Source organism: Carettochelys insculpta, chromosome 11, assembly GCF_033958435.1.
Source record: "Carettochelys insculpta isolate YL-2023 chromosome 11, ASM3395843v1, whole genome shotgun sequence".
In the NCBI taxonomy this organism is placed as follows: domain Eukaryota; kingdom Metazoa; phylum Chordata; order Testudines; family Carettochelyidae; genus Carettochelys; species Carettochelys insculpta.
This window is the reverse complement of record NC_134147.1, coordinates 50,064,217-50,306,538: the sequence shown is the minus strand read 5'-3', so window position 1 is coordinate 50,306,538 and position 242,322 is coordinate 50,064,217. Positions and strand designations below refer to the sequence as shown.

Here is a 242,322-nt window from a genome sequence, read left to right as displayed (position 1 = left end):
TTACTCTAGAGGTGCAGGCCCAGCCTTACAGCAAGGCGAACAAGGCAGTTGCTTTGGGCCCCACACCTTCAAGGCCTTGAGCTTCTACCATCTGCCACTTTGGGCCTTGTCCATCACCTGGGCCCCAATGTTAGTGATTCCCCTTGGTCCCCACAAACCCTAGGGCTGGGCCTCTAGAAGTGGAGAAGCTGTCATGCTCTGGGAAGGATTTCTTACTCCCCTTTACCGGGGGATAATCAGGAAAGCAAAAGCACAATTGGAACTGCAGCTAGCAAGGAATGTGAAGGGCAACAAGAAGAGCTTCTACAGGTATGTTAACATCCAAGGCATCCTTCAGTCTGTGTAACCTATGGATCACGCCCTTCGTAACTCCATTTAAGATCACCATTTGCAGCATTCACTGTGACTGTGGAGGCCCACACGAGAGTGACAGTCCTTGCTACATCTGCTGCATATGTAGTGGGTGTCTGGCAGGTCCTTGCTGTCCTTTCTATGGGCTCGCTTCCCCTCTGCCAGCTGTCTGATCTTCATCTCACTTTTCTGAAGGCCACTGTGTAGTTCCTGCTTCCAACTGCTGCGGCTGTCTGCCAGCTCTTCCCACCAACTATCTGGGTCGATGTCTACCTCCTTGAGGTCCCTCTTACAGACGTCTTTGTAGCGCAACTCGGGGCGTCCAGGAGGTCTTTTGCCAGAGGCTAGCTCGCCATACAGGATGTCTTTTGGGATCCTTCCATCATTCATCCTGTGGACGTGGCCAAGCCAGTGGAGCCGACGCTGCCTGAGGAGGGTGTGCATGGTTGGGATTCCAGCTTGCTCGAGGACGCCGGTGTTGGCTACAGCAGTGTCGTCTGCAAACAGCATGTCTCTAATGAGCACCTCCCGCACTTGAGACTTAGCCTTCAGCCTTGCAAGATTAAACAGTTTCCCATCAGATCTTGTGTGCAAAAAGATGCCCTCTGTTGAGGATCCAAAGGCGTGCTTCAGCAGGAGTGCGAAGAAGATCCCAAACAACGTCGGAGCAAGGACGCATCCTTGTTTGATGCCACTCCTGATGCTGAAGGCATCCGATCATGTGCCATTATATTGGATAGTTCCTCTAGTGTCTTCGTGGAAAGACTGGATCATCTTGAGTAGCCGTGGTGGACAGCGTATCTTGTGGAGCAATTTAAACAGTCCATCCCTACTGACTGAGTCGAAAGCCTTGGTCAGGTCGATGAAAGTGACAGAGTGGCTTCCTCTGCTCCCTGCATTTCTCCTGCAGCTGCCTCAGGGAGAAGATCATGTCAATGGTAGATCTCTCGGCACAGAATCCGCATTGGGATTCAGGATACACCCTCTCAGTGAGCTTCTGGAGTCTGCCGAGGATGACACGAGCGAACAATTTACCAGTGATACTTAGGAGGGAGATTCCACAGTAATTGTTGCAGTCACTTCTGTCTCCTTTGTTCTTATACAAGGTTACAAAGTTGGCGTCCCCCATGTTGTCCTCTGGAACCTCACCCTCCCTCCAGCACAGGCACAACAGCTCATGTAGGGGTTCCAGGAGTGTGTCCAAGGCATACTTGATTACCTCTGGTGGTACACCATCCTGGCCTGGGGCCTTTCCTACTGCAGTGCTGTCAATAGCTTTCTTCAATTTGTCCACAGTTGGTTCCAGGTCCAGCTCATCCATGACTAACAGGAGATCGACGGTGCTGAGGGCTGTATCAACCACAGTGTTCTTGCATGAGTACAGTTTGGAGTAGTGCTCGACCCAGTGCTCCATCTGTTTGGCTCTGTCAGCGATGACTTCACAAGATTTGGATTTCAGAGGTGCCAGCTTGTTCTGGATGGGTCCCTGTAGTGAGTCAGTATGGCCTCCTGCAGACCCGGAGGCAGGGGAGACTATGCAGAGGCCCTGGTGGGCGGAGCCGGAGCCAGGAGACCAGAGGCCCGCCCCTCAGAGGGCGGGGCCAAGGGCTAGAAGAGCCTAAGGCGGGACTCAGGACCCATTCGGGCCTGGGCCTCCGGGCAGGGAGGACGTGCCTGCATGAGCTCCTCGGCACCAAATGGAGAGGGCCTGCGGCCGCCCGGCCAGGCCAGAGGAGCAGGCCCCCAGAGGCTCCAAGCAATCCTGGGTCCATATGCCCCAAGGGGACTACCCGGACTTCCCAGACCTACCAGGACCTTCCCGCCGGCGGAGACCCCCCGCCTTGGAAGAGGCCCCAGGAGCGGGCTGCCCCAGAGTCCCGGCGGATCCTTACAGCACCCAGACCCAGGATCGCCTCGCGTCTCCTGTATTACCGCCGCCCGACTACCCTAACGACATTGTTATGGACGACTGGCCGGAGCCCCCGAAGGTGGATGACCCGGAGGAGACCGACCTAGGGGGACCCCTTGACCAGATGGACTGGGACCTTCCGCCAGCAGAGGGTGAGGTAGGAAGTGGCCCGGGGAGCGACGCTCACGAACCAATGGCAGTGTGTTGCGGTCTGGATCCCCACTGCCGGGGTTGCATGTGAGTGACCCCCAGGGCCCCGGGCCGGGTCGCAGTGGAGTGGGAGGGCCTGCGACCCCCTACTCCCTACCTCCTTGACAGGGCCAGCCTGTGCTGGGCCTGCACTTACACCCTTGGGTTGCTGCCCCGCCCCAAACGGAGGGCTGGGCCCAGAACGGTGCTAGTACTTGGGGACTGCTGCCCTACCCTGAACTGAGGGCCGGGCCTAGAACTGTACTATTACCTGTGAACTGCTGCCCTGCCCTGGACTGAGGGCTGGGCCCAGAACTATACTACTCTTGTGAACTGTGGCCCTGCCCTAGGTTGAGGGCTGGGGTCTGTATGGTGTTGTAGCAGTGAGCCGCTGACCACCCGAACTGAGTACGGGCTGGTGCTCTAACCCCTTTGCTGCCGCCCGCCCTAGGCCAAGGGGCTGGGCGTCTCTGGACTTGTTACACGTGGTGGAGAATGTGGGTACCTGGTCCCCACCCCTGACGTAAGGGGTGAGGAAGTGGGCGCAGACCCACGGAGGGGAAGGTCCCTGGACAGTGAGGGCAACTGTCCGCTATCTTTTTTTTTTTTTTCCTCTGGTGCTTGTTTTGTGGTTTCTGGTGTATTGCTGCTAACTCTGCTTCCCCAATGGAGGTGGACAGGCTACTGCAGTATCTGGCGGAGAGCCAGCAAAAGCAGCAAGCTGCCCAACTACAGCAGCAGCAGCAGTTAATCCAGCAGCTGGGAGCCCAGCAGCAGCGGCTCCTGACGGAACTGATGGCACAGAGCCAGGAGCACCAGCGACAGTGTCTGCAGCAGCTGGCAGCCCTGGTGCCGTTACCAGCCGAACCACGGCAGGAAGCTCCAGGGGAGGGCCCAGCGTCAGTCCCGCTGGTACGCCTGACGAAGATGGGCCCCACAGATGACCCGGAGGCCTTCCTGGTCACCTTCGAGCGGGTAGCAGTGGTGGCCAGGTGGCCCTGGAGCCAGTGGGCCACATTACTGGCCCCTTATTTGACCGGGGGGGCCCAGAGAGCTTACCGGGCATTGTCGGTGGAAGACGCCCGAGATTATGACCGGGTGAAGGCAGCCGTCCTGGACGCATTGGACGTCAGCCCAGAGACCTTCCGCCGGCGCTTCCGGTCCCTGACCTACGCCCCGGGAGCCCGGCCGTGGTGCGTGGCACAGGAGTTGAGGGACGCGTGCCGGCGGTGGCTGCAACCAGAGGTGAGAACCTCCGCAGAGATCATGGAGCAGGTTGTCCTAGAACAACTCCTCTGCATCCTCCCACCTCGAGGACGGGCTTGGGTGCGGCGCCACCGCCCTGCCACCGTGCAAGCTGCTGTGGACCTCATGGAAGACTTCCTAGCGGCGGAGGAGCCAGAGGCACCCACGGGCCTGGTCCCATCGTCCTGGCCCCCGCGTCGGGGAGCTGAGAAGCCAGAGGAGCCCCGCTCCGAATTGTCCGGCCAGCTGCGGGAGCCACCCAATCCGCGTCGGACGACACCGCTAAAGCCAGACCCCAGTAAACCCCAGGGGCGAATGGAGGGGGCTACTAGCACGCGACCACCAGGTCCTAAGGGGCGCCAAACCCAGGGGCAGTCCCAACCAGCGTTAGGACCCTGCTTCAGTTGCGGTCAATGGGGGCACCTCCAACGGGACTGCCTGGAAGGCGTCTGTAGTTTTGGCCGAGTGTGGGCGGCTGAAAAGAGGGCGCGACCCCCTCAGGCACCCACAATTACGGTCCCAGTCCTCGTGGGAACCAAGGCCATGATCGCTTTAGTGGACTCGGGGTGCAGCCAGACTCTGATACGACAACGTGCTGGCCTGGAGGCTGACCCCGCTCTAGGGACTATCCAGCTCCAGTGTATCCATGGCGATGTGTGCCCTTACCCCAGCGCACGAGTGCCCCTGACGGTGGCAGGGGTGACCCATTATCTGGTCGTCGGCCTAGCCCCCCAGCTAGCGTACCCTGTGGTGTTGGGTCGGGACTGGCCAGGCTTCACAGGCATCTTCCAGCCGGCCACGGGACTCAAGGGAGAGGCGGCCCCTGTTCTAGAGGGGAACACACCCAAGGACCCACCCGAGGAGAGTGTGGCGTCGAGCCTGGAGCCCCCAGCGGAAAGATCTGCTGAAGGCCCAAAAGGGACCAGCCCCGACGACGGGGCAACCTCAGACTTCTGTCGAGATCAAAAAGACGACCCCACATTAAGTCAGGCCTATACTCAGGTGGCGGCCATCGACGGGGTGGCGACAAACCCCCAGCTCATGACGCAGTGGCCCCACTTTGAGCTACGCCAGGATCGGCTCTACCGGGTGAATCGGGACCCCCAGACCCAGGGCCAATGGGCACAGCTTCTGGTGCCGAAATGCCACCGACGGGCCGTGATGAAGCTGGCCCATGACATCCCTGCTGCCGGCCATCTGGGCCAAGAAAAAAACGTGGCCCGAATACTGTCCCGATTCTTCTGGCCCGGGGTCTACCAAGACGTGAAGGACTATTGTAGTTCTTGTCCCACGTGCCAGCTTGCTGCCCCCCCGCAGGTCCCTAGGGCCCCTTTGATTCCAATGCCAGTGGTGGGGACCCCATTCAAGCGGGTGGCTATGGACCTAGTGGGCCCGCTCCCTAAGAGCGTAGCTGGGTATAAGTTCGTGTTGGTCCTCGTGGACTATGCCACTCGCTTCCCGGAGGCGATCCCACTGCGCAATATCACGGCCCGCACCATCGCGGGGGAACTAATGAAGATCTTTGCCCGGGTAGGATTACCACGGGAACTGCTCACAGACCAGGGAACTAATTTCACATCACGCCTGACGAAGCAGGTCTGTGCCCTCCTGGGGATCAAACAGTTACACACCTCCATGTACCACCCTCAGACGGATGGGCTGGTCGAGCGATTCAACCGCACGCTAAAAGAAATGATGCGCAAATTCCCCCCAGAAGACCTGCGACGGTGGGATCAGTTGTTGCCCCCCTTGCTTTTGGCCATCCAGGAGGTTCCCCAGTCCTCTACGCGGTTTTCGCCCTTTGAACTGTTATACGGACGTCATCCCCGGGGAGTCCTCGACCTGGTGCGAGAGGTCTGGGAACAGACCGCGTCTCCCTCGAAAGGACTGCTGCAATACGTCCTCCAGCTCCAGAAGCACCTGGAACAGGTAGGGACCCTCGCAGAGGAAAATTTGAGAACTGCACAGGTGTCCCAGGCTCGAACATACAACCAGGAGGCACGGAGCCGCAGCTTCGAGCCAGGCGACCGGGTCCTGGTCCTACGGCCATCCAGCGAATTGAAGCTGTTGGCTAGGTGTCAGGGACCCTATGAGATTGTTCGAGCCGTAGGGCCGGTCACCTATGAAGTCTGCCAACCCGACCGCCGCAAGAAGATGCAGCGGTATCATATTAACCTTTTAAAACCATGGTGGGACCGGGAGGGCTTCATGATAAACCCCGGACCCCGGACCCCGAACTAGGACCCCAGGTGCCTCATGGGGAGGAACCGGTACAACCGGCCCTTGGGGCAACGCTAACTGGTGAGCAGTGGAAACAGGCCCAGTGCCTCCTCCAGGCGTTCCAGAACTTCACAGCCCTCCCAGGACACACCTCCCTGGTCTGCCATGTCATCTGCACCGAGCCTGGGAAGGTGGTTCGCGACGCCGCACACCCACTACCCTTCCGGATGCGTGAGGTGGTAGAGGAGGAGGTACAGGCGATGCTGGCCCTGGGAGTCATAGAGCCGTCCCAAAGCGAGTGGCGCAGCCCCGTGGTGCTCGTCCCGAAGCCCGATGGCACTCAGCGGTTCTGCATCGATTTCAGGCGGGTGAATGCAGTCTCCAAATTCGATGCGTACCCGATGCCCCGCGTCGATGAGCTGCTGGGACGTCTGGGGGCCTCCCGCTACTTTAGTACCCTGGATCTCAGTAAGGGGTACTGGCAGATCCCCCTGACACCTCCCTCACGAGAGAAGACCGCCTTTGCGACCCCATCAGGCCTATATCAGTTCACCCGCATGCCTTTTGGTCTCCACGGTGCCCCGGCGACTTTCCAGCGGCTTATGGACCGTCTCCTTCAGCCCCACTGGGACTACGCCGCGGCCTACCTCGACGACATCGTTATATATAGTCGTCACTGGGAGGAACATCTAGACCGGGTGGCCGCGGTCCTTAGGTCTCTGAGGGCCGCGGGCCTAACAATGAACCCAAAGAAGTGCCGGATTGGATGGCAGGAGACGACGTACCTTGGGTACACCATAGGAGGGGGCCAGGTAAAGCCCCTCGTGGACAAGGTACAGGCCCTAGCGGCTTGCCCTCCCCCCAGTACCAAGCGGCAGGTACGACGGTTCCTGGGACTGGCAGGATATATCGACGCTTCATCCCCGAATTCGCTTCAATTGCAGCCCCCGACGCAGCTGTTGACGAAAACCCAGCCACAAAGGGTGGTATGGACGGCGGCTACCAACAAGGCATTCCGGGCACTGAAACAATGCCTAATACAGGAACCGGTTCTCTACAGCCCTGACTTCACCTGTCCGTTCATCCTGCAGATGGATGCCTTGGGGGTAGGCCTGGGAGCTGTCCTGTCCCAGGAGGTGGACGGAGAGGACCATCCAGTAGTTTACATCAGCCGGAAGCTCTTCCCCAGGGAACAGCGCTACGCCGTCATAGAAAAGGAGGCCCTGGCGGTGAAGTGGGCCTGCGATGCCCTTAGGTACTACCTGCTGGGTGCCCCCTTCACCCTAGTTACAGACCATGCACCCTTACAGTGGCTGTCCCGAATGAAGGATACGAATGCCCGTATTATGCGCTGGTATTTGGCATTACAACCATATGCCTTCGACATACGTCATCGGGCAGGTAAGGACCACATAAATGCAGACTTCCTGTCCCGCCTGGGGGAGATGGAAGAGCCCGCCCCCATGGCATGGGAGACGGACTTGAGGGTGGGGGGAATGTAGTGAGTCAGTATGGCCTCCTGCAGACCCGGAGGCAGGGGAGACTATGCAGAGGCCCTGGTGGGCGGGGCCGGAGCCAGGAGACCAGAGGCCCGCCCCTCAGAGGGCGGGGCCAAGGGCTAGAAGAGCCAAAGGCGGGACTCAGGACCCATTCAGGCCTGGGCTTCCGGGCAGGGAGGACATGCCTGCACAAGCTCCTTGGCACCAAAGGGAGAGGGCCTGCGGCCGCCCGGCCAGGCCAGAGGAGCAGGCCCCCAGAGGCTCCAAGCAATCCCGGGTCCATATGCCCCAAGGGGACTACCCGGACTTCCCAGACCTACCAGGACCTTCCCGCCGGCGGAGACCCCCCGCCTTGGAAGAGGCCCCAGGAGCGGGCTGCCCCAGAGTCCCGGCGGATCCTTACAGCACTCAGACCCAGGATCGCCTCGCGTCTCCTGTAGTACCGCCGCCCGACTACCCTAACGACATTGTTATGGACGACTGGCCGGAGCCCCCGAAGGTGGATGACCCGGAGGAGACCGACCTAGGGGGACCCCTTGACCAGATGGACTGGGACCTTCCGCCAGCAGAGGGTGAGGTAGGAAGTGGCCCGGGGAGCGACGCTCACGAACCAATGGCAGTGTGTTGCGGTCTGGATCCCCACTGCTGGGGTTGCGTGTGAGTGACCCCCCGGGCCGGGTTGCAGTGGAGTGGGAGGGCCTGCGACCCCCTAGCCCCCCCTCCTTGACAGGGCCAGCCTGTGCTGGGCCTGCACTTAAACCCTTGGGTTGCTGCCCCGCCCCAAACGGAGGGCTGGGCTTGTGGTTAAACCTTGTGTTGCTGCCCCACCCCAAACTGAGGGCTGGGCCCAGAACGGTGCTAGTACTTGGGGACTGCTGCCCTACTCTGAACTGAGGGCCAGGCCTAGAACTGTACTATTACATGTGAACTGCTGCCCTGCCCTGGACTGAGGGCTGGGCCCAGAACTATACTACTCTTGTGAACTGCGGCCCCGCCCTAGGTTGAGGGCTGGGGCCTGTATGGTGTTGTAGCGGTGAGCCGCTGACCACCCGAACTGAGTACGGGCTGGTGCTCTAACCCCTTTGCTGCCGCCCGCCCTAGGCCAAGGGGCTGGGCGTCTCTGGACTTGTTACAGTCCCATTGCCTTCTTTATGCCCTCGTACATTCCCCTGAGATTACCAGAGTCCGCACTGGTCTGGATACTGCTGCATAGCTTAAGCCAGTAGTTGTTGGCACAGTGCCTGGCTGTCTGCTGTACTATTTTTCTGGATACTCTGAGTGCTTGCTGGGTACTCTGACACGGTGAGCGTTTATACTCCACAAGTGCAGCGCACTTCTTTTTGATGACTACAATCATCTCATCGGAATTAGCTTCGAACCAGTCGTTTGTGTTTCCAGCTCTTCTTCCAAACACTGACAAGGCCGTATTGTAGATTGTGTCCCTCAAATGCTGCCATCTGGATGTTGCATCAGCACCTCCAGGGCTGCTGCGCAGATTCTCCTCAAGGGTCTCTCTGAACATTTCAGCTTTTTCTGAGTTTGCCGTCTTTCTGGCATCAATGTGGGGCCTTCCAGTTGGTTTAGAATGGTGCAGCTTCTTGGGTCTCAGCTTGAACTTGGAGCAGACTAGTGAATGATCTGTATCGCAGTTGGCACTATGGTAGCTGCGTGTCAGGAGGACGTTTTTGACATTGTCGCATCTGGTGATGACCAAGTGTAATTGGTGCCAGTGTTTCGAGCGTGGGTGTCTCCATGACATTCTGTGCTGTGGCTTGGTTCGGAAAAATGTGTTTGTGATGCACAGATTGTGGTACGTGCAAAGTTCGAGGTATAGAATCATAGAATAGTAGGACTGGAAGGGACCTCGAGAGGCCATCGAGTCCAGCCCCCTGCCCTCATGGCAGGACCAAGCACTTTCTAGACCATCCCTGAAAGCCATCTATCTAACCTCTTCTTAAATAGCTCCAGTGATGGAGATTCTACCACCTCCCTTGGCAATTCGTTCCAGTGTTTGATCACCCTGACAGTTAGGAACTTTTTCCTAATGTCCAACCTGAACCTCCCCTGCTGCAATTTAAGTCCATTGCCTCTTGTTCTATCCTCAGAGGCAAGGAAGAACAAGTTCCCTCCCTCTGCCTTATGACACCCTTTTAGATACCTGAAAACTGCTATCATGTCCCCCCTCAATCTTCTCTTTTCCAAACTAAAGAAGCCCAATTCTTTCAGCCTTTCTTCACAGGTCATGTTCTCTAGACCTTTGATCATTCTCGTTGCTGTCCTCTGGATCCTCTCCAATTTCTCCATGAGGTATGTTAACAATAAGAGTTATCAGGGAGGGTGTGGGGCTGTTCCTGGTTGAGGAAGGTAATCTGGTGGCAGATGATGTGGGAAAGGCTGAAGTACTCAATGCTTTTTTTGCCTCAGTCTTTGCAGACAAGGTCAGCTCGCTGACTACAGCACAAGGAAATGCAGTATGGGAAGGATGTGGACAGCGGTCAGTGGGGAAAGAATGGGTTAAGAGCTATTTAGAAAAGTTAGATGCACACAAATCCATGGGTGTGGATTTAATGCATCCAAGGGTACTGAGGGAATTGGTAGCTGTCATTGCAGAGCCTTTGGCTATTATCTTTGAAAACTCAGAGATTGAGAGAGGTCCCGGATGATTGGAAAAAGGCATATGTAGTGCCCATCTTTAAAAAAGGAAAGAACAGTCCAGGGAACTATAGACTGGTCAGCGTCACCTCAGTCCCTGGAGAAATCATGGAGGGGATCCTCAACAAATCCATTTTGGAGCACTTGGAAGAGGGGAAGGTGATCAAGAGTAGTCAACATGGATTCACCAAGGGCAAGTTGTGCCTGACCAATCTGATTAGTTTCTATGATGAGGTAACTGGCTCTGTGGACATGGGGAAGTCAATGGATGTTATACACCTTGACTTTAGCAAAGCTTTTGATAGTCTCCCATACCATTCTTACCCATACATTAAGGAAGTATGGATTGGATACATGGACTGTAAAATCGATAGAAAACAAGCTTGATGGACAGGCCCAATGGATAGTTTTCAATGGCTCAGTGTCTAGTTGGCAGTCGGTTTCGAGTGGAGTGCCCCAAGGATCAGTTCTAGGGCCAGTACTGTTCAACATCTTTATTAATACCTGGATGAGGGGATGGACTGCACCCTCAGCAAATTTGCTGTTGATACTAAGGTAGGGGATCAGGTAGGTAAGAGGGTAGGGATAGGGTCCAGAGTGACCTAGACAAATTGGAGGATTGGGCCACAAAAATCTGATGAGGTTCAACAAGGACAAGTGCACAGTCCTGCACTTGGGATGGAAGAATCCCAAGCACAGTTACAGGCTGGGGACCAACTGGCTAAGCAGCAGTGCAGCAGAAAAGGACCTGCGGATTACAGTGGATGAGAAGTGGGATATGAATCAACAGTGTGCCCTTGTAGCCAAGAAGGCTAACAGCATATTGGGGCATATTAGGAGAATCATTTGCAGAAGAAGTTATTATTCCCCTCTACTTGGCACTGATGACATCACATCTGGAGGACTGCGTTCAATTCTGTGCCCCCCCGTATAGAAAGGGCGTGGACTTATTGGAGAGGGTTCACTGGAGTGCAATGAAAATGATTAAGAGGCTGTAGCACATGACCTATGAGGAGAGGCTGAGGAATATGGGCTCATTTAGTTTTCGGAAGAGAAGACTGAGGGACGATTTGATAGCAGTCTTCAGCTTCCTGAAGGGGGACTCTACAGAGGATGGAGAGAGACTGTTCTCAGTGGTGAAAGATAACAGAACAAGGAGTGATGGTCTGAAGTTACAGAGGGAGAGGTGTAGGTTGGCTATTAGGAAAAACTGTTTCACCAGGAAAGTGGTGAAGGACTGGAATGCGCTACCAAGAGAGCTGGTGGAATCTCCATCTCTATAGGTTTTTAAGTCCCCGCTTGGCGTAGTCATAGCTGGTATGATTTAGATGGGGTTGATCCTGCTTTGGGCAGGGGGATGGATTAGATGACCTCCTGAGGTCTCTTTCAGCCCTAGGATTCTATGAAATCTTCTTAAATCCTGTGAGAAAAGTCCTGTCACTTGGCGCAGAAACAGCGAAGAGAGGGGAAGAGCAAGTCTTTAGTGCGAATTATCTAGTACACTTTACTGAGTATAAACTCTAGAGTTTAAGGACGGTAATTTACATGTCAGCATTGTCGTACGCACCTGTGTTGCCCATGCTTGTGCTCCACTAGTAGTAGCATCCTTCAGTCTGCACAGACTATGGATCGCGCCCTTTAACGTTTCAACTGAGGACTTCATTTACAGCGTCTACTGTGACAATGAAGACCCACACGAGAGTGACAGTCCTTGCTGCATCTCTTGCAGATGCAGTGGGTGTCTGGCAAGTCCTTATTGTGCTTTCTGTGCGCTCGCTTCTCCTCTGCTAGCTGTCTGATCCTCAACTCGCCCTTCTGAAGGCCCGTGTGTAACCCCTGCCTCCACCTGCTGCCGTCGTCTGCTAGTTCTTCCCAGTTGTCCAGCTCGATCTGTATCGCAGTCAGCACTATGATAGCTGCGCGTCAGAACGACGTTTTTGAGGTTATTACGCCTAGTGATGACCACATCTAGTTGATGTCAGTGCTTCGAGCGTGGGTGTCTCCACGACACTGTGCTGTGGCTTCGTTTGGAAGAATGTATTTGTGATGCACAGATTGTGGTACGCACACAGTTCAAGGAGACGCTGTCCATTGTCATTCATTTTTCCCACACCGAAGTGGCCTAAGCAGGAGGGCCATGAGGCCCAATCAGCTCCAACTCTTGCATTGAAGTCACCCAAGATGTACAGTTGTTCACAAGCAGGTATTTGCGCTACAGCAGCACTAAGCATGTCGCAGAACTTGTCTTTTACTTCTGGTGTGGCGTACAGGGTTGGGGCATAAGCGCTGATCAGGTGGACAGGACTGGCACAATTTTGAAGTGTGATCCGAAGAAGTCTTTCTGATCCGCCCATGACTAAATCCACCATTTGTAGAAGGGTGTTTCTGACAGCAAAGCCAACACCATGCTCTCTGGGTTCTTCTTGGGCTTTACCCTGCCAGAAAAAGGTGTAGTCCTTTTCCTTTAGAGATCCCGAATCTGCGAGTCGCGTCTCTTGCAGTGCAGCGATATCAACTCGGAGCCTCTTCAGTTCCTCGTTGATGACAGTGGTCTTGCGGGTGTCACTGATGGCCTGAAGATCTTCAGTCAAGCCGGTCAGCATGGTCCGCACATTCCAGCAAGCAAGCTTGAATTGTTGATGTTTCTAATTTCTTGTTGATTTTCTTATTGGTTTGCCTGGTGCCCAAAGCTATGTTACTTTGCAGAGCCTGAGCTTGTGCTGTGCAGAGAAGAGCAGTTTGCAACGTGTGAACTGGGGGAGTTCCCTGCCATGTGAGCCTTCAAGGGCTGAATAGACTGGAGGCAAGGCTTTGAGCCAGGCCTGACCAGCCAGCAGCTCTCCCTAAAAGAAGGGAGCTCCCAGCGAACAAGGGGTGAGCAGCTAACACGGAAGGGAGTTTGCCTCTGGGAGTTCACCGAGGGAGGAGCCCCGTGTTTGTTTGTCCTTTTCAGGTATGGTGTTCCACCTGTGCCCTGCAAGGCAGCACTACCAGGAGGAGGAAGAAGAAGAAGAAGAGGGGGAAGGAAGAAGGAAAAAAAAAAAAAAGTCTCTGAAGAAAAGAGCCTGAAGAGCGATGGGGGAAGGTGGACCTGGGGGCACTGAGAGCAGCTGGGGGGAGAGGGGCCAGTGCAGTGAGGAGGGCGGACATGGGAGCAGATGGGGGTAGTGGGTTGGGGAGGGTCCTATGGTGATGGTAGCTGCGGGGGAGCAAAAGGTAGGGAGGAGGGTCATGGCTCCACAGGGAGCTATGGTGACTTGTGGTGAAAGGGAGGTATGAAGTAGTAGGATCCTTAACCACATTCTCCACACCCCACTGCCTTGTGGGTTATCCTGGGAAGGAGAAAGGCTAAGGGAGTAAACCCTGACAGAAAATCCGGAGTGGAGTCCAAAGGCGGTTTGGTGTCAACTTCTGGCACTGTTCTGGCAACTCCTGCAGCTGAGCTGGTACCAGACGTGGAGGTTATCCTCTCCTTTGGACTATATCAGTAAAGCCGAGAGGGGGACATTGGTGTCTGGGCAGCCCAGAGTCTCCATAAGAAATGCCCAGGCTCGCGCCCGGAGAGGTACTCCGGCATCGCTGAACAGTGTTGCATCAACACGGGAGGCAACAGTTACCAGTTATAAGCTCTTGCTCGATTGGCGTAGAGAATGAGCGCCAGGGGTTGCCTTCGACGGTGGGAGGGATCCTCACATCTCACTGGACAGTCACCGCCCACCTCAAGCTGTCAAGTACCAGAGGGGTAGCCATGTTAGTCTGGATCTGTAGCAGCAACGAAGGGTCCTGTGGCACCTTATAGACTAACAGAAAAGTTTAGAGCATGAGCTTTGCCTCAAGCTGGGCAGCCCCCAGCCAATAGGGTACTGTCCTGCCACAGTTCACCTGCCTCGCTGGGTGCGTGAGGCTTAAGGTTCCTGAACCTGACAAGTGACTGAAATTTGGGCACCAGGCAAACCAATAAGAAAATCAACAAGAAATGAGAAACATCAACAATTCAAGCTTGCTTGCTGGAATGGGCGGACCATGCTGACCGGCTTGACTGAAGATCTTCAGGCTTGTGCTCCACCAATATTCAATCACAGGAATGGAAGTGGGAAATAGGTGGGATGGGGCCCAGGAAGGGGGGTTGTCCCGGGTCCCACATCTCCCTAAAGACATCCCTGGTGGGGCAGAGGATCAGAGAGCGCTCAGGGCAGTGTGGGTGTGGGTCCTCTGATATCTATTCCACTATGCCCCAGCCCGTACCTCCACCCCAATCCTCCCGCAAACTGCCACCACTCTCTTCATTCCCCTGCTCTGCCACCTGCAAGCCCTCATGCCACCTTTCCCCTCAAGACCTGTGCCCTGCCTCTTTCCAGCTTCTACCCCTTCTCCCAAGTGACTCCAAGAGGTGGTGTGACAGGGTGGGCTGGAGCCAAATTGCTTGCTGTTTCTGGGCCAAGCCCTCTGTTAGCACTCCAGGATGCCTGTGACTGATAAGTCCCCCTGAAATGTGGGGCTGCCCATAGTGTGGGGCCTGAGATGGTTGCCCTGCTCCATTCTGGGCACAATCCAAAATTATACAAACCTGGTGCCCATTAACATTGTTTGCTATTTACATGTTGATGTTTTATCAGTATTACTCACATCTTCACTACCTTCTCTTCTCCTCTCCTCTAATTTGAGCCCAGCACTTCACTCCCTGATACCTTGTCCACAATCCAGTTACATCTGTGGATACTACCGTGTCACTTGCCATCCAGGAACCATCACACCTGCTGAAGCTTTCTTTGCTGGATACTGCATCAAAGCACATTCCAGTTGTGTTCACGGCCGAGTCCCCCGTTGACATGCATCCTTCCTTTAAATGGGCTCAATTCTAAAAAGTTTCAGCTCCATTAATTCCTTTATTCCTGAATGCTTTGTAAGCATACACGACTACCACACACTGACAGGTCTTGGAGCACTTTAAAGCCTAACAGAAGCAAACACAGCACAGGAATATCAGTGGAGACCCCAGCAATTCCTCCCAGCAGTCCGCCTACACCGGTACTCCCGCTCAGACGCTGGCTGGCAGATAAGCGGATGTACGTATCTCACAGAGGTAGAAGGTACCTCAAGACCAGGCCACTCAGTCCCCCGTGCTCCAGGCTAAGCGGCCCCCTCACGGGCTGGGCTCCCAATGCACGGCCAATGTGCAAACCACGGAGCTACCCTCACCCGGAAGTGAGAGGCACAGGGCGTCTCACACTGGGCCGCTGTACAGCACCCGCGCCGCACGGGACCCTTCCTCTCCCGCCCCCCTTTGGTGGAGGCGCCCCCGGGCATTAGCCCACCACTCAGCGAGCAGGCCCGTGGCACCCCGCAGACTGGCAGGCGCTCGCCAGCCCAGGCCCTGCTCGGCAAAAACCCGCCTGCGCCTGCGCCTGCGCCTGCGCCTGCGGGAGCGCCCGCCCAGCCCGGCTTCAGGTGCGCCTGCGCCCCTCGACGGGCCTAGCAGCGCAGCGCAGCGCAGCGACCCCCGGCTGGGCTGGGCTGGGCTGGGCCGGGCCGGGCCGGGCCGGGCTGGGGGCGGGGCTCAGCCGAGGGGCGGGGGACTCGCTGAGGGGGCGAGGCCTGTGCTCACGTGGAAGCGAGGACCAATGGGGCCACGGTGGGCACAGCCAATAGCCGAGCGGAGCGGCCGTGGGCGGCGGTATGGAGGCGGACGCGGAGCTGCTCGTGGCGCTGCGCGAGCTGGGTGTGCCCGAGTCGGCGGCGCGGCGGGTGAGCGGGGGCGGGTGAGCGGCCCCGGCCCCTCCCCCTCCCCCTCCCCCTCTCACCGCCCTCTCACCTTCTCCAGGCGCTGGCCCTGACCGGGAATGTCTCCGCGGAGGCGGCGGCGCAGCTCTACTTCGGTGGCCTGGAGGCGCAGGTAGGCCCCGGCCCCGGCCCCGCAGCTGCCGCCCGGCCCGGCCCGGCCCGGCCCGGCCCGGCGTGCAGCCACTCAGGCCCCGCTTTCCTTTGCAGGAGCAGGCGGGCGGCGGCGGCGGTTACAAGATGGTGTTCGTGGTGAACACGCAGCTCGCCATGGGCACCGGGAAGGTACGGCGGCGGCGGCGGCGGCGGCGGCGGGGCCCGCAGCGTGGCAGGAGCTGGCTGCCTGCTGGCTCGTTGCGGGGCCGGGCCGGGCCGGCTAGGCCACTTGCGGGCGTGCATCCCCGATAGGTGCCCATTTGTTGTTGTGTGGGGCAGCTGCCTTCCCTCCCTGCCTGTTGCGCTGTCCTGTTTGCCTTGCAGGTAGCAGCGCAGGTTGGACATGCAGCTCTTGGCCTGTACCAGTTAATACTGGAGAAACCCGCTGGGAGAGAGATGATCTGCCGGTGGGATGACTGTGGGTAAGAATCATAGAACGCTAGGACTGGAAGGGGCCTCGAGAGGCCATCGAGTCCAGCCCCCTGCCCCAATGGCAGGACCAAGTACTATCTAGACCATCCCTGATAGACGTCTATCTAACCTGTTCTTAATAATCTCCAGCGATGGAGATTCCACAACTTCCTTTGGCAACTTAGTCCACTGTTTGACCCCCCTGACAGGAACTTTTTCCTAATGTGCAACCTAAACCTCCCTTGACGCAGTCTAAGTCCATTACCTCTTGCTCTATTCTCAGAGGCCAAGAAGAACAAGTTTTCTCCCTCCTCCTTATGACTCCCTTTTAGATCCTTGAAAGTAGGAGAACAGTATGTATCTGACAGACAAGTATCCAGCCGTGCGACTGAATCTGTGATCTAAAATTAAGATGTGGACACTCTGGCTCCTGTTGGTCAGGGTTATCATAGAATCTTAGGGTTGGAAGGGACCTCAGGAGGACATCTAATCCAGTTCCATGCCTAAAGCAGGATCAACCCTAACTAAATCATCCCATCCATGACTATGTCAAGCCAGGACTTAAAAATCTCTAGGGATGGAGATTCCACCACCTCTCTTGGTAATGCGTGTCAGTGCTTCATTACCCTCCTGGGGAAGGAGTTTCTCCTAATATCCAACCTACACCTTCAAACCATTGCTGCTTGTTCTGCCATCTGTAACTGTTGAGAACAGCCTCTCTTGATCCTCTTTAGAGCCTCACTTCAGAAAGTTGAAGGCTTCCTTGTTGGCTGAAGGACTGAAATAACAGGAGTTCTTTGAGTGCTTATTCCTGTCCAGTCCAATCAGGTGTGAAAGCTTGCAAGGCCACTGGAAAACTTTTCCCTTAATAGCATCCATCAGGTCACCCTGAGTGCATCCTGGAGCCACGCCATTGTGTCCCTAGCTTCTGTTTTCCAGAAGCTGGGAATGGGTGATTGCCTGTTCTGCTCACTCCCTCCAGCTTTGGCCAAGCTCAGAAGACCAATTACTGGGCTAGATGGACCTTGAGTCTGACCTATTGGGGCTGTTCTTATGCTCTTGATATAGAGCCCTGTCAGCCTGCCATCCCTTCAGTTGCTCCTTACTGCCTGTGGTGGTGGTCTCAAATACTCCTAGCTGTTGCTTTGCAAGCACAAGTCCCTACCTGTTTGTTTCTGTAGTGTAAATACCAAAAGGTGAGCTGGTACCCTTTGGTTCCTCCTCCCCATTTTCTTCCCTGTACCTGAGCATGGCTTAGTCTCTGGGGATTAAGTCTTGTGGAGAGCGTGGCATGTATATGTCTGAGTATCAATACAATTTCTGTTTGCGGTGTCTGGGTGAGGGGTAGCTCAGAGTGCTGCAAGATGTGCAGGGGATTTTGCCCAAAAGCCAGGAGGAGTGTAAGTGGCATGTCAAGGAGTTCTTAAGGGATACTGCTCTGCACCCTAATTTGGGTCAGGGTTTGGCAGTGCTGACACTGCACTTTGGCACTGGTGTGCAATGCTATGGCACTGTCAGGCTATGGGGTGGTGCCAAGAAGGAATTCTATTAAGGGCTCTCAGGGCTGACAGGCTTTGCCAAGGACACCAATCAGTGAGTGGCACCTGTCTCGCTCACTGGTTCCCCTGCAAGAAAGAGCCTGGAGAGAGGGGCCACTCTCCCACCAGAGCTGCAAAGGACTCCCACTACTGTGAGGCTTGCATTAGGCCATGCCTCGGTCTCAGCCCCAAAAGCCATTGATCCCAGGATGAGGCAAGAGTCAGTGGAGTCTGAACACAACGCTTGGACTTGCCATCCACGTTGGAGGCATATAAAATGGTGTTGGGCTTGATGGCCCTTCTGGCACGGCTTTCCTCTCCCAGAGGAGACCTGCGTTGGTCCCAGTGGCACCCAAGAGATGACCAGTTTGATGCAGGGGAAAAATGACTATTAATGCTACACTGGTCTTCATCTGCCCAATACTGGTCACCAGCACCATCGATGAGTGCGCAGGCAAGGCAGTACTCTGATCCTTAGCACTAGTCACTGCTATCTGACACTGAGCTCTAATCTTCTGTGATCATCATACACAAAGTCCTTAGAGTTGGAGGCAGAGTCCTATTGTTCCTCGGTCTCCAGCTCCTCAGATCTGATCTCATCAATGTGCCTGATACGTCCACTGGCACCAGGGCCAGTTCAGTGGCAGCCTCCTACTCAGTAGTGGACCATCTCCGCAAGTCTTTCCACAGCCAGGTGTGGTCCCTACCAGTGTTTCCTGTAAGCTCTGCTTGTGTGGCCATTCAGAGATTGAAGTGCCATCCAGCTGATTAGCACAGTGCCTGTGTTTGTTTGTTTGGCATCAGCACACTCTTGCTGCTTTTTTGAATCAAAGCATGGGTAGTCTATCTCCTACACGCTTTTCCTATCTCTCTCTCTCATCCACTTGGTGCTCATCAAGGTCGATGGGAATAAACTTTAATGATATTGGTGGGGCCAGGCTGGAGCTATCGGTAGTGGTACATATCTCTCCTAGAAGTGTCCAGAGAAGCCCCAGTCACCTTGTCACTCTTTGCCTGACTTAGCTCAGGATCACGGCCATCTCCAGCACCTGAACCTTGATTTGCTGAACGTGATGGAACTTTTCTGCTTGGACCCAATCACAGAAGTCCTCGTCAGTAGAAAACCCTCAGTCAGGGAAACCTGTCTGGCTAAGTAGAAGAGATCCCTCCAGTGCTTGTGTATCTTATAGTACAAGTGGAATATCTTTAGTAGTAGGGGCTTTTCATTGTAGTCAGTAAGTGTCCACTTGACTGCCATTCTTGGCCTTTCATTCAGGCACAGAGGTCCAGTCAGCCATTTGGTGAATGAGCTTGACCGGTCTAATAGCTGGTCCTGGGATCTCGGTCAGATCCCTCTTCAAAGTGATGGGGTCATTTTTCTAGCCACTGATGACTTGTTCCACCTCTCATACATGGTGGTGTTTTGGGTAGTAGTAGCCAGGAGGATGTCTGACTTGGATTTCTTAGGCTGTTTATATAAGGACAAAGTACAACTCCAACCTCATGCAGCTTCCCTCCCAAAAGTTGAGTCCCACTTCCACATTAACCAGGACATTATCCTTCTGATGTTGCATTGTAAGCCACATGTAAGTGGCAGGGAGCAGAGGCTTCGCTCTCTGAGAATGGATGGTTGCAGAGCATTAGCCTTTTGCATTGAAAGAATGAAACTGTTTGGGAAGCCATTTGACTGTTTGTTGGTGGCAGATTTGGATGAAAGGCCTTTGTCTCTCTTTCGACGAATTTTGTTGTGGATCACTACCTACATCTGTGAGAGCCACAGCTTGGTATAGGGATAGCTGCCCCTCAGCTCACAGCACATGCCATCAGGACACAGGTTGCTTCAGCAAAGTTCCTTCACACCCTGGAAATATGTAGTGCCGTAGCACAGTGCTTGATATATTACATTACGTATCGCTTATCAAGGATGTCATCTCCAGCCTGCTAAAGGGATTCTCCAGTTGGTAGACATGTAAACTCTGCATCTGCCTCTGGAACCTGGGCCTGGAATAAACATGGGAAAAGACTTGGATTAAAAATCAGTTAGAATGCAAGTAACCATTCTTCTCAGATTATTCGTGTCCATTCTGATATTCACCCTCCTACCCCTTGATGGACTAGCTGGCAAGAAGGAACCAAGGAGGTCGTGGGTTGACCTGGCTCTGATGCATGCCACCCAGGTGTGAGTCCAGGGGATACCAGGTTGACCTGTCAGATTTTTGTGAGGAGAAAAGATTGCCAGCTGCCATGCATGTGTGTACATTTCTGACTAGAATGGACACATTCACTTTTAGTAATTCTTCAATTTTTATATTGAAAATTAAGCTTTCAGAGCAGCAGTGGAGTTTTTTCATTTTTACTAAATTGGTATTAACACTAAATGGTTCTTCAAAAAGTTGTCTGAAGTGGTTAAATGAAGTAGACATCATTGAAATGTTCTTGCTCTATTTGTTAGCTGAAAGTGCCAAAGGGAGGAGCTTTTCTGATCTGAGTTCTTTTGTCCCCCTTAGAGATAATTTAACTTAAATGAATCTAAATAGTTGCAAACCCACTTGCTTCACATAGACTTCAAATTCATTTGCTAGCTAGATGACTTCCTTAGCTTGTACGCTACTACCCTAGCCAAGGGCTTGCTGTAAGTGGTCATGAGATAGCTAAGTGATCAAAAAGTGCTCATGTGTTTGTGGGTGTTTTTTTTTTTTTTCTTGTTAGTGCAAAGAAGGTTGTAGTTCAAGGATCAAACACTGCCCACCTGATGGATCTGCAAGCATTGGCTTTGAGCCTAGAACTGCCAACATACCTGGTGCAGGATGCAGGGAGAACACAGGTAACAAAGTTAGGAGTTTCAAGCATATGTATAACTAATACAAAACATTTGTCACTTTTTAAAAAGGCCAGTGTCACAAAGCTTGAAAACAATTGTGTGCAAAACAGGGAGGAAGGATTTTTAAAAAATGAATAACGATTGGGAGTCAAACAAAACAAAGCAATTGAGTCTGTTCAAGACGACTGCCAAATTATGGGTTTTAAGATATCTAGTAATTTTATTAAAGAATGATTCTTCATTTAACTGGAATAGTTTCAAGGATTTGAAAGTGGGGATAAAATTAAAAGCTGGAATGGGAAAGTAGACACTATTAGCAATGACAGTAAATTAGCAGTTACAAAATCAAGATATTTGAAAGGAAAGCCAAAGACATTAATAAAAAGCCTAAAGCCTATAAGGCCATGGACAAATAAAACTTTTTTTTTTTTTTTTTTTTCAAATATCCAAAACAAAAGAAATCCTAGTCATGACGTAGGCCTATTGAATAGGAGAAGTAAAATCATAGGACTGGAAGGGAATATGAGAGGTCGTCGAGTCTTCTACATTCATGACAGGACTAAGGATTATCTAAACCAGTGTTTCTTTAACTTTTTGAAGCCATGGAACGCCAATTTTTTTTATGCAAAAAGCCTATGAAAATTTTTCTTCAAACAAAAAAAAAAAAAAAAAAAACCCTCCCAAACAGCAACATATACAGCAAAACCAAAATGAAGTAATGTGGTCAGGTATCTTAGCAATGAAGGAGTGACATTGTATCTGGCTTTAATAACAAAATGTATACCATCAGTGTATATTCAAACTTTGAATTTTCAAAATGCTTGTGGTGCACACATGAATTGTCCACGTGACACCAATGTTCCATGGAAGATAGTTTAAGAAGCACTGATCTAAACTATCCCTGACAGGTGTTTTGTCTAACCTGCTCTTTTTTTTTTTTTCCCCCCCCACCCCCAAAAAGATGATCCTCTTCCTCCTTCCCCCCACCACCCTCAGATAATTTATTCCAATAGTTAATCACCTTAACAGGAAGCTTTTCCTAATGTCCTAAACCTTCATTGGAGGAATTAAGCCCATTGCTTCTTGTTTTCCTTAATCTCTGAGAATAGGACCCCAACTTGTAGTAACTTTTTTTTGTATGTGAAAATTAATTGTGGCCCTCTTGGTTGTCCTCGCGCCCCCCGCACCGACTGAATTAAACTGGGGTTCGCCGCCCTTCTCAACCCTGGCATCTTTGGAATGTGTGCATGGAAGGGTGGTGGGGGGGTTGGGTGGGCAGCAGGCCAGCTTTTGCAGCTACAGGCTTAGCTTCTGGGCGTGAGGGGGAGAGAGAGTGCACCTTTTCACTACCCTGAACTCCAGGGGAGGTTGGGACCAGGCTACTTCTCCTGGCTGTGGGGGGCTGGGCTGGGCTGTGTTCTGTAGCCCCAGGCTTAGTTCTGGCAGTGCCTTTCCCCAGCCCAGCCTGAGCTCCCAGGGGGAAGGGAGGGCAGGCTGGGCTGCTTACTGTAGCCTTGAGGGTTAGATCCTTGAAGGACAGGTGCCTTCTCCCCCATTCTAGTTTGAACTGAGCTGTGGTGGGAAGGCTGGGTTGGTTTTCCTGGCCACCAATACTTTGCCCTGACCTGATCTTTATGGGATGAGAGATTAGGGTTCCTTGCCCCAGTGTCTCAAGGATGTGTGTGGCAGGGCTCCCCCTGTCCAATGCTGTGGCCAAGCGCTGTGGGAAGGAAGTTGGGATAGGGAGACACTTGCCTGTTGGGTGGGGAGCAGGATGGAGAGCCCCATCTGCAGGTGGACACTGCTTTTGTACTGTGGCTGCACACAGTGGTCACTCAGCAGTTTTGCTGCCCCTGTACTCGCTTTCCCTCTTGTTTGTGCTCCTCCCTTTCCAAGTTCTGGGAAACAATGAGATTCTAGACACTTTCTGTTTTCCTGCCATTACCAAACCCTGACCTTGGCTTAAGTTAGCATAGGGGGAAGCTGCAAATGAATTCTGATGGTCTGAGGTCTTATGCTTGAATAGATGAACTTGCAGAATTCAGCCATGTTTTAGAGTTCATCTGTCTATATATAGACTTATGTAAGTCAAATCCCTTAGAATCCATGACAATCTGATTTTTTTTTAATGCAAAAAATCATGATGTGCTTACTAAATAGATTAAAAACTGGTTCATTGAAAACTCAAATTTATATTAAGGAATTATTATTCAGTAGAGATGCTTCTGAATGTGCTTGTGAGTGGGCATGCCAAATACTCATTCATCTAGGATCCAGCAATGTAGGCTGGGGGACTGCATCCTGGAAAGCACGATCACTAAGTGGTTAGGTAGAAATCAACTGAATGTGAGGTCCAGTGCAATGTTGTGGTTCAGAGCTCAGGTGATTCTTGAATGATATAGAAATAGGTAAGTGGTATAAACTATCTTCCACTAGTTTCATCATTGTGGCAGATACGTCCATATCTGGTGCCAACATTCTAAAAAAGGAAAGGTTCCAAGAAGACCACCAAGAACAATATTGAGTTCTTAATGCATATATTTTCCCTAGTAAAGACGCTTAAATCTTTTTAGTTGATCCAGGAAGTTAAGGCGAGTCGATCTATCTATAAGTACATATATAGGGAGATGATTTCTAAGGGTATGTCTTACTTGATGCAGGTTTGACGTGCTGCCGTCAATCTGCTGGAGTTCAATTTGCCTCATAAGTGAAGATGTGGCATAATTGGTGTCGTCTTCCGCCCCCCCCCCCCCCCCCCGCCCCCCGCAAGGCTCAGCTGTCAACCGTGGTACTCGACACTGATGCGTGGAGTAAGGGACGTTGGCAAGCGCTGTGATCTACGCCAGAGAACTAAATCAATCCTGATATGTTGATTCTAGTTCAGCTAATGGTGTGGCTAGAATTGCGTATCTGGGATTGACTTTAATCCCTAGTGTAGACCAGGCCTGATAGACAAAGGCATGACAAAATTCTAGGACTGAAAGATGAAGCTAGACAATTCTTAACAGTGAGGATGATTGATTATTGGAACAACTTACCAGGGGTTATAGAGAACTCTCACCTTGAAGTCCTTAAATCCAAAATGGAACATTTGCCATTACTTAAATTGCTGTTGACACAATTGCCTGCTTATCTCTTCACTGTAGGTTCCAGATGGATCATACACTGTCCTTGCCATTATTGGAGAAGAAGAAATAGTGAATCAGGTGACTGGGAAATTGAGGCTGTTGAACTGAGAGCAGCACCAATGCCTATTTTATGCTGTGCCTGATTACATGCTATGGAATTTGCCTATAGACTGCTTGCAATGTGGAGAAAGAATCGCCTATTAAGAGCATCCTAGGCCCTTCAGAGATTCGTGGGAAACACCAGGCAGCTGGTCTCCTCTCTGCCTTCTGGAGCTGCTGGGAAGGCATGGTACTGGGATGAGGAGACAAGCACCCTTCCTACCACTAGCAGTCTGTCTTGCTAGACCAGGAGTGAGAGAGGTAGTGTTGCTGCTCTACAACAGGTGGATTAGAGGTAGAACTGTGTTGCAGTCTCTAGCTTCCCTAGAAATTGTTTAGAAAAACAAGACTTGTATTTTCTGAAACGTACTCATGAGCAAGATAACATTCTAAGAAGTACCTTGCCTTTTCTTGATCTCCATGTGGTAAGTTTATGGCTCTGTTCATTCCCACTGTTAACAAATCTTGAAATTGTAGAAACTTATTGAAATCCAGGGAATGTGCACTGCCATGCTGAGGATGGGAGAGTTTAATTTTTGTGGAGGGAAGTGTGTGTCTTTTAGTGTCATGCATTGAAAATGGTGTTTAAAACAGGAAGATTAAAGCGGTAAGAACATACAGTTATTAGACTTACAGGTTTCAGCTAGATCTGAAGGGAGGAAAAAACCCTCTTGTTCTAAGAGATGGGAAGACACTTTCCTCAGTGGGTAGGTTATTCAATAATGGCCTGCTACAGGAATTTCTTGCACTTATGTATCTGGGATTGGCTATTGTCTGAGACAAGATAAACCATTGGCTTGGCTTGGCAGTTCCTATCCTCCTAATGCCTGTTCTGTTACTACAAAAGTGAGTAGTGGCAGTGGTTCAGGCTTGATCTTATGACAAAATACTTTATGGAAATAGTCAATTCGGATGTATATTTCGCATTTTGAGAGGGGAGGGAGGTAACTTCCTCTCCACCCCAAACACCTGGTTAGATGGAATTTCTAGTGAATTTCATTTCTTCCAGTTTGAAGAGCATGTTTGGGGTGACCATATTGGCATTCATTCATGTAGGCTTGGCTGAGATGTGGGGTGGTAGATTCTGGCCCATAGCAGTGGCTTCCAGGTTTGTATGTTTCTGTAATGTTTTGCCTAGCACAGCTCCATGCCATATGTACCTTTCTTGAAGCAAACTTGTGTGTGCTGATTTCCAGCACACACAGCTCTGGAACTGAAAGAGGTGAAACTGACCGTCACATGAACAGGATCTTATTACTTGTGATCTGACTATAAAGGCAAACATTTCTTGAAATGTTGTGTATATTGCGAGGGGAGAAGCAGAAGGCATGGCTTTGTCCTTGGGCTTGTGACCAAAGCTTGCTGAGACCTCCTGTATTGCCTATGGAGAGGCTTAGCTAAAAGTGGAGCTGGGGAGCTCCCAGCTGATGGTCCAGATCAGGCCTGCAGCTTGCCTGGATCTGGCTTCTGAGGCTCAGGGCTCTCTTCCTCAGCATCTGGTCTGTGGTGGGTTGAGTGGGTATGGAGTCCCTAGCCACATGGACCAGAGTCAGGCAAGCTGGGGCTGGATCCAGTTCATGGGGCCTGCCTCATGAGAGGAGGCAGCTCCTGGCTGGGAGAAGGACAGCACAGCTCTGTCTGTCTGTTGTGAGGCTTTCCCCTGCTCCTTTTGCCGAAGTGTGGCCAGTCAGAACAGTTTGGGGGCAGTGTCTGGGAGCAATGTGAGAAGCCTCTAGGGAGTGTTTCTACATGCTACCATTTCCCTAGCTGGGGGTGGGTTTGGCAATGTGTAAGCATCTTTTTTTTTTTTTTTTTCCCCCCTGCACCTCCCCCCACCCCCCCAACCCAGACTACCCATTTCCAGCCTGATCCCTCTCTGACCCCACTCCCTGGCAGCCCCCTTCCATGCACTGAAACCCACCCCCATTTTTGGTCCAACCCCAGAAGAGTTAATCTGGCCTGTGGGAAACCCTGAACCTCCATGCCCCTCCCACAATCTCTTCCCCCCCCTGCCCCCAGTGGAGCTGGAGTGTGAGGAGAGCGAGGTAGCCCATCACTGAGACACATAAGTGAGGGTTGGTTGTGAGGTTTCTTGCTTCTCACCCATGTATGTGGCCCCCTGACCCTAAAATGATTTCCCCACCCTTGGCTTATAGGGTATGATCTCCCCATTGCACTTGCTTGTTAATTTTTTTTGGGGTGTGGGGGTGGGAGGTACCCTCTTTCTTGTCTGTAGTGTCTTTCTGCTTTGCAGGTGCTTAAAATTCACTAATGATACCTGAGACCTATAATAAGCAGTTCTGTAGCACCTTAGACTAACAAATTTATGAGGTCATAGCTTTTGTGGGTAAGACCCACTTCTTCAGATGATGCTCTGATTATATTTTGGAGTACTTATTACTCATTTGTACTTTCATCTGCCTAGCACATTTGAGTTTTTTCATCAAATGGGCAAATTACAGGTCTCTGTCCATGTTCTAGACTACAGTAGAAAAAACAAACTGGTAAGGAGTTAAACACCTTTCCTGGTATAGAGGGGATGCACAAACTCTCAGAAATAAGGGGTGACTTAATGGAAACACTGGTGTTAAGCACACAGTTAACAAGTAGTAATGTTAAGTAAATACAATGCACTGTAAATACCCAACATCTAGTTGCTTCATTGTATGTTAATTTGAGGGGAAATGGGAAGGCTTGTGAACGAGAGAACCAATGGTTGCATCGGAATAAGATGGAGGTACCCTACAGAGCAGCAGAATAGCATTATGCTACTCGTCTAGTTCTTCCAGTTTGTGTGCTATCTATAGAGACCATATCCACATAGAGGTTTACTAAGCAATGCTGCAGAATAACAATGCAACTAGTAGTCAGAGGTTCTCAGTAGGACTGGAGCTCATTATGCTACCTGCAGAGCAAACCTGACATGGTCCCTGTCTAAAAGAGGTATTTCTGATTGTTGTGCTGTTTGGATTTAACTCTTAGACTGATGTCAAGAAAAGAGTAGATATATACCACTGCTACTTTCTTCCACTCCTCTTTTTGGGGTCTGGTTCTGATAGTTGGCTGGGTTATTCAACATTCCTTTTTGTGTCTGACTCAGACAATCCAGGAAGTGCTCTTGTGGTAAGTTCTTCATTTGATGTGATTGAGACTCTGGGAAAAGGAGAAAACCCACTAGGTCAGCATGGTTCTGAGTACTTGCATGTCATATTGAGTGCCTGTTTTGAACATATCTGAAAAAGAGGTGCTATTGAATGCACTTGAATTCTTGCCCATTGATAGCAGCAGATTTACTTGGGCTTTTCCTAAAATTGTAAGCACAGCCATCAGGTGTCTGATACAGTTACATCATCTGCTTTGGAAGAATCTCCAGCTGAGATGCTGGAAGCTCCCCATAGTCTCCCCCACCCTTGTGCTCTTACAGACCAAGAGATAAGTAAAACCAGGAGGATGTGATCCATGGCTCTTCAGATAGTCAGTGACAAACTGTTTCTGGTGACATCACATGATGCAGCTGGAGAACTTAATGTGTAGGAAACTTTCCAACTTCCAGTACTTCCCTAGATGTTGAGATGTTAGTACTGGAGAGACGATGGGGAAGATAGTCTCATGTGCCCTTTATGTTTTAGCTGGTGCTTCTGTTGTTGTGTTCTGACATTACTGCTGCACTGAAACTGCTAACCTCCTGTGACAAAACAGCAATGGTGATAAAGTGGGGACCCCTTTTGCCATACTAGCTTTTGAAAAAGAGGAGCAGATTGAAGATACTGAAAAGATCAGCGTGAGAGCAGATCAGAATCATGGGGGCTAGAATAGGTAAATGGGGTAGAGCATTGGCTGGAACTATAAACAAGGACTGTACAGGAGGAGACTCCCTGGGCATCCGGAGGGTCAAGGAAAAGCTGACTTTTGAATTAAAGAACATAATAAACCTGTTGTAATACAAGAGAGGAGTAAGATGCCACTTCCTGCTTTTCAGTCGCATTCTGTAAGTGCTCAGAAGTGAGTCTGTGCTCACAAAAGCTCATGCTCAAAACTTTTGTTAGTCTATAAGGTGCTACAGGCCCCTTCATTGCTCTTCTTCCTAGCTGTAGCACAACACACACATGAAAGCAGATACTGCATTTCATCCACAAGATGGCCCTTGATTGTTACAGATCCAGACTCTAGAATGCTGCATCAATTGTGTTCTCTCCATGTCCTGCAAGAGGGTAGGAGGAGTTAAGCTGTTTTATTACCTGTCTGATTCTCACTGACTTCCAAGATTGACAAATTTTTGGTGTTTTGTTTTTAAAGTGGGGGGAGGGGTGAGCACATCTAAGCTTAGTGTGTGATGAAAGTGACAGGAACTATGCTTGCTGCCTTAATGCTAAATGTTCTCCAGCTGCCACACCAAGGTATGGTGGGGAGTGATTTACCACTAATAAAAGTAATGTGAAAAAGCTTATCCTCTCTAGACTTCCTGTAGCAGTTTCCTCCCCTCTGCACAGGTGAAAATATTACAGAAACCTTCAAGAAGATGAGGCCATTGTACTATCCTTCCCTCTTGTAAAGTCAGTCAGGAATATGCTTCTGCTGGACTCATCCTTCAGCGAGGATGCTTGTAGGGCCACTAATGAGATGCAAAGTGAGTGTTGTGGTCCACTTTACCTAATTAGGCCCCTTCAGCATATCCAGCAGTCAGTGATTATTTTCCAACAGATAGGTTGGAGCATAAGCTTCCATGGGCAAAACCTGCTTAGTGAGATGTACTGTAAGGGTGTGGGTCTTTGCCCACTGAAGCTTATGCTCCAAAACATGTTAGCCTAGGAGGTGTTACAGGCCTTCTTGTTGTTTTTGGAGAGAGAGAGACTAACTCAGCTACTTTCAAACAAACGTTTGGAGGGTAGGGCTGGGTCAACAAGGGCTTGTCCCACTGAGCTGACTTCCTCTGTGGCAGGCTTGTGAACAAAACACCCTAGGGTTGGTCTCGGAAAATCCCATGTGCCTGGGACAGGTGCAAACAAATGTGTTGCTCCTTACCCTAGTCAGGGTGGTTGTGCTTGACAGAGCGGGTCTGTGCACGCTCTTGGCTGACCAAGGACTGGCGCCCGGGCCCGGCAGCGAACTAGGCTGCTGGGTACCAGCGGGAGCCCTGGAGTTCAAGGGTGGGAGAAGAATCTCTCAAGGCGGCTCAAGCGAGTCTGGCCCAGCTCGGCCGCTGCAGCCGGCTGCCCCGACTGTGTCCTGCAGGGGCGCTGAGTGGGGCTGGCCGGGCGAGGCGCTCGGCTGGCACCAGCGGCTGTGGCGGGGCCGGGGCCAGGCGGCCGCCTAGCGCAGCAGCCGCGGGTGCCTGCGGGGAAGGGGAGGGGGCGCGCGCGTGCGCGTGCGCATTGTGAGCACTAAGCCGGGTTCGCGCGCGGCGCCGCCCATTCTGTCTGCCACGTGTCCCAGGCGGGAGTCATGCCCTGGGACAGAGGCGCCCCCACGTGGGGCAAGCGGCATCAAGCCAATCATGGGTCACCTCCGCTCCCTCACGTAGGCGAGTTCATGCGTAGCGCAGGAAGTGATCCTTAAGTGACGGGAGACCCGACCAACCAGGAAAGGCATTTCCAAGCTGTCTTTAACACCCCCAACCAGTAAGCTGTCCTCGAAGCCGCCGTGGGCCTCATTTACTAAGTCTCGTCACTGTGGCATGTTGCATTGCCAATAGGAAGCCGCTTCTGAGGCTAAAGCGACTGGATGGGTCAGTTGTAGCCAATGAGATGTGGGAATGGGAGAGGCCTGCTCAAAAAGGGGCCAATCGACATTGGGAGTAGGTAAAGCTCAAAGGAGTGGTGCTGCCGGTTATGGATGAAATGGGCGGAACTATTGGACGATGCAGCCAATTGGGTGCGGCAGTAGGTGTGTCCGGATGGCCCCTGGCGCCAGCGCTGGGGAGCCCCGTGTGCTCAGTGTCGTTTCCGCCAGGCCCGTGGTAGAGCTGCAGCCAGTGGTGGTGAGGGGGAGGGGCCGAGGCCGCCGCCGCAGAGGGTCTCGGTCCCGTCTGCTGCCCAGGAAACGCCGTGGCGCCGAGCCGGGCCTAGTAGTGTGCGGGGGCCCGGGCGCCGGGCCAGCCAGGTAGGGGCAGACACGGGGGAGGGGAGCCCAGCCCAGCCCCGCGGCCTGCGTCCTCGGCTGTGCTCACAGCCGGCCGCCTGTAGCTGCTTCCCGCTCGAGGGTCGTGGCTGCCGCCCTCATTCCCTTGTTGCCGATCTTAGGAGGCCGCGCGGGAAACTCTTCGGGGCGGAGCGGGGACGGGCCTTGTAGGTGGGCCCGGGATGGGAATGGAGGGCGACGAGAGAGGAGGGCCGGGGACACCCGCAGCCTGGCGGGGGGAGGGGGACGCTGAGACGTACGACCGGGTGCGGGGCGGGGGGAGCATTGGCTGAGGCACAATGCGCGGGAGAGCCCTGGCCGAGCCTTGAGGGATGAGCCCTGAGGTCCGAGCCGGGGCTGGAGCGTAGGGAGGGGGCGGTCCTGGTCGAGCCCTTGGGCGCGGGGGAGAGTAGAAACCCTGCCCGAGACCGGGCCGGGGGGAATGGAGCCCGTGAGAAGAGAAGTCCTGGCCGAGGTCCGGCGGCGTGAGGTGGGGGCGGGCACTGGAGCCCTGGCAAGGGCAAGTTCTGGGCAGGGGGAGAAGCCCTGTCTGGGTGGAGCGGGTGGAATTCCATGCTGAGCCCTTAAGGGGAGGGGGCTGGGGTGCAGGGGGAACCCGGCCCATCCCTCAGGTGGAAACAGGTGTGTGTGGGAATGTGGGAGGGGGAAGGAGTGTGGGATAAGGGTTTCTGCCCCAGCCCTGAGGGAGGGTGGGGAAGACAAGTTGGAGGGTTGTTTCATGTGAATATGAAGAAAAGTTTGTACAGATGGAAATCCAGCCAGGGTATGCCGGTCTGTTCCCAAGCTCTGGGGTTCGTGAGGATGAGGAGTCCTCTCTAACTGCCAAAGGGAGTTGTGGCTTTGCTCTTCAGTGTGTATTGTTGCCTGTATTGGGAAGATAAAGTTGTTTCTTTTGTGGTAGAGGGTGATAAAGTCTGATAAATTCATTTTGTTTTGGTTGCCAGCAAGTCTGTGTGGGTGGTGGTCCATACAGTGGAGGGCTTTGTAGTTGCTTTTGAGGTACTAATAGAGGGAAGGCAAGAGGGAAGTCACTGGTGTGGGAAAGCCCGTTTCTGTGCTAATCACTTCCACTCCAAGATTATTGCTTCCCAGGAATGAGAGGATCACTGTTTTGAAGCAGCCTGCTCTGGACTGCTGTTTCCGTTCCTGTTCCTGCTGTAAGCTCTTAGCTGCTTGTCCCTCCAGGGTATGGGGGAGGAGGTGTTTGACCTGCATTTTCTGCTTTCTCATGGTGCCTGTACAGTGTGCTCACTAGCATCCTCTCTTTTCTTGCCTTGTGCTGGAGGCTGCAGCACAGATTTTCCTGCATTAGGTTGTCTGTCCTGTGTTTCCTGCTGGGTGGATTCCCAGCCTCCTAACCTGGCTCTCTAGACTCAGGACATAACTAAAATACAGGTCATGTTTTTAACAGCATACAGTTGTGGCAAGGTCATCTGTTTCTCCATCAGATTGTCCTTGGATGCCAGTGATCTACTGTTCACACACAGCTCCTTTGTTGTATGTTGTCTGTCTTGTAAAATGTTGGGCTTGATTGTCTAAGCTGGAAAGTGGCTCTGGGAAGAACTACACATTCCCATTTCCTGTCAGCAGGAAGGAACTTAGTTGTGGTTCCTTGTTTATTAAGCTGGTTTTCTCAACTGGCAATAGTCTGTTTTTCAGAGAGGTGCTGGAATTTTATTGTACAGTGATTCATAGAATACTAGGCCTGGAAGGGACCTCAATCAAAATATACTAGTGGAATTCTTTCATTTCTCTGCAGAAACCAGTGCTGCTTTAAGGAGATAATAGCTCTTTGCAGGCCATTCAGTGACCTGCAGTCTGTCTCTGGCCCATTATGTAATTGGAGTGTTTAAGGTTCACTCAGGCAGAGGTTATGGGCAGGAGAGTAAATTAATATCTTGTGGGGGATGGGATTATGGCTGCAAAACCATGATTTTGGTAGCATTTTTTTTAAATCCAAATTAACACTCTGCAGTGCTGCTGTTAAAAGCAAAAATCGAAGGCTAGATAATGAGTTCAGTATTTCCCTGACGGAGTAGGAATTTCCTTTTTTCATTTATGAAGGAGACACTGGGAATTTTTCTGTAACTGGCCCAGGAAGTCATTTTGTATCCAGTCTTGAAGCACAAAGGTGAAGGAAGGAAGGAAGGAGGGTGTTGCTTTGCTTTGGATCCTTGAGTAAGTGTTTAAGGCAGTGACAGCAGCTGCAGTTGGCTCTGGAGCTCTGGTTGCTACGTGAGAAGCTTCAGTAGCGTTGGCTGCTGTCTCCAGGGAAGGACAGTAGAACAGCCTCCATTAGTACTGTGCTTAGGAGATGGCTGGTTCCTGCTCAGAGAGAGGTTTTTGCTTTTGCATTCCACACTCTGAGGCAGAAGTATGTAAATCTTGCTCCAGTTGGATAAAACTGCAGGCTGGATTTAATTGCATTAGGATGCAGGATGAAAACCCTAAGCTGGCTTTTTTAGTTGTTTCCCTTTTGTCCAAAACTACTTGACACTGTTGGTGTAGCTTTGTTTGGTACCAGGATATGAGACACGCTAGGTGGATTAAATAATGTCTTTTATTTTACCAACAGAAGTTGGTCCAACAAGAGACAAGCTTTGTGTTCCACCGAACTGAAGAATTCAGTGCAGCTTGAAAGTTGCCTAGTAAAAGGTATTACCTCACCACTATGCAGAATCAGAATAGTGAGAATTGGTATGATTTTCTTAGAGCAAGAGTGTGTTGTAGCTTGCTGTCCTAGATCCCAGATTACCTCTGTCTCCAGTCTCCTTTCCAGTTAATCACACAGCCAGATGCTTTCCTTATTGTTTGTGTGTCTCCTTCCTCCCCTTCCATTGGCTGGGCCCCATTTGCCTTATTGACTGGAATTTCTGCTGTGTGGAGTGGGTGTGTGCTGCCTACACAAGCCTGCTAGTGCTGAGAGGGGATTTTCCATTCACAGAGCAGAGAACAGTCAAAATAGTGGCCCGGCGCAACTTTGCAACTAACAACAAAACGGCCTAAATAAGTTTCCTTCTTTTGCTGCCCTAACAAACCAGTGTGTACAGTATATAGTCTTTTCTACAGTTGGATGTCTACTGAAAGATGCAGGAATTTTTTTGTCAGTGAGCCATTTTGTCTGTTGTTGATGTATTGAAATATGACAAATGTCACCTCTGCAAACATGTTACTCTGCCATCAACATTTAATGTAGCAACAATTTGTAGGATCTGTGGCAAAGGGCCATTTTTGCCGTGACTATGTATTGTGAGACAAGCAGCTGGCAGGCAGCACACTGCAGTGGACTCTCTAATTGCTTTTAATAGAGATTTCCTTTTTAGGAGAAATTATTGACTTGTTAAAAAGCAATTTAAATCTAACCCCCCCCCCCCGCATTTTGTGTTGGACGTTGTATGTACTAGGTTGAATTACTGAGATAAAAACATACCTGCAATTAAAATATATATTTAAAAAAGTAGTTTATCTGGGAACTTGGAATTTGTGTACATAATCATGTAAAATGTGATAAAGCATAAATGTAAAACCTGAATACCCCAGTGTTTGAAAACAAGGTCTTTGCAAACAGTAGTTTTTGTTAGCAAAATGTAACGGTCAATCTCTTTTTCGTAAAATATCAAATTAATGTGTGGTTTTCTAATTGACTGTATATTTTTCTGCAATATTTGTATTAAATTTGCCTATCAGAAATAATTTTCTTGTTTCAAAATAAATATTAGTGCCTAACATATTTGAGACATAGAGCTCTCCGAATTTAGAAAGTAAATTGAGTAATGTCTGCATGCACAACTGAAAGGCAGCCACCTTGTGGGTGGAATGTTGCAGTTATTTGATGATACACTGCAACAGGGCATCCATAATTATCCAACTTTGAATTTGATCAGGGCATCCCTGCTTGTGTAAAAAGTATAAAGGAATTTTCAGTAATTTCAAGTCAGCTTTTATTTGGCATATCCCAACACCGTAAATGGGGCATTAGTTCACTGTTGACTGTGGGAAGACATAACTGACAATGCTTGCTAAAGCAGCCTTCGATTTTGTTGGAGTTGTTCTGTCCAAGTCCTGACCTGAATGCAGCACTGATTAGCTAGTGGTATCTGAGGTTACTGTCCAAAATGGCATAATTTTATATATGTTTGGAATCCCTTTTTCAGGGAGCTGTCAATTGCAGCCAGCACACATTTGGAGGCACCTTTTTTAAGCTAAATTAGAGAAAGGGCTCATGAATTCCGTATTAGAGATACTGTTGGATCGTATTTCACTCTAAGATTATGGTCTCTGAAAACAAACATTTTAGAAAACTTGATGAGTACAAAAGTTCCATGAATATAATATTTCCAGTGGAAACTGTTAAATGTGTCCCCCTGCACTTTCTGTACTTGAAATATTAGGATTTAGTGCATCCTAACTGGAAAATGAAATTGACAGAATTACTTGTCTTTAGTGTTCTAGCTGAGAGAAATACAGCAAGTTGGCTTTTAAAAATATTTTTTTAGCATAACTGATGAATATGGTTTGTAAATATTTGGAATGCTGTTCCATTAAGGCACAGTGGTAATAGAAACACAACAGATGCACAAAGTTCATGAAATTCAAAAGTCAAGGTTCACAAAAAGATGCTCTGCTCCTGTGTGTGTGCATTTGGACTCATTTTTTGAGCTGTTAAATGCATAACTTAGTATATGTAAAATATGCTACTGAAATATTAATGTTAAGTTTTTAGTGTGCAGATGATACTGGCGGTATGTAAAAGTTTTCATAGTAATAACAATTATTGGTATTGTGAGCAAGTATTTAAATATACATTTAAATGAATTCATGTGATATGGACAGATTAGGGTATATGAAAATGTTATGTATCATCATTTAACCTTAAATAAACATATTAAATGAACAGCTTTTGTATTTTTTTTGGCCTTTTACATGTGGCTGTTGGGCTGCTACAGACTTTAAAGTTCATGCGTCGGCGTCATCAGAATGAATAGGATTTGACAGCAATTAGTTTGTTGCACCTTTGCTTCTTGTATTATTTCACTTATAGAAAGTTTTTTTGTACAATTTTGGGGTAATATGACCATGGGACAAGGAAACTTAAAAATGAAATATTAAAATTTGCAGATAAGTGGAATGCAACAAAAATTAACTGCCTAGAAATTGTGGAATCTACAATTTTATGTCAATTTTTTTTTTCTGGCTAAAGATGCCATTTTGCACGAATTTTCTCATTCAGTGGCACGTTTCCAGTATTCCTGCAGCAAATCTTCAGAGGCAATACTGTCCATACTGAGTAGGGAGAATGTGGTTCACCTGGACTCCTTACTGAGCTAACAATAGAGGTGCCTATTAAACTGCTGAAATCTTAGTTAATGCCCACTGAGTATACAACAAAACCCAATTTTTTGACTGTTCACATTTTTAATCATTTTTGTAGTTGGAAAAGACCTATTCTTCTTGCAGGATGAGCCATGTGACAAGTCTGGAAATTTTTTGTTTAGCCAATTTTCAATTACTGAAGTAGTTATAATTTTCCTTTATTTTAGATAGTTTCTAAAGGGATTTTTTTAAAGCTTCTTTTAAGGGCTGAAAGTAAGATTGGAGGTGTCTGTACATAACCTTATCACTAACATTTGCAATTGTGAATCTTACAGAACAGTTTATGGTGATGGAAAAAGGCAGATGTGATGCCCCTCTTTAAAAGGGGAAGAAGGAGAATCCAGGGAATTACAGACTGGTGAGCCTCATCTCAGTCTCTAGAGAAATCATGGACCAGGTCCACAGGAAATCTATTTTGAAACACTTGGAGGAGAGGAAGGTGATCAGGAATAATCAACATGGATTCACCAAGGGGAAGTCATGCCTGACCAACCTGATAATTCCATATGTGGATATAGGCTGTGGTATACCTTGACTTTAGCAAAGCTTTTGATACTGTCTCCCTCTATTCTTGCCACTGTGGCTTGGATGAATGGATTTTAGTGTGAATAGAAAGTTGGCTAGATCATTGGGCTCAACAGGTAGTGATCCATGGCTCTCTATATGGCAGCCAATATCAAGCAGAATGCTGCAGGGGTAAGTCTTTAGGCTGGTTTTGTTCCACATCTTCATCAGTGATCTGTATGATGAGATGGATTACACAGTACGCTGGAAGGGTAGGATAGGGTCCAGAGTGACCTAAACAAATTGCAGCATTGGGCCAAAAGAACTCCTAATATTCAACAAGAAGTGCACAGTCCTGCACTTACGATGGAGTTCCATGCACTGCTAGAAGCTGGGGACCAAACGGCTAAGCAGCAGTTCTGCAGAAAAGAATTTGGGGTTTGTATGAATGAGAAGCTGGATATGAATCGGCAGTGTTCCCTTGCTGTCAAGAGGGCCAATGGCATATTGGACTGCAGTAGTAAGAGCGTTGCTAGCAGACCTAGAGAAATGATTATGCCTTTCTGTTTGGCACTGATGAGGCCGCATCTGGATTATTGAGTGCAGTGTTGGTCCTCCCACTACAGAAAGGATGTAGACAAATTGGAGAGTCCCCAGTGGAGGGCAATCAAATGATTGGGAGCTGGGACACATGACTTCTGAGGAAAGGCTGAGAGAATTGGGTTTAGTTAGTTTGCAGAAGAGAAGAATGACAGGGGGAGGGGGGATTAATAGTAGCCTTCAACTATGAAGAAGGGTTGCAAAGATGAAAGGTCAAGAGTATTCTCAGTGGTGGCAAATGGCAGAATAATGATTTTATGGGGAGGGTGTCTAGTTATGATATTAGGGAAAACTACTTCACTAGGAGGGTTATGAAGCACTGGAATGGGTTTCCTACAAAGGTGGGGGGATCTCTATCCTTAGAAGTTTTGAAGTTCAGGCTTGATGAAACCCTGGCTGGAATAATTTAGTTGGGGTCGGTCCTGCTTTGAGTTGGGGATTTGACTAAATGATCTTTAAGATCTCTTCCAACCCAAATCTTCCATGATTCTATGTGCAACATATTCTAGTTAACATTGTTCTGAAAATAAATGTACAAAAATCCTGAATTTTTAATCTTTCTTAGGTTAATTGGTTCATAATATGGAGTGGGAAGGTAGGTCCAGTGAAGACTTCGATTCAGTACCAAGCTGTGTGGTGATCTTCTGGTGTGACCTTGACAACTCTGTGTGCTATAGTTAACTAGCTGCAAAATGATTCTTCCCTACCTCACAGGGTGTTGTGAGAATAAGTATGTTTAGGACTGTGAAGTGCTTTGGGGTCTGCGGATGACAAACATAGGCATGATGATTTATTACTTGGAAAGGCTATGAGCAAAGCTGATATTCCAATCTCTTGCTCTTGAATAAAAATTTAAAAAGGAAAACTTAAGCTAGTTTGGAGTTAGGTGAATAAATTGTTTGTTTTTGTTTTTGTTCTCACTGAAAACCACTATCTTTTTAGGTTGAGACAATAGGTGAGAAATTTTATCACTTAAAAATAAAGAAACCTGTGAGTTGAAAATTAGAATAGAACATCCATATCAGCCTTAGCGTGTATCTCCACTACTGTTGATTGGGCAGTGATTGGTCCAGCAGATGTCAATTTATCACCTCTAGTATACACCTGATAAATCAGCTGCTGATTACTCTCTTATCAACTTGGCACTCCGTCAGAATGAGAAAAGTAAGTGGAATCAGTGGAAGAGTTTTTTTTGTTTTTTTTTCTGTTGACCCAGCATGTTGTGGATGCCACACTAGGAAGATCTAAGTTATGTCTATTTGAATTTTGCTACTAGCATAATTCAAATTGCATAGCTTAGATTGACCTGTCCCTGTAATGCAGATCTTCTTTTACTATGATTTATAATCAGAATGACTGAAAATAGCATGATCTTGCCTGTTGGGATCTGATATTTGTCATGACTACTAACTTACTAACTCAAACAAGTTTATTCCCGTTGGTTCTGCAGACCTCATGTCACTCAAGGCAAGATACTTAGTATCTTTATCCTTCATCACCCCCCCCCCCCCCAAACACACACACATGTTCCCTGTATCTGATTTGTCAGTTTTTATTTCAATTTTTTTGGACCTCACTATCAGACTGTACTGGAAATGCTATAGATCTGAAGAAATGGGTCTGTCCCATGAAAGCTCATCACCTAATAAATTATTTTGTTAGTCTTTTTAAAGTGTTGCATGACTGCTGGTTTGTATTGTTGGACTCCAGACTAATCCAGCTATCTCTGTGTTACCTCTCAAGATGAGTGAGCTAGGTTCTCTTCTGCCTTGTGCTTCAACAGGATCACAATCTTTTGCCTCTTCTGTCAGTGGCAGAAGAAACAATTTGGAGTGCAAGTTCTAAGGGAATCTTTTTGTCTTTTAAAGTAAAGTAATTTGGTATGCAAGTTGCTGATAATGACTCTCATCATCAATAACTGTGGGCTCAGCGCCCGTTGGTGTCTGATGCCTCTCACTATTTCCTTCCATCTTTCCCTATCCAGTGCAGCATGGCTTAGTTTCTGTAGACTAGCGCCGCACCAGTCTACTACATCATCTATCCATTCTCTGTGGGGTCTGCCTCTCCTATTCAAACCATCCATTATGCCGAATACTAGGGTCTTGATTTTTCATTTGTCGTTCATTCTGCAAATATGTCCAAATAGTTACAGCTTCCATTTTATAACCTTCTGCAGCAGGTTCTCTTTCGGCTGAATCTTCCCATATAATTTCTCATTGGTGACCTCCTGCATCCATCCTATTCTCGGAATCTTCCTGTAACAACTCCTTTTGAACGCCAATATTCTTCTTTTCAAATCTTTCGTTTATCACCCATGTCTCACATCCATACAACATGCTGCTGAATACACGTTTTCAAGATGCCCATCTTCGTTCTTAAGCTAATTGCTTTGCTTTTCCAGATCTTATCCATTGCCTTCAAACTCACTCTTGCTTTCGCTATTGTAGTCGCTATTTCCTTCTTACAGTCTAGATCATATGTTGTGTTGCTCCCCAGATATGTGAACTTCTCTGCATTTTCTAGTTCAATACCATCAACGCTGATCTTCCTTCCTAGTTCCTTATCTCCAAATACCATTGTTCATAATCAGTCTGTACTGCTTCCCTTCTTCGTTTAACACCTGCACCATTTTCGCTAGCTTCTCCTCATCTTCCTCAATGATAACTATATCATCTGCGAACCTCAAGTTGTTAATTCTTTTCCCATGCGCAGGTATCCCTGCTGCCTCTTCCTTGATCTTGTCGATCGCTCTCTCCAGATGTGAAATGAAGATATTTGGCAATGTTGGATCTCCTTGTCTTGTACCTCTGCTTGTTTTAAACCAACTTCCCAACTCCCCGCATGTTCTCACCTCTGCCTGTGCATTAGCATTGATATCTTTCAACAACCGTATTAGTCTGCTATCCACGCTGTATGACTCCAACACCACCCAAGTCACTTTCTGATCTATACTGTCAAATGCCTTTTGAAAATCGATGAAGCAAGCATATGTTTTTGTTCTTTCATCAGGCTTTCTCCACTGTCAGTCTTAGTGCCAATATCTGCCGTATGGTACTACTTCTCTTTTCTGAACCCTGCTTGCTCATCTGCTATATGTTCTTCTACCTGCAATCTTAATCTGTCAGTGTCATCATCAGCATGTTAGCTAGGTGTTAGGGCAATTGTTCTGTAGTTCTTGCACTCTTGATAATGACTGTCACACGTAAATAGGCATGTATATTTTAGAAGACAGTATCAAGTTTAAGGAGGAATTTGGAGTTTTTTCTCAGGGTAATGTTTGAAATATTTCATCATTTAAATTAATGAAACATTGTAAGAGTTCCCCAACACCCAAAATATGCTTTTAAATGATTGTGGCTTTAAGCAAAGATGCTCCTTTGTGAATAAGTTTTTACTTTGTATTCTGGGTTTTGAGTTCAGATCATGTAAAGTTGCCCTTCATAATTTTTCACAATTATGTGATTCTAGGTTAATTTTTACAACTGCTTTGTGATCCTCCACATTCTGCTATCCTTAAAAATTAGAGAGTTTTCTCTGAAGATGTGGCTAAGTTAAAGGTTACAGGTTTAAATGGGAAAGTTAAATAAGCTGTAATTGTGATTCACTTGGCTTCCAATATGCAATTCAAAGCATTTTCTTGGCTTCAGGAATTCTAAGGGTGCAGGGGATGTGGTTAGGGTGCTGCATTGGACTCAAGTGGTATGGTTACTTGGGTATGACACAGTCTCTCTTGTAACTTTGGGCTGTCATTTAGTCTGCATTTGAGTTCCTGTGTAAAATGGAGGTAATCTTTCCTTTCATGCTCTTTGCTTTTCCTGTGTTTAGATTTAAGCTCTTTAGGGCAGGAACATTTAGTATGTGTGTTTAGAGTGTCTTCCAAAAATGGAGGCTCTGTCGGTTGGGGCCTCCAGGTGGTACAGTAATATAAGAAGTCTTGTTTAACTTAAAGGCTTTCCATTTTATATTTTTTCTTGAAAATATTTTTAGAAAATGTAAATATAGCATTTCATTGATCTGTAGGCCCCATACTTTGCACATAAGGCAGTCTCTCCCTGTTTCTCAAAAGATTAAATAGGGAGCTGCAGTGATGCCTCATTTCTTTGTACAGTATTACAAAAAATTTTGTATGCTCTGCTGTGTATCTATTGTATATTTTGAGAGGGTTTCTCTGTGAATGTGTGTCTGTTCAAGACCTCCTAAATGATAAAAACTTGGACTACCAAATTTGGTATACAGCTTCTTCTTAAAGTGAGGTAAGGGTTTGGATGTGACAGGAAAATGGGATTGTTTCACATGAAAACCATGCAGAAAAGAAATAGGGAAAAGGAGCTGGCTGGGCATGCTTCCACCCCACCCCTCCAGGGCCCTGCAGGGGGGGTGGCTTCCCCACCTCCAATTTATACAGGAACATTACTAGCTCAACATCTCACTCCCTGACAGAAGGGAAAGTGTACAGTTGGCTACCTTTCTTACTCTGTCCTGGGAGGACGACAGACAACTTGGGGGGCAAACAACTTGGACCTGCCCCAGCCTGGGGCACATACACCCCTCCCCTGGCTGTTCCCATTGGAGCTGCAGTGACCGTGCCGAGGTCCCAGTCTGCTGTGGTTAGAGGCTCCTTGGATAGTCCTCTCCCCCCCCATACCAGTCTGCATACTGAACCTCTCACCCCAGCCCCACCCCAGAGCTTGTTTTCTTTGTCACTTCAGGAATGACTCAAGCAAGACTCTAAGTATGGGAGTTGTAAACAAAACAAATACCTGTCAAATGAACAAACTGCATGTGAGTTTTAAAAAAAGGATGATCCATCCATAAATTAACCAATTCCTTATTTCATGGTGACTTGGTAGGTTGTCATACTTACGACAGCTAGTGCCCTACACTGGAAGGGACTTTTCTGTAAAATAAGAATATGGCTGAACCCAATGGAAATGCACTGGAAATGTGTTAGGGGACGATCTCTTAACTTCTATATATATTAGAGTATTGAAGCTACTTGTGTTTAATGTGGGGAAGGGGCATATCCAGACTGCAGATGCTGGCATGCTACGTTCCACTCAAGTGTCTTATTCTTATTGAATGCTGGGACTTGTAGTCTGTAAGTGAATACAGCCCTTTTGTCATATAATGGTACTCGAGCATTTCCCTGGGCTAGAATTAGGTTATTTTCAGCTTTAACCATGGTCTGCAAGATTGATAAGTGGATCTGCTTTATGACAGGTGGTGTGGAGCATGTGTGTCGCACATAATCACAGCCAAAGGCCCCTAATCAGTTTTGGTGATGAACTATAAACTGGTGCACTCCTATGGAAAACTGTCAAGAGTGGCACCAAATAAATCATGTTATACTAACCTAGCCGGGTTGTCATCAAAAATCTGGGTTGCAGTTTTGCTATCTGCTCATAAAAGTTGCAGCTGCTCAGGATGGTGCTAGACCTCCTGTTGGTGTGTATTTGGGATGTCCAGTGTTTTATATGACCTCTAAAGCTGCTGATATTGTTCAGAGAAAAGAAGGGAGGAGGAGTTGCCTTGATGTATAAAAATGTATGTGTTTTGTCTGACGCTGAGGTTGAAATAGACATGTTGAAAGTCTCTGTGTGGGGATAAAAGGGATAGAAAATGAGATGGCATAGTAGGGATCTTCTACAGACCGCCTAACAAGGAAGAAGAGGTGGATGAGACTTTCTTTAAATGATTGACAAAATCATCCAAAGCAGAGGACTTGGTGGGGATTTCAACTACCCAGACACAAGTGGTAAAATAACACAGCAGGGCACAGATGTTCTTGGAACGTATTATTGATCTTTTATTCCAGCTGGAGAATGCTACAAGGAGAGAAGCTCTTCTAGCTTTGATTGTGACACATACAGAGGAACTGATTGACCATTTGGAAGTGGAAGGCAGCTTGAAAGGATAGAGTTCATAATTTTAAGGAATGGTAGAAGGGGAAAAATAAAATACATACAGGTAATGGATTTCAAGAATACAGGCTTTAGAAAATTGAAGGAGTGAAACAGGTAAAATACTACAGGAAGTAAGTTTAAGAAGAAAGGCAATGGAAGATGGCAGTTTTTCAAAAAGATTACATTAAGGGCATGAGCAGTATATTCCACTGTATAGGAAAGACAAGAAATGTGGCAAGAGACCACCCTAGCTTAACCAGGAGATCTTGAATTACCTAAAAATAGTCCTATAAAAAGTGGAAACTAAGTTAAATTACAAAGGATGAGTATAAACTAACAAAAATATGTAGGGGCAAAATTAGAAAGGCCAAGGCACAAAATCAGCTCAGACTAGTTCGAGACATAGATGGTAACAAGAAAACATTCTGCAAATATGAGTCTCAAGGGAAAGACCAGTGACAGGGTAGGCCTATTACTCCAGGAAGAGGAAGAGAAACAAAAAGAGATAATGACTTTTTGGTTTTCACCAGTTAGGTCGGTGGCAATTGGACACCTACCATAGTGAATACCAGTGAAAATGGGGTAGGTTCAAAAGCTAAAATAGGGAAGGAACAAGTTTCAAATTACTTAAACAAGTTAGCTGTCTGAAGTCACCAAGGCCTGATGAAATGTATCCTAGAATACTCAAGAAGCTGACTGAGAATATATCTGAGCCATTATCAATTATCATTGAAAGGTCATGGAAGTCATAAGAGATTCCAAAAGACTGAAAAGGGCACCTATAGTGCCCATCTATAAAGAAGAAAATTACGGCAATCTAAGGAATTATAGACCAGTCAGTTTTAATTCTTTGTTTTGTACCAGGAAAGGTAATGGAGCCGACAATTAAGGAATGTGTGTAAACATCTAGAAGGTAATAAGTAACCACATGGGTTTGTCAAGAATAAATCCTGTGACGCCAATCTGATAGCTTGTAGATGGCGGAAGCAATCAGTGTGGTATACTAGGCTTTAGTAAAGCTTTTGGTATAGTCTCATATGACCCTGTCATTAACAAATGAGAGAAATACAGCCTAGAGATGATGCTTGATCCTTCAGAGTACAGGGGATGAACCCAATGATCTTGTTTGTTAGACTCCGATCATGGATGATATAGGGGAAACCTGCGTGCGCTAGTCCATCACCATATGGCAAAGCACAATTTGTGGTGGATATGATAAGCAGGGGAGTACAACTCCCATGCATCTTCTCCCAACTATGCAGCTCTTTCTCCTGGTTGGGTAGGATGAAGTAGTAGTATCCAAAGCCATATATGGAACATGCTTTGACTGTTAGGCATTATTTCTGGGTACAGGTCTGCATGTTACTTGGGTGGGAGTTGCAGTATTTGGGCAGGGAGCCACTCTAGAAGGACTACACTGGAAAAAACACCACTGAATCTGGCCTGTTGACCTGCAAGCTCCTACTGGTTTGAATAGAAACTGAACTGGAGAATGCCCCCAAGCAAAGGGCCTGACAAGCCCTAAGCTTAGATTGAACGTCCCTCAGGTCCCGAGCAAGAACCCCTTTAGCTCATTTTGAAGTGTACCAGTTTAAGCCTCTATACCAGGAGTGGGCAACCTATGGCCTGTGGACAGGATCTGTGGTGTGTGGCTTGCCTTGATCCAACCTGCAACCCTCCATAAGGGGTCTGTACCCCTCCCACAAGTTTTTGGGTGGGCCAGTGCTGGTACTCCGGCCACATGGGGAGAGAGGGCTGCTGAGGTTTGGCGCATCTGTGGCTAGAGTACTGGTAACATTTGGCCCTGCTGCTGGGGAGTGGGGAGCCCTGAGCCTCATAAGCTGAATTTGAAGGTTGAGCAGAGAGGATCCAGAAGCTGGCAGGGGACTACATTTTGGTGGATTCTAATTGACTGACTGCTTGAGGTCTGGTATGGTCTTTGGTTATAGTTTAGTTTTAAAATACCTCCACTTGGAAATGAAAGTCTGCAGAAAGATAAATTACCAAATAACTGCTCACGTAAACCACCATTATACTCAACAATAAAACCAATCTCACAGCTCTGTATTTCTAAACATGTGCTCATAAAAAGTTGGGCATCACAGAAGGTTAACCAATCTGTTTTTAGCATGGCAGGAAATGGTCATGCATTCTAGTGTCACTGATCCCTTAACAGAAAATATCTTGTATCTAGCCTCCCTTCATTTTTAAATCAGGGCTCCTGGTTTGACTGGCGTTGCAGCTATAGTGAAGTCGCATGTAGTGACTGGGTCTGTTGAATAACTCACAAGACATGGAAGTGAACAACAAGAAGTCCAGTGGCACCTTATAGACTAACAGATATTTTGGAGCATAAGCTTTCGTGGGCAAAGGCATGCCCATGAAAGCTTATGCTCCAAAATATCTTTTAGCCTATAAGGTGCCACTGGATTTCATGTTGTTCTCGAAGATACAGATTAACACAGCTATCTCTCTGAGACATGGAAGTGGCTGCATATTAGTTGACCTTTGTGACTACTGCTGATTCTGGTCTTTTGGCTCTGGGAATGTTGTTTGCAAATAGAACCACTAGGTACTCTGAGTAAGGTAGTTGCAGTTTTCAGCTAGAACTGATGAGCCACAGGCCACTTCGCTTGAGGGGATTTTGGAGCTAATCAGCCTCAGGAAAGGAATCAAATCTGAAACCTGATGATGCTACTGAAATGCAAGAGCTGGATAATTCACTCTGATCTACCATGAACTTATGAGTGCACTTCTTATGGTGAAGGTATGGAAGCCAGTGTAACACACTGAAGGAATTTTGCTATCAATATTTTTGGGAAAGATGGATGAGCAAAAAGAGAGGCCTTGGTGCATATTCCAAAGATGACCAACTGGCAGTAGCTTTTAAAGAAGCATGAATGTTTCACAGGGCTCTTTGAAATTGAGGAAAGAGCCTTTTAACAAGGGTAGTGTGTGGGTTAAGAAATATTGTTCCTTGAGTAACCTGAGCTTTGATTTAGGCATTGTCTAAATGAGAAAATTAACAGTTAAACTAGAGGCGATGTCTGTGTAACCAGTCTAAACCTCCTCTATGGACAACTTAAATTAGTTTCGCCCGTGCTTAAACTGGTTTAGGTTGTGTCAATGAATTATCAAATTGCAGATTGATTCAAGGAGAGGGTAAACTGGTTTAAATGTGTGCATGTTGGATTTTTGTGGTGTTTTATAGAAATTACTTCACAATCTGTATAAGGTACAGGTTGAATTTCTTTAGTCCAGCACAGTCTTATCTGGAAACATATATAATCTAACATGATTTTAGTTAGCCGGACGACACTTGTCACTGGGTATGACCCATAAAGTTTGTTTCCAGCCACCACTCATGACTGTGTGTTCTGTGCTGTTGTTTGGCTGTAATTTACCCAAACATCTTGTAAGAGCCTAGTAAGCTGTGGAAGTGTTGGTAGTGCTTCTAGACAATATTGACTTCCTGTGGTTTGGTAAAAGTGTTGGGAGCTGGTCAGGTCCTGAAGGTAGCAGACTAGAGAGGGTCAACCTGTAGTCTGCTGTTGCTCATAATGTACTTGGCTGTTATGTAATGCTTTATACAGGGAGCTTGCAAAATGGGTCACTGTGGCTATCCCCATTTTGCACATGGAAGAAAATAGGCAAAGAAAGGGGAAATTACTTGATCAATAGCATAGCCTGGAGTATATTTTGGGTCTTCTGAATCCTAGTCTAGGGCTCTATTTAATAAGCCCCAGGATCTCCCGTTTAAACTCCTGTGACTTATTTAGACTGCTTTAGACTTCTGTCACCTCTGTGCTGGAAAATTAGAATATTAGTAATTGCCTGTGTAACCAGTGGTGGACTGAGAATCATAGAAAATAGAGCTGGAAGAGGCCTAAAAAAGCCATCAAGTCCAGCCCCCTGCCCAAGGCAGGACCAAACTGATCAGCCCAGCCAGGGCTTTGTCGAGGCAAGACTTAAACGCTTCCAGGGATGGAGACTCCTACTTCCCTGGGTAGACCATTCCAATGCTTTACCACCCTCCTAATGAAGAAGTTTTTTCCTAATGTTCAACCTGGACCTTCCCAACCGCAACTTGAGACTACTGTTCCGTGTTCTGCCATCCGTGACCACTGTGAACAGCTTCTCTCCAGCCTCTTTGCAACCTCCCTTCAGTAAGTTGAAGGCTGTTATCAAGTTTCCCCTCAGTCTTCTCTTCTGCAGACTAAACAGTCCCAATTCTCTCAACCTTCCTTCATAGGTCATATGCTCCCGCCCCCTAATTATGAAGGTGTGAACTCCAGCATCTCATGGACATCAACGATATGAGAAATTTCTTCAGTGCTGTCAAAGCTGCTTATGGACTGAGAAACAATGGAATTAATCCCCTGAGATCAAAGGATGGTACCCAACTCTTGAAAGACAATGAAGCCATTGCTCCTCACAGGAGCTCTTGAATGAGTTCTTGAACCTCCCCTCCAATGTGGTCCTAAAAATCCCTTGACCAAATCCCTCAGCAACCAGCTAGAGGTGATCTTGCCACACTTCCTACCCTGAGTGAGGTCCAAAGTACCATCAAAGTGATGAAGTGCAACAAGGCAATGGGACTTTCCTCTAAACTCTACATTGATGGAGAAATCCAGTCTTGTCTGAGCCATGCAAGCTCTGCTTTTGTCTGTCTGAGACAAACGGTCTTTGAGAACTGGGACATCTATCCCAAGGCAAAGCTCCTTGTATACCATGCAGTGGTTGTTCCAGTGGTACTGTATGCATGTGAAACCTGGACAGCATACAAGTGTAATTTGAAGGCATTTGAACAATATCATGAATACTGCCTCCGGAGAATCCTAAATATCTCTTGGGAAGATAGAAGCACGAACACTAGCATACTGGGAGAGTCAAACATGACCAGCATTGAAGCAATTACCATTCATCAACTTCATTGGACTGGTCATGTGATTCAGATGTCTGATCAGCCCCTCCCTAAACAGATTCTGTTTTCTGAATTGGAGGAAGGACAGAGGAGCATTGGGGGACAGTGGAAGCGGTATAAGGACATGGTGAAGGCATCCACGAAAAAGTGCAGCATCCGTGTTGACACTTGGGAAAACTTTGCTCAAGATCGTCCCCAGTGGTGAATGGTACTCCGTGAGCGGGTGGCGCAATTTGAGAGGTCCCACCACAGCGCAGACTAGGAGAGACGGAGAAGAAAAGTGTCAAACTGTGCCCCCCGCCCCCAGTTTCCAGCCCCTGTCCCTTTAGTGATTAGACCTGCAGCTCCAGAATTGGGCTGATCAGCCATTAATGGACTCTCAAATAGGAGGGTGACATGAAGATGTCCTACTCCTTACATCGAGTGACAGCCAAGAAGTGTGTAGCTGGCTTTTTCCCCCGATGGTACCCTTGGGATCGACAGTGGAGTTCCCTGGAGCAGTGCCTTCATGGCACTGTATATAGAGCCCTGCCAACCCACAACCCATGCAGTTCCTTCCTACTGCCACCAATAGTTGGTGGAGTATTCAGTCCCTTGCTTTGCAAGGTATCCTTAGCTGTTCTTATTGTACATAGTTTAACTTTGTAATAGTTGGCCTCTTAATATCTTTAGTAAGTTTCCTTTTTTCTTTTTGTCCCTTCTGGATTATGCAGGGGCTTAAGCACTATGACTCCTGTGGCAAGTATGCCCAACAGGGACATGAATGCTGCTTGCTTAAAATGCCTAGGTGAGGGCTAATTATGAGACAAGTGCAGCATCTGCAGGAGTTTTAGATCCGGAAGACTGAGTGAGTGAGACACCAGTGCTTGAAACACTCGTTTACATAGTCTGCTCTGATCTGCAGTAGAGAAACTGGTGTCTGTCTCTTTGGTGCACAGCACAGCAGCCTTGGCGTGGGATGCTTTGGTGCAAAGATAGGAGGGCTGCAAAGCATGCTGACGTGGCTCTGTTGCATAAGATCAGTTCCTGGATAAAGCATTGTTTGCACTGTCTGGTGCCACTTGAGAAACAAGGCCTGCCCGGAAGTCCAACCAGCACCTTAGCGTGATCCATCTTTTATTGGGACACCAGAAAGAGGGCACATCTGCCTCAGCACCATGGATTCCAGCCCCAAGGGGGTGTTGAGGCTGGTCTCACTGGACTGTTACATTTGTGAAGTGCTGGAGGAGTACCTGCACCATCCCTCCACACCTGACACCTGTGGCAGCTTGGGACTTAATTGCCATTATGGTTCATTCTGCAGCTGCTAAATTATGAGCATTGAGCCAGAATGGTGCATTGTACCTGGCACCAAGACTGACTGCAGTGGAGTACACAGCACCATCTCTGGCTCTGTTGGGAATCCTTATGGCACCACCTTTGACTCCCTGCCCACTCCCTGGTTCCCAAATAGAACCACCTTCGAATCAGCCTGCTTCTTCAGCAGCACTGATGATGGCAGCACCGATGCCTGAGTTAATGCCACACCAGCCCCCATAGGACACCACAGCAAACTCACCACAATGAGGCACTGCTCATTGGCACTGTTGGGAACTGCCCCTCTGTGGTTGGCCCCCAGCTAGACCTCAGAGTCCAAGGTAGAGTGATCGGTGTCCTGTAGTGCCCATTACTAATACCAGTATGGATAATGGCAGGTTCTAGTGCGATGGCCCTTCTGGATGCCTTCACCCTACCATTAGTCAGGAATCAAGAGCTGTCAGTGGTTTTCCCCTTCCTGCCAGCATCCTTCAGCCAGTCAGTAGCCTCCAGTTACCAAAAAGGGCCTGAACTTGATGCTGTGCAGTTAAAGTAGGAAGGCACACTAGTGCTAGCACTTTCCCTATTCCCCAGCGCCTCTCACAGCTAGTGTCTCTGAGGACACCAGGGAGCCTGACTGCCAAGAAAACACTATTTCCAGAGCCTTTTCATCCTCCAGGCCTGATGAGGCAGTAGCGGGCACCTCATTGTCTCTTCCAGCTGTGGACTGTAAGGCACAGCAAGATTTTCTTCAGGTTGCCCACAGCCTCAATGTGCCTGTTGAGGAGGTGGTGGAAGAATTGAACCTTATGGTGGAGATATTGGCCCTGATGGTCTTCCCAGAATGGCTTTGCTGCTTATCAGGATGATCCAGATGAGTACAAAGGTGCTCTGGCAAGCCCTGACCTCAATGCCACCAGTGGCCAAAGGGTTTGAGAGGCGCTACTTCCATCTCACAGCCAGGGAACACATTCTTATCCCCACCTGGGGTCCCTTGTGGTTGATACTGCCAACCACAAGGAGTAGCTGGGCCAGTCTGGGTGAGCCCTGAAGAACTAGGAGGCAAAAAAGCTGGACCTTTTCAGTCTAAATAGTTACTTGATCTTAGGACTTCTGTCCGGCATATCTAACCAGCAGGTAGTACTGACCTGATGTGGATACAAGTCTTGGAACACGTGGTCCATTTCCAGAAGTTCCTCCCAGCCAAGCCCATACAGAAGTTTGCTGTAGTTCTGGAAGAGGGCAAAACTCTGACTTGCACCATTCTCCAGTCAGCCCTGCAGTTGGCTGACTTGTGATGGCTGTGGCCATGACTTTCATCATCAGTGTACCACATCTCGTGGGTGCGGATGTCTGGGCTCTCAACAGAAGTCCAGAAGACATTTCAGGACCTCCCAGTCAATTGTCCAAGACTGGTTTTCACCCAGATAGGTTCCATGCTGCACAGTCTAAAGGACTCCTGGGCTACCCTCAAATTGCTTGGCATTCACGTCCCTGCATCTCCGAGGAAGTTCTTTTAAATTATAGCATGTTGTGTGTTTCTATCCTGTTTTCTCATGGGAGGACTATAAACTCAGCAGCAGAAGTAACTGGAGGTGGTTGTCCGTTCCCCCCCCCCCGGCACCCCCCTCCCCGCATTCTCTGGACCCAAGCTGAGCCTTTGAAGGTGCACCTGGGGGTGGAGAACTAGCCTAAATCCTGGATGTTTCCCCCATTTGGGATCCATCTTATCTCTCTTCTGTGCCTGGGCCAAGATCTTCCCAGATCTCTAGGTCCTGAGATTGGTAGAGGGGGTATGATCTATCCAATTCTTTGTCCTCCTGCCTTCATCTTCCATATCTCTCTCCTTAGGGATCCTTCTCATACAGTAGCTGCAGTTGTTTCTCATGTGGAGGGCACTAGAGGACGTTCATTAGGAATTCAGAGGCAGGGGTTTCTTCTCCTGAGGCTTCCTTTATCCCCAAGGCCAAGGATTGTCTCAGGCCCATTCTAGAGCTTCGAAATCTCAGTGCATTCTTAAGATGGCTCAAGTTCTGTATGCTCTCTCTGGCCATCATCGTTCCTTCCCTAAATCCAGGGGTGTGGTACATTGCCCACAATTTGAAGGATTGGGGATGATTTCCATATCTCAATCATCCAGCACACAGGCAGATCCTCAGATTTGTCGTTGACAACTGATACTACCACTTCATCATCTTCCCACTGGGTCTTGTTACAGCCCCATGTGTATTCACAAAGCGCAAGCTGGTGGTGGCATCCTTTCTTTGCAAACATTGGGTACAAGTGTTCTCATGCTTGGGCAGCTGTGTCATCAAGGGCCAATCGGAGGATCAGGTTCTAGATTATGTTGAACTGGCATGAGCCACCTGCACTGAACTGAGGCTAATTCTGAATGTATCGAAGTCCATGATGTTCCTGATGCAAAAAATCGGCCCTCCTGGACTCCACATGGTCAAGAGCCTACCTGTCCAAGTCTGTTTCTCACATGACCACTGATCTCGTCAGCAATCACTAGAGATTCCTTACCACCATAGCAAGAAACTTCATGAGACTTCTCTGACACATGGCTGCCTCCACACTTACACAGCACGCCAGGCTGTGCCTTTACTCCCTACTGCTCTGGTTTGCCAGAGAAACAAGAAGGCTTTTTATAAATACATTAGAAACAAGAGGAAGACCAGGCACAAGGTAGGGCCATTGCTCAGTGAGGAGGGAGAAACTGTAACGGGGCACTTGGAAATGGCAGAGATGCTTAATGACTTCTTTGTTTTGATCTTCACTGAGAAGTCTGAGGAAGGAATGCCTAACATAGTGAATGCTAGTGGGAAAGGGGTAGGGTTAGAAGTTGAAATAAAAGTTAAAAATCACTTAAAAAAATTAGATGTCTGCAAGTCACCAGGGCCTGATGATGAAATGCATCCTAGGATACTCAAGGAGCTGATAGAGGAGGTATATGAGCCTTTATCTGTCATCTTTGGAAAATCATGAGACAGGAGAGATTCCAGAAGATGGAAAAGGGCAAATAAAGTGCCCATCTATAGAAAGGGGAATAAGAATAACCCAGGAAACTACAGGCCAGACAGCTTAACTTCAGTGCCAGGAAAGATAATGGAGCAGGTAATTAAAGAAATCATCTGCAAGCACTTGGAAGGTGGTAAGGTGATAGGGAACAGCCACCAGGGATTTGTAAAGAACAAATTATGTCAAACCAATCTGATAACTTTCTTTGATAGGATAACGAGCCTTGTGGATAGGGGAGAAGCGGTAGATGTGGTATATCTAGACTTTAGTAAAGCATTTGATACAGTCTTGCATGATATTATTAAAAAAACTAGGCAAATACAATTTACATGAGACTACTATAAGGTGGATGCATAACTGGCTGAATAACCGTACTCAGAGTAGTAGTTAATGGTTCTCAGTCCTGCTGGAAAAGTATAACAGGTGGGGTTCCACAGGGGATCTGTTTTAGGACCGGTTCTGTTCAATATCTTCATCAACGATTTAGATATTCGCGTAGAAAGTATGCTTATTTTGTTTGCAGATAATACTGAGCTGGGAGGGGTTGCAACTGCTTTGGAAGAGAGGGTCATAATTCAAAATGATCTGGATAAATTGGAGAAATGGTCTGAGGTAAACAGGATGAATTTTAATAAGGACAAATGCAGAGTGCTCCACTTGGGAAGGAACAATCATTTCACATATACAGAAAGGGGAGAGATTATCTAGGAATAACTACAGCAGAAAGGGATCTAGGGCTTATAGTGGACCACAAGTTAAATATGAGTCAACAGTGTGATGCTGTAGCAGAAAAAGCAAACATGATTCTGGGATATATTAACAGGTGTGTTGTGAACAAGACACGAGAAGTCATTCTTCCACTCTACTCTGTGCTGGTTAGGCCTCAGTTGGAGCATTGTGTCCAGTTCTGGGCACCCCAGTTCAAAAAGATGTGTGCGAGGGTCCAGAAAAGAGTGACAATGATTAAAGGTCTAGAGAATGTGACCTATAAAGAGAGGCTGAAAGAATTGGGCTTGTTTAGTTTGGAAAAGGGAAGATTGAGGGGCAACACGATAAGTCTTCAGGTGTCTAAAAGGGTGTCATAAGGAGAAAACTTGTTCTTTTTGGCCTCTGTGGATGGAACAAGAGGCAATAGGCTTAAACTGCCGCAAGAGAGGTTTAACTTGGACATTAGGAAAAAGTTCCTAACTGTCAGGGTGGTCAAACACTGGAATAAATTGCCAAGGGAGGTTGTGGAATCTCCATCTCTGGAGATATTTAAGAACGGGTTAGATGTCTATCAGGGATGGTTTAGACAGTACTTGGTCCTGTCATGAGGGCAGGGGGCTGGACTCGATGGCCTCTCGAGGTCCCTTCCAGTCCTAGTATTCTATAAAATAGTCCCAAAAGTGACTCACTGAAGAATCTAATCACCCTCCCCACCTCTAGTTAATCATTCAACTGGTGGCTTCAGTCTCAGGTGAGTGCCTGTTGCCAACCCTCTCTCTTTTTCTCACAGGCACATTAGAGGTGGGCTTGGGGGCTCACCGGGCAACACCAGAACTCAGGGCCTGTGGTTCAGTCAGATCTATCATTGCACATCAGCATCAGAAAGCTCAGAGCAATTTCCCTTGCTTTTCAGACCTTTCTTGGCCAACTACAGGGCAAGTGCATGTCCATACTGACAGACAAGACCACAGCAATGCTGTGTATAAACAGAGTGGTTCTTGCGCCTCTCTGTAGAAGCCCTTTGCCTTTGCAACTTTTATATACCTCATTGCATCAACTTCTAGCCATTGTACCTAGTGGGCACAGAACAGCCTACTGAACCATCTCAGCCCTTCATTCATCAGCCATAAGTGGTCCCTGAGAGCAGATTTCACCCTCTATCTTCCAAAGGTGGAGTCATTCCCATATGTACCTGTTTGTAACAGGGATCAATAGGAAATGCCACCAGTTCTTCTTCTGGAGCCACAGTTGGAATATTGTGGCAGATGTGGTCTAGATATTGTGGTGCAGTTGCTTGCTGCATATGGTTCCACCTTCCCCTCTAGTACACAAGGTCGTCGTTGAGATCCAGCAGGGGGGTGTCGCACTCATCCACAGCACCCGCTTGACCATGGCAGCATTGGGTCACCATGTTGCTGAGTCTTTCGGTAGGCAGGCCAATGACTCTCCCTCTCTGTCCTTCTCATCATTTGGGACCGTGGCCCATTGCAACCTGGACTCCATCTGCCTCATGGTTTGGATACTCCATGGTTTAAAACAGATGTGGCATCTGTGCTCGGGCTTCATTAGAGAGGTTCTGTAGGGAAGAAGTAAGCCTTCCTAGGATACCTAGCAAAATGGAAGTGATTCCCAGTTTGTTCCCTCATGGATGGAGTCAGCAGCCTTTCTGAGGTGGAGTGTTGAAATTTGATCTTTTGACCTCTATGTAAGGGCCTAGTGTGGGTGATACTTTTTAAAGTCACTAATAGTCCTCCTTATAACAGCTTTATTGATAAATTAAGGTGCAGCGCTTTACCATTTAGGTGGTGGTTAGTAGCATTAGCTGGTCTTGTTAATCCACAGGCGGCCTGGCTTTAAGTAAGCTCCTGGCTGCATGTGAGGGGGGGAAGGAATGGGACTGAGCTCCCGCCTTGTGTGCCGACAAAAATCAGCCTGGGTGCCACTCTTGGCACCTGTGCTGGGGGTTGCTGCCCCGTTACTTAGGCTAACCTAACTGCATCCCTTGGGGTATGAAAATTTACACCTGTATGAAGTTGTCACCATCACCACTCTGATATGAACACCAGCTGATTGATGGGAGGTCAACACAGTAATTCTATCTACCACCTTCCTATAGAGTGGATTTACTAGGACACTATCAAACCCCTTCCATTGTGTTGCAGCTGCAGCTGTGGTGCTTTAGAACATGCATACTGAATGTGGTGATGTTACAGATGTGGGAAGTTCATGGATTTTTTTTTTGCAATTTCATAACTTCTGAATATGGTTTTCAACATATGCCGTCTCTTACTGTGCACTTAACACAAAACAGATTGTTCATCTTACCCCCATTTGGAGTATCTTTGACAGGTTGGTTTTTAGCGTTCGAGTTAACACTCAAACTAAGATTAATATCTGTTTTCCCTTTCACCATATTTTTTAAATGTGCAGGTTGCTGTTAGAAAGGACAGTTGGTGCTTTTACTGGGGGAGAGTCACAGTGGAAAGAGAGATTGAATCTTAACTTTGGAGAGTGGCAGCCACTGCTCCATAATAGCCACACTGTATTGTGTTGCTGTGGTTCCTGTGCTGTGTGTCTGTAGAGTTTTCTGATTTCTGATTCTTGGTGGTCATATGATAATGACTAGGGGTTCTTCATGTCGCCTTCCTATTTGAGTCCATTGGTGGCCAATCAGCCCAGTTCTGGAGCCGCAGATCTTATCACAGAAGAGTCAGGTATTAGTAGCTGTTGGAGAGGTGTGGGGCAGTTTTTTGATTCTTTTTCTTCTTCTCTTCCTCTCTTCACCTGCACTGCAGTGGGACCTCTCAGTTTGTACCACCCCTTCACATATTACTGTTCACCAAGGTTCTCACAAGTGTCAACACCAATGCTGCACTTTTCCATGTGTGCCTTTAGCACATTCTTATTGCTTCTGCTGGCCCCCAAGGCTCCTTTGTCCTTCCTCCAATTTGAAAAACAATCGTTTTGGGAGGTGCTGATCAGACATCTGAACCACGTGAACAGTCCAACGAAGTTGTTGATGAATGATAATGGCTTCTATACTGGTCATGTTTGACTCTTCCAAGACGCTAGTGTTCATGTGCCCATCCTCCCAAGAGATATTTAAAATTCTTCTGAGGCAGGGTTCATTAATATTGTTCAGGTGCCTTCAAATGATGCTTAATTTACCAGCCAGAGTAAAGCTGCTGTATGTGTGCGGAGAGTTTAGTCTTGCACTGGCAAGAGAGTAGATTACAGAGAGATCAGGAGCTTGGATTTTGAGACTTTGAACAGTAGGTCAGTTTCTTGCCAGTCTGCATTCTCTAGTGAGTTGCAGAATGAACTCTAGTATTACCAAAGGAAATTTTAGTTAGCGTTTTTATCATTCTCTCCCTCCCTGCCACAGGGTCCCTTTTCCTTTCTCTGAAATGGAGGATTCTTTTCTACATTGCATCCAGTGGGGCTGTCAGATGCATGTTTGGATTGTCAGGCATGTTTTGATTGGAGATCCTTGGCTGTCTTGCCATCTGCATCGGCTGTGAATACTTGTCTCTGGCTCAGACCTTGTTCCTAAGGGTTGCGTCATCTCTGGGAGAATGGCCAGGTCCGGAGCCCTAGTACAAAGATTTGCTGAAGCAGATGAGGCTTGTTCTGTCTCTAAAGTATCTGTTCTTCCTGTCTGTCCTTTCTATAGCATTCCTGAAACAAACTTGTTCTGAGAGCCTCTCCGTGTCAGCTTCCCTTTCCCAGCTGCTTCCTGTACACCTGGCTGATGCAATGTCTATCTTTGAAACCCCCAGGTTAGCTAACAATAAATTATTTAAACAGATTTTTATTTAAATCAATTTTCTGTTATTTAAATCAATTGTTTTAATCAATAAAATACTAAATTGCTCATTCAGAAATAATTTACAGTTCAATATCACAAACATATTTACATGTAGTCTCATGAAAATAAATTAATGGCTCTAGTCTGTCCTACCCTAACAAATAGCTCTTGCTTCTTGAAAGTTTTGGGTCTTCAATTCCTGTTTATCAGCAGACTAAAGTGCAAAGACATACGTAGGCTGGGTAGGGTTGGTTTTGTTCTGTGCTTACATGGTGGAGGACCTCAGCCAAGCGTAACAGTTAAAGACATTATCTAAAGGTAGACTCAATAGATGAGAGGATGGAGGCAGTATAAAAAAGAATAGTGGAGAAGACTGGAAAGAAAAAGGGGACAACATTATTTAGCACAAACACCTCTTCCTATATACCTCTACGCTGGGTGTGAGAGACTCTATTTGGGAATATTTTGAAGACATTCATTCCCTGGATAGAAAAGGAAAATGTCAAGTTTAAGCTGTGCAAGATGATGATGTACGGCCTAGTTGCAAGAATGAAACAGAAGGAATACTGCTTATTGGGAGAAAATGATGTCTATGAAGTTGTGGATGTATGTGAAGAACAATCTGGATCAACTTCGCAATGCATCATTCCTAGAGACCGTCTCTGTGCTTTTTAGTATGTGTGATTTAACAAGTAAACTCCCAAGCTGGTTAGCTATTCTTTTGGCTTGGTTAATTAGTTGACTAGGTTTAGAATCTATCACCCAAGTATAAAATACAGAAAGCTGCAGTAAGAGAAGTCTGAAGTTGCCAATTGCCATTGACATCCTCTTTTTATATAGTACATAATACATGTCCCTTCTTTTGGAACATTTTGGTCACAGACCATAATGGTGATGCCGTAAGTCTATTCCCTATTTACTTCAGCATAACTCAGTTTTCCAAAGGAAACCCTGTCCTATACTTGTTTCAGTGGGGCTTAATCTAAAATTAAGTGCAGTCTAAACACAGTCAGTCTTAGCTTTTTGGTAACTAAGAATCAGATCTGCATCAAAATGGCAGTGGGAGTGGTAAAGATGAGAGCTAGTTGTAGATGTTTTAAGGACACTGTGCATTTAGGCTGTGTCTACACTAGCCCAGAACTTTGAAATGGCCATACAAATGGCCATTTTGAAATTTACTAATGAAGCTCTGAAATACGTATTCAGCGCCTGATTAGAATGCCTGCAGCCGCGGCACTTCAAAATTGATGTGGCTCCTCCAGACGGGGGTCCTTTTTGAAAGGAGCGCAGCAACTTTGAAATCACCTTATTCCTAACAGCAGACTGGAATAAAGGGATTTCAAAGTTGCTCGTGTCCTTTCGAAAAGGAGCTGCGTGGCGGTGAGTCGTGTCAATTTCAAAGTGCCGCGCTGCTGGCATTCTAATGAGGCACTGAATGTGTGTTTCAGTGCTTCACTAGTAAACTTTGAAATGGCCATTTCAAAGTTTTGGGCTAGTGTAGACACAGCCTTAGTGTTCTGAGAACTCATGTGTTAATGAAATTTTAAATAAAACAGCTGGGAAGTAACATGTTTTAGTGATGAGATTCACACCATTTTTCGAAGAAATATATAAAGTATCAGTAGGAGATGCAATTTAATCATTGCGGGGGTTTTTGTGATTTTTAAATCTTGATTTCGATTGCCTTGATTTGGACAATCCACCCTGGAAATCTGTCAGAATCAGCACTTGAGCCATTTTGTTTGCCCTTACTGGGAGTGTCAAGGCATTCAGTGTTCTGTAGATTGTCACATAGATATATAAAGGACATGGAGCCAGACATGACGTGTGGAGACCTTACCAGGATCAAGAAATCCTTTGCAGTGGCAGGACTGGTGTTTACTGGTTATAGTCATTTCCTGGCAAGTTAATTCCTGGATGCTTTCCCTAATCACTGTAGAGTGCTCAGTGCCAGTGAATTCTGCTGATTCTAGTTTATATTCAGTGACACCCTGTGATTTCATGTAGTCTGCTTGGATTCTCCTGGAATTGTGATGCTGAACATGAGAATGGTCAGACTAGGTCAGACCAATCATCCATGCAGTCCTGTGTCCTTTACTCTCCCAGCAGCAATTCCCAGATGCAACTGTCCTCTTGTGTTCCTTCTCTCTAAATCAAGTGATCCATCCCCTGTTGCTCAGTCTAAGATTCTCAGAGTTGGAAATTTAAGGGCAGCTAGGCTATTGGGTTTCGTCGTTCACCATCTTGGCTAATAGATGTTGATGGTGCTGTCTTCTTTGAACTTCTCTAATTCTGCTTTGAACCCAAAACAAAAAGGCAGTCAAGTAGCACTTTAAAGACTAACAAAATAATTTATTAGGTGATGAGCTTTCGTGGGACAGACCCACTTCTTCAGACCATAGCCACACCAGAACAGACTCGGTACTTAAGGCACAGAGATCCAAAAACAGTAATCAAGGAGGACAAATCAGGAAAAAAAAAGATCAAGGTGAGCAAATCAGAGAGTGGAGGGGTAGAAGTGGGGGGGAAGGTCAAGAATTAGATTAAGGCAAGTATGTTTTGAACCCAGTTACACTTTTTACCCTGAAGACTTTTTTTTTTTTTTTAAGGGGGGTGGGAGCTACATGTTGTATAGCGGCTGGTTTAAGTGATCACTTACGTATCACTTTTAGAAGTTCAGCAATTTCATATTTAAATTCCTTCAGAACTCTTGTCTCTGAGCCAGATGGTATTTACTCTGCGTAGTGTTTGTTCCAGAACCTCTGCTACTGAAACTTCAGTCAAGGCATTTTCTCAGATTTGTCATTTAAAAAGAATTCTCAGGTGTGGGGATCTCCTCCATGTCTTCAGTGAAGACGAATATAAAGAATTTGTTTTGTTTCTGTGAAATGGCCTTGACTTCCATGAGACCCTATTAGCAACTTGTCTAGTGGCTTTACTGTTTGGCAGGCTTTCTGCTTTTGAGGCACTTTGTTTTTTTTTTTTTTTTTTTGTGGTTAATTTTTTAGCTAGTTGCTCTTCAGATTGTTTCCTGGCATGACTTACACATTACACTTGACTCACCAGAGTTTGTGTCTTTCAGTTTTTCTCACTAGGGTTTGATTGCCATTTTTGAAGGATGGCTTTTTGCCCCTGACTTAGTCCATTTAGCTAAAGTGGAATAATTTGATCCTCTTACCACTTTCAGATTTGGGATATGCATTTAGTTTGAACCACTAATATGTTTTTAATTCTCCGTGCAATTTGCAGGCATTTTATTCTTGTGGCAGCTTGTTTTAATTTACATTTTCTTTTTTTGCATTTCCTTTCCCCCATGTTAAATGCTGCTGTCATGAATTTATTTGGCATGTTTCCTTTACCAGGATATTAAATTTAATTACGTTATAGTTACTATGATTGAGTGATTCAGTAACTTTTTGATCAGCTCAAATGCTCCACTTAAGACTAAATCAAGAATTTCTTCTCCCTTTGTGGGTTTCAACACAAGCTGCTGCAAAAAGGAGTCATTTAGGGCAGCTAAAATTTTGTTCACATCCTTTTGAGACGATGTACACACATTTAACATGAGTATAACTGAAATCTCACATTATTGTATTTTCTCTCATTTGTGGCCTTTCTGATTTTCCTTGGCATTTCAGTCATCACCACCAGCTTGGTCAAGCAGTTGGCAGTATATTCCTACTGCCATTTTTTTTGTTCAAACATGGAATTTCTGTCCAGAGATTCTCTGGTATACTGATCCTTATAAGAGAATGCCGGAATAGGCTTCACTGCCATCCTAGCCATTGCCCTTTATTGCACTACTTCACTTCCATCCAGCTGGCTTCATAAGATTTTCATTGAAAGTCCTTCAAATTAGTGGTCCCATCACACTTTCATTTTAAAGAGGCACATCTTTTTTTCTGACAGCCTCTTTAATTTAGGGCTTGTCAAGGCAAGACAGCTTTACCGGTTCTGCCAATATAAATGTCTGGCTTTGTCTACACTTGTGAAGTTTAAAATGTAGCCATGGCTGTGTGGCCAGGGCTGGAGCATCAGGAGAGAGCTCTAGGTAAAGCACCACAAGGGGAGTAGCTAAATGTATTGGGAGTTGTGGCTTCCAGCACTGTAGCCCAGTTTACACTGGCATTTTACAGCACTGTAACTTGCTGTGCTCTGGTGCTCACACCCCATGAGCAAGATAGTTGCTGCACAATAAAGTGTCAGTATAGACTTAGCTTCTGTATGAACTAAACCAAAAAAGGCATTTTTTTTTTTGTTTTAAAATGGAGTATGACTGTTTACAGAAGGAATTTTACAGCAATAGCTATATCAGTTTAAATTCCTGTTTTGACTTGTGCAGTATATAACTTTCCTGTGTAGGCAGACCTCTTCAAATTTAACCTTTAATTTAGTCTCAATAACAGTCTGGGGGAGGAGAGTACTATGCTAAGGTGACATCTGCATCAAGAAGCAGGGTTCAATTTGCAAATCATTCACAAAATGGACTCAGGTGGTGAAGGATCTTAATTTAAAGCAGCATTGCTTGAAAATGCCCTTCAGTTCTGAGAGAGCTGTCACTTCATATTCAGAAGCCTGGGCTTCTCCAAAGAGGGTGGGGACCTTGCTCCCTGTCAGGTGTGCCAAGGGGAAGGTCATAAGACCAATCATGGTAACTCCGTCTTGTGTGGAGACTCATCTGCTTTCTCCAGGTGGTGTGCAGAGTGGAGCAGTATGAATGCTGGCGTGCAAGATGTAGGAGTGCCATTGCCAGTTACAGCTTTTGAGGAGAATAGAACCCTGTAAAACTTGACTCTGTATACCATAAGGAGCGTGTGCATCACTGCAGGTTTGTCTAGGTGTCTAGTAGAGCAGGGGCAATTGAGGTGTAAATCTAGTGTGCTGGTGTGCCACACATTCACTGGTCATGTGAAGCCTGCTTATGCACACCATGAAACTTAGTGTGCAGTAGCAATGTCTGCATGGCCAGGGAATGGGTAGCTTGCTGGTATGCTATAGATCAGTGTTGTCCCAAAACAACTGAAGGGATCACCGCATGCCTTCCCCCTTCACCCCCCTGAGCCAGGCATCCTGCCTCTCAGTCCCGAGCCACCCCTATGTGAGCTGTCCCACAGCCTGAGTGAGCTGCAGGAGGAGCTGCCTCCGCCACCACACTTGTCCCACCAACTTGTGGGATATCTGTGCAGAGGCAGAGGGCACTCCATGTGAGCAGCGTGAGAGCTGCCTCATGACACCATGCTGTCCTGTATGCCATACGTGGAGAATGGACAGTATACTGGACATTGGCTATAGATTTACATCCCAGCTTGCCCACTCGCCATCTAGACAAGCCATAAGGTGTGTTCTGAGTGGTCTGTTTCATTTTGAACCAGATAGCGGTTTGACTGGCACCTGCATTCCTCTGTATAATGCAATAATCAAACGCAGGGGTCACTAATGTATCTATCATACTGCCCAGGTCCAGTAACATGCTAAATCTCTGTTGGATGCAGTCAGCTTAGAAGGGTGGGACTGTTTGTCTTGCCCTTGTCTCAGCCAGCTATAGTGTAGTTGATATTGATTAATGCTGGGGCATACAGAGATAGTATTTTTACCTGTGATTCTCAGACTCTCACGCAGTTGCTTCAGATAAGGCACTCCCTTGCCAGCTTCTTCGCTTTTATACTTTCTGGCTGGTTGTGAGGTTGGCAGGGAGCATAGGGTTCCTAAAAGACACTAGTAAATGAAATAGCATGTCTTTTAACCCCTTTAGCTCTGACAACTCCAACCCTAATTGCTTATGCTTTCAAAGAGTCTTGAGGGGCGTGTTGAGGGACACAGTGGCAATCTATATAGTCATACACACATTTACCTTTGATCTAGTTTGCTCACTAACAATATCAGGGCAGTGTGAGCTATTGGATCAAGTACTATCCTGCCAAGCATCCTAGGCGCGCATTTAGGTGGCTACCTATGCTTGTCTTTTTTTCTTTTTTTTTTTTTTTTTTTCAAACTAGCCCAGTCAAAGCTGGCTTGTATTACGATTACTCAGTCACAGAATTAGTAGGGGAAGTTGAAGTAGGCAGCAGCGACCATGCGGTGCTTGAGTTCAGGATTCTGACAGAAGGAAGAAAGGAGAGCAGACTTATGCTGCATCTACACTGAGAAATTCTAATTTATATTGATTTTCTAATTCTGGAATGTACAAGTTTGATTTTGACCATCCTCACTTCACATCGTGCTCCCCACAAAGTTCAGTTATTGCTGCCATACATGTGCTGGCTAACACTGACTGTTGCATTGTAGGATGCTATCCCACAGTTCCCTCATCCCCGTAGCATTTTGGGTATGCTCACTGGTCTTGATGTCATTTTCCCCCATTGCATTTTCATTATTCTCCTCCCAGTCCCTGAAAATGTCAATCCCTGGAAAAAATGCAGAAGACACTCAAAATTAGAAGAGACTTTTTGGTTTCCCTACACATTACATTGCCAACATGGCTACAGCAACTGTATTCTCAACTGGCCATCCATTGCACCTCCCATCATTGCAGGAAGGTGATCCCTGAAAATAATGCAGGGGGAAGAATGCAGGAAGAAAAAACATTTTTGGTTTCCCCATACACTGTTTATTAATGGAAAGGGTTTTTGGCTTGCCAGTGTGCTATAAGGCTTCCACGCAACGACTGTGTTCTCAACTGGCGATCCACTAAGTATTCTACTTCATATCATTGCCAAAATGTTATCCCTGAACATAATGCAGGGGCCGGGAAAGCTTTCTGTACTGAGAAGAATGTAGGAAGAAAGAATTGTTGGTGTCCCCCTACATTATATTGCCAACACGAGTACAGCGACTGTATTCTCAACTGACCATCCATCCCCCATCCATTATCGCAGAAGTGTGGTCCCTGAAAGTAATGCAGGGGCCCAGGATGTTTCTTATATTGAGAAGAATGTAGGAAGAAAGAATTTTTGGTTTCCGCATACACTATGTTGGTGCTGGGGAGAGTCTTAATGCAGGATCCTGGACTGTTCAGGAAAAAAAGAATTTTTGGTTTCCCCCAGCAAGCCCAGGTATGGGCCAAGGGTGGGTGTTGCTGGATGACCAGCTGAAGTAGTTCTCCCCTGTCGGCAGCAAGCCCCTTAACTGCCAAGGGAGACTTTTCCCCAGCAGCAGCAGGAGCAAGCCCAGGTGTGGGCCAAGGGGGAAGGGTTCCATGGATGACCAGTTGAGCTGTTCCTTCCCTGGCGGCAACAAATTTCCCAGTATCTTAATCAATGAGGTAGACTTCCCACAGTGGCAGCAAAGCATACAATATCTTAACTGCTAGGGGAGAATTCCCAGGGCAGCAGCAAAGCCCTCTCTTTTCCCCCACGACTGGCAGCATTGTCAGCACCGAATGGCAGGCACATCCTTTTATTGGATTGGGTTGGGGGCTACCCACGTGATTTGGCTGAGTGCGGGAAAGACCCAACCTGTGTAGCCCCTGTTGGTGTGGGAAGGGGGTTCGCGCACAAATGTAAACCGCTGACAAGAAGTTTCTCAGCGTGTTATGCAAGCATGACCCCCAGGACAGCCTTGCTGACACAAGGTACAGAGGAGCACGGGCTGGCACCAGGCAGCGAAGGAATAAATAAGAAGTGTACAGACAGCCCTGAACTCCCTACAGGGGCTATTTGAATGGGTGGATGCACTGTCACTCCACTAACAGTGTAGAAACAAAGAAGCCATTTCCCAGGCTGTCATACTAACATGCTCCCACAGCTAAAGGCTTGCTGTTTCTGCTTGGAAATTCATAGTCTTCCCGTTACTGGAGAGCAACGGCCAGAGTGGAGCACTGAGAGAAGCATCAAGGGTTACGTACGGGACACCCTGGAGGCTAATAAATTTGCTTTTAAGACATCGCACTTCCACACTTGCATTTAATCAAACTTCTGAATTCGAGCTTGATGCTATACCCATCAGGTGACTGCAATTGTGTAGTTTTGAGATTACTGCACCCAAAATTGAGCTCATGGTCTTTACAGTGAAGACAATCATGTGGTAAATTTGAGCTAACAATTAAATTCTATTTTTATTTTGTGGTGTAGGTGCAGCCTTAGACTTCAGCTCCCTCAGGGCAAGATATGAAACAGGGAGCTGATAGGCAGGATCCTCTGGAGGTTAATGTGAGGGAGAAAGGAGTCCACAAGAGCTGGCTGTGTTTTAAAGAAGACTTATTGAGGCACAGGAACAAACCATCTCTGTGTACAGAAAGAATAGCAAGTATGGCAGGTGACCAGCTTGGCCGAACAAATACTAGGTGAGTTATAACACAAAAAGGGAACTTACAAGAAGCGTAAACTTGGACAGATAATTAAGCAAGAATATAAAATATTATGCAAGCAGGCAGGGCTACAAGAAGGGCCAAAGTGCAGTTGGAGTTGTAGCTAACAAGGGATATGAAGAATAGCAAGATGGGTTCTTCAAATGTTTGTTCATGGTCATTTCAAATAGATGTCTGTGCGCATGCAGGTTAACTGGAAGAATGTTTCCCTAGCAGCTAGGGCCGGCCTAGGTGCCCCCTGGAGTGGTGCTGTTATGGCCCTGTCAACCCCTTCCCCCACCTTCATTTCCTTCTTTCCACCAGTGACTGTTAGCTGGAACTCCCTGTTGCTCTTGTTTGCTGGCACAGAAATTCAGTCTTATAGTTCTTGATATTTACAGACTTGTTCCCCCAGGAGTTAAAAGTGGAGTTTCCTGCTCTAGTAGGAGAAGGCAGGCTGGTATCCAGGGCTGGTATCAAGTGGCCTTGGATGCTGAGGTACATCCACCAGGGTCATGAGCATGTGCATAGCCATCCGTTGGTGGGGGCTTGGCTACAAGTGTCTGGTCTGTCCTTCAAAGTGTAGCAAATTATTCAAGACCTGTAATTTGAAGGCCCCTTCCTGTTTTGGGGGTGGAGGAGAAAGGAGGAAGAAAATGAAAAACAAAAATAAAAAACAGGCAAGAGGCTCCGTAGCCTAACGCAGGGTTTTCCAAATTTTACACAGTTGGAACCTGGATTTTTTCAGTACCTTTTTTTGGGGGCCCAAAAATATAAACATATGTGAAAAATGAATAAATTTTCACTGTTTATTATTCACAATAGTAATAGTACATAATATAAATCTTAATGTAAAATAAAGTGCCTAACTTATTACCTTAGTTATGCAAGAAAATATGAAATGTAGCAAATTAATAGGATTGTGTGCGATAATCTGTATATTTTCTAAGCACAGGTATTTTTTCCCAAGGACTGGTAGTGGGTTGCGGACCACCCTTTGGGAAATGCTGACCTAAAGGATTCCCACACCACACTGAGATCTTTAGGCTTACACACTCCCTCTATGCAGAGAAGGCACTTCATGGCCTGTCCTCATTACAGATCCTATCATCCCCAAAATGGCCAGGCTGAATCCAAAAGGAGCAATAGAAGTTGTCATAGGTGTCATCCCCGGCAACAGGGTCAGGCCTATAACCAAGTGACGTTTGCCACCAGCCATAAACAGACATTTTGAAGCTGCAGTCTGGGGTGCCGTACCGGTTATTTTGATGGATGCATTCCATTCTTCGAGTGCTGTCCCCATGAGTGCTCCACAGTAGGTGTTGGGCTTGCCCAGCACTGCAGCACAGAGACTTTTCCTGAGTGGTGTTGAGAGGGGCTGCGCATGCACTAACCCACTGTGTGCTGTTCGTACCACTAGGGATGGCACACGTAGTCTCGCTCTCCTCAGTTTCTTCATCACTGCCCTTGGCTTCATAGAAGGATAGAGCTGGAAGAGACCTAAAAAAGCCATCAAGTCAAGCCCCCTGCCCTAGGCAGGACCAAACCCATCAGATCAGCCCCACCAGGGCTTTGTCGAGGCGAGTCTTAAACACCTCCAGGGATGGAGACTCCACTACTTCCCTGGGTAGACCCTTCCAATCTTTCACCACCCTCCTAGTGAAAAAGTTTTTCCTAATCTTCAACCTGGACCTTTCCAACCGCAACTTGAGACCATTGTTCCGTGTTCTGCCATCCGTGACCACTGTGAACAGCCTCTTTGCAACCTCCCTTCAGGAAGTTGAAGGCTGTTATCAAGTCTCCCCTCAGTCGTCTCTTGTGCAGACTAAACAGTCCCAGTTCCCTCAATCTTTCTTCGTAAGTCATATGCTCCAGCCCCCTAATTATTTTGGTCGCCCTCCACTGGACCCTCTCCAGTGTATCCCCATCCTTCCTATAATTGGGGGCCCAGAACTGGACACAGTGCTCCAGATGCAGCCTCACCAAAGCCGAATAAAGAGGAATAATCACTTCTCTGGATCTACTGGCAACGTTCCTCTTGATGCAACCTAATATGCCGTTAGCCTTCTTGGCTACAACAGCACACTGACTCATGTCCAGCTTCTTGTCCACTACAACTCCCAGGTCCTTTTCTGCAGAAGTGCTACTGAGCCAGTCGGACTCCAGCCTGTAACAATGCTTGGGAGTCTTCCGGCCCAAGTGCAGGACTCTGCACTTGTCCTTGTTGAACCTCATCAGCTTTCTTGCAGCCCAGTTTTCCAATTTGTCTAAGTCACTCTGGACCCTGTCCCTACCCTCCAATGTATCTACCTCTCCCCCTAGCTTAGTGTCATCCGCAAACTTGCTGAGGGTTCAGACTGAGCGGGGCTCGCCCTTTCCTCTTCTCTCAGACCTATAATTAGACATTATGTAGCATAGGGTTACTAGTTCATAGTATTTGTCTAGACAGCTCTTTATTTGCTTACAAAAAAAAAAAAAAGGAAGAGAGGGAGATTCCCTCTTATCAGTTTCCCTTCCCTGCACCTGGTGTCCTGATGCAACTTGATTTAAAAAAAGAAAAGAAAAAGAAGACAAGTAGTACAACAAAACTGAAGTGTTCAAGAAAGAACCCAAAAATGCCCGTAATGCTCTCCTAAAAAAAGTCTGTAGTACCTTGACCCTATGCCTGCCTCAGACCAGCACTTTCAATGTATTCACTGCCTCTGAGAGGCATACGTTCCTCAAGAATGCTCACTGTGAGAGCTTAACTTCCACAGGGGAAAGAGATAAGGAGCTGAGATTAAAATGCTCCTCTTTGGAAAAGCCCCAGAGCTGCTGTCAGGCTCGCTCTCCACACCAGGTAACATCCCTTCTGTCAGGGGACGCTACTCCTCCTTTACTGGAGACCAAGGCAAAGGATAAGCTGTCCCCTTTATGCTCCCTGCTCAGCGTGAACACAGGGGAGACTTTGGGCACTTAGAGCACAAAAGGTCTAAGTCCATGTCTACTTTTAAAACTAAAAGCCACACTTCAGGGAACGTGGCTCTTGTGCCCATGGTACCAGCACTGCCAGAAGTGGTGGCCAATCATTACCAGCACTGGCAGACCTGGGGAAGGCTTTTGCGCAACATACGCAGCCGCCACTGGTTTAAAATAGAACTGTCACTGGTGCAAGAGAGAGAGCAGCAATGCAGCCAGTACTGGCACCGGCAGACTGGGAAGAGGCTGCTATGCAGAACGTGCAATTGGCACTGGTTGAAATATAACCATTACCAGTGCTGGCGGAATCTGCGGTGCTGCACTCCCGGTACTGGGAGAGCAAACTCAAAACCTGATGCAGCAGCAGCTCTTGTCCTTGACACTGTGGAAAACCATGGCTAAATAGAGTTCCCCGGGGAACCATACCACTCAATCCCAAACCAAATCAAATGGGGGCATTATGTTTCTTCCCCCAGTCTGTCCTACCACCACAGGAATACTGTGGGGATAAAAGAAGAAGAAGAATGAAGCTAGCGCTTTCTCTCGTCACTTTCAGTGCCCTATACATATTCTGCTGACACGACCCATTTAAAAAGAAAAAATGCTTTAAGTGCTGAGTGGAAGAGCCTTTCTTCTAGAGATACAAGAGATGAAGCTGCGACTGAGACTGCTCTTTTCTGATAAAGCTTTAAATGGTGCCAGACCGCAGTTTAAAGCGAGAATGTCCTTTCGGTCAGGGATTTGCCTGCCTCCTCACTGGGGACTCAGACAGCACGCAAGCCTTCCCCATTATATTCCCTGCCCAGAGCGAATACAGGGAAGGAACCGGGCACATTGAACACACACTAGCCCAAGCCTGCCTCTGGCTTTAAATTAAGAGCCATACTTTACTTCAGGCAAAGTGGCTTCAAATTCCGCGGCTCTGGCCATGCTGGAGGGGGCTCCGAGGTCATCACCAGCACTGGCACAGCACCCACTGATTGGTCTGCCAAACACTTAACCAGCACTGACTGAAACGGAGCCCTTGCTGGTGCCAGAGGAGCACGCAGTGCCACACCCTCTCCCAGCACTGAGGAAGCAACATCAAACCCTGGTGCAAGCCAGGACTAAAAGTAAGAGTTCCCCTAGGTAACCATAGCCACTATCTTGAGCCAATGTTGGACCTGCAATTAAGACACAGAATGTCCCTTCTGTCAGGGACTCCATTGCCTCCTTGCTGGGGACTAAGGCAAAGAGCAACTCTTTCAATATGCTGAGTACAGCAGAGGAACTGGGAACGCTGGGCATACAAAGCCCAACCCCACCCTTGGCACTAATCTTAAAAGCCACACTTTAAAGCGGCCCCAACCCCGCTCCGGTGGAACCAGCAATGCTAGAAGGGGTTGCGCAACCATTGCCGGCACCAGCAGACCAAGCTTTGGCTGCTGTACTGTATGTGCAAACGGCACTGGCTGTATCACAGCCATCACTGGTGCCAGAATAATTTGGGCACTCGCACTGCATATGTTGCCTCAGAGAGGCTCACATTTCTCAAATGCTCTCCACATGAGCCCCGCTGCACAAGCTAGGAAAAACAGGGAGTTGTGTTTTAAATGCTCCCTTTTGGCAAGTGCCAGACTTACAAGCCAATGCAGACAATGTCCCTTCTGATAGGGACTTCATTGATCCTTCAGTAAGGACAAAGGCAAGGACCAAGTCTTCCCTGTTATGTTCCCCACCCAGGGCGAGCACAGGAGATGAACCAGGCACATTGGGTGCACAAAGCCTAAAGCTGCATTTTGCAAAACCAACTCCAGCCTCTGCTCGAAACAGCACCAGTAATGCTGGAGGGGGTTGTGTGACTGTCACCAGCAGACGGAACAGTGGCTGGTGCGCCAAACACACAAATGGCATTGGCTGAACCAAAGCCGTTACTGCTGTCACAGCAACACTCGGTACCATGTTCTCTCTCAGCACCGAGTGAGCAACACCAAACCTGGGTGAAGCTGTTGTCCCACATTTCACCAATGCAGCCCCCGTCCCATGAAAGACAAGTGTGAAAATGAACAGAGTTCTTTCACGAATCTACAGCCTGCACACCTTGAGAAGGTCACTGGTACAGAGGCATTACTCGCCATCCCCTACACCATCCTACCGCCATATTGATAATGTGAGCGGTTGCCACTCTTAGTATAGGGCACCAAGGTACTACCAATCACCTTGTCCGCGCTACTCTGCAGTATACTGATATTGTTTATCCAGAGTTGTTAGTCAATTGCCACATCACTCTTATAGGGCTAATAGATATGACTGCAGAAGTGCATTCTCTTTACAACACTCCTCTCGGAGTGCAGCTCGTGCATCTCACCCTGTTCACTACAGATGTCCTTTTACAGATCTCTTGAGAAATCTCTCTACTGTGGCATAGTGCCAGCCATCTCCTCTCTTCTGTCTCCTTACACCATGAAAAGGAGAAAGTCCATTATACTCGAGTGGCAGATGATCACAGCTACCTCCGGACTTGCCAATGTCTGAATCTATGTTGTTTCACAGAGAAGCAGTCACGCGCATAGACCTTTCTTCTCCTATCGACCTAAGAGAGTTTCAGGATCTTTTAAAAGCATGGCAGTTAGCCAGGACATCACCTTAGCATTAATGCCATAGAAACAATATAGGCTTTTAAAAAAAAAAAAAAATTTTTTTTTACAACCACCTGCCACAGCCAGGATGGATCTACCCAGGCAGCAGGTGAAGTCTGGCTAAACACCTGGAGCTATCTAACAGAAAGATGTATTCATCTTCTAACGTCAACTGTGCATAGCTAATTATTCAGTGCTTTTTACTAACCATGACTTTGACAGTTACTTCAGACTTTCTCAACTAATTGCTCATTTTCCTGATAAGAAACCTATTTTCAAACCTGTAGTCCATGAAGTCCACACAGTTCTTCAAAACAGCATGGCAGATGGCATTAGACTCTGCTGATACAACCGGCAGGACCAGAGCCTCAGCCATTGTTATGTCAGGATCCTCATGGCTGCAGGCAGCAGGTGTCCCAACAGAACTCCACACAAAAGTGGAGGATTTACCATTTGATGAAACTAAGGTATTTGCAACAAATATGGAAGACGTTTTTTCATTTATTTTGTTTGAAATATTTTTACACTTCCTCTTTAAAATATTCAAGGTGACTTACTAAATTTTTTAAAAATAAGCATATATAAAGTTTTTAAAATGCAAAACTCCAAAAGGACATAAAACCTGCTAAAATCTCAAAAGAAGGAGCACACGCATGAACTCAAATACCAATAAAAGCATGAGTAAAAAGGGTGGCTTTAAGCTGGTGCTGAAACAATGTTAGTGTTGGCACCATGCGAATATCACAGGGAAAAGAATTCCACAGCCTGGGAGCAAAGGCTGAGAAGACCCTGCTCCATGTTAATGTTAATCTTATCTCCCTAAGTGGGGAAGAGTGAGCAGAGCCTCCCAGCTGACCTAAATCCCTGGGAAAGGATGGCCCTTTAAATAGAATCATAGAATCACAGAGCTGGAAGGGATCTCAAGAGGTCATCTAGTCTAGCCCCCTGTCCCAAGCAGGATCAATCCCAACAAAGTCGTCCCACCCATGACTATGTCAAGCTGAGACTTAAAAACCTCTAGGGATGGAGATTCCACCACGTCCCTAGGTAACGCATTCCAGTGATTTGCAACCCTCCTGGTGAAGTAGTTTTTCCTAATATCCAGTCTACTCCTCTCCTTCTGTAACTTCAGACCATTACCCCTTGTTCTGCCATCTGTCACCACTGAGAACAATTTCTCTCCAACCCTTTTTAGTGCTCCCCTTCAGGAAGTTGAAGGCTGCTATTAAATCACCCGTTGGCATTCTCTTCTGTGTACAAAATAAATAAGTCCAAATCACTCAGCCTATCCTCATAGGTCGTGCTCCAGCCCCTTAATGATTTTTGTTTCCGTCCGCTGAACCTGCTCCAGCACATCCACATCCTTTTTATACTGGGGGGCTCAAAACTGGACACAATACTCCAGATGTGGCCTCAACAGCTCCAAATAGAGGGGAACAACAACCACTCTAGCCCTGCTCAAAATGCTCCTCCTCATGCACCGCAATATGCCATTGGTCTCCTTGGCTACAAGGGCACACTGCTTGCTCATATTCGGCCTTTCATCCACTGTAATCCCTAGGTCCCTTTTCATTGTACTGCTGCTTAGCCAGTCAGTCCCTAGCCTATAACAGTGCTTGGGATTCTTCAATCCCAAGTGCAGGACCCTACACCTCTTGTTGTACTGTATCAAATTTCTCTTGGCCCAATCCTCCAATTTATCCAGGTCACTCTGCATCCTATCTCTACCATCCAATGTATCTGGCTCTCCCCTTAGCTGTCAGGGACTCCATTGCCTCCTCGCTGGGGACTAAGGGACATTGTTTGCATTGAGTTGGAAGTCTGGCACCAGCTGAAGAGCCTTGCCAAAAGAGAGCATTTAAAACACAACTCCCTGTTTTTCCTAGCTTGTACAGTGGGGCTCGTGTGGAGAGCATTTGCGTAATGTGAGCCTCTCTGAGGCAACATGCAGTGCAAGTGCCCAAGTTATTCTGGCACCAGTAATGGCCAGAATACAGCCAGTGCCATTTGCACATATAGTACAGCAGCCAAAGCTTGGTCTGCTGGTGCCAGCGATGGTTGCGCAACCCCTTTCGGCATTGCCGGTGCCATCGGAGCGGGGTTGGGGCCGCTTTAAAGTGCGGCTTTTAAGATTAGTGCCTCTCCCCCTAGCTGAGTGTCATCCAGAAACTTCTTGAGGGTGCAATCCAGTCCCTCATCCAGGTCATTAATAAAGATGTTGAACAGTATCGGCCCCAGAACTGAGCCTTGAGTCACTCCATTTGAAATTGACCGCCATCCAGATGTTGGGACATTGACCACTACCCATTGGGCCCAACGGTCAAGCCAACTTTCTGTCCATTTTCTACTGCATGTATCCAGTCCATACTTCCTTAACTTATGGGCAAGTATTTTGTGAGAGACTGTATCAATATCATGGACCTAACCCATTTGAGGCTTCATGAGTCATAACCAATGCCTTAAATTGTGCCCAGAAACGCACTGGAAGCCAGTGTAGTTGCTGGAGCCCTGGCAATGTGCTCTGCATAACAAGCTAAAACTCAGGAAGCTGCATTCTGGAGTAGCTGAAGTTTCCAAAGACTCTTTAAAGGCAGTCCTATATAGAGTGCATTACAGTAATCCAGGCAAGATGTGACGAGTGTGGATCACTGCAGAAGAGTCGTGCGTGTTCAGGAAGGGTCACAGCTGGTGGCTCAGATGAAGCTGCCCAAAAGCACATCTAGCCACTGAAGAAATTTTTGGTTTTCAAATGTTAGAAAAGGGTCCAGGAGGACTCTCAAGTGGCATACCTGTTCTTTCAGATGGTGTTACTCTTCCCCTGAAACAGGTGCCATGCCACATTCTTGAGCGTGGGATCTCCTGATCCACCGGACCTCAGTTTTATCTGGATTCAACTTCAACTTTTTAGACTTCATCCAGTCTATCACTGCTTCCAGACACAGGTTTAGATCAGTTACCACCACACCTGATTCTGGTGTAAGAGGGACATTTGGGTATCGTCTTCATATTGGTGGCACCATCTTCCAAAACTCCTTATGACTTTTCCTAGTGGCTTCATGTTAGACGCTCAACGGCATAGGGGACAAGATGGAAACTTGTGGGACCCCATAGCACAATGTCCATGGGGGGTCAAATAACAGCCCCCATTGTATATTTCAGCGAAGACACAAAAAAACCCAAATGCAGCTGGTATTGTTTGAGAGCAGGCAAATGCCACAAATCTCTGTGGGATACTTTCCTCCTCCCTTGTATGCTTTTCCACACATTCTTTGATAGCCAGAATCCTCAGGAAAATCCAGAAAGATGGAGCACGAATCATCCTCACAGCTCTAGTATGGCCGAGTCAGATCAGATTCTCCAAACTCTCAGAACAAGGATACCATGCTTTACCTCAGACCTCATACCCTACCCTACATCTGACAGCCTGGTTTTCTGTCTGGCTCCCATTGAATGCACACTACTACTCCCAACAAGTGCCAGATGTGCTGTTACAGAGCACTTGAGAAACAACATGCAATATGTACCTCTCCAAGTCCAATTGCTTCTCATCCTGGTGCTCTGAAAGGGACATACAACCCACAAAAGCCCTCTGCAAGTCTTGACTGCAACCACCAGTCGAGTCAATGGCCCCATGTTCTCTGGCCCTGTTAAGAATGAACACTCTCTTTTTACTGGCAATAAGATCAACTCAAAGGCTGAGCAGCATAGTTGCTTTGACCAACTTTCCACCAGTCTTCCACAAACACACGGTGTTATGGCCGCATCCTGCCTTTCTACAGAAAGTGTGCTCTCAATTCCATATTAACAAACCTATACTCCTACCTACCTCCCGCCCTAAACTGGATGTCAGCTGGGCCATATCCTTCTACGTATACAGGAGATGATCCTTTAGAAAATTGCAAAGTTTTTATCTGTTGCACAAAGATCAAAGGGATTGCTCATGTCATCCCAACCTGAATCGTGACTCACATCTATGTGCATAGTGCAATGCTCTTCTACTCAAAACAGATCACTCACTGTATTTCCGAAGGCACATTCTGTGAGATCAGTAACAACATCCACAGCCTTCCTAAAGGAAGTGCCCTTGTAGAACATATGTTGTGCAGCCATGTGGTCCTCTGACCACATGCTCATGACACATCATACAATACACTCATGCAGATGAAGATATGACAGTAGCTAATACAGTACTGTCCACAGTAAATGCACCGACTCAAAACTCACTGTCCAAACAAGGGGTACATCTCTACAGTTACCTGCTGCGGAGGACCAACAGGGAGAGCACTTGAAGAAGAAAGAAGTTACTCATCTTTTGCAGTAATGGTGGTTCTTCAATGTGTGTCCTGCCTGTCTCCACTCTACTCTGTGCTTTAGACATAGTTACTTCACTGATGCCCTAACTGAAGAGAGTGGTGCTATGCATGCTATCCCTAGTAGCGTAAACGGTGTGTACTGGGTTAGCACATGCACAGTGTCATAGAATCATAGAATCCTAGGGCTGGGAGGGACCTCAGGAGGTCGAGTCCAGCCCCCTGCTTCAAGCAGGATCAACCCCAACTAAGTCGAAATGACCCTTTTGCCAACCCGAAAATGATTCTGGAGACACTGAGCCAGTCTCTGATAACTACTCCAAAATCAGGGCTATCAAAGTACATTACAGCACCCTCCTCAACAACCAGAGGAGTAATGAGATGTCGCTGCAGGGCAGGCTAGCACTGGTAGAGTCACACCCTGATTTGCTGTGCACTAGTGTTTTGTATAAACAAGCTGTAATCAACACAATTTGCACTGCTTCTTGTACCAAACAAATGGCGCAGGTTTCCCGCCCCAGAAAGGACAAACAAATTGCCCTGGATCATCCTTAAATTGTCCTTTATTCTCCAGATCAGAAGTGGCGCTCTCCCATGAAAGCTCATCACCAAAGAAGTAATATTGTTAGTCTTTAAGGTGCCACAGGACTGCTTGCTTTGTTTTGTGAAGACACGGACAAACACTGCTATCTCTCTGAAATTGTCAGAGGTAACTTTGAAAACACACCAGCCACCCCTAGCAAAGTCAAGGTATGAAAACAGGCAATTCAAGCACTCCTCTCTCTGTTGTGCTGTTCATGCATTCGGTAGCAGCCTGGATGTAATCTGTAAGGGGCAACTGAGCTTGTTAAAACCGGGATACGGAAGATGAAAGACAGCAAGGGCTATTGTTCAATCTGAAATCCCTTTGGACATACAATTAACGTGAACAAGAGGGGTAACGTGCACCTGTTCAAAGCTTCGCTGTTCGTCAGTGACGCTGCAGCCCTTGATGGCCGCCCACCAGTACAACTCAGGAAAAGTCTCTGTGCTGTGGTGCTGGGCTAGCCCAACAACTATCATGGAGCACCCACGAGGACGCACATCTTGAAGCATCATTACTGCACAAGGTGAGTAACTTCTATATTTTTTTCCCCTTCTACTTATCTTGTTTTTTTCCACGTGTGATCCTGCATCATTACAGATAACTGGGTGCTGTGTACCATAAAGTTGTGGTACCACGTCCATCTTCCCAGCCACCCTCCCTGTTCCTCTTCAGGGACCCTTCTGACACGCAACTTCTACTTCAGGAGGTACACACACTCCTTTCTCTAGGAGCAATGGAGGAGGTTCCTCTAGAAATGTTGGGGTAGGTTTCATTCCAGTTATTTCCTTACCCCAAAAGTCAAGGGTGGACTTCAGCCCTTACTGGACCTGGGTGAGCTCAACAGGCTCATAAAGAAGCATAGGTTTTGCATGGCCTCCCTGGCATTTACTATCTCTTCTTTGGATCAAAATGACTGGTACACTGCCCCTAACTTGAGGAATGTGTACATTCATAAGAACAGCCATACTGGGTCAGACCATAGGTCCATCAAATCCAGTATCCTGTCTTCCAACAATGGCCAGTGCCAGGTGCCCCAGAGGGAATGAACAGAACAGGTAACCATTAAGTGATCAATTGTCTGTCACCCATTTCCAGCCTCTGGCAAACAGCAGCTAGAAACACCCTCTATGCCCATCCTGGCTAACAGCTGTTGGTGGACCTGTCCGCCATGAATTTATCTAGTTCTTTTTTTAAACTCTACTATATTCTTGGCCTTCACATCCTCTGGCAAGGAGTTCCACAGATGAACTGCGTTGTGTGAAAAAAAATTTCCTGTTTTTGTGTTAAACCTGCTGCCTGTTAATTTCAGTTGGTGACCCCTAGTTCGTGTGTTGTGAGAAGAAGTAAATAACATTTCCTTATTTACTTTCTCCATACCAGTCATAACTTTATATACCTCTATCATATCCCCCGAAGTGTCTTTCTTTCCAAGCTAAAAAGTTCCAGTCTTATTAAGCTCTTCACATTTCAGTTCCCCAAACTCTCACTAGATACCTAAAGATACATGGTAGACGATAATCATTATGAGTTCATGGTTCTCCCCTTTGGCTTGTCTTCAGCTCCCTGAGTCTTTATGAAATGCGTAGCAGTAGTGGCAGCTTTCCTACAGATATCAAGTCCCTGTTTTCCCTATCTGCACAATTGGCTCAAGAAGGGTGCCTCCAGAGACTCGGCACAGGCTCATGTCATATTGATCAGAACTGTGTTTAACAAACTTGGCCTCCTGCTCAGTGAGTTCAAATCAACCTTCTCACCAGTTCAGAGGATAGAGTTTATAGGAGCAGTCCTAGATTTCACACAGGCCAAGGCTTGTTTCCCACCCGATTGTTTCCAGGCTGTCAGGTGTTATTCATGGCCTCAGACAGTTTCTCACTACCACATCAAGAAATTGCCTCAAGTTTCCCAGCCCTATGGCCTCATGCAATTATGTAGTACAGATGGCAGGAGTCAGGTTCAGGCCTCTACAACTCTGGCTGGCATCCACCTACCAACTGTCTCAGGTCAGACTGGACAGGCTAGTGATACTACTGCAGATGGTATTGGATTCCCTCCTTTGGTGGCTTGACTGAGAACATGGATGGTCAAAGGTGCCATTTGCAGTTCTACACCTGTCACTATGGCAATGGATGCCTCAGGTGTGAGGTGGGAATCTCACTGAGGGGTTCTGAGATCTCAGGGGCTAGGTACCCCCAGTGGACCGTACTCTACACATAAAGGTCAGGGAACTGTGGTCTGCTCGGCATGTCAGATGTTCAGGTCCCATTTGTTGGGCTGCTGTGTTGTGGTTTTAACAGACAGTATTACAACAATGTACTATTCAGACAAACGGCAGGTGCACACTTTTCTGCCCTTTTCCTGGAAGCCATCAGGCTTACGGAATCCTTGTGTAGACCTATGACGAAGTTGAGGTGTGGGGATTTTATGCCCCTGGTTGGTTGGCATGCATTACCTGCTGAGAGAGAGTCCTGAAATAATCTGAGGTCTTGAAACAAGTGCCATCCAGCCTTTCCAGATTACTATACCCTTCTAAGGAGTCAGATTTGTTTTGCATGCTACCAAGTTACACCTCACTTAAAAACAACTTACAAAAACATGCAAAAATATCACAGAAGACGACTACAGAAAACTTGCTGATTTTTCTGCTATTTTATTATCAAATAAATTAATTGGAATAGACATATTGGCTTACATTTCAGTGTAAGGCATATGAAACGAGTAATTTTCTGGATAAACTTCTATAGTGTACTGCCTTTAATAGTGTTTTTATGTAACCTGTTGTAAAACTAGGCAAATATCTAGATGAGTTGATGTATCCCCTGGAAGACCTTGGTGTACTCCCAAGGTTATACATAGCACTGGTTGAGAAACACTGCTCTGTTGTATGCATTTCCACTCATTACCCTGATTCACAATGTTCTACTGTTTTTTTTTTCTTTCAGTTACACACCTTGTAACTGTCGTTCTTTGAGATGTGGTGTTCATGTCAGTTCCAACACTCACCCTCCTTCTCCACTGTTGGAGTAGTCGACAAGAAGAAACTGAAGTGGGAGAGGTTGGTAGGGCCCTATAGTGGGTGTCATATTGGTGCCCCTCTAGGGGGTGCCCAGGCTGACCCGATGGCTAGCTGCTAGAGGAAAACTTTCCGTGACAATGTGCACATACGCACACAGACATCTATTTGGAATGAATGTGAATGCATTTTGAAGAACAGTAGTTACGGGGGGAAAAAAAACAAATCAAAACAAGCAGCCATGTAGCAGCTTAAAGAAAAAGTTTTGTTAGAAAATGAAAAGACCCATTTAATCAGATTTGGAGCAGAAATAAGAATCCAGGTTTTACGTAGCTGCGGGAGGTTTGTGAGGAGGAGGAGGAGAAAGCGGGGAGTCATCTGTCGTTAATGGGACCTGTGGAAGGAGTAAATTGAGTGGGATGGTGCCATTCCCATGAAGACCAAAGGTAGGGCCTAAGGTAATTGAGGTCACGCTTAAGCCCCAGGTTAGATATGTCAGACTTACAAGTGAATGCCCCACTGCCTTGTGAGTTATCCTGGGAAGGAGTAAACCCTGACAGAAAATCTGGAGGGGAGTCCTAAGGCAGTTCTGTGCCAGCTTCTGGCATTGACCTGGCAACTCCTGCCGCTGAGCTGGTACCAGACATAGAGGTTATCCTCTCCTTTGGACTATATCAGTAAAGCCGAGAGGGGGCCACTGGTGCCTGGGCAGCCCAGGGTCCCAAAAAAATTGCCCAGGCTCGCACCTGGAGAGGTACTCCAGCCTCGCTAACAGTGTTGAACCAACATGGGAGGTAACAGATACCCGTTACAAGCTCTTGCTCGACTGGCGTAGAGAACGAGCGCCAGGAGTTGCCTTCGACGGTGGGAGAGATCAGTGCATCTCACTGGACAGTCACCGCCTGCCTCAAGCTGGGCAGCCCCCAGCCAGAAGGATACTGTCCCGCCACAGTTCACCTGCTCACTGGGTGTGTGAAGGCTTAAGGTTCCCAAACCTGACAAGTGACTGAAATTTGAGCACCAGGCAAACCAATAAGAAAATCAACAAGAAAAGGAAACCATCAAAGCTTTAAGCTTGCTTGCTAGAATGTGCGGACCATGCTGACTGGTTTGACTGAAGATCTTCAGGACATCAGTGACACCCGAAAGACTGCTGTCCTCAGTGAGGAACTGAAGAGGCTCCAAGTTGACATTACTGCTCTGCAAGAGACGCGACTCGCAGTTTCGGAATCTCTAAAGGAAAAGGACTACACCTTTTTCTGGCAGGGTAAAGCCCAAGATGAACCCAGAGAGCATGGTGTTTGGCTTTGCCATCAGAAACACCCTTCTACAAATGGTGGAATTAGTCATGGGCGGATCAGAAAGACTCCTTCAGGTCATACTTCAAACTTGCGCCAGTCCTGTCCACCTGATCAGCGCTTATGCTCCAACCCTGTACGCCACACTAAAAGTAAAAGACAAGCTCTGTGATGCTCTTAGTGCTGCCATAGCGCAAATACCTGCTCGCAAACAACTGTACATTTTGGGTGACTTCAGTGCAAGAGTTGGAGCCAATCGTGACTCCTGGCCTTCCTGCTTAGGCCACTTCGGTGTGGGAAAAATGAATGAAAACGGACAGCATCTTAAACTTTGCATGTGCTGCAGTCTGTGCATCACAGACACATTTTTCCAAACCAAGCCACAGCAGTGTGTGTCATGGAGACACCTATGCACAAAAAACTGGCATCAACTAGACGTGGTGATCACTAGACGTGATAACCTCAAAAACGTCCTTCTGACATGCAGCTATCATAGTGCCGACTGTGATACAGATCACTCGCTAGTTTGCTCCAAACTCAAGGTGAGACCCAGGAAGCTGAACCACTCTAAGCCAACTGGAAGGCCCCTCATTGATGCCAGAAAGACAGCAAACTCAGAAAGCCGAAAAGTTGAGAGACCTTCAAGGAGAATCTGCGCAGCAGCCCTGGGGATGCCGATGTGACATGCAGATGGCAGCATCTGAGGGATACAATTTACAACACGGCCTTGTCAGTGTTTGGAAGAACAGCCAGCAACACAGACTGGTTCGAAGCTAACTGTGATGAGATGATTTGAGCCATCGAAAAGAAGTGCATTGCACTCCTGGAGTACAAATGCTCACCGAGCCAGATTGCCCTGCAAGCACTCAGAGCAGCCAGAAAAACAGTACAGCAGACGGCCAGGCGCTGTGCAGACAACTACTGGCTTGAGCTATGCAGCAGCGTCCAGACCAGTGCTGACTCTGGTAATCTCAGGGGAATGTACGAGAGCACCAAGAAGGCATTAGGACCCACCCAGAACAAGATGGCACCTCTGAAATCCAAATCTGGTGAAGTCATAACTGACAAAGTCAAGCAGATGGAGCACTGGGTCGAGCACTACTGTGAGCTATACTCTCACGAGAACATTGTGGTTGTTACAGCCCTCAATGCTGTCGAGCTCCTACCAGTAATGGATGAACTGGATCAGGAACCAACTGTGGGCAAACTGAAGAAAGCATTGCAGTAGGAAAGAAAGGAAGCATCGACAGCATTGCAGTAGGAAAGGCCCCAGGCCAGGATGGTATACCACCAGAGGTAATCAAGTGTGCCACGGACACCCTCCTGGAACACCTACGTGAGCTACTGTGCCTGTGCTGGAGAGAAGGAGAAGTTCCACAGGATATGTGTGATGCTAACATAGTAACCTTGTATAAGAACAAAGGAGACAGAAGCGACTGCAACAATTACTGTGGAATCTCCTTCCTAAGCATCACTGGTAAACTGTTCATTCGCATCATCCTCGGCAGACTCCAGAAGATTGCTGAGAGGGTGTATCCCGAATCACAGGGTGGTTCTGCACAGAGAGATCTACCATTCACATGGTCTTCTCTTTGAGGCAGCTGCAGGAGAAATGCAGGGAGCAGAGGAAGCCACTCTATGTTGCCTTCGTCGACCTGACCAAGGCCGTCGACTTGGTCAGCAAGGATGGACTGTTGAAAGTGCTCCACAAGATAGGCTGTCTACCATGGTTACTCAAGATGATCCAGTCTTTCCACGAAGACATGAGAGGAACCGTCCACTATAACGGCACATTATTGGGTGTGTTCAGCATCAGGAGCGGTGTCAAACAAGCATGCGTTCTTGCTCCAACATTGTTCGGGATCTTCTTTGCACTCCTCCTGAAGCACGCCTTTGGATCCTCAACAGAGGATCTTTTTGCACACAAGATCTGATGGGAAACTGTTTAATCTTGCAAGGCTGAAAGCTAAATCTAAGGTGCGGGAAGTCCTCATCAGAGAGATGCTGTTCGTGGATGATGCTGCTGTAGTGTCACACACAGAAGACCAGCTTCAGAAACTGCTGAATCAGTTCTCCAAAGTGTGCAAGGACTTCGGGCTTTCCATCAGCCTAAAGAAGACCAACTTACTTGGTCAGGATGTTGCTGAACCTCCATCAATCAGCATTGACAACTATACGTTAGAGGTCGTCCACGAGTTCGTTTACCTTGGGTCCACCATCACTTACACCCTGTCATTGGAGACTGAGCTAAACAGGAGGATTGGAAAAGCAGCCAGAACTCTGTCCAAGCTCAGCAAGAGAGTGTGGAATAACATCAAGTTGTATACCCACACCAAAATACAAGTCTACAGAGCCTGCATCCTCAGCACCCTCCTTTATGGCAGCGAGTCTTGGATCCTGTATGCCCGCCAGGAAAAGAGGCTGAACGTCTTCCACTTGCGTTGCCTCAGGCGCATCCTTGGAATATCGTGGAAGGACAGTGTGCAACTCCTCAGGCAGCGGTGGCTCCACTGGCTTGGCCACGTCCCCAGGATGAATGATGGAAGGATCCCAAAAGACATCCTGTATGGTGAGCTAGCCTCTGGCAAAAGACCTCCCGGACACCCCCAAAGATGTTTGCGCTACAGAGATGTTTTCAAGAGGGACCTCAGGGAGGTAGACATCGAGCCGGACAGCTGGGAGGAGCTGGCAGACGATCACAGCAGATGGAGGCAGGAACTACACAAAGGCCTTCAGAAGGGTAGGATGAGGTTCAGACAGCTAGCAGAGGAGAAGTGAGCCCACAGAAAGCACAGCAAGGACCTGCCAGACACCCATTACATATGCAACAGATGCAGCAAGGGCTGTCGCTCTTGTGTGGACCTTCATGGTCACAGTCGACGCTGCAAATGATGATTGCAAATGGAACGGTGAAGGGCGTGATCCATAGTCTATGCAGACTGAAGGATGCCCACTACAAGTGAATTCCAGTTGAATTCAGATGCCTCCCTCTGTAATCTTGTGGTAAAATCCTTTTGTCGAAGAAAGTATGTAACTGGTTGGTTGTTTGTTTTTGTTCGGGTATGTTAGGTACAAGGTGGTGGTCAGGGAAAGTGTGGGACCCTTCCTGAATGGGGAAGACAACCTAGTGATGTGGAAGATCTGAAGTACCCAATGTTTTTTATGCCTTGTTCTTCACAGACAAGGTCAGCTCCAGATTGCTGCATTGTTGGGCAGCACAGTATGAAAAAGAGGTAAGCAGCCCTCATTAATGAAAAAACAGGTTTAAAGACTATTTAGAAAATCTGGATATGCATTACTCAAATCAGGCTGCACCTAATGTACCTGAAGATGCTGATTAGAGAATTGGCTGATGTGGTTGCAGAGGTGTTGGTCACTATCGTCGAGAAATTGTGGCTATTGGAATAGGTCCCAGACAGTTGGAATAAGGCAAATGAAGTGTCCATCTTTAAAAAAGGGAGGGGAGCTACGGATGGATTACCCTCAACCCAGTCCCTGGATTGACAGATCAATCTTTAACCAGGAGATCCTCAAAGGAATCCATTTTGGGACACTTGGAGAAGGTATCAGAGGGGTAGCCGTGTTAGTCTGGATCTGTAACAGCAACGAAGGGTCCTGTGGCGCCTTATAGACTAACAGAAAAGTTTTGAGCATGAGCTTTCGTGAGCCCAGACTCACTTCATCTGATGCTGGTCTTGGAAATCTGCAGGGCCAGGTAGACCCTTCGTTGCTGTTGGAGAAGGTAGTCATCAGGAACAGTCAACATGGGTTCACCCAGGGCAAGTCATGCCTGACCAATCTAATTCCCTTCTGTGGTGAGAACTGGCTCTGGATATGGGGAAATGTGGTGGTCATGATGTACTTAGACTTTAGCATAGCTTTACATACAGTCTCCCGCAGTATTTTTGCCAGCAATTAAAGTAGTGCAGGTGAGTGAATGGACTATAAGATGGCTAGGTTGTTGTGCTCAGTGGATATTGCTCAACAGCTTGGTATGTAGTTGGCAGCCAGTATCAGCAGGAGTACCCCAGGGGTTGAACCTAGAGCCAGTTTTGGTGGTTTTTCATTAATTATCTGAATGATGGGACGAATTGCATGCTCAACAAGTTTGTAGATGACACTAAGGGTTGGAGAGAGAGGTAGATCTACTGGAGGTTAGGCTCCAGTGTGACCTAGACAAATTGGAGGATTAGCCCAAAAGAAATCTGATGAGGTTGAACAAGAATTGCAGTGTCCTGCACTTACAACAGAATTCCATGCACTTCTACAGGTTGGGCACGGACTGGCTTAAGCTGTAGTTGGACAGAAAAGAACCTGGGGGTTACAGTAAACAAGAAGCTGAATGAGTCAACATCCCTCTTGGCAACAAGGGCACACTAATTGCATATGGGCTGCATTAGTAGTAGCATTGCCAACAGATCAAGTGAAGTGACTGTTCTCCTCTATTTGGGTCTGGTGATGCCACATCTGTAGTACTGTGTCCAGTTTTTGGGCCCCAGCTGCAGAAAAGGTGAGAACATATTGGAGAGAGTCCAGTGGAGGGCAGTGAAAATGATTGGGAGCTGGTACACACATGACTTATGAGGAGAGACTAGGAGAACCGAATTTATTTAGTCTTCAGAAAAGAGTGAGGGGGAAATTGATAGTAGCCTTCAGCATCCTGAAGGAGGGGTTCCAAAGATGGAGTCAGGCTAGTCTTAGTGGTGACAGATGACTGAACAAGAAGTAGTGGTCTCAAGTTGCAGTGTGGGATGTGTAGGTTGGATGTTGGGCACTGGGGGGGCACTGCTTCACTCAGAGGGTGGTGAAGTACTGGGATGGGTTCCCTGGGGAGGTGGCACAATCTCCATCCTTAAAGATTTTGAAGGCCAGATTTGAGAGCCCTGGCTGCAAAGATTTAGGTGAGATTGATACTGCTTTGAACAGATGGTTCAACTGGATGATTCCCTGAGGTCTCTTCTTACTCTAGTCCTCAGTCATTCCATGTGGCTGTACCCATGGTATTGGTCAATGCCTTTTCCAGGGGCATAGGTGGTGGCAAGCCTATGCCCACGAGTGACCTCTACACTTTATAATATCTGGATTAATCGCATCAAAAAAGCCGTGTCTACACGTGTCGCCTACTTCGAAGTAGCTGCGCCAACTTCGAAATACCGCCCGCCACGTCTACAAGTGGCAAGTGCTATTTCGAAGTTGAAATCGACGTAAGGCGGTGAGACGTCGAAGTCGCTGTCCCCATCAGGGGATGGGAATAGCGCCCTACTTCAACGTTGAACGTCGAAGTAGGGCATGTGTAGCAGATCCGTGTCCCGCAACATCGAAAGAGCGGGGTCCGCCATGGCAGCCATCAGCTGAGGGGTTGAGAGACACTCTCTCTCCAGCCCCGAGTTCTATGGTCGCCGCGTGCAGCGGCCCCTTAAAGCTCCCCGCCCCCTGCGTTCCTGTGCAGGAAGCTGAGAGCGCGTGCAGGCAGCAGCACAGCCATGCGGCCAGCCTGCACACCCCTCTGCAGCCCCAGTCCACCACCCCCGCAGCGATGGCCGCTCGCCAGCCCCCCCAAGCGCCCCCAGGGCACCCCCCTCCAGGGGGAGCCAGGGCTCCCAGTCAGCAAGGCATCGGGGCCCCTCCTGGATGGAGGCCGAGATCCGGGACCTGCTGGGGCTCTGGGGCGAGGAGGAGGTGCTCCAGGTAATGGGGAGCAAGAGGTGGAACGCGAATGTGTTCACTCAGCTGGCCGAGGGCCTGGCTGCTCGGGGTCACCCTGCCCGCACTCCTTACCACGTCAGGAGTAAGGTTAAGGAGCTGCGGCAGGGTTACGCCTGGGCCCGGGATGCAGCCAGCCAATCTGGGGCCGCCCCCGCCACTTGCCCCTTTTACAGGAAGCTCAGGTCCATCCTGGGCCCCCGGTACACCTCCTCCCCGCCGGCCACTCTTGACACCTCGGCCGACGAGCCCGAGCAGGCCCCGGAGACGGAGTCCGCCACGGAGGCGAGCCCCGCACCCCAGGGGCCCCCCAGGAGCCCACCTCTGGGATGCTGGAGGAGGAGGAGGGGGAATCCTCCTCCAGCAGTGGGGGGCTCCACGTCGCCCTCCCATCCCGGAGCTCCAGCAGGGCGTCCGCCCAGAGGGTGTCCCCTGACCATGGGAGCGGACCGTGAGGTATGTAGCCACCCACCCCCCCGCCCCGGTGTACACCCCCAGGGTTAAGGGGAGGGGACAACAGACATGACCAGGGGCCTCCACATGCCCAGATGACCATGGCCCCAAGGACAGCAGGGGCATGTCCCTCAGAAGAGTGCATCAGCCCCTGCCCCCCAGCAGGACAGCACTATGCCCCATCCCTGGGGATGGGGGGAGCAGAACCTAGGGTTCCCCAGGGGGCGGGGGGACACCCATCAGCAGCAGCAGCATCTCACGGGGATGGGGAACCAGCAGCAGAGGGGTGGGGGGACAAGGGCCACGGGTCGGGGCCCACACTAACGGTTGTCTCCACTCTTCTTCCCCCCCCGTGTTCCACAGCTACACCATTGGAGGGCCCGGAGAGTGCCGGCTAGGTCTCAGTGGTCCCAGAGAGGCCACCGGGGCCATCCCAGCAGGCCAGCCCCTTGGTGGAGCACCAGCCAGCCCCAGGACGAGGCCGACAGAGGAGGAACCACCAGAGGACGGCGATGGACCCCCAGCTGCTCGCGACCCTCCGGTGTCAGCTGGAGGTGTTGGAGCAGCGCTTGCAGGTGGAGGAGTGGCGGCTGGAGCTCCAGGAGCGAGCACTGGCCTGGCGCCAGGAGGCATGGGGGGCCTTCATGCGCACATTCGAGCTCATAGCGGAATACCTGGCCCCCCATGCCCCGCCGCTCTGCCTGCCGTCCCACGGCCTTCCGCCAAGGGGGACCTGGGGCCTGCAGACACCCGCCAGCCGTATCTGACGGTTCGCACGGCCCCCACCCAGCCTCGGCCAGGGCTCAGGCCGAGGTGAGGGTCACGCCCTCCAACCCCGGGCGCCGGACAGTAGAGGGTGCAGGGCCGAGGACGTGGCCCTCCCCCCCTTTGTACATATCCCCCATTATTTGTATATAGTTTGTTGGACCCCTGTTCTTTTATGGTACCTACTCCCCCATGTAAATAGTTGCCCCCTTTTGTTCTACTACTACTATATATATAGTAGTAATAAGATAATTCACTGTTTTTTGGTTTCAAAAACAGGTCCATTTTTATTTGCAAGAAAAGGGGCGGGGGGGTGTGCTCTTGGGTGCTCCGTGGTGTGGGTGTGGGGGCAGGGAGTGTTGTGGAGGATGGGGGGTGCAGTGGGTGGCCTGCCAGCGTTCACCCCGCAGCCTGGTCGAAATGGGCCCGCAGTGCCTCCCGGACCCGGATCCCCTCAGGGTCCACCTGGTCACTGGGGGCAGCAGGTGGCTGCACATCGGCTCTGCCAGCCTCCACAGCTCAGCCCTGGAAGAATGCCTCCCCCTTGCTCTCCACCAGGTTGTGGAGTGCGCTGCACGCGCCCACAACCTGGGGGATGTTGGTGGGGCCTGCATCCAGTCGGGTGAGACGACACCTCCAGCGCCCTTTGAGGCGGCCAAAAGTGCACTCGACCACCTGGCGCACATGGTTCAGGTGCATGTTGAAGCGCTCCTGGCTGGCTGAGAGATGGCCCGTGTAAGGGTGCATGAGCCAGGGCCGGAGGGGGTACGCCGTGTCTGCAACAATGCAGAGGGGCATTGTGGTGTCCCCCACAGGGATCTCCCGCTGGGGGATGTAGGTCCCCGCCTCCAGCCGGCGGCACAGGCCTGAATTCCTGAACACCTGGGCGTCGTGGGTGTTGCCAGGCCAGCCAACATAAATGTCCAGGAGGCGGCCCCAGCTGTCCACCAAGGTCTGGGGGACCACCGAATGGTAGCCCTTCCTGTTCAGGAAGCATCCTCTGCTGTGCTCCAGAGCACAGATGGGGATGTGGGTCCCATCCAGAGCCCCAAAGCAATTTGGGAAGCCCAGGCTGGCAAACCCCGCGATGGCGGCATCCAGGTCCCCAAGCTGCATGAGCCTGTGGAGGAGCAGGGCGTTGATGGCACGGACGACCTGCAGGGGAAGGACATGGAAGAGCACCAGTGAGGGGTGTGCTGGGTGTGTCTGGCCCTCCACCCCAGGCCTCCCTCCCGCAGGGCTGCCCTCCAACCCAGGGCTCCCCGCCTCCGGGTTCTCTTACCTCCATGAGGACAGCCCCGACGGTGGCCTTGCCCACGCCAGACTGCTGGCCCACGGATCGGTAGCTGTCTGTAGTGGCCAGCTTCCAGACAGCGATGCTGACCCTTTTCTCGACCGTGAGGGTACACCGCATGGAGGTGTCCTGGTGCCTCAGTGTGGGGGTGGGCCACTGGCAGAGCTCCAGGAATGTCTACCGGCTCATGCGGAAGTTCTGGAGCCAGCGCTCGTTGTCGCACTCACCGAGCACCAGCCGCTCCCACCAGTCTGCTCGTGGGATAGCTCCACAGCTGGTGGCGTGTGCGTCGGGGGAGGGGTCGGAGGGCAGCAAGGTCTGGGGCTGCTTCCTCCTCCCCTGGAGGCAGCTCCTCTCCACGAATAGAAGGTGGTCAGCTGCCTCCTGCATAGCATTGAGCAGGGCAAGCACTGCTCCTGCAGGGGCGGGTGTGTGGACCTCTGGCGGCAGCAGCTGGTGCTGCTGCTGCTGCTGGGGGTCCATACTGTTTTGACAGGTGTACGTGCCTATGGCTCTGCAGACTGTGTGCTGTGCAGGCTGTGTGTGTCTGGGAGGGGCCCTTTAAGGGAGCGGCTAGCTGTTGCCCCGGAAGTGCTAGTCCGCCCCGTGACCCTGTCTGCAGCTGTTCCTGGCACCCTTATTTCAATGTGGGCCGCTTTGGCGTATAGACGCTCCCCTGCAGCACCTACTTCGAAGTAGTGCTGCCCAACGTCAACGTTGAACGTCGACGGCACCAGCCCTGGAGGACGTGTAGACGCTATTCATCAAAATAGCTTATTTCGATTTCTCTACATCGAAATAAGCTATTTCGATGTAGCATACATGTCTAGACATAGCTAAAGACTGCTGCAAGCTAGGGGACTTGGCCCCAGGACTCAAAAGGAGAAGGATGAATGGCTGAAAATTCTTCTCATGGAAGCTGCCCTCTGTCCCCATTCAATCCTGAGGTTAGCTGAGCCAGTGCTAAGTACCTTGTTGTCAGTGTATAGTGTTTCAGTTTCAACATAGGAAACTTCAGCACACAGAGAGGACTAAGATGAGATTCTCATCACCAACATGGACTCCTTGCACAGAGCCTCTTTGCAGGGCAGTGTCTGTCACCATTCCCTATCCTCAGTGCTCTACAAGAAGAAGCCTGATGTGGGTGCTCTCCCAGACTAGCTGGGGGAGACTTTATGATGCAGCAAGACCCTGTTGGACCATGTAAGTGTGGTGTCATCTAGCTTGGCTCCTTTGACTTATGACCCAAGAGGAGTTTGGTCAAGTTACCTTCCCAGGACTCCTTTCACTGCGAGGTTTATGCAGAGGTGTTGAAGTTGTCCTCCATGCCAGAGACCTTTTGAGATGGGGAGAGAACTCATCACGTTCACAGTGCCATCTTCTCTAGCTGAAATGTGCACCAAACTTGAAAGCAGCAGCATCCCTAGGTAAGTCAGCAATGGTGCCATACCAGTACCCTCACCACTGCCTGGGCTCCATTGCAGATTTGCTCCTTCTCCCAGGGGGAAACCATCTTCTATACTTGTTTCTGCCTACCCCTCTTGTTTACAAGGTGCTTCTCTAGATATGGCAGGAACGGGCTTCAGACATATTGATAACTCCAGCCTGGCCCTCCAGCACTGATACACATCACACCTGGAAATGTCTGTGGAAGTTGCAGTCAGCCTGCCACTCTCCACAGACTTACTAACTGGATTACAGCAGTCTCCAGCACCTGACCCTCAAGTTGCTGCACCCCACAGCTCTGTTGCTCAGCTCAGATTAGACAAGCTTTTTGGACAGCTGGAAACCATTTATGAGAACTACCTACCTTACCAAGTTGAGAAGCTTTTCAGTCTGATTGGCACTGCACTGTTCATCCCTGATGCTTGCCCTTATGCCACTTATACTGGACTATCTCATCCATGTCAAGCTGCTGGGCCTGCCCATACCTTCATTTGGCTTCCATGTCTGCCTTCCACCCAGGCACAGAGGACCACTTGGTCATTGTGAATGCTGTGTTCATCCATATCCTTAAAGTTCTCTGTAGGCAATACCTGCACATCTCACAGCCTGTCCCCTCTTGGAACCTTAATGTGGGTCTCTCCAGATTCATGGCACAAACCTTTAAGCCTTTGGTTACATGTTCCCTGCACTATTTCTCATCAAACATGGCATTTTTGGTAGTAGTAACTGAATCATCTCAGGCTCATTTGTAAATCTGTGGCAGAGAGCATCCTTGAAAGAAGGGGGTGCTGATGGCAATAATCACTTTATGCAGCAGAAGCCAGCAGATGGAATTCAGGAAGCATAGGGCCTTCTCCACCAATGAGATCAGTCCCACATAATCATTGAATTCAGTTGATGATTTGTCATGTAAAGTACAGTCTTAATTGTGATCTAGAAATCTGCCCACAAGTTGGACAGAGCAGCAATGTGTGTGACGTAAATGTTGATAAAGACTTCTGGCTCCTTGGTGAACTGCACAGAATTGGGTTTGTTTGTATTTTGGGAGCTGGTGGGGCTAGGTTCGTGAAAGGCTATAGGGATAGGTAACGAACAGCTGTTAGTAATTGGATGCAAACGGAGTGAACCCCTTGTCTCTTAAGCACTCAATTTAGTTTGTGGAAGACAGCAGATTGGCTCCTTTAAGGTTGAGACTGGGTTGTAAAGATGGGCTTTGGCGCTGTGGGTGGTGGTTTAATAACAGCAAAGGTGGTTGTGTATCCCACCTGCTGGAGAGCTGCCTACTTTTGTCCTTCTCCCAAAAGTCACAATGGGGAAGTGGGTATGGGGGAAAACTTTGTGACTGTAACAAAAGTTAAGAGACTGCAACATACTATATTTTCCCTGCTAGGTTTCCTCATGTCCGTGACGTGTTGGTCGAGGCTTCGCGGCTCCTACCCGCCCTTGGAGCAGCCAGTTGCTATCTTTTGGACTCCGTGATCGCTGACGGACGTCATGAGCATTGCAATCCCTCTGGGAGTCACCACACCAGATACATCCTACTCAGATATGGCTGCGGGATCCGAGTAAGTAGTGTTCCCAATGAATATATGTGTGTGTGTGAATGCAGAGGCAGAGGTGAGCTCCTTTCCAGACTCCAGCATGTTTGACAAACTCAGATGGGAGGGAACAGATGAACTAGAGACAGCAGCTAGAGAAAGCGGGGAGCTTGGAAGGTACTGAATATATCTGTACTGCAGCCAGTGCAAAGGATCCATGCTTCCCACTCCTTGTGAGAAGGCCTCAAGTGCCTTTTCATGATCCTTGATTGTGGGTGCTGAAGTTTTCTCTATGGCTGTTTTTAGGCACTGTGGCAGGACTGGTTTCGTAAATTTTCAAACCTTTTTCAATGTTTTTCTGTTTCTCTCTTTATAGCTCTCTTGTATGGTGTTGATAGTTCAGATGGCTGTAATATTCTGCCTCACAGGTGGCTTCATAAGGGAGGGCTGAGAGAATCTGGTTGTGACATTACCTAGTGTACAAAGTGGAACACTGAATAGCTCTGTTGCCTTAATTCACTAGCCTTGGGTTCCTTTTACACTACTGTGCTGTCAGAGCATCCACCTCTGGCCTGTACACATAGTCTTCAGCATGCAAATTCACTCAGCTAAATATATGAACACTTTGACCTGTCACTCGTGAATTATATACAGGGTGACACCCACAAATTCTTAATCCCAGGTCTGTTCCTCCAGAAATGACTTTTACTGTCCAGCATGCTATGAAAAAAAGAAGCTCATAGAAAGTCTGTCATTTTATCAAAGGAAAGTTGTGTGCACCAGCCTGATTTCTCTCTCATGGAGCTTCTATGCACACTTGTTAAGATAAAACAATAAGTTTATTATCTATAGAAATACAGATTTTAAGTGATTAAAACTCATTACACACAAAAGTCAAGATTAAGTGTAAAATAGAGTAAAATGCAAGCTAATGTGTAACTTGGGACAGCTCTTGAACTCCCATGTTCACCGCTGTGTCTTGTGTGGTATCATTTCAGAAATCTTGATCTATTGAACATTGCTCTGCTGCTGAACTGTGTGTGTGTTACCATTGTATCTGATGTTCTGAAGTATTGTGATATGTGTGTTACTGAAATATGTCGTGAGGTTGGGAGATGTCAACAGCTACCCTTTTAGTGTCAACAAAGGGGCACCTCATGAGACAGGTTTAAGTCAGGAGTTGTGTTAAGTCCCATGAAGGGGATCCACTGTCCCAAAGGCCAGCCGATAGACTCCTCCGATAGCAGAAATACTATAACGAAGGGTGGGCAAGATATGGCCTGGGAGCAGGATCCTACCCACCAAACTGTTTGTTTAATCTGGACTTCGACTGGGGGCAGAACTTTGCATGCTGTCATCACCCCCATCAAAATCTCTCCTCCTATTAGCTGGAAATCGGCTAATGGGAGCTCAGATAGTTTGCTACATGGGGCGGGGGGCAGTGCATCGGTTTCTCAGCTCCCATTGCATAGAGACTGGCCAATAGGTGGAGAGATTTTTGTGAGAGCAGGGCAACAATGGAAGTCTGCTCCCCCATCACAGAAAGCCAGGCAATTTGTAGCTGCTGGCAGGTGGGGAAGCCTGCCTTAGAGTGTTGATGACTGGGAGTGATTTTAGTCTCCTTCCTACACCCTGTCCTGCATCCTTCTCCCAGGCAGAGTACTCTCCTGGCCCAAGTCACTTTCCCTCCTTCACCCATGCTCCCTTTCACACCCATACTCTGTCCTGAACCCGTCTTCTATCCTGAGCTCCTTTCTGTTCCCACCCTCATCCCAGACCTCACATCCCCTCTATAGAAAAGTGTAGCAGCTTTTGACCACCTTACAATATCTTGGAGTGGCCTCCCCCTACCAGAAATTATACTGCCCACCCCTGCTCTTGGGGCAGCCTAATTCATAAGTCACAGCAAGGATCTTTCTAGCAGCTGAAGGAAGAAAAGAGGGGCCCTCACTGCCCCAATTTCAACACCTTGAAGACAAAGCCTTTGAACTTGGGAAATTGGTCCCAGCCTCAAAGGAAGTATAACCTCTATATTAAGGACTGAGGACTGCGTGTAGTGTGTGTTATGGTGAGAAAAGCTGTTTGAGTCAAATCTTGCTTAGCCTGCTGAAGTTAGAATTTAGATAGTTCCTATTTTTATTTATGTAAGCAACTTTGATCCCTAGGCCTCCTACTTAGTCCTTTAAAACCTGTTTCAATAGTTAAATGTTGTTTTACCAAAGATAGTTTGGTTTTGGTTGAAATGCTTGGAAAATCTTAGCGCAAGGTAAGAAATTTTTTTCCATGTCCATTACCCTTTGCCAGAGTGGCAAAACAGTTCACGAGCTTGCACTCTGAGTGTCTTGAGCATTGTAAGATTGTATTTCTGGAGTGTGAGACTGGGGTTATTGGCCGATGCGCTCTCTGTCAGTCATAAGCTATACAGAGAGGCAGTCATGCAATTTAACTGGGTGTGGAGCTAAATGTGCTGATGAATGAGTAATTACAGTGCCTGGAGGGGTTTATTGTTTCAGTGGCATAGTATTGTGTGAGACAGCCCAGGCTGGAAAGTTAAGGAAGCATAGCAGTCCCACAGTTCCAGGTTGTACCCGTGAGATCTTGTCACATATCTTAACAAGCTAAGTGTCCTCAAAAGCCAGTTTTCGGCAGTAGCTGTGTTTCAGCAAAACGAGGAATCCAGTGTCTCCTGAAAGATGAACATTTTTATTACAGTAAACTCTTGATTTAATGGACCACGATATAATGGACTTTGGAAATAACAGACACTGTCTGCTAGCTCCACCGCTCCTCAATAAATGCTGGAGACTCATCAGAGCCACTGGAGGAGCTGACAGAGCAGCTGGGGCTGGAGAAGCCACTGCAGTAGCTGAGGCCACCAGGGTCAGAGGAGCTGACTGGGAGGGCCTGTGGCAGGGTGCAGGAGCTCTCCCCCAGCTCTGTGTGCATGGAGAATGTCAGCACCTGACCATTGCTGCCTGCAGTGGTGCTGAGCAACATCCATGGTGTTGGAGGCTGCTGCAGGAAGGCGGGCTGCAGCCGGCCACGTGCTACCTTTGTGGAGGCGGCTCAGAGCCTGGAACTGGAGGAGCCACAATGCTGAGAGCTGCAGGAGGCGGAAGGAGCCAGGCCAGCATTCAGCTCCTCTCTTGGTAATTGGGAGAGAGAGATGGAGGTGTGAGGGGAAGGGATGGAGGCAGAAGACAGGAGTGAGTGATGGGCTGGGAAGGTCAGTGCATCATCAGACAGTATAGCCACTCAGCACAGATTTTTGGATAAAAGGATACCCCTTCCCCCCATTAGTCTGTTAAATTAAGGGTTACTGTACAGCATAAGCTTTAGTGAGTTGCATGTGGTGTGAGCTACAACTCATCAAAGCTTATGCTGTAATAAAACAGTTTTTAAGTTGCAACTGGTGTGTGTGTGTGTGTGTGAGCGCGAGCCAGTATTTCATTGCAGACTTAAGTTTCACATGCTGGTTCTCTCTTCAGTTTAGACCATTCCCCCTTACATCTGTTCTTTAAGAGTGGTTGATGTCATGAGCAAAGAGGTGAAATGGAAGCAATTAGGTCAGTCTCTGTCTCATACCACCTTCCCCTTTTTTGAGTATTACCCCTAATCAGGATGCAGGCAATTAGTAGTCTATAGTGTAGTGATGTGCAAGAGCAAGACACTCAATAGCCACATGCGCCCATCCCCTCTCCTCCTCCCTCCCCACCAACCCTGCAGCCAGTCACCAACACATCGTGCACCTGGTGGCTCACTGGAGCTGTGGCACGGAAGCCGTGAAGTCCTGAGAGCCACGCAGCACGGCACCAGAGCCAATTGTGTGGCTCCCGAGCAACTGTGTCTCCATGCTGCCACCTGAACTGCCACACAAGTCCCCCAAGCTGCATTTGCCACAATTCACTTACCCTGACATCTGTTGGGAGACCAATATGGCGGTACACAAGCAGTCCAGGAAATTTCTGGAGAACTCTGGGGATCACTTCGTGGTACAAGTGTTCAAGGACCTGACCAGAGGTCGTGCACGGCTCGACCTGCTGCTTACGAACAGGGAGGAACTAATAGGGAAGGTAGAGGCGGGGGACAACCTGGGAAGCAGTGATCATGGGATGGTAGAAGTCAGGATTCTGACCAAAGGAAGAAAAGAGAGCAGCAAATTGCACACCTTGGACTTCAGAAAAGCAGACTTGGACTCCTTCAGGAACCTGATGGGCAGAATCCCCTGGGATGCCGCCATGAAGGGAAAAGGAGTCTACGCAAACTGGCGGTATTTTAAGGAAGCCCTATTGAAGGCGCAGAAAGAAACTGTCCCAATGCGCAGCAAGAGAAGTAAATATGGTAGGAGACCAGACTGGCTTACTGGGTAATCCTTGGAAAACTTAGGCACAAAAAGGGAGCTTACAAAAAGTGGAAACTGGGACAGATGTCTAGGGAGGGGTATAAACATATAGCTCAAGAACGTAGGGCAGTTATCAGGAAGGCAAAAGCGCAACTAGAATCGCGACTCGTGAGGAATGTGAAGGATAACAAGAAAAGTTTCTACAGGCATGTTAGCAAGAAGGTGATCAGAGAGGGCGTGGGGCCCCCACTGGATGAGGGAGGTAACCCAGTGACAGATGATGTAGGGAAAGCTGAAGTACTTAATGCTTTCTTTGCCTCTGTCTTCACGGACAAAGACAGCTCCCGGACTAGTGCGATAAGTGATGCATTGTGGGATGAAGGTGGACAGCCTTTGGTGGGGAAAGAAGGGGTTAGGAGCTGTCTAAAAAGGCTAGATGTACATAAATTGATGGGCCCGGACCTAATTCATCCGATGGTTCTGAGGGAGTTGGCGTATGTCATTGATGAGCCCTTGGCTGTTACCTTTGAAAAGTTGTGGAGATCGGGAGAGATCCTGGATGATTGGAAAAAGGCAAATGTAGTGCTCATCTTTAAAAAAGGGAAGAAGGATGATCCAGGGAACTATAGGCCGGTCAGTCTTACAGTCCCTGGAAAAATCATGGAGGGGCTCCTCAAGGAAGTCATTTTGAGGCACTTGGAGGAGGGGAGAGTGATCAGGAATAGTCAGCATGGATTCATGAAGGGCAAGTCATGCCTGACCAATCTGATTAGTTTCTACTGTGAGATAACTGGCTCTGTGGATAGGGGAAAATCAATGGATGTGATTTATGTGGACTTTAGCAAAGCTTTTCATATGGTCTCACAATATTCTTGTTGGCAAGTTAAAGGAATGTAGATTGGATAAATGGACAGTAAGATGGATAGAAAGCTGGCTAGAAGGTCGGCCCAGAGGGTAGTGATCAACAGCTCGATGTCGGGATGGCAGTCGGTTTCTAGTGGAGTGCTCCAAGGTTCAGTTCTGGGTCCTGTTCTGTTCAACATAAGAACGGCCATACTGGGTCAGACCAAGGGTCCATCTAGCCCAGTATCCTGTCTGCCGACCGTAGCCAATGCCTGGTGCCCCAGAGGAGGTGAACCGAAGACAATGATCAAGCGATTTTGTCTCCTGCCATCCATCTCCTGCCTTCGACAAAAGGCTAGTCACCATACCTTACCCCTTGCTAATAGCCATCTATGGACCTAACCTCCAAATGTGTATCGAGCTCTTTTTTAAACTCTGTTAGAGTCCTGGCCTTCACAGTGTCCTCCGGTAAGGAGTTCCACAGGTTGACTGTGCGCTGTGTGAAGAAAAACTTTCTTTTATTAGTTTTGAACCTGCTACCCATTAATTTCATTTCGTGTCCTTTAGTTCTTATATTATGGGAACAAGTAAATAACTTTTCTGTATTCACTTTCTCCACATAATTCATGATTTTATATACCTCTATCATATCGCCCCATCTCCTCTTTTCTAGACTGAAAAGTCCCAGTCTCTCTAGCCTCTCCTCATATGGGACCCATTCCAAACCCTTAATCATTTTAGTTGCCCTTTTCTGAACCTTTTCTAATGCCAGTATATTTTTTTGAGGTGAGGAGACCACATCTGTACGCAGTACTCAAGATGTGGGCGTACCATAGTTTTATATAGAGGAAGTAAGATATTCTTTGTCTTATTTTCTATCCCTTTTTTAATTATTCCTAACATCCTATTTGCTTTACTGACTGCCGCTGCACACTGCGTGGATGTTTTCAGAGAACTATCCACTATAATTCCAAGATCCCTTTCCTGATCTGTTGTAGCTAAATTTGCCCCATCATATTATATGGATAATTAGGGTTACTTTTCCCAATGTGCGTTACCTTACACTTACCCACATTAAATTTCATTTGCCATTTTTCTGCCCAATCACTCAGTTTGCTGAGATCTTTTTGAAGTTCTTCACAATCTGCTTTGGTTTTGACTATCCTGAACAGTTTGGTGTCATCTGCAAACTTTGCCACCTCGCTGCTTACCCCTTTCTCTAGATCATTGACAAATAAGTTGAACAAGATGGTCCCAGGACTGACCCTTGGGAAACACCACTAGTTACCCCCTTCCATTGTGAAAATTTGCCATTTATTCCTACCCTTTGTTTCCTGTCTTTTAACCAGTTCCCAATCCCTGAAAGGATCTTTCCTCCTATCCCATGACCACCTAATTTACATAAAAGCCTTTGGTGAGGGACCGTGTCAAAGGTTTTCTGGAAATCTAAGTATACTATGTCTGCTGGATTCCCTCCCCTGTCCGCATGCTTATTAACCCCTTCAAAGAACTGTAATAGATTAGTAAGACACGACTTCCCTTTATCATATTTATCAATGACCTGGATGAGGGACTGGATTGCATCCTCAGCAAGTTTGCGGGTGACACTAAGCTAGGGGGAGAGGTAGATATGCTGGAGGGTAGGGACAGTGTCCAGACTGACTTAGACAAATTGGAAGACTGGGCTGCAAGAAATCTGATGAGGTTCAATAAGGGCAAGTGCCCAACTGTCAGGATAGTTAAACACTGGAATAAGTTACTTAGGGAGGTTGTAGAATCTCCGTCACTGGAGATATTTAAGAGGCGGTTAGACACCTATTGGGGGTGATCTAGAAGGTGCTTGGTCCTGCTGTGAGGGCAGGGAACTGTACTCAATGACCTCTTGAGGTCAGTTCTAGTGTTCTGTGATGATAATGACAACAAAGTTTAACTTCACATTTTCGGCTAGAATGTAATGTGAAATGTGAGATTGTTTTAATGAAAGCAACTGTTTAATATTTGGTTCAGTGCTGGAAAGAACTATATGGAGCTCCTGAGCCATGTTTTAGATGTTTTCTTAGTTTCTCTACTTTATGGCTTATAAAAAAAAAAAAATAAGTTCACGAAACAAAAAAATGCAGTCATAGCACTTTAATAAAATAATTTATTAGGTGATTTATTAAAATAATTTACTGGGCGGGTTTGACCCACCTAATATATTATTTATTAAATCACCTAATAAATTATTTTGTTAGTCTTTAAAGTGCTACATGACTGCTTTTTTGTTTTATGAAGATACAGATTAATATAGCCTCCTCTCTGTGAAAGTTTACAAAGGTAAATGGTTGAAAATGACAGAACGGTTGTTACTTGATTTGAAATCAGTGGCTATTCATTTCTCACTTGTAGCCAAAATTGATCCAGTGGAATCTCTCTAAATTTGAGCTCGTGTGATCATTCCTGATATCCAAAAATTTTTTTTCCTTCAAAGGTAAACTCATTGTTCATTTTTCTGAAGATGATGTAAAAGGATTTCAAAGCCACTCAAATTGCTTCATTCCAGATGATCTGAAAGCTTGTCCTGAAGTAAATTCAAATGTTACTCCGCAAGTGAGAGTACTCTTTCATCTTGGTCTAAGCTAGAAGCTTGCTTGAACATCTGAAGTGAACCATGACCCACTTCTCCTCTCTAAAGTTTACATTTTGATTGGAACCTATTAATCTTGTTCATGCATGTCAGTATGTTTTTTGCATCCTCGTGGCTCCAGTTCAGTTGATGTAGGTTAGACAAGTAGGCCAGTTTTCCTGGCCAGTCTTTATCTTGCGATAGTCACATGCTAGATCTTATGCAGAAATTGCTTTAGTTCTTCCCTACATTCATAAACTTTTGACAAAACTTTCCATCTTAAATGCCAGTGAACTTCAAAATGAAGGAGAAAGAATTGATGTTCTGCTCCCATTTCTTCACGTAAAATAGAAAAAAGCATGACTGAATCAGTCTGGATTTGATGAAAGTGACCATTTTCAAAACTTCATTTACTGTGGATCTCAGCTCAGCTGGCAAGCTATTTGATACATGAGCCTCCCTATGTAGAAAACAGTGATTTGAACCTCTGCATTTTCATGTAGTTGTACTTTGGACACAAAGCAGTTTATATTCCATGTCATTGCTGCTGCACCATCTGTGCATGTGCATATGCAATTCATCCATGAAATTCCATTTATTTTTAGTCATCTGTCACTCTGCATATTTTGTCCCTTCTTGTTTCCTGTGGCAGTTCCTTGAAGAGTAAATAATGCTCCCTTGAGCTGTCCTCAAGAAGCTGAACTGCAATTAGCTGTGCACAACTGTCAGTGTCTGTAGATTCGTCTATTTGCAGGGGAAATTTTCCTGCCTCTGATTTTCTCAATCAATGTTTTATATCCATTGACATGTTTTCAGTGCATCTGCTGATGGTATTGTTGGAAAGGGGAATTCTTGCTAACTGATTTGCTGCTTCCAGACCTATCATAGTGTGGATAGTTTCTTGACAGACTGGCAGAAGAAGAGTTTCAGCAGTAGTATGAGGTGTTTTGGCATTAGCAATCAGTCTGGCAAAATTAAAGCTTGCCACTTGTTCGTGAACTGATACCTTCACTGATGCTCTCATGAGACAGCTTTGTATTGCATTTTGTTCTTGCAACCTTTTACAGTAATTGATGTCCTTTCGTAGGTAAGTTGGGTGCTTAGTTGTGCGATGTTTGAGGATGCGTGTAGCCGTGGTTTCATTTGATAACTTGACCTAGTAAATAAGACATTCAGGCAGAGGAGCAGCAAGATCACCAAACCAAGTGAATCCAAATGCCAAGCAATTATCATGATATTGTCTGGTTTGTATCTTGGTCTCTTTTTGCAGCTTTGTTTTGCAAATCTACCAGATCTTCTGCTGGACTCTCTCTTTTCAAAGATTTGTCCATTATCATGGGTGAATTTCTGAAAGAAAATGGGGTTCAAACATTTGAACAAATGATGGACAAAATGTAAACAAATTGAATTCTTAGTGTTTAAATGTGGTAAAAAGTATACAAATTTAAAAGAAGGAACAAAATTGAACAGAGTAAATTAAAAAAGTGAGTTGTCATGCACGCCAATTAAATACAATGTAGCATATAGCCTCTTTTCATCTCGGGAGACTGTGGTTAGCGGTGGTGAGGATCTATGGGCCATATATGAGTCTACAACTTCTCTGGTGGCTTATCTATCCAATATTGGATTTACGCGGTAAACTGCAATAATTGCATGTCAGTCTATTTCTGAATTCTTGAGGCTGAGAGCGTTTCCTTCTAAGACAAAGTTCTTTTGCGTGGCTTGCACATATATCAAAGGAGGAAGTAGCAGTCGTCGCCAGATATTTCATTGTGATGATGTAGATCCCAGGATTTTAGATCAATGTTGACTCTTTTTCACGGTGTTTTTGCATGTATCCTTGAATCTTAGCTTTGGTCTTCCTCTTGTTCTCAGCCCCCATGATGATTCACTGAAGAGGATTTCTCTGGGGAGATGTTCATCACCCATTCTTCTCACGTGACCAGGCAATGTAGTTTTCTGCTGTTGAGGATCTCTGTGAGGCTGGGTATGCCAGATATTGACAGGACATCTGCATTTGAAACTATCTTGCCAGTTGATGTTCATAATTATGTGGAGATAGCGAAGATGGAAGCTGTTCACTTTTTTTCTTCTGGCTCCAGTAGATGGTCCCTGCGTCAGAACTGTGTAACAGGACACTCTATGCACGTGTCCGGTAGATTAGCATTTTTGTTTTCACTGTCAGCTTATGATGTTCCACGCACAATTTGTAAGTCTGCCAAAAATAGTAGCTGCCTTCCTGATTCTGATGTTCAGTTCTTTGTCCATGGATACGTTCGTGGCGAGAGTAGATCCACAGTAACAGATTTGTTGAACCACATCTAATGGGCTGTTATCCAGAATGACACTGGGTTGTTGAGGTATACCTTGAATGAGTACAAAAGTTTTTCTTCATGCTTATGTCAAGAGAAAACAACTTCTAGGATCTGGATAGAGAGTGGCTGTAGTGTGTGTTCATTACGAGCGAAGAGCTGCATCATCTGTGAAGAGGAGTTCCCTAATGAGGACTTTCTTGACCTTAGTTTTGGCCTTGAGTCTTGCCAGGTTGTAGAGAGAGCCATCTAATCTTGTGTGGAGAAATACATCCCTCCATGAGTTTTGAAATGCACAATTTAGTAAAACTGAGAAGAATATGCCAAAGGGTGTAGGAGCAAGAACACATCCTTGTTTAACTCCACTGTTCATCGCAAGCAGTTCTGATGTAGATCCATCATATTGCACTGTTGCTTTCATGTTTTCATGGAAGGATGTTACAAGCTTGAGTTGGGTCAGTGGGCAGCCAACCTTGGTTAAAACTCTGTATAGTCCTAATTTACTAACTGTGTCAAACACCTTTAAGTCCACAGATGCTATGAATAACAGCTTTCCTTGTTCTCTGCATTTTTCCCGTAGTTGTTGTATAGAGAAGATCACGTCCATTGTTGACCTGCATGCCCTGAATCCACATTGTTTCTGGATAGACTCAATCTGCGAGTTTTTGCAGGTGTTTGAGAATGACACAGGAAAATGCTTTTTGATGCTCAGAAACGAGATGCCTCCATAGTTGTTGCAGTCACCCTTGTTGCCTTTGTTTTTATAGAGTGATGGTTTTTGGATCCTACGTGTTATGTGGGACATCTTCTGCTGTTCAACATTTTAGGAGTAAATCATAGAGGAAGGGGAAGAGCACAGCCTTGTTTGTCTTCAGGACTTCAGCTGGCGCTTTGATGGATGATGAGCTTTCCTACCGCTTTCCCATTGGAGAGAGCATCAAGAGCTTGAGAAAGTTCTTCCTTTGTAAGCTCTGTATCTAGCTCCGACATTTCTAGAAGGGTTGGGATGAGGTTGTCAAGTTCAGGCTGTATTGTATGCTTGGGGGAATAAAGACTTGAGCAGTGTTCCACCCATCTGGACATCTATAGCTTTTTGTCTGTGAGCACTTGTCCATTTAAATTCTTCAGTGGTGCGACTTTGGTAATGTTTGGTCTGAGAGTGCTTTCTTCAATCCATCATACATATTTTTCAGGTCCCCCAAATGAGACGAGATGCCTTTTGAATATTAGAACATAGATTGTCCCAATACTTGTTCACACACCACCTGGATTCTCTCTGAAGAACAGATCTTGCATGTCAAAGTTGATCTCTTGTGCTTTGAAATGGGTTCTTTGTTTGGATGTGCCTTGTGTTTTTCTTTGCGAAGAGACCTAAGAATGTCAGCTTTTTCATTGATTCAGTCTGTTGGAGAATTTGTGTTCCAAAGGCAGATTTGGCACAATCATATATTGCATCTCTCAACATGGACCATGTTTCATCAATGGTTTGTTGATCGGGTTTGTGTTCCATTTTGCAAGTGAGATCATCTGCAAAGACAGCATTTTGGCGCATCTCTGGTATTGAGGGTATTGATGTTTGGTTTACTGCATTTCTTTGTCACATAGTTTCTTTGGGTGATTTTCACTCTGCTGATGATCAAGGAGTGATCAGTGTCACAGTCTGTGCTGTAAATTTGACGGTGTTGAGAGGTATTCTGCGTACCAGTACAAGGTCAAGTTGATGCCACTGACCAGATCTGGGATGGCGCCATGAAACCTCATGACGTTTTCAAGTTAAAGAAAGTATTAGTGATGCAGAACTGATTCTGTGAGCTGTATTTGAGACGCTTTTTACCATTTTCGTTCACTTTCCCAATACTGTGGTGACTGAGGCAGATGGGCCAGGACTAATGGTCACGTCCAACTCTTCCATTGAAGTCACCAAAGCTGTACGGTTGTTTGCCAGTTGGAAAGGAGTCAGTAGCTTTCTGAAGATTATAATAAGAGGTTCTTGTCTTCAGTGCACAATGCCAACATGGGTACATAAGCACCGATGATGATGACGTATCCTGACATGGTGCAGAGCTTCAAGCACATAATGTGTTCCAATTCAGCTGTGGGCATATTAATAGATTTCAGCAGATTGTTCCAAACAGAAAATTGAACTCCGTGGAGGCGGATTTCCTCTGAACTCAAGCCCTTCTAGAAGAAAGTGTGGTTGTTTTCTTTCACTGACCCAGCATCTGCCAGCCTGGTTTCCTGGAGAGCAGCGATGTCGATGTTCAGTTTGTGCAGCTGTTGATCTGTGACTGCCGTTTTGCATATTGAGTCCACATTTGTAAGGTCATGGGCAGATTCATGTCCCGGACACATGGTACACACATTCCAGTTACCAACCTGGAGGCAAGTTGATTTATTATTTTGTTTTATGTCAGGTACGTCATTTACATCTACTTTTCAAGTTTTGGTGTATTCCCATGAACCCAATGAGGAATGCAGATGTGTCGGGTCAGCACCCTATTGGCTGGTGGCTGCCCGGCTTGAGGAGGGCAGTAGCTGACTAGTGGAATGTGGTGACTCCTCTCACTGATGAGTGACCGGTGGTGATGTCCTCCTTGCTGGTTGAGGAGGGCTTATAACCTGTAACTGCCACTTCCCATGTTGTTTCCATGCTATGAGCAAGGATGGCGCACCCTCTTACACATTGCATTGCCTGGCCTAGTGTTTGCAGCAGGTACGTTGCCCAAGCGGCACTGTCCCCCACCTCAGTTGCCCCAATTGAATCCAAAGGAGAGACAGAAGTCAGTACATTTGGAACTGAGGTGACTGCAAGGAGATACCGGAGAGCAGATTTGATGAATCCTCCCTGCTAACTGCCTTAGGGTCCACACTCTAGATTTTCTGTCTGGGTTTACTCCCTTAGACTTTGGATCTCCTGAACCTACCCACAAGGCAGTGGGGAATTTTCTGACAGGGTTGTCTTCCTTGGGGTGACATAAGGAGTCATACTCCCTTGGATGTTGGTGACCAAATCATGGTTCAGATGCCATTTGGATTACCCAAAACAAACAAGGGACCCAAGTATCCCAGTCCCTCATCTCATGCAGAATGACAGGGCAGTAGCCTTATGTGGTGGTGGGCTACATAGGCCATGCCATAACATTGGTGCCAGGTATGTGTGAATTTTTAGTTGGGACAACAGATGCCAACCAGTGCCCCTTCACACCCTGTTGTCTCTGCTGGTCTGCGGCTGTATATTTGCATGACAAACTCACTTAATTTGCAGCAAACCTCTCAGGAGAGGTCCCCTCTTATCCACCACCTGGAGACACACCAGGCAGCATATAGCTGCTCTCTCCAGGCCCCACATCGTGGCCTGTCCCGCTGAGCCCCAGTCTGCTCCGTACAGCACCCTTCAGTCCAGCCCAGCTCCAGCATCCCCCTCGGCTCAGGCAATTACAGAACGCCCCCTGCCCCCGACAGCTCTGCACTGCTCCCTGATCTCCACACCCCAACCTCGCTCCACCTCCAGCCTGATCCCCCAGCACAGACTGGCACGATCCTTCCCGCCACCACCTGCTCCCCTGTCACTGAGCTTCCCTCCCTGCAGCTTCCCCCAGCCCAGCCCTCTCCTAACACCCACCGTGACCCAGTCCCCGAACCGCCCCCCAGCCACTGCCCCCCACATTCTCCCCAGGTAAGTTAAAGGTTTTAACACTGGTGCAGCCCGAAGGAGCCGCCACCTCTTCCACCAGAGCCACCATGTGTATGTGGGAGCTCCGGTGGTGGCTGCTCTAAGCCATACAATGGTCCCTCCAGCTCCGCTCGTCAAAGTGGCTCTGGCCATGTGGCGGGTCACCCACAGCCATGTAGTCAGGTGCCTCTGGCCACAGCTTGCAGCTCCCCCAGTATCCCCCGGCCTGGCCTGATCCCCAAACTGTCCCCCAGCCTGCTGCTCTCCTCTCCCCCACCACCAGGTGCCAGTAGTGCAGCCCGGAGGAGCTGCCACCTCCTCCACTGGAGCCACCATATGTACGTCAGAGCTCCAGCGCCCGCTGATAACAAATAAATGTAATTGACTGCTTTGAAGTGCCACTAAAGTCAATATTTTCCTCGAGCTTATGAACATACCTGTACCATGCTTGGCAATACACTGACTGCACACGCAGCTCAGAAAACTGAGCTGCCCTGCACACCCAGACAATTAGAATCCTATTTCTTGGACAATGTATGTATAGATGTATAGAGAGCAACTAATATATAGATTGTAGCTGTTGCTTCACGTGTTACTAAAGTACCTTTCTTTTACGAGGAAAAGTAAGCCTCTGTTCTTGCTGTGAAATAAACTTTTCAGGGCAAAAGCTGAGAAATCAGCTGTTCTTATCAAGCCAAGTGCTATGAAATCAAGTCAAGCCAGCGTCAGTTGCTCCCGAATATGTCAAAGCCACTCTAGTGCAAATTTTGACTGGTCAAAGGGGAGACTAAGTATCTGAGAGCATTCTGACTGAAAAAGGCAAAAATTACTAATGCCCTGAGGAAAATGTAAAGAAAAAAATTAAATCCAAAGAATCTAATAAGAGTTTTACTTTACTAAATAAAAATTCTCTTAGTGATGGTAAAATTTCTGCAGCACACTTAAAACCCTGTAATGAACTCTTGAACCACCCCTCCACCGTAGTCCTAAAATTCCTTGACCAAATCCCTCGGCAACTGCCTAGAGACAATCTTGCAACACTTCCTACCTTTAGCGAGGTCCAAGCTGCCATCGAAGTGAGGAAGTGCAATAAGGCAGCCGGACTAGATGGAATCCCCACCGAAGCCTTCAACGAAGGCTGACCAGAGCTCCACACACAGCTCCACCTTCTGTTTCTCAAGATCTGGGATAGAGAGCAAATGCCACAAGACTTCAGAGAGAGTGATCATCAGTTTTTTCAAGAAGGGAGACAAGTCTGACTGTGGAAACTATCATGGCATCTCCCTCCTGGCAACAGGCTGGGAAAATCCTAGCTTGAATCCTCGCAAGCAGTCTCCTGCCATTCTTAGAAGAAATTCTCCCAGAATCCCAGTGTAGCTTCCAACCATTCTGAGGAACAGCGGACATGATCTTTGCTGCCTGGCAACTGCAAGAAAAATGTCATGAACACAACCAAACTTTTCATATAACTTTCATCGACCTGACCAAATCATTTGACTCAGTCAATCATAGTGCCCTGTGGACTATCCTCTCAAAAACAGTCTGCCCCAAAAAATTCATTAGCATCTTAAGGCTGTTGCATGACAACATGACTGCCATTGTATTGGACAGCAGTGGATCCCAAAGCGACCCCTTTGAGGTCAAAATCTGAGTTAAGCAAGGCTGCATCATTGCTGCATCACTGTTCTGAATCTTTATCACCATGACCCTTCACCTCATTGATGGCAAGCTTCCAGATGGTGTGAAGAAAGTCTATAGAATGAATGGGAAGCTTTTCAATGTCAGTAGACTGAAGGCTAAAAGCAAGACCTCCACAACCTCGATCATGGAGCTCCACTTTGCAGATGATCATATGGTTGTTGCTCTTTCTCCCACAGCCTTCAGACCATCGTAAGTGCATTCGATGAAGCATACAAGAATCTTGGCTGTGCCCTGAACATCAAAAAGACAAAGGCGCTCCAACAGTCTTCACTGACAGGACAATCTCATGCACCTTCTATTGAAGTCAGTGGAGAACTGCTGGAAAATGTGAATTTCCCATATCCTGGAAGTCATCTTTCCTCTAAAGTCCACATTGCTGCAGAAATCCAGTATTGTCTGAGCCGTGCAAGCTCTGCTTTCACCTGCCTGAGAAAAAGGGTCTTTGAGAACTGGGGTCTTTATCCCAAGGCAAAGCTCTTTGTATACCATGCAGTAGTTGTTCCAGTGCTACTATATATGTGTGAAACCTGGACAGCATAGAAGTGTCATTTGAAGGCACTTGAACAATATCATCAATGCTGCCTCAGAATCCTAAATATCTCTTGGGAGGATAGGCACATGAACACTAGCATCCGGGAAGAGTCAAACATGACCAGTGTTGAAGCCATTATCATTCATCAACAACTTTGGTGGACTAGTCATGTGGTTCGGAAGTCTGATCAGCGCCTCCCAAAACACATTCTGTTTTCTGAATTGGAGGAAGGACAGAGGAGAATTGGGGGCCAGTGGAAGCAGTATAAGGATATGCTGAAGGCACCCATGGAAAAAATGCAGCATCCGTGTGGACACTTGGGAGAACCTTGCTCAAGACTGTCTCTAGTGGAGATGGTAATCTCTGAGGGGGTGGTGCAGTTGGAGAGGTCTCGTCATAGCACAGATGAGGAGAGGCGGAGAAGGAAAAAAGCATTAAAAGCTGCCCCACACCTCTAACAGATACCAACACCTGCCTCTTCTGTGATAAGACCTGTGGCTCCAGAATTGGGCTGATCAGCCATCAGCGGACTCACAAATTAGGAGAATGACACGAAGAGGTCCTACTCATTACTGAGTGACCGTCAAGATGTCTGTACTACATGATAAAGTTGAATTTAAAGCAGTTAGCTTGATTTGTTTTAAAAAAAAAAAAAAAAAAAAAAAAGTCACGGTCTTCACCCTAAATGCCATTAGGTTGATTTTAGGCAGCACTAAGGTCGATGTGGCACAGTGACAAGTTTGAATTTAAAAGTTCAAATTAAGGCTAGTGTGGAAACATCTTGTCTTTTAATGGATTTTATTAGCCTCTAGAGGTGTCCCATATGTATCACATGATGCTCCACGGTTGCCTGCTCTGGCTGCTTTCATGTCCGCTGCTCTCCAAGTGCACAGGAATTAGGCAAGAGGATGCTCACAAAGTTGAATTTGGTACTAGGAAGCCTATTGCTGCTAGCCTGTGGGATCATGCCTGTAAGAGAGACTGAGAAGCTTCTTTCTTTGCTGTCCGTGTGGTGAGTGCATCTACCTTTTAAAAATAGCCCCAACACAGAATTCATGGTACTATGAGCTGAGCACTTGGGTTTTTTTCAGTGCTGGCTCCAGCCCCAGCCACATCACACCATGTAGCACCTAGGCTGTGGGGGGTTGTGCTTGTCTGAGAAGCCGAGAAACTTATTTTCTGTGGTTCACCTGGCAGTCCCTCCTTCCCCCACAGGTGCCATGCAGTTGCAGTTGTTCCTGCGCCCAACATCATCACGTGACTGGCCCCCAACCCAATAAAAGGACGCGGCTACCTTTCAATGCGGACCATGCTACCAGGCTGCACCATGTCCTGGCTTGTGCATGGTGAAGGCTCCAAAGGTGGGAAAGGTTTTTGGGGGCTTACTGCCACTGGGGGAAAGTCTAACCCCTCTCGCCCATAGCAAAATTTTTTAGGGGGCTTGCTGCCACTGGGTTGGGAGGAAGGCTCCCCCACCTGAGCAACACTGAAGGGGCCATGTCAACTGGCCTTTCAACTTAAGATCCACAGTCCCCTAGTACAATGAGGGAGCTCCATTCCCCCATGTTGGGCACTTCTGTGTAGTGAAGTGGGAAGCCAAAAATCCTGCGCCAAAAATGTCTTTTTTTTTTTTTTTTCCCCCTAACCTTTCCTATCATCCTCCTTTCTTCAAGCTTTCTGTTGTTCCTGTAATATTTTCAGGGCTGATATTTCTGGAATCAAGGGAGGGGAAACAGTGACTGGAGGGCCAGTTGAGAAGGCTCAGACACCTGCTGCTTTTTGTAATGTCTTTGGTAATTCAGTTATTAAAGCAAGAGATTTCACTTAGTTTGGTGATCTTTGTTGATGCTTTGTTTCCAGTCTTCATTTCTTTTGGTGAATTCCTTATCAAATGGCTTCCTTTATATGGAAAAAAATGGCAGGAGGACCAGCTGAGATGACAGACTCCTGGATGATCCCAGGGCACACAGTCATTCATGCTGAATAGTAACGGAGAGAGAGCCATGCTAGTCTATATACTAGCAAAACAAAAAAAACAGTAAAGTAGCAATTTAAAGACTAACAAAATAATTTATTAGGTGAGCTTTCATGGGACAGACCCATTACTTCAGACCATAGCCATGCCAGAACAGACTCAATATTTAAGGCACAGCGAACGAAAAATAGTAATCAAGGTTAACAAATCAGAAAAAAAACTATCAAGATGAGCAAATCGGAGAGTAGAGGGATGGGGGCAGTAGGGGAGACAAGAATTAGATTAAGCCACGTATGCAAAAGAAAATTTGCATCCCAGTTCATAACGTGTTAATGTGTCGAATATGAATATAAGAAAATTCAGCAGCCTCTCTTTCAAGACTGTTGTGAAAATTCCTCTTCAGTAAAACGCAGACTTCTAAGTCATTAACAGAATGGCCCCACTCCATTAAAATGTTGGCTGACCGTTTTGTGGATCAGGAGTGTTTTTATGTCTTTTGTGCCCATTAACTCTTCGTCTAAGAGTTTGAAGTGTGCCCAATATAGAAAGCATCTGGGCATTGTTGGCACATGATGGCACATATGATGATAGTCAAGGAACATGAGACTGTGCCTGTGATTTTGTGAATAACCTGGTTAGGTCCAGTGATGGTATCTCCAGGATAGATATGTGGACAAAGCTGGCAGCAGGCTTTGTTGCAAGGAGAAGTTCCAGGACTGGTGTTCCTGTGGTATAGACTGTGGTTGTAGGTGAGAATCCTCAAGCTTGGGAGGTTGTGTGTAGGAGAGAACAGGTCTGTCACCTAGGGCCTTCTGGAGTGTGGCATCGTGATTAAGGATAGGTTGTAGGTCTTAAACCACTGCAACACATTATTAGAGTTGGGGGGTGTAGGTAATGACCAGTGGTGGTCTGTTCTTGGCTTTTTTGGGCCTATATTGGAGTAGCTGGTCTCTGGGTATTCGTTTGGCCCTGTCAATATTTTTTTTTTTATTTCTTCTGGTGGGTAATTCAGGTTTATGAATATTTGGTAAAGATCTTATAGTTTTTGGTCTCTGTCAGTAGGATCAGAGCAAATGCGATTGTACCTAGGGACTTGACTGTTAACAATGGATCTAGTTGTATGCAGGATGGAAGCTAGAAGCATGTAGGTACGTATAGCGATCAGTTGGTTTCCGGTAGAGTGTGGTACTGATCAGGCCATCCTTGATTTGTACTGTAGTGTCTAGGAAATGTATCTCTTGCGTGGAGTAGATGAGTCATAAATTGATGGTGGGGTGCAGATTGTTAAAGTCTCTGTGGAATTCTTCTAGAGTCTCTATACCATTGGTCCAAATCATAAAGATGTCATCCATGTATCTTAAGTAGAAGAAGGGTAATAGGGGACGAGAGCTGAGGAATCGTTGTTCCAGGTCAGCCGTAAATATATTAGCATATTGTGGGGCCATGCCGGTGCTCATGTCAGTTCCGCTAATCTGGAGTTATAAATTGTCCCCAAATTGGAAATATTTGTGGGTGAGAACAAAGTTAGAGGTCAGACACTAGATTGTCTGTGGAGACATCAGGGATGGTGTTCCTGATCGTTTGTAATCTGTTTTCGTGTGTACAGAGCCTGTACATCCATGGTGCAAGGATGGTGTCATCAGGAACTTTTCCAATGTTTTGTAATTTCCTCGGGAAGTCAGTGGTATCTCAGAGATAGCTGGGAGTGTTGTTGGCATAGGGTTTGAGGAGGGAGCTCCCATGACTGGATACTCCGGTGGTAAGGGTGCCAATACCTGAAATGATAGGTTGTCCGGGGTTCCCAGGTTTGTGGAATTTGGGAAGTAAATAGGATAATCCAGGATGGGGCTCAGACGGTGTGTCTGAGTGAATAAGGTCCCGAGTAGCAGCAGGGAGTTCCCTAAGTAGTCTGTTCTGGCATGGCTATGGTTTGAAGAAGTGGGTCTGTCCCACGAAAGCTCACTTAATAAATTATTTTGTTAGTCTTTAAAGTGCTACTTTACTGCTTTTTTGTTTTGATAGTCATTCATGTGTGTGTAAATTTGGCAAGCCCTATTCCCTGTGTTGGACATGTCTGTGTAATGAAGTGAGAAGCTGAAAACCACACCTCAAAATGTCTTTTTTTCCCAGACCTTTACCATCTTTCTCTTTCTTCAAGCTTTGCATTGTTCCTGTATTATTGTCAGAGATCGTGTTTCTGGAATAAGGGATGGGGGACAGTGGCTGGAGGGCCAGTTGAGAAGACGCAGACACCTACTGCTTTTTGTAAGAAAATCTTTTGATAATTGGTTATAAAAGCAAGAGATTTCAGTTAATGTGGTGATCTTTGTTGGTGCTTTCTTTCCAATCTTTGTTTCTTTGATGCCATCCTGTGGTTTCAAGGGTGGGGAAAAGTAATTGAGGGACCAATTGATACAGCATGATCCCAGGCCACATACACACTGTGATTTCCTAGTTTTCCTTCTTTCCTTCTGGAAAAATGCCCATTTGCTTCCAATGGGAGAGGAATGAGGGCAATGCAATATTATGTGGGAAGATGACATCATATATCCACAACTACTTGCAGTGCATTTTTTCCCATACCGCACCAGTGAATATACCCAGAATGCTATGAGGCTCAGGGAACTGTGGGATAGGTTCCCACAGTGCACTGCTGCAACAGTTGATGCTTGAGGATAGTGTGTGGCAAGAATAAGTTGACTGTGTGGGGAATTTGTAGGGAGGTGAGGATAGTCAAATTCTAATTTATAAAACCCAGCATTGCAAAATCAATTTTAATAAATTCAGTTTTATCTCATAGTGTAGATGTAGCCTCTGTCATTTTTCACTAGCTCTTTCATTTACAACCCAATACATGAGTAAACAGCGTAGCACTGTTGCAAGAAAAAGAAATAATTTTGGATTGTATTAGCATGAGTATTGTAAGCATGACAGAAGAAAGAATTCTTCCACTCTTAGCACTGAGAAGGCTTCAGTTGGAGTATTGTGTCCGGTTCCGAGCATCACGCTTAAGGAAATATGTGGGAAAATTGGAGGAAGTCCAGAGGAGCAGCTAAAATTGAAGCCTAGAAAATATTTATGGGAGAAGATTGAAAAATTGGATTGGTTTAGTCTGAGGAAGAGAAGCAGGGAGAGGGGTGGATGTGATAAGTGTTGAAGTATTGCTCTCCTTAAGTTGAGGACAGGACAATAAATAACGGGCTTGAACTGTAGCAATGGGATCTAGGTTGGACATTAGGGAAGGAGTCCCATCAAGGTGGTTAAGCACTGGAAGATATTCCCTAGGGAAGTGCTCTCACTGGAGATTTTTAAAAGGTTAGACACATCTGTCATGGATGGTCTAAATTAGAGCATCTCAAACAGGGTGATTATGGAATGTATTCTTTAGGGGGGTGATAAGAAAGCAGAGTAGAGAGCAGCAGCTGGCTGAGTTCCTAGTTCTGAAGGCGCAACCACTGCCACCAGCAGTGTGGAAGTAAAGGTGGCAATACCATACAAAGCCACCCTTTACATTTGTGCAGCTGCTGCCGGTGGTGGTGTCTTCAGAAGTGGGACCAGGGGAGCTATATACTTAAGTGGTCCAGTTTGAATCAGTGCCTTATTGCTTTTAATATTTAGTGAGAGCTGCATGTTTCTTTATGAGTGTAGAGTGCACTTAGTTTTGGAGTAAGCCCCACTGAACTCACTGACACTTTTTTTGAGAAAGCAAGTGTAGAGAGCAGTTCCCTTGAGAAAGCAGAGTTACGCTGAAATAAAACTGGGAATAGAGCTACAGCATCACCATTATGGTCTGTGGCCATGATGCCCCAAAAGAAGGGGCAAGTATTACATAGTGGCAAGTGGCAACTCTAGATTTCTCTTACTGCAGCTTTTTGCATTGTATTCTTGTGTAATAGATTCTAAAACTAGTTGCTAACTAAGCAAGTTATAAGGATTAGCTAACAAAACTTTTTTTCTCTAGCATTATCCAATACAGAAATAGCTTGGGAATTTACTTGTCAAATCACACACATACTAATGGGGCAGAGAGTCTAGAAGAATGATGCATTGAAAAGGGTTGAGCCACTCAGCCATATCCACATAATTTTCTCCCAATAAGCAGTTTTCTTCATGATGATTCATTCTTGCAGCTAGGCCCGGTGTCACATTTTTGCACTGGTTACACTTGACATGTTTTCCTTTTTCTTTCCACTCAGGAAACAAATTTCTTCATACCATTCCCAGATTGGGTCTGTCTTATACCTAGAAGACTTGACAATTCTTCTGTGGGAGTGGGAGAATATAGAAAGCCGTATGTGTGTTGAATAATGTCTTCCCTTTCTTTCCAGTCCACTCCACTCCACTGTTTTTTTTCTTTGCTGATTCCATCCTTTCGTGTATATAGTCTTAAAACAATTTCTCAACTGACTCCTCAGCTGTGCTGGTCCAGAGTCCACCATCCCATCGACATAGAAGCTAATTGGTCCTCTCCAGCTTGTCTGTCTTTACACATCTCATTTTTTAGTCTGCGGAGAAACACAAATTGGAAGCCCAGAAATTTAAAGAAGCAAGAACAAGGAGTTAGGACAGACTAGAGAAATCAATTCATTTGTATGAGACTGTAAGTGTAGGTTTAATATGTTTGTATGAGATTAAACTGTAACTTATTTTTAAATGAGAAATTTAGTATCTTGTTGTTGTTTTAAACATATCCTGCTAGGCAGCATTGTTGCAGAACCGTTACAACACCACAGCTGCACCAGTGTGGCTGCTCAGCTGCAATATTAGAAGTGTAGACCTGCTCTGGAGCTATAGATACTATTCAGTTAGTTCACTGTGTCATTGCCAGTGCGACCCACAATTGTATGTGTGCACTGCTGTGTCATCTTCTGTTACCTGTTTTGGAATGCTGCTCAGTTGAGAAGATATTTCCTTTCTGGTATACTGTCCCTGCTGTCATTACCGATCACTTCCCTATGCTGAATTGTTTCTATCCCTCCTCTACCTACAACTCCTCCAGCCCTTTTCCAATGGCATGCTCTGTACATCATTTTCAACCAGATATATTTCACTACCATGTGATGAAAATGTGTATTGTTACTTTAAGTTAGGAACAAAATCCCCATTCAATACATGTCACCATGTGAGTTTTATTGACCCTTCATTGCAACATGAAATTATCTTAACTTCCCCAAACCACAGCAGATGTCTTTAGGACACCTGCAGCTTCCATACAAATTGTACCCCAAAACACTTTTAAGTTGTGACATTAAGGCCTAATCTACCCTACCATTGGTCATCAATCTAAGTTACGCAACTTCAGCTACGTGAACAATGTAGCTGAAGTTGACATACTTAAACCTGTTTACACTGGTCTCTTCATTGCGGTAAGTTGACAGCTGACGGTCTCCAATTGACTCTGCCTGTACTTCCCAACCTGGTCGAGTGCTGGAGTGATTAGGTAAGCACTTGATAGTTGATTTTTCTCATCTATATAAGAGGTGGTAAATCGAACCCTGCTGGATCAATACCTACCTGTTGATCCAGCAGATTGTGAAGACATGCCCAAAGGCTATGCTAGCACTTTTGTCGGGGGGAGAGGTGTGTGTGAAAATCCCCACACCCCGACACAAGTTTCACTGACAGAAGTGCTGCTGTGGATAGCACTATATTGGCAAGAAGAAATCTCCTGCTAACATAGCTACTGCTATTCATTGAGGGTAGTTTAATTATGCCAATGGGAGGAGCTCTGTCCTACTGATGGAGAGCAGCTACACAGGCAACATTAGAGCAGTGCAGCTGCACTGGTACACTGGGCCGCTTTGATGTTCATTGGGTAGACACAGCCTTAGTAGTTGAAGGGAGGAAGAACAGACCGAGATAGGAGAGGTGTGCTCAGGTACAGTTGGAAGAGGTGATCTTGTAGAAGTGGCAGGAAGAAAAAGTGGTGGTATATCAGTGTGTTTAGATTGTGACTAAATCTGTGCTGGCCCAGCAAAGGACATGGATTGGGGACAAGAACACTGTGATACAAGGATCATAAGTCCAGACAGAACAAGTCCATGAGGGTTTTAAAACTGAGAGAAAATCTTGAACTGTATCCAGAAGTGAATGGGAAGCTAGCTGAGGGATCTGTGAGCACGCGCACATAAGGGGACTCACTGTGTCAGCATATTTCTTACTCCTCTCCTGCTTCACCAGGAGGAGGTTAGTGTTACTCTTGCTCTAGCATGACCGCTGCTTAGCATCCTGTCGCTCCCAACTTTATCCTACTCCCCAGTCCTTGACGTACAGGCCACATTGTGAAGTGGGTAAGGTTCCTCACTTTCCCTGAGATCTCTTAATAGGGTGCTTACCATTGTGCCAAGTGAGAAAGAGGAGAATGCTGCGATATTGGCAAGTGCCTGACGAGGGGAAATGTGGTGATACACTGATGGAGTTTTTCTTCTGGCTATTTTCTACAGCCCAGAGTCCGTGGAAGCTAGTCCAGCTGTTGATGAGAAGAGTGTATATGCCAGTCGTGGCTACGAGGCCACCCAGAGGCACAGCTATCGAGGGCTACCTTACGCAGTGAGTACTTACCACTTAATCTGCCAAAGATTTTACTGCACCAGCCTCTTACATAGCCCCTCTCCCATAACACTAAACTGCTGTTTCTTCCTCGAGTGTCCCCGTGGGCGCTCCACGATAGGTGTCGGGCTCGCCCCGGTGCCGCAGATCGGATCTTTCCAGCAGTTTCTGCCGGACCGCGCCTCCACCGGCGCACGCCGCTCCCCTGCGCGCTCCCGGCCACGTGCGCAATCTGGTCCCCGCCAGTTCCTTCTTAACCGCCATTGGCTGCAGACGGAATCTGCTCAGGCTGTGGCCAGAGTCAGCATATTTAGCATTTTTCAGAGTTTTAGAGTTTTCTTTTCAGAGTTCTTAGTTAAATCGTTTGTTTCTTTATTGCAAAAAAAAAAAAAAAATAATAAATAATAATAATAATAATAAAATATGTGTGTGTGTGTGTATATATATATATATATATATATATATATATATATATATATATATATATATATATATAAGTAGAAAGTCTTAGTAACGAGAGGAGGAATGGAGGCACCCCGGGGACGTGAAGGCCAGTAGGCCTCCTGCTGCGGCAGGCTGGAGTCCGTGAGAGGGGAACAGGCACAGAGAAGGTGCTAAGTACCCTATTAACAGCTCAAAGACTCACCGCAATGTCCTCTTCAGGATTCAAGAAGTGTGAGTCATGCCGCGAAGCTATGCTGGCCTCTGATGGGCACAGTCAATGTATCAGATGCCTGGGGGCATCACATGTCACACAGAAATGCTCCTTCTGTGCAAAGCTCACGGCCAGAGCCAGAAAGGATAGAGAAGTGCAGCTGAAAATGCTGCTGTTTGATAAGGCCCTCCAGCCAGACGTGCCGGAGAGGCCTCAACCGGAGGGACCCACAGGGCTCCATAAAAGGAAGGCGGTGTCCCTCACCCCCTCGGTGCAGAAATGGAGGAAGCTCTCTCCAGCCCGATCCCTGCCGGCGGTCACAGCAAGCGGGACGGGAGTAGCTCTCAGCCCCCAGCCGCAGTCACAAGCAAGCAGCAGCACAGCAGCGCACGTGGCACAGGCTGAGCCTCTGATTACTAAACAGCCGGCCCGCGCATTCAGAGCGGTGGCCAGGCAAGCGCCTGAACCGGCGGCACCGCTGCAAGTGGCACAGACCCCCCGCGGCACCAACGGGCATGTAGCCTGCAGGCACCGGAGGAGACCACCCGCGCGGCACCGCAGATGAGCATGTCGAGCGCAGCGCCGACAGCGGGGCCGAGATCCCCGGCACGGGGAGGGGCAGAGCCAGCCCCGCAGGGGAGGGGAAAGGCAGCAGTGAAAACCCGGCATCGCAGCCCTTCTCTGGACAGGGCTGCTCTCAACAAGTCCTCCCCTTATGCTGCGTACACCAACCAGGAGACATGGGTCTCCCCCAGCCTACCCAGAGCCTCCTTCCCTGTTCCTCCAACCAGCCTCACCATGGCTCGGGCCACCCTCGCCTTTTCTGGGATTTGACCCTCTGGAGTACTACCACAAACCAGTTTCACCATTGTCTCAATCATCCAGACTATCTTGCTCCCCCAGACAGCGGGGGTATGCACCTCGAGAGTGGTCTAGGTCTCCATCCCAGGAACCGAGCCCGTGCTGCCATGGTCGTCCTTCTCACGCTGGGCATAGACACCACAGGCATACACCCAGGGGCAGGTCCCCCTCGACCGCCCAGTACCCCCGCAGGCACTCACGAACGGGGAAGGAAACACAGCTGTCTCAAGGGGAGCTGATTTTGGAACCCCAAGATTTTCTCTCGCAAGCCTCTAGTGAGAGGGTGTACCACCGGCAGCAGGACCCTGAGAGTTCAAGGGAGGTCTACCCTAGTGGTTCCTCCTTGTCCTCCCCCGACGAGGCTATGGCCCCTGGGGATGCTGCCCCCCTGGACGACCTCAAACAGTTTCAGGAGCTGTTTAAAAGGGTGGCTTTCACGCAAGGCATCCAAACAGCAGAGGTGCAGGAGAAGCACCACAAGCTCCTCAAAAACCTGAGGCCTCCGGCCTCGTCCAAAATCGCTATCCCACTCGACGAAGCAATCATGGAGTCTGCTACTACCATATGGCAGACCCCGGCTTCCGCTCCACCTATAAACAAGAGGGCGGATAAGAAATACTTCATCCCGGTGAAGGGCATGGAGTTTCTGTTTAGTCACCCACAACCAAATTCTCTGGTGGTAGAATCGTCTCAGCAGAGATCGAAGACTTCCCAGTACAAAGCCGGGGGAACGGATAGAGATGCCAAGAAGCTAGAGCTGTTTGGCAGAAACGTATACTCCTCCTCCACCCTGCTGCTGAGAGTGGCTAATTATGCAGCACATCTAGTGAACCACAATTTCGACAATTACTCCAGGCTGACTTCTGTCATGGATTTGCTCCCAGAAAATAAGAAGCCGGTGCTGAAGGCCATCGTGCAAGAGGGCTATGCAGCTTCAAGGACGGGAGTCCAGATCGGCCTGGACGTAGCAGACACGACGGCACGTTCAACGACTATGGCAGTGGTCATGCTCAGGGAATCCTGGCTCCAGACATCGGGTATCCCGAGGGATCTGCAGGCAAAAATTGTCGATCTCCCTTTCGACACGCAGAAGTTGTTTGCAGAGTCAACTGTTTTGGTCCTTCATTCCAGTAAAGACTCAAGAATGACGCTCAGAACACTGGGTATTTATACCCCTCCATACAGAAAGAAAAACTATTACCCTCAACAACGGCGATACCCGTACCAACCTCAGCGTGCTCAGTACCAACGGGGCTACGACCAAGGGCAGCATCAACAGCAACAACAGTATAGAACTCCTAGGCGACGTTCCCAACAAGGCCGTGCATCCTCGGGGCAGGCCCAAAGGCAACAAGTTTGACAGACAGGTTGAGGGCTGCACTATTACTACCATCGCGCAATGTCATCCACAATTAATGTTCCATCATCGCCTCCGACCGTTCCACTCTCAATGGCAAAAGATCACCACAGATAAGTGGGTACTAGAGATCATAGCCACGGGTTACGTGATCCCCTTTCAGTCGCTCCCACCGCCAAGACCTCTGCCCAGGCCTCATCTCACGGATGATTCCCACGAGGTGAAACTCAAGCACGAGGTGGACCACCTGATGCTTATAGGGGCGGTCAAAAGAGTGCCGGAGCGACTTCAGGGGAAAGGGTTTTATTCACGGTACTTCCTCACAGAGAAGAAGACAGGAGGCTGGAGGCCCATCTTAGATCTTCGAGGCCTCAACCGGTACTTGCACAAACAACGCTTTCGGGTGATCACAGTCGCCTCTATACTCACGGCACTGGACGATGGAGATTGGTTTGCAGCCCTTGACTTACAAGATGCGTATTTTCATATAACGATCCACCCGGCTCACAGACGTTTTCTCCGGTTTATGGTCGGCAAAGAACATTTCCAATACAAGGTTCTGCCATTCGGCCTCTCCTTGGCCCCCACAGGCTTTACCAAAACCCTGGCAGTGGTGTCAGCCTACCTGCACAGACGGGGTATTTATATTCCCATATCTGGACGACTGCCTACTGAAAGGGGCCTCGAAGGCGGAGATACTATGCATGATACGTGTAACAGCAAACACGTTTTCTTCGCTGGGCCTGGTCATCAACCTTGCGAAATCAAAGATTGACCCCACACAGGACACAGAGTTCATAGGGGCACGCATAAATTCTATCACAGCAAGGGTTTATCTACCCGACGCCCGCTTTCGCGCCATCGGTTCCCTGGTACAAGTCATTACATACAGCCCCACGGTGCCGGTTTTAACATGCTTGCAGCTGCTCGGCCACATGGCAGCGGCAACGTTCGTGGTACAGAATGCCAGATTGCACATGCGCAACCTACAACATTGGCTGGCGAACGTTTACAAGCCGGCATCCCATACCGTCCGCAGGGTGGTGTCACCCACAACAGAGGTGCGCAGATCCCTGCAATGGTGGGTAAACCCCAAGAACATGCTAACAGGGGTACCCTTTCACCAACCACAAATCGCAATTTTTCTCACCACCGACGCCTCCCCCATAGGGTGGGGAGCACACATTGGCGAAAAGGTGACGCAAGGACTGTGGTCCCCTACGGAACAGTCACTGCATATAAATATACTGGAGCTCAGAGCGGCGTTCAATGCCTGCAAACACTTTCAAGACCACGTACAAGGCAAGGTAGTCGGGATCAATACAGACAATATCTCCACCATGTTTTATATAAATCAACAAGGCAGAGCTTGATTCCGTGCCTTATGTGCGGAAGCAGTCTGATTGTGGAACTGGTGCATCGCCAACTATATAACGTTGAAAGCCTTATACTTACCAGGCGCTCACAACGTGAAGGCAGACCAGCTGAGCAGGCACTTCACACTCACACACGAGTGGCAAATCCGCTCCGATCTGCTACGACCGATTTTTCAGGCATGGGGGTTTCCCCAGATAGACCTGTTTGCCACTCAGCACAACAAGAAGTACCCCCAATACTGCTCCAGGGCAGGACTGGGGCGGGGGTCCCTGGGGGATGCGTTTGCGATTTCATGGAAGGACCCACTGCTTTACGTGTTCTCCCCCATGGTGCTCATCCACAAGGTCCTGCAGAAAGCGAGGAGAGGGAGAGCCCACATGATCCTAGTGGTCCCCACATGGGATCGACAGCAATGGTTCCCCTTGCTTCTCCGCATGTCGGATCGTCCACCGCTTCCCCTTCCGGTAGCGCCGGACCTGCTCACGCAGGCCGAGGGGTCCATAGTGCATCCACACCCCCGAGGCCTGCGCCTACAAGCATGGTTAATCCATGGCTCAGCTCCCTAGAAAGTACATGTACGGAGGGAGTACAAGTCCTGGAAAGTAGCCGAAGGATCTCCACCAGGAAGACCTACAAGCAGAAATGGACTCGATTCACTGCATGGTGTTCCACCAAGCAGTTAGCTCCCCTTGAAGTGCCTGTACCTGTCATACTAGAATACTTACTGGACCTCAAGACAGGCGGGCTCTCCCTCTCCTCGTTGAAGGTCCATCTCGCCGCAATATCGGCTTTTCGGCATGAAGAGGAAGGGCCCACAGTGTTTGCCCATCCTATTGTTACCAGGTTCCTGAAGGAGCTGGTAAACCTGTACCCCCCTCGGAAACCGCTTCCACCATCGTGGAGCTTGGACCTGGTGCTCAGCGCGCTAATGGGACCACCCTTTGAACCCTTAGCCATGGTTTCCCTCCATCTCCTTATGATAAAGACAACCTTCCTTCTTGCAATCACATCAGCTCGCAGGGTGAGTGAGCTCACAGCAGTTATGGCAGTGCCGCCCTGCACGGTATTCTCAAAGGAGGCGGTAACCTTACGGCTGCACCCAGCCTTTGTTCCAAAAGTTTCTTCAGAGTTCCATCTTAACAAACCTATAGTTTTTACCTTCGTTTTACCCGAAGCCTCATAGCTCCAACAAGGAGGCACACCTGCACCTCCTGGACGTGAGGAGGGCATTGGCCTTCTGCATAGACAGAACTAAGTCCTTCCGGAAAACGGACAGACTCTTAGTCTCTCTCGCTCCCAGATCAAAGGGAGAGGGTCTCTCTTCACAGAGAATCTCGAAGCGCATTGTGTCCTGCATAAAGATGTGCTACGAACTTCGAAAGACTCCTTTCCTTTACTGGCCCCGCCTAGGGCTCATTCCACCCGCGTGGTGGTGGCATCAACAGCCTTTTTCAAGGGCATCGCGCTAAAAGACATCTGCAGAGCAGCGACCTGGTCATCCTATGACACCTTCGCCAAGCATTATGCCCTACACCGGGTATTCCAAGAGGATACCCGCCTCTCGACAGCAGTCCTTTCGGGGGCAAGCTGCACATAACCCCATTACCCACCTCGTATCTTGGGTTACTGCTGGGTAGTCACCTATCGTGGAGCACCCACAGGGACACTCGAGGAAGAAAGAGAAGTTACTCGTCGTAGTAACGATGGTTCTTTGAGATGTGTCCCCGTGGGTGCTCCACCACCCGCCCATCCTCCCCGCTTCGGATCTCTGTTTGGTGTTTTTCAGGAGCATCCGAGGCGGTTAGTCAAGGAACTGGCGGGGACCGGATCGCGCACGTGGCCGGGAGCGCACAGGGGAGCGGTGCGTGCCGGCGCATGTGTGGTCCGGCAGAAACTGCTGTAAAGTTCCAATCTGCAGCACCGGAGCGAGCCCGACGCCTATCGTGGAGCACCCACAGGGACACATCTCGAAGAACCATTGTTACTACGGTGAGTAACTTCTCTTTGTTCAGCTCAAACTTTTTAGACTCGTGTGTTGTAATCTACTGTGTATCCCCATTTGAAACATGCAGATATCATGTGTGGATGGGGGCATGCTGGGGTCACATCACCTATCTCACAGGTTTGTCTTCCATTTAGCAGTAGCTTCTAAAGTTCTTCTAACTTTGGGGCCTGCCTCATCTCAGTGGGGCATTCAACCTGTTTTTACTCCGAGGGGGAGACTCGGCTCAAAAAATTTGAAATTGTCCTGCTCAGGTGAGTGAAGGTGGGTCTGTCACTTCCTACCTGAGCATCACTGTACAGGGCTAGTGTAACAGCTCGCCTGCCATCATATTCCACTACAGCCCCCCTAGCTCCTCTCAGTTTACAAACCTCTGAACTAATAAAGTGTCTTCTGTGACAAGATTTTTCTCCCATGCCTCCTGATTAGAGCTCACATACTCTTAGAAGTATGTGTGCCCCAGTTTGAAACTGATGGTTTAGCTTATTTTTGTGCAACAGCAGTGTGTCTGAGTCCTACCATACATGCTGAATTTTGTGTGTTTGTGTTACTTTCAAGGCCCCATGTTCTCTTAATATAGATTTAATGGCAAGATTCCCTGGTTGCTATGATGCTCTGTCAGTCAAATAAGAAAAATTTGGAACAGCTTCCTTTAAATTTTTGAAATGGAGGATTTTGTTGAACCAAGTTAGTGAATGTGTGGTACCTTCCACATTATCCTTGGTGGTGGTGGTTGGTGCCAGCTGCAGTTATTTTACACTGTCTTCACACTTTTTCAGTATGCTGTAGATTTTCACATTGAAAATACAACTGTTAGAACTTGGGGAAGTTGAGTAGAATTGGAGACTTGGCGTCTGCAGAGAGTGTGGGAAGTGTTTTAGGATTTTGGGATAAGCACACTACCTGGGTGTATTTTCAGAACAATTCTGCAGTGAAACAATATTGGCTTTTAAATTGTTCTCAGCGGTTTCAAGCTCAGCAGCCTAGTGAGACAAATGAGGCAATTCTCGCCTCTCAGAGCTGTTGCTTCAGCCTGCTTCCAGACTTGTTTTCCATTCAGGCTCTTTGTTGGGTTCTTGGATGGCTGTAGATTTAGAGTTGAGTTTTTGGGTGTGTCTTTGCTGCAGCCTAGATCGACAGGCAGGGATGTATTCAGTGGGGGGGTCAATTTGATGAGTCTACTGTAGGTGCGATAAATTGACTGCTAAGCACTCTCCTCTCAACTCTGGTACTCCACCAAAAGAAGAGTAAGTGGAATTGAGAAAAAGGGGATCAGCTGTTGATTTCCCACAGTGGAGACACTGCAGTAGGCAGATTTAAGTACATTGACTATAGCTATGTTGCTCACGAAGCTGAGATAGTGTAACTTAAGGTGACTCCTTGTGGGACTGTAGACAAGGCCTGAGGCTATACCTACACCAGGTGTCAAGCCCACCCGTCCCCCCAGCCCAGGTGCCAAAAGTGGCACACAAGCCAATTTTTATTGGCATGTGAGTAAGGAGCTCAGCCCCACCCCTCTTCCCCCCATGCAGCCAGGAGCTTTCTCAAAGCCAGGCTGCCTGTGGATTAACAGACCAGCTAAGGCTACTGACCACCACCTAAACATTAAAGTTCTGCATCTTAACTTATTTATTAATGAAGCTGTTTGTAAGCAGGTCTATTAGTGACTTGGAAAAAATATCATCAGCACTGGGATTGTACACAGAGGTCAAAAGGTCAAATTTCAGCCCTCGGTCTGGAAAAGGTTGCTGACCCCTGGCCTACACGATAAATTACTTAGGTGCAATGTGTTACTCTGCTGTGTGAATAATCCACGCTTCTTAGTGACATAAGTTAAACTGACCTAAGCATTGGTGAGGACAGCCCTGGTCTCTCGTGGAGGCAGGAGTTATTAAGCCAGTGAGAGCACTCTCTCTTGTCAGCTTAAGACACCTTTGCCAGAAGTGCTGCAGCTGCAATAGAGGCATATTCTAAGACTTCTATATTTCCTATATTCAATATAATATTGAAGAAGGTGTTTATTTTCAGGATCATAATTATGGAGCTCCTCCTCCTCCGACCCCTCCAGCATCTCCCCCCGTTCAGACTATCATTCCTCGTGCAGAGCTGAATGGCTTGCACTCACCTGATGAGGAGAACTCTGGAGACAGTGGGAGCTCCTCAGAGGGAGAATCAATTCCCAGCTGGTGTCACTGCACTCTCTCTCAAGATGGCTTCCTCATCAAGTGTGACAAATGCAGGTAATTACTACTACTTCTTAGTAAGCATTGCCCACACCCCTTTTGCTATGTCTGCCTGACAAGTGTTGGTGGCACTAAGATTGGAGGTGAGAGTGATCAGTTGATGCTCTTATCACCTTGTGCCCCACTGAGAGCATACATCTAGTGACATCAGGTTGACTTTCAAGTTGACTGACCCTTACAAAACACTTCAATTGTTGACTTTCAGGGGAATGAGCAGAGGGAAAGTGATCAGACTCCGCCGCCGGAAGCAGGACAATGTGTCAGGTAAGCAGTGGTGGAAAAAGTACCCAAAAAAGTTAGTTGAGTAACAGTACAGTTATTTTTCAAAAAAATGCATTCAAGTAAACGTCAAGTAAAAAGTAGCCATTCTGTAAAAATCTATAGTTAACCACCTGAATTATCATAGGGCTCCATTATTTTTGTGTGGGTGGGTGGGTGGATAGACACACACACACACACACACACACACACACACACACACTCTTTCCCTCTCTATGCATATATATTTCAAATCTGGAATTTAAATGTAGTCATAGCCTTCGTTTATAAAGCTAAAGAGTGACCAAAGTAAATACAGGAGTCAAAGTACAGAAATCTATTTATTTTGACCACATTCACAAGTGTGCATTTTAGCATTGTAAAGATTACACTCATCCCTCACTATACGAGCACAATTGGTTCCCAGCTTTCTGCTCATAGGTGAAAACTCGTAGGAGGGACATTAAATTACCATTAAAATACATGTAAAAGTGACTGACTGGTTCCTAATGCTCCAAACTCAGGGAAGGAGTGGCAGCATGTGATGCTGCTTTTGAAAGGTAAGTGAACTTTGGGTTAGGGAAGGTTAAAGGCTGGGGGCAGTTTGGGGCTATGAGCAGGAGGGAGGGTTAAAACCTGCAGGCGTCTCCGGTGGAGGAGGTGGTGGCTTGTTCCTCTGGGGTGCAGCAGAGGTACCTGGGATGGGGAGGGGGTGCAGCGGGCTGGGGGGTTACGAATGGGACAGGGCGAGTGTTGTGAGTGGGTGGAAGGGGGCATGTTGCCCGGAAAGCTGGGGGAATGTTGGGACCAGGTGTGTGTGCGCGTGCGCGTGCGTGTGCACGCACAGGGAGTTGCTGCAGGGGGGAATGTTGGGAATGGGCTGGGCAGGGCTGCAGATCTCCCCGCCCTCCTGGCCAGGGACACCCTCCAGCTGTGGGGCTGTGAGTCTCCCCCTCCCCCAAGGCCAGGGATCCTGCGGCCCTGCTCCGCTCCAGCTGCAGGGCTGTGGGTCTCCCTGTGCCCCAGCCAGGGACCCAGTGGCCAGCTCAGTTCTAGCCACGGGGCTGTGGGTCACCCCAGCCAGGGACCTCATTGCCAGCTCAGCTCTGGCTGTGGGTCTCCCCGCCCCTTGGCCAGGGACCCCATGGCTGGAACAGAGCCAGCCATGGGGCTGTATATCTTCCCCCACTTATGAGCCATTTGCAGCATCCCTGGTCGGCGCACAGGAAGTTCGCTCGTGTAGTGAACAGTGGTAAGTATATGTGTCCCTCATTTTAGTGAGTATTTGTTAAATGAAGGTGAGTATAATTACAAAAATGCTGTTCAACCTTAGAAGCAGTTGATTTTCAAAATTATCAGAGTCCAGCCTTAGGAAAAATGGTGCCCTGGGCAAACTTGCATTTTGGTACCCCTGCCCTGCCCTGCCCCCCTTCTCCCCCCGATCTCCATTTCCCTTCAAAGCTGTTCAGTCCCTTGCTCCTATGAGTACAGGGCTATTGTGCTTCCCCTTGCAAAGGGAGTTATCAAAGTCCTTGGCCAAGCCCTTCCTTTAACAGCTACATGGGGAATGGATTATTTTAGCTGAACTCATGGGTGGGAAACCTAAGAAGTAGGAGACTGGATGCAGCCCCTGGCTTGCCTCGATCTGCCCCCTGAGACTCAGGACTTTCTCCACCCGCAGCACTGAGAAGCCCATCCTGGAGCGCCAACCTCCTGCCATCCCCTCATGGGGCTGGAGCACACAAAATCTACTAGTCTGGGCCCTCCAAGGCTCTAGTATGTAAGGGGAATGTATTTCTTCTTGTCAGTTGGGGTCCGCATCAGTGAGGGTTCTCTTTGTCTTGGTTTTTGTTTTTGCTTCTCAGTTGTATGCAACCCTGGACTGTCCCCCCAACCCAGTGTTTCCCCAGTATTATTTGGCCATGGAATCCTTTTAAACTCTAAAGAATTTGGTAGAACCCCATTCCCAGGCGCTACCGTCCTTGGCCCCTAAATCTGCCACCTATCTCCAGGCTGTACCTGCATCACCCTTCAGCCCTCAAATCTGCCCCCTATCCACAAGCTTTAGCCACCATCCCTAGACTTAACCCCTTTCAGCCGCAAACCCTCTCCCCCCATCCCCAAGATTAGCCTGCCTCTGTCCCAAACTGGCCCCCAGGACTAGCCCATCTGTGGTGCTGGCTGGGGAGCCTATACTGGATAGCCACGTGTGGCCAGTGGAAGGAAGGCCGGTTTGGAGGTGTTCCACTGTTGGGGGTGAGCCTCGCTACACCTGCTGAAGGGGTGTGACTGCTTGGGTGGTGGGATGAGTGAGGGGCTCTCTGCGGCTCCCTGGCCTGCTGGCACTGAAATAATGAACCTTTATTCAGTTTAATGGTCAGATTCTTCCCACGGCCCTGCTGGCCATTAAACCAATTAAATTTAGCTTTACTGTTTCAGGAGTGGCAGGGCAGGGAGCTGCAGAGGAGTCGGCTATTGTAATGGAATTTTCTCACAGAACCCTTATTTTCACTTTGCAGAACACCATTTGGGAAACACTGCTCTAACCCAAAATAGATTTTCTACCAGTGAATTAAATATTTTCCCCCAGCTATGACACACGCAAAGCATGCTGCTGTTTTTAAATGGCATCCGATCGGGAAATGAAACAGCGGGTAAAAAAAAAATCTGAGCGAGTCACTCACCCTTCAGTGGGCTCTACCTCCACAATTTGAGCTGGGATGAAGAGGCACTGGCAGCTCCTTTGCTGCAGCAGCACTTGCCCCATATGCCTAGTGCTGCTTGGCCTGCAGCTCATGGCGAGCTCCATGCTATCAGATGGGGGCTGCATCTTGCCCAGGGCTCTCCTGCAGTCCTCTGACCACTCCTGACTCACCAATGGTGCCATTTCAGATTGTGGTGGGGGTGGGGAAGGCAATTGTAACTGTCATTCCACAGGATACTTAGGCAGCTGAAATGTCTAAGGTTTGGGGGAACTTTTTGGGGGGTGGGGTTCAAATAACCTAGAAATTAGCTGATTTCAGAGTAGACAGCAATACTGAAATATTTCAAGTAATAATTTAAATTCCCTTTAGATAGGGAAAGCAAGAAAAATGGTTTGAGAACTTAACTAGGGTTAAAATTCAGTTATATAAACTCTGAATTGAGCTTGTATCAAATGGACGAGTGATTGAATAGCTAAATCAACAAATCATGTCTGGTATTAGGATATTTATGTTCTATATCTTGACATGTGAGAGAGTGGATTTTGTATTGGTGCATGGATGAGAGCCATGAAGTGAACAAAGTAATATTTTTAATTGGGCCAAATATAGTTGGCGAGAGTGACAAACTTTGGAACTCCTCAGAGCTCTTCTCCAGGTCTACAAAGCTCAAAAGGGATAATCTCTCACCAGCCAAAGCTGTTTCAAAATAAGAGAGATATTACCTCACCCACCTTGTCTCTCTGTGTTTTAACAGCTTTAAAGGTTGAATTCTTTATATCTCAGCTTCATCTGTCATTAAAAATTATCAGACCTCCCTCATAATTTTCAACAATTTTGAAAATTATAAAAAGACAAAAAGCTTTAAACATCTTACATAAAGTTATAATAAATAAAAAGTGCATCCCACTAAACCTTTTTATAACCTATAACCTCAGGGATAAAACATTGCAGAAGGAATGGGGGGCATGGGGCAGAACCTATATTCCCACTAAATTCCTCATTGTTGTGACTTGCAGTTTCAATCACCCCTCATCCTCCCAGAGAATGAAGGTTTGCAGGTTAAGATGGGAGCAAAGAAGAATCCTCATTCCTAATGTTGGTGCAAGAATAACACTGTGCTCAAAAATTCCTCAAGTTCAGGGGACTTTAACAAGGCCCCTGACCCAAGAAGTTTCAGCATACTGATAAATACAACTTCTAATGAGAACATAAACAAAACCTGAGCGTGTGGCTAGGTCATCAAGAATTGAATGAAAGGTAAATGTTTCTGCCATCCAGCCAGACATCACCCACTGTGACTCATTTCCCTAGGGGACTCCTGGGAGAGCTGATTTCAGTAACAGTTATCTCCTCTGCACCCACCCACCTGCCTCACATTGGGGAAGCAGCAGCAGGAGCTCCCCATCCCCCCATAAAAATGAGCAAAACTTCTAAGCCAGCCAGGGAAGCAGGAAGACAGGAGGACCGATTGCTGATAGGGTGGGGCATAATTAAAAGGTTCCAACCTCAAAAATTCAAGTGTTGTACCCCACTCCCCAGTTTATAGCCCAGTCTTCCTCCTCTGTCCCCCACTGGAGCGTAGAAGGAAAAGGGAGTAGGAGTTGACCCAGACTTGCTCCACACTAACACACACCAAGATAACAGGGTTGCTCCATATCCCAGCCAGCTAGCACACAGAGGGAAGCACCTCCACCCCACAGTAATGTCCTTCTCCCTATACACACACTTCAGATCCCAGCAGTGCAGAACAGAGAATACACGCACGCACGCACACGCAGTCTTCAACCCCCCACCCCCAGCAACCTCATCTGCCCAGCCTGATCCTCTGCCAGCATAGCCTGCCCCACCCACTAGGCACCCATCTTGCTGCTTCTCCCACCACAGCAGAGGAATTACCTGGGATGGAGTAAATGCTGCTGTCTTCCCTGCTGTTGGCTGAAATACTGGATTTCTCCTCCTACCTAGTAGCCTGGCCCACAAGTAAGATCACATGAGACTCTTCATATGTGAGCACATGTGCACACACACCACTTCAGCACGTCACCTTGGACAACAGCCATGGTCATTAGGGATAGTAGATACAGTAAACCCTTAATTTTACGGACTAATGGGGGTGGGAGTTGTGCTGTGTAAACCCAGATGTCCGTTAAATTGGAAGGTTTACTGAGACCCACCACCACCAGGTTTCCGCAACCCCAGTCCCCCCGCCCCCAAGGGTCCCATGTGGCTAGAGTTGCTGGAGCCACAGTCACCACCAGAGCCACCACATGCTCGTTACACTGGGGTGGGGGCATGTGCAAGTGCCACCTACTCACGTGCGTGCCCCACTCCGGTGGGAGGAGAGTGTGGTGGCTCCAGCAGCGGCAGCTGTGGTGCCTTGGGTAAGTCACTTTTGGGGTGGGGAAGGCTTAGGACTTTATGGACCCTGGTTAAGTGGGCTTTAGGAACAATGGGGGTCTGGCAGACATCCATTGTTCCTGAAGTTTGCTAAATCAGGGTCCGTAAAATTGAGGATTTACTCTACTACATAGATACTGGTTTTGAATGAAAAGGTGTTAATGTAGCTGTTAAAAGGGTTCTTCTTTGGCACGGTCGCTTTGCTTGTTGGTTATTATGTAAATAAAAAATTGTTACTGCATGATGATTGGATAATCATAGAATCATAGGGCTGGAAGAGACCTTAAGAGGGCATCTAGTTCAGCCCCCTGCTTCACGCAGGATCAACCTCAACTAAGTCATCCCAGCGAGGACCTTGTCAAGCCAGGACATAAAAACCTCTAGGGATGGAGAATCCACCACCTCTGTAGGCAACGCATTCCAGTGCTTCACCACCCTCCTGGAGAAGTAGTATTTCCTAATATCCACTCTCTCCTCTCCTTTTGTAACTTCAGACCATTACTATTTGCTCTGCTATCTGTCACCACCTGAGGACAGTTTCTCTCCATCCTCTTTTAGAGCTCCCCTTCAGGAAATTGAAGGCTGCTATTAAATCACCCCTCAGTCTTCTCTTCTGTAAACTAAACATGCCCAAATTCCTCAGCCTCTCCTCATAGGTCATGTGCTCCAGCCCCTTAATCATTTTTGTTGCTCTCTGCTGAACCTGCTCCAACACATCCACATCCTTTTTATACTGGGGGGCCCAAAACTGGATACACTATTCCAGATGTGGCCTCACCAGTGCCGAATAGAGGGGAACAACCACTTCTCTAGATCTGCTTGAAATGCTGCTCCTAATGCACCTTAATATGCTGTTAGCCTTTTTGGCTGCAAGGGCACACTGTTTACTCATGTCCAGCCTTTTGTCCACCGTAACCCCTAGGTCCCTTTCCACTGTACTGCTGCTTAACCAGTCAGTCCTCAGCCTATAACAATGCTTGGGATTCTTCCACCCCAGGTTCAGAACTCTACACTTCTCCTTGTTGAACAGTATCAGATATCTTCAGTCCCAATCCTCCAATTTATCCAGGTCACTCTGGATGCTGTCTCTGCCCTCCATTATATTTACCTTTCCCCCCTAGTTTAGTGTCGTATGCAGCCTTGCTGAGGGTGCATTCCAGTCCCCCATCCAGGTCATTATAAAGATGTTATAAAAGGGTGTCATAAGGAGGAGGGGAAAACTTGTTCTTCATCTGCGAGTGTCCCCGTGGGTGCTCCACGTTAGGTATCGGGCTCACCCCAGTGCCGCAGGTCGGATCTTTCCAGCAGTTTCTGCCAGACCGCGCATGCACCGGCGCGCGCCACTCCCTTGCGCGCTCCAGTCCCCACCAGTTCCTCTTTAACCGCCATCGGCTGCAGACGGAATCCGCTCAGGCTACGGCCAGAGTCAGCGTATTTAACGTTCTTAAAGTGTTTTAGAGTTTCTTTTTCAGTCTTCTAGATTGTTAGCTTGTTATTGTTTTCCAAAAAAAAAAAAAGGAAGGAGTAAAGTTTCCAGTCTTAGTAACAAGCGGAGCACCGGAGGCCCGGGGACGTAGGGCCATTAGGCCTCCTGCCATGGCAGGCTGAGTCAGAGAGGGGAACAGGCACAGAGAAGGTGCTAAGTGCCCTATTAACATCTCAAAGACTCACCATAATGTCCTCTTCAGGATTCAAAAAGTGAGAGTCATGTCGTGAAGCGATGCTGGCCTCCGAGGGGAACAGTCAACGTATAAGGTGCCTTGGGGAATCTCATGTCACCCAGAAATGTTCCTTCTGCGCTAAGCTCACAGTCAGAGCAAGGAAGGACAGGGAGATGCGGCTCAAAATGCTGCTCTTCGACAAGGCCCTAGAGCCAGACGTGCTGGAGCGGCCGCAGCAGGAGGGACCTGCGGGGGCCCATAAAAGGAAAGCTGCCTCCCTCACCCCGTCAGCGCAAAAACGGAGGAAGCTCTCACCAACCCGATCCCTGCCGGCAGCCACAGCGAGCGAGACGGGTGGAGCGCATAGCCCCCAGCTGCAGTTACAGCTGAGCGGCGGCGGCGCGGAGATGCACGTGGCAGAGGCTGAGCCTCCGATAATCAAACAGCCACCCCACACCGTGGGCAGGGCGGCAGCCAGGCAAGCGCCGGAACCGGCGGCACCGCAGGCAGCGGCACCGATGCCCGGGGAACCGGCGGTGCAGAGCGCGCAGGCATGCAGCCTGCAGGCACTGGGGGAGACCGCCCGCGCGGCACCACAGCGGAGCGTGCCGAGCGTGGCGCAGACAATGGGGCCGAGATCCCTGACGCGAAAGGGGGCAGAGCCAGCCCCGCAGGGGAGGGGAAAGGCAGCACAGAAAACCCGGCACCGCAGCCCTTCTCCAGACAGGGCTGCAGGGCTGCTCGCTCTGAGCCCTCCGCTCATGCTGCGGACCCCAGCAAGAAGACGGGTCACCCCCAGCCTATCCTGAGCCCCCCTCCCCGTTCCTACAGCCAGCCGCACCATGGCTTGGACCACCTTCACCCTTTTTGGGCTTTGAACCTTTGGAGTACTACCAAAAGTCAGTCTCTCCAGTATCTCAATTATCCAGACGGTCTCGCTCTCCCAGGCGCAGGGGGTATGCACCTCGAGAGTGGTCCAGGTCCCCATCTCAGGAGCAGTGCCCATGTTGCCATGGTTGCCCCTATTGCGCGGGGCATTGACACTATAGGCATACTCCCAGGGACAGATCCCCCCCAGACAGTTCCATATCCCCGAGGGCAATTGCGAACGGGGACAGAGACACAGCCATCTCAAGGGGAGGTGATTCTGGAACCCCGAGATTTTCCCTCGCAAGCTTCCAGCGAGCAGATGTATCACTGTCAACAGGACCCAGAGGGGTCCAGAGAGGCTTACCATAGCGGTTCCTCGCTATCTTCCCCTGATGAGGCCACGGCCCCAGGTGACGTCCATCGTCCGGACGATCTCAAAACAGTTCCAAGAGCTGTTTAAAAGGGCCTTCATGCAAGGCATCCAAACAGCAGAGGTGCAGGAGAAGCACTATAAGCTCCTTAAAAACCTGAGACCTCTGGCCTCCTCCAAAATAGCTATACCGCTTGACGAAGCAATCATGGAGTCCGCCACCACGATATGGCAGATCCCTGCGTCCATTCCGCCTATAAACAAGAGAGTGGACAAGAAATACTTCGTCCCGGCGAAGGGCATGGAGTTCCTGTTCAGCCACCCGCAACCAAATTCTCTGGTGGTGGAATTGTCTCAACAGAGGTCAAAAATTTCTCAGTTCAAGACAGGGGGAATGGACAAAGACGCCAAGAAACTAGAGTTGTTCGGCAGAAAGGTCTACTCCTCCTCTACCCTACTGTTGAGAATGGCGAATTACGCAGTGCATCTAGTGAACCATAATTTTGACAACTACTCTAGGCTGACTTCCCTCATGTACTCGCTTCCAGAGGACAAGAAGCCGGTGCTCAAGGCCATCGTGCAGGAAGGCTATGCATCCTCGAGGACGGGAGTTCAGATCGCCCTAGACGTAGTGGACACAGCAGCACGCTCAACAGCTACGGCAGTGGTCATGCGCAGGGAGTCCTGGCTCCAAACATCGCGTATCCCGAGGGATTTACAGGCGAAGATAGTCGATCTCCCCTTTGACACGCAGAAGCTGTTTGCTGAATCAACCGACTTGGTCCTTCATTCCAGTAAAGATTCAAGAGCTACTCTTAGGACCTTGGGGATTTACACCCCTCCATACAGGAAGAAAAAGTATTACCCTCAGCAAAGACGGTACCAGTATCAACCACAGCATCCCCAGTACCACAGGGGTTACGAGCAAGGGCGACATCAACAGCACCAGCAATACAGCACTCCCAGGCAACGTTCCCAACAGAGGCGTGCGTCCTCAGGGCAGGGCCAAAGGCCACAAGTTTGACACACAGATCCAGGGCTGCACCATCACTACCATCGCGCAATGTCATCTGAAGCTATTATTCCACCATCGCCTCCGACCATTCTACGACCAGTGGCAAAGGATCACCACAGACAAATGGGTACTGGAGATCATAGCCAGGGGGTACGCGATCCCCTTCCAGTCGCTCCTACCGCCACGACCTCCACCCAGGCCCCATCTAAAGGATGCCTCCCACGAAGTGAGACTCAAGCAGGAGGTAGACCATCTCATACTCATAGGGGCAGTGGAAAGAGTGCCGGAGCAACTTCGAGAGAAAGGGTTCTACTCCAGATTTTTCCTCACGGAAAAAGACAGGAGGCTGGAGGCCCATCCTAGATCTTCGGGGCCTCAGCTGGTACCTGTGCAAGCAATGCTTTTGAATGATTACAGTCGCCTCTATACTTACGGCACTGGACGATGGAGATTGGTTCGCAGCCCTCGACTTACAGGACGCGTATTTCCACATAACTATCCACCCGGCTCACAGACGCTTTCTCCGGTTTATGGTAGGCAAAGAACATTTTCAATACAAGGTTCTGCCGTTCGGCCTCTCCTCAGCCCCCAGAGTCTTCACCAAGACCTTGGCAGTGGTGTCAGCCTACCTGCACGGACAGGGGGTGTTTATATTCCCATATCTGGACGACTGCTTACTGAAAGGGGCCTCAAAGGAGGAGTTACTTCGTATGATACGCGTCACAGCAGGCACGTTCTCTTCGCTGGGCCTGGTCATCAATATGGCAAAATCAAAGATAGACCCCACACAGGACATAGAGTTCATAGGGGCACGCATAAATTCTATCACAGCAAGGGTTTATCTACCAAAGACACGCTTTCGAGCCATTAGTTCCCTCGTGTAGGTAATCACCTTCAGCCCTACGGCGCCGGTTCTGACGTGCTTACAGCTGCTGGGCCACATGGCAGCAGCGATGTTTGTAGTACAAAACGCCAGGTTACACATGTGCAGCATGCAGCACTGGCTGGTGAGCATCTACAAACCGGCAGCACATACCGTTCACAGGGTGGTGTCGCCCACGACAGAGGTGCGCAGATCCCTGCAATGGTGGGTGAACCCCAAGAACATGCTAACGGGTGCCCTTTCACCAACCACAAATATCGGTTTTCCTCACTACAGACGCCTCCCACATAGGGTGGGGAGCACACATGGGCGAAGAGGCGACGCAAGGACTGTGGTCCTCCACAGAACAGTCACTGCACATAAATATACTGGAGCTCAGAGCAGTGTTCAATGCCTGCAGACACTTTCGAGACCATATACAAGGCAAAGTAGTCGGGATCAGTACAGACAATACCTCCACCATGTTTTATATAAATCGGCAAGGAGGAGCTCGGTTCCGTGCCTTATGTGCGGAAGCAGTCCGATTGTGGAACTGGTGTATCGCCAACAATATAATGTTGAAAGCCTCGTACTTACCAGGCGCTCACAACGTGAAGGCAGAGCAGCTGAGCAAGCGCTTCGCACTCACGCACGAGTGGGAGATCCATTCCGATCTGCTACGATCGATCTTTCACTCATGGGGTTTTCCCCAGATAGACCTGTTTGCCACTCAACACAACAAGAAGATCCCACGATACTGCTCCAGGGCAGGACTGGGATGGGAGTCCCTGGGGGACGCATTCGCGATCTCGTGGAGGGGGCCCCCTGCTTTACGCATTTCCTCCCACAGTGCTTATCCACAAAGTCTTGCAGAAAGCCAGGAGAGAGGGAGCCTGAATGATCCTAGTAGTCCCAACGTGGGATCGACAGCAATGGTTCCCCTTACTCCTGCGCATGTCGGACCGTCCACTGATGCCCCTCCCGGTGGCGCTGGATCTGCTCGCGCAAGCTCAGGGGTCCATAGTGCATCCACACCCCCGAGGCCTACGACTACAGGCATGGTTAATCCATGGCTCAGCTCCCTGGAGAGCACATGTACGGAGGAAGTGCAACAAGTCCTAGAAAGTAGCAGGAGGACTTCCACCAGGAAGACCTACAAGCAGAAATGGACTGGCTTCACTGCATGGTGTTCTACCAAACAGTTAGCCCCCCTTGCTGTGCCTATACCTGTAATATTAGAGTATCTACTGGACCTCAAGAGAGGAGGACTCTCCCTATCCTCGTTAAAGGTCCACCTTGCCGCTATTTCGGCTTTCAGACATGAAGAGGAAGGGCACATGGTGTTTGCCCATCCCATGGTTACCAGGTTCCTCAAAGGGCTGGTAAACCTATACCCTCCTCGGAAACCGCTTCCACCTTCGTGGAGCTTGGACCTGGTGCTTAGTGCGCTAACGGGACCACCGTTTGAACCTTTAGCCTCGGTTTCCCCCCGTCTCCTTACAATAAAGACGACCTTTCTTCTCGCAATCACGTCAGCTCGCAGGGTGAGCGAGCTTGCAGCAGTTATGGCAACGCCACCCTGCACAGTATTTTCCAAGGAGGCGGTAACCTTACGGCTGCATCCTTTGTTCCGAAAGCCTTTGTTCCGAAAGTTTCTTCAGAGTTTCATATTAACGAACCTATAGTTTTACCCTCGTTTTATCCAAAGCCTCATAACTCTAACAAAGAGGCGCGCCTACACCTCCTGGACATGAGGAGGGCGCTGGCTTCCTATACAGACAGGACTAAGCCCTTCCGGAAAACAGACTCCTAGTCTCTCTTGCTTCCAAATCAAAAGGAGAAGGGGTCTCTCCGCAGAGAATCTCGAAGCACATCGTCTCCTGCATAAAAATGTGCTACGAACTCAAAAAGACTCCTTTACTGGCCCTGCCCAGGGCTCACTCCACTAGGGTGGTGGCGGCATCAACAGCCTTTTTCAAGGGCGTTGTGCTAAAAGACATTTGCAGAGCGGCGACCTGGTCATCCTATGACACCTTCGCCAAACATTACGCCCTTCACAGGGTATTCCGAGAGGATACCCATCTCTCGACAGCGGTCCTCTTGGGGGCAAGCTGCACATAATCCGATTACCCACCTCGTATCTTGGGTTACTGCTGGGTAGTCACCTAACGTGGAGCACCCACGGGGACACTCGTAGAAGAAAGAGAAGTTACTCACCGTAGTAATGGTGGTCCTTCGAGATGTGTCCCCGTGGGTGCTCCACGACCCGCCCATCCTCCCCGCTTCGGATCTCTGTTTAGTGTTTTGCAGGAGCATCCGAGGCGGTTGATCAAGGAACTGGCGGGGACCGGATCGCACACGTGTCCGGGAACGCGCAAGGGAGCGGCGCGGGCCGGCGCGTGCGCGGGCCGGCAGAAACTGCTGGAAAGATCCAACCTGCGGCGCCGGGGTGAGCCCGACACCTAACGTGGAGCACCCACGGGGACGCATCTTGAAGAACCACCGTTACTACGGTGAGTAACTTCTCTTTTTTGACCTCTGAGGATAAAAGAAGAGGCAATGGACTTAAACTGCAGCAAGGGAGGTTTAGGTTGGACATTAGGAAAAAGTTCCTAACTGTCAGGATGGTCAAACAGTGGAATAAATTGCTAAGGGAGGTTGTGGAATCTCCATCGCTGGAGATATTTAAGAACGGTTTAGACAGTACTTCATCCTGCCATTGGGGTAGGGGGCTGGACCCGATGGGTTCTTGGGGTCCCTTCCAGTCCTAGTATTCTATGATTCTGTGTTAAACAGCACCGACCCCAGACCTGAGCCTTGCGGCACTCTTTTTGAAACCAACCGCCATCCAGATATTGAGCCATTGACCGCTACCTGTTGGGCCCAAATATCAAGCCAGCTTTCTGTCCGTCTTGTAGTCCGTGGTTCCAATCCATACTTCAACGTATGGGCAAGAATGTTGTGGAAGACTGTATGAAAAGCTTTGCCAATGGCAAGGTATATGAATCCACTGATTTCCCCATGTCCACAGAGCCAGTTACTTCATCATAGAAGTTAGTCAGATTGTTCAGGCGGGACTTGGCCTTGGTGAATCCATGTTGGCTACTTTTGATCACTTCCCCTCTTCCAAGTGCTCCAGAATGGATTCCTTGAGGATCCCCTCCAGTCCTTTCCCAGGGATTGAGGTAAGGCTGACTGGTCTATAGTTCCCTGGATTGTCCTCCTTTCCTTTTCAAAGATGGGCACTACATTTGCCTTTTTCCAGTCATGCAGGATCTCTCCTGATCGCCAAGAGTCTTCAAAGATAATGGCCAAAGGCTCAGTTATGACATCTGCCAATTTCTTCAGTACCCTTGGGTGCATTAAATCCAGACCTATGGATTTGGGTACATTTCGTTTTTCTAGATGGGAGCTCAGAACTTGTTCCTTCCCCACAGATGGCTGTCCTCCACCTTCCCATACTGCATTGTCTAGTCTTGTCCGTGAAGACTGAAGCCAAAAGAAAAAAAATGGAGTACTTCAGCTTTTCTCACATCATCTGTCACTAGGCTACCTGTCTCATCCAGTAACGGCCCCACACCTTCTTTGATAACCTGTTTTTTGTTAACCTGCTTGTAGAAACCCTTCTTGTTGTTCTTCACATCCCTTGCCAGCTTCAATTCCAGTTGTGCTTTTGCTTTCCTGATTACTGCCCAGCATTCTCCAGCCATATGTTTATACTCCTCCTTAGTCAACTGTCCACGTTTCCATTTCTTGTATGCATCCTTTTTGAGTTTAAGCTGGCTAAGGATTTCCCTATTAAGCCAAGCTGGTTGCCTATCATGTTTGCATTTCTTACTATGCAGTAGAATGGTTTGTTCCAGTGCCTTCAGTAAGACTTCTTTTCAGTATGGCCAGTTCTCTTGAACTCTTTTTTTCCCTTTATCTTTCTTTCCCAAGGGATCTTGCCCATCTGTTTGCTGAGGGGTCAGAGTCTGCTCTTTTGAAATCAAGGGTCTGTATATTACTGCTCGCCTTTCTTCCATTTGTCAGGATCCTGAAATCTTCCATCTCATGGTTGCAGCAGCCTAGGTTTCCACCCACTCCTATTTCTCCTACTGTTTCTTCCCTGTTTGGGAGCAGCTGGTCAAGTTGTGCACGGCCCGTGGTAAGTTCCTTCAGCACTTGTACCAGGATGTTATCCCCAACATTCTCCAGAAACTTTGTGGATTGTCTGTGTGCTGGTGTATTGGTCTGAAAACAAATGTCCAGATGATTAGTCTCCCATGAGAACCAGGCCTGTGATTTGGGAGCTTCTCTTACTTATCTGAAGAAGTCGTCTTCCACCTCATCTCTCTGATCTGGAGGTCTATAGCAGACACCAACTACAACATCACCTCAGTTGTTCCTGCCTCTAAACTTAACCCAGAGTCAGTCAGCTGGTTTTTCTCCCTTCTTATAGTGATCTTTGATCTATCATACTGCTCTCTCACGTAGAGTGCAGCTCCTCCTCCTCTTCTCCCCTTTCTGTCCTCCCTAAGGAGTTTATACCCTTCCACAACTGTGCTCCAGTTACACGAATCATGCCACCAATTCTGCGTTATTTGATCCACCTCCTACTTCTTTGCCTGTGCCAGGGACTCTAACTCTTCCTGTTTGTTCTCCAGGCTTCTTGCATTTGTGCACAAGCACCTTAGAGAAGTGACTGACTGGCCTGCTTTCTCCTCTTCACAAAGGAAATCTACTTTATTGTTGCCTGTTCCTTCCCCCCTTACCTCAGGGCTTGTGGCATGTAGTTTAACGCCCTCCTCACTAGGTTTGCAAGCCTGCTCGCGAAGATGCTCTTTCCTCTCTTTGTTAGGTAGATCCCATCTTTTCTCAGCAATCCTTGTTCACGAAAGAGAATCCCAGAGTCAAAGAAACCAAATCCTTCTCTGTGACACCACGTACACAACTATGCATTTATCTCTGTGATTCAGTGATCCCTACGCGGACCCATTCCTTCCACGGGGAGTATGGACAAGAGCACCACTCATGCTCCATATTCCTTGATCTTTCTTCCTAGGGTTACGCACTCTGCTGTGATCTGGTCAAGATTGCTTTTGACTGTATCATTAGTTCCTACATGGAGAAGTAGAAGACATGTGCAGCTCTTCTTTAGCAAATTGGTATAGTGACTTGCACAACTGCTAGTGTGGTGATAAAAGTAGTGAGTAACTAAATACTTGTGGAAATGGTATGTGAGTAAAAGTACAGTGTTTTCTTTAAAGTTACTTAAGTGAAAGTAGAAGTTTCATTAAAATAAATTACTTGAATAAAGTACAAATCCTGAAAAATGTACTTGGGTAGCGTAATGAAGTATTTCTACTTACTTTCCATCTCTCCAGGTAAGGCTGCGATTATACTGTGAGCAATGACGACACTATTGTCTCCTCCACCAGAGCCAGAAGGCACTTTATTAATGGCTCTGAACTGCTCTAATCCCCTATGGCTGTGGTAAACACTCTACTGTGTCTTCCTCTCTACCATCCGGACTTGAGGGTTGTGGCATGTTTTTGTGGGGGCAAAGAGACCAAATATGCAGTAATGTTATCTCATGTAAAGTCAGAAGGTTGTTCGAGAAGTTGAACTCTCATGGCTCTGAGGTTGGGGAGGAATGTCTAACTAGCAAATCACCCTGAAAGAGGACCAGAGAGCATGCAGATCTCCCTGGGATAGACATGAAGTTGCTAATGTGATACTCCTCCCTGTAGGTGGAGACAGTAGTGCAACGGAGAGCTGGGATGAGGAACTCTCTCCCTCCACAGTGCTGTACACAGCTACACAGCACACACCCACAAGCATCACTCTCACTGTTAATCGGGTCCGCAGAAACAAACCTAAGAAGAGGAAGAGGAGTATGGAGAAAGCTCGGACTGCACCGAAGGCCAAGAAGGTCAAGGTATGAGACCATACCAAAAACAGCCAGACAAGATTCTGGACGCTATTGGTAAAGGCAGGACAAGCCCTTATTGTGGTCAGTATGCCTAAAAGTGGGCCATCCTTTGGTTACTGTGAGTAAGCAATGCCTGTATGGGCAGGAAGTTCTCATGGCCCACCACTGCTATGGAGTGCTTGGCCGTCCCAGCCTTGAGCTTTACAGATTAATCGGTCTTCCCCTTTGTTTCTGTACACTGTCAGTTGGCCTTTGAAGGCTTTAGGGAGGGTGTGGGCAGGATTGCTCTTCATGGGTTGAGCTGATTCTTGGGAGGGGGGATCTCCAAGGGTGTTTCTTATTGCCCTTCCATCCCCCTTCTGGAGTTCTCACAGCTTTTGGCTCTTGCGGGTAGTGGGCTTTCTTTGACATTGTGGTATAAGGTATGAAGGGAGGGTTCTGGGAATTGGAATCACTTTGGATTGTTCTTCAGCATGCCTGTGTGCACTGTAAAGTATACAATATAAATGATTTGTGTCTTCACCAGCAGTGTAATTCGTAATTAGTGTAATTTGCCTCTTGGGCTTCCATTGAAATTGATGTGTAGTCATAGCGGTAGCAGAGGGTTGTTGCTACCAACTCCTTAACCCTCATGAATAATCTGTATTCTGCTATCTGCTATGGTTGCTGATAAACCAACTGGTTCAGTTCTTAGCATTACCAAATAATAAAGCTCAGTGAGAGTTGGTCCCTGGACATGTTTCTTACCAAGGCAGCTGAGACTGGTCAGCTCAGTCTTTCTCATCTTGGTCCCAGGGTTTTGCCTTAGGTCAGGGAATGTACTTTCACACTTAAGAAATGCTGTCTGTGAAACTCTGTCTCTGAGAATGTCTGCTGGTGTCCTTCTGTGAAGCTTTTCTATTAAGGTTTAGTACCGTCTGTTCAAGTCTTTCTGGGGCTTCTGCCATCTTTTGTGAAATGCCGTGATCTCTAGCCCAGTGAGCAGGGAGTAATTTACATGTCTAATATCTAATTTAAAAGTGCTCTGGGACTCCAAGTGTATGAGGAGGAAGTGCTTTTTAGAAACATAAAGAAAGGGCCATAAATATTGATGACCATCATTCTTGTTTTGGGCACAGGCCTTTCGAGAAGGTTCACGGAAATCTCTGCGGATGAAGGTGAGTGGAACTAAGTTGCCTGCATGAGTCTAACTTTTCTCAGCAGTTTTTCCTCTAATTTGTCTGCCTGGGGCTCTCTGATTCTAGCACTGATTCTGATTTTTATGGGTAAACCATGACCTTTCCCGCACCACAATAAACCTTTTCTGAATGGGTGTTAAATTTCAGTGGCTGGTGAATGCTGTTTTCATCTGAGAGGGCTCATCGATTTCTGTCTTCTGGATAAACCCCATCCTGACAACTAGGATGAGGTTGATCAGTGACAGCTGAGAGGAGAGATTGTGTGTGTGAGGGTGCAGAACTGAGTCATGCTTTGATATGTAGTCATGGTAATGTGTCAGCTGAGTAGTCTAATGTACTAGTGTGTTACTTTGGTACACAAGATCCTGGAAATTTAAATACTATTGGGGTCCAGAATAGAAATGATGGTGTTCCTCTCCATGCCCTGGGAACTGGGAAGGATGAACGAATAAAAGTATTTAGGCTTTCTGGGTTGGTAATGGTTGTTGCGCAGATACTCTTTCTTTGGAAATGGTTACATTTGGACAAAGCGCTGTCACAGAAATGTAATGTGTGCTTTCCAGGAGGTTTTCTCCTAGCAGTACTTGTTGAGCTGGCTGTAGTGCCCCTGGAGTTGTGCCTTCGTGGTGATGTGTATATAGGACTCTGCTGACCTGCAGCCCATCCAGTTCCTTCTTACCACCAGTAATGGTTATTACAATGCTTAATCTTTTGCTTCACAAGCTGTCCCGAGCTGCTGCTGTATATTGTTACAGCTTGGTAGTAATTCCAGTATAATAGTAAGCACTCTTAGGAGTTGATAGTAAGTTTTTCTTTTGGGAGTTCCTTGTGGGTACAGCTGTCGAGTCTGCTCTTTGTAGATTCTCTGGTATGTGAGGCTCTGGAAGAGGACTTGGACCCTTGCAGTTGATGCAGTCACCCATGAGGGAAGTCAGGAACGGCTGGGGCCAGCAGAAAGCCAGGTAAAAAAGCTGGATCTCTCTGGTTGAAAGATTTATTCAGTCAGAGGGCTCCAGCCCCAAATAGCCGACCAGCAGGTGATGCAGAGTCACTAGATGTATAATTTGTGGAACATGCTTTCTGAGTTCCAAGAATTCCTCCTTTCTGAGTCCTGACAGGAGTTGGCCATCATCCTGAAAGATGTCAGAGCCATGGCGTGGACTTCTGTCCAGGTAGCCCTAGATTTGGCCATTGAAATGTGGTGCAGCTCATGGCTGCAGGCATCTGGGCTCCCTGCAGAGGTCCAGAATACAATTGCAGGACATTGCATTGAACTGTGCGGGACTATTTGCTGAAAAAAGTTATTCCACGCTTCCCAGTCTAAAGACTCTCAGGCTACCTTTACATCGGTGGGTATTAATATGCCAGTGTCCTAGAGGAAGCCTTTTAATTCCCTGCCTCATTCACATTTTTATCTTGGTCCCTCTAGGCAGGATTATAATTACAGATGGGGCAGAAATAACTATAGAAGGCATGACCAATCTGATTTGCTTCTGTGACGAGGTAACAGGCTCTGTGGACATGGGGAAGTCAGTGGATGTGAAATACCTTGACTTCAGCAAAGCTTTTGATAGTCTCCCACAACATTCTTGCCCGTAAGTTAAGGAAATATGGATTGGATCCATGGACTATAAGATGGATAGAAAGCTGGCTTGACAGTTGGGCCCAATGGGTAGTGGTCAGTGGTTCGATATCTGGATGGCAGTCAGTTTGAAGCGGGGTGACACAAGGCTCGGTTCTGGGGCCAGTGATGTTCAACATCTTTATTAATGACCTGGATGAGGGACTGGATTGCATCTTCAGCAAGTCTGCAGATGACACAAAGCTAGGGGGAGAGGTAGAGATAGGATCCATAGTGACCTGGTTAAATTGGAGGATTGGGATTAAAGATATCTGATGTTGTTCAACAAGGAGAAGTATAGAGTCCTGCACATGGGGTGGAAGAATCCCAAGTATTGTTATAGGCTGGGGACCGACTGGCTGAGCAACAGTACAGCAGAAAGGGACCTAGGGGTTATGGTGGATGAAGGGCTGGATATGAGTAAACAGCATGCCCTTGTAGCCAAGGCAGCTAACCTCATATTAGGGTGCATTAGGAGGATCATTTCAAGCAGATCTAGAGGTGGTTGTTCCCCTCTATTCGGCACTGGTGAGGCCACATCTGGAATAGAGTGTCCAGTTTTGGGTCTCCCAGTATAAAAGGGATGTTGATGTACTGGAGCATAAGACCTGTGAGGATAGGCTGAGAGATTTGGGCTTATTTAGTTTACAGAAGAGAAGACTGAGGGGTGATTTAATAGCAGCCTTCAACTTCCTGAAGGGGAGCTCTAAAGAGGAAGGTGAGAAACTGTTCTCAATTGCGTCAGATGGCAGAACAAGGAGTAAAGGTCTGAATTTGAAGAGGGGGAGGTGTAGGTTAGCTATTAGGAAAAAACTGCTTCACCAGGAGGGTGGTGAAGGATTGGGATGAGTTGCCTAGAGAGGTGGTGAATTCTGCATCCCTCGAGATTTTTAAGTCCTGGCTTGACAAGGTCCTGGCTGGGATGACTTAGTGGAGGTTGATCCTGCTTGAAGCAGAGGGCTGAATTAGATGACCTCCTGAGGTCCCTTCCAGCCTTATGGTTCTATGTATCAGTCATTCTGGTGCATAGGAGATTCGTGAGATTTGTAGTCATCAAAGGCCTGCATTATGAATTCACTGTTTTTCCATTCAATATCTTCACAGCCCCACACATCTTCTCAAATGTTTGGTGGTGATGACAGCCTTTCTGTGCAAACATTTATACACGTCTTCCCATACCTGGATCTCCTTGTCTTGTACTTCTACTTGTTCTAAACCAATTTCCCAGCTCTCTCCATGTTCTCACCACTGCCTCTGCATTGTCGTTGATATCCTTCAACAACCGTGTCAGTCCGTTATCCAGTGTGTACGACTCCAACACGGCACAAGTCAGTTTCTGACCTATACTGTCAAATACCTTCTGAAAGTCAAAGAAGCCATTTTAGATAGTTTTTGTTCTTTTGTCACGCTTTCTTGGCTATCAATCTCAGTGCCAGTATCTGTTGCGTGGTACTTCTCTCTTTCCTGAATCCCATTTGTTCATCTGTAGATATTCTTTTATCTGCAATCTCAGTCTCACTGTCGGCATCATCATCAGCACCTTGCCTAGATGACTTGTTAGAGCAATCATTCTGTAGCTCTTTCACTCCAATATACTTCCTTTCTTGTGTATTGTCACTAGCATGGATCTTGTCCATTTGTTAGGAGCCTTCCCTTCTTTCCATGCTATGTTACATAGTCAGTGTATTTCCTGAATCATACTTTCTCTGCCATATTTGATCATCTCTCCTATGATCTTATTTCCAGGGCTTCTGTTGTTCTTTAGTCATTTCACTGCTCTTTTTGCTTCCTCCTTTGAAATATCAGTCTCGCTCTTGATGATATCTCTTTCAGTTCTTCGATCAGTCTCTGAGACACTCGGGTCCACCTGTGCTTTGTACAGATCGGTGCAATATCTCATCCATCACTGCATATATGTGCAGTGCATTGTGGGATATGATACTGTATCTGTGTTTTCATCATATTGCTAATAAAGTCTTTGAGTTTGAAAAGGAAAAGAAAACTTGCAGCATTTCTGGTGTGAAGGGCAGCATACATTCTAAGAAAGAACAATTAAATGCAAAGTAAAATTGGCATAGTTAAAGTGGGGTTGGAATTCCGTCAAAAAGAGAAAAATTGAATGTGAAAACAGATGATTTCAAATTAAATTGATCCAATCCTTTGCATTTATATCAAATTCAACTGAGCTCCTGCTATATCTCATTGGCAATGAGAAATTTGCCAGCAACAAAAAATGCAACCTGGAGGCATTTTCTCAAAGAACAACACTGTTTTTGCTGACCACTATCAAGCTGGACATGCCAGGAAAAAAGACTGAAGGAGCTGTTATGCAAAGCAGACCAAAGTAAGAACATGTTCACTAAATGGGTAAAATTGTCAAATAGCATAATTGTGGCTAGTTTTGTGGCAACAAGAGATTGTGAAATGAGGAGTATATAAGAGTGCTCTATCAAAGTATCAGAGCAGCTGTACAGTAATTTCAAAAACAAAATTATTCAGAATCTAGTGCTCTCCAGACAGACAGATGGGGAGTAGAAGTCAGGAAGGTAGTGGTACAAACACGTATATGTAAAGTGTGAGGAAATAGAATATGTAAAAAGTCTGTGAACATCCTGCATTAAACATATATCACATAAATCATTGTGTGTGTGGTGTTATTAAAAATAGAGGTTACAAAAAGTACAGTTTAATGTTATTTATTAAGGACCCTCTCATCTTCACATGCATTGCTGCCCCAGAATTATTGAATTTTTTTTACTGAATTTTAAGAAAAGCGCTGTTGCTATTTTGGTTGCCAACCTCTGGTCTAGATCAGACATCCCATTCTGCAGTGAGACCTTTAAACTGGCCCTCTCCAGACTCATGGGTTTGCTCCGCAAGCACCTAGCCACCTGCCCCTTTTATCTCACTTGGAAGATGGCCTTCCTAATGGCTCCAGCCACTGCCAGATGGATGTTAGACCTCCAAGCCTTTACCTCAATGTTTCCATAGCCAGTTTTTTATAAAGCCTAAGTGCAACTCTGCCCACACCTGGTGTTCTTATTGAAGGTGGTCTCTCACTTCTTGTAAACCAGGACATTTTCCTACTAGTTTCCTTCCCAAAACCCAGTGTCAACAATAAGAAGCAGGCTCTCCACACCTTGGATGTCCGGCATGCTCTCGCCTTGTACGTTGAATGCACAAAGCTGTTTTGTAAATCGCCACAGCTCTGAGAGAATGAAGAGGTTCTCCATCAATGTTCTTTTTAAGCTTTTCCATCCATATGTGGAATAATAATTTTTTTACTGTGCACCGAGGCATCAGTTTGAAAAAAAGCTGTGGGTGCTCTGCTAATCAGCTGGCCAACATTGGAAAGTTACAGTGGATCACACCCTGCATCAGGACCTGCTATGACTTAGCCAAAGTTCCAGTTCCAGGATTAACAGCTCACACCACCAGAGCACAGGCATCCTCAGCAGCATTCCTCACACAGATCTTCATTCATGATATCTCTAGGGGGCAATGTGGTTGTCCATGCATAACTTATGTTCCACCATTACTCAGGAGAGAGAGGATGACACAGTGTTTGGTAGAGCATTTCTCAGGTAGCACTTCTTTAGTTTCGAACCCTCCTTCCCAGGAACTGCTTGGAAGTCAGCTATTGGAATAGACATGATCAAGTAGTTGGAGGAAAAATGGTTACCTATTCCTTTTAACTGTTAGTCTTTGAGATGTGCTGCTCGTATCCATTCCAAATCCCATCCTCCCCTCCTCTGTTGGAATACATTGGCAAGAGGGACCTGGATGGGTGGCAAGTTGACAGGGACCCCATGTATGTTGCCATGAAGGTGCATCTCCAAGGGGGTTTTACAGTCAGCCCCATAGGTGATCATGCATGCACACACCTTTTGTAATGCATACGAACAACACATCTTGAAGAACAGTGACAAAATGTAGGTACCAGTTTTTTTTCCCCCAAGCCTAAGCCCTCTGTAATTATGTTGCCCTTTCCCAGGATCCTGACTGGCAAATAAAGCAGGTAGGTATAGCTACCAGTGTGAATGTGACATCTTTTCTTCTCTTCCCCTCTGAAGTACATGGTCTATCACATGTCCAGTGAAGCATCATCATTAATAAACATGGGCTCCTCTCCTGTTGGTGTCTATTGCCTCCCTCACTGTTTCCTTCCATCTTTCCCTGTCCATTGCGGAGTGGCTTAGTTTCTGTAGACTAGCTCCACACCAGTCTGCTATATCATCTACCCATTCTCTGTGGGTTCTGCCTCTCCTATTCAAATCGTCCATTATGCTGAATAGAAGGGTCTTCATTTTTCATTCATCATTCATTCTGCAAATATGCCCAAATAGTTGTAGCTTCTGTTTTATAACCTTCTGCAGCAGGTTCTCTTTCGGCTGTGTCTTTCTATACAGTTCCTCATTGGTGACCTTCTGCATCCATCCTATTCACAGGATCTTTCTATAACGACTCGTTTCGAATGCCAATATTTTCGAATCTTCCATTATCACCCATGTCTCACATCCGCACAACATGCTGCTGAATACACACGTTTTCAAGACAACAGAGAATAAGCCGTGCTAGTCTATACACTATCAAAACAAAAAGCAGTCAAGTAGCACTTTAAAGACTAGCAAAATAGTTTATTAGGTGAGCTTTCGTGAAACAGACCCACTTCTTCAGACCATAGCCAGACCAGAACAGACTCAATATTTAAGACACAGAGTACCAAAAACAGCAAGCAAGGAGGACAAATCAGAAAAAGACAATCAAGGTGAGCAAATCAGAGAGTGGAGGGGTGGGGCGGAAGGTCAAGAATTAGATTGAGCCAAGTATGCAGATGAGCCCCTATAGCGACTCAGAAAGTTCCCATCACGATTTAAACCATGTGTTAATGTGCCGAATTTGAATATAAAAGTCAGCTTATCCACTTCTCTTTCCAAAACGGTGCGATAATGTCTCTTCAGTAGCACACACACCTTGAGGTCATTGACAGAATGCCCCATTCCATTAAAATGTTGACTAACTGGTTTGTGGATCTGGAGTGTTTTGATGTCTGTTTTGTGCCCGTTGACCCTTTGTCTAAGGGAGTTAGAAGTCTGTCCAATATACAAAGCATCTGGGCATTGTTGGCACATGATGGCATATATGATGTTAGTAGAGGAGCATGAGAAAGTGCCCGTGATTCTGTGAGTAACCTGGTTAGGTCCGGTGATGGTATTTCCAGAGAAAATGTGTGGACAAAGCTGGCAGCGGGCTTTGTTGCAGGGAAAGGTTCCAGGACTGGTGTTCCTGGGGTATAGACTGTGGCTGTTAGTGAGGATCCTCATGAGGTTGGGAGGTTGTCTGTATGAGAGAACAGGCATGAGAGAGAAGGCCAGGGCCTTCTGGAGTGTAGCATCCTGATTAAGAATAGGTTGTAGGTCTTTAATAATTCGTTGCAGTGGTCTGAGTTGGGGGCTGTAGGTGATGACCAGTGGTGTTCTGTTCTTGGCTTTTTGGGCCAATCTTGGAGTATTTTCAAGACACTCAGCTTTGTTCCTAAGCTAATTGCTTTGCTTTTCCAGATCTTATCCATCACCTTCAAACTCGCTCTTGCTTTTGCTATTCTAGTCGCTGTGTCCTTCTTACAGTCTAGATCATACGTTTGTGGTTCCCCAGATATGTGAACTTCTCTGCGTTCTCTAGTTTTAATACCGTCGACACTGATCTTCCTTCCTAGTTCATTATCTCCAAATACCATTGCTTTTGTTTTATCGATGTTCATAATCAGTCTGTACTGATTCCCTTCTTCGTTTTACACCTGCACCGTTTTTGCTAGCTTCTCCTCGTCTTCCTTAATAACTATATCATCTGCAAACTTCAAGTTGTTAATTCTTTTCACGTGCACAGATATCCCTTCTACCTCTTCCTTGATGTTGTCCATTGCTCTCTCCAGATGTGCAATGAAGATACTTGGCGATATATTGGATCTCCTTGTCTCGTACCTCTACTTGTTTTAAACCAACTTCCCAACTCCCCGCATGTCCAGTGAAGCATGGTTGTGGTTATACCCGGGTCCTCTAACTGCATTAGACATTTTCAGATGTTAATTGAGGAGCTAAATAGTTTACTCTGATTAGCACTTATACCTCTTGTTCTCAAAGGAGTTACGTTGCAGAAGCATGCCCTGTGGGTATTCCATTACTGCTTTTTTTTTTTTTTTTTTCAACTTAATATTTTAGGAGGGTGCTGCAAAACAGATCAAAGATCAGCTCATGTTTACCCTCTCATCAGTCATTCACTTAAGTTGTTAATGCGGTGCCATCCTAAGGGGCTGTTTTGTCCCAGCTTTTGCATTTTCTTTACATGATGAGCTGGCTACTATCTGATATGATCAGAGTTCCAAGTTAAAACACACACAGTCTCAATTAACCTTGTAAGTGAAATTTCAGCAAATTTCCATTTCAACTTCTTGAAGAGAATCCTGCTGCTGGAAGCCTCTAGTCAATTCAGATGTACCAAGCCATACCAAACTCATGTTCACCACGTTCATTTGCATCAGTCGAAACAGTTCACAGTAATATGGCACCATCCCAAAACCTGGGGGTATTTATCCTTCTGCTTGATAGTTTCAGTCCCTCTCCTGAAAAAACCTCTGCAGCTGACTATTAAGAGCAAAAAGTTATTGGAGAAGGATGCATTAAACCTAAGTGGTAACACTGTGAACTCAGAATTCTTTATCAATGGTGAAGGTAGAGGTTTTTTTCCTGTGTGTTCTTAGTGAAAGGAATCTGCTAATAAACTTTCATTACTCCTAGGTCCAACATGCTTTGATAGTTGATATGCCAGTGCTTAAAGTGTAAACCTCATTTAAAATAACAGGCTATGTATAACCTCTGCTTGCTGTGCCACTTCGAAATACCAGTGTAGAGTCCAGGTTCGAGGCTGCAGCAACAAAGATTGTAAAGGGCACCCCATGTTACAGGGCAGGGGCAACACAGCTGCTTATTAATCTGGGGTGTAGTCTGGTCTGTTTCAACATCCCAGTTCAGTATTTTGGCTCCAATAGTGGCCAGTAGTAGAAGCTTCAGAAGTTGCACAAAACCTTGTACAGATTGCACCTCCCAAAACCAAGATTCTCTTGTCTGGCAGCATCTGTGATCCACCAGGACGTTACTGGATGAGAGAGCCTCTGGCTAGGAGGGTATTAGGAGCAGGGCCAGTGGCTTGGAGCCCAGGGTGTGGAGGGGAGCTCCAGGGAAGTCCAGTGGAGCTTGTGTGGCCAGAGCTGCATCTGGGAGCTGGTCCGGGGCCAGCGTCAACCTAGCAGGGGCTGGGGTGGAGGCAGGGGGCTGCTGGGGATGGAGTAGGATGCAAGGGTGGTGGCAGGGAAGGTAGCAAGGCACAGAGTCAGAGACAAGGAGGGGACCTCCTTTCGTCCGGCAAATACTCTGGTGCGAGACCAGTCAGATCCGGGGTTGCTGGATGAGGGAGGTTCAACCTGTAGTGTACAGTTATTCATGTAACTCATGCTTATGAATAGAACCATAAAACAGTAGAACTGGAAGGCACCTCACGTCCTGTCTCCTGCCCTTGCTGCAGGAAAAAGTACCATCTACATCATCCCTGTTAGATATTTGTCCAACCTGTTCTTAAATACCTCTAATGACAGATTCCACACCTACTCTAGGCAATTTATTCTAGTAATTAACCACCATGACAGTTAGGAACTTTTTCCTAATGTCCAATCTAAACATCTCTTGCTGCAATTAAAACCATTGCTTCTTGTGCTGGTTTCAGAGGCTAAGGAGAATAATATTTGTCCCTCTTCCTTGTAATGCCCTTTTAGGTACCTGAAACTTCTATCATATCCCCTCTCAGCCTTCTCTTTTCCAAACTAAACAAACCTGGTTCTTTCAATCATCTCTCATAGGTCATATTTTCTTGACTTCTAATCGTTTTAGTTGCTCTTCTCTGGATGCTTCCCAGTTTCTCCAGCTTTCCAAAAATGAGAGGTCCAGAACTGGGCACAGTACTCCAGCTGAGGCCTAATTAGTGCAGGGCAGAACAGAAGAATGACTTCTCATGCCTTGCTTGCAGCACTCCTGTTAATGCATCCCATAATCATGTTCGCTTGTTTTCAACAGCATCACACTGGCTATGTCTACACTAGCAAAAACTTCGAAATGGCGATTTCGAAGTTTACTAATGAAGCGCTGAAATACATATTCAGCGCCTCATTAGCATGCGGATGGCCACGGCACTTCGAAATTGACGCGGCTCGTCCAGACGGGGCTCCTTTTTGAAAGGACCCTGCCTACTTCAAAGTCCCCTTATTTCTATGAGCAGATGGGAATAAGGGGACTTCAAAGCAGGTGGGGTCCTTTCGAAAAGGAGCCCCGTCTGGATGAGCCTCAAGACGGCGAGCTGCGTCAATTTCGAAGTGCCGCGGCCGCCCACATGCTAATGAGGTGCTGAATATGTATTTCAGCGCTTCATTAGTAAACTTTGAAATGGCCATTTCAAAGTTTTTGGCTAGTGTAGACACGGCCACTGATTCATACTCAGCTTGTGATCCACTATGACCCCTACATATTGTTGTCCTTTATTTTTTTGTCTTAACTAACATAATTGTGAATGTTGTGCTCTGAGAATATTTTGTGGCATGTACAACTGAAGTATGTCACAAATACCTTAGTCTTTTGTGCATCTTTCTAAGTTCCTGGCCTTGCTAGCTTGTCAGAGAGCTCCATGGGTTCATTCTGTCACACGAAAAGAATTTTCCTTTTAAATTTGTTGCTTTCCAATTTTGTTTAGATTCCCTTGATAAAGCTTTATAAGAGAAGGTAAACAGGAGCACCTACTGATAGTCTTTCTCCTTCACTTTTAATAATGTCTTTAGCATGGCCTCATTCATTTCTTGTCAAAACTGCATTCTCATTCTTCTCGGTATTGTCTAATGCAGTGCCGCTGTTCGTTGCCCACTTCTGTACCCACTATATTTGTGCTAAGGTTTAGGGACTCCAGCTGTGTTGTGTAAACTTGGAAAATGCAATCTAGTTTGAGAGAATGCAGCAGAAAATGGTGCAAGGGAAGGTAGGGTAAAATAACATTAATATTGTATAGTTACATATTTTACATTCCATGGTTCACAGTCACTGCCCCAAGAGTTTACAGTCTAAATGTGAAATAAGCAACATGGGTACAGACATGGGAGTAGGAGTAAGCAGTGATCTTGGCATACCAGCTGTCTGACTTGTAAATAGTCTCAGAGGGGTATTCATGTTAATCTGTAGAGTCACAGATAACAAGCAGTCCTGTGACACCTTAAAGACTAAAGCATGTATTAAGTTACGAACTTTTTTACCTACAAAAGTGCAAGACCTAATAAATTTTATTCTCCAAAGCATGGCTACTTGTTCTTTGTGACTGTTGTAAAGTTCTCTGTAGGCATCCCAGCAAAGAACCAGTTGAAAGAAGAAAATGAGAGAGCTTTACAGATGTTTATGGTGTCTCTCTAATGCAGGGTGTGGCCTAAGAGCATGCAGCTGCTTGTTTATAAAAACTTTACAACTAAGTTATGGTGGCTGGAATCATGGGCCAGTTGGAGGCATGAGCTAACAGCAAATGAGGAGTTACTGATCCTGAGAAGCCTTGAAAGTAAATCCAAGCAACCTACTATATTTGACTCAGTAGAGAACAGGGAGCTGGTGGAGTGATACAGAGAGACATGACTGAAGGGACAAGCTAGGAAAATGATTTTAGCAGCAGCATTCTTAGTGGATATGAGTGGAGCAGGATTGCATTTGTGAGGGTTGGAGAGCAGGATTTTCAGTAATCGACACAGGGTGATGAACACTTGGACAATGGGCAAAACTGTATTATTCCAAACCAGAGTGGAGTGTTGGTTTATATTTTAGTTTTAACTATTTTATTGTCTGTTTCTATTACTTAATCCTCTACTTGTTCAAAAGTCCTTTTTATACCTCTAGCTATTTCTAAGGTAACCCTTTTTGCAAGCTCTCTACAAGTGTGCATTTTTACTTGCTTATTTGTACTTAAACATTTACCTTTTTGTTTTTTGTCCTTTGTTTTTGGGGTTGGGAACTGTAGAATAAATGCTGGGATGATAGCCAAATCAGGAGAGGCTTGAAAAGGGATGAGCCAAAGAGTGGCAAGAGGAGCAGTGAAAAGGAGGAGTTCAGGAGGCAAGCAAGAAAATCAGGTTTTGTTCCTCATGCTTCTGAGTGCCTTCTCTCCATATAGGGTAACTCAAGCAGTATATCCCTTCCGGGTTTCACCTTATGCAGAATTTTCCATGGTTCACTAGTAAGCAGCAGCTTTTTTTTTTCTGTGCTACAGAGTAGAAAATGTAACCGCGCTACCTCTTGGACATGACCATGTGAGCATATGAGTGGGACCCAAGGCCTTCTGAGAGATTCGCTTTTCTAGGTCTGGCAATCGAGGAGAAGTCTGATGGCCTCCAGCACTTCCACCGCTGCTGCTTGGACTGTTTTTTTCCCCTGAATGTGCTATTCATTAACCCTGTATTCTTTGGTGCAGAATTCTCCTTCTGAAGCACATGCCCTGGATGAGAACACAGCTGAGGGGTGGGAGAATCGAATACGTCTCTGGACAGATCAGTATGAAGAAGCCTTTACTAACCAATACAGTGCTGATGTACAGAACCTCCTGGAACAGCATTTAAGTGCCAGTAAAGAATTTGTGGGCAAAATTGCTATGTTGGACACAATCAACAAGACAGAGTTGGCCTGCAATAATACTGTTGTTGGGTCCCAGATGCAGGTAAGAACTAATGTGAATACAGGAGTGGATGGAGGACAAGCCTTTTGTTCTTAAGTATGAGGTCTGGGTTGGGTGAGCAAGAAGACCATTTCTGATCCCAGATGCACATAAAGGTGTATTTGTGTGTAATTATTTTCAGTAGACGTTATGTGGTATGCTATTCAGGGCATTGGTAAAACCTCATCTGAAAGCCTGGGTGCAGTTCTGGACAGTGATCTTAAAGAAAGAGTAGTTCAGCTGAAAGAGGTACAGAGAAGGGTTCCAAGGCCCATCAGGGCAATTGAAATCATCTTAGAAGAGGAAACTTAATAGAGGTTGGCTTGCGTAGCCGAGCAAACTGAAGTCTGAGAGACTGTGTGATTGCTGTCTGTAGCTATACATGAGAGGGAAATTAGCTATTTAAACAAAAGAACAATATTGGTCCAAGAACAAATAGGTATCAACTGGCAATGAATGAATTCAGGCAGACAATTAGGAGAAGGTTTCTAACCATGAGGAGTGAGTTTGAGCCTCTGAATAGGATTAGAGCAAGCAAGCAACCCAACTAGTTTTAGTTTAGGGATTATATCACAAATTTCCCTGCATTATTAAGGGGGGTTGAACTCAATTAACCTGAAGATCCCTCTAGTCCTGTGTTTCTGTATACAGAGGGTAGACGTTAGCATAGTTCATGAGACATGAAGTTAAGTGTCTTTACCACTTGTATGCCATTCCCAACTTTGATTATAGAAGAACAGGTTCCTTCTCAGGGACAGGTCCAAAAATCTTTCTGGCCCAGCCAAACCATTGCTGATTTCATAAGGGATACTTTGTGTCTTCATGGAGTATGTTTCCTTTTTCATTCTAAGGTCCACACATCCATTGTAATGGGTATATCAACCTTGTGGATTAGAGGCAGAATCAAAGCCATCAAGTCTCTGGAGCAGAGGTTATTCCTTCCCCCTCTGTTGCCTCCATATCTTCCTGTGTTTATAGCAGCCAGCCCTCTGTGCTGCAGAGTTTTTTAGGGAAATTCCAAAATTTGCTTCAAATTTTTTAGCTTACAGTTGTACTCTGTGCATTGTCTTATTCCAAGCCATGTCCCAAATGTGTACTGGATTTTTGAGATTGTCTCATCAGCATTACTTCTTCTTTGGAGGTTTTTGCATCAGCTGGTGCCGTAAAAGCTATGAAGAGTGATCTAGGCTCAGAAATGTCAGCAATGAAAGGAAATATCTTGTCTCTTGCTCCCCCTTTGAATGTCTTGCTACAGAGCTCCGCCAGCTTTGCAGGGCAAGATGCAGTCCAGTGCTGGTGAGGTTGCTTTGTGCCCCCACCTCCAGTTCCTGGTAGGCTGTACCAGAATACGTGGAATATACCCCTTATGCTGGTATCTACTGCCTTCTTGCCAGTCCTCTGTCACCTTGTCAGACTGCAGATAGCATCCCCAACACTTTCTGCACCAGGCTCATTGCAGGACACCCTGCTTGACCATCTTGGGTTAGGAATCAGTATTCATCCCAAGGCTGCTGTCTTTGGCAGGTGGGAATACCACCAAACCTCCTCTAATCATTCATCTCCTCCCTGGACGGGCATTGCGAGGCCTTTTTGTGAGCATCAGGCACTGCGCTGAAGGATGGCAGCTAATGTGGTCCTCAGACCAGAGGAGATGGGGGAGCAAATGTGCTGTCCATGTCTTCCCCAGTGAGAGTCACAGTCCCAATATACAAAGGAGTCCTGAAAGTTGCCAGAGTCAGCTGGAAGACCCCATCCTCTATTCCCACCACCTCAAAAAGGGTGGAAAAGAAGTACTTTGTCCCTACAAAGGGGTTTGAGTACTTACATACCCACCACTGCAGTCATTGGTTGTGAACAGGACGAGCTAGTGGTGCCACATTTCTACCCATGAGATCTTCAGGATCTTCCAGGAAGATTGACACTGCCATGATGGATCTTCTGGAATTTAATTTAGCACATCTGGTAGGGATGTGCCAAATTGAACTCTCAGGGTGCCCATGTTGACTCCTGCTCCTTTTGGGGAGTAAGCAAGGTCAACGTGAGTGTTCGCTCCCATCAGCCTCCCTTAGTGGGAATGGCATGGAAGCCTGATTTAAGGTACGTTGATTCAGCTACATAATTAATGTAGCTGCAATTGTGTACCTTAATACTATCTGCTACTTTAGTGTAGTCCTAGCTTAAGAGTAAAGAAAGGCTTTGTTTACACTGGCAGATGTAAAGCACTGTCAGTTACAGCACCTCTCACAGAGCACAGCAGTGAAATTTCTCGTGTCCACGCTTTTCAGTTGCCAGTGCAGTATTGTGACTGTACTTGTGACATTTGTACCAGCATTTTAAGCAATGTACTCTGGGCAGCTATCCCACAGAGCACAGTAGAACATCACTTCATATCCCAGCAACTCATGTACTTCCAGCTGCATTTGACGCCGTCTTTCAATGGCTTTTTGTGTACACTTTGCCTCCTTAGTCTGCAGGAATGGATCCCAAACTGTTGCAGAAAATGCTAAGTCCCACTAACCTGCCACAAATGGCAGTTATTCCTTATGCTGCAAAGTTGTGATGAGTAGCCAGGTACTGATCATGCCACATATAGTAGCTATGACACAAGATTTTTTTGTGTCATTTGTAGAGGTGGTGATCACTGTGGAATGCTGCTTTTGAGCTTATGAAACAAGCACTGAGTTGTGGGATCACATCATCACGTAAGTCTGTAATGACGAGCAGTGGCTGCAGAACTTTCATATGAATAAAGCCATTCTTATGGGACTGTGTGGTGTGAGCTCACCCTCACCCAATGGCACAAGAACATAAGAATGAGAGCTGCCTTGCCATCAGAGCAGTGTGTGGCAATGACACTGTGGAAGCTGGCTATGTCAGATGGCTACCAATCATTCACTAATCAGTCTGGAGTGGGAAATTTGACCGTTGGACTTTCATTGATGGAAGTGTGCAAGGTCACCAATCACATCCTTCTCAAACAGACCACGAATCTGGGCAACGTGAATGAAATTGTGGATGACCTTGCTTCTGAAACTGAAAGGGGGAATAGAGCGCACGTGTATTCCAATTTTGCCACCAGACCTCCTAGTCTGAGTACGTTAATCAGAAGGGGTGTGTGTCTGTGGGTCTCCAGGGGCTTGTGAATCCCTGTGGGTGTTTCACAAGCATTAACACAGGCTGGTTTGGAAAGGTGCCCGTACAGGAAGCTTCAAGTAGCGACTTTCTATTCCAGACCAGAAGTTCACCATAGGTGAAATTGAAGTGCCCATTGTGGTCCTGTTAGACTCTGCCTACCTCTGAATGCCATGGCTCATGAAGTCACACGCTGGGAGCCTGAACAGCAGCAAGGAGCGAGCAGGTGCACAGCAGGCTGAGCAGGTGCAGAATGACTGCAGAGTGTGCTTTTAGCCTTTTAAAAGTGCACTGGTAGTGATTGTATGGGGAGTTGAACCTGGATGATGCTTAAAGCTCTCTGCTGTACCTTCCATAATATTTGTGAAGGGAAAGGTGAAAGGTTTACTTAACCCCTTCCAGGCTGAGTTTGAACAGCCTGGAACCTGGACTATTAGAAGAGCATAGTGCGGAGCCATAAGGATCAGGGATGTCTTGAGGTAGCAATTCGATGCTGACAGTAATACCTATTGCCATGCATTGGAGTGTGGTGGCTACAATGCTAGAGGGAGATACTTGTCCTACAGTGAACCAAGTGCAGTAGTGCCTGTTGCATTGCTGAGGTGTGCTTGCTTGCTTTCATGTAATGGAGTAAAGATTGCTTTCACATCCAGGAATTTCATTTACTAAAAACAATGAATGTAGAACATACATGCAGCATGACGTATCTGCAGATGGGGCAGCTGCTCAGTGGTGGTACGGAAATTGAGGTGTGTGTGTCATGCTGGTCCTTTACTCCCACCATTTCTCCCAGGCTTCATCAGACAAGTGGCCACTGGCACCCAAGTCAGTGCACAGTGCTGAATCCAACATGGGCAACACAGTGGGCCCCAGCATCCCAGGAGCCACCTCTCCACCTGCTGTGCATTTGTCTTCATTGTCTCTGGATGAAGCCATGGCAGGCCCCTCTCAAATAAGCAGCACCTCTGCTGACTTCAGAGTACCAGTCTCTGAATACCTGTACACTCACCCTCCAGTGGGATCCCTGGTTGTGTTCACCATCTGTGGAAGAGCCCGGGGAGTTGCACAGTTTAAAAAAAATGCCAAGAGACTAGATTTGTTTGGCAGGAAAACTTTATTCAGCAGCCACACTGCAATTTTGGGTGTCCAACCATCCAGCCCTGCTAGGCAGGTACAACTTCAACCTGTGGGATTTCATTAGCAAGTTCAAGGAAAGTATAGCATAGCACTGAGCTCAGGAGTTTGCCACTGTGGTGGAAGAGGACAAAACAGTGGTGAAATGCACCCTCCAGATGACCTGAAATGCTACAGACTCTGACTAGGGTGGTCACTTCTGTGGTGGTCACAAGGTGCAATGCCTGCTTACAGTAAGAAGATGGCCATACAAGGTCAGACCAAAGGTCCATCTAACTCTGGTATCCTGTCTGCCAACAGTGGCCAACACCAGGTGAATACTATCCAGAACAAGGTCTCAGATTACAAAAAATTGACACAAGGTGAGGATGGCCATAATGGGAAAACAAGAAGTATCACACATATCGTTACCCTATTCTGAGACAGTCTTTGTTACAAGTTTCATGCAGCCCACTGAGATGAGACAGCCACTCGTGTGGTCCACTCACTTTGCTGCTGTAGAAGCTGTGGTTTTTCGGCTTGATTAACCTAGCATTGGCATTCAGATGCCTCTCTTGTTCAGGTCTGCTATGGACTGGTTTCAAATAAATGCTTGGATGAAGTGATTATTGTTTTATGGACCACTACAGTGAACTTGTTCTTCTGACTGGTGTAAAGTCCATACTTTTAATTCCATGTAAAACTCGTGAAGCATAGACTTGAATTCCTCCAGCTATATTTATTGAGTACACAAAAATGTCTAAACAAAAGTACTCTAGAGATCTGTCCAGTCTTCTCCACATGTTCAAAAATTGATGTTTTGTACAAATTTCAGCATTAAACTTTTGGGCATCACTATTATTCCAACAGGGCGAAATCAGAGACATGTTCTTGAAATCTTGTTCAGCTCCTTACTTCACTGCCCAGGTTGAACACGTGTGTGTGTGTGTGTATAAAAATATAAGAAGGAGGGGCAGAGAGAGAAGAAATAAAAAAGGTCTAGGGGGAGAGTCACCTATCATTAATATGGCCTGTTGAAACAATGAGTTAAGTGGGATGGGTGCCATTCTTGCGAAAATCAAAGATGGGGAAACCTGTCCTTGCAACGTGTAAGATTGGTGAACAATCTCCCCACCTTTGATATTTGCATTTTTGCTCCAAAATCTGAAGTGGGTCTTGCCCATGAATGCTTATTACCTAATATATAAAATTATTGGTCTTCAAGGTGCTACAGGACTGCTTGAAACTTTTTTTTTGTTTTTGTGTCTGTGGCAGCCACCTCTGAGAAAATTCATTCATGTTTACCTGAAAATTTGGTTTCTTCAAATAATAAGGTCTTCAGACAAATGTCTTCTCTAGAATAGAGAGCGAAATTAACATCCAAGAATTTGGGGTTGTTATTAGGAAGAATTTATGTTCAGCAGTGAGAGAAACTGCTTTTTCCTCAATTTGTAATTTAGGAACGTAGCGTTAAATTATACTGGCTGTGGATATTGTCTGAACTGGAGGAAAGGAACTTAAGGAGGTGGGTCATTCTCATACTGCCAATGTTTGACAGGTCTGGTTCTGTCCTTATGTGGCAGTCAGGCTGAAGTACCAGCCCTAATGGATCTGTTGACCTTATTACGCAAAGGATATTTTGGAGTAAGAACAGATGCATTTTCCTATTTCCATGAATAAACATTATTTCCAATTCATCTATTGCCCAAGTGTCTGTCTTGGAGTGAGGAGTGTAATGAGCTAGTCAGTCTTCCCATGATCTTTTACCAGAAACCAGTTTATCCTTTGATTTACATACGAAGCGTACAGAGCTGTTGCCACAAGTTCCATTATGAGTTCTCATATTTTGTTCTGTTTTCTGTTGCAGTTGCAGCTCGGGAGAGTGGCTCGGGTTCAGAAGCACCGGAAGATCTTGAGAGCAGCAAGAGACTTGGCACTAGATACCCTTATAATTGAATACCGAGGAAAGGTTATGTTACGGCAACAATTTGAAGTCAATGGGCATTTCTTCAAAAAGTAAGAATTATATTCACTGACTAGTGTGAGAACACCGGGGCATGGCTTGACTGCGGACTGTGGTTCAGAAACTTCACTGACATGCACTCTGCTGCAAGGTGTCATATAGCTGTGCCACGTATGGCACAGTAAATAGATACAAATCAGCCCAGATAAAATTAAATGAGATGAGACTCCTACAAGAGAGCCATTCTTCTCAGCTTTGGTACCTAAAACACTGTCCCAGAGTGAGGTGTCCATGGAGGAGGTTTTGTAACAAACTGATAAATTAAACACTGATAAGTCACTGGGAGTAGATGGTTATTCACCCAAGAGTTCTGATGAAACTCAGTGTGAAATTGCAAACCTCAATTGGTGTGCAACCTATTTTCTCAAGTCAGTGTGATGGAGTGGGGGATACCTGTGTGTGTGTGTGTGTGGCGCACAGAGGGTGTGGGGCTCCTGCTGAGGGTAACCCTGACGACCAGGTAACACCTTTGTACTGCAGACAAAGGAGGAGGTGGAGCCTGAGGGGTTTAAATTAAAACGGGGAGTTGGGAAGCAGTTAGTCTGGGCTGAGGGAGAGAGAGACTAAGGAGGGGGCCAGGCCCCAGCTCTGGGGGCCCCTTGGGGCCTCCTCTCCTCAACATAGATTGGACTGGCTGTCTCTGCCGGCTGTATTGACTCCTCTGTGCAATGCTGTGTCCTGTCGGCTAATAAACCCGCTGTTTTCCTGCTGAATGAGAGACTCTCCTGCCTGCGGACAGGGTGCAGAGCTTGGGGGACCCCAAAACCCCATCACAGTCAGCTACTGTGTTAAATAATTTGAGTGGCTGATGTGACTTTGATATTTTTTAATAAGGCTGTAGAGACCATGCTGAAAGTTACTGGCCAGTAAGCCTAACTTCAGTACCAGATAGACTGGTTGAAAATGTAGTAAAGAACAAAATTATCAGCCACACAGAAGAACAGTTTGTCGGGAAAATCAGCCCAGCTTTTGTAAAGGGAAATTATGCCTCACCAGTGTTTTCAGATTCTTTTGAGGATGTCAGCAAGAATTTGGATACAATTGATCTAGTGGACATAGTGTCCTTGGATTTTCAGAAACCCTTTGACAGAATCCCTCACCAAAAGCTCTTAAGTAAGATAAGGAGTCATGGGATAAGGTACCTGTGCTAGATTGGTAACTGATTAAAAGATAAAAAACCAAGGGTAAGAAAAATGGTTGATGTGCACGGTTGGAGGCAAGTTATAGGGGTCTCGCAACAAACTGTACTGAGGCAAGTATTCTTCAACATGCTCATAAATGATCTGGATAAAGGGGTAAACAGTGAGGTGGCAAAGTTCACAGATGGTAGAAAAATTACTTGAGATAATTAAATCCAAGGCAGACTGTGACAAGTTACAAAAGGATCTCTCAATACCAATTCACTGGTCCAAAAAAAGATAATGAAATTCCATAGTGGTAAGTGCAAAGTGGTGCATATTGGAAAATATTATCCCAACTATACATATAAAATGAAGTCTCAATTATCTGTGCTCTCTCAAGAGAGAAATCTTGGAGTCATTGTGGATAATTCTCTGAAAACTTCTACTAAAGATGCAGCAGCCGTCCAAAAAAAAATGGAATGTTATGAACTGTTAGGAAAGAAAGAGTCAGGAGGTCAAACAATGTAGTTCCTCTATAAATCCCTGGTATTTTCACATCTTGAATACTTGTGAAGTTCTGGTTGCCCTCTCAAAAAAGATGCATTAGAATTGAGAACATGTGGGTTGGGAAGGGATATGGAAAGCTTCTGTATGAGGAGAGTGAAGAGACTAGGACAGTTGAACTGATAGAAGAGATGGCTGACTGAGGAGGGATAAGATAGTGGTCTCCAAACTCATGAATGATAAAGAGAAAGTGAACAGGGAAATATTTACCCCTTCACATAACACACAAACTAGTGGTTTCTCAACATTGTCAATATGCAGCAATCTTAAACACAGGTAAGAAAATACAATTTCTTCAGTGTATGGTCATCTTGTAGCACTCCTTGCCCGATGATGGCATGAAAGCCAAAAAAAATAACTGGGTTTTAAAAAGAATGAGATGAATGGATGGAGGATAGACCTATCAGTCCCCATCAGCCAAGATGGTCAGGAACTAAAGCCTATGCTCTAGCTGTCTATAAACAGTTGGCTGCCAGAAGCTGGGATTGGATGACAGCAGGTGGATCACTTGATAAATCACTTTTTCTTTCTCTCCCTTTGAAACATCTGGCATTGGCTTCTGTCAGAGACAGAGCCCTGGGCTAGATGAACCACTGGCCTGATTTATGTGATTTCAACTTGTGTGTTACTTGGATTAATGCAAGTTGAAATCAGCAAGTGGAGTCAGCCAGGCTAGGGGAAAACTGGGGAGCTGCTGGGCTGGTCCACCCCGTGCCCCTTTCACTTACAGGAGCTGGGAAACTGGCTAGCGCTGCTGTGCTGATCAATTTCCTGGCTCCAGCAAATGGCGGGGAGCCAGGAACCAGGCAGCAGCCTGACTCCAGGCTCCCCTCCACCTACACTGACCCCAGTGCTCCGTGCTCCTGTACGCCTGTGCTGGTCAGTGTCCTGGCTCCAGGCAGTGGTGGGCAGCAGGCAGTGCCAGTCAGTTTCCTGGGAAACTGACCAGCATTGCTGCCCTGGTGAATTTTGTGGCTCCAGTTGGTGGGGTGGGGCAGCACAACTGGAGGGAAACTGACAAGTCCTGCTGTGCCTGGCTCTGGGCTCCCTGCCACTCGTGGGAGCGGGGAGCCAGGTGCAGCCAAGCTGGGGGCCCGTCCCAGCTTATGCAAATTTTAACTTAACGCATGGTTACTCATGTCCATACTTTTGTTTTTCCACTTATGTAATAAAAATCTTTGCTTATTGAGGTAGATCTGTTGGATTACAAGTTAGGAGCTATGTGAACTCCCTGAGCAAAAGAGAGAGGGGCAGAGCTGCAGCCCACATTCCTGTTGTGAAAGGAGTGGCTGGTATATTGGGGGTGGGAATTGAATCTGTGGGAATTACAGGAGTTTGTTACTTCCCTAGGCCATACCCCTTTGTGCTGTTCTACTCTAAGTTCAACGGTGTTGAGATGTGTGTGGATGCCCGCACCTTTGGCAATGACGCCAGGTTCATCAGGCGTTCCTGTACACCAAACGCAGAGGTAAATTTCCTGCTCCCCCTTCAGTGAAAACACTGTCTGGAAGTGCACAGGCTTTTAATATAGCCCCTTTCACAAGCATCCAAGTGCTGTATAAAATGCAGTGGCCCCAAGTAATGTCAGTACTGTGAAGAGAAGGGAGAAAACTTAGTAATCCAGCAGATGTATGTATAGATTTTTTTCCCCAGTGGCTGCCTGTAGGCTGAAGATGAGGGGAGGTAGGGGGAAGAGGTTGTGGGAAACAGGGCCTTTCTCCCAGAAACCTGAGACAGCTAGGTAAGAGAATCCTTGCAGGTTTCCTCTGGTCAGGTTATGGGAGGGGTCCAAGAAAAGACAAAGTAGAGCATAGGGAAGAGCAGTAAATTGGGCTTTTTTCTGAGGAGAATTGAGATGATACTTTTAGCATGCCGTACAGGATCTCCCTTCTTGGAAGAAGATTGCCCCCTCTCTGTAGGGGAGGAATCAGTTTTTTCTCTGCTTGGCTTCTGAAGGTTCGTCATGTGATTGCTGATGGGATGATCCACCTGTGTATCTATGCGCTTGCCACCATTGCTAAGGACACAGAGGTCACCATTGCCTTTGACTATGAGTACAGCATCTGGTGAGTCCCTGATCTCAACATCCTTTGTGGGTCTCCTGCCACTGACCACTTCTTCCTCCAGCCCTTTCCTCTGTTCTTCCTTTGTTTCCATTATCTGCTGAATTGCATTTTCATTAATTGTTTTCTGCCCAGTTTTACTGGCCTCTTCTGTGATAGAGTCTGGAAGGTGGAAGGCTCTCCTTGCTTTGGCACCTGGTGAAATCTGTAGTGGCAGGTGCATTGAATGTGTCTGTTGGAGGGCTGAGAAATGGAGTGACACAGATATGTTTGTGTTTTGGACCAGCAACTATAAAGTGGATTGTGCATGTCACAAGGGGAACAGGAATTGCCCTGTACAGAAACGGAACCCAAATGCTGCAGAACACCTACCTCCACCTGTTCTAGGCACGCTGATGATTGGGGCAGAAACAAGGCGTCGGAAAGCCCGTAGGAAGGAACTAGAAATGGAGCAGCAGGGTGTCGCATCAGATGAGAACAGCAACCAGCAGGCAAAGGATGTTCCAGAGGGACCTGCTGCAGTCAGGGACAATGAGGTAAAATTATAAATGTCAGGAGCTTGGTCATTCACTGTCAAGAATTTTGGTCCTACAAGGCACTGGTCTCTCCAGAGCAAGAACTTCATTAGCTCTTTCTTAATCCTCACCCTAGTTAGATAAAACTAATTGTTAATTTTCCAACTGTTCCGTGTTTTCATTTTGGAATGGTGACTCTTCTGAACCCTAGCTTTTCTCTGCTCTTCAGGTGGTAGATAAGGAAGAGAAGCAAGAGGAAGGGGAGAGAGAGGAGGCCATGGATGAGCAGGGAGCCTTGGCTCACAGCAGGCGGGTGAGTGCTCTTCTACTTTGATCTGTAGCTTTGTTTTCAGTGGCAGGTTTATGGGAATGAGCGGTGCATGCCAGACAGATGAGTTACTTCCCTCCATTTTCCCTTGTTCACAAGGTGCGTGCTTCTCAGTGTTCACAGGGACAAGGTAGACGTGCTCCTCATAATCCCAATGTGGGGTCACCAGCACTGGTACCCCACACAGATGCAGTTCTCCATGCTTCCACCCATTCAACTTCCCCAATTCTGGACCACCTCATAAAGAACCACGGTCACCTCTGCTATTTGGACCTCCTGTCACTTCGGCTCATTGTGTGGCAGCTTCATGGTTGACACCTGGCTGGAGGCTTGCTCGGGGCCAATGCATTGAGTCATCCTCAGCAGCTGCAAATCATCTGTATGATGTTGCTACATGGCCAAATGGACACATTTTCTCCTTCTGGTGCACTCAGCATGACCTTGTGCCTCTGTCTACCTCCTTGCCACAGGTATTAGAATACTTCAGTTCCATGACGCAGCAAGGCCTTGTTTCCTCATCCAGCAAGGTGTGCCTGGCAGCCATATTGGCCTTCCGTCCTGGGGAAGGCGGACGTTCCATTTTTGCTCACCCTATAGTGTGGTGCTTCCTCAGGGTATGAACTGACTTCACCCTCCAGCTCACCAGTCAATCCCAGCCTGCGACCTTAACCTGGTCCTTTAGGTGCTAATTGGCCCTCCCTTCAAACCACTGGTCACTTGTTCTTTCCTTCCTCTCTCTCCTGGAAAGTGACCTTTCTGGTGGCTATCACCTCTGCCAGAAGGGTGTCAGAACTCATGTCTGAGCCCCCATGTGGTGTTTCATAAGGACAAGTTCTTTGTCGAGCTGTAGTCAGCCGGACCACGCATATGCGGTTGGTGCCTTGCGGCATTCACACCCTTTTGATCTCACATGTGGTCTGGCTCCCGACAGTTCCTCTGAACTGCCCCCAGTTGCAGACAGAGTGAGCTGATTGCCTCAGCAAACTTATCTGATTGTGAGAGCGTACATAGCTGTTCATAGTAATTCATCATAGTTCGTAGTTATTTCAATAGTAGTTCCTTTTTATCACCTTAGATTAGTGAATATGTATTTTTCTTCATAGTTCGTAGCTGGTTATGTAAGTTTTCTTCCTAGTTTAACCAAAAAAAAGGGAAAAAAGAAATGAAACACAATGCAGTATCAGGTTCACCTGGTTTTAAAAAGTGTGACATGTCACAAGGCAATGCCCACCTCCAACGGACACTCAGCTTGCATTTGTTGCATCGACGAGGCTCATGTACGTCAAAAGTGCCCTCACTGCACTAAGCTGACTGCGAGGGCCTGCCACAATAGAGAAACATGGCACCGCATGGTTCTTTTTGATAAGGTTCTCCAGCCCTCCTTATCAGAGTCTGCGGCATCTCCAGACCACCCGGCTCATGAACAAAGAGCTTCATGGGCAGCTTCACCCAAAAAGATTAGGACGTCACCTGCAAGATCTCTGCCTGCTACTTCAGAGCAGATTGAGCACCATTAACAAGCCTGGTAAGGCTGGCACCATCTCTTCTAGCAAAATGGCTCCAGCCGTGAAACCAAGAATGCTGTGATCTATGGCGCCTACCCCAATGGAAACAGAACCCAGAACATCATCAGCACTGGTTACTACTGCAGTGAAGTCATTGGCACCGATGGACACCTCTGCACTGCACCAGCAGCACTGAAAACCACCTCAGCACCACCCACAGTCGCCGCCATGCCTCTGGTGCCATTGGCACCAAGGCACTCGGCACTGAAACATTCAACAACTATGACGGAACCAAGGAAGATGGCATTGAACATGCGGCAATAACGCTCTGCACTGGAGTCCCCATCTCAGACATTTTCCCTGGCACTGTCCCCTTCACCACTACCACAGAGGTTGCCAGTGCCGTCTCAGTGTATCTCCCCCACCTCCACCCCCCCCGCCCCCAGTTCTCCTCACTGTACACTGCCTTCACCCTTTCTCAGCCCACCCCTGACAGAGACTGATCAATATCAGTGGCATTTCTCTGCCTCTCCATCACCTACAGTACATTACATGTTCTTACCACGTTCACCACTGATGTCGTACTGGGAACATTACAGATGTTCACACTACCAGATATATTAACTGCTGTCAAAGGTCATATCATCACGACCACTATTATTCTCCACATCACTATTATCATCACCAGTGCTATAGATTGCGATCCAGGGGGAGGATCTTACATTCATCCACATCTTCTAGACCAGTGGTTCCCAAACTATTCAGCATCATGCCTCCCTTTTGATTTTTGAGATTTCTCAAAACCTCACACCCTCCACCTCTTTTTTTTTCTACCATCATGCAACCCCCCTTTTAACAAAAAATCCAATTCATAATTTAAACACAGACTAGATACATTTAAAATTAAAAATAAGCTCACACAGTTTTTCTTGGTCCCTTGTGGGTGCCTGGTGCAGCCCCAGCTGGCCCAGTGCCTGAGCCCCATGCCAGCCACCAGAGCTGCCTGCGCAAGCTACCCACCCACCTGAGATCTGCACTGCCAGAGCCACCCGCCTGCCCCCCCACACTGCCAGGACCAGCTGCCTGCCCACCAGGCATCCACCCAAGCCCCATACTGCTGGGGCCACTACCTGCCCGCCAGCCCAAGCCACCTCATGCTGCCAGGGCGAGCCTTTCACCTGCCAGCCCAAGCTGCCAGAGCCCCACCCTGCAAGCCAGCCATCTGAGCCCCTCCACTCCTACAATGCCAGTCACCACTATCCCCCATTCTTACCCCATCCCGAGCCCCCATCTAACCACATTCCCCCCCACCCACCCCCCGCTTCAACCCACATTGTCACCTTTGCAAGAGGCAGCAAGCTCCATGTGAGTCTTCACCGGCTGCCTGTTTCTTATAGCAGCTGTGCTGGGTCATCTACATAAAATGACAGGGTCTGAGAGCCAGCAGCAGAGGCTGGATATTTCTTCAGGTAGGGAGAATGGTGGAGGTGGGGGGCTGGGTTGCCTGATGCCACCCCCTGGAATTTCTTCACTCCCCCTTGTGGGGATTGCCCTCCAGATTGGGAAACCATGTTCTAGAGAGTTTCCTACTCTAGTACCCACCCCCTGTCTCCAGTACATCACCCTCTCGCTCCTCAACGGCACTCTGAACCTGAGGAAGGGCAGGTTTCTGACACAGAGGACCAATCAACTGATACTTCCCCTACAGATCAGTCTCCGTTGTCCTCTAATGAGGCCATTATTCCAGGTGATGTCTCTCCTGATGATGATGATGATGATATCAGGCAATTACAAGAATTGTTTAAAAGAGTTGTATTCAGCCAGGATATACAGATTGCTGAAGTACAGAAGCTAAATCATCTTCTTAAGGACCTCCAGCTGGCACACAGCTCCAAGATAGCTATTCCTTTGGATGACGCTGTACTAGAAGTAGCTGAGGAGATCTGGCGGACTCCAGCATCCATCCTGCTGTCTAACAAAAGAAAGGTCAGGAAATACCTTGTCCTGCCCATACAAATGGAGTTTTTGTTTACCCACCCTTTACCTAACTCCCTAGTAGTAGATGCAGCACAGCACAGATCAAAGATGCCACATTTTAAAAATACTTTAGTGGACAAAGACAGTAAAAGGCGGGACTTATTTGGTAGAAGAGTATACACTTCAGCAGCACTGTTGTTGAGAATAGCAAACTACTCCACACATTTATGGAATCATGACTTTTGACAGTTGTTCAAAATTTACATCTTTAATGAATTATCTACCAGAATCTAAAAGGCCCATTCTTAACTCTGTAGTCCAAGAAGGGTATGCCTATGCCTGGGCAGGCCAACAAGTAGTGCTGGACATAGTGGACACAGCCACTTGATCGATTGCCACACCAGTGGTAATGAGGCATATCTGATATTTACACACAGCAGGAGTCCCAAAGGACCTACAAAGTAAGGTTGAAAACCTTCCATTTGACAGAACGAAACTTTTTGCTGAAAAGACTGACATTGTACTTCATTCCACGAAGGACTCACTTTGTGTACATTGGGGATATACAGCCCCCTTTACAGGAGAGGATATTATACTACATACGAGAGACGCTACAGCTATGGTTGCGGTCAGTATTTCCAATACCAACAACGAGGGATTGACCAACCTCGTCCGCATCAAAGAGCACAAACAGAAAAATCCAAACAATCATATGCAACCCTAGCAACTCAGATGGCAGGAAATTTGATGCATTGGTTGAGGAGAAGTATCAGAGAGGTAGCCGTGTTAATCTGTAGCTTCGAGAACAAGAAGTCATCTTGTGGCACCTTTATAGACTAACAGATATTTTGGAGCATAAGCCTTTGCGGACAAAGACCCGCTTTATCAGATGATCAAGCAGATCTTTGCCCATGAAAACATACGCTCCAAAATATCTGTTAGTCTATAAGATGCCACAAGACTTCTTGTTGGTTGAGGACAGTGATTCAGTGCAAGTTGCCTACAAGAACCATCATACTCCCTAAACATTTCATCATTGGTTGAGGCCCTTTTTTCACAAAAGGGGCTCCATTAGCACCGACAAATGGATCTTGGAATAAATACAATTGGGTTATCCAATACCCTTCCTCTCCATACCACCAACCATGTCACCCACCCTGTCCCTCTTCAGAGACCCCTCTCCGCAAAGAAGTTGACCACCTTCTTCTCATTGGAGCTGTGGAGAAAGGTACCAGATGAGTTTGGGGAAAAGGGTTTTATTCTCACTATTTTCTCACACAAAAGAAAACAAGTGGATGATACTAGGCATCCAAAAGCTAAACTGCTACATGCAAAAAAGATGGTTCAAAATGGTGAGTCTTGCATTTATAATACCTGCACTAGATTACAATGATTGGTTTGCTGCCCTCGACCTTCAGGATGCGTATTTCCACATTATGATCCACCCTGCACACAGACAGTGTCTCCATTCTACAGTCTGTACAGACCATTTCCAATACAGGGTCCTACCCTTTGGTCTATCCACTGTGCCCAGGGTATTCTCCAAAACCTTAGGAGTAGTCCAGAAGGAGTTATATTATTCCCTTATCTTGACGACTGTCTCATAAAATGTTGCTCATCAACCGAGACATCCATGATGGTAATCAACACCATGTGAAATTTCAGTCTCCTTGGATTGCTGATCAGCTAACAAAAATCAACATTCCAGCCCACTTGGGACTTTGAATTTATCAGTGCTCAACTCGACTTAACCACAGTGAGTTTACATGCCCTTGCAGAGATTCCAGGTCATTCAGGACTTGATAGATATTGTAACCTACAGCCACACAATACAAATAATTATGTATCTAAGACTGGTGGAGTCACATGGCTGCAACATATGTAGTCCATCATGTGAGATTACATTTTCGCAGCCTACAACATTGGATTGATTCCATCCACAGCCATACTAAGCACAGCCATCACAGATCAGAAACTCTTCCTACTCATGTTTGAGATTCTCTCATATGGTGGACAAACCACCATCATCTCTTCTCTGATGTTCCTTTCCACCAATGACAGCCTTCATGGCATATGCATCCCTCCTAGTTTAGGGAGCCCACATGGGCGTTATGTCCGTTTAAAGGTCGGTGGTTGCCTCAAGTGGCTTTACTTCACATAAACCAACTAGAACTCAGAGAAGTCTTCAATGCTTGCGAGCACTTTCACAAAGATATTTACAGACAATATTGTTACGATATACTGTATCAATTGTCAAGGCAGAGAAGATCTCATTCCCTACGTGTAGAAGCAATCTGACTTTGGAACTGGTGCATATGTAACAACATCAGACTCGTGGCATCTTACTTACCTGGCGTCAACAATTGCTGTGGATTCCCTGAGCAGACCCTGCGCATCAGACCATGAGTGGGAGCTTTACAATGGCGTCCTCCATTTCCTGCCCCAACGTTGGGGAACTCCCCTCGTAGACCTATTTGCCACCTACCACAACAAAAAGTGCTGTTATGGTTCCAGGGCAGGAGTGGGCCATGGATCTCTGGACAACTCATTTCTCCTTGAATGGAAGGAACCTATCCTGTACGCCTTTCTTCCCACAGTGCTCATACCCAAAGTGCTTCACAAGGTCAAGACAGATGGAGCTACCATCATACTAGTGGCACCCACTTGGGCATGATATCATTGGTTCCCCTTCCTGTAATGGATGTTGCCATACCCTCCATACCCTCTCCCTGCACTTCCCAACCTCTTGACTCAGAACCAGGGACCTCTGCCCCATCCTCAAGTACACGCCCTGCATCTGACAACATGGCTTCTGGTTGAATCAATGCATCCGAACATCTCTTCTTGACACAAGTCAAAGAAATTTTAATCTATAATAGAAGACAGAATACCTGAACCACTCACTTGTCCAAATGGTATTGATTTGCTGTGTGGTGCTCATTACATCACATGGAACCGCCTACAGATCCTCTGCATTCAATCCTTGACTATATTTTACGCCTAAAAGAGTCGGGCTTGGTGTTAGCTTCTTTAAAGGTGCATCTTGCAGAGATCACCACCTTCCGTCACCCCATTGATCGGTTTTTAGTATTTGCCCAATGTATGACTTAAGAGGTTCATTAAAGGACTGACAAATCTGAATCCTCCTCAAAGGTCTGTCCCCCCTCCATGGGACTTGGACATAGTACTAGACGCGCTAGTGGCACCACCCTTTGAACCACTAGCTACCACCTACTTGCAAATGGTGACCATGAAAGTAGTTTTTCTCTTCACCATCACATCGGCCCATAGTCACCAACATTTCAGCTCTCATGGCAGTCCCTCCTTACACAATCTTCAATAAGCATGGAGTAGTTTTGAGATATCACCCTGTCTTTATCTTAAGTCTGCTCAGAGTTTCATTTGAATGAACCAGTTGTCTTACCTTCCTCTTATCCTAAACTACATGCCTCACCACAGGAGGCATTACCCAATACCCTCGACATTCACAGCATGCTTGTCTTTTATATAGAACAAATGAAACCATTTCAGAAGACTGATCGCCTGGTGGTATCACTCACTGATCAATCTGAGAGGGAGCCAATATCATCTCAACGAGTAGCAAAGATCATAACTTCATGTATAATCCAGTGCTACTCCTTGAGTAGAATACTGCTCCCAGCGCAGCTGAGAGCGCATTCCACAAGAGCAATGGCAGTTTCAACAGCCTTTCTCAAGGGCGTAACCTTTGAGACATTTGCAGAGCAGTTACCTACCTGGTCATCTTACGACACATTTGTGAAGCATTACACAAACCAACATTGATGGGTCGTGGATACCTCACTGGCATCAGCAGTGCTATCTTTCTTTACCAGCTGGTGCCGCGTTCCCACCTTCCAAGCTTCTAGGGTACTGCTACACAGTCAGTTACAGTGGACCACCCACAGAGACTTCACTCAACAAACAGAAGTTACTCACCTTGGTTCAGTAACAATCGTTCTTTGAGATGCATGCATCCAGGGGTTCTCCATTACCCGCCCTCCTCCCTGCTCTGGAATTTTTCTTTATAATTTTCAAATTCCAGGATGGTCTGGAGGAACTGGTGGGAGCTGGACCATGTGCGTCATCAAAAGTGCATGAAGACTGCGAGGCGCCGACCTCACGTGTGGTCTGGCTGACTACTGCTCTAGAAAAGTCTCTGATCTGCAGCTCTGGGACAAGCCCAGCCCCTACAATGGAGCACTCACGGGGACACACATCTTGAGGAGTGACAGATACTGCACTAAGATGAGTAACTTAGCTGTCCAACTTCGCCACCACCCACTGTTCCTGCCTAAAGTGGTCCTTAGGTTCCGTGTTAGTCAAGACATTTTCCTGCCTGTGTACTTTACTAAATCTCATAGCTCCCTCTTGGCCCAACAGCTGCACTCCACAGCTCTCTATGACCATTGCTAAAATGCATGAAGTGATTCCTGATGTCATCGCAAAGCATCTCCTGGATCACGTCCTGTATGCAACCATGTTATGACCTCATGAAAGTCTCCCTGCTGCCTGTCATGGCACAGTTTAGGCAAGCATGGGCATCCTCATCTGCCTTCCCAGAGCATGTGTCTTTCCAGGAGATCTGTCATGCTGCCAGATGGTCCTCTGTGCATACCTTCACATTTCATTATGCCATTGTGCAGCAATCTAGATGGGACGCAGCCTGCGGGGCCATTGTCCTTGAGTCAGCCACACGTTGACTAAGACAGCCTTCCCCAACCCCCCAAGTTTACTTTGGGAGTCGCTTAACTCGAATAGATACGAGCAAGCACTCAACCAAGAATAAAGTTACTCACCATTGTAACTGTTGTTATTCGAGATGTTGTTTGTGTCTGTTCAAAATCCACCCTCCTTGCCGCACTGTCAGAGTGGGCAGCAAGAAGGAACTGAGGGTGCTGGGTTGGCTCAGTCATGTATCAGCTTTGCATTGGCACCTCTTCTTGGAGTTCCCCAGGTGACCTGGCTGGCAGTTGCTTGGGAAAACTGGCTGGCAGCCACGCACATGCATGCACACCAAACTTGATCTGAACAACACTTCTCGAAGGACGACAGTTACAGATGTGAATAACGGTTTTTTTCTCTCAGCAGGCTGGGTTTGTTTTCCTTCATGGCCCTGCAGGGATCAGTTCTTATTCCTGCTCTTATGAATATTTTTTTATCAGTAGCTTGGAAGGGAACATAAAATCATCACTCAGAAAGTGTTCAGACACAAACTGCGGGTAACTGAGTGGTGAAGAGGACAGGCAGGCATGCTGTCAGAGGGAGTGGCAAATTAGACAGTTGCCCCAGTGCCTGGCATTTCAAAGGGGCCTGAAGCTCTGTCTGCTGCCAAAGTAGCATCTGCAGCCCGTGCTCCGGGCCCCTTTGACACACCCCAGCAGCGCTGAGCCACCACTCCATGTGCAGCTTTGTGAGGACAGGGGAGCAGGTCTGACTGCTCTAAGCCAAATCCGTGGCCTTGCCCCTTCCACCTTGCCACTAGGTCCCTAGTGGCTGTTGGCCCTGCTGTGGACAGGTCACTGTCTCAGGGTGATCTCAATCACTTCGTAAACTTGGGTGCAAGCAGATGCAGTGTGTTTTAATCCAGCTAACTGGAAATGCATATATCTAGGAGTACAAAATGTAGGTCATATTCACAGGGTGGAGACTAAGTTTGAGTTTTAAAGGGGATTTAAGCAGATCATGGAGAAAAGGCAGGATGTAGCTGAAGGAAGCTATATTTGAAGTATGAGGATAGACAGCTGGGTGAGGGAAGAGGACAGTGGAAACATATGATGTCAAGAACCAACAGAGGAAAAGACCAGCTAGCAAAGGGGATGTAGAGCTCAGGAATATGTTTGCTAAGTTGGAAAATGAAGGGAAACATCACGTATAACAGAAGGTTGGATAGCCAAGAAGGGAAGAGTGGCTAGTCCTGTAAGAGGGGAAGCATCAGTGGATGTTGTAGCCCCAGGTCAACACAGGATGACTGACTGAAGACTGGACATGAGGATTCAGTCAAAACGGGTAGAAGGCTGGAGAAATACACAAGCACCAATGAAGGAGGCAGGTCTATGTGAATGGAGACTCCCTGAGAAGAACAAGCAGCCTATACCCTGAACTGATCTGGAGAACAGAGTGGTGTGCTGTTTGCTGGGAGCTAAGATGCAGGAGGATATGGAGGTTATGCTGAAGAGGATCCTAATGGGGTTTGGGGGGGGCGCTACATCTTGTTCCCATGTGAAGGACAGTTATTGTCACTAAACAAATCAAAGGAGATTATGCCAGACTGGGGAAGACACTTAAAGAAATGTAGTTCAAGTGACATTCAGTGGGATTCTGTGCACCTCTGGAGGAGGAAAATGGGGACAAGACAAGATTATGATGATGAACAGATGACTCAGGCAGTGATGCTATAATAGAAGCCTTGGGATATTCATTCCCAGAAGGCATTCATGGACAGAGGGCTGTTCTTGTGGGGTGGACACCCCTTGAGCAGTGAGGGGAAATAGACTTTTGAGGCAGAGACTGGCACAACTGAGTGTAAGATTTTTAAACAGCTCAGGAAAGGCAGTTGAGAGAGACTCAAATAATCACCACAGCTGATTCTAATTTTGGCCAAGAGGAAAATCTGGAAAGAGAAGGTACAGAAAAGGAGAAAGAAACAGCAGTGAGTAGCAGAATGAACACCAAAAGGAAAAGAAGAAAACCAATGAAGCAAACAGGTACCAATACTGGCAGTGGAATGGTTGTCTAATTCAAAGAATATGAGCAAAGACCAGCAGAAAAAACGACAGTGTCTGTGTACTGCTGCAAGGAACCTGGGTGACAAAATGGAGGAACTAAAACTAGTGGTGCAAAAAGCAAAGCCAGGTATGAGAGAGAGACGACAGACCCATAGTGGGATAGCAGTCATGACTGGAGTACAGGGATTGATCGTACGTACTGTTCAGGAAAGACACAAGTAAAGGTGAAGGAGTAGCTCTGTATATTAATGATGAGGTAGATTTAAAAAAATTACAAGTGATGGAAAGGGTAAAATGGAGTCAGTGTGGGCCAAAATCACTTTGGGAAAGAAAGCTGCTGTAAGCTTGGAGGTCATACCCAATGTCTGGAGAATTGCTAAGGTAAGACCTGGCTGGGACACCAGCCCCAACAAGGATGCTGGCAGGGCAGACATCTGCAACCACCATCAAAGTGGCCCCATAGACCATGATGCCAAATAACAGAACTTGTCAGTTACCCAGGTGCTGGATAATGTGGCTTTTATTGTAATAGAAATGGCATGATATTTAATAGTGTAAAGTTATGCACTTAGGGACCAATAAGGATTTTAGCTATAAGCCGGAAACTTATCAGTTGGAAGCGACAGAAGAGGAAAAAGACCTGGTTGTATTGGCTGATCACAGGATGACTATAAGCTTTCAGTGTATTGGGGCTGCAAGAAAGGCTAGTACTATCCTATGATGCATCAGGCAAGGTATTTCCAGTTCAAAAAAAAAAGAGAGAAAGAAAAAGGTTAATACCATTTGCACAAAGTACTGGTGAGACGTCACCTGGAATGGAATGCTGTGAAATTTTGGTCTCCAGTGTTAAAGCTGAATTCACACTGAAACTGTTGCCTAGAAGAGCTATACTGGGGTCATCCAAGTAACAGAAAACCTACCGTAGGGGAGGAAACCTGAATTTGGCTTGTTTAGCCTAATCAAAAGAAGATGGAGGGGAAGCATGACTATGTTCTATAAATATCAGGCAGATATCAGGGAGGGGAAGGAGATAAAGTTGAGCACCAGTGTGGAGATGAGCAAATGAATATAAACTGGGCATCAGTTCAGGCTTTAAATTAGAGAAGAAACCTTCTGGAATAGCTGTGAAAGGGGAGTAGTGGGGGCAGAAAACCAAATTGGCTTCAAGACTGAGCTTGATTCATTTTTGCAGGGGATGGTATGATGGGATTGCCTACAATGGGGTGTAGCCAATTTGCCGTTGCTAGTAGCAGATATCTGCAGCTGCCAGGGATGGGATGCTAAATGGAGAAGTCTCTGAAGTACTAGAGAGAATTATTTCCCAGGTGTCTGGTTACTAGGTCTTGCCCACGTGCTCAGGGTCTAACTGGTTTGCCATGCTTGTGATTGGGAAGGAATTTTCTTCCTGATTTTGATTGGCAGAGACCAGAGAAAGTGTGTTTGGGGGAAGGAAGTGGGGGTGTCACATTCCTCTGTAGCATGGGGCCTGGGAAACTTGAGCTTTAAAGTAATCTTTTTGACTTGAAGTCTTTAAATCAAGCTAAAGGTTATGGGTTTCTTGCACGAATGGGTGGGAGAGTTTGTGTGGCCTGCAATGTGCAAATCAAACTAGATGATCATGATGGTCTGTTCTTGCCTTAAGGTTTGAGTCTATGGAAAGTCTCTCCTGGGAAGCTTCAAGAAAAACAAGAAGTCTTGTGGCACCCTACGGACTAACAGAATCTGTTAGTCCGTAGGGTGCCACAAGACTTCTTGTTGTTCTCGAAGCTACAGACTAACACTGCTACCTCTCTGATTCCTGGGAAGCTGTAACTGAAAAAAAAAATGTAGGTGTGGTGGTGGATAATCAGCTGAACGTGAACTCACAGTGAAAAGCTGTGGCCAAAAGAGCTAATCTGATCCTGGGATGCATAACCTGGGAAGTCTCCACTAGAAGTAGAGAGGTTATTTTACTTCTGTATTAGTCACTGATGCAACTGCTGCTGCAATACTGGATGTCGATAAATGGGAGCAAGGTCAGAAGAGAGCCATGAGTGTGAGAAGCTCAGAAGCTGGTGCCTGTCACCTACAGAAGCTGATCCAAAGGTTGGGAATAAACAAAGTCAGACTTCCAGTGAGATGTACATTTTTAATTGTGAGCATTAACAATCATTGGAGTAATTTGCCAAGGGTTGAAGTGGCTTCTCCATCATTCATGATTTTTTAAATTGAAATTTGGTGTTTTTCTAAAAGATCTGCTGTAGGAATTGCTGTGGGGAAGTTTCCTTGCCTGTTACGTGCAGATCAGACTAAATAATCACAGTTATCCTTTTTGGCTTTAATCTATGCATCAGTGAACAGGTGGGGCTTACAACACACCCAGAAAAATCAGTACATTCTGGATATGCCAAATCAAGTAGGGCGAGAAGCAGTGATTTCAAAAGTTGAACCCCATCAACAACTCTTATGCTGAGGGTGGCACGCTCAAATGCCCTACTGAGATGCCTTAACTGAGACAATAGTAAAACCTCTAACTTCTATTGTTCACATTAGAGATATGTGCTAGGTTGTTATGCCAGGACACTGGACGCTTACTGAAGCTAAGACTAATTCAAGCCGTCTCCATTCACTGAGTCATTCCAAGTCTCCATGTATCCAAAACCCATGCATAATCACCCTTGCAACCCTTTTCTGTGTTGTCACCTTTGTGGACTCTACCCTGTTCAGGATTCCTTCGCTGACTGTATTCCTGATCCTTTTCCTACACCTGTCCCCTTGCCTGTCTGGTATTTCTGACCTGGACATATTCTTTTGTGTGCCAGTCCCGGGAGGAGAGGAAGGTAGAAGCCATCATGCATATGTTTGAAAACTTGGAGAGGAGAAAGAGACGACGGGAGCAGCCATCAGACCAGACCTGTGCAGATGCAGAATTAGTTAACCCTGAGACTTCTGAGGTGGAGGAGGTGAAAATGGAGACTCCTGAAACTGAAGACATCAGTTCAGCTTTAAGTGGGGCTTCCCCAAGCACTCCTAACAGCAGCAGCAATGTTGGGGTGAACACACGGAGATCCACACAAGCATTAGTAAGTTGGAGATAGGGCTGTTGCATAGCTGACCCCAACGTGAGTTCAGCTCAGCCCCTTTGGTACCATGCAGGATTATCATCTAGGGACCAAGTGGTCTGAATCTTCTTAGTGCATTAATGTGATCTCCTGCTGGCACAGGAACCATGGAGAAAGGTCTTTGTTAAATTTCAGTTAAAGTCTATGCTAGATTTGAATTCCCATTGTCAAGTGTCCCACAATGGTGGGGCTGCAGGCAGGTCATTGTCTGGGGTTGAATCAGAACGCAGGAATGGCAGTAGTTACTTTCACATGAGATTGAATCTCATGCTGCCGCTTCCTGGTATGCCTTGTAGAAGTTGAGACCTTCTTGAGCATGCCAGTCAATCCCTTTTTCAAACTCCAGAGTGGAGGTGCTTGCTCCTGCAAAGGGCAAGAAAAGCAATTAACTGTGGCACAAGTGTGTCCAGCCCCAACAAGAAGGTTCACAAAGCCATTCCCTCCCTTACTCTCTCACAGCCCAGTGTTGGTGGAGTCCAGTCTGGCACAGCTAGCTAGACTGGGGTCTCAAACTCAATTTACATTAGGGCCAGAATGAGTCTTCAGATCCTACTGGGCCAGTGGGCACCCCCTTCTGGCAGGGATCTGGGGCAAGTGGGGGCTGATGTATTCCCCGCCCACTGCCTCCCCAGGTCTCCCAGCCCTGCTTGGCAGCCCGCACACTCCCCCACATCCCCTGTGCTTCACCTAGCTCCACCTGCCACCCTGGTGATTGAATGCCCCCTCCCAGCCCCCCACCACCAGCAGCAGCCTATCAGAGAGAGGGCATCTTCTGCCTGCTAGCTCCGTGCCGCTGCTGGCATGTCACTGTGGCCTGGGAGATGTTTGTGCAGACCTGTCCTGTTCACAGAACTGTCTCCCATACTCAGGTTAGCCCACAGGGCCCTGAGTGAGCTGGGGCTGGTGGCAGGGTTCACCCACACACACACGCACACACTCTCACAATGGCAGAAGCTATAGGGAAGTGGAGCGATGCGGCAGCTGCTTCCCTGCTGCCACCCTTTGCCAACCCCCTCCCCCCCAGTAATTTTGTAGGCCACGGAGTGGCCAACCCGTTAGAGACTAAGAGCCAAAGTAGCTGTGGATAGCGTGCCAAGAGCCACATGCTAGGTCCTTATTTCCATCTAGCTATATAGAGAATATCGATAGGTTGATAGATAAAAAGAAAAAAATATAATACATGACTTAATGTCCTCCGCCAGAGCCAGGCTCTCCCAGCCCCACTGCTCTAACCCAAATCCCACCCCTCCCCCAGTCGGGCACCTCCAGCCCACCCGCCAACCCAATCTCCCATCCTTCCCCCAAAATGAGGCATCCCCAGCCATGACCACCACTGCTCTGACCTAGTGCCTGGAACTCACCAGAGCCTCCTTGCAGCCCTGCTTCTCCTCCTCTAGGTACTGGAGTGCGTGGCCAGAGCAGCAGTGAGCAGTCTGGGCATGTAGCTCCAGGCAGGAGCCACATTTCATTGGGCTGCAGGTTAGCCACCCCGCTCTAGGCCCTGTCCCTTGGAGAGAGGATAGAAGGAAGGGATGCAATGCGGGCAGCCCTGTGTGGGCGAGACTGAAACTTCTCAGGCCGTAGGCAGTCCTCCGGCCGTGAGTTTGAGACCTGAGCTAAACAGTGCCAGAAAATAACTGCCGTTCCTAATTTCTGCGTGCAGGAGAGAGGAAAGAGGAACCTTAGAAATTCTTAGGTTAATTATGTGGTTTGCTTTGTAGGATGCAGTTTCAGAAAAGATGATCACTAAGCCAGCTCCAGCCAAACCCTCTAGACCCCGTCCCAAAAGTCGTTTTTCTCGATATCGGACTAGTTCAGCGCAAAGACTGAGACGGCAGAAGCAGGCCATTTCCCAGCAAACTGAGCTGTCCCAGGCTGTCCCAGAGGAAGGAAGCAGCATCAGTTCAGTAACTGCCGCAGATGTCAGCAATGTAGAGGGTCCAGGAGAAAGCAGGCAATTGTTGGGATCTGATCCAACTGTGATACTGGCTGCAGGATCCCAGTCTAACCGGGCCACAGTGAAATACCCCAAAACTAAAAAGGTAAGTAATGCGAGAGTCTTCACCAAATATGGGAGGAACTGGGCTCTGCCAGGCCTAGGTTTTTGTGTATTTTCTGGAGAACATAACCACCACTTGGTGTGGTGGTATCTTGGGTAATACACCCTTACGTATTGTGTTCTGCTGCTGTTACTTTTGCCAGCTTCTCCTGTATTCCTGATTGCGCTCTCTACTTCAGTATCTAGTTACAGAATGGCTGAATGACAAGGCAGAAAAGCAGGAATGCCCAATCGAGTGTCCTTTACGTATTACTACAGACCCAACAGTTTTAGCAACAACCCTCAACATGTTGCCAGGTCTTATCCACTCTCCACTGATTTGTACCACACCCAAACACTACATCCGCTTTGGCTCGCCTTTCATCCCAGAGAGACGTCGAAGGCCTCTTCAGCTGGATGGGGTATACAGTTCCTGTAAAAAGGTAAGTCTGCTCGTTTCCTCTTCTGTCAGGGCTTCAGTGGCCATGCAGTATCATCAGCACTCTTGTAAAAGCTTGCCTGTCACGCTTATCACCATGCAGTCATAGTGAATTAGCCCTGCCAGGCATATTGCTGAATACTCTAGAGCAGTGTTTCTCAACAGCTGGTCCCTGGCAGCTTCCTTGCTAGTTCTGAGTTTTCCCTGATATGGTTTAGGAAGGCAGCAAGCTTGTCCCAAGAATCAAAGAGGTTGAGAAGTGCTGTTGTAGAGTGAGAGGTCTGTGAGCTGAGGCTGAGGACATGGTGTGTTAGTGCATGTTCTTTGACTCCTTGTGAACTATTCCCAGAGCTCAAAGAAGAATGAAATTATAATGTAGGTGATTTCAGCCCAGGCAGACCTAGGCTCCAGTGCCCCTTGAATGGCTGTGCTGGGGCAGCGAGGGAAGCAGAGAGGAAGCCTCTCCCCTTATATCTAGCTACGTTGAGGAATTGCTCAGGGAGGAGTTCAAGGGTTCGAGAGCCTTGTGTGTGCAGCATCTGAGCAGAGTGCTCTCCTGTCCCCTGTGCAGTCCAGCACACCGGAGCCCAGGCTAACAGGCAGCTCCAGAGCTAAGGGTGTGGGGTAGGCTCGTGCCTTTCTGAGTGGGTCTCGGAAGCAGCCAGCCTGTGGGTATGCTCCCAGGCAGGGAGCCTGGCTCACCCTCTCTGCCTCCTTTCTGAAGTGAGGGCCAGCCTATACCTGAGAGGTTGAGGTCGTCCTCTACAACGTGGTTCTCTCTCTCCCCATGTGGTGATGAGGATGGTGATGGGTGGCCAGTTCCAGGGAAAGCCATGTGATGTGGCTGCAGGTCTGTAGTCTGTGTTATAGAAGCCACTATTGTACTGAGATAGTAAGAACTGGATTTGGTCCCAAGGTGTTCCTGGGTCAAGCACATGGGTTGGGTGGTTGGACAGGATTGCAAGAGTGAATCCATGTACTTCTTATGAGCTGGTCCTGGTCAGTGTAAGGAGTAGTTAGTTAGTCTTGAGGCCTCTTCCTTTTAGGCTGCTGTGTTAGGGCTGAGCAAACTCTGGCTCACAAACCACATGCTGCTCTATTACAGTTAGTGTGTCTGAAGGCATACCACCTGCCTGTCTCTCCAAGTTCTCCACTGACCAGACAAGAGGAGGGAGCTCAGACCTCTACCTTCCAGTGGGGTAGTGGGAGTAGGGGCTTCAGACCCATGGGGCCACCTGCCAGGGCTTGAGGCTTTAACAGGAGCAGGACAAAAGCCCTGGCAGGCTCTTCTCTTGGGGTGAATCCTGCACACAATGTGTAAATTTCATCATTTGGCGTGTTAGAGGAAAAGATTCCCCTTGTGTTAAGGTTCTGCTCAGGGAGTCTGCTAGATGTAGGTTTTTTCTAGTTTTTTCCAAACTTCGTGAGTGACCTTGGCCAAATCTTGCTCCGTGCTCAGTTCATCCATCTGTAAAATAGGATTACTTCTGTCAAGAAGGTGATGTGAGATGTAGGTTGGTAAAGTGCTATGAGCTCTTCTTAAGGGACTATATAAACAAATATCAAATTCAATACTAATTTCATGAAAAGAGGGACACTCACATCATTGTTAGACAATGGTAGAACAAGGGCTTGTCTGGGATTTGAACCCAGGACCTCTCCCACCCAAAGGGAGAACCATACCCCTAGACCAACAAGCCTTTCTTCTCACATCATTGTGAGATTCTAAAGTGCTGAAAAACCAATGGTGTTACATTTAATTCAGATGTTTATATCCCATGTCATGTTTAATTTCACTGTCACACCAGTATGGTCCTTAGCACTTTTGGGCTTCTCTCCAAAGTTTTTGTACATTACTTCAAATAACTAGAATCAGTTGGAAGAGACCTAGTGTTGTGAAAGGTCACTTGCTACAGAATTTAGTGTTCTCCTGCAACTGCATTGCAGCAGGTGGGGAAGCCATTAAATTTGGCAGTTGAGGTGATATAGATTGACTCTTCTCCACATGTGTGTGGAGAATCATCTTCTCTTACGCTGTGCTCTCCCATGCTATGATTTTTGATCTTTTTCCCCCCATCTCTGGTCAGCATCCTGAGGAAGATCTACTTTGATTTTTCTCCTCCTGGCTAGCCCCTCTAAAGCTTTAACTCCCACACTGTCAGGTTTGCCTGTTCGTTGTTGCTCTTTGACACCAAATGCACTCCTGGGAGAACTGGACTTCAGTCAACGTGTCACTTCCTTGCCTTGTATGTAAGGTAGAAACCTTCCATGGTTTTGATATTGCAAAGTGAGTGGAGTAGAGATCAGAGTGCTTCCCAGCCTGCACATGAAGCAGGGCTTTGTATAGAAGGCAAGTTCTCTGGGCAAGCTCTAAATAGTCATGCTTTCATATATCTGCTTTTTTTAAAAAAGGCATGTTTTGTTTATAGTTTCCCGGCTGCCTAATCTCTGGGTTTTGGAAGTCCGTGCTCTACTGAGGTGTGGTACTCTTAGAATATTGATTCAGGTCTATTACCCTTAGCACCCATCTCATCTAGAGCACCATGTCAGAACCATTCAGTCTTTGGACCCAGCTTTAACAATTCTGTCATACCAGGTTTTTGTTTAGGAGTTTTCGTGTATATATGAAGCACCGGGGGACTGCATGTTGATGTAGTCTTTCTGTGTTGTAGCGTTGGATGAAACAAGCCCTGGAGGAAGGGATGACTCAGACCTCATCTTCACCACAAGAGAACAGAACTCAGTGTCTATACCAAAGTAACGAGAGCAGCAGCTCTTCCAGAATCTGCAAGGAAAATGCAGGTATGTACCCAGAATCTCCTTGGAGATGCTGAGATGCATGGAGAATACATTTATAGGAGGCTAGGAACCATGAGGGGTTATTGATGCACAGGATGGTTTGAAGGCTTTGCAAACATGCAGTGTTCCATGTTGGTATGGGTTTGTAGCACATGGGGTTGTCTGTGTCACCCCTTCCCATTTCCACAGGCTCATCCTAGCTTGAGGCATCCCAACTCCTTTGCTGACAATGTGGGGATACTGCACCTCACAGCGCCCTCACCAGAGCTGTATGATGCAGAGCAACAGTAAAACCAGTGTTATGCCAGAGGGTGTGAAAGCTGACTATTGTCATGTGTGCTGAGAATCAATAAGGGTCACCAGGCCTATAGATAATAGGCACAGAGTTAAAAAATAACTACTGAGAAACGCTGGCCTTTGAGAAAAGTGGTAGTTGAGCTGCTAAATAGTTGATTTGCAAAATAGTTAATTTGCATCTGTCTTTGCAGAAGAAGAGGGTGGAGATCTGCCCAAGTCAGGGATCATTTTTCCAAGGACGACAGACGAGGAGCTAGGCAATGTACTGATAACAACAGAATTGGTTATTAAAAGGTTAGCTGCACTTAAAGTGAACAAAACATTAGGTCTGGCTACTATGCATCCCTGAGCAAAACCTGAAGAAAGTGATTAGAGCACTTGTAAAAGACACTTTTAAAAACAGAATTTACGATAGGTTCCTGAGGTCTGGAAAGGGGCAAACAGTATCACTTTACAAGGGTCATAACATCAGGAAACCAAGAGCAGCCTGTTTCTAGGATTTTCCTGAGTAATGTTAAATCTCTTTCATAAAGTGTAGTAGCAGTGGAATGCAAATGAAATAGTAGGCATAAAGGCAGAATCCCAGACAAGAGGTGGTACTGTTAGTTCCTGTCTGAGAGTGCTGGATACCATCTGACAAGAAGATTATTGCCTTGCAGAGAAGGTGGATCTGATGAAATGCTGAGTCAAGAGGAAAGGAGACTCCTGCTGGCCTCACTGTGGAGGGCTTTAGAGTTGAAGAAGTGGCCAGAATTCATTCAGAAACACTAGGGTCCAAAACTTAGCCGTGAGGAAGCTAGCAATGGAAAGATCAAGGAAAGCATGTGGGTAATGATGCTCGAGAAGGCAGCTGCCACACTGATCAAATTCCTGAGGGGTTAAGGGAACCCAAAACTCAGTAGTGGGAGGGAACACAGCTGGAGGTGAGCAGGTAATTTGGGCTAGTCACCATTGGGTAGGGGGATAGTGGCACTGGAGCATCTGAAATCTTCCCTCGCAACCTACACAGAGGCACTGGAGGTAGTGTGTGATAACACTACATGGCATTGCTCTGGAAATGTCATTTTTTCTTTCTCCAGTGTATAGCTAAGATTTTCTGCCTTGGAAAATTTTCTGTATCTCAAAATATGTTGTGCTGTTCACAGAACACCAGGCAAGAGGTTAGCCTTTATCCCAGGGAGCTTACAAGTAATTGAACAAGTGTGCTGCCATGCACTTAGGATCATAGGGCGGAAGCCAGGATCCTCTTTGTGGAAATGACCATTCCAGGAGTTGGGTTTATGTAAGCACTAGTGGTGGGGAGCCCATCTGGTGAGAATTGTGCTGTGGTTTACTCATAGCAATCATAAAGTGAATTTTTCTTACCTTCTGTAAACTCTATACCAGGACATGTAATGTCTCTCTCCTTCTGTGCCAGTCCTGTCCTGACACCACTCTGCACACTTGTCCATGTTGGTTCCCACATGTCATTACTGTAACTGCGTTTTGTTTTGATGCCTTTGAGTCTCCCCATCCTTCAGTGATGAGTGTGGTTTTCACTGGTGTCGAGTGCCTCATTTTTTTAGGGACCTCTAGTGGGATGCCCAGGCAGGCATGTTTACAGGCAGCGTTCATGGGGCTCTGGCTGGGGGGCAGGACTGCTCCTGGTTTTGCATTAATGATGGTGCAATCTCACAACTGTGTTCATGTTTCACAGATTTGTTGAGCCCCCTGAAGAAGTGGAAATCTCGCTACCTGATGGAGCAGAGTGTTACCAAGTTACTGAGACCTCTATCTCCTGTCACGCCTCCACCTCCTGGCTCAATGAGCCCACGACTCACCACACCTTGCTCATCTGTGCCAGGAGAGGAAGAATGTCGCAATGGTTATGGCATGATGTTCTCACCAATACCCTCTCTGGCTGCTAGTCGCTGCAATACTCCACTACAGTTTGAGGTGAATCGAGATAGTAGTCTGGGTGTCCAGATGGGGAGAGATGGAAGAGGGGCATTGGGGACAGTGCTTGGGTCATGACCAAGACCCCAGGTCTCCCACACAGGGGCACCTGTTACTCCTCTCCTCTGTGGCATGCTTGGCTCTAGCAACTCTCTGGCTTCCCAATGCCATCAGAGATGTGGTAGCTCATCTGTTACATGCCATACTTCACTGCAGTGCAGCAATCCCATGGCTTTCCAGGGGCACCAGTCAGCATAGCCTCCCTTCTCTTTCCTGCTGTTCACAATATAAAAATTGACTTTTTTGCCTGTACAACATTCTCCCTATCCCCCGTGCAGCACAGCTCTCGAGTACTACAAACCCCACGCTCTAAAGCATGTCTGACATGCCACAGCCCCTGTTCCCTTTCTCTTATGTAGCAGCACCCAAAGCCTGGGGGGACATCAGACATTTCAGATCCAAGCATTGCAAGTACTTACAACTCCTTCCACCCAGTGTCCTGGGTTTCCCTCTCGTGCTCACATTATTTGCTTTTGACTTGGGGGTAGGCACTATGCAGGATTTAACGAAGCACAAAAAGAGCTCGACAGGTGTTTTATCCTGTTCAGAACTATGAGAATAGCGCTCCCTGTGACTTTCTACTGCCCACTTGCTCTTGCTGCCCCTCTTTTCCTCTAGGGAACAAATTTAACAGCTTAATAGACCATGGGCTTCTGTGTTCAAGCTTTTATATTTCACTAAAGGCAGCTCATTTGTAACACTTCCATTTTAGTGTCGTGTTGGCTTCATTTAGTTACCATCAGTTCTAACTCAGGAGACTGCATCTCACCATGTATACTTCAGCACTATGACCATAGCTCCAGGAGAAGAAGGTAGAAGGGGAGGGTCTTTTACCTGATTGGTTGAGGAGCTTGTCCTATTGGTAAAGAGCTGAAGGTGACAAGCCATTGGGTTGATGGGGAATTTGGTGACTTTTTAAAGCATGGTGTTAACCAGGCTTTAAATGATTCTGAGTGCCACTTTTGAAGTGCTTCATACTGAATTAATCTGATGCAGCTGTTCTTGTGGGAACTTTTCCCACAAGCTCCTGAAATCTCTAGGAGGTCAGACCCTTATGGACCTGGGCTTTAAAGCTAATTTGAAAGCAAATAACATTGGGGCTTCAGTTTGGATTTCCTTGAGTGCATCAAATTAGTAGCAGAGACTTGGAACATAGCATTCTTCATCTGTTCTATCCCTGTGGTGTCTGCCCAGTTGTCTGAGAAGTTTCTGAAAGTCCTTATTGCTTGGTTTCTTTTGTAAGTATTCCTGTCTGGCAGGCTCCACCAAACCACACACGTGTCACTGGGAGTACCCTGCCTCTGGAATTGCTGACTTTTTCCTGGCTCTCTGTTGGGGATGCTCTGTAACATCAAATGTGTCGGCAGGAGGGAGTCTTGCACATATCACTGCATGTGAATGGGCTGCTCTCCCTTGCAGTATATCTATCTGTGACCTCTGTAGCTCTCCGTCAGTTTATTCCTTTGTTTGTACCCAGGAGGAAACTCATGGTGAATTGAAAGAGCCATTTTAATTCCCCATAGTTTGAAGTCTAGCACTAACTACAACATTTGGGAAATTTTCCTTAGGGAAAGCCAGACTTTCCTCCCCAACCTTTCCCATGTCATTAGACTAAATGCCATACATGGATTTCTCTGTGTTTCCTGGTGTAAACTCTTTGGCTAGAAGCATATGAAATATAAGGAAACCAATACTTCTGGCTAACATCTCTTCTTTTGTATGGTTTGGATGCTAAGCTGTGGCATGGAACACAATAACCCAGTCCCTATCTAAATGCTTCCAGCAGGCTTTAGAAACTGCTTAACTTGCTGATTCCCTCTCTAATCATTAAAGCAAGTTCCTGGAAATAGTCTCCATTTAGAATAGCTGTGGCTAACCTCTGTGCTTGTTTTTATTTTATTTTATTTTCCTTCTTGAATTTTAAAGTAGATGAATAACAAGATGCTTTTCCCTCCTCTAGAACGTATCCTCCCCTGAGAGTTCCCCTGCGCATAGGCCTGAGTCCTTGTCACCCGAGGTAGTTATCATACCATCTCAGTTGCACTCAGAGGGTGTGTGTGTGTGTGTGTTGGAGGTTCTGAAGGGTGGGGTGGTGTGAGAGTGAGAGAATGGAAATGGAGAGGGTGGAGGGGCACTAATCATAGTGAGAATGGAGAGAGACTTCAGGATTATCAAGGAAGGGAGGCTAAAGGAAATGGATTTATTTGAAAAAACGGGTATATTACTATGGCAGATGCTAATGGGAAATGGAGGTAAAATGTGAAGAAGCATTGTCCTGATTATTGGAGTGAAAGGGAAAAGGTCTGGGGACCCTAGAATTATACTATTTAGCATCAGTCTCAGCTCAGTAGAAATGGTTTATATGGTGTTTGTCTTGTAGCACTAAAGGGACAAGTTGGATAGAGTGAGGAATGGGAGAGCCTTGTCACTGGTCAAAGTGAAGGATGGGGGAGTATTGAGAGCTCTGTTCAGAACCTTCAGACTGAGACACTGTCTCACTTAGTCCAGCCTAAATCCATCAAGCAAGTAACAGAGAAAAGGAGACCAGATAACTGCAAACCTGGTCTAAAAATGTGAGGAAGTGATACGGTTGTGATTCCATTCCTGGGAACAGAGCTGTAATTTAGCTGAGGGTATACTTTTATTGGTGGAGTACAGCAAAAGGGATGCAGCTGCTGCTCACTGCTCTGTGTCCTAGGGGACTGTAACATATAGAGGGAGTGCAGCTACAACTCAGTGCGAGAGATTCCTGGGAGCTGCAATATAGCAGAGGAAATGTGTTCAGTTGCTGTGATATAGTAGAAAGGACACAATCATGTTTTGGCTCTTTAATGCTATAATGAAAAAAAGGGTGTAATCCTAGTCCTGGAGGTCCCCAGGCGCTGTGGTTTAAAGAGAGGATGCATCTGTGCCTTGCTTCTGAAGGCTCATAGGCACACTGCGGCTGGAAATTCGCTGTATAAATATTCAGGCAGGAGCCTGAGCTGTGGGACCTTCCATCTTTGGAGGATCTCAGGCCTCCAACTCCATCCCAAAACTACACAGTAATTTTCAGCTCTGCAGCCTAAGTCAGTTGACCTGGGTGAGCTGTAGCTGGGATGCAGGGTTTCGATCCACATTTAGATATACCCTAAAAGGCTTTAGAACAGTGCACGAGTGAACACAGAATCAATAGAGGGTCTGAAAAGGAGTGAGTTGCTTTTGGAGCAAGTGTTTCCAACCTTTATAAGTTTCTCCCCCACCTGTATATCTGCCCCTTCTGATTTTCTCTTCCTCTCCTGCCCCATGTCTTTGTTCAATTTTCTAGCTCTGCCTTCGAACAGACTTGGATTTGGGGAAGCTGGGCTACCTGGATTCCGGTGCTAACACCTGCCCAGACAGGCCATCTTTGCTGAGCTCGGACCACTCTGATCTGACTCCACAATCCTCCGTTCACTTCACATCTGAGACTTGCTTCCCAGGAAAGACTGGGGAGGCACAACTGCTGCTAAGAAGCTCTGATCAAGCTTTTCGGACAGAGTTTAATTTAATGTATGCCTTCTCCCCTTTGAACGCTATGCCCCGTGTAGATGGATTGTTGCGGGCTTCCCCTCAGGTGGGAGACAGGAAGCCACTGAGTTCAGAAGGGGGATGTTGCATCTCTGCTGCAGATGGATACTTCAGCAAACACGAGCCGGGGCTTCTTAAAGAGACGGTGCATGGATCCATGTCCCCTGCTGGCGAGAGGGTTTGTGAAGGAGTCAGATCTATTCCCCAAAATCCACCACAAAGGAAAAAGGCAAGTATTCCCTGCTACTGAAATCACAGATGATAGTCAGTTGAGAGGAATGGTAGATACCAATGGGAAGAGAAATAACCCAAATGGTCTGGAGAGAGTAGAACCATGGGCAGCAATGCCAAATGAAATAAAACTTGGAAACATGAAGCTAATGCACATGGGGGAAAATAACCCAAACTCCTTTACTGAGTGGGAGCGTAAAAGGCTGGGGCAGACTGGGCGGGGAAGTGAGCAGCAGCATGCTGGAAATTCCAGATCTGAAGAAATGGGTCTGCCCCATGAAAGCTCAGCACCTAATAAACTATTTTGTTAGTCTTTAAATGCTACAGGACTGCTTTTTTGTTTTGCTTGTCAGAAGAAACTCAGGAATGTTGAAGTGTATTCTCCCCAGTGAAGTGGTAGCAGCCTCATTACTTAAGACATCAAGCATTTAAATCTAGACATTAGAACAGGACTAAATGTTCCATGGGAAACAATTCTGTGTTGGCTCCTAAGTGATGATAGCATTAGGTACAGTATGGTTTGATTTTTGAGTCAAAATAATGTACCAGAGGAATGCAGTATAATTTGTCTTTCCAAAGTGTGCACTGACTGCTTAAGTGTGCTCTATCTTCACAGCTGCACAGCAAAAGACAGCTGTGCTTATATGTAGTGCTTAAATGTTGTGTATGAGAATGAGAACAATTTTTTCTTGTAAGTTGGACTTATAATAAATGTTCACCTAGCTAGATTACAACCCCCGCCAACATCCACTCACCTCTTCCATTTCTGTTGTTTCTTTTAAAGAGAGAATTATATAGTGTCAAAATCTTTTTGTAGATTTAACTTTGGAATCATCCTATTAGATTTTGAGACACCATCTAGCCTGTTACTCAGACATGGCACACTTGAGATAAAATCTTCAGTACAACTGTGAGATGGACTTTGCCCAGTAATGACTTCAGGCAGGCAGACTTATCACAAAATAACCCTATTTTGGAGCCCTTTCAGCTCCACTTTTCTCGTGTCACAAGACTTAACTCTGGAATTCTTATTTTCTAAGAATATATTTCCAAGAAGTGATTATGATCTATTCTGACCTCCTATGTAACCCAAGTGAGGGAACTTCTATAAAGTAACTCCGACAGCAGATCTTACTGAACAACAGCAAATCTTGATTTTAAAATGATTGATAATGGGGAATCCACTGCAACCTTTAGTAAACTGTTCTAATGATCAGTTACTCACACCATTAAAAACAAGCATTTTATTTGCGGTCTCAATTTCCCTTGTTTCGCCTTCCAGACATTGGCTCATGTTATACCAGTCTCTGTTAGACAGTCCATTTTTAAATATTTGTTCCCAGTGTAGGTCCATATGAACTAATCGATTTGCCTTTTAACCCTCTTGATTAGACTCAAAAAGCTCCTTATACTGAGTTTATCAGCTTAAGGCATGTTTCCAAACCCTTTTAGTCATTCTTAGGGGTCTTTTTTGAACCCTCCGATTTATCAACATCTTTCATTGTAGGCATCAGAGTGGCACATAGTAACTTAGCAGTGATCTCACCAGTGCTGAATAATAGAAGTAAAATAACCTCTATTCATACTCAGTATTCCCCTCTTTGTTCATCCCAATATGGCATTTGTTCTTTATTTGGCATTTGGCATTATTGTATTAGAATCTCACATTCGGCTGATTATCCATTACAACCCCCAAAACTTTTCAGGATCGTTGTTTCCCTGGATAGTGTCTCTTTACCCCCAAATCTTGTACATATGGCTATATTCTTTGCACCTGAATGCATGAATTTACATTAAGACGTATTAAAATGTACCTTGTGCCCAATTTGCCAGCTGATCCAGTTCACCCTATGGACATATTTACCCCACCCACGGGATCAACAGGTAGCAATCAGTCCAGCAGTGTTCAATACATTACATAGTATAGACAAAATAAGTTTATCATGGCTTGCTTTCCCATCAACTCCGGTACTCCATCAAAACAAGAAGTGTAGGTGGAGTCAATGGGAGATTGTCAGCAATCAGTTCACTGCAGTGTCTTTGTTGTGGTAAGTCGATCAAGTGTGTTGACTTAAGCTATGTGAATAGCGTAGCTGGAGTTGCATAAGTGGGATTCATGGCTCACAGTAGGGTATACTAGGCCTCAGTCACTGATCTATGATCTTCGTTATTTATCACCTCCCCAGTTTTTGTGTCATCTGCAAACTCAGTGATTTTGTTTTCTTCAGGTCATTGATAGAAATGTTAAATAGCATATAACCAAGTGCCTCCAGGATCTCTCAAGAAACACCCACTCAGTGATGATTCCCAGTTTACTGCTCATCATCATCAACAACCATGGGCTCAGCGCCCGTTGGTGTCTGCTGCCTCTTCCTTTCATCTTTCTCTGTCCAGTGCGGAGTGGCTTAGTTTCTGTAGACTAGCTCCGCACCATCCTACTATATCATGTACTCGCTCTCTGTGAGGTCTGCCTCTCCTGTTCGAACCACCCATTAGGCCAAATACCAGGGTCTTGATTTTTCATTTGTCATTCATTCTGCAAATATGCCCACATAGCTGTAACTTCCATTGTATAACCTTCTGCACTAGGTTCTTTTTGTCTGTATCCTCCTGTATAATTCTTCGTTGGTGACCTTCTGCATCCATCCTGTTCTCAGGATCTTTCTATAACAACTCATCTTGAATGCCAGTATTCTTTTCTTTAAATATTTTATCACCCATGTCTCACGTCCATATGACATACTGCTGAATACACACATTTTCAAGACGCTCAACTTCATTTCTAAGCTAATTGCTTTGCTTTTCCAGATCTTATCCATCACCCTCAAGCTTGCTCTTGCTTTTGCTATTCTAGTCGCTATTTTCTTCTTATAGCATAGATCATGCGTTGTGTTGCTCCCCAGATATGTGAACTTATCTGCATTCTCTAGTTCAGTCCCATCTACACTGATCTTCCTATTTCCTTATCTCCAAATACCATTGTTTTTGTTTTATCAATGTTCATAATCAGTCCGTACTGTTCCCTTCCTCGTTTAGCACCTGCACCATTCTTGCTAGCTTCTCCTCATCTTCCTCAATGATAACTGTATCAGCCGCGCACCTCAAGTTGTTAATTCTTTTCCCGTGCACAGATATCCCTTCTACTTTCTCCTTGATCTTGTCCATTGCTCTTTAGATGTTTACTGCTAGCCAGTTTTTAATTGATGTAATGTGTGCCATGTTAATTTTATGTTGTCAGTTTTAAAATAAAAATTTCATGTCTACTTTGTCAGTACTAACATTATCAAACTAATATATAAACCTATCAAAAATGCATGACGTTAATATGATACTCTGTTTTCATTGTTAAACTGATGCCACGTCAGCTGCTCTTGTTATCTTGCCCACGATCAACGTCGGGCTAACTGGTCTATAATAATCTATTTGCCCTTTTTAAAAATTGGCTCATTAGCTTTCTTTGTACACAGAGCTACAAATGTACATTGCTGTAAATAAGTATTTAAATTCTGTAGCCTAATTCTGAAGCTGGTGGGGGCTCTGTGGTAAACTTACAATTACTTCATGGGATTCCTTGTTATATGCTTAAAATTCAGGATCATATTTTTCATAATTCCTTATTTGTCAGTAATAGCATGCTAAAAATAAATTTCTTGATGGCATGTAATCTGTCATGTGAGGTTTTTCCTTTCTTCAAAACTGATCTGGTGTATGATTCTTACAGTTCAGTCATTTAATCTCTGCCTCTGTCCCATCTGTAAAATTCCTACCTATTTCCTGAGAGAGGCTTCATTCATGTTTGTTACATGATTTGAGATCCTGGCATGAAAGGAACTACGGAGATGCAAATAATCTCTTGTTTCCATAAAGTCAACCCCTGCATATAGCTCAGAAATCCTCTATCCTGCAGTTTGTGCATGTTACAGTGTGCCCTTATATGTAGTAAATATTCATACAGAAATATATGAAGGGAGAGTCTTCCTCCGCAGGGAGCTGGCAACCTAGGCTACTTATACACTTGCCCCCTCCTGTTGGAGGTGGCATGGTAATAAGGCAATTAGAAGCAGGCTAATAAAGCACTAATATGCATGTTCAGTGCCTCATTAGCATAATGGAGGCCATGCGAATTTCAAAGTGCAGACTTGGAATTGCAGATTGGCAGCGTAGATGCAGGCAGTTTTGAAATAAGCTAGATTCGGAGTAAGGGAATGTCGAAGTGGGGCACTTAATTCAAAGCCTCCCCCAGCTGCACTGTCAATCTGCAATTCCAAGTCTGCACTTTGAAATTCACACAGCTGCTGCTGTGCTAATGAGGCACTGAATATTCACGTTGGCACCTCATTACCAAGCCACCTCCGAGGGGAGGGGGCGAGTGTAGAAGCAGCCTTGGTAGTTTGTCTGTACCAGTAATGGCCTCAGTCTCCCAGGCTCATGGTGATGTCTTTTCTTACAGGTATCTCTGCTGGAGTACCGCAAGCGAAAACAGGAAGCCAAGGAGGGAAGTGATTCAGTGCGATGCACAGTGACTGCTACCCGACAAGGCAGAAACAGCTTTGTGACTGACACAGATGCCAGCAGCGTGCTGGGCTCAGTAGTCCAAGCCCCATCCTCCCCACAAAGTGGCTTCTCTCCCTCACATCCCCCCATGCCTCACATAGAGGAGACCAGCTCTCCAGACCTGCGGGTGGCTAGTTCCTCGACTTTACACTGCAAATCCCAGGAGAACATCAGCAGCAGGTGGTGAGTGTTTGCTCTCCTGACAAGACTCTTGTTGCACAGCTTGGGGCCTTCCCACAGGGTTATGTGTGGAGGTCTTTCTTTTCAACTAGGCTGTCAGTCAGCACTGGAAAGTGTCTGCTCACCCTGGATGGACCCTGAGTTAGCCCTGTTATGGAATGGCTCTCACTATATCCCGTGGCTTTAGGAGGGGGCCACAGCACTGATTCTGGTTGGCTAGTTGGGTCTTTGGGTTATATATGAACACAAGTAATCCCCTCAGCCTCTTGCACCGGCCCCTTTATAGCTCAGATGCCAAACGTGCATAGTGGAAATTACAAAACAGCATGAAGCATTTCTTCTTCACCCATTTGTCTTTTGCTGAGCTTGTTCTTCAGACTCTTGGACAGCAAGGGGCTGTGAGTGGGCTGCATGAATGGCCCTCCTTTGTCTCAGTGGGCCTTATCGGCACCCTGTGGCCCATGCACCCTGTCTGCCACCATCACTTGTGTCTGTTGCACACTAGGCATAGGAGCCCTGCACGTCCTGCACCTCCTGCTCCTTCAGCACTTTCAGAGCACCGTGAACCTGCTTATTCATGTTTCGTTCCTGCTCCTTCCCCTTTCTCCTGGAGCTTGAACAGCTAGCAGAGTTGCTGGGCTCCTAGGCATGGGAGGGCAGCCCTGTGATCCTGGGAGTGGTGGGGCTAGAGCAGCCAGCCCTCAGCACCATATCACCCAGAATTTTGGGAGCAATTTAAAGGGCCTAAGGCTCTGACCACCACAGTGTTGGGAGCTAGGAGTCCTGGGCCTTTTTGAGTTGCAGGGCCCTGAGGCAATTGCACCCTTTGCCTGTCCTACTTCTCCACTCCCTATCAGTGAGGCTGGGAAGGGGAGGTTGATCTGTGCTCTGCTATGCAGGAAGTAGGGTCCATAAGAGTTTCTGTGAAGACTCAGTCTACAATGGAAATGTCTGAGAATGCCTTTACTGCATTGAAAACAACACACAGAGGCATGAAAGGAAAGGGTTGTTCTGTCAAAGAAAATCAGACCATTATCAAAACCATCATGTCTTTCTCTTCTTTCTCAGTGCTCTGCACACAATGGAGCTGCTGCCAGATGCTGGGACTGGCTGAGCCAGGGCCCTGCAGTGGAATGATGGCTCAGCTGATAGCCCATTTTGTGAAGGTTTAAAAATGCATAGTAACTATGGTTTTGAGGGTCCTCTGCACTGCCTGTGAGAGGGGCATAGCTGTATGCAAACAGCCGCCAGGCTTAGGGATGTGGTATGATCTCACAGCACAGCACCCAAGCTCCAGGGTACACTTTTCTGTTTCATTACGCTTCTCTGTTTGCCTTACTGGATAGTTTTGTGAGCAAATAACAGAGCCTGTGGCTACCAAGTGTGGAGTGTTACATTAGCTATATTAAAATGGGATGACCCACCTTTGCTGCCTTTCCTACCCTGGTCCCTTCTTCCCTGGTTCCAGTGGGTGTGGCTGGGGAGCAGACAGCCCCTCATTCATTTTTTAAACGGTGTTAGAAGGCTCATGCAAGCGTAAAAGCTGTAAAACAGTTTCATCCCAAGCCCCCTGTTTATATCTGTGCACAGCTCTCTTATACATTTCCAGACATACTTGCTGGCGTAACAGGAACAGGAGGAATTGGGAGCTAAAATTACTTGATGTGATTTTTAGGGTCTCCATAGGTTTGCTGCATTCAACAATATCTGTAAATAGCTTTCATTTAAAAAAAACGAAGTTTCTATCTCTTTCAGTTGCCAAGATACAGCCATTACAATGTAAACAGATGTGCTGCTGCCCTGTTAACCCAGCCTTGCAGAAAACTGTCTTCAGCCAAACAATAGCAGCAAAGAAGGTGTGAATTCACCCCCACCCCATTCACCTCAGTGAGGAGTGAACATTGCCCCTCCCCCACTCACCTCACTGAGGTGTGAATTTCAGTGTCCATTTTGGTCCCTTAAAATGCTATTGTTAAGCACAAATTGTTTTCCTTTAAAAAAAAGAGAGAAGACAAATGCAAAACCGCCTTAACACCATGTGAAGGTTGCATAGTTTAATTTTTGTTTTCTGTCTAATCTCATGCACAGTGTTAACCCAGCTACACTGCACACCTGTTTTGCGCTACATTTATTGTAGAAAAATCATGAGTGGTGGTGTTTATGCACGGTGGCTGCAATAATGGAGCACTGCACCTATCCGCAATTGGGATGCGTTGTTAATATTGAACAATGAGAATATGCTTTTAGAGACCTCATGGTCCACTGGCAGACTGTGACCCAGGGGACTTGGCCTCTCTTCCTAGCTCTGCCGTTGTACTGCTGTGTGACCTGAGGCAAGCTTGGCACCTGTTTTCCTCTGGGAGCTGAGTCTTTCCCTGCATGTTTGAACTGCTGGCAGTGCTACTGAGTTAAAAACAGCAAACCAATTACACAGAGAAAACAGGGATGGAAAGTAGCATTTATGGGCAATATGGCTAAGTTAACACTGCTCCAGGAACCTTGCTTTTGCTGATTATATTTGAACAAAGTTACTTTAATCTCCTATTATTATAGGGTGCTGTGTTAAACTGCTTTTTCTGTCCAGACCCACATATTTTCATATAGTGACTATATCTATCTAGACATAAGTTATCTAGGATTTCCAAAGTGCTATGTTAAATCTTGGTACCCTTTCCTGAGAGAAGAGGACCCAAACTCAGACCACAATGAACTTTAAACATTTCTCATCATTTGACAGCAAAGAGAAGATATCTCATTGCCCCAATGCAGTGCTGTAGAAAACACTTCTTGTTGTTTTCACAGTAGTCATATTTGCTAGCCAGCAACTGAGAGAGTAAAAATCCACCAGCGTTTATTTACATCCCAAAAGCATTGCCAAACCCTAGTTTGCATAGTTATCTGGTGCCCCATTCTTGCCTTCCCACTCTGCCTGGCAGGGACTTGTATTTCAACACTGACTTCATGCTAATTGTTCTAAAGAGAATATTTCAAGGGCTTAAAAACAAAGCTGCCCTTTAAGTATATTGAGGAGCCCACAAACCCCCACAACTTGGTCACTATGCTCAAAGATGTGTGGTAAGAGCCTTCAGCTCTTATTGCTTCCTCTTTCAGGATGGTTCCCACATCCGTGGAGCGGCTTCGAGAGGGCTGTGGTATTCTTGAGAAGGTTCTGCGCAGTGGTGCAAAGATATCCCAGAGGGGAGAGCCTTCACCCACAAGTGACAGCCTTGCTGAGCGAGATCCAGGTAAACAAGTGAACCTTTTGAAGGGGAGCTGCATTTTAGGTGGAGATGTCTCTGGTCAGGCTAGATTTACCTGGGGGGCTTGGCTCTCAGGTAAGAGTGTCATCTTCATGTTCAATATTACTAGCATCTTATGAGAGCCCATCCCTGAGCACATTGCCATCTGAGTCAAACAAGAGCTTTAAGTTTGCTTCCCCCACCCTCAGACCTAGAAAGCCTTGGAGATGACTACAGTATTAGATCTCATGATTCTACCACAGATTGGTTCTTTGACCTTGGACAAGTCACTTAACCACTCTTGACCTCAGTTTTTCTGTTCTTGTACAATGGGTAGCATTGGTATCAGCAGGCTGGTGAAGTTCGTTAGCTGTATAGTTCTCTGACAATATCACGTACCAGATTTCCATAGAAAAAATAGACTGAGAATTATATACACTGTACATTTAGGAAACAGGCAGTTAAGGTTCCAGTTAGTCTTAATTCTGCCCCTTTATTCCATATCCCATGAAGATCTCCTTTGAACTTCACCTGACCTGTTGCATATATAATTTTCTGTGGTTTGCCCTTCAGTTCCCTCTAGCCAGCCTTTGCCCTTCTGCATGTGAGGCAGCCTTCACTGTCTGTCTGGGCTCTAGGGAATGCAGGTAAAGGGTTCTTTAATGTTCTCAGGCACTGAGTGAATTTACAAGTGTAACAAATGACCCTGACATGTCAGGATCAACTGTCCTGACCTGAGCTCCTTCAGCATGACCTTGATGATGCACATAGCATTGCCAGGCAATATCAGAGTAGCAGGGAAAGCAGATACCAGGAGCAGTGTAATGTCAGGGATGAAATCCTGGCCCAGTTGAACTCAAAGGGATTTTTATCTTTGACTTCAAAGGGTTGCGGATTTTAACACAAAAGAGAAGATGGTCTTATGGTTCAGTTACTAGATGTAGAATCATAGACAGTGGAACTGGAAGGGACTTCAAGAAGTCATCGAGGCGAGTTCCCTGCCCTCTCGGCAGGACTGAACGCCATCTAGACCATCCCCCGATAGGAGTCTATCTAACCTGCTCTTAAATATCTCCAGCGATAGAGATTCCACAACCTCTCTAGATAATTTATTCCAGTTCCACTTATTCTTATTCCAGTGTTTAACTACCCTAACAGTTAGGAAGTTTTTCCTAATGTCTAATCTAAACCTCCCTTGCTGCAACTTAAGCCCATTGCTCCTTGTCCTATCCTCAAGGCCAAGGAAAACAATTTTTCTCCCTCCTCTTTGTGCCCCTCTTTGAGGTACTTGAAAACTGCTATCATGTTCCCACTAAGTCGTCGTCTTTTCTAAACTAAACAAGCGCAGTTCTTTCAGTTTTCCCTCATAGCTCATGTTCTCTAGACATTTAATCATTCTTGTTGCTTTTCTCTGAACGTTTCCCAATTTCTCCACATCTTTCTTGTAATGTGGTACCCAGAACTGGACACACTATTCCAATTGAGGTCTAATGAGTGCTGAATAGAGCAGAAGAATGACTTGTGTATTGCTCACAACACTCCTGTAAAATTCATCCCAGAATCCTGTTTGCTTGTTTTGCAACATCACACTCTTGACTCATATTTAGCTTGTGGTCCACTAAGACCCCTAAATCCCTTTCCGCAGTTCTCCTTCCTAGACAGTCTCTCCCCATTCTATATGTATGAAGCTGATGGCTTCTTTGTAAGTGGAGTACTTTGCATTTGTTCTTATTAAACTTCATCCTGTTTACCTCAGACCATTTCTCCAGTTTGTCCAGGTCATTTTGAATTATGAGCATATCTGTCAAAGCAGTTGCAACCCATCCCAGCTTGGTATCATCTGCAAACTTTAAGCCTACTTTCTATGCCAATATCTAAATTGTTGATGAATATATTGAATAGAACTGGCCCCAAAACAAAGCAGTGGCAACCCCTCCCATTAATAACTGCTCTCTGAGAATGGTTATCCAGCCAGTTATACACCTACCTTATAGTGGTCCCATCTAAGTTGTATTTCCTTAGTTTATTGATAAGAAGATCATGCGAGACTGTCACATGCTTTACTGAAGTCTAGGTATACCACATCCACCGCCTCTCCCTTATCCACAAGACTTGTTATCCTGTCCAAAAAAACTATCAGATTGGTCTGGTCTGACGTGATTTGTTTACAAATCCATGCCGGCTGTTACCTATCACCTTATTTTCTTCCAGATGTTTGCAGATGAATGTCTTAATTATTTGCCCCATTTATCTTTCCCAGCACAGAAATTAAACTGACTGGTCTGTAGTTTCCTTGGTTGTTCTTTTTTCACTTTTTATGGATGGGCACTATATTTGGCCTTTTCCAGTCTTCTGGAATCTCTCCTGACTTCCAGGACTTCTCAAAGATGATAGCTAAAGGCTCAGAAACCACCTCTATCAGCTCCTTATGTATTCTAGTATGGATTACATCAGGGCCTGGTGACTTGCAGACATCTAATTTTTCTAAGTGATTTTTAACTTGTTCTTCTTGTATTTTATCCTCTAAACCTACTCCCTTCCCACTAGCATGAATTATCTTAGGCATTTCTGCATTGGTCTCTTCTGAGTTATCAAGTTCTGAGCTATCTAGAAAAACTAGATGTGCACAAGTCCGTGGGTCTGGATTTAATGCACCCCAGAGTACTGAGGGAATTGGCAGAGGTCATTGCTGAACCTTTGGCCATTATGCTTGAAGACTCTTGGATATCAGGGGAGATACTGGATGACTGGAAGAAGGCAAACATAGTGCCCATCTTTAAAAAAGGAAAGAAGGACAATCCAGGGGACTATAGACCCGTCAGCCTTACCTCAATCCCTGGGAAAATAATGGAGGGAATCCTCAAGGAGTCCATTTTGGAGCACTTGGAAGAGGGGAAAGAGATCAAAAGTAGCCAACATGGATTCACCAGGGGCAAGTCCTGCCTGACCAATCTGATTAGCTTCTATGATGAGGTAACAGGCTCTGTGGTCATGGGGAAGTCAGTGGGTGTGATATACCTTGACTTCAGCAGAGCTTTTGATAAGGTCTCCCACAACATTCTTGTCCATAAGTTAAGGAAATATGGATTGGATCCTTGGACTATAAAATGGATAGAAAGCTGGCTTGGTGGACGGGCCCAAGGGGTAGTGGTCAATGGCTCAATATCTGGATGGCGGTCTGCTTCAAGGGGAGTGCCGCAAGGCTCGGTTCTGGGACCGTTGTTATTCAACGTCTTTATTAATGACCTGGATGAGGAACTAGATTGCACCCTCAGCAAGTTTGCAGATAACGCAAAACTAGGGGGAGAGGTAGATTCCTTGGAGGGTAGAGAGAGAATCCAGAGTGACCTGGATAAATTGGAGGGCTGGGCCAAAAGAAATCTGATGCGGTTCAATAAGGAGAAGTGTACAGTCCTGCACCTGGGGTGAAAGAATCCCAAGCATTGTTACAGGCTGGGGACCGACTGGCTCTGCAGCAGTACAATGGAAAGGGACCTAAGGGTTATGGTGGATGAAAGGCTGGATATGAGTAAACAGTGTGCCCTTGTAGCCAAGAAGGCTAACGTCATACTAGGGTGCATTAGCAGGAGCATTTCGAGCAGATCTAGAAAAGTAGTTATTCCTCTTTATTCGGCACTGGTGAGGCCACATCTGGAATATTGTGTCCAGTTTTGGGCCCCCCAGTATAAAAAGGATTTGGATTTGCTGGAGCAGGTTCAATGAAGGGCAACAAAAATGATTAAGGGGCTGGCGCACAAGACCTATGAGGATAGGCTGAGGGATTTGGGCTTGTTTAGTTTACAGAAGAGAAGACTTAGAGGCGATTTAATAGCAGCCTTCAACTTCCTGAAGGGGGGCTCTAAAGAGGAGGGTGAGAAACTGTTCTCAGGGGTGTCAGATGGCAGAACAAGGAGGAATGGTCTGAAGTTGAAGAGGGAGAGGTGTAGGTTAGACATTAGGAAAAACTACTTCACTGGGCGGGTGGTGAAGCATTGGAATGCGTTGCCTAGAGAGGTGGTGGATTTTCCATCCCTCGAGGTTTTTAAGTCCAGGCTGTGATGACTTAGTGGGGGTTGATCCTGCTTGAAGCAGGGGGCTGGACTAGATGACCTCCTGAGGTCCCTTCCAGCCCAGGGATTCTGTGAAGACCAAAACAAAGACGTCATTAAGCACCTCTGCCATTGCCAAGTTTCCTGATATTGTTTCTCTCTCCTCACTGAGTAGTGGGCCGATTCTGTCCTTTGTCTTCCTCTTGCTTCTAATATATGTACATAGTGACTACTTCTTACCCTTTCTTTCTCTAGCTGGTTTGAGCTTGTTCTGTGCCTTGCCCTGTCTAGTCTTGCCCCTGCACACATGTATAGTTTGCTTTTATTCATTTTCTGTAATTCTCCTAATTTCTACTTTTTGTATGATTCCTTTTTGATTTTGAGATTATGCAAGGTCTCCTGGCTAAGACAAGGTGGCCTTTTACCATACTTAGTATCTTTTCTAAGCAGCAGTATACCTTACTTTTGGGCCCTTAATAGTGTCCCTTTGAAAAACTGCGAACTCTCTTCAGTTGTTTTCTCTCTTAATCTTGCTTCCCATTGGACCTTACCTACCAGTTCTGAGTTTACCAGAATTTGCTTTGCTGAAATCCACTGTCTCTATTTTTCTGTTCTCCCTTTCACTGTTTCTTAGAACCACGAACTCTGATTTCCTGGTCACTTTCTCCCAAGCTGCCTTCCACTTTCAGATTCTCAGCACGTTCCTCCCTATGTGTTTAAATCAAATCTAGAACTGCTTCCACCCTAGTAGCTTTTTCTACCTGTTAAAATACAAAAATTCTAATCCATGCAGTCCGACAACTTCCTGGATAGTCTGTACCTTGCTGTGTTGGTTTCCCAACATATGTCTGGATAGTTGAAGTCCCCCATCACCACCAAATCCTGTGTTTTGGATAGTTTTGTTCATTGTTTAGAGAGAGTCTCGCCCACCTCTTCTACCTCGCTAGGTGGTCTGTAATAGATCTCTATCATGACATCACCCATGCTTTTCTACCCCTTTGAACCTAACGCAGAGACTCTCAACATGTCTGTTTCCTGCATCCATCTCCACGTCAGTCCAGTGTGCACATTTTTGATATATAAGACAGCACCTCCTCCCTGTTTACCCTGGCTATCCATCCTGAGTAAGCTGTACCCTTCTATACCAATATTCCAATCGTATATTATCCCACCAAGTTTCTGTGATACCAGTTATGTCATAGGTGTGAGTGTGTGTGTGTGAGGATTTCAGGTTTTTTCTGCTTATTACCCATACTTCTTGCATTTTTATATAGGCATCTGAGATACTTGTTTGCTTTTGCCTCCCACTTCTGCCTAGTACCTCTTTTTTTCTCTGCTCGTATAGTTCATGATCCCTCCCATTTCCAACCCAACCCACAGGTCTCCAGGTTTGTTTGTTTTTTTTCGCTTACCTGTGGGCTTTGGTCACGTCACCCTCAAACCTAGTTTAAAGCCCTCCTCACGAGGACTCTTTTACATACTTTGATACTTTGTCTAACTCTTAACTTCCCAACCACACACCCTCCTGCCATCCCTCTGCTTTTCTGATTTGTCAACCTTGATAATGATTTTTGGACCTCTGTGCTTTATATACTGAGTCTGTTCTGGTATGGCTATGATCTGAAGAAGTGGGTCTGTCCCATGAAAGCTCATCACCTAATAAATTATTTTGTTAGTCTTTAAAGTGCTACATGACTGCTTTTCTCTTTGAAAGGGTAGCATTGGCTCAGGACAGAGACTCACAAGGTCCAGGAGAAGTACCATCTTTTATGCACCCTACAACTGCCTACCTCCTCCAGAATTGTTCTCCGTATGGACAAGGCTATCATGGATGCTGCAGATAGCATTTAGCAGACACCAGCATCCATTACTCCCACTAATAAAAGGGCTGACCTGAAGTACGTTATTTCCTCCAAAAGAACGGACTTTCTGTTTACATGCACGCACACACCGCCAAACTCACTTGTGGTGGATGCAGTAAGACAAAGCCAGGCAGCCCACTTTCAAATCTACACCCCATGACAAAAATAACAAAAAGATGGATATCATGGGAAGAAAAGTATATTCATGCAGTACTCTGCTCCTCAGAGCAGCAAATTATATGGCCATGTTGGCAGACTATAACTACTCCAAACTACAGGAGCTTGTTCAGTGTCTACCAGAACAAAAGAAGCTGATCCTCAGTATTATCCAGGAGGGCCACATCATTTCACTCACGGCCTTACAATCTGCCCTGGACGTGGTGGACACTACACCTGAGTCACTGCTTCTGCCATTATAATGTGCAGAACCTCATGTCTCCAATCCTCATGAGTTCCCAGAGACCTACAACAAAAAGCCAATCTCCCCTGTGACAAGAAGAACCTATTCTCTCCAAAGACAGATGGGGTACTCCATTCTATGAAGGATTTGCATACAACCTTGACCCTTGGGATATGCAACCCTCCCTATAAAAGAGCAATATGCTTTATCTACCAAAGACCAACAGCATTATAGACAATAACTGGCATTTGACTGTAGACAAAAGCACAGACCCCAAAGGCACAAGCCGCAACAGCATCAAGCCTTGATGCCCCAAACATCTGCTTCTAAATACTCTCCTCTTCCAGCTGTGCCACCATTTGGTCACCCACAATGCCATCACTACCTCTGCCCTTTTTTATATCACTGGGCCCATATAAAATCAGACAGATGGGTCCTGGAATTCTTCACCTACAGTTACTCCATCCCCTTCATCTCCCTCCCACTCTATTCCTCCTGGGGGACTCATCTCATGAAACCCTGCTTCAACAGGAGGTGCTTCACCTTCTGTGCTTAGGCACCGTAGAACCAGTACCAGCAAAGTTCCAAGGCAAAGATTTCTATTCCACGTACTACCGAGCATAAAAGTGGGGGATGGAGGCTTATCCTCGATCTCAGGAGGCTCAACAAATGTTATCTACGGACACTTCAAAATGGTGGCCTTAGCGACAATTATCCCTGCAGTCGACCAGAGAGACTGGTTTTGGCTCTCGACCTCCAAGATGCTTATTTTCATATTACAATACATCCTGCACACAGACATTTTTTGCTCTTCGTGGTTGGTCCTCATCAGTATCAATACCGGGTCCTTCCATTTGGGCTTTCAGCAGTGCCCAGAGTCTTTTAAAAAAAACTCTAGCTGTCATAACCACCCACCTACACCATCTCAGAATTGTAATATTCCCCTACCTGGATGACTGCCATATAATGGGCACCTCATTTCAAGAAGCTCAGGATATGGTCAGAACAACCACAGACCTTCTACTCAAACTCAGGTTTCATGTAAATTACAAAAAGTCCATACTTTATCCCACTCAGGTCCCAGAATTCATAGGAGCCCACATTGACACCACAACAACCACAGCAACTCTACCTGCTCACAGTTCAAAACCTTGTGCAATCTTAGAGCAGCAACACACATCTCCTGCTATCACGATTTGAGAGTGCCTAAGACTCCTAGGGCCCATGGCAGCCACAATTTATGTAACCAAATTGGCCAGACTCCATATGAGGTGTCTCCAGCCCTGGCTGGCCATGTGTTGTTACTCCCCATCCAGAGACACACTTTCCAAATCAATCAATATCATGATAAACAACACTGCCTGCATGTACTATATCAATTGACGGGGCGGCACACAATCTCCATCCCTATGTAGGGAAGCCCTCAAGCTATGGAACTGATGTCTACAGCACAGTATTACCTTGATTGCCACATACCTTCCTGGAGTACAGAATATTACTGCAGGTGCCCACAGTTGCAAGCTCTACCACCATCACGACTGGGAAATTAACATGCTAGCCCTCACCATGTCTTCCACACATGGGTCCAATTCAACATAGACCTCTTTGCAATCAAATCCAGTTGCAAGTGCCACCAGTACTGCTGCAGAGCAGCCCTGGGAAAACACTCCCTTGGGATGTTTTCTCCATCAAATGGGACACACCCCTACTTTACACATTTCCACCCTTTTCCTTACTGCACAAATTCATCATCAGGGTCAGACTAGAACAAACGTGTGTAAGACTTGTAGCACCAGCGTGGCCCAGACAAACTTGGTACCCTTCCCTCGAGAGAATGTCCCACATGGATCCATATGCCTTTCCTCGCCATCATAACCTTCTCTCCCAGAGTCACAGTAGGGTTATTCACCCTGAGCCACACAAACTCCACCTTCGTGCCTGGCTCGTTCTTGGCTCCCGGATGCCAAAACCCCATGCTCTGAAAGAGTAAAGCAAATATTAGTCAATAGTAGGTGACGGTCCATGAGAAAATCTTACCGCTACAAGTGGAAAAGATTGTCAGTGGTTCAAAACCAATCACTCCACACCTCTGGAAACTGCACCCCTTCCTGTCTTACTGAACTGTTTGGTGCACTTACGCGAATCAGGCTTATCACTAAATACCATCAAGGTTCATGCTACAGCCATAGCAGCCTTTCATTGCACAACAGATGGCAATTCTTTCCTCTCCTATCCCATCACCAAGAGATTCGTCACAGCCCTCCAGAATACCTTTCCTTCCTTCCACCTACCTGTTCATATCTGGGACCTGAGTCATATGCTCAAGAGCCTCATGAAACTGCCCTTCGAATGCTTGGCCACCTGTCCCTGGCTATACAAGTCGATGAGGTCTTCTTTCAGCTTGCTGCACTAATGGCTGATGCCCCCTGCCCACTTTACACAGTATTCAGCAGGGACAGGGTAACACACAGACCCCATTCCAAGTTGTTCCCTAAGGTGCCATCCCCTTTCCATATCAGTGAACCTATACACTAACCTGCATTTTTTTCCGAACCTGCACACCAGTCCTACACAGGCTGCATGGCATGTTCTAGACATCCGCAGAGTGCTCACATTCTATATCGATCACATAAAACAATGATGCACATCTCCTGGGCTCTTTCTCTCCTTCGCAGAACGCTCCAAGGTCAGCCCATCTCATCTCAGCGAATCTCCAAATGGATTTCTACCTGCATCCATAGTTGTTCTACCATCCGCAATAGACCTCTGCCGCACCATATCGCAGCCCATTCCACCAGGACTGTGTCACTTCACTGCCTTCCTCAGCAATGTACCTCTTCCCGACATTTGTAAAGCAGCCATCTGGTCTTTGGGTAACACTTTCACACGTCATTACACACTCTTCTTCCGTCACCTCATCCATGCAGTTGGTACAGCAGTGGGTACAGCAGTACTATCAGTGGTAACAATGGGGCTGCAAACCCTCCTCCACGAGATGGCTACCACTTTATAAATATCAAGAGTGAAGCACCCACAGGGACACTACTCGAAGAAGAGGAAATTATTCACCTTGTGCAGTAACAGTTGTTGTTCTAGATGTTTGTTCCTGTGGATGCTCCACTTCCCTCTCTCCTTCAACTGCTTTGAAACCCGTCCTCTACTAGCACGGGTGGAGAAGGAATGGAGGGGTCTGCACCACGAGCACCTCATAGACACCAGTGGCACAAGGAGGCACTACAGTTCATGTGTGGCACAGGAAGCCACTGCTAAGAAAAAACCTCTGATGGCCTGTGCAAGGATGCACCAGCATCCAGAGTGGAGTACCCACAGGAACACGCATCTCGAAGAACCACCATTACTGCACAAGGTGAGTAATTCTCTCTTCCATCCAAAGTCTCAAGGTATCTTTTTCTCCCACCCTACACCTAGCTACCTGGTTGTTGAGGCCTCTGACAGATGGAACCAACATAGGTTCTACTCCACATCGTTCAAGAGGGAGCTAAAATGGGTAGATCTTGGCTGCAAAAGCTCTTGCTCCTCGGCCTCTTTGTAGTTCAGAGTAGCTGTTCCTGGCCCTGATGGCAAAAGGAAATTCATTTCACTCAGGTGGAAGAAGTTTGAGCTTATTACCTCAAACAGAGATCCTGGAGTTGAGTTTGTTCAGCTAATCCTGGCCATGTCGACATGTGCACGCTACTTCGAAGTAGCGGCGCCAACTTCGAAATAGCGCCAGTCACAGCTACACGTGTTGGGCGCTATTTCGAAGTTGAAATCGACGTTAGGCGGCGAAACGTCGAAGCCGCTAACCCCATGAGGGGATGGGAATAGCGCCCTACTTCGAAGTTGAACGTCGTAGTAGGGCATGTGTAGACGATCCACGTCCCGCAACGTCGAAATAGCGGGGTCCACCATGGCGGCCATCAGCTGAGGGGTTGAGAGATGCTCTCTCTCCAGCCCCTGCGGGGCTCTCTGGTCACCGTGTGCAGCAGCCCTTAGCCCAGGGCTTCTGGCTGCTGCTGCTGCAGCTGGGGATCCATGCTGCATGCACAGGGTCTGCAACCAGTTGTCGGCGCTGTGGATCTTGTGTTGTTTAGTGCAACTGTGTCTGGGAGGGGCCCTTTAAGGGAGCGGCTTGCTGTTGAGTCCGCCCTGTGACCCTGTCTGCAGCTGTTCCTGACACCCTTATTTCAATGTGTGCTACTTTGGCGTGTAGACGTTCCCTCGCAGCGCCTATTTCGATGTGGTGCTGCCCAACATCGAAGTTGAACGTCGACGTTGCCAGCCCTGGAGGATGTGTAGACGTTATTCATCGAAACAGACTATTTCAATATAGCGTGCACGTGTAGGCGTAGCCCCTGTGTGCCCGCCTTCCCTGTCCCTCTTCAGGGACCTTTTGCACATGAGTCTTAGTCCTACCTAGTTGAACCTGTTCCAGTAGTCTTCATCAGGAAGTGATTCTATTCCCAGTATTTGCCCCTTCCTAAGGAGAATGTGGGTGGAGACCAATCCTGGATCTGAGGGTTTGGAATTTTTGGTCTCAGCAGTTCAGAATGGTAACCCTAGCAAAACTAATTCTCCCCACAGATCCCGGAGATTTAGTCTGTTTTCCTTGACTTTAAGGTGCTTATTTTCTTATAGCCTTGCACCCCTATTTCTCAGATGTTTCCTACGTTTTGTGGTTGTCAGGGACCACTGCCAATGTCATATCCTGCACTTCAGCCTTTCCATTGTCTCAGGGTCACAGAAAAGGCTTTCTGCAATTTCTAGGTCATATGTCAGCCTGTATATCTGTAACACCTTTAGCAAGCCTATGCTCTATGTCCCCAGGCCTGGCTGGGAACCATCTACACCTCTGACAGCACAGTCTATGCAAGTGGGTGTCCATGCCTTAGAGAGTGCTCAGTTTTCTTTTGGTGGAAAAATCCCAGAAAATTATGGGTGAGTTCTGTTTTAGCAGCCCATTCTCACTGGGGTCATCTCTGCGTATGCCTCCCTGTGAGGCTGGGAGGTGCACCTTGAAGATTTTACAGTGTAGGTCAGATGGGCCCCACAGGAGAGAACCCTTCATATCAGCATAGTGGAACTCAGGATAGCATTATGCTTGCCAGCACTTCCTTCCTCATATCAGCAGCCACCCAAAACGACTAATGGACCGCAGAACAGCAATATTTTATCTCATTTGGCGAGGATTTGCAAGATTACAGTCATGCTGAATCCATAAGACTATGGAACTGATACATATTGCATCATGTACAGATCTCAGTGATTTACCTGTCAGAATTGCAGACTGCAATGGCAAACTCCATCAGCAAGCACTTGTACCTTGACCACAGGTGGGAGCTGGTATGCCAAAGGACAGCTCTTAGCTGGGGCCATGGAGAGAGAGGTCTCTCCACAGCAACTTCCAAAGCTGTTCCTTACACCATCATGACTCAAGAGCCGAATCAAACAGAACCAGGAGAAATTAGTAGTCCTCCATATGGCCCTGGCCTGACCAAGAAGGGTATGGTTTCCCAAGCTCTCTTACATATCTCAGCAATTTGCCTCTTTATCTTCCCCAGACAACAGAGTTCCTCACCAAGGAGTTGGGATCGCTTCTCTCTCCCCAGACCTTCTCTCATGGTCTGACTACTAGATGGCTCTCTGGTATGAAACAAGATCCCTCTCAACAGGGACAAAGAGCGGAGCACCTGCCTTCAGAAGTGAAAATATTTTCATGTGTGATGCAGCCACCAATCTATACTTTCTGTCCAGTCTTGATTATCTGCTCATTTCAAAAATTGCAGAACTGTCTCTGAGCTCACTTTTAAGGTTCATTTGGCAGTTGTGCCAACTTTTCCCTCCCTATTGGGGGTGTTAGTCTTCATTCATCCAATGCCTGACATTTGTTAAGGGTCTGTTCAGTTATTTTCCTCTTCTCAAAGAACCTGCTATACAATGGCACCTCATCTCAGACCCTAATGTGCTAAGGAAAACCCCACTGGAACACATGGCAAGCTGTATTCCTCCAAGGGTTATTGCTTATCTCACCAGGTCCTTATATCTGTGGTCCTAATAAAAAACATTTGTGTATCAGGTATGTTCAAGACCGTCACCTGGTCTTCAGCATGTGGGAAGACAGGGGACTGGACTTGATGACCGCTCCAAGTCCTTTCCAGTGCTAGTATTCTATGATTCTGTGCGGTACATTTTCATACCTGCTTTGAGCCAATATAGCCCGTGTTGGTTCTGTTCTAGGCCTGCTGAGTCTTCCTCCTTGTAGTCAGTTGCTGTCACCAGTGTGATGCTCTAGCATCTGTTCTGCTCACTTCTGTATTGATAACCTTTGGCCTCATGCATGCGCTCTCTTTGGAATGCTGGCCCTGCACAGTCAGCCTGCACTGCAGACTTCAGAGAGCTCCCAGTAGCCACAAATCAAGCAAGGTACAAAGACACTGGAATCATGTTTGTTGTCATTGATGCATGGGCTCTAGCACCCCAGGCACCAAAATTAAGCATCTACAGTTTTACACTCGTACATGCATACACCATGACAATGGACTCGGAACAATTCAGTGGGCAGGAATGCCCAAACTATCCCCAGGACAGACTATAAAGCCCCTCAGTGTGACACTTTTATACCCACATATAAACAAATTATGTGTCTGTGGTGTTTCCTAGGTGCAAAACCTTACCTGTATTATGTTAACACCCCTTGACATAACCAGATACCCACCTTTACCTTGTAGATGGTGGTACGGTCAAAACAATGCTATCCATTATGCTGTCATCCCGACCCTGTGCTGAACCTGGGTCAGTATGTCCCATTATTTCTGCTACCAAGCAAAATGTTCTGTTACCAGGTATGTGTCTTTCTGCAGTATCGGCAGCCCTGTCTCTGCCACATTCCTGTGAGCAGGACCCGAGTCTGGCTTTTTGCTTTGTTAGCATAGTTAACCCCTTGTGCTGTTGAGGCCCTAGGCCCTTAGCTTTGCTTTATGTTAACAAAGCATTGACTAATAACAGAGAGGTAGCTGTGTTAGTCTGCATTCCAGCAAAACAAACAAGCCGTCTTGTAGCACTTTAAAGACTAACAAAATTATTTATTAGGTGATGAGCTTTCATGGAGCAGACCCACTTCTTCGGATCTGGAGATAGTGCTGTATCGGAAATGGCATGACAGTTTTATAACAGAGATTTGAAAAACAAAATTTGAAAGAGAACCTGACAAATCACAAACACAGGACAGAAAGCAGGGGGATGGGGGTGAAGGGTTGGGGAGGAGGGTAGCGAATTACTAAGTGTCCTGCCCGCGATTGCCATGAATATGAAAGATAGAGAAGCTGTCTTTGTAATGCATGAGGTAACTGCTGTCTCTAAGTCCTATCCTCAACATATTGAATTTGAGCATAAACCGCAGTTCACGTTTCCCTTTGTAATCTGCTGTTTAAGTCTTTGTTTGTAAAATGCATATTTTCATGTCTTTAACAGTATGACCTGCTTCACTGAAATGCTCAATAACAGGTTTGTGTATTCAGATTTCTAATGTCTGCTTTGTGTCTCTTCATTCTTTGACAAAGTGATTGTCCAGTTTGTCCACTAGGGCATACGTTTTCACCCTGTTTTGAGCACAGACATATGCATAAACATCACAGTGAGATCTTCCAGCTCTTTGCGGAGGACTTAGCTGCTGTCTCATTAGTAATGACTTTGGATTGACCAGTACCAGTCAAGCTAGCTATACCTCTTGTTGCATGCTGCTAGAGGCCGCCTAGGTTTCCTGAGCCTAGTCTCTCACAGGCAGAGGCCACATTTTAGGAAGAGAGACCTTTCCCTGCCTGCTCTTCTGGTCAGACCACCAGGGCAAAGCAGCATCAGCATCCTGTGTTGCTACCAAAGGACCTGTCGTGTTCTGCCTCTGCGACAGTCCATGACCCTACAGCACTTCAGTAAACGTGGTGAGATTCAGGATGCTCTTCAGTTAGTCCAGAGAGCTCCTCTTGGAAAGCTACCTTATCCCTTACACCCGAGCTTGATTAGCAGTGTCATGAGGAAGGTGGGTGCTAGGAATAATCACCTTCTCCAATTCCACCACCACATGCAGCGGAAGCGGCTTCTACTCTGAGTATTTCCTTGTTCAGAAGAGGATCTTCATCTTATCCTAGGACAGAGGAGACTCAACTCATGCATATACTATGTCAGGTTCAGGATGGTAACACTCACCCACCTGTTCCATCCGTCTAGGATCCAGCCTTGTTCATAGCTCTGCACTTGCAGGGTGCATACATTCACACTGCCCTCCATCCAGTACATGGAAGCATCTGAGATTCATACTGGAAACCAGTCATAGAGGTGTCACATCCTCGGGTGCAACCCAGACCGGTGAAAGATGTCACTGTCTTACACCTTTTAACTCTGGGTGCCTCAGTGTTCTGCTGTTGAGGCTGCAAATGAGGGCTACTCACAACTAGCTAGCAGAGTGCACATCATACCTTGACTGTGTATATGCTAGACAGCCCTAGTTCTGCAGCTTTGACCCCAGCAACATGTTAACAGCCACTCTGTGGCTTCCGCCAGCCTGGGTAACACCTATCAGGGTGACACCAACACACTCCCAGTCCTGAATTTTCCCAAAAACCTGCTGTGCACTGTCCATCCCACTCCATAAAGCGTAAATCTGAGTTAAACTATCGAGTGTAAATCCTATTTCAGCCATGCCAGTGTCACATTCTGGGATCCTGATGAGAGGGTTTGTCACCGCCTGCCCCTAGCCTTGGGAGCTATACCAGCAAAGTATTGTGAGGCACTCAAGGTTATGGGGTAGGGGTTGACCCAACCTTCCCTAGTCTGGATTGTACCCAGGATGTGCAGCAGGGTAGTGCCCTTTGGTCTTTGCACAACACAGGTTGTAGTTGCAAAAGGCCTGACAGTGGTGGCAGCAGATGCATCTGTGTGAACAATTGGCTGTTCCAGAGCAAGTCCCTTCAGGGGACCACAACAGGCCTTGAGTAAATTCTTGTGGAAGCTCCCTCTTGCTGGGTTCAGAAGGAGGCTGGAGCCAGCTTTCTTGGATGATTTAACATGAAGCATCCTGCATATTGTCAGGGCTGGACTAGATAGCTGTTGCAATCCCTGCCAATGAAATGTTCTCCCTGTCGTCCTGGCAAGGACTCTTATGAACTTCAGTAAATCACCTCTCACCATCACAGGCAATAGTGTTAGTAGGAGCTGTGATTGATTCTTGATCAAGAACTCATTTGCAAGAACCAGGTTTCAGACACTAGCCAGGGACCTAAGATTGACCTCAACCACAACAGTGTGTCTGGGGCTGCCCAGCCACATGTCAGCATGCATGTATGTGCATTCCCATGATCTGCTCACCAAAGGGCAACACAGAGTGCCCAAAATTTGGCTTCCAGGAAAGGATGAGTCCAAACTCCTTGTCAGCTGCTTGCCTGCTACAGTGGGCTCCAAACTTCCTTGTTAGCCTTCACCCCAATCTCCCTGATCTCCATAGGCTGATCACACCAGGGCACACTGCTCCTGGTAGTTTTCTGCTGGCCTACTCACATCCCCATCTGTGTCCCAGTCTGCTCAGACCTCTTCCAGCACAGTGGTCTGATACTGCATCTCAAGCCACACTAATTGTATCTGACCTGAAAGTGAGCTGGCTACACACTACTGGCAGATGTTCTCAGTAAGAAATCTTCATTCAGTGAGGAAAGCCATCTGCTGGGAAGACTTACTACTTCACGTGGAAATGATTCTCTCCATGGAAAATCCAGCATCGCCCAGACCCTGCTGAGGTTCTGATGGTCCACATTCTTGTCTGTATGCTGCACCACTGGGTGGGCATTTAATTGTCAGAGTTCACGTTCTAACAGTATTAAGGTGGCATACTCCAACAAAGTCATACTCAGTCTTGTTGCATGTGACAGCACATAGATTCCTCAAGGGCCTTCTGCATGCTTACCTGCCTGTCAAAGACCTGACTGCTGTGTGGGATCTTGGCATTCTCCAGCTAGAGAATAGAGCCTCCTTTCAAGGCACTATCAAATTGTTCAATAAATCACCTTACACCTGAGGCAGTCTGCCTGGTAGCTGCCCCCAGCACAGTTTGTCTGCTCTGTCCTTGCCAGACCACTCCACGCTTCTCTCTCAGGGGCAAGCTGGTTCTGAGAAGGCGTGCGTCTTGCCTATTTCCATAGTCTTGCTCTCTTACCTGGACAGAGCCAAATGCTTCCTCCTCTCTTTGGCTATGTCTACACTATGAGATAATTTCTAATTCTGGAATTTATAAGTTCGATTTTGACCATCCTCACGTCAAACCGTGCTCCCCTCCACAAAGTCAAGTCATTGGTGCCACACACATTGGCTAACATTGATTGTTGCAGTAGTGCATTGTGGGAAGCTACCCCACAGTTCCCTCATCCCCGTAGCATTCTGGGTGTGCTCGCTGGTCTTGACGTCATCTTCCCCCATTGCATTTTTATCATTCCCCTCCCGATCCCTGAAAATGTCAATCCCTGGAAATAATGCAGAAGACCCCCAAAATAAGACAAGAGACTTTTTGGTTTCCTCACACATTACATTACCAACATGGGTGCAGCGACTGTGATCCCTGGAAATAATGTGGGGAGGGGCCCGGAATGCTTTTTAATTTGAGAGGAATGTAGGAAGAAAGAATTCTTGGTTTCCCCGTTCATTATGTTGTTAATGGACGAGGTATTTGGCTTTCCAGTGCACTATAAGGTTTCCATGTAACGACTGTATTCTCAGCTGGACATCCACTGACTATCCCACTTCCCATCATTGCAGAAATGTGATCCCTGAAAATAATGCAGGGGCCTGGAATGTTTTTTAATTGGAGAGGAATGTAGGATAGGAAGAAAGAGAGAGAATTTTTGGTTTCCCTCTATGTTATATTGCCACCACGGGTGCAGCAATGTTATTCTCAACTGTCCATCCACTAAGTTTCCCCCCTCCCATCATCACAGAAATGTGATCTCTGAAAGTAATGCAGAGGCCCAGGATGTTTTCTTATATTGAGAAGAATGTAGGAAGAAAGAATTTTTGGTTTCCGCATACACTATGTTGGTGCTGGGGAGAGTCTTAATGCAGGGTCCCGGACTGTACAGGAGAAAAAGAATTTTTGATTTTCCTCCGGCGGCAGCAAGCCCAGGTGTGGGCCAAGGGGGTGGGTGTTGCTGAATGACCAGCTGAAGTAGTCGTCACCTGTCGGCAGCAAGCCCCTAACTGCCAAGGGAGACTTTTCCCCAGCAGCAGCAGCAGCAGCAAGCCCAGGTGTGGGCCAAGGGGTGGGGGGCCACTGGATGACCAGTTGAAGTGGTCCTTCTCTGGCAGCAGCGAGCACCTTTGCTGCTGGGGTAGACTTCTCCCAAGTGGCAGAAGCAAGCCCTTTAGCTGTCAGGGGAGACTTCCCCACAGCAGCAGCAAAGCCCAGACTTTCTTTCCTGCGCAACTGGCAATATTGTCAGCACCAAATGGCAGGCACATCCTTTTATTGGGTTGGGTTGGGGGCTACCCACATAATGTGGCTGAGCAAAGGAAAGACCCAGCCTGTGTAGCCCCTGTGGGTGGGGGAAGAGGGTTTGCACACAATTATGCAAGCAGGACCCCTAGGACAGCCTTGCTGACACAAGGTACAGCGGGGCAGGGGCTGGCTCCAGGCAGCACAGAAAAAAATAGCAAGTGTACAGACAGAGCCCCGAACTCCCTGCAGGGGCTATTTGAATGGGTAGGTGCACTCATGCCACTAACAGTGTAGAAACAAAGAAGCCATTTCCCAGGCTGTCATACTAACATGAGCCCACAGCTAAAGGCTTGCTGTTTCTGCTTGGAAATTCATAGTCTTCCCGTTACTGGAGAGCAACGGCCAGAGTGGAGCACTGAGAGAAGCATCAAGGGTTATGTACGGGACACCCTGGAGGCTAATAAATTTGCCTTTAAGACATCGCACTTCCACACTTGCATTTAATCAAACTTCTGAATTCGAGCTTGATGCTATACCCATCAGGTGACTGCAATTGTGGAGTTTTGAGATTGTCTTTACAGTGAAGACAGTCGTGGTAAATTCGAGCTAACTGAATTAAATTTGATTTTGTCTTGTGGTGTAGGTGCAGCCCTTGTGGCTTGTTGAAAGACAGCCATTTCATCACAGAGAATTTAAGTGGATCATAGAAATGAAGGGTTGGAAGAGATCTTGGGAGGGTCAGCAGATCCAACCCCCTTCACTGAGGTAGTACTACACCAACTCTGATAGATGCTTGTCCATCCCATTCTTAATAATCTGCAGTTACAGGGCTTCCACAACCTCTCTTAGGAGCCTTTTCCAGAGGGTTGCTACCCTGTGTGGTTAAAATGCTTTTCTTAGTATCTGACCTACATCTCCCTTGCGGCAGATTATAGGCCCAGTACTATTTGTCATACCTTTCATTGTCATGGAGGACTCCTTTTTATAACAGCCATGCTGGAAGACTCCCCTCCCTACTCAGCTCTCTTTTTTCGGGTTAAAAACTGCACATAGTCCTTTCTTCATAGGATGGGCTTTTTAAACCTCGTTTTTGTTGTCCTCCTCTGGAGTGTGTCCAGTTTGTCCACGTTTCCTAGTTTGGTGCCCAAAATTGGTGAAAGCTCTCCAGCTGAGGCCTCACGAGTGCAGAGTGGGGTAGGACAGTTGCTTCCTGCATCTTTCATTCTACACTACTGCAGCATATTAGTCTTTTCACAACTGCAGCATCTTACTGACTTATTCAGTTTACAGTCAACTGTAACTTATCCCAGGTACTTTTCACCTGTAGTGTTGTGTAGCGAGAGAGTTCTCATTTTGTAATTGTGTGTGATTCCCCCCCCCAAGTGAAGTACTTTGTACGTGCCATTATTGAATTTCTTCTTCTCAAATTTGAGACTAGTTCTGTGATTTATCGAGCTAGTTTTAGGTGCAAATTCTGTCCTCCAGAGTGTTTGCCAGTCCTCTCACCTAAGTATTATCTGGAAATTGTATAAGTGTCTTTTCATTCCATTATCTGAGTCATTAATGAAACTATCGACTAATAAGGACCAAGAATGAGTCCCACAGAACCCCACTAAGTATACACTAGGTGTCAGCAACCCCCATCACAGGTGCCAGGAGTGGCACATGAGCCAATTTTTATTGACACATGAGGCGGGAGCTCAGCCCCGCCCTTCCTTTCCCGTGCAGCCGGGAGCTTACTCAAAGCCAGGCCACCTGTGGAGTAATAAAAGACCAACTAATGCTACCAACCACCATCTAAACAGTAAAGCTCTGCATCCTAATGTATTTATTAATGAAGCTATTGAAAGTAGGACTAAAAGTATTGCCAGCCCTCGGACCTTACATAGAGGTCAGAAGGTCACATTTCAGCCCTCCCCCTCGGAAGGGTTGCTGAGCCCTGGAATACACCCTACCAGTTTGACTGTAAGCTATTGATAGCTACTGTTCGGTACTGTGTTTCAATATATTGTGCAACCACTTAATAGTAACTTCATTTACACTTTATTTCCCTACTCTGTTTATGAGATTGACATGTGAGGCTATTAAAATCAAGATATCTCTCAGCTCTTGCTTACCTTCTGTCCAGTAGGCTGGTAGCTGTGTCAAAGAAGAAAATTGAGTTGTTTCTGCATGATTGGTTCTCTACAAAGCCATACTGGTTTTTCCTTATAACCTTATTATCCCCTAGGTGCTTTCAAACAGATTGGTTAATAATTTGTCCCACTTATACTGACCAGTCTACAGTTCTCTGGTTTGTCTCTGCTCCCTTTGTGTTAATTGGTATAAATGACCCTTCTCAGGCCTGCTCGTGCATTGGGGCAGGATGACGGGGGCATCTGCCCCAGGCTGCGGAGCTCCTAGCTGTCACTACTGCAGCAGTGGCAGCCGGTGAAGCCCCAGGCACTTTAAATTGCCATTGGAGCCCTGTGCAGCTACACTCCAGGCACACTGAGAGAAAGGCACCACGAGCCAGCTGGCTGCCCCAGCCACGTCCCTTCTGGGAGCACAGTGCCACCCCTTATCCCCTGCCTTGTCCAGAAGTCTGGCAAGTCTGTTGACTCCTGTGGTCCCCGCTCCAGTCTTCTGGGACCTCTCCCACCCTCCATTCTCAAAGAAATTTGCTAAAAGTTTCTAGAATTGCTTTAGCTAGTTCCTTTAAAACCACAGGATGAGTTCCTGCAGGCGTGGCATGTTGAATATAGGTAATTTAAATATTCTTTAACCTCTTATTACCCTATTCTGACTTGCATTCCTTTCCCTTCGTTATGGTAATTATGTTGAGAATGTGGTCACCATTAACCTTTTTGCTGAAGACTGAAGAAAATAGGCAGTAAAAACCTGAGCCTTGACATCAGTTATTAGCACTCGTTCCTCACCAAATAGAGGGCCAACACTTTCCTTCCTCTTCCTCTTCCTCCTGATGTACTTAAAGAACCCCATCTTACTGGTTTTTACACTTTGCGGTGTAATTCATTTTGTGCCTTGGTCTTTCTGATCTTGTCCTTACACACTTGTACTTCTTCTTTTGTACTCCTGCTTAGCCAGTTGTGCACATTTCTCCTTGTAGCTTTCCTCTTGGATTGTTAAATTAGTAGACTCTAGATGGACCCATGTTGGCTTCTTAATGCTCTTCCAGCTCTTCTTTCACATGGTGGAGCCCGTAGTCCAAAGTTGCATGATGTCTCTTTGAAGAACTGCCCAGGACTCCTGTGTTCTTTCTGTTTTCCCCATGAGCCTTGATCTACCAGCTCTGAGTTTGTTCAAGTCTGTTTTCCTCATTCTATTGCTCTCACTCCTTTCTTCTCTTAAAATCACTGAATTTCTCATTTCGTAATCATTAATGATCATTCACCCAATTGCCGTCCACCTTCAGATATGCTATCTGTTCCTCTTCTGTACAGAATCACATCTAAAATGGCTGCACTTGTTGTTTTACCGTCTGCACTGAGAAGTACCCAGTACAGTAAATAACTTCTGCCATATTCCTTTTCCAACAGATCGGCAGTCCAGCAGCACTTTAAAGAGTAACAAAATAATTCATTAGGTGGTGAGCTTCCATGGGATAGACCCACTTCTTCAGACCACAGCCATACCGGAACAGATGGTTCTGTATGGAGTCTGTTCTGGTATGGCTATGGTGTGAAGAAGTGTCTGTCCCATGAAAGCTCACCACCTAATAAATTATTTTGTTACTCTTTTTAAAATGCTACTGGACTGCTGTTTTGTTTTGATAGAGAGCCATGTTAGTCTATATACTGTTATTTTTCCAACAGATGTCTGGGATGTTAATCTGGAATGACTCACAAGTTTTGTGTTTTTGCATATTTCTCATGCTTGTTCTAGAAATGCCGCATCCACCTCCACTTCGTGATTTTTCTAGAGTAGAACTGTTGCCATGACATCATCCCTCTTTTTGTCTTTAGCCAGGGTCTTCCAACCAGTCTGCCTCTCATCTCCTGCTTGACCTCAGAACAAATCCATATATTGTTGATACATAATGCAACATCTCCTCCTTTTTATCTTGCCTCTTTCGTGAGCAAGCTGTACCACTCGATGCAAGAATCCAATAAGAGACGTCCTGCCAACTGTCTGTGGTGCTAATAGACTTAATTTGTCTTGTCTACTAATACTTCAGTTTATTCTCCACGCTCTTCGCCTTTGAGTAAAGACATCTAAGATGTTGAGCAGATTTCCTGACTATTACCACTTTTGTTGCTCCTGTGACCCTATTGTAATTTGTTTTGTCTTCCCTCACCCAGCAGCATCTACTCTTCTATTGAGATTGCCTTTTTTATTCTTTCTTGTGGGCCTTTGTCACCTGCCCTCTTTGAACATTGTTTAAAGCCCTCCGTGTAAGTTTGGGAAGTTGGTGCATGAAGATGTTGTTCTGCTTCTCGTTCAAGTTCACGCCATCTCTTTCCAGGACACCTCCTTCCCAGAACAGCACCCAGAGGTCAGGGAAGTCACTGCCCTCCTGAATGTCCCAAAGATGAAGGAATGGCTGCACATAGGGTGTCAACGTGTCCCTCCATGGAGAACAGACACAATCCCACATCCCTGGAGTCAGTCATCTCGGTGTAGGGTCAGACAATACATGTGCTCATGTGGGTGAGCAGCAGGGGCTCCTGGTCAGAGGCATGGAGGAGCCTCAGCATCCTTTCAGAGACTGCAGCATGACCACTTGGCATCAGATGGCTGGAAGTCTTTCCCTCCGAATTTCAGTGCATGCTGCACCAAGAAAAAGGCAGTGTCTTCTGTGGGCCTGAGAAGCTGTCAGTATGTGACACGGCTGCCTCACTCAGTTTTGTCCAGCATGCCTGTGGTCCCACAGACAGTCCTCCAGCTTCACTTTCAGAACCCTCAGTATCACGGGGTGGAAGTGTAAGGGGCCTGAGGGAGGCATGAGAAGGCTTTAGTGTAGTCCCAACAGACACTGCTATAAAAGGTTAAAAAAAGTCTTCTCTGCAACTGTCATGCTACCTACAGTGTGCTCCATGCCTGGCTGACTACAACGTCTTGAACACCCAGTCAGTGGCCAGGTAGGTGACCATTCGTTGCCTTCAAAGGGCCCACTGACTTGAGGTGCCAGGCGGTGCTTCTGCCTTACCTGCGGCAGGGCTGTGAAACAGGTAACTGGAGTTCACCCAGAAGAACGCAGCAGAGAACCACTGTGACCCTTATCCAGGAAGTAAAGTTTAAGGTTTGACTGTGCTGTGTCTTCCAGGTACTGCTGATGGAGACACCCCAGATGCTCTCAGCTCTGCACTCAAAGGACCAGCAGTTTACAGCCCTTCTAGATACAGCTACCAGGTAAGCTCCATTATTGATTTCTAGTCATAGGCAAGCTTTGGAACCTGCTGTCAACAACTGTTCAGTTGGTCTAACAGCATGCAGTGTTCTTAAGTGTGGGTTAAGAGAGGGAGGAAGAAACCTTCGTGTTGTGACACTTTTTTTCTCTCTACCCCCCGCCCCCCTTCTCCAGCTCCTGCAGTCTGACAGTCCCCGAGCAGACTCCCAGGCCCTCCTTCAGCAGAGTTCCTCCCCCTACAGAGGACACGCTACTCAGTCTCCTGGGTACAGCTATCGAGCAGCTCCACCAAGAGCGGGACACACCCCTGCTCACAGCTCATCAGAAGCATCACTTTCGTCCACCTCCTATTCCAGCCCTGCCCATTCAGTTTCCACGGACTCCCCAGCTCTATTCACGGGGAATTCTGGGTATTACAGCAGCCAGCAGCACTCTGGAAGTAGCATTAGTAGCAGCCTTCTGAAGAAGAGTCATTCTGCTGCTGCCAGTCCAGCACAGCAGGTTGTTGCAGACCTAGTGTCCTTGGGGTCAGTTTCTCAGCCCTGCACGGGAGCATCAGGCTCCAGCTCTGCCCCCCAAAGTTCAAGATCCTTGCAGTCAGACTTGCGGACGATCAGCATGCCTAATTCTGTGCAGCCTGCTCTCCACCAGAGCTCCAGAGGGTCAGGGGTTTCCAGTTCCCAGCACTATCCACACCGTGGAGGAGGCAGTGTCCATCCTTATAGACTGCAGCAGCTTCAAGGTTCGGGAGTAAAGACTCAGACGGGACTTTCCTAGGACTGTCTGGATTCAAGGGGGACTGAATTGCCCATCACTCCTTCCAGCTGCCTCTGGAAGTGGCTTCTGGGCCAATGCTGGGAGCTTGCACCTGATGCTGGGGATGCAGGGAGTCAAAGGCTAGAGTGCACGAGTGAGACTTGTGAGCAGAAGTAGCTTCTGCCCCTGCAGTAGGATGCACATTTCTCTAAGACAGACTGTAGCGAAGCTGGGTACATAGAAAAGCAAGTGGTTCTAAGTGCAATGACTGTGGTGCAGCCTGTCTTCTGTCCATGCCCGTAGCCGTAGTCACTTGCGCAGTAAGGACATCTTAAGTATGAAAATAATGTAAAGAAGGTTTGGGGAAAGTTAAGCTACAATCCCAAAGCCCACTTGTAGGTCAGGTTCTCAGTGCACCTGGGAAGGTTTGCCCATTACAGTCATTCCAGGCACAACAGACCAGCACTCACACCACCTTTGGACATGGGTTGTGACCACCCCCTCTTCCTTTCAGACCCATGTCTGTTGTAACAGACTCCCCAGACCTGGACAGCTGGCACTGAGACTAGGAGAGTGAGAGGATGAGAGTTGCTGGTAGGGCAGAGAGGTCTCTGCAGGATGTAAACAAACAGGCAGTTCCTGTGAATGCTTGTCACTAGCTGGGAACCTTTGAGTTGGTGTCATAGGGAAGACCACCGGTGGAACACTATCCATTAGTGACGGGGTGGGGCCTAGTGGGGCGGCACTGTGGTATTGCATTGGAGGGCCATCCAAATTGGTCATGCTTTTAATGGGCTCTGTAAGTGGCTGTGGAGTTTGTCCTAGAGCGCATATTTGGTGGGACTCCAGGCCTGGGCAAGTTGGGTGCTAGAGGTGTTAAGTATGATACATGGTGAATGTGAGCCTTTGGGTTCATCCCACCTGTGGGTCCCATGTGCAGAGTGGCACCAAATCTAGCCCAGGTGGGGTGCACAGTTCGTTCAGTTCCGTAGGATTGCCAGCTTCTTTCTCACTTGTGTACTGTAATATCAGGCGTGTTTTTATTTATCTAATTTTGTACTCAGTTATAACCATATTAGGTTAGCTAATATACGACAGGTATAGTCCCTGGTGCTGCAGTGGGCCACCTTCTTTTCCTCTTGGACAAGATAATGCTGTGAGTCTATCTCCCTCTTTCAAATATACAGTCTTCTTCCTTTTTAAAGACTGTTACAAGTTCTCTAATTCACAATTGAAATCAGGTGTTTGTTCAAGTTAGGGGAGACTTTTAAACTATTAAAACAAGGTAACGTTCTTCAGCGGTCTGATGGAGTGTGTGTTGGGGATGGAACTTGTCACCTGGAGTTCAGGTGTCTCTGTATACTGTATAAAATAGGTGTAAACGTCACTCAGTTTAGACCTGGGTGTGTAGTCTCCCATTTCATGCTGTGTGCAGCATGGGCAGGCAGGCTCTGCCCTGCCTACTGGCAGCAGTGGATTTGGGGATGGGAGCAGAATAGCATGCGGAGGTTCCAGCACCTTGGCATGAGCAGGGTGCAGAAAGATGGTGCCCTGGAAAGCTCTTGGAAAGGAGGGGGCTGCAGCTTCTGACTCTCGTGGGGTTTTTACACCATGCTGTAACATTTGAACTTTCACAAGAGATGTAATAATTTTGATAATAAAAATACTTACCTTGAAAATCAACATTCTGGAGCTCCTCTTCCTGTTTTCAATGGCTTTGATCTCTGAGTACAGACCTAAGCCAGAGATTTTTATGCCTCCCTGTCCTGCTTTGCATCCATCGTGTCCAGTGCCCCCCCACCAGCCCTGGCGTGTAATGCATTGCAGGTGTCTTGAGAGCAAGACGAGACTGCATGTGTCAGTGAAGGAAAGCTGACAGTAGCAGAACACATCAGAGTTCTGGTTATCCTGGGTAGGTCACACAGCCTGCTCATTTGTCAGCTCAGCTGGAATATTGAATAAAATGGGATTCCTGAGCTGCTCCCCTGTTCCTAAACACCCACCATTTCATCAGCCCAAAGCAGCTCATGAGGTGTACTGGCCCAAACAGGGATTGCCTTGAGTCAATATTGTACTGTGACAAGCTGTAGAATTTTTAAAAAAACCACTGAAATGCTCATGAGATAGGATCCCCTGGGAAATGAAGATGAAGGGGAAAAGAGTTGAAGAGAACTGGCAGTATTTTAAAGCAGTCTTACTGAAGGCACAGGAACAAACAATCCCGCTGCATAGTAAGAAATGCAAACACGGTAGGCAACTGGTTTGGCTTAACAAGGATATCCTTAGGCGGCTTAAACTCAAAGGATGCGTACAAGAAATGGAAATGTGGACAGTTGACTGAGGAGGAGTATAAACATACGGCTGGAGAATGCCGGGCAGTAATCAAGAAAGCGAAAGCGCAATTGGAACTGCAGCTGGCAAGGGATGTGAAGAGTAATAAGAAGGGTTTCTACAGGCATGTGAACAATAAACAGGTTATCAGAGAAGGTGTGGGTCCGTTACTGGATGAGGGAGGTAACCTAGTGGCAGATGATGCAGGAAGAGCTGAAGTACTCAATGCTTTTTTTGCCTCAGTCTTCTCGGACAAAGTCAACTTCAACATGATGATTTGAGACGATGCAGTATGGGAAGGTGGAGGGCAGCCATCTGTGGGGAAGGAACAAGTTCTGAGCTATCTTAAAAAAAAAAAAAAAAAAAACAGATGTGCACAAGTCCATGGGTCTGGATTTAATGCACCTGAGGGTACTGAGGGAATTGACAGAGGTCATTGCTGAAACTTTGGCCATTATGCTTGAAGACTCTTGGAGATCAGGGGAGATACTGGATGACTGGAAGAAGGCAAACGTAGTGCCCATCTTTAAGAAAGGAAAGGAGGACAATCCAGGGGGCTATAGACCCGTCAGCATTACCTCAATTCCTGGGAAAATAATGGAGGGAGTCCTCAAGGAATCCATTTTGGAGCACTTGAAAGAGGGGAAAGAGATCAAAAGTAACCAACATGGATTCACCAGGGGCAAGTCCTGCCTGACCAGTCTGATTAGCTTCTCTGATGAGGTAACAGGCTCTGTGGACATGGGGAAGTCAGTGGATGTGATATACCTTGACTTCAGCAAGGCTTTTGATAAGGTCTCCCACACCATTCTTGTCCATAAGTTAAGGAAACATGGATTTGATCCTTGGATTATAAACTGGATAGAAAGCTGGCTTGATAATCAGGCCCAAGGGGTAGTGGTCAATGGCTCAATATCTGGATGGCGGTCTGCTTCAAACGGAGTGCCGCAAGGCTCGGTTCTGGGGCCGGTGTTATTCAACATCTTTATTAATGACCTGGATGAGGGACTGGATTGCACCCTCAACAAGTTTGTGGATGACGCAAAACTAGGGGTAGAGGTAGATTCCTTGGAGGGTAGAGAGAGAATCCAGAGTGACCTGGATAAATTGGAGGACTGGGCCAAAAGAAATCTGATGCGGTTCAATAAGGAGAAGTGTACAGTCCTGCACCTGGGGTGAAAGAATCCCAAGCATTGTTACAGGCTGGGGACCGACTGGCTCAGCAGCAGGACGATGGAAAGGGACCTAGGGGTTATGGTGGATGAAGGGCTGGATATGAGTAAACTGTGCCCTTGTAGCCAAGAAGGCTAACGGCATACTAGGGTGCATTAGGAGGAGCATTTCAAGCAGATCTAGAGAAGTAGTTATTCCTCTTTATTCGGCACTGGTGAGGCCACATCTGGAATATTGTGTCGTTTTGGGCCCCCCAGTATAAAAAGGATGTGGATTTGCTGGAGCAGGTTCAATGAAGGGCAACAAAAATGATTAAGGGTCTGGAGCACAAGACCTAGGAGGATAGGCTGAGGGATTTGGGCTTGTTTAGTTTACAGAAGAGAAGACTTAGAGGCGATTTAATAGCAGCCTTCAACTTCCTGAAGGGGGGCTCTAAAGAGGAGGGTGAGAAACTGTTCTCAGTGGTGTCAGATGGCCGAACAAGGAGTAATGGTCTGAAGTTGAAGAGGGAGAGGTGTAGGTTAGATATTAGGAAAAACTACTTCACCAGGCGGGTGGTGCAGCACTGGAATGCGTTGCCTAGAGAGGTGGTGGATTCTCCATCCCTCGAGGTTTTTTAGTCCCGGCTGGACAACGTGTTGGCTGTGATGACTTAGTGGGGGTTGATCCTGCTTGAAGCAGGGGGATGGACTAGATGGCCTCGTGAGGTCCCTTCCTCCCTGTGATTCTGTGACTTGGGAGGAATGATGGAGCAGCTGCCCATGTGGAACTCATGCACCTCTGGAAGGCAGCCGCTCAAGTCCCTGTCTGAGAATTAGGCAAATCCGGAAAGGAAAAGCGCATTTCTGCTTCTCTGACTATGGGAATGGTCAAATCCTCCAGCGTGCCTGATATACCTAAAGCAGCCCAGGCCTTCTAGTACAGCCTTCCCTCCCTTACTTATCATGTTCACCTCTCCTAGAGTGGTCCACATACCCTGCTTGATAGGCTTCAGGTAGAGGCGTATTGTCCATTAAGGGCACCCAATTCCTTCTCTGGGGCCAGTAACCTGAGGCCACCAGCCTCCCTAATCCAGTTTGGGGAAGGCTTAAGAAGGTCAGGTCTGGGCCAAAGCCAACTTTTCCCCTGTGTACATATGTTCCCAGCACACAGCATCAGCCTCTTCCAGCACCTAGCTCTCCATTCATGCCTCAGTTTCCCCCATTCCCTTCCCTTTCCTGTTGCTAGTGGCCAAGGGAATGCTGGGAAATGTAGTTTGTTCCCTACTCTAGGGCAAGCTCTCTAGGCAGGGGCTGAACAAGGAATTACAGCTGCCAGGGTGCCATGGGTTCTCCCCATCCTGCCCTGCGGGTTCCCACTGAACAACACAACAGAGAGGGAGGGAGAGAAATGGGATGAAATGGCCCTTCTGAGAGTGGCCCTGGTGCCAAGGCACATGTGGCCTAATGGTAAATCTTTCACTGAGGTTCCTGGGATTTGTCATTTAGAAAGAATGGCCCAGATCTGGGCGTCTCCCTCACATCCTCTGCCATGAACACTGATAGAAAGAACGAATATAGTTTCTCCACAATGGCATTGTTCCTGAGGGGGTTCCTTCGCATCTCAATTCCCCAGTGACCCCACTGGCTGTTTAGCCAGCTTCCTGCTTCTGAGTAAGGTGGGGGCTTGGGGGGGTTGTTTGTTTTTCTTTTGGAGTCACTGGGTAGCTGATCTTTACATTCTTTTTTTGTCTTCCCAATTTCATTTTCACACCACTTGCCAGAGCTTGGGCTCCTTTCTATTTTCCTCTCCAGGATTTAACATTCACTTTTTAAACAATGCTTTTTGTCTCCCTGTTTCTTTTTCATTGTTGCTTATCACATTTTGGTTGTCTTTATTATGTTTTTAAATTTTGAATATACAATTAAGTCAAGCTTTTAAGGTGCCATTTATGCTAAAGAAGTAGGAAACCAGACCAAACATCCATACAAGCCTGTTAGCATCAACCTTTAACCAGGGAGCAGGCTACTCGGGGAGCCCAGAGCAGTAAAATGCCTGCTCCTAAGTGACCAGAGGAGCTGTGGAACAGGAATTTAGTGATGGCGTCTCCGGGTGATGAGGGCATGATTACAATGTTCCTGCTCTCCTTTTCCATCTGCCTGCAGAGTACATTGTTATATGCACACCAGAAATGGAAGCAAAACCTGGCTGTGGGCGACGTGCTAATCAGCTGGGAGGCATTTGACCCTCTCCAGAGCAGCCACACAAGGGCACAGCTTACAGGGAACACTGCCCTGGGGGCACCTTGTCTGCCGTGGGTGTTCGTGGCAGGTCTTGCTGCTTGACTGAAATGTACTGTGACACCTGCGTGAGGGATCCTATGTTGAGCCTTGCCACCTCCTGGAGTACTCACTAATCTAGGGACTTAGGGTTTGGGACTGGCTGGGGTTTGGACTGGCTTCCTGATCCACCAGGGTCTATCCTCTGGGGTCTGGAACAATTCACAGGCTGCAAGTTGTCTCTCCGAGGGTGCCTAGCTTGTCCTAGGTAGAGGGTCATGCTGTCCCGATCCAGGCTCAGGGACCAGAGGTTACCGCTCATACACCAGTGCAGCACCAGAAGCTCCATCATTTTCTCAGAGGTGAGGACCTCTGAGCATAGTCACTTTTTTGCTCAGGTGGATTAAGTCAAGCAGGTGCAACTGTGGTGCTTTGTCCTCACCATATCACCATTCCTAGACACTCTGGGCTTGCAATGCCGTCGTGACTCTGGATCTGACCAGGATGTCGTCTTCCAGCAGGAGATTATGGGTGGGAGATTCCTCAGCCACACTGTAGTCGTCCTAGGCCTCTCCTCGCAGGAGCAGGGCAAGGAGGCTGGACTGCTGATCTTGGAGGCCAGGCATCTCACAGTGCCACCTTCTCAAAGACCAAGAGATACACCTTCATGTCATCCTTCCATGTCATTTTCTGCAGTCAGTGGCTGGCCTTTACAGTCCATGTCTCATTGCAGTTCTGTCTCAACTCTGTAAGGACCTTCAGCTAGTTCTGGCACTTCCTCGGCAGCCTGGATCATCAGTAGATAATTGGTTTACTGCAGCCTCCTGGTGGGTGGATGTCTGGACCTGGGTAGCATGCCATTAGGTCACTGTGGCTTGCACCTGTGCCTTGACTATGTTGTCCATCTTGGGGATTGGAGGGTTTTGACTCACCCTGAATTAGGTCCATGACACAGAATCGCACTCCTGGCACCATATGTGGCAAATGGCTAGTGCTATTGATCCTCATGCTCTTCCTCTGTGTGCTGGGGGCAGGTGCTGCTGCTTACCCCTGAACTTATTTGTCAATGGCTTTGTTAGTACCCAACTTTGGAGATGGGGGGGAGGTGAGTAAGGAAAGGGCACAGGTTCATGCTCTCTCACCCACTTTGCAGGGTGTCTCTTCCCCTATAGCTCTGATTCTCTGGTGAGCAACAGTATCCCTCCAAACTGCAGTTGAGTCTCCTTCCACAGACTGAGTGAAGCAGGGGTTTGTATTAGGTCTCCGGAAGGGCCTTAATTGGCCCTAGGTGCTCTAAATAGCCTGTTTCCTCCATTGACAGGGAATAAAACTGATCATCCTGGGCCTTATATACCTGTCATTTATCACTCCCTTGCTATCCACTGGCCCTACTGTATTGCATATCACTTTGTTAAGAAAAGTCACTGTCCAGCCCGGGACCCATGAGTGTTTGGTTGTAGCCATAGGAAGGGCGTTATTCTCCCTGGGCTGTACGAGAAAGTCCCAAAAAAACAGGACAAGACATAAGATTGGGGGTCCCCTAGGAGCTGCCTTCATACCCTCTGGTCCTCAGACCCTGTGTGTGTTCAGAACAAAGAGGTAAAGGTGACAGCCTGGTAGCAAAACACCCTAGTACAAACAGACTGGTTAATGCTAGTTTCAGAGGACAGGGGCAGGGCCTTTCACTTGTAACCAGATGGGGTATAACAGTTTGGCTTTGGGGCTGTGGCACTGGGCACGTACCTTCTGGATAAGGTGAAGCTGACACTGCCCGAGACTGGCCTCATATTACACCTTTTTCTGTATTATATTCCTGTAGGCTTTGAGCAATATATCTGCCTGGTCTTGCTTTATTTGGTCTCTTAAATATGTTTCATAATTAGGGCCCTATCAAATTCACAGCCATGGAAAACACGTCATGGCCTGTGAAACCTGGGCTTCCCCTATGAAACCAGGTCTGCTGTGCTTTTACACAGCACTCTACAGCTTTCACAGGGGAGACCAGTGGTTCCTAAACTGGGGTACATGGCCCAAAATGGTGTTGCCAGGAGGGTCACAAGGTTATTTGACGTGGGCTGCCCTTACTCCTACCCTGCCTTCGGTGTTGGGTGCCGGAGCGGGGCAGCTACTGATCAAGGGTACAGCTCTGAAGGCGGCAGAGCAGATATACAGATGGAAGGGCCAGGCCCCCCAGCTTACACACTGCAGCCAGCGGTGGCTCTGCCTTCAGATGTGCGTTCCCCGCCAGCAGCCACCAGGGTCCAGCTGCCCAACAGTGGGGCGGGCGAGAGGGACAAGGCCACTTCCACAGACAGACAGCAGCTGCCCCTTGAATGTCTGTCAGCCCTTCACGCCCCTGCGCCAGCTGTGTCACTGCCAGCGCCCTGCACACCGTGGCTGAGCGGGGGGGGGGGTACCTGCGCCTGCCGCCCTCCACCCACGCCCGGGCTGTCTGCTGCCTCTTCCTGCAGACCTTGTTAGCAACAGGCACCTGTGCCAGCAGCCCCCGCCCCCCCACAGCACCTGTTCCGCACAGCAAGTTCTGAGCCCCCACTACCGCCTCCACATCCTCCTGGTGCCACACGACGAGTTGTGTACCCTACCGCCTCCACCTGGTGCTGTGCAGCAAGTTGTGTACCCTACCTCAACCACTTCCACCTGGTGCCACACAATGAGTTGTGTACCCTACCACCGCCTCCTGGTGCCACACAATGGGTTGTGTACCCTACCGCCTCCACCTGGTGCCACACAACGGGTCATGTACCCTACCTCCACCACTTCCGCCTGGTGCCACACAATGAGTTGTGTACCCTACTGCCTCCGCCTCAGCCTGGTTTCACACAACGAGTTGTGTACCCTCCCTCCACCTGGTACCACACAACGAGTTGTGTACCTTACCACCACCACCACCTCCGCCTGATGCCACACAAAGAGTTGTGTACCCTACCACCTCCGCCTGGTGCCATGCAATGAGTTGTGTACCCTCCCTCCACCTGGTTCCACACGAGTTGTGTACCCTACCACCACCACCTCCACCTGGTGCCACACAATGAGTTATGTACCCTACTGCGTCCACCTCCGCCTGGTCCTATAACCCCAATTATGCATACAATATGATGGGGGCTAATTTAGCTACAACTAATCAGGAAAGAGATCTTGAGGTTCTTCATCAAGTGTCCCTGTGGGTGCTCCACAGTAGGTGTCGGGCTCGCCCGGCGCCGCAGATCGGAAATCTTCCAGCAGTTTCTCCTGGATCGTGCATGTGCCGGCGTGTGCTGCTCCCCTGCGTGCCCCCGGCCACGTGCGCGATCTGGTCCCCGCCAGTTCCTTCTCAACCGCCATCGGCTGCAGACAGAATCCGCTCAGGCTACGGCCAGAGTCAGATTAGATAGTGTTTCTACGTGTAAATTGTTGTTTTTTCCTAGTTAAAAAAAAAAAAAAGAGAGAGGACAAAGAGAATATCAAATATATAATAAAAAGAGAGAGAGGAGCGGAGAAGAAGAGTGGACGTGAAGGCCAGTAGGCTGCCCGCTGCCCCACAGGCCGGCGACCGCAATTTGAGTAAACAGGCACGGACTAAGTGCTAAGTACCCTATTAACAGTAAAAGACTCACCGCGATGGCCTCTTCAGGTTTTAAAAAGTGAGAGTCCTGCCGTGAAGCTATGCCGGCCTCCGATGGGCATAGTGAATGTATCCAATGCCTGGGGGAATCACACGTTACCCAGAAGTGTTCCCACTGTGCTAAGCTCACAGCCAGGGCCAGGAAAGACAGAGAAATGCATCTTAAAATGCTCTTGTTTGACAAGGCCCTCCAGCCGGACTTGCCGGAGAGGCCTCACCCAGAAGGGCCCTCTGGGTTCCACAAGAGGAAGGCAGCTTCTCTGACCCCCTCGGTGCAGAAACGGAGGAAGCTCTTGCCGGCGGTTTCAGCGAGTGGGACGGGCGGAGCACACAGCCCCCAGCCGCATACTCAGGCAAGCGGCAGCGCGGCAGCACACGTGGCAGAGGCTGAGCCTCCGGTTACAAAACAGCTGGCACGCGCAGCTTCTAGAGCGTCGGCCAGGCAAGTGCCGGAACCAGCAGCACCGACCACCGCGGCCCCAACAGTGCAGGTCCAACAGGCACGGAGCCTGCAGGCACCGGAGGATGTTAACTGCCCGGCACCAACAGCGGGGCTGAGATCCCCGGTGCGGGAGGGGGCGGTGCCAGCCCCACAGGGGAGGGGAAAGGCAAGAACGAAAACTCGGCACCGCAGCCCTTCTCCGGACAGGGCTGCGCTGCTACTGACAACAAGCCCTCCCCCTGTGCTACATACGCCGCCCAGAAGGCCTGGGTCTCCACCAGCCTATCCAGAACCTCCTTCTCCATTCCTCCAACCAATGGCACCATGGCTTGGGCCACCTTCACCTTTTCTGGGATTGGATCCCCTGGAGTACTACCACAAACCAGTTTCACTGCTATCTGTGTCATCGCGGAGGTCTCGCTCTCCCAGACGTCGGGGGTACACACCCCAAGAGTGGTCCAGGTCTCCATCCCCGGACCCGTGCCCGTGCTGCCATGGTTGTTCTTATCATGCTGGACACAGACACCCCAGGCCTATGCCCAGGGGCAGGTCTCCCCCCCCAACCGTCCAATACCTCTGTGGACACTCTCGATTGGGGATGGAAACACAGTTATCTCAAAGGGAGTTAATTTCAGAACCCTGAGACTTTCCTTCACAATCCTCCAGCGATCAGGTGTATCATCAGCCGCAGGAACCTGAGAGTTCGAGGGAGGTTTATCCTAGTGGTTCCTCCTCATCCTCCCCAGATAAGGCCATGGCCCCCGGGGATGTCGCTCCCCCGGATGACCTCAAACAGTTTCAGGAGCTGTTTAAAAGGGTGGCTTTCACGCAAGGCATTCAAACGGCAGAAGTGCAGGAGAAACATCACAAACTCCTGAAAAATTTGAGACCCCCAGCTTCATCCAAAATTGCTATCCCACTGGATGAAGCCATTATGGAGTCAGCCACTACCATATGGCAGACTCCGGCCTCCGCTCTGCCTACGAACAAGAGAGCGGATAAGAAGTACTTCGTCCCAGCAAAGGGCATGAAGTTCCTCTTCAGTCACCCACAACCAAATTCTTTGGTGGTCGAGTCATCCCAGCAGAGGTCAAAGACTTCTCAGTACAAATCGGGGGGATCAGACAAAGATGCCAAGAAGCTAGAGCTGTTTGGCAGGAAGGTATATTCCTCTTCCACCCTGCTACTGAGAGTGGCAAATTATGCGGCACACCTAGCGAACCATAATTTTGATGATTACTCCAGGCTTACTTCTCTCATGGATTCACTTCCGGAAGATAAGAAGCCGGTGTTAAAGGCAATTGTGCAAGAGGGCTACGCAGCTTCGAGAACGGGAGTCCAGATCGCCCTGGATGTGGCAGATACGGTGGCACGCTCAACGGCTACTGCAGTGGTCATGCGTAGAGAGTCTTGGCTTCAGACATCGGGTATCCCGAGGGACCTACAGGCGAAGATCATGGATCTTCCCTTTGACACGCAAAAGTTGTTTGCAGACTCAACCGACTCAGTCCTCCACTCTAGTAAGGACTCGAGAGCTACACTTAGAACCTTGGGTATTTATACTCCTCCACATAGGAAGAAAAAATATTACCCTCAGCAAAGCCGCTACCCGTACCAACCACAGCGTGCGCAGTATCAATGGGGCTACGATCAAGGGCGACATCAACAGCAGCAACAGTACAGAACTCCCAGACGACGTTCTCAACAAAGCCATACGCCCTCGGGACAGGCCCAAAGGCAACAAGTTTGACGGGCATGTCAAGGGCTGCACTACCACTACCATCGCGCAGTGCCACTCTCATCTCATGTTCCATCATCACCTCAGACCATTTCACTCCCAATGGCAAAAGATCACCACAGACAAATGGGTGCTGGAGATCATAGCCATGGGTTACGCGATCCCCTTCCAGTCGCTCCCACCGACGAAGCCTCCTTCCAGGCCTCACCTCCGGGACACTACCCACGAGGCGAGCCTCAAGCAGGAGGTGGACCACCTTATGTTCATAGGGGCGGTGGAAAGAGTGCCGGAACAATTCCAGGGGAAAGGCTTTTATTCACGCTACTTCCTAACAGAGAAGAAAACAGGAGGCTGGAGGCCCATCTTAGATCTTCGGGGCCTCAACCGCTACTTACGCAAGCAACGTTTTCGGATGATTACAGTCGCCTCCATACTCACGGCATTGGACGATGGAGATTGGTTTGCAGACCTCGACTTACAAGATGCTTACTTTCATATAACGATCCACCCGGCACACAGGTGCTTCCTCCGCTTCATGGTCGGCAAGGAGCACTTCCAGTACAGGGTTCGGCCTCTCCTCGGCCCCGAGAGTCTTTACCAAAACCCTGGCAGTGGTGTCAGCCTACCTGCACAGACAGGGGGTGTTTATATTCCCATACCTGGACTACTGCCTACTGAAAGGGGCCTCGAAGGCAGAGGTCCTACGCATGATCCGCGTCACAGCGGACACGTTTCCTTCGCTGGGCCTAGTCATCAACCTCGCGAAGTCAAAGACCGACCCCACACAAGAGATAGAGTTCATAGGGGCATGCATAAACTCTATCACAGCAAGGGTGTACCTACCCGACGCCCGCTTCCGCGCCATCAGTTCGCTGCTGCAAGTCATCACTTACAGCCCCACGGTGCCGGTCTTAACGTGCTTACAGCTGCTGGGCCACATGGCGGCAGCGACGTTTGTGGTACAAAATGCCAGATTGCACCTGCGAAGCCTGCAGCATTGGCTGGCGAGTGTCTACAAACCGGCATCCCGCACTGTCCACAGGGTGGTGTCGCCCACAACAGAGGTGCGCAGATCCCTGGCGTGGTGGGAAAACCCCAAGAACCTGCTAGCAGGGTTGCCCTTTCACCAACCACAAATTTTTATTTTTCTTACTACCGACACCTCCCACATAAGATGGGGAGCGCACATCGGCGACAAGGTGACGCAAGGGCTATGGTCCCCTGCGGAACAGTCACTGCACATAAACATACTGGAGCTCAGAGCAGTGTTCAACGCCTGCAAACATTTTCGAGACCACATATATGGCAAAGTAGTCGGGATCAGCACAGACAATACCTCCACTATGTTTTACATAAATCAACAAGGAGGAGCCCGATCCCGTGCCCTATGTGCGGCAGCAGTCCGATTGTGGAACTGGTGCATCGCCAACGACATAACGTTGAAAGCCTCGTACTTGCCGGGTGCTCACAACGTGAAAGCAGACCAGCTGAGCAGGCGCTTCGCAATCACGCACGAATGGCAGATCCGCTCCGATCTGCTACGATCGATCTTTCATACATGGGGGTTTCCCCAGATCGATCTGTTTGCCACCCAGCACAACAAGAAGTGTCCCCAGTACTGCTCCAGGGCAGGAGTGGGGCGGGGGTCCCTGTGGGACGCATTCATGATTTCATGGAAGGGCCCCCTACTTTATGCGTCCCCCCCCCACAGCGCTTATCCACAAGGTCTTGCAGAAAGCCAGAAGGGAGAGAGCTCGCATGATACTAGTAGTCCCAACTTGGGATCGGCAGCAATGGTTTCCCTTGCTTCTGCGCATGTCGGACCGCCCACCGCTCCCTCTACCGGTGGCTCCGGACTTACTCACGCAGGCTCAGGGGTCCATAGTGCACCCACACCCTCACAGCCTGCGCCTACAAGCATGGCTAATCCATGGCTCAGCTCCTTAGAGAGCACATGTACGGAGGAAGTACAACAAGTCCTGGAATGTAGCCGAAGGACCTCCACCAGGAAGACTTACAAACAGAAATGGACTCGATTCACAGCCTGGTGTTCCGCCAAGCAGTTAGCTCCCCTTGACGTTCCTATACCAATAATACTAGAATACTTATTGGACCTCAAGAGGAGCGGGCTTTCCTTATCCTCGCTAAAAGTCCACCTCGCCGCCATATCAGCCTCTCGGCATACAGGGGAAGGGCCCACGGTATTCGCCCATCCTATGGTTACCAGGTTTTTGAAGGGGTTGGTAAACCTGTACCCCCCCCTCGGAAACCGCTTCCACCATCGTGGAATCTGGACTTGGTGCTCAGCACGCTATCGGGTCCACCTTTTGAACCATTAGCCACAGTTCCCCTACATCTCCTTACGATAAAAACAACCTTCCTCCTCGCAATTACATCAGCTCGCGGGGTGAGTGAGCTCGCAGCAGTTATGGCAACGCTGCCCTGCACAGTATTCTCAAAGGAGGCGGTAACCTTACGGCTGCACCCAGCCTGTGTTCCAAAAGTTTCTTCAGAGTTCCATCTTAACGAACCAATAGTTTTACCCTCGTTTTACCTGAAGCCTCACAGCTTCAGCAAAGAGGCACGCCTGCACATGAGGAGGGCGTTGGCCTTCTACATAGACAGAACTAAATCCTTCCAGAAAACGGACAGGCTTCTAGTGTCTCTCACTCCCAGGTCAAAAGGGGAAGGCCTCTCTTCACAGAGAATTTCAAAGCACATTGTGTCCTGTATAAAAATGTGCTACGAGCTTCGAAAGATTCCTTTGCTGGCCCCGCCCAGGGCTCACTCCACCAGGGCGGTGGCGGCATCAACAGCCTTCTTCAAGGGCATCGCCTTGAAAGACATCTGTAGAGCGGCGACCTGGTCATCCTACGACACCTTCACCAAGCACTATGCCCTACATTGGGTATTCCAAGAGGATACCCGTCTGTCGACAGCAGTCCTCTGGGGGGCAAGCTGCACATAAACCCACCTCCTTACTTGGGTTACTGCTGGGTAGTCACCTATTGTGGAGCACCCATGGGGACATTCGATGAAGAAAGAGAAGTTACTCACCGTAGTAACGGTGGTTCTTCGAGATGTGTCCCCATGGGTGCTCCACCACCTGCCCATCCTCCCCACTTTGGATCTCTGTCTAGTGTTTTTCAGGAGCATTCGAGGCGGTTGGTCAAGGAACTGGCGGGGACCAGATCGTGCATGTGGCTGGGGAGCGGCGCGCGCCGGCGCATGCGCTATCCAGGAGAAACTGCTGGAAGATTTCTGATCTGCGGTGCCGGGCGAGCCCGACACCTATTGTGGAGCACCCACGGGGACACATCTCGAAGAACCACCGTTACTACGGTGAGTAACTTCTCTTTATCGTGGATAGTTCTCTGAAAACATCCACGCAGTGTGCAGCGGCAGTCAAGAAAGCACATAGGATGTTAGGAATTATTAAAAAAAAGGGCTAGACAATGAGACATAGAATATTTTGCTGCCCCTTTATAAAAGTATGATACGTACACATCTTGAACACTGTTTACAGATGTGGTCTCCTCACCTCAAAAAAAAGATATTTTGGCATTAGAAAAGGACAACTAAAATGATCAGGGGTTTGGAACAAGTCCCGTGTGAGACAAAGCTAATGAGACTGGAATGTTTCAGTTTAGAAAAGAGGAGACTGGGGCTGGGGGGGTCGGGGCGCTATGATAGAGGTGTATAAAATCATGAACGGTGTGGAGAGGGTGAATGAAGAGAAGTGGGGAAGGAACGAGTTAAGAACATAAGAACAGCCATACTGGGTCAGACCAAAGGTCCATCCCGCCCCGTATCCTGTCTGCTGACAGTGGCCAGTGTCAGGTGCCCCAGAGGAGGTGAACCGAAGACAATGATCAAGCGATTTGTCTCCTGCCATCTGTCTCCAGCCTTTGACTAAAGGCTAGGGGCACCATACTTTACCCTTGGCTAATAGCCATTTATGGACCTAACCTCCAAAAATTTATCAAGCTCTATTTTAAACTCTGCCAGAGTCCTGGCCTTCACAGCCTCCTCTGGCAAGGAGTTCCACAGGTTGACTGTGCGCTGTGTGAAGAAAAACGTTCTTTTATTAGTTTTGAACCTACTACCCATCAATTTCATTTGGTGTCCCCTAGTTCTTGTATTATGGGAACAAGTAAATAACTTTTCTGTATTCACTTTCTCCACACCATTCATGATTTTATATACCTCTATCATATTGCCCCTCAGTCTCCTCTTTTCTAGACTGAAAAGTCCCAGTCTCTCTAGCCTCTCCCCATATGGGACCCTTTCCAAACCCTTGATCATTTTAGTTGCCGCCAATGTATCTTTTTTGAGGTGAGGAGACCACATCTGCAGTACTCAAGATGTGGGCGTACCATAGTTTTATATAGGGGAAGTAAGATATTCTTCATCTAATTTTCTATCCCTTTTTTAATAATTCCTAACATCCTATTTGCTTTACTGACTGCCGCTGCACACTGTGTGGATGTTTTCAGAGAACTATCCACTATAATTCCAAGATCCCTTTCCTGATCTGTTGTATCTAAATTTGCCCCCATCACATTGTATGTATAACTGGGGTTATTTTTCCCAACGTGCATTACCTTACACTTACCCACATTACATCTCATTTGCCAATAGTTACGAGCTACTTAGAAGAACTAGATGTACACAAATCCATGGGGCTGGATTTAATGCACCCAAGCGTACTGAGCCGAACCTTTGGCCATTATTTTTGAGGGCTCTTGGAGATCGGGGGAGCCATCTCTTTCCTGACACAGCTCAGGCTTCCTGCATCCACCTGGCTGATGGCATTTGTTCAGCCTCTGTAGCTGTTCCAAGCTCACACGGTCAACTTAGGGCATTATGTTCAGGACGATAAATTCCACATGGGCACCAGCACCAGGTGCCTGGGTCCTATTTGCCACAGCACAGACTCAGCAGCGCTGCCCCATGCTTGGGGGCTGTAGCAGCATCAGATGGGGCAGCCCATGGGCTCACCTTGTAGCCCCTCCACAGAGGATGGATGCAGGCTAAGTAAGCAGGGTATTGTGGGACATCAGGGGCTGGTAAAAATGGGACCAAGATGACTAGGGAGTGGAGTTCCTGGGGTGTTAAACCAGCTACGCCTGTCTTCATTGTCTGCCTTCAAGTAGCTCTGTGCAGCACAGAGCTATAGACAGGTAGGGCTGGAAGGGCCCTCAAGACGTCATCCTGGCCAAGTCCCTGTGCTGAGGGAGGAGCCAGCACCCGGGTTATTCCTGCCAGCTGTCTGGCCCAGCTGTTCTTAAACACTGCTAGTGTGCAGGTCCCATAGCTTCCCATGGGCACCTGTGGCACAGCTCAGTTGCCCTGAGAATGAGAAAAACAAACAAGCAGTCCAGTAGCAATATAAAGACTAGCAAAATAATTTATTAGGTGATGAGCTTTCATGGGACAGACCCACCTCTTCAGCTCGTAGCTGTACCAGAACAGACACGCTCTTTTAATCATGTGCACAGACCAGCGTGAGCCTTAAACTCTGTACATAGGTCTTCTCTGTGGTTATTTGTTGTCTGCTCATGGTTTCTTTAAAAAAAAAACAAAGGTAAAGTTACTGTTCATTGTTAACAGTTGCATAACCCCAGTTAAAGAACTGATTGCATGACGCCCTTGCACCATGCCAGGCTCTCAAGGGTTCCAGAAATGTGAACACTGCCACAAAGCGATGCCTGCCTTGGACAGCCACTCTGAGTGCACAAGGTGCTAGTAAGAGAGTCACATTCCTCAAAAGCGCCAGCACTGCAAGAACTAACTGCCAGAGCTCGGCGCCATTGAGAAATGCGCCTGAAAACGGTATTGACGAGGTTTGACAAGGCTCTCCAACCTCCTACTGAAGAGTCCAGCACAGCTCACACAACCTCTACTGAAACGTAGGGCTTCCTCCGCAACTGCTTTGCCCTCCAAGAAGGCTAAGACCTTGCCCACCTGGTCGATGACAGCTCTCTTACGGAGCACTCCTGGCGCTGTAACAAAACCTGGCACTGCTTCTGTAAAGCCTCAGCCGGCCACAAGCAGCAAGGTGGCGAAGTCCAAAGCAGGGCTACCTAAGCCCACAGAGCCTCTGGACCCAAGGGTGCCATCTCCTGCAAAGCACCCGGTCCCTAGTCCCCTGGTACTGTTAAGACCACTATGGAGCTGATAACTGCACCAGCCCCAATGCTGGCATTGCTGGTGCAGCCTTCTCCATGCTGATCTGCAGCACAGCCACCACCAGTACCGGAGGTTCCTCGTAACGCTGCGCCAAGGAAGGAACCAGTTAAGGCAAGGCACCGAAGTCCTTCTCTGCGCTCACCATCACCGACATTTCCACCGTTCCTCTCTCTGTGTCCGAGGGGTTCGGCACTGAGATCGTCTGTTGTGCGGTCAGGCCGGCTGGAGAGGTGCAGTCCATGCTATTACGAGCCACGCAAGCTGCCCTCCCCCTTTCTATCTGCTGCTTATCATGACAGGAGGTATCGTCATCGCTCTGCCTCGCTGTCTCCATCTTCTAGGATCTCCAACAAATCATTTCTCCTCCTACTGCAGAGATCCTTCCTGGAACTGGTGCAGGCACTCATACGAGGCTCCGTGTTCTCGCCACTCCAGCAGCTGTCACTACTGTCCCAGTCAATACCCCCCTAGCTGGGAATCATTTGATGGGTCTCGAGCCCAAGGTTGCTCTGTGCCGGGTCATGCTTCTCCTCGGCTATCACACGTTTCAGCCCCATCACCACCACTGCAGTTTCCATCACCTCAGCAGTTACTGGCGGAGACTACGCTAGTGTCGGACATGAAGGAACAAGAACCTGTAGCAGCTCCCCTTGGCCAATCGCCATCTCCAGGCAAAGCTGTTATTCCAGGGGACGTTATACCCATGGCCAATATAAAACAATTTAATGAATTATTTAAAAAGGTAGCTGTCAGCCACAGTGTTCCCCTTGTTGAGGATCACGAAAAGCAGACCAGACTGCTTAGGAACTTACAACCGGAGCAGTCCTCTACAGTAGCCATATCTATGGAAGAGGACATCCGGGAGGCAGCAGACGAAATATGGCAAACCCCAGCCTCTGTTCTGCCTAAAATGAAAAAACTGGGTAAGAAATACTTTGCCCCCACCAAACGGCTGGAGTACCTATGCACTCACCTACAGCCCAGCTCCTTAGTAGTTGACACTGTGCTCCATAGATCGTACACCCCTCAGTTGAGGTGCACAGCGACAGACGAGGTGGCCAAAAGGTTCAATAGCCTGGGCAGGAAGTTATACTCTTCAGCCACCTTCTGCTTTGCATAGCAAATTACGTGGCTCTGCTTTCAAACCACAACTTTGATAACTATTCAAAATTAGCGTCTTTTTAGAGTATCTGCCGGAATCTACTTATATCAGTGGTTAAGGAATGTTATACCACCACCAAGAGAGCCATTCAACTCGCCCTAGATATAACTGACACAGCGGCGAGGGCTGCAGCAGTTGGCACGCGCCATGCTCTTACCCACAAGCCACGGTGATACCTAAAGAACTGCAGGCGAAAGTTGAGGACTTGCCTTTCAATAAAAAGAAGCTGTTTGCTGAAAACACAGATGCCGTCCTCCATTCTAGTAAGAACTCTCATGACACTGCGCACACTGGGAGCATATACCCCTTCTTACAGGAGGTGATACTGTCAGCCCTACCAGAGGAACTATGAATCCAGCTTCTACAAATCCCAGCCGTTTCAGCCAACGAGACCTTACAGTCAGCCTCGTTCTCAGCAGAGACCGCAAAGGCACAGAAACCAAGGTGGATGTGACTGACCCTCTCATCCCCCAGACAGCAAGTTTGACTCGTCAGTTGAGAGCAGCAGAGTCGTCCCTATCACTTCGCAGACGCCCAGCATATTTCACTGCCCATTGAGGCCCTCCTTACATCAGTGGGCCTCCACCACCACCCACAAGCAGGTGCTGGAGATTGTGCAATCAGGCTATGCCACTCCATTCGTCTCCGTCCCACCCCTCGTCAGGGACCCCTCTCATGAGAACTGCCACTTGAGGTGGTGGATCATCCTCTTTCTACGGGCGCAGGGGAACGAGTTCCCCACAACTTCAGGGGCAAATGTTTTACTCTCACTACTTCCTCACACAGAAGAAAAGTGGTGGCTGGAGCCCAGCACTGGACTTACGCCGGCTGAACTGATATGCAACAAGCAATGCTTCAAGATGGTGACGCGGGCCTCAACAATTCCAATCCTAGACCTCAACCGTTGGTTTCCTGCTCTTGACCTCCAAGACGCCTACTTCCATGTCACTGGTCATACTGCTCACAGACAGTTCCTATGGTTTACAGTGGGGACGGTTCATTTGCCGTACAGGATCCTCTCTTTCGCACTCTCAACAGCCCCCAGTGTGTTCTCCAAAACCCTGTTGGTAGTAACAGCCTACTTGCGTCGTCAAGGGGTCATGATATTTCCCTATCTCAATGACCGCCTCATAAAAGTTCCCTCTCCTGCGGAGACTGCATGTATGCTATGCTCCACACAGTCAGCCTGTCACTCCCTAGGCCTCCTTATCAATGAGAAAAAGTCAACCCTTCAACCTACACAGAATCTAAAATTTCATCAGGGTTGACATGATGCAAGAGCGTATTTGCCCCTCCACAAGTTCCAGGTGATGACCTTGTAGACATCCTCAGGGGCAGCCCCACCATACAAGTGGTAGCATGCCTCAGACCGTGGGCTGCCTGGTGGCAATTGATCTTTGTGCTACAGCATGCCAGATTCCATTTTTGCATGTTACCACACTGGCTGGCTAATATCTACAAGACCACTCACCGCGGCCTTCCCCATTCAGTGGCGCCTCCACCTCAAGTTCTCACCTCTCTATTTTGGTGGCGGAGCAAGGAGAACCTTCTTGCCAGGGTCCCATTTCACCCCAAACAACCATCCCAGATTATTAGCACGGACACTTCCCTTTTAGGGTGGGAAGCCCACATGGACACTTCCGCCATTCGGGGCAATGGTCCTTGCAAGAACACCTCCTACACGTCAACCTTCTGGACTCGGAACTGTTCTCTGGGTCTGTCAGCACATCCGACGATACGTTCGGGGGGGGCGACGATGAAAATGCTCACAGACAACACGGCAACAACGTAGTCCATAGATCTCCAGGGAGGGGCCCGCTCATGTTCCCTCTGTGTGGAGGCAATCAGCCTGCAATCGGTGCATTCACAACAGCATCACACTTCTGGCATCTTAGTTACCTGGACACAGCACTGTCGCTGCAGCTTCCCTGAGCAGGCGCTTTGCTCTGGACCACGAGTGAGAACTCCACCGTGGGGTGGTCCACTCCCTGTTCCAATGCTGGGGCAGCCCCCTCATCGACCTCTTTGCCACCTGTTGCAACAAGAAATGTCACCTTTATTGCTCCAGAGCCAGAGGGGGGCAGGGCTCACTAGGCGATGCACTTAAGGTCATGGAAGGGCCCTTTCTTGTACACCTATCCCCCTACAGCTCTCGCTCCCAGTGTACTTCGGAACGTCAGAGTGGACGGGGCTACCTTGGTATTCATGGACCCAGCGTGGGCACGACAGCACTGGTTCCCTCTACTGCAGTGGATGTCCCCACACCCTCCGTATCCTCCGCCCCTCTTACCAGACCTGCTAACACAGGAACAGGGAACCTTACAACACCCGGACATATGCAGGCCACATCTGACGGCTTGGTTCCTAGTTAGTGCAATGAGTCTGAGCTCCTTTGTTCCGCACAAGTCAGGAACATTTTAGAACACAGCCAAAAGCAAACTACTAGAACTGCACAGGTCTGTCAGCTGGTGTTCAGTACAAGTGGAACCAGCGCTGTCTCTCCTTAATGTCATTCTGGACGATATCCTGCACCTCAGAGACTCAGGGTTGGCACTGACCTCCCTAAGAGAGCACCTGACTGCAATTACAGCATGAAGCAGTCACACGGAGGGGTTCTCAGTGTTTGTGCACCCAGTTACTAAGAGGTTCCTCACGGGCTCATAAATATGTACCCGCCATGGAGTCTTGATCTAGGTCTACTGGTATTGATGAGACCACCATTTGAACCCCTGGCTACTGCCCCCTTAAGCTACTTACCATGAAGGTAACCTTTCTTCTCACCATCTCATCTTCCTGCAGAGTCAGCGAAATACC

At 47.4% G+C, this 242,322-nt stretch overlaps 2 protein-coding genes and 1 non-coding gene across 10 annotated transcripts; 2 read left to right on the top strand and 1 right to left on the bottom strand.

Annotated features, from left to right (window-relative positions):
- The first annotated feature begins 15,690 nt into the window (after positions 1-15,690).
- On the top strand, positions 15,691-28,443 carry LOC142019346 (putative peptidyl-tRNA hydrolase 2). Its single transcript, XM_075006098.1, has 6 exons — positions 15,691-15,810; positions 15,887-15,958; positions 16,054-16,128; positions 16,324-16,421; positions 20,658-20,772; positions 23,916-28,443. Exons 1-6 carry the CDS (start codon positions 15,742-15,744, stop codon positions 24,003-24,005), a joined length of 519 nt encoding a protein of 172 aa, XP_074862199.1. The 5' UTR covers positions 15,691-15,741; the 3' UTR covers positions 24,006-28,443.
- A 599-nt stretch (positions 28,444-29,042) lies between these two features.
- On the top strand, positions 29,043-222,269 carry SETD5 (SET domain containing 5). Of its 8 annotated transcripts, XM_075006094.1 has the most exons (25): positions 29,046-30,095; positions 32,710-32,789; positions 90,387-90,561; positions 114,961-115,066; positions 123,347-123,558; positions 123,767-123,825; positions 139,432-139,619; positions 140,732-140,770; positions 152,952-153,194; positions 159,304-159,452; positions 162,495-162,612; positions 163,101-163,210; positions 163,494-163,743; positions 163,952-164,035; positions 177,080-177,340; positions 179,101-179,421; positions 179,618-179,860; positions 182,529-182,658; positions 184,649-184,887; positions 186,908-186,964; positions 188,255-188,725; positions 193,178-193,464; positions 196,573-196,706; positions 219,751-219,836; positions 220,009-222,269. In XM_075006094.1, exons 3-25 carry the CDS (start codon positions 90,491-90,493, stop codon positions 220,609-220,611), a joined length of 4,461 nt encoding a protein of 1,486 aa, XP_074862195.1. In that variant the 5' UTR covers positions 29,046-30,095; positions 32,710-32,789; positions 90,387-90,490; the 3' UTR covers positions 220,612-222,269. The 8 variants fall into 8 exon arrangements, 6 of the variants coding, with proteins under 6 accessions (XP_074862198.1, XP_074862197.1, XP_074862195.1 ...); XM_075006097.1 differs by lacking the exons at positions 32,710-32,789; positions 220,009-222,269 and adding an exon at positions 210,482-210,514 and having other exon boundaries at positions 29,043-30,095; positions 219,751-219,827; XM_075006092.1 differs by lacking the exon at positions 32,710-32,789.
- On the bottom strand, positions 181,485-181,556 carry TRNAP-UGG (transfer RNA proline (anticodon UGG)). The gene has a single exon. It is a non-coding gene; the product is annotated as a tRNA-Pro (tRNA).
- Positions 222,270-242,322: the final 20,053 nt, after the last annotated feature.

Bases quoted from the DNA above. Each gene is read 5' to 3' on its own strand.
- LOC142019346 (XM_075006098.1), top strand. From the start codon at position 15,742: ATGGAGGCGGACGCGGAGCTGCTCGTGGCGCTGCGCGAGCTGGGTGTG. The intron at 15,959-16,053 runs GTAGGCCCCGGC...TTTCCTTTGCAG, and splicing joins TCGGTGGCCTGGAGGCGCAG to GAGCAGGCGGGCGGCGGCGG. The intron at 20,773-23,915 runs GTAACAAAGTTA...TCTTCACTGTAG, and splicing joins AGGATGCAGGGAGAACACAG to GTTCCAGATGGATCATACAC.
- SETD5 (XM_075006092.1), top strand. From the start codon at position 90,491: ATGAGCATTGCAATCCCTCTGGGAGTCACCACACCAGATACATCCTAC. The intron at 196,707-219,750 runs GTAAACAAGTGA...TGTGTCTTCCAG, and splicing joins CCTTGCTGAGCGAGATCCAG to GTACTGCTGATGGAGACACC. The intron at 219,837-220,008 runs GTAAGCTCCATT...CCCCTTCTCCAG, and splicing joins CTTCTAGATACAGCTACCAG to CTCCTGCAGTCTGACAGTCC.